The sequence below is a fragment of the Passer montanus genome, unplaced genomic scaffold (genome assembly GCF_014805655.1).
Source record: "Passer montanus isolate IOZ18808 unplaced genomic scaffold, ASM1480565v1 scaffold39, whole genome shotgun sequence".
NCBI lineage: Eukaryota > Metazoa > Chordata > Aves > Passeriformes > Passeridae > Passer > Passer montanus.
The window spans coordinates 6,766,760-7,055,117 of NW_024368707.1; the positions used below are offsets into that span (position 1 = coordinate 6,766,760).

Genomic DNA, 288,358 nt, shown 5'->3' on the forward strand with positions numbered 1-288,358 from the left:
GCAAATTCTGATTTCCTCAGATTACAGTTTCACAGCTAAATCAGGAGTATTACTCCTGATTACTGCTATCAGAGAAACTACCACTCTTGGAACAAGAAGTCACTGCTACTTTGAATTGAGTCCATTGCTGAAAGTAGAAAATATATCTAGATGCAAAGTACAGCCTCTTAAAAACCACAGCATAAACACAGAGATTTTTCCCCTTTTCTGATCCAAATACAGTAGTCACAGACTATTTTTAATTCATGTAAAATTATGATAATCATGAAAGCATAAACTCTATGGTTTGCTGAATTGGCTGCAATGAGCATCCCTAAAGTAGGGAAGTACTGAGATCAGCATAATGAGAAATATGACAGGGGACTCTGCAGATGACTTGTAGGCTGAACCAAAGATCATGCCAGACCAGATGTAGCTACATTTATTGCTGTGCTGTGCACCAGAAAATGTTAAAAATAAGGCACAGGGAGTGCAGATTTCCAAACATATTAGCAGTCTCCAGTGATGTGATCGTAGCAGTTTTAAGGCCATACTGCCTTGAAGACCAGAAAGTATTGGGTTCTTTTTATTGCTTTTACCAACCTAGATTGACATATATGACCCAAACCTGACATCTAGTGGAGGAAGAACGAGGGCAGGATTTTCCTTGCCTTCCCGGGGATGCACTGGGCTGTGGGCACACACTTTGCTCTTCTCTTCAGAAGTGACCTGAAGGCCGTCTGCCCCACGGCTCGTCCTGGGCAGGGAAGCAAACCAAGGAGCTTGTGGGCATTTCAGCTAATTGTACACACCTTGTCTAGTTCATGACACCTGTGTCCACAGCTTTGTCCATGCCTAAAGCCAGTTCCACAGTGCTCTTAGCAGATAATGAGCTCTGAAGGCTGAATTTAAAGAAGTTCCAAAAGACAGTAGTAGAGACAACCACGTCTGGTTGAATTTGAGCAGAGTCTTGTGAATGCATCTACCAGAAAGAAGAGGTGTTCACTACAGCTGCACAGATGGTTTCAGTGACCTACAATTTCTCTGTCAAAATGTCAGGTCTCTTGGACCAGACCAGCCAGTTCAATGCCAGCTCATGAGGCTGCAGCTCTGTTAACTTACAGCTTTTTCCCATCACAGTAGTGCATTCACTGCCCCATCTGGGCTGCTTGAGCTGGGAGGCCAACAATACTTTGGGAAAGTTTTAACAAGTTTCTGCATTGTCCTCTGCACCTGCCACTGTAATATATCATTTCTCAGTTAGCAAAAATCAAAACTTCAGGCTCTCATACTTGCATGGAAATGTTGAAGATATGAACCCTAAAGGCTAAAAGAAACTAAAAGCCAAATAAATCTCTCCAGTGTTTCTTTTTCATATCTTAGAAATTTAAATAAATATCATAAATTTGTTGGTACCTCTGTCCTGATGAGAGCACTTACAGGCCATTAATAATGTCAGAAGAGAAAGGGTATTTTAGTTGTTTATATACTGCAGGAAGCAAAAAAACATCTCCCATGTGTTAGTGAAGGGTCCAGGCTTTGTAGCTGGGAGTTGTAACTACACACACTGTCTATGAATCATTATTTTGGGAGGATGAAGCAGCAAGTTACCAACAGTTTAGAGAATCATTGAACCCCCTGAAATACTGTTGCTTGCCTAAGTGAATGCACAGTCATCAGTCACTGCCAAAGAGCTCAGCTACAGGGCTCTGTCCCAAGCAATCACAATGCTGATGAGGTGATGCATTTTTTTAGGAGGGATTTTTAATCTCCTGATAGCAAAACAAAGTTAGTGTTATACAAACAGTACAAAGTTTACCACAGGATTGAGCTTTAATCTCTGGTGGTTGCTTATTGACTGCAGAAGAAACAGAAGCTACTCAGTGAAAAGACCTCAAAATCCTGTTTGCAGGCAAACTTGAAGGAGAGGCTCTCACCCCCTGCAGCTTTCCCTGAAACCCAAAGTAAGTCTGAACCGAGGTCTGAATTGGAAGATGGGACTGGGCCTGGGTTATTTAAAATTCCTGTTTATTCTGCCATGAGAGGACTTGGTTTATCTTATTGTGCTTGATGATGTTGACCTTTCTAAAAGTTAGAAAAGCAGAAGTTGTGATAGATGGTTTAAAGAACGTCACAGTGTATTTATGAAGACTTGTGCTATCAGCACAGTTCTCAAAGTCAAAGAAAGCAGGCTTGTGATACTTGCACCCCCTGCTACCTGCTGCCTGTCAGAGCAGACAGAACAATACTGAAGAAATCAGTTGCATTTTTTCTTCCTCTTCCAATAGTTCCTGATCTTGGGCTCTTCACCAGCAGAGAATTGTGTGTCCCAATTTTCAAATGTAGACAGGGGTACTTCAGTCAGTGAGCAGCAGGGTGCCTTGACAGGCTGTGTCTGTGTACATAACCTGTGTGTTTACATGTGCCAAAAGTGACCAACATGGGACACATGGGGCTGATTTTGGTGAAGCTTGCAACCCTTGCTAATCTGGGGTGGGAGGTTAATCCTGAAAATTAGGATATTTACTTCTTCCTGTACATTTTTTAGAGAAGTCTGACTGAACCACAGCTGTTTTAAAATTTCATGTTTCCACATATCTTGCTAAATACTTATTTTAATCAGGACTGCAGAAGTAATTGCAACAAACAATTTAGAAAATTGACTTTGTCTGTGTTTTGTACATGTTTCTGCACACATGGGCATGGTTTGCTAAAACATTAATTTGCATAGCTTTCAGTTCTTGCTTCTTCAAAAGTATGTAAGTGCAGGCATTTTCTGGGCAGCATTTATGTTGGTTTGATTAGACATCTGGGTCACACAACTTCACTTCCATTCCCTGAAAGGCTGAGGTTAGTTCTCAGAAACATGTTTCATATTGTGGAATTTGTTTTTTGCCAGTGTTTTCTCATGGTTTGTTCAATTTCTGTATGTTCCTTTTATAGTATATATCAGTGCTCCAGCATGTAATGCAAACACCCAGAAGGCATTTGTTACAGAAGAGAAAGGAAGATCTGTAGAAAATGCTTTGTTTTTTCCACAGCACTGGCCTTGACAGTGACTTGTTCTCAGGGTCTGGACATAGTTTTACAGTGTGTTCATCCTGGAGCAGGTTACATGTGGACTCTGTATTTACTTGTTTCCAGATTTCATGATGTTGAATTCCATCCCTGTGCTCCATAACTAATTGTTCAGTCACGGTGCCGTCCTTAGGGGTAATCTAACAAATGATGTTCTGGGACAACCTTTGAGCAGAATTAGTGGAACAAATAATGCAGCTTGTTTTTAAGATGGAACTTATGGCAGAATTACACAATTGAAATAGCAGAGGACCTAAAATGTCCTCTTCAGGATGCTGTTTAAAACAGAAGGAAGAGAGGCACAGACATGCATCTCATGGCTGCATCTGCAAGTTTTCCTCCTACTGGGGTAGAGGATTTGTAGACCAAAGTGCAAGATAGACTGAGACAGTTCTCAGCAGCTCTTCTATAAAACAGATGGCTCCAAGTTTTGCATTCAGTGACATTAGAGCCCCTGGAAGAGAGAATGACAGTTCAGGGATCTAATTTCTGCTCCATGTCATTCTTTTCTTCAAGGTTCCCTACACCTCTTTCAGCAATGGCTATGGTGTGTCTTTCTGACTTTGAAGCTTATGCTAAGAAGTATTTACCCAAGATTGCTTGGGATTATTTTGCAGCTGGAGCAGATGATTGTACCACACGAGATGAAAACATCCTGGCATATAAAAGGTAATGTGAGAAGGAAATGAAGGGGGTCATACTGGGACTGTTTAAACTGGTTTTGTGCAAATATTTGGACTTGACAAGCAAAGGCACCCAAAACCTCGTCCTTTCCAGGGAGTCCCCAAGCTAAATGCAAAACCTGAGTGACACACACTGTGTGCTGTGATGCCAGACTGAATATGACATGGGTTGTATGAGGCTTTAGGGATGCTGAGGGTATGGGCAGGTGCTAGGGTAGGATAGGGCAGGGTATAGTGTGCTGTGGAGTGTGTGGCATTACAGGAAAGAGCATGAGCAGCTCCAATAGAATGAATTGCAACAAGGAACTCTTGGTGAGCAGCAGAAAGCCTATGTGCACATAGGGTGGGATTTGGGGAACATGCTGCAGAGCCTGAGGGCAGGCACACTGTACAGTGAGGACAGACACATGGATGGTGAAGTGGAAGGACCCAGCCTGGCTGCAAGTAAAAGGAACCTGGGGGAGGACAGTGGGAGAACAAGACATGGTGAGCTGAGGCAGGAGATCGAGAAATCATGTACTGTGGCCAGTAAAACAGGACTAATGCAAAGTGACTGAACTGCTGGCTGAATTGACTCTAAAAGCAAACAGAAAGGACAAAGAGCCTTTGCTATATTTTCTTTTATTATAATTTTATTATTTGTTGTTTTCTTCATTGGCTCAGATTCCTGCTTTGCCATTGGTGAATGAAGACCTGGTTTCCATGAAATTTCAGAAAACTCACTGAACATCTACTGTCCTGAAGGGGTTTTTTTGCCTTACAGAATTAATTTCCGGCCACGTATGCTGCGGGACGTATCCGTGATGGACATCAGGACTAAAATCCTGGGTTCTGAAATCAGCTTTCCTGTAGGAATCGCTCCTACAGGCTTCCACCAGCTAGCATGGCCTGATGGAGAGAAAAGCACAGCCAGAGGTATTCTTCTGCTCTGGTGCCATGTAGCACCAGAAGGGGGGTTGTAGGAAAGCCTCAAGAAGCTGTTAGGATGACTTGAAGTGCGACTGAGAAAAATTTTAAGGCTTGAGGGGAAAACTCCATTCCCACTTTCTGATACCCTGCATAGACGGTGCTCTTCTTCTCCAGCTACCAACATAAAAAATTAGCCCTATGGAGTCTGCTGCAAACTGAAGACAAGGGCAGTGGACACATTTCTGACTCATACCAAAAACCACAAAAGGTTTTCAGTCCTGGGGGCTCTAGATGGGTTGTAAAACTGGTGGAGGGGACTCAGACTGTGAATTGCTTGTTACTGGTTAAGAAATGTCTCCCTTGGACAAAAAGATCTCCCATTTTCACAAATCCCATGGAGAGTTTGGAGACCTGACCCCTAGAAATGTTTCGTCTTCTGTGCACACTGAGTAGATTTAACAGTACATCCCTGAGAGGACTTAGTCATAAAGATAAAATTCATGCTTTTTCTAAAAACGTAGCTGCAAAATGAAAGCACAGTTTGGTTAATTACCTCTCCCTTTTCTGCTTTCTTAACCAAGGACTAACAAGAGTGCATGGCAAATGTCATTGTTAATCCTGGGACATAGCTGCCCTGTGCTTTGTAGGATGCACAAGAAATCAGGACTTGGGGTGGTCTCTGCAAACAGTGCATGGTTTTGTATCTGATGTCTGACAAGACCCTTCAGATGCCTTTGTTTCTGACTCCTTCCCAATGCCTCCCAAGCGGCCAGAGCAATGGACACCTGCTACATTGCCAGCACCTACTCCACCTGCACGCTGGAGGAGATCTCCGCGGCTGCGCCCGGCGGCCTCCGCTGGTTCCAGCTCTACATCCACCGCAACAGGGCAGCTTCCCAGCAGCTGGTGCAGCGGGCGGAGGCCTTGGGCTTCCAGGGCCTCGTCCTCACCGCCGATCTGCCCTACACAGGCAAGAGACGCGACGATGTCCGCAATGGTTTCCGCCTTCCTCCCCACATGAAAGTGAAGAACTTGGAAGGAGCCTTTGAGGTTTGTAAAATGAGCCCGTCCTTTCATTCACTGCGCTGGCATGTACCACATGAGAGAAAAACCACTGGGTAACTGCTGCCCTGGCATTTGCTGTACTGGGGTGTATCTTCTCCCTTGCTGGTTCTGCAGCATCCTGGCTTGACCTCCTGCCAGACTGGGTTCTGTCTTCAAAATTCCCACCCAGCTGCCTTAGAGACACTGATTTCCACCCCCATTGTAATTATTCTCCTCCAGAGACATGTGACATTTCCGGAGCTGATGAACATGTCTATTGGCAAGTTTGACTAATCTGTTCTAAGGCAAGGAAAGACACCAAGGGACCTGTGTATTGTTGCAGCCTGATGAGATTTCCTTTTGCTATTTCATTTTGGCTGTAGGGAGATGACTGGTCTGAGTACGGACTGCCACCCAACAGCTTGGATCCTTCGGTGACCTGGAATGACATCTACTGGCTGCGGAGCCTGACACACCTGCCCATCATCATCAAAGGCATCTTGACAAGAGAAGATGCAGAGCTGGCAGTGAAACATGGAGTTCAGGGAATTATTGTGTCCAATCATGGTGGAAGGCAACTGGATGAAGGACCTGCCACTGTAAGTGAGAATGGATGAAAATGGATGTCCCACATTTTCCCCCTTTACGGTCTGCACGTTTGCAGTAACCTGGGTGTCTCTATGCCCAGGTTTGGGCGTACACTTCTGGTGGACTTGAGTTTGTCCAGTGGCTGTGGATGTGTGCAGATATACTTTAGCTTTAAACTGGTGAGACCCATGCCTTGGCATAGGGGCTACCCACTGAAGTCTTTCCTCAGCTTCTTGGGAAGGTTCTGTAAGTACCACAGAACCCAGTTAAGTGCAGATAAACTACTGCCCTAAGTCAGGGAGAGTTCCTCCTGTGCCTCCATTAGCTGGTGCAGCGCACTCAAACTCTGCGCACTGCAGCAAAAAGAAAACAAAGCTCTGGAACCAAAATTGTACAAATGAGAGCATAATGTATTCTCATTGTTCACATCTGTCAAAACATGCAAAACAATGCAGCTAGATTTAGTGAGAGGTCTGCTTGCGTATTTACAGGCTCAAGTCTAAATGGGAATTTATTGACTTACATGAGCCAGAAAAAGGATAACTTATCTGGGGAAAAATTCCCCTGCTTTTAAATTTGTACGAAGAAATCATGCATTGTTTGGACATGTGTGTATTTCACTGGCTTAATTTGGCTTCTGTCAGTTTTTCCAATTGGTCTTATTTTACAGTTCTGCATTGCGCAGTATCTTACGAACTTTCTTTTCTCAATTTTCTTTTGTTAAATAAAAATAGGTACCAGGGAATTCTCTTCTATTCTGCGTCAAGGCTGACAATAATGAATAAAAAGAAAAAAAAACAAACCTCAATGCTAAAGGCATAATAACAGAAATGGCATCCACATTAAACTGTTATTCTACCTTAAAAGTTGTTTTACATACACAGACAAGGCAGTAGATACCTACCTGGGCTCTGCGATTTTTCTGGTGCCAAGCCTGGCTCTTGCTAAGTTAGTCCTAGAAAATTTCAGCCAGAATGTTTTTAGTTTGAAATTCAGGGGGAAAAAAAATTAAAATAAGGCAAAAGGGTATAAGACACTGCAGAAAAGAGCCTTTTGGGTTTGCTCTGAAGGAGAGTTAATTATGTCCAGTGCATTGTCCTGCCTCTGGTTGTACTGCCTTTGGGGCCAGAGCCAGCATCTCTGCGTGGTGCTGCCCTGCAATAACATCCAAGGCTTACTCCATGCTGAGCTCTACAGAAAATACCTTAGAGAATCAGGAGACTTAACCTGGAGAAAGTGACTGACTGTACTACATAGCAAATTAAACCCTTCATAGATACTTTAGAGGGAGGCACTCAACAAGTGGTCACCAGGTTTAAGTTGAAATGTAAGCTTAGGTAGTTTGAGCAGTAGAAGTCTGACATCAGCCTTTTATGCAAACAGCTGTATTATTCATCATTGTCTCAAATAAAAGTAAAATATTGATGACAGTTATTTCCACTGAAAATTATATTTAAAATCTTTCATAAATCTGTTGAAAATGTTACTTTTTCACTAATCAAAAGTGATAGCAAGGAATATCAGTACAAGTAAAGCACTGGAAAATGGTATTAAGTATCTGGAAAGCAGAGCAGGGAGCTGCATGTCATTCTGCAGCTCCTGGTGCTGAGCTATTTGTGATGCACTGTCACCTTTCATTTCGAGAAGGTATCCTACTAAAGCACCGCATCCCTGCCTGTCTCTTTGGAATATATCCTCTTTCTTTTGGAATCAAAAGCTGCCCTCAAGGTGAGACTGGCTTCTTCTTTGCAGATTGATGCTCTGGTTGAGGTTGTGGAGGCAGTAGGAGGCAGAGTCGAAGTTTATGTAGATGGAGGAATACGAAAAGGAAGCGACGTGTTGAAAGCACTGGCTCTGGGAGCAAAATGCGTCTTCATTGGAAGACCAGCGTTATGGGGCCTGGCTTACAAGGTGAGTAAGGAGCTCTGAGGCCATATGCCTGCTTCTCACACTCTCCAGCAGTCCTGCAGCTGAAGTCACAGAGTTGTCACTGGTGGAGAATATATTTTTTCATTTTATTTTGCTGAATTTGAAGTGGAATCACCCCAAATCCACAGAATAAAACCCTGGCATTTCCTCTGATTTAAAAATACCACTGAATTTGACAATTTCCTGGGATTTTGAATAATGGGATTTTGAAGGTGATAGCATTGTTTTGTGGGACCTGATTTCTTGTTGTTGCAGTTTGGTGCTAAAACACTTTAGGACTCAGGACCATCAGTGCTTTTGATAACTGAAGCTGGGCTTATTTGCCAGAAAGTTTAGTCTGGCAATTTTATTTGCTTTCAGCAAATATTTGGGAACAATACATGGTTTTGGTAGAACAGTTTCACAGCAGTGCTATGAATTCTTCAGAAATACATATAGAACTTCATCCCACGAATGGCTGAAACATTTTGTACCAGGCTGAGCAAAACTGTGTCCTGGAGGTGCCTGGGCTTTCCACTGCTATTTCAGTTCCAGTTTTGCTGCTTCTCAACTCCAGGCATATTTCTATGATCCAGAGTCATGAATTAGGCCACTGATGCAGGAGGTAAACATAATATAATTAAAATTAAAATAGTATTATTATACCACTTGGGTTTTTTTGTTAATTTTTTGCTTTTTACACTCTGGATGGAGTCTTCCAAAACTTTTCTCTAGAAGAAAAGATACTTTTTTTTTGTATGGTCTAGACACATTTCCTGTCTCTTAAATGGCACTCTTGTCTGGTGGTGTGATTGCTGTAGATTCCAGTAGCAAGGCTTTGATCAAGAAATCACCTGAATCTCCTGAAAAAACCTGTAAGAGTTGGCAGTACTGTTTCTTTTGCCAGTAAATATCAACAAAGGGCCTAAGATGAAAGAGCTGCTCCTGTGAGTTGACTGCACTTTTTCCACAAGGGAGACAGAAAGGAGATGGGATTTTGGTGGGTTCAATTGTGCTTTGGTGTTATATTCCAAGAGTATTCCTAAAGATGTATCTCAGTGGCATTACCAAAGCATGCAATAGAGGAAGGGAATAAACAAGTGCTAACATTGTCTGCACCCAAAACATTCATTATTGCAAGACATTGAAAGAAAATGTAAGGGAAAAAAATTAATTTCTCCAGTATTTCATAGGAAGATCAAAATCTTCTGTACATTTCATTGGCTTTTGAGCTTCTTGGTGTCACTTACACAGAGAAAAACACATAGTCTATTATTTTTAAAGATTCAGTCTAATATTTGAGTAAACTACAGTTTCTGGAGTGGTAACATATATGAAACTCTCATTACTTTGTTAAAACCTGCCAGCTTTGTAAGGCTTGACATTTTAAATAGCAAGCCCATTGGTGGGGGGAAACTGAAAGCTAAAAAAAAGAACCAGCTACAAAATGTCAGAAGTGAAAAACAGCTTTGTTTTCTTTCCCTCTTCAGATGTATCCCAAAGGGAAAAGCATCTAAATTAATCTGTGATGAACTGAGCACATCCATCATATAATTTTAATCATCCATCTCCATGAGAGACTGGAATTGGCACAGACTTAAGGGACTATCCCAGCTCTCAGGGTGCAGGCATCCTGCAGCACTGCTCTGTGCCAGTGCTCCTTTTACCCTGACTGCTTTCTCTCTTGGTGCAGGGTGAAGAAGGTCTTCAGGATGTCTTGAGAATCCTTCAGGATGAATTTCGTTTGTCTATGGCCTTAGCTGGTAAGTATTTTGTTTGTAATGGGTGTCACAGATGTTCCTGCATGCAAGCCCTATGAAATCAGGAGTGTGATGGGTGACAAAAAGGGAATCCACAGGAGCTGTGATTGTTCTAGTTGCTATACTTGAGATTCTCTGCTTCCTGTGAAACCAGTTGGCATTCCAGGTGTCACAGCAATGAAGTTTGCATGGAGTGAGTAGGTTAGAGCAGCTTTGTGACCCAAGTAAAGAGATGCAAAACTGCTAAGCACAGACAGCACAAGTTTTTCAGTATTTAGTGTTTATCAAGGTTAAATGCAACTGATCTTTTTTTCTGCATGAAGAGCTCATTAAAAATGGATGCAGAATTTTTCTCTGTGTGCTAGAGAATACAGTCTGTAGGTGATTACACATGTTTAAAAAGCCTTCGTGTCTCCTCCCAACTTTTACTCTCACTGTGTTTCTCACTCGTGCACTCAGCTGTAGCTGCCCTCTTTGGCCCTCTCACCAAACAGCAAATTTGCAGAGCCTGGTGCAAGCTCCAGTTTTATTCTTTAACAAGAGGGTTTTGGCACTGGAGCAGGGTCCCCAAAGCACCAAGCCTGACGGAGTTCAAGAAGCATTTGGACAGTGCTCTCAGGCACATGGTGTGATTCTTGGGTGTCCTTTGCAGGGCCAGGAGCTGGACTGGATGATCCTTGTGGGTTCCTTCCAATGCAGGATATTCTATATATTATGACATGTAGAACTCAAGTGGATAGCAACACTGACTGGGAGACTGGAGCTGAAATCTCTCTGGCTATAGTGTGGTTTAATGGGTTACTTTTTCAACCAGTAAAGCTTCCTGGGGTTTTTTCCCCAGCAGACTTTCACAATTCTTTTCATGCAAAAGGGCACAGAATTCAGCAAGAGTAGCAGGTCAGGATCTTTTTGCTGAGGCTGTGAAATTCATTGAATGATACAATCTTTTAGGTTGGAAAATATATTTAAGACCATCAAGTCCAACAGTTAACATTGCCAATTCCACCATGAAACCATGTCCCTTAGTGCCATATCTACATGTCTTTTAAACACATTCAGAACTGGTGGCTCAACCACTTCCTTTGCAGCCTATTCCAGTGCTTGGTAACAATTTCTGTGAAGAATTTCTTCCTAATATCCAATCTAAACCTCACCTGAGCAGAGGATTCCAGGTGCAGCCTCACCAGTGCCCAGTCCAGGGGACAATCACTGGCCTGGTCCTGCTGCCCACACCATTGTTGACACAGGCCAGGGTGCCTGTACCACACCTGGGTATACACAGCTGGCTCATGTTCAGCCAGCTGTCAACCAGCACCCTTATTCCACCCATTTAATCTATCCAAATTAAATGGCAGTGCAAGTCTTCACCTCTGGCCATTTGGCACACAGCAACCCCTGTCTTTTCTCTGTGTTTTTCTGCTGACTTTACTGGATCAGATTGCACCCTGCTCAGCTTGTTATAAAAATAATTCTTTTCATGTTTCTAACTCTTCTTGTGGGGGGATTCGGGTGCTGAACCTCGAGGCTGATGATGCCACTGAGGAGTGGAGATATTGAAGTACCAACCTATTCTAACCTGGCTTGTGCAAGACTGGGATTTAGAGCAGGGGGGCTTCCAAGCTTCATCCACAGACCTTTGTCTCTCACCGTGTTTCATTTCTTGCAGGCTGTGCCAGCGTCTCAGAGATTGGCCAGCACCTGGTTCAGTTCTCCAGGCTGTGATCAGCCTCCTGCCATGCCCACCAAACAGAGGCAGGTGAAGCAGAGGTCCTAGCCAGACTGAAGATGAAAAAGGAGGTGCAATAAAGATCTGATAAGGCCTTCTGGAAACTTCTGAAGAGATTAGGAAAGGCTCTGTGTTAGCAAAGGCTGCTCTCTGCTTTTATTGAGACCAATGAATTCCATAACAGTTTGGGTAATTGTTACTTGTCTAAATGCATTTTCTTTAACTGGCTGTTCGACAGCATTACCTATGTTGGGTCTTCCTCCAAAGTTGCTTTACCCTGGACATCCAGACATGGAAAACCCTGTGTCTTGCTTTTTCCACTTGTCATGCCAAGTCTCACTGCAACCCAATCCACACACCTCTCCTGCTCTGGGACAGTAAGTGTTGTGGCTGCTATGTTCCACAGACTTGGCTTTTCCTGGATGTATTCATGAAAGATATAGAAGTAAGATGAATCAGCTACCAGGTGTCCCAGCTGCCCTTTGAAAGTGGGGGCAGTTCTTGCCCACTGCTTCTAAATGCAAAGCAGGAAAGGGGTGGAGCAGAGTGCCACTTGTGGGGAAAGAGCCAGCTCTTTTTTCCAGGGGTGCAACCCCCTGCCTCCTCCTGCTTTGGAGCCACAGATACCCTGATACCCATTTCCCTGGCATGTGCAAGGGGGAGCCGTGCTACCAAAAGGTGACCTTTTGCATAAAGCCTACTTGAAATCAGCCCAAAGGAGGCAGAAGAAAGGAGCTAACCCTGTTGGCTCGCTCTGTTTAGACTTTAGTTTCTCTCAGAGATAACAGTGTCTGCAGTGATCTTCCAGAGGCCTTCACATGGAGGCCTCCCTCTCTGTTCCAGTAACAATAAACCTTGTCAGCAGACTGACAGCCTGGCAGATAAGACTTGGGAATTACAGCACATCACACACGTTGATGGATTTCAAGGATGTACAAGAAGAGAATGAGACAACTGGGAGTGCTCAGTCCTGTGAAGGCTAAAGGCAGGGGGAGGGGGATCACATCACTGCCTTTTACCACTCGTTTGGAGAAGATCCAGGCCAACTTCTTGGATGTGTGCAGCAAAAGGGTGAAAGGCAATGGGCACAAGTTGCAATGAGGAAAATTCCAGGCAGAATCAGTGGGGGGAAAAACCACCATGAGAGTGATTTTTTCACAAACCCTGCAACACAGGCTTTGTGAAACCTCCATTGTTAGAGATATTCAGAGCTTGCCTGGGCAAGGTCCAGAACAACCTCTCTGGCATGCTGTGAGAAGAGGTTGGCACAGAGATCCCCAGAGGCTGCCTTTAATCTGAATTGTAGGAGGATATCACAGAATCATAAAATAGGAGCTGCACATGAGATCTGTACCCTGCCATACCACTGTGCTGCCATGACCAGCTACATGGAGCTGCAGGGGCAGCACGTATATCTCCATGAAAGGCTGCAATAAAGCACTTTCTGAGTGAAAAAAAAAAAAGATATTTGGTGAGTGAACTTAAAGTGAGAGGTCACAGGTTCAATCAGGGTAAGAGTCTATTTAACAAGCCCAGTTTTTCCAAGACATTTGGAGCTTTCTGTGATTTTGGTTAGGCCTAAGCCAATGCATACCAAAGTTTCACTCCCCATTGTCAGCACCCAGTTCTGCTTTATGTACTTGATGTCTGATACACATTCAAGCAAGGTTAAATCTTACAACAAAACTGTCCTCAAAGATTGTAAACACGTAGCTTAAGGACTAATCAAACCCTGCTGCTTCCCAGCATCCCTGGAGATGGAACAGAGAATCAGCCTACTTACAAGGGTAGTATATCTACAAAATGGATGCAAACATAAACATTTTTCTTTGGCATATGATGCAAATTTATCCAGCCTTTAAATATATGAGTCACTCATCAATTTCACCTGAGGAAAAAGAGTTCTTCCTAAAAGTAAAGGGAAAATAAACTAAATGTTTGTTTCTAGATAATTGCCCAAATCATGTGCTGTCTAATATGGCAAAGACTATTGCAAGAAGCCTTTTTGATCTCGGAGATAATGTCAGAAATGTTTACAATCACCTTCTCCATTCTGCTGGAAGAATTTTGGTATTACTGAAATAGGAGATATTTTCTTTGTCAGGTTTGAAGACACAGAAACACTGAAGCCTCTTAAGGTGGTTTTCTTCATATCATGATAAAAGTGTCTTACAACTCTCCTCCACTATAAGAAGTTGTGTTTATTCAGAGTCCGATACAGGACAGTTGCCCAAAGGTTAATTATTCAAATATTTTTCCCCTTGTGTCAATATATAACTAGAAGAGAGGGAAATGTTTCCAGGAGGGAACAGTGCCTCCCACACCGAGGGGCAGAAGTTTTCCTTGAGTAAATCTACATTTCAAAGTCCAGCCTCTCTCCCAGAGCTGCCAGCGTGCCAGCTTACAGACATACAGTGGTAGAGAAACACATTAATTTTTCACATGAGAAGAAACATGGAATTATGTGTATGTGTCTGTCTGTGTTTGGTCACAATTACTCTATATTTAGAAATAAAAAGGTCCAGCTAAATAATGAGTATGCTTTTGCTGCTTTTGCTTTTCCCTGCTTCAGTTCCCGTAGGTCTGGGCAACAGACCAGACTTCAGAAACCCCTTTCCTGAATTAAATTTTTTTTCTGGACAAATAGATCTGTTCTTTCTTTCTTACTTCTGGATACCCTGATTGATAGCAAAATCAGTTTACCTGATTCCATAATTAAACAGCATTGCCCTCTGTAAAAGTACATTTTATCCCATCAAGGGAACATCCATGCCCTGGAATGTTATTGCATATAACCACTCCAGTACCATGACACAGTTTTTTTCCTAATGCTGCTGGGAATTTTCCCTTCACTACTTCTCTTTCTGTCTTCTCATCTCCACTACACTTCCTCCCAATCCATTTTTCCCCTTGTGACAAGGCTAAGAAAATACATTCTCTAACACCTGCCAGTCATTGTCCCAAAGTATCTGTCACAGCAGGCACAAGTGAAATCAGAGGAGCAACTGTTCCTGGGCCAGGCTGGAATGGCACATGGTGCATTGCACATATACTAAGCTATCCACTTAGCCCATGTATAGCATTCCTCCAACACTCATCAAAATGTACAAGCTCTGGTTTTCTAAAATGATGCTCTTAGTAATGCAGTCCATTCTACAACAAAATACCAGATTGTGGTGGCTTCATTTTACAATGAAATCAAAGAGAAGGAAAACATCAGTATATTTTAAAAATGTCTATGCCTTGACACAGCTTGGTAAACTTTTCAAATGCTGCTCAATTGTGTTTAAATCTGCAAGTCCCCTACCTGTGCAATAACTCTGAATTTCATCAAGTTGCTCCTTGTGGTTGGAAGTCTGGTGGGCTTTGGCCTTGTTGCTCATTGGAGCTGTTCTGGGTGTGCAGCCCATTCCAGCGCCTGCCTCTGTGTCCTTTGGGGAGCACCAGAGCCAGTCTTGTCTGACAGGAGGAGCTGGCATGCCACTCAGCAGCCCCAGCAGCAATGTTAACATGAAACAAGAGGTGAAAACCTTGTCTCTAGCTGAGACTGCAGGAAGGACCAGTAGGTCTGAGCTGGAGTTGCTGATATCTGACCACTGACATTCACACACAGCAGTTCAGATGAAGGCAGTGATGTATAAAATTCCCTCAAACTAAGCCAAGCAGTTGTCTGAGTAGTACCTAAGAGGACAAAGCAGAGCAGCAGTAAATCTCCCTGCAGGCTCCCATGAAACACACATATTCTCATATAAGCACACATATTCTCATATAAGCATTACCCTTGCTAAGCTTGGTCATTCTGATAGAAAAGCTTGGTGCACAAGAGTGTTTTCTATGCTAAGAGGCTATGTGGTGTTGTCTGGTTTTATAATGCCTCTTTAAAGAATTTTATTTCCTTTGTGAAAGCAAAAAGGAAGCCCTGTTACAAAGACTGCCTCTTGGACCAGCAGGATTTGGTCAGTTATTTTCCTTGCAAAGTGCACAAAATTAATTTGCAGCAGCTTCTGATAAGAGTATACAATGTCAAGGTCCTGACTGTGAAAAGCCAAGGAAAGAAGCACTGATAACAAATTTTTAAAGCTTTGCTGGGGTGAGGAACAGATTTTCAAGGACACTGGGATTGAAACTGTTGCCAAAATTTTGTCATCTGTGTCAGCTAGAAACCTTTCTCCTCCAACAGAAGTGGTTTTGCTTTCCTCCTGTCACTTGCAAGCCCAGTTTGCTCTAAAAAAGTAACAGTGTGGGGATGCTTCTTCTACAGCTTTTCTCCAGAGCTCTCTTTAATGAGTGAACAAAACCCATGATAGAATAAAAAAGGAGTTTAGCAGTTAGTGGCACAAATGGAAACAAAGCATTTTTAGAGATCCATTCCAGCTATGCCCCAAATCAGGGACCCCTTTTCCAGTGATTTCAGCCTAATTAATTGTGTTGCTGGGCTTCTTTGTAACTTCCTTGTCGCTCAAGGCAGCTCCCTATTTATCATCCTGCTTCAGCAGGGATGTCAGCCTATCCCTGTGTTGAGAGAGAGAAAATACAGCTGCAGCCAGCGTGTTCTGACAGACCCAGGAGGTTCAGGCTATTGCCCTGCCCTGGTCTCACACTACAGAACAGTTTTGCTGGAAGTGGAGTGAAACCCCAGGGAGAAACACCTGGGCATTTCCCTGCATGTTGGAAATGTAAAGCAGTAATGACACACATCACTGCAGAGGCACAAACAGCCCTACTTTAAATAGGTACTCTTGCACAAGACATTTCCAGAGGTGAATCTTTCCCTCCTGCAACTTGAATTTAACTTGGATGGTACATTAAACAATTTCATCACTACAAATGCCTGTAGTATACTGAACAAATACAAAATCCCCAGGGTTAGTTTCTGATCTTGCACAGAGAGAGAGTGAGAAACTCACATTATAATGGGGGAGCCCAGTATCCAGAAAATATGCAGCAGCAGAATTCACTCCTCAAACGACTTTAAATAGCTTTTCCTCTATTTACATTTAATTTAAATGCTCCCTACCTTCAATACTGGCATAATATTGGCACTGTATTACAGAAGTGCAGCTGAGGAGAAATATGAACATGAGGGTTTATTGTTTGGGGATTTAAGGATGCAAGGCCACATCTAGGCTCAGACTTCACTGTGTCCAGAGCCTTCCTCTTTGGTGGGAGTGGTGTGGAAGCATCACATTCTTTTGCAGCAAAGGAGGCACTCAAGAGGGAGGGGAGCAAAATGACCGAGGTGGTGCCCTGCAGGATATAAATACAGGCAAATCTCCCCCACTCTTCTGAGAGCTAGGGAGGTGGAACCGAGACTCACGGCAGACTTTTGTGGGGTTGGTTTGGCATTGAAGTCGATTTTGAGCATTTTCAGATTTGTTAATTGAATTGGTTTGTAATGATTTGTTAGAATGTTTTCTATGCATGGAAATAATACGTAGACTAGTTCTGAATAGGAATAGCTAGCAAAAGTAAGGCATGCTTAAAAAATAGTTTGATGTAGGGATTAAAGTTTGTTTTTCAGTAGTCTCTCCTTCTGGTAACACCCTTTGATTTGCAGTGTTTCCAGAGGTTGATGTCATATGTTCCTTCCCTCAGGCAGGAGGAGAACCAAGCTCAAGAGACAGCAAGTTCAGCACCAAGGAGCAGCCCAGAGCAATGTCCCTGGCTGGGGTAAGCTGCCTGGTGACAGGGGCAGGAGGCTTTCTTGGCCAGAGGATTGTGTGCTTGCTGCTGGAAGAAGAGGAGGCGCTGGCTGAGATCCGGCTGCTGGACAAAGCCTTCAGCGCTGAGGCGCTCGGGAGGTTTGACAGTAAGTGACATTTCCTGAGGATTTTGTGCTGCACTGGGGGTGCTGCAGTCCCACATGGGTAGCTGGGAAGCCTTCACTCTTATCCAAACCAGCTTTGCAGATAGAGGTTTTATCTCAAGGAATCCTTGCTTTATCCTTCCCTCTCCCTCCAGCACAGAAATCAGATGTAAAATGGGAAAACAAGAGGGTTTTTTGTCAGGCCCTGAGGCTTCTATATACTGTTCATGCAGTAAAAAGGCTGTCTTCAACCTGACTTCTCTTCTAACAAAACCCACAGAACAAAATTATTGCAAAAATCTCACACTTCTTCTTGGGGAAAAGGAAAATTCAAGCATTGCTATACTAGGTGGGAGGGCAGAGATATCCAGAGCATGCTGTGCTGGGTTCTGGTGTGCCAGACAGTGAAGGCAGTGAAAAAGTTGCGGGTGCAAATTCCAATGGTTTTCTTAACGGTGATTAATTTGATTAATAGTGATCTTCTGGCTGAGAGCTGTGGTGAGTTTTTTTTAAAACTGCTTCTGTTAATAACATTATTGCAGTTTCCTGTTTAAGCAAATGCTGAACAGAAGAGCAAAGTGCAAGGCAGGCTTCTTGAATGGATTGGAGGCAGCACAAGTGAGTGATGTGCCCAGTGTCAGAAACAGTCTGTGTCAGGGAAAGCAGGTCAGTATTTTATTTTGAATGTCCTAATTATTGAGATTCTAAGCATCTAGGGCATCTGGGGGCCTAAAAGTCATCTAGAGGGCCTACATTCAGTCAGGTTCATAAGTCTTTACATTATATTTACTTAACAATAACTTTCTCCATCACATCTTCACTGCAAGATTCCTCTTCCTCTGTGCAGGAAATTATATGGGAATCCTTAAGGAATATCTCTGCATGATTTGCTGAAGAGCCTCAATCACTCTATAGAGCATTAAAGTGTCATGAAGGAATAGCAACAATGCACAATAAACCTGGTACCAATTGCACAATTTACACAACTCAAACTTCTTCTCCATTAAATCTGACTCAGCACTTCACTGAGGATTTCTAAATGCCCCTGAGTCTTGCAGCAGCCCTTCCTGCTCTGGTTTCCAGAGAGTTTCCACAGATACAAACCCAAAACCTGCAGCTACAGTAGAGGCTGAAGCAGCAGGAGTGTGTGTGGCTTAGCACTGATGCAGCAGTACAGAGGCATCTACACTGCTCTGGGCCAGAAGAGCTTTGTGGGGATAATGGAGCATCCTGGGGAGTGAAAACCATTGTTTGTGTGGGCACAATCTTGGCTGGGCTGCAGCAAACGTTTTGATGTTTTGGTTTTTTGTTAATTGGCAAGCTCTACACCCTGTTCCCTTATCCTCCCTTCTTCTTCCATGGAGCACTGCCCACACACCCCCTCTCCTATTATTTAACATTCCTTCTGCCTATCTGAGCAGCACAGGAGGTAGGGAAAAATCAGATACCAAAGCCTTTTCTTCCTCATAAACAGGTAGTAGGCTGACATTCCAGATGTGCTTAAATGGATTTGAACCCTGCACTTTGACTGGCAGCTCCTCTGTCTGCATCAACCCTTGCGGCTACATCTCTTCTAGTGTCCTGCTAGTCCCTGTGCTCAGAACTACCTGAAATATTTCCCTGCTGTTCCCTTTTAAGCCCTTCTCTGTCTCAGTGACTCCTATTCCAAGTGTGGGGCTGCTACAAAACCTGTGGGTGGGGCTGGAGTCTTCTGACCTGCATTATTTTTACTACAGGGGCTTTTACTTGCTAGCAGAAGTTATCTGGATTTCGGGAACAGCCAGGAGCAGAGCTGAGTGGGTTTTTTCCTCACTAATCTCTTGAGCACCTTGCACTTGCAATACCTTTGCAGAGTCAGGGCTGTGGCTATGAGACAGAGCAGTGTGTGCAAGTCACAGGTCTCTGTGCCAGAAGGCACTCAGGGACACTCCTCTTTTGTTCAAACAACTTTCCTGCTGAGAGTTTGACCATCACACTCAGTGCGTGCAGGACAGTGGCATTTGTGGTGTCCCACAGCCCCAGGGAGTCTGGGATGATCCAGTCAGTGTCGAGGGCTGTGAGTTGGAGCCCGCCCGGTCCCATTGTGTGGTTGAGAATGGATGTCACATTGAACATGGTGCTTTGGTGCCTGGGTTTCTTACCTCCCATCTCCCACACAGATTTATCTTTCTGCCCTTCCTGTGCTTCCACTTACACAATTCTTTTTGTTGTTGTTCTTGTTGTTCACTATTGCATTGGTACTTCTGGAGAAATCAAAACTCCTATGTTGTTCTCAAGTTTAGGGCAAATAGTCTGGCTGTACTGCTGAGTCAAAAACTGCTCACAACAGGACACTGAATTTTATTGAGAAATCATTGCATTTTCAAGCAAAAACTAACCCACAGCAAGCAGGGAGATTACTTACAACTCAGAGGACACAGAAACCACTGGTGAAGAAGAACAAGCTTTCCCAGTGAGTAGGTACTTTGTCACAATCACTTTATGCAAAAATGGAGAAGTGACTTGAATTTATTCCGTTCCTCCCCCTCTGACCTACCCACGTGTTCTTTTGCTGCCTGGGCAATGTTTGTCTAGATGGAAATCAAGAGCAGCTCTCTCTGCTGGCCATCTCAGATGTGTTCTTTTGCTGCCTGGGCAATGGTTTGTCTAGATGGAAATCAAGAGCAGCTCTCTCTGCTGGCCATCTCAGACTGAAACCACTGTCTGTCAGTCATTTCTTAACTCTTTTCTTCCAAGCTCACCTGTAGTTTTGTCTTGACCCAGAGCAAAACAAGATCAATCTGCTGATTCCTGACATGCAGCTGATGCTGCTAAAGCGAGCAAGGCCCAGATTGTACTTGCCATGGCAACTTCTGCTGGCTAAAATGGAACAGAGGAGCAGATTTCCTGACTCATATCACACACACACAAACTGCAAGCCCAAACAAGGCACAAAGCACCTAGACAAGAGATTCCCATTATCAGCTTTAAAAGGGAGAGGTTTCGTCTGTACTTTTCCTGAAAGCTTTGTTTTGCGTGTATAAAACTTGCATTTTCCTAACCCCTTCTTGGGCACTGTGATAACTTTGAAGAGGTCACATGTCATAATTTATGTTGTGAAAACTATTTATATCTGTTCTTGGGATTATTACAACCCCATAAAACCTTGTTCATGGAGAACATCAACCTAAGGGCAGTACAGGCACTAATATTTATTAGAGCAAATCTAACTACCAGGTGCTTAAAAAAAGCCAAGTCCTAGTCTGACACTTTTGCATGCATGCAAGTAGAGGTCAGAGTGAAGATTCAGGAGTTGGAATCCTAGGAAATTAATGTAGCCTGTAAAATAAATGAGCAGAAGACAGCATGTGGCAATGACTGTGCTGGGAGAGCAGCAATTCTAGATTTAGTAACAGCTCAGCAAATGTTTTACAAACCTTAAATCTCAGACCAACTGTCTGTGGTGGGGGAAAAAAGACCCTTAAGCCTGTTGCATCAGAATAATTGTTAAATTGATACAGGATTACATTCTTAGCGTGCTATAGAGAAAATGAGATAAAACCATTTTAAGATATATTCCCACTCAGTTCCAGATCCAGCAGCTGTCTTTCTCAGTGTTTCCTGTTAAAGCCATGGGATGAAATAGTGCCTGCTTTGGAGCTGGTGACAAAGCACTAGGATACACAAGTCACGGACGAAGCTAAAAGCTGTACAAATTAATCAGGTCCTTCTCTTATCTAAAAGGGGCATTTGATTACACTGGAAGAAGGCAGAGGCTGTGCCTGTGCTGCAGAGTCCCTGCCCAGCAGCTGTGCCTGGGGAGCCATCTAGTGCAGCCACAGCAGAGGCTCCCAGAGGACTTGCTGCAATGGCAAGCTCCTCACAGGGCATGCTGAGAAAGTCCCCTCCTGTGCCGTGGCACTGCTCACCAGGCCAGCTGAGCTCCCTGCACAGCAGCATTGCCTTGGACTGCACATTTTTCCAAATGATCATTTGGTGCTGGCTCATGTTTGTGTAGTGCTGGGCTGCAGAAAGAATCCTTCTGCCTAGCACAGGATGGCTCTGAGACCTAGAGCTCCTCTGGGGTCACACACTGCAGTTGCTATGGAGGGACAGGGCTTGAAAAGCAGGATTTAATCCAGCCAGGCTGAGGTAGCTCAGGAGAACACTCCTGAGAGTTCAGGTATGAAACAGAAAGTCTTGCAGAGTTTGGAGGTTATGGGTTCTGGCCGAGGTACATGCTTAATTACCACAGATACTGAAACTTCTGAGTGAAGTGATGTGCCCTCCTTCTGAGTCCTTCACAGAAAATAGGTTCTGATCTGCAAAATGGCATTATGTGCAACCCAAAGTTCAGACTGTTTTCCCTCTGGGTACATAAGGTACAGTAGAATGTTGCCATTTCATTCTGTTGCTGCTGTCTTACTTTCTTGAAGATAAGAGTGTAAATTTAAGCACAAAAATGACTTTTTAGTCCTAGCTGTTTCTGAGTCTTGCACTGTACTCTCTAACAAAACACCCACAGCACAGACACTGAAATGGAGCCAGAGCTGGAGCTGGAAGAGGCACTGTAAGTCCTGGCCAAGGTACAAGAAAAAGACGTCAGAATTCTATGTAGTTTATTAGAAGAGCTGCAATACAGGCAAGGTAAAGGGGCAGAAAGTAGGTATGAACACATCCCTGTGCTCACATGCCCTGGGTGGAGAGAGATCATAAATCAGCTTGAAAACAGGAACATGCAGTGCCCGTTCAGAGCTCTTGGGTTAACTCATCTATAGCCAGCAGCCACCAGAACATGCACAGCTAAAGCTACTCTTCTGTGAACTTCAACACAGCCACAACTCAAGGAAGCTTGCTAGCAGTGGAAAAGACCTCTAAAAAATAAAATATAAAGAAACATGTTGAATATTGGCTCCAGATCTATGGCAGGTAATGCAAAATAAACCTCTGTAGCACTGTAGTTAGCATTTGACAAGAGAGTCCTGGGTAAATGCCTTTTGTTTCACAGCCTTAAAATATCCCTGCTGTTCCTGGACAGTCAGCTCCTGCCAGGCGGGGTCAGCTCTTCACCAGCCTTCCAGTGGTCTTCTTAGGGTGCCTGTAAGGTCTTTTGCTCTGTTTTCTGCTGCCCCTGCAGAGTTCAAGGGGAAGACTGAGGTGAAAATCCTGGAAGGGGACATCCGAGATGTGACATTCCTGCACCGAGCCTGCCAGGGGGTCTCCCTCGTTATCCACACGGCTTCCCTCATTGACACCCTGGGCCTCATCGAGAAGAAGCTGCTCTGGGAAGTCAATGTAACAGGTGAGCAGGGCAAGCACCTTCCTCAAAGCCACATCTGTGTCCTGGTCACTCTCTGCTCCGGGAAGGGAGCACCTGAGCCGTGTTTGTTTTGAGCCAGGTTAAGTGGGATGTTCTTCGCCTTGCACAGACATACCTAGGGGTGCAAATCCCGTGTCTGGGCAGCCCCAAGAAGTTCGGGGCCTCTCCACACCCAGTCTTCCACTTCAGGGCAGTGCAGGATCACTCATTCTTGTCAACACTTATATATGCCCATGCTGAGGTCTGCACAGCTCTGCCTTCAGTGGTGATAGTCATAAACCCATTCTCATTGGAACTTTCTGAAAGCAATTCCCCTCTGAAATCCCAATGCTCACCTCAGAAATTGGTTCTTATTCTCCCACCCCATGTGGCATCCCTGTCTGTGTACATTGTTCAAAGTTTACAAATAGTGCAGACTTTGGCTGCAGTGACAGAAATGTTGCATTGATAACATCCCAGAGCCTGTGGCTCTCTCCTTGCTGTTGTTTTTTTTCTTTTCTTTCTCCTTTTCCTTCCTTTGCCTTTAAGTCTGTGTGTGCAAGAAGGCAGCTGAGAGGAACAAGTGCTCTTCCACCTTGAGTTTATAATTTAAAATTCCCCAACAAACTCAGAGCTTTGGGAGGGAGGGGTTTCAGTGACTCAGTGATGGGATTTCCCCCTCTACTAACTCCCATTCTTCAGAAAAGATCAGGTGAAGGGAGAAGGTTTAGACTTAGGAATGGCCCATGCAGCATCACCTATTGAGAGGAACAAGTGGTCTTCCACCTTGACTTTATAATTTAAAATTCCCCAACAATCTCAGAGATTTGGGAGGGAGCAGTTTCAGTGACTCAGTGATGGATTTTCCCCTCTACTAACTCCCATTCTTCAGGAAAGATCAGGTGAAGGGAGAAGGTTTAGACTTAGGAATGGCCCATGCAGCGTCACCTACCAGGAAGTTTAAATGTATTTCCTAAAAGAACAACTTCACCCCCTGTCTGTGATGTCAAAACCCCCAGTGCCATTCGGAGAACTGGCACTGCCTAACCTGCATGCACACTGGCCTCCCTGGCTGTGTTGCTTCAACAGCTTGGGGGAGATTTGGGGAAGGTGTTCTTATTTACATGAACAGTTTTCCCAGTTCTTTGTTCCTCTCTGCCAGACACAGGGCTTCTTCACAGAAAAATAAGGAACATACCTGTACAGGCATCACTTTCACAAATCTTGGCTGCTCACCAGTGTTCAGAGGAAGAGAGAATTCTTGGCAGTCGAGTTGTTTCTTACATGAACCTTAAAAACAGTGGGATGGCATTTTAGTTGTTTCAGTGTGGCTCATTCCCTGTACCATTAGCTTCCAGACCCTTTCATTTCTGCTCAATCAAAGCCACAGATTGTCAGTGATCAAAGCATAGAGCTCACTGGGCAGCCTCTTAGGCCCCTGTCAGGAGGGAAGAGTAGAAAGGTTTCCTGGAAACCTGTGCATTGGGTAATATGAAAATATACCTGGTTGGTAGCTCAGATAGAGGATTCCTAAAGCTCTGTCTTTACGACTGGACTCCCACTACAGTCTGTTTCTTTACAGAAGAATGTGCTTCTTAAATTCATTTTAACGTGGGGAAAAATAAAAAACAACAACTAAAAAAAAAAAAAGCAACCAAAGCCGCCCCCCCCCCCAAAAAAAAAAACCAAACAAACCAAAAACAAACAAAAAAATCAAGCTACTATTAAAATGTCCCAGAAGGCTCTTTAGCTCTGACTCCCCAGTACTCACTCCCCTGCCAACAGTGTCTGCCTATGGGTGAAAGAAGCCCACTGGGCCACTGGGGAGGATTAGCTGATAAGATTTGGTAGAATGAAATACCATCTACAGTCCTGCTCCCAGAGCTAAGTAGCCACAAGGTCAGTGAGTGAATACTGCTGTCCTCTCTTCCCTGTTGTCTTCCATTTCCATTCTGATGCTCTTCTGGTTTTCTGACCAGCCAGGGCACTGCTATGTACTTCATGGACTTGCAGGATGAAAGTTTTGTTTCTCCTAGAAAATACAATTTGTGAAATATAAATTTAAATGTAAATGTTTCTATAATATAAATGTTTCAAGAATCAGGTGTGGATGTTCACAAACCAGGACAGAAGTGAGAAAGTTAAACTTGCCTTGCTGCTGGGCTTTCCTCCATCGCCATACAATATCTCAGAGCAAAAAAGATCTTGTTTAGGAAGGAAGGAAAGCAAATTTTTAAAAGGAAGGGAATTGAGAAAATAATTAATTACGATCTAAACAAAATATCTTCTGTGAATCAGATCCTCAGCCAGAAGGGCAAGCAAACCATGGGCACCCTCTCACTGAACAAAGCATGTAATACAGTAATCATTTACTTTATTACATGCTATATGAAAGATACTCAGGTTCCCATTACTGTAGGAATCCTTCAACTTTTACATACAATTCTGATTTGCAAATAAACCACATTTTATTTGGGTGAAATTAATCTTGAACAGATACCAACTGTCAAGATAATTTTATTATTGCCTTTTTCTAGAACTTGCTATCTCATTTGCTTTCATCAAGACCTTCTGTATTTGACTACTTTCCCTCATTTTCCAAACAGTATGGACAGCAGGAATAAAGCTATTATTTTAAAAATAATGTAATAAACACATTTTTCCCCAGATGACCCTGGCTTTTATGTCATCTAAACATGGTGACTTGCATGAACTCATTTTTCACATTAATTTATTCTTGTCTGTGTAACTTTTTTTCAGTGCGCTTCCTTAATGTTTCTGAAAGCCTCATCCAGATTTGTTTTTAATTTGTTTCAATTTCTTTCTTTTTCTTTTTCAAGCTTGAAAAGACGAATTTTGGTGCCCCAACAATATTCAGTTCAACAATTCTTCCTATTTTTCACTCATGAACAAGTCCATATTTTGCTGCCAATATTCCTGGCTCTTCTGAACCTCTTTAATTCATTATATTAGTTTTAGTCCCACTAGCCTGGCCTGCATTGTGCTGCCTTCAGTTGTTGCTGTAACAGACTGAGCAGACTTGGAAGATCTTTTATGTGCCTCACTGCTGGTATTTGATTTTATCTCCTGGATTTTAGACTACACCCTTCTGATGTCATATCAGTAATTTTAATTTAATGTTCCTTTGCCAAAGATGTTTCCAAATGTCTTTGAGCTGTGTCTTGTCTTCCGAGTCACCCGCCTTTTTACATTTAATTTCTGTCATTACAACATGCACAACAAATAAGGCAATTTCTGCCTCAAAACTGGGTAGAAAAAGATTATTCTAATTGCAAGTATAACAACACAACTTATTAAAGTATTTATTTCCCCCTTCAGTGTGCTTTCCTTGTTTAACCTTCTTGGCTATTTAAAAGACTTTGAACAGCTGACCTCTGCTGCCCCCGATGAAAGCATTAAAGGATTTTAAATGTAAGAAATCCTGTACTACTGCAAGAAAAAGCCAGAATATGGCAGAAAAGAAGGCATACATACACAAGCCTCTCTTTTCTCATCTTACATTATGATCTGACTGCATGATAAAGTGCCTTGCTTCTCCATGTTTCTCTTCAAGCCCTTCTCTTTAGTCAGTCAAGTACTGGATAGATTTGCACTAGGGGTAAGTGCACTGGTTTTGGAGCAGACCTTCAGGTCCCACAATAATTCTGTCCCTTCTTAGCAGACCACCCAAGAGCATCCTCAACCCTGAAAAACATGGGTTTCACCACAGAGCATGGGTGATATCTCAGGGGAGGGGCAGCTTCTGAAGTTTCTCTGCCTTAAGCCTACTCAAGCTGGCACAAGTCCCTGAATCTGTGGTCAGTCTCCATGCTGAGTTAAGGAAGGGCAAAAATTTGATTACTGGCATAAAAAAACTCCCACAACATGCAATTAGGACCAAAATTCACCCTTGTTTAACTCTGAAAGGTGCTCTGATACTACTTAAATACAGACTCAGAGCAGGTTCAGTGTCATTGAATATACTGCCCTGTTCAGCTCAGGATTCTTCCAGCTGCAGGGAGGGAGATCTGGCTAAGCTCAGGCCAGAGATGCTGTTTCTGATCTGAAACCCCCACTTTTTCCTGGTTAGGAGGCCCTAGACCACCTTTCCTGTTTGTTTTCTGAAGGTACTCAGCTGCTGCTGGAGGCGTGTGTCCGCTGTAATGTCCAGCACTTCATTTACACCAGCACCATAGAAGTGACAGGCCCCAACTGCAAAGGGGACCCCATTTTCAACGGTGACGAAGATACAGCTTATGAGAGCACATCCAAATTTCCTTATGCCCAAACCAAGAGACTGGCAGAGGATTCTGTGCTGAAAGCAGATGGCCAGGTGCTGAAGGATGGTGGCACGCTGATGACCTGCGCCCTGAGATCCATGTACATTTTTGGGGAGGGCTGCCCATTCCTCCAAGGCCATCTGGATAAGTGCCTGCTGAACAAGAACATCTACCTGCGCTTCTCCAGGAAGGAGGCTCTGGTGAACCCCGTGTACGTGGGGAACATCGCCTGGGCACACGTGCAGGCCGCCAAGGCCCTGCGAGCCCCGCAGAAGGCCCAGCACGTCAGAGGCAGGTTCTACTACATCTCAGATGACACTCCCCACATGAGCTACGCTGATCTGAATTACGAGCTGACCAAGGAGCTGGGGTTTGGCATCGAGCCCCGGCTCCCCATGCCCCTGACGGTGCTCTACTACTTCTCGCTGCTGCTGGAGGTGGTCAGCTTCCTGCTGCGGCCCTTCGTCCGATACGTGCCCTCCACCAATCGCCACCTGGTCACGCTGCTCAACACCCCCTTCACCTTCTCCTACAGAAAAGCACAGCAGGATTTTGGCTACGTGCCCCGCTACACGTGGGAAGAGGCCAAGCAGGGCACCGGGGAGTGGATTGCCTCTGTGATCCCCCAGAGAAGGCTGTACTTGCAAAGCAGCACCGCCTAAGCCTGAGGAGGAGCTGAAACCCAGCTAAGCAAGGAGGGCCTTGAGCCAGGGGAGGGCTGGGAGAGCAGCAGCAAACTACAAAGCATTTAAATTAATACTTTGTGTAAGAACACACTGAAACCCCTCACCCCCAACCTCAGAATAAATAAAAGTGAAACGTTCATTTGTTTGTTGAGTACAGGCTGATGAGGGTAACTGTACTGCGTAGTCCCACTTGTACATCTCTGCAGCACAAAGATTTATTTCAGAAAGACTCCACACAATCCATGGTGTGAACACTTCAGCCCTTCTTTCACTCCATGCCACCTTCAAGGCTTTTGTAAAACACAACTTGTCCTAGAAGTAAGTAAGATACTTTACAAATGTGCACCACTCAGCTACACCCTGTTCACTCAGAGTTTGCCAAGCTCACCAAACAGGCAGCCTGTAAAACACAACTTGTCCTAGAAGTGTGATAATACTTTACAAATGTGCGCCACTCAGCTACACCCTGTTCACTCAGAGTTTGCCAAGCTCACCAAACAGGCAGCAGGCAGAAGCCACCTGTTGGCAAAAGCTGTAACAAATCTTGTTCACTTTTTCAAGGGTGTTGTGCATTTCATGGTCACCTGTCAAACTCTGAGCACCGTAAGCATTGTGAAATCAAAAGTACAATATGAGTGCAATGCAGTTTTAGTTAGGACAGTGTGTGGAGGGAGAAAAGGGACAGATTTGGTCAGGTGAATACTTCTTTATACACCTCATTTTGCAATAAATTTCATGGGTGTCCAGCAGAACAACTTCAAGAAAAGGGAAGGGAGAAAAGTATTCAGGAAGGCCTTGATCACAGAGGGATTCCCACTGCAGAGTCAATGTATTTGTGAACACTGAGGAAAAATAAAGAGTGCTGAAAAAAATCCTGCTCTTACCACGTTTCGGCTGGGAACAAAGGCTAACTTTAGCTGATAGGTACACATATGCTGCCCCTGTGCTTCTCTGATGGCCACATGAGCTCCTGCACAGTGTGTAACTTGACTTGTGAGCAAAAATACAGACCTTTTCTGAGCAAACAAATGTGATCCAGTGTTTGTTTCTCAAACATGCATCTCACTTGCTGAAAATAACTCTGAAAGATGGGAATTTCTGTGTTGTTTTGGAGGTGTGAACAGAAACATTTTACCTGACTCAATACCAGTGTAAATAAATCACATTTCCAGGGATGCTGAATGCTTGAAGTCTGTGCTGAGTTTAATTATTCAGCATCCTAGACATTAGATAGTCCCAGTGCAAACATTACTAAGTGCTTTAGTAACATCTTGGTTAACAGTGTAAGATCTGAAGCAGTAGAATAGTAGACACCAGAACTGTCTGTCATATTCTGGGGACACAGATCCCCACAAAGCTTGGGTTTCCATCTGCCTGTGAGGAGATTACTTAATCCCTCCCTCCCTTCAGATGTGTGGTGATTCACCTTTTCTGCCACAGTGGCAATGATTATCAAACATCCTGAAGGAACACAGGGCTACTCCCAGGAGAGGTTTGGGGAGAGAAGGAAAGGTCACAACCACTTTGGGTGCAGCTGCTTTAGTCCCTGGCAGGGCACCTGCTGGTCCATTTCAGGCTCACCTCTCCCTGCAGCTGGGACACTGCACTTCGGTCTCTGGGCTTTCTTCTTCTCCACGCCCTGCCATGGACACTGTTCTTCTTCCCTCCCCTGCAGACACACTCTTGTTTTATTTATTCTGCTCTCTGCACACCCTTAGGAAAGCAAAAACATGTTTAACTCAGTAACACCCACAGTCTTTCTGGGCTAATGATGTTTCATCCTAATGCTCAGTGGGTGCCAAGCAAGGGGTGCAGCCGTGACTGCTCTGTCACTGAGGTAAGAGTAGGAAGGGCAATCCAGGCACAGGGAATTTGAGCAGGAAGGGAAGAGGGAGAACAACAGCAGCAAAGCCACTGTTTAATAGGGGGGAGACACTTCACACATCAGAGGGATGGGGTATTAAAACACATACCAGAAAACTGGGACATCTTTCCACATTTAACAGAGGTCCTAAAATATCCACAGATGCTGCCAGAGAGAAAAAACGACAATTTTTCTTCTACAGTTCAGTGACTTCTCTCCCAAGTGCAAGCTCCCATTGCCAGAGCTTTCTTTGCCATTTTTGCCTTCACAGGAAGACAGTGGGATCTTTTCATCTTCCCAAAAGCCTTGCTCCCAACAGTCAGATTTCTACGTGGCAAATTCTTCCTTTGTTGGACTTCCTCCCTGTGTCTTGCTACCACATCCCTTCCTTCAATCCCCATGGCAAGCCATTCCTGCTTACAGGAAGCTTATTCCCCACTTCTGTCCCTCCCTGAGCACTACTAGGTTGGCATCTGTGTTGTCTTTTGCTTCAGGTGACTGCCCAAAATAGTGGAGTGCCTGGAATAAAACATCCTGGAAGCCCAAGGGAGCCACCTGAGACATTTCTCCTGCTGCTCAGAGGCACTGGAGCTGTTTTGTGCTGTTACCCAGTAACAAACAGAAGCCAATAAGGATATGCCAAGGATACCAAGAGGGAGAACAGGCAAACTTGCTGCAGAGGGTTGATTTTCTGCAAGTTTGCACTCCAGTCTACTCTGCAGCAGCTTGTTTCTATACTCGTACTCTTGGCAGGTTAGCAAAATGGCTACAAAATGTACTTGATCAGGATGAGCCTTTATTGTTTTTACATCAGCTGACCAGGACCATTCTTCTGATTTAATTAGTTTGTCTGGCAATCAATAAAGCAAACTATTGGTTATCAATGAAGCTCCACTGTCAACAGAATCACACTCAGTAAGAAGAACTTTACTTCTGTATAAACAGTGGAAAAGAAAAAAAAACCCCAAAACATTAAGGCTGCTTTGATGGAAAGGTGTTTATTTACTCTTTAGACATGCAGAAAAGTAAGAAATAGCAAATATATATCAGTGATACTTACATGCTACAGGCAAATTAATTACTTCTGGTTCCAGCAGGTTTAAAACCCTACATTTATAAAGAACACCATTTGCTGTTAAATATTTTGTCACTGGAGAGGTGCAGAGTTTTGCTTGCTAAAAGGGAGCAGGACCTATAATAACACACATTTTGGACAGATTTAGAAATAAGGAAGATGCTCCAGAGGAACAGAAGCAAAAGTGGCTATCATGTCAATACCAGAAATCCATGCCTGGAATTGGTACCATTAATATAGGATGCAGTCAATGGAGGACAGTTGGATAGTTAATGCCAATGAGCATGTTTTTGTGAAAAATCCATTCTATCAGACAAGCATGACACTGGTATTCTGAGTGCATTGCAGACTTCAAATAATTATTTTTTTTTAACATTATGAAGTTAAATGAATTCATACAGACTAAATTATAAAACTCACAAAATTAATATTAACTTTCTCAAGTATGATCTTTAAAATTGCTTTTTTTCTTTTTTAAAGCTTTGGCTCAGTTCACAGGCTTTGTGCAGAATAACAATGTGAAAAGTTATGTACAGCCCCTGTTATGTAGGAAACCAAAAGTACCAATTGTTTCTTGACCTGAAAAACCTGTCCCGTATACCTGTAGATATAATAGATTATAGTGCCTGTAAAGCTAATTTGGGAAGTGGGAGCACAGTCGGGTACATTCCCAAAGAACAATTTCACCACTCCTTGCCATGACCCCTGCAGTCCCATGAAATACTCTTCCCTCTCCTGAAAGCTCTCCATCTCAGTTCAAAATCCCCTGGATAACTGGAATTCATGTGTGGCTGTGCAATGGAATTTTTACTCCGACAAGTGATTGCTATTTCTAGACACTCATTCACAAAGCTAAACTTGTCTCATGTCTTAAATAAGATGTGTCTCTCCAGTGCTGGCAGCAAGCACTGAATATTAAGCAGTTAAGGATTAATCTGCAAAAGGGAAAAGAACATTAATCAAAAATAAAGATTTATTAAATCTCCAGCTTGATCCTATAACAGGTGCCACTCAAAATGCTTAACATGCATTGTGGAAGACCATCAAGACAGAGAAAGATTGGGATTTTTTTGCTGCCTAAAATGTGGAAAGACAATCTAGAAACTTAAAAGGAAACAAAATACATGTGGGCAAAAATTGCTTTGAAGGTACATATGCTTGGTAATCATCTCATCTTTTCTTTTTTCTTTTTTTTTTTAAAGGAAATAAATTACAGGGATGAAGCATCTTCAGCTTCTCTATTTTCTTTTTCAAACATTCTTGCACCTCAACATTTTCAATGTGGTGGTTTCATCAGAAGCTAGATATATATTTTTCTGATAATCCCACATGCAATTTTAGTTATACATTTAGGTTTAATTTATCAAGACCAAAAGCACACTGGATTTTTTACACACACTTGGGCATTCTACATGCTTTATTTGCAAGTGCTGATGACATAAAGAACACTGCACACTCACCACTAAGTCCAAGAAATTCACTTTCAGGGGGAGCTTCTTTTGGTCCATCTTGGAATTGATGTCTCTTGTCCACAGGGCTCTTGGAATAAACTCTGGCACAGAGGAATTGCTGCAGCAATGGTCTCTGGCCAGCCAAGAGCAATAATCAAGGGATGAGAACTGTCTGATCCCCATCATGGCACGGGAGGTTTTGCCTGTACCAAGTGGCTGAGGAGGCTGTTCTGCAGCGTTTAACTTCTCCTGCTCCTCCAGGAACTTCCCCTCAGCCTCCTCACATGTACTGCTTATGTATTTACAGAGAGGAACTAGTTACTTTTACAATGGCCTCATTTACTTTGAACTCTCTGTTCCTGCCATTGCTGTGAGAGAGGGAAAGGGAGCAGGACAGCTCCACAGCAGGAGCTGGATCATCTCCCGCAGGAAGCTCTGGGATGAGGGGCGGGCTGAGCGGGCCCTCCGCAGGCTGCAGGGACACATCTGGGAGAGGTGCCGGGATAAGGACCAGATCCGCATGCAGGGAAAGCTGTGTTGGGCAGGGGATGTCCCGAGCGGCCGCTGGGTGGGGCGAGTGCGGTGTAATCCTGGGACCTTTCCTGCGGGTCCCCTCCCCGCAGCTCCCGGGCCAGGACACAGCGGGATCGGAGCCTAGGATCAGGACCTGCTCCTCGGTGGCATCCTTTTCCTGGAGAGGGAGGAGTGCACGATCGGTAGCTTTGCCTCACACAGCTTGGGTCTGCTGGCTCTGTCGGTGTGTGCCTCTTGCTGCCACAAGATGGTATCTTCAGCGATGGTTTCCCCTCACCTGCTCTGCCAAGCCCAGCTTAATATTCCGACTGCGGAGTCTCTGTCTTCACAAAGTCTGCACTTTTATCACAAAAAACACAGTGCAAGGTTGCTGGTGTGGGCTGCCTGCTGCTGGGTACGGGGGATCCAGACAAACAGAGACAAATGATCAACCCTGATACATCACAGAAGTAAGTATTCATCCCACCTCCTCTCCTGCTAACATTCTCGGGTGGTTTGCAACCCAGGACAGCTCCTCTTACAAGTCAAAATTCCTCAGTGTCGCTTTAAGGGAATGATTTGATACGTGTATTTCAAGAAAAGGTCTCAGGTTCATCTTCTGAACACTGCTCCAGTGGGAGTGATGCCACACTTAGCTGTGACAACACAAGAGCTACAGCACAGCTGAGATAGTGTCTGGGAGAAGCTTCCAAAACTGGAGTGTCATTGTCTAGCTTTTTATTCCTGTCAGAACAAATTGGTTAATATACTGGAAATCTGCTGGGTCTGACTGTACAAGCACATAAGTAGCACAGGAATAAAAAAATCCCTCGAGTTTCTCCCTTGCTTCCTTCCTCCAGCACTCCTGCAGCAAGTGATGGAAGAACCACAGGTGATAGAGTCAAGGTCAAGTGTATGAATCCCACTCATTATTCACTTTCGTGTGGAAAAATGATTCTGTCCCTATGAAGATCAGTGCAAGAATCTTAAAGTAACTGTGGGGCTCATGTTAATATCACAGGGGCATTTTACTTGCATGTCCTGATTTGAGTGTTATGTTTTGTACCTGGTTACTGTGAGCCATCCCACTAAAATCAGGATGCTGCCAACTGTTTGAATCACAGCAGTCAACGGGATCAATTGTGTGGTATATCTATGGAATGGAGATCCATGTCTGCTTCACATTTAAGTTGTAAAAATTTTTAAAATTGTATTTTCTGAAAAGCAAGTCACCCTCAAGTATCTGTGGCAATGCTCTGGGCCAGGATGCTGCCAACTTTGAATCACAGCAGTCAACAGGATCAATTGTGTGGTATGTCTACGGAATGAAGATCCATGCCTGCTTCACATCTAAGTTGTAAAAATTTTTAAAATTGTATTTTCTGAAAAGCAAGTCACCCTCAAGTATCTGTGGCAATGCTCTGGGTGAACTTAATGTAGCAGTGCCCACTCTTGATCATTTCATGATGGTGGAACTTCTGCCAGATTGTAAGATAAGCCAAGTTTTATTTTTCCTTTATTTTTAAGGGTGGTTCTCACCATTCTGAAGAAAAAAAAAAAAAAAAAAGGCCAGGGCTTGGAAATCTTAAACTATGAGTGACATAAAAGCTTGAGATTTTAAAAAAAACCCCACAACTGCAGACCTGGAAAAAGATCCTCAAACTCATTATTTAGAAGCGATGCCATAATTCTTGCAGCCTGACTCATCAGTTTTTGAAAAACAGGCTTGTCAAGCAGCTGAAGTACAGCCTTTTCCCAACAGGAACCACTTAAAATCTCATGGTGCCCACACAGGTTACAGACCCTCCACATCAGGTGATTTTTTCTCTTCAGGAAGAAGGCTCCTTACAGTCACAGTTCATGTCCCACATCACAAATGCATTTTCATCCTTTGTATTGATTTTCTGATCTGTTCAGGGCAGACTGCTGTGCCCCCTGTGCCTGGCTAGCTCTGTTCAGCCTCACTGACTCCCCAGACCAGGAACTTTGCACATCCTGGCAAGTTAAACACACAGGGGTGGGCAAAGGCTGTTCAGCATCTGGAAGACACTGTGTTTGACATTTGAACCTTAATGCTCAAATGTCACCATTCTGGAAGTCATAGTCTGATACTATTATTTGAAACAAACCATGACTTCCAAATTCTGAGCTGACCAGCACCAGAGCACACCCAGCCACATCCTTGCCCTTTCCCAACAGCTCAAACTGGCAAGGAGTTTCTACTGCAGGGGTAAAAAAACATTTTTTTGCAGAACATCTTCCTGATGCAGCTAACCAGTGTCTGACACTGAACATAACCTGCTCAGAGGGAACATCTCCAGGGCTACACACTGTGTTCTGTGAAGCCTGGATGTGCTTGACCATAGACTTCTATTAAGAAATAGCATCAGCAGGATCTGGAGGAAATTTGAGGCAGTATATTGAAAGGTTTTCTTAGGGAACACACTTGAAAAATTAGAATTTGTGTATTATTTAAGCTAATAAAAAGTGTAACGATGTTATCTGGATTTTGCAGTGAATTTTTCACTGTTGTCACTGAACTCATCAAAGCCTGCTTCACAGCAAAGCGATTAATTCCAGAAGTTGATGGCTGGTGTGTATTCAAAGATCTGGAGGATTTTTTTCCCATGGAAAATTTCCGCAGGAAATTGCAAAATATCAGTTGCAAAATATCTAATGAGAACCTGAAAACCTAACCTTGCTGTGATACAAGTAGAAGTACAGTGTGGGAGTTTGGCATAAGATTTAGCAGACCGTAGTGCTGATGTGACATAAATGGTTGTTCAAGTTACACCGGTTTTAAGATTTGAGTACACTGACAGCAAGAATCTGTAGATTCTTTGAAATAATGTGCCTGGCTAAAGTGTACAAAATGCATGACCACGTATCAGTGCAGAGCTAAGAGAACACTTGCAAAAATGCCAGAGAACTGTCAGGGAAATCCCTTGACGTGAACATTAATTAGTGTGGGAATAGCCCACAGGCATAAAGCACCTCAAGTAATAACGGGATGTGTACCCAAAGGACAAGATGAGCCATCTAGAACTGGGTGCAAAAAGAATTTAAATGCATGCAACAGAGAGTATCTTCAGAGATTCTCTCTTGAGGGTACTGATGATCTTCCCTTATTTTGCTGTGTAAGAATTACTGCACAAAGGACTCTATTTGCAGACTGTACCACTCCTTTGTTTTAATATAATATTCCTAGTTACTTGAGTTTTGTTCAGTAACAATCTTTAGATCAAAAGAGATGGTGTCTCTCTGTTGTTAACACTGTGCTCCAACACGCTGCAATCTGTTTCCGATTTCTCCACAGAAAATCCAGCGGCGAAAGGTCATTGGATAACCGTGTTAGAAAACTTAATAGGAAGTCTTTTGGTGAATTTCTATTCATCATTACTCAAACAGCATAGCAAATGTGAATGAGTAACTCCCATCCATGAAGTTACGAAAGGCTTTTTACTTCTTGATGAAAGGCTTTTTTACACTAGCCCTACCCTAGAAACAGATAACAGAGCAAATAGCTTTTGTAAATTCAACCCTGGACTTGGAGATCCCAAAGGAGCTTGGAATGCAGGACAGCAAAGGACCTCCTACATCCTTGATTCAGGTACATGAAACTGCAGGCAAACACACATCATCGTCCTTTTATTCAGCAGATAAACACGTTTTCTACTCCGAGGACCTCATTGTCAGAAATGATTCAGGCACTGCAGGTATCAGTTTGTGTGGGGCTTTTGTGCAAGGTTTGTCCTCCAGGAAAAACAGCTTTTTTCTCTCCCAGGCTGACCAACCACTTGATGTGTTGTGGACAGCAGATATCCCCTCTGTCAACCTTCCACTTTGCCAGGCTGAATTCCTCTCACCTATCCTCTCAACTCTCCATTCTCTGGTGAACCTCAATACTCCTGTCTCCACTGAGACAAGTCCTCCTGAGTATAGGTGACCAGAACCACAGACCACATCTCAGAGGTGTTCACCCATCTCTGCACAGCACTGATATGCTTTTTGTGTCATTGGGAACACCTCTCAGTGCATGGATGCCTTGCCAGCACCATGAGGCTCCTTGGCAGAGCTTGCTCTGCTCCCTGACAGCCGCTATTGATTCAATAAGTGACTGGACTAATTCCAGAGAACAGCCCCCACCACGGATGTCAAGGCCTATTAAATACCAAGATAACCACCTATGGCTCAGGAAGCTGCAGATCACTTCAGGGTACGTTTGTGAAGTATCAAAATTCACTTTCCTGCTCTTCTGTTGGAATTTGCTCTTGATCAGAAATGAGTCAAGATATGAGGTCAGACAGACCTTACTTTTAATTTTCACTTGCTTTTTTCACCCTGCCCTGGTGATCTGTGTATTATGGCTGACTGTATGTTCCATTATTTCTGTTACTGATTTCAGATTGAGAACATCCCAGATTATAGTGAAAGGTTTTGCTCCTCGTCCCAGGAGGAACAACTTTGCACTTAGACTTTTAAAATTTCTTTTTTCTTCTGCTGTTCCAGGCCTCAGCATTATCTGATCCTTCATTCTCTGTATTGACAATTCTTTCTAGATTCTTTTACAAACAAATTCTTCTTACCGTTACAGACAGATGTCACACCCGTCACCCGTGACTACTTGGAAACCACCTAAGAAAGCAGTGACACTGTCGGTACACATGAACACACAGTGCTTTTCCCTTCCTCCCCAAATTCTTCCCTGATTTTTTACCTGCAAATAAGTTTGGCTATATGAGTGACTTCTCTTTCTCAAATAATTTCTTGTGGGAGTTGGCTCAGCCTGAAATATTGTCAAAAAGACTCTTGCTCTTCATATTAAAAAAAAACCACCACACTATCACCAGCCTTCACACATCCCACACGTGAACCAGCACAGATAGAGTAATGCTTCCTTTCCAAAGCCCACAGAAAGCCTATGACTTTGCACTGAGAGAAGCCAGCTCCCAGAGCTACAAGACAAAGGCTAAAAATAACCCATTAAAGGATTAATTTCAGGATTTTTAAATACAGCTAATTAATATGCATAGGAAAGGCACATGGTCTCCAGGAAGGAGCAGACACAATCACAGAGTCTGCAAGGGAAGGAGGGGGGTGGGTGACATGCAGGCAGAGCGCCAGCGGAGAGATAAAAGAGGATATTCCCTATATATATATCCCTTGGGCAGAGAACATGCACAGGAACGTCTGTTTCAGAGGAGGTGGAAGCAGAGGCGTGAAGCACTTCACTGTTGAAGAGGCACAGACAATGCAGTGCAACCACAAAGGACAGGACACACCTTGCTACAGCAAGCGAATTCCAGTGAGGTGGCTCAGGGCCCCAGGACACCACAGGGAGATCAAGGGATGCAAAAGCTGCTGCTTTGGAAGTGATGCTGCAGTTGGGAGCTGGGCGCAGCACGAACGCACCAGTGCAAGAAGCCACAGGGCAGCAGCTGGATGAAAAACTGGATCTCAAGGTGGATGGCATGGCAGTACAGCAGGGACCATGTGCTGCACTCAGTTATGGCACTTTGGAGGCAATTTCCTCCTATGATCGTTGCATCCTGAAAACAAGGTACCACGTATGAGCAACATGGGCGATGTCAGACAGAAAGGATTACCTACAGTTAATGTGAATCAGAAAGCAAATCTAGTTACTCGCAGGCTGTACTGGAAAGAACAGACCCATAGCAGCAGTTCCAGAGGATTCAAGGCACAGGGGGAAACAAGCTCAGTTGAAGCCATTTCCTCATACCAGTTTCCCTGTGAATAACACTTAAACAATTGGAAACTTTTTCCATTTCTCAGACAGCAGAGGAGTGGACAGACAGACTTTATTGCCCAACTCACTGGCTACTGAAGTCTCAAGAAAAGCTGAGAGTTTAACTGGTGGCTTAATTATTTAGTACCACTGCTTGTCTCCCTGACCTCATCTAAAAGGATCTTTGAACCTTTTAGCCACTTTCACACAATCTGAGAAATGGGGAGAAATCGAACTTTTCTGAGGTTGGGTGGCTTTCACAATGGCAGCCAGGAACAGCCTCAAAGTGCTGTGCATGAAGCTGCATTTTGAGAGCCATCTGAGCACTACAGGGACCTGTTAGAACCAAGTACAGGGTACAGGGGTTTAATTTTGTAACAGGGGGACTTGATACATGTTAAAGTTGACAAAGTCCCTAGTAGAATTGCAGGGGAAAGAAAAGTTGCAGCACCACCAAGCCTCTGGAAAAGGGTCAGCTTCACACTTCAGTACTACAGGATGGTGCTTCTGGAGGCAAAGGAAAAAAACTACACTCTTTTCACTTAAAGACATTCTTTATTCAATCTTTTTTTATATACAATATTATTTTTTAATCTGTAAAAAGTACATATGCAGGATTCCAGGTCAGAGGCAGAAGGTTTCCACATCAGAAGATAGACTTTTGCCCTTTTATTATTTTGGAGGAAAAAATAATCTGTCAGTTTTAGACAAAGCAAGAATAAAGGCAGAATGCAAATCCAACTTCCACCAAGCGATTAGGATTAAAGGCAACAATTCACTGTAACAGGTCAGGCTGTCTCCTCTGACTTTGGTGGTTCCCAACTTTCCTGGGCAATTACAGAGCAGTTTGTCAGAAGGTGCTGACAGCTGAAGCAGCTCGTGCTTATCATCTCCGCTACAGCTGTACGCACACAACTCGCAAAAGAGCCTGGGCTTCCTCTTTGTATGGCAACTCAAACTCTTGAGTCAGAAGACTGTTTCCTCAAAATTCAAGGAGTGAAAGAGGGTTGTCTTACTCAGGGTGAACAGATCTCCCAACTACAGTATGGATCAAGAGCTTGCTTTCATTTTTCTCTGGTATCAAGAAGCCTGTTTCTTATTTGTCCCCTTATAAACATGGGCTAGGCTTAGTAGTGTAAATACCAACAGGGCTTTGCTTAGGGGGTGCACCTCTAACCTTAAAGGATGGCATTACAGGGAGTGAGGAATTATTGTCACCTTTCAGAACCCAGGCAATATTCAAATCTTGTAAAATACTGTGGGGGAATATGACAGTGTTTGGGAGCCAGAACACAGTGATCCACAAATTTGGAGCAGGGAGCTGAAGGAACAGCAAAGGTGTGACTGGCACATGGAACTACCTGCTCTTCCTTCTGCTCCTGGGCACTTGCTATTTTCTGCACTTTTCTTGAACATTCAGTTTGAAGGACTACATTGTGCAGCAAAATTAACACTCAGAATATCATTCCCGGGGTTTTTTATTTAGAGGACAATGCTAAGAAGTTGACTTCTTGACTGCAGGACATGCACAGCTCCAGGGTTGTTAATGGAAGCTGCAGAAATCTGGCCTCTTTGAAAAGTCAAGCTTTAATTGTTAGGAAAAAAATTACTGCTGGCAGATCCTGACCAACAGGCAAGTTTGAGGCTTGGATTAGGAAAAGAACTATACATCCTTGTTTTGACTGCATGCAAACAGGAAATAGACAATTTTGGGATTTCCAGGCTCTTGCCCAAATCCAGTGTGCGAAAAATGCACATGATTTTCTGGTTTTTATTTCATTCTGTAAGGGGAGAGGGTATTGTAGAAGTTGTAAAATGGGACAGCTACCTAGAGAAAATGAGGATTGTTTTGTTAGAGAGTACAGTGCAAGACTCAGAAACAGCTAGGACTAAAAAGTCATTTTTGTGCTTAAATTTACACTCTTATCTTCAAGAAAGTAAGACAGCAGCAACAGAATGAAATGGCAACGTTCTACTGTACCTTATGTACCCAGAGGGAAAACAGTCTGAACTTTGGGTTGCACACAATGCCATTTTGCAGATCAGAACCTACTTTTCTGTGAAGGACTCAGAAGGAGGGCACATCACTTCACTCAGAAGTTTCAGTATCTGTGGTGCTTGGTAATTAAGCATGTACCTTGGCCAAAACCCATAACCTCCAAACTCTGCTTGATCTAGGAAATCTTAGGATGAAATTTATGAAAGACACAGCAATTAGTCCTTAAAATGCATTGTTTTTGATAGACTCTGAACATCATTAGCTTCTGGAGGAAAAGGCCAGCTGGTATTTTAGAGTGATGGAGAATAAACTGTTATTGGGTAACTGGAAAACAAGAAACAAGTGTCCTTTATTTGGTACCTGCTGCTTATCTACACAAAGAAGAAACAGCAGTACTGTACATCTGCTTTGAGAAGAACACCATCCCACAACATGAAATGGTTTAGTCTTCAATTCAGGCATTCTTGTGACAGTAAGTTAACCCACTGGGATTCATGGAGAAGTTAAATTTGAAGGGTTCCTCTTTAATTCACAAGAGGGGGATGGAGGAGGAGAAGCAAGTTTGGTGTTTCTGGGACTCCTTGACATTTCTCTGAACAGACTGGCAGCCATCCTACACCTGCATTTATCAGGAGGAGTACAGGGATGGGTCTATGGGGCAGAAAGTACTTTTATTATTTTTAATTCTTTCTTTTTTTTTCTTAACAGAAGGGTCTGCTTTCCCTCTTCCATATGCTCAGAGACATGTAGGAGAACAAGGCAATTGAGTGCAGTTTTAAACTAATAACAGTTCTCAAAGGATCAGAAAAACAATTTGAAAACACAGCATATCTGAACTTGGGAAAATGAAAAATCACTAGTTCTTCAGTAAGTCACTGAATAATAATTAGAAAAATAAATTAATGTAGGGCCAGTAAGAAGAATCCATTTATTAAGCTACTTCTAATTTTAAATAAACAATTACTGCAATCAGTATTATTTACTATACCAATTACTTTATAAGCTCTCAAATTATTTTTAGGATGCTGCTGGAGATTACAGTAACAAAGTAACTGGTATTAAGGTACAAACACTGAGACTGAAACTTTTGCCAAGCCCCATGTTTTCTTCCTCTTAAACAAAGGTAACTGTCTGGAAAAAAGCATCTGACAGCTTTTTTACTTAGATCATATGATGATTTCTATGTCTAAGTTAGTGACACAGACAATTGAAGAGTAATTTGGGGGGGAAACTCTACAGCTCTACAGTCAGATGTATTATGATATGATAAGGAGTAAAGTTTTTTTCTAAAATACTTCATATAAAAACATTTTTGAGGAGGGAAAATAGCACTCCCTTTAAATCTGATGCTGTACTGCTGTAGCTCACTGAAGAGTTCTCCCACTTGCTTCAGTACAAAAACATCATCAAGATTTTTTAAAGACTCAACCTGTGCACTAATTAGGAGGGAAACCTGCACCTAAAGGCTGTTTGTCAGCAAAGGGGCCAGTCACTATGGCAAAAAGATTTGAGAGCTCTATAGGGGAATAAAAAGAATAATTTGAGCTGTAAGGTTTCTGAACAACAGTAAAAGAGATTGAAAAAGACAAAACTGAAAAGACAAAAAATCTGGAAAGATTAAATTTTTTTATTTTTTTAGCAAATAAATGAAGACTGAAAAAGACTCCATTTAAGTTATACTATCCAGCCCAGCCATGAAGTACTTGAAAATACCCCATGCATTTAGCAGTACCATAAATGAATCAAAGCAGACACTCTTCAGTTTCTTTTTCCAGTCACATATGAGAGATGTTAGGCTGCTTCCAAAGATCATATTGGATTTGTACTGGAGCACCCAGAAGAAAAGCAAGTTTTTTAAAGTAAATCAAAGTCAGTTTTAGGTTTCTGTCAGACACACATATACCTGCAGAGAAGGCTCTGTGAACAGAATCCAAAGAATGAAATGTAACAGATTGTGTACAAAAATACAGAGCAGCAAATTCTCACTGCTTAGCTCAAGGGGAGCTTCTTTTAGTTCCATATACTGCATCCTCCTATTTAAATAATGAAACAGTTATGCTCATGTTGTCATCTCTGTTTATTTAGCTAAAAGAAGAGAATGGTTTTTTTCATGTGACATAATTTTTGAGGAAGGGAAACTTAGGCTCCTTCCTACTCCTGTGATATGCTCCAGATTCTGACTGAGCTTGCCAAATGAACTAAGTCCACTCTGCTGACAGTGAACTACAAACCAAATGCTTAGCAATTGTTTTTTGTTTTTGGATATAAGCATTATTTTGAAAAGGGAAAATGAGGAGGCAATACTTTTTGCACTTTAGAGTTTAGGTCTAACAGATTACAGGCTTTGAGAATGGCTGCCAGTCTGGACAGATGCTCCTTAGAAAATTCAGACAGGTACAGAAAGAAATTCAAATCCTGATGCTGCTGGTGCAGTGGTGTTGCTTTGTTCATGCCATCATAAAAAATTTAAAAAAAAAAAAGAAAAAAAGAAAGGAAAAGAAAACCTAGGTATTTGGAACACACCCAATCTGAAGAGGTGACTGTGTGTTGTTCCTTGCAAGAGCAAGCAGCAAGTTCCTTTCCCTGGAAGGAAAAGCCTCTTCTTTCTCATGCTGCTGCATTAATATTATCTGTAGATTCCATGTCTTGCCAGGGTTCAAAGCGTGTGAAGTCTCCGTCCTGCAAAAATCACACTCACGTGTTTTGGTCATGTATAAAACAGAACTTTTAACTTATTTATATGTTGAAGAGCTTCGTTTCCCATGCCAATACTTGCTTGACTCGGGGGTCTAGGTTTACCAAGTGTCTGTCTGTCTGTCTCCCCTCCTGCTAAAGTCTCAAGTGGTCCATGTAAACAAAACAGAGCTGAAAACAGTCTCTCTTCCTCCTCATAGAGCTGTTTTTATCGATATGCAGGATTTCCTGACAGTGTGGTGTTGGCTAAATGTAAAACAGGCAGAGGATGAGCTTCTGTGTTAAAAACCCAGTTGTCTAATGGTAGAAGATCATCATTGGAGAAAAGCAGATACAAATACCTGGACAACAAGACAGAGATGAAAAACATGGGTATTAAAGCAGAGCACAGGCAGGCAGGAGCAACAGACCATCTTCAGGCCTCACAGTTCAGCAACTACAGCTATAAACAAATTACTGGCTTTCAATCTTTGTACAGCACACACACAATCTTCCCTATTGTGATGATCTGAAGTAATTTTTATTATGATCAAGCCCTTCAATGAAATGTTTTATAAAGACAACATTTTAATATTTCCAAGAAACTTTTGTTTTTTGAGTCTCCCTTCAAAGACCTGCAGTGCAAAATAAATATCAAGACACCAAACACAAGTATTTGGCAGAGAGGAGAGCAGAGAAGTTGTCAAAAAGCTTTTCTTAATGGAGTAAATCCACTTGGAAATGACTAATCCTCTTTAATCCAAACCAAAGATTTCATGGCAGCACAAGAGAAGCTACTAAACCATGACAGGTATCTGATTTGTCATCACCATTCTGGAAGCTGGTTCAGCTTCTGGTGAGAGGAAATGGGACAATAGATTGTTCAGAGGGTTTTCACAGATGTTGTACATTATAATAAAATGCAGAGGATATGAAGCATGTAACAAAATAAGGATTACTGGACATATGTAGAAAAAAAGTATTTGTTGTTCCTTTTTTCTTAATGCACACTTTTGAATGTGGCTGTGCTATAACTCTGTAGGACATACTGGTAGTAGGGATCTGTCAAAGTTTCCTAACACAACAGCTAAAACTCAAACATTTCCCTTGTTACAGAAAACCTGGCTGTGTGAGTGCAAGCACAACAGCGTGGGTGTACAGGATCTTTCAGCTCCTGCTTGCTTTCCTGCCATGCAGAAAAAGACAGCTCTTGCTGCACTTGACAAGGAAAGGGTGTCATTCCCATTAGTGGATTCTGCCACATCCAGAATGTGCACACTTGTTCTGCTGCTCTCTCTCCATCAGACACTGGGAGTGTCTGCTGCTTTCAGCCCTGTGTCACTGCCTGATCAATTCTTCTGCTGCCTTTATTTGCCAGCTCTATCCACAATTGAGTCAGCAGAGCCCTACTTCTTCTTTCCTTCCTCATCTATTTACTGTTTCCAGATAAAAATTTCTTGCAGAGATGATTCAGTTTTGTCACACATATCTTGTCTCCTTCTTCACACTCTTCATTTGTCTCTAAAGCATCAGGCCTTTCCTTTCCTCAATACTTCTGCCTCGCTCTCTCCTGCTGCAGCACTCCAAGCTCTTTCTCACCACAGCAGCAATATTTCATCTCACTCAAACTCACCTTCCTCATTTGATTCACACTTTTCTTTTGAATAACTTAAGCAACCTATTTCTCCATCTTGGTCCTTCCCACTCAACAGGTACCTTCAAGCCAGGTACTGCTCAAAACTCTCAAATTTGCTGTGTATCTCCAATGAATTGAAATATCCAGGCAACAATAAAGCATATTTGGGACAGTTACTAAATTTGTATTTGCGAGGAATGAATATGCAGAAGTAATCATCAACAGCAGAAAAGACTACAGCAGGCATTGCTTAAGACATATTTTATGCCCCTCTTCTGAGGAACATCTTCGTTTTCCTCATGACATCATACCCAACCCCTCTGTCTTTATTTTCATTTGGGCTATCTCATTGTCAAACCAGTTTCTGGTTTGGGCTATGCCCATTGCATGAATGTCACAAACATCTAATATCCAGCTCTTCAATAAACCTTCATCTTGTTCCACAAGCAGGAAATGCTCCAAAAACCAAAAGTCAGTAAAAATTGCTGAGTTCTTTCCTAGAACTGCCACCATCTCCAATGCCTGCACTATAATATATTCAGTTTCTGAATGATGCATCAGTGAATTTTCAGATCTCTTTGTGATTATTTAAGATGCAGACAGGACTCTGGTGATACATCAAAAGTCAGCCTTGCCACCACACAAGTCCCTTAGGAGCAGATTTCATTCTCTTATTTGGCTTTTATAGGCAGATCAATCATATACCATCAGCTCCCAGAGAGATACTGTTTCTCTGACCTGACCTGTTTGAAACTGCTGCCTCTCTCTTCGGGACCACTGCTTTTAGTCTCCAGAAAATGAACTTGAAGGAGTAAATGAAATAAAATTAAAGAAGACAACAGAGGAGGCAGCAGTGACTGCCCTTCTTTTTATAATGGTAACACAAGGCAACAAAGTATTGTGATTACCTAGAGGAATTTGGTTAAGAGCCACACTATCCCCTTAGACACTATGAACTTGGAGTCCCTTTTTCCCAGTAAAACATACTGTGATGCCTGAATTAGACACAAAACCTGCCATTTTCAGGAGCTGCTTTCTGTTCCATTTGGTGCTCATAATACTCAAAATCAGTCTTTGTCTCCATTAGCCACCTGTGGAGCATTTTCTAGAATTCAGATGTGAGTTTTTACAGAAAGATGAAGAAGTGAAAAGGACTTACTTCAAAGTTTCGGCAAGGAAAAAGCTCTGCTGTACATCATCATATGTAGGAGATGAGGAATACACATCCTTGACACCAGAAAAGCCACCACTAACTCGGCAATACTTGTCAATTGCCTGCGAAAAGGAAAGGAAAAGACACAAAGAATTTAACTGTAGAACAAAATCTTGACATTTTAAAGCATCAAGCTTGGTCAACAAAGAAGGTGGTTCTTTTTGTGCGGCACTTTTCTGCTGTGAATCTCTTTGTTGAAGGATGCTACGGACATTAACAGTTTATGCTGAAAAAAGAAAAGTAGACTGGACACATACACGGAAGTAGCATCCTTTTAGGGTTATTAATGACACCACATTTGGTGAACTGCTACATGCTAAGAAAGTTCTTCTGGGGAAGAACACTTTCTCTCCTGGGTATTTACTGTTGGCTGATACTGATGACATGACAAGGACTCCATAGACTTTTTTTCTGAGCTCATGCAGTTCCTCATCAGTGACATTGGGCAGAATATCCATCCATCAAATCAATGGAATAAGTGCTGTGATGTGCACAGGAAGGTAACAAACATTCCTGGAAGAGTCTTTAGAGGTATAGGAATTCTTTGACTGGTAGCTAGTCATGGAGACTTAGTGAAAGTAGAAATAAAATACTGTTCTCATCTTTATGGACTGTTGATTCCATCCTGTAAACTCTTCTAGCTGCTGCTTACTCCCCTCATCTCCTTCTCCTACCTATGCTATTCTCAGTTTCCTGTTTCTACAGCTGAAACTCAAGTCAGCTTGCATGCTGGACTGCAGCAGAGCTCTTTACCTTTAAAGCATGGAGTTTAAATCCATGCACATTCCATGAAGGAAGGGGCCAATGGATTCTCCCCCTCCAGCTCCAAACAGTACAGTGAAAAGCACAATGGAAAAGGAGGAGACTGGAAAGAAAGCGTTAGCAGCTCAGAGCACCTCTCGCCTACACTTTCATTATTCCACTCGCATGCACGACCTTACAGCACACAAGGATATCAGCCATTAAAACTGGCTCTGAAGAAACGACTCTGAAATGATTCACAGGTTATTTGTGCTTCCCTGCTGCTTTGACTGTGCTTCCTCAGCAGATACCAACTCTTTTAATAGATTCATGCAGGGACAGAAAAGAAGCAGGGATGAAGGAAAATGTTTGTCTCGGGATGTCTGTCATTACCAACGACTGAACACAGCCACCTGTAGCTCAGTAATCTATGATTCAGCCCAACAGCCTTGTGTGGAGCTCTTCTCCACATGGTGCTTTAGGCCCACATTTCTGTTAATTCTGATTTTTGCTAGTTATACTCAGCAGAAGCTGGGGCAGTCAAGGCAGGGGAGCAAATAAGATTTGAATGATGCCCTTTTTATGCAGAGAAAACAGATTCAATCAAAACTAACTCTTCAAGGACCTCAGTATCACCTTTGCATACCAGAAATACTGGGAGACAAAGAGGAATTTTCCACTGGACAAATGGACAAAGAATGTCATCAGATGCTGTCACTGAAATCAGGAGGAAAAGCAAGAAGTTGAGCAGGATACCCAGGACAGTAAGTCACAGCACAGCAGGTACTACAGATGACCTCCTCCTACACTCTTACTCTGTGGAAATCTGACTGTTCATGAACCAGAGAATAATCCAGACTGTACTAAGTTCTTCCAAATTTCCAGAAAGGAAGGTTTTTAGAAAAGCAAGTGAAGAGATTGGCAAAAGTATTGGAATGGCTGTGGCTCTAGAGTCTGAATTTATGCCAAGAAAGGTACAGTCTTTCTTGGCAAAATCTAATACTTGCTGTAATTCCTTATCTCAAGCACAACTTTCTCAAAGTTTAGATGGAAATGCTCCACTTTTCGTTGGGACTTGAGTCTAAAAGGATAAAGTGCCTGGATGTAAAGTACCAGATTTTCTCTACAGTGAAGAGAAAGGTGTATGTGGCACATCTAACCCAACAGCACCAAATGCATGACAATCTCTGTGTCTGCACCCTCTTGCACAACAAAAGTGATGCTAGCTGCCATGGCAGCCAAACAACATCAACAACACAAACAACCCCAACACCACTCTCTCCACAGAAAATGAAACCACACCAATCAACCAAACCAACAAAAAGGAAGAAAAAAAGAGAATTGCTTAGCTTCTGAAGAAATAATGCATACACTGTTTACAGAACAATTTGCATATTCCTCCCCAGAACTCCTAGAGCCACCAGGCAGGTGTTATATGAACAAACAAGAGCCAAAGCACTTCTGCTTTACAGGCAGAAAATGAAGTGCCTGCTCTTGGCACTACTCCCTTTTGTAATAATACAGAACATGACCTTGTGTCTGCTCTGAAGCATGGCTAGATGGAGGAGGAAGCCCCAGTGTTTACAACTCCTGCCAGAATTCCCAGCATACAGTCTGATCAGGACAGCGTTTCCCTGGTCAACCATTGAGCAACCCGGATTGCTGTGTGCCACAGGCTGTACAGGAGAAACCTGCTAGTGACTGTGGCAAAATGAAAGCAAAGAATACATGGTACCACTGTTAGGACACCATCTCCTTCCTTGAGAAGAATTAAATCCCCAAGCCAGTGTAAGAGACAAAACTTATTTTGGAAATTGTAACTAATGGATAGCACTGAGATCCTGCTCTGTGCTGCAGAGGTCTCATACTTTGGTAACTAAGTGCAACACTGGTGAAGTCAGCAGGCCTACAAGCATGGAGGAAGAAAATGTATGATCTATATCAACTTTTTTTTCCTCACGATTACCAAGTAACCTTGTATCTTCAGAAATTTCTCCTTGGGAAGACAAACTCGTGTTCAGAACAGGCAAAGGATTTACCCTAGGTGATCAGAGTTCTACATAATGCAGGTAGTAATGAACTGATATGATCTATATCAACTTTTTTTTCCTTACGATTACCTCGTATCTTCAGAAATTTCTCCTTGGGAAGACAAACTCGTGTTCAGAACAGGCAAAGGATTTACCCTAGGTGATCAGAGTTCTACATAATGCAGGTAGTAATGAACTGTACAGGAAAAAAGCCTCTGAAAGATTGCTTTACAGTTGTTCATCCAAATAGGAAATTTTAGAACATGAACAAATAATTTGTCCTTGATTCAAAGCTGTAGAGAACTTCAGGACACTGGCTGAAAAGCTTGGTGCCACAGACAAGCTGCTTAAATGCCACTTGAAACTCTCAGTGTTCTGTCTTCACACAGACCTCAGAGCACTTGGTGTAGTGGCATCTGATTTGCCACCCAGATACGCTTTCACTCCAGAGATGAAGACCAGTCTCCCCGATAAAACAATGCTTAATTTATTGCACCACAGAATCCCGGGAAGCTCCAAGATGACTGGAAGGGTGTTAAGGTAATATTGCTACTATTATGAGGCACTGGCAGACTGAATAATTTTAGGATGGATGGAACTAACCTGATGTTAGTTCCAGTCAATTACAGAGATGCATAGATATATATATATATATATGTAAAAATTAGAGGATAACTGACACCAATCAGCATGGTTTTATAGAAAACTATCTTGGTCACAAGCTTGATTTCATTCTTTGAGAGCTACAAACTTGACAAATAAAGGTAACTGCAGAGCTGTTATAAACTTAAAAGCTTCTAAGGCAATTGACGTGGTATTTAAGATGTTACGGGAAGACAAGGCAACGCTATACTGTATCAATATAATTCAATTTAAAATTGACTGACAGTGCTCTAAGAAAGAACTGGCAATGCAAAATCATCACAAAATAGAGCTGCTTCTCACAGAGATCCACAAGGAGCAGTCTGAAATTTTATCAATCACTGCAACACCACTGCTGACTAAAATGACATACGTAAATAACAGCAGACAGTGTAATTTGCTGGTAACTGGGTGCCAAACAAAATGAGTTTCATAAAACCAGGCACATAATTCTAAATCTAGTCATCAAGACTGTGTAACTGCAGAAGTTACACAGTCTGGAAGGTAGAGACAACCTCTGGAATGCAGAGACACTTCAAAGATTTCCATGGCCATGTAAGACAGTCCAATCTGATTCCTGCTAGGACATTGCTTATCATAATCTATGAAAATTCTTTGGAAAGAAAACATGGGGGAAAGGACATTTTAAAATGGCATAGGAAGTCATAGGAAAACCCAGTTGACTGAGAGCTGAAACTAGGCAAATTCAAATGGGAAATAAAGCATGGGGTTTTTTTTAATAGGAAGAATAAATAAATAATGGAACAAACTACAAGAAGTAGTGGATTTTCTAGTTTCCTTTATTCAAGTACAGAATAGAACAGGAGAATATTCAACAGTATACTCCTGCCAAACACATGTGTCTCGACTCAAAAGTGACACAAAGTGAAATTTCAGTGCCTGTAACATACAGGGAGGTCAACATGAATCTAAATTCTTTGGAAATAAAATTTGATGTGCCTCTAGATTGGACTCCAGCTCCCTCAGTTTCTCTGAGGGTGTTTTTTGTGGCATATGCGACTTTTCTTGACTGTGCCAACAACATGCCCATAAAAACTGTGCCAGTTTCTTCACCAGCTGTCGTACTCACAGCTTCTAACCCACGAAACTGTGAAACCATATTTCTTTTACCTCCAACTTATGTCTGGCTCTTTTCTGTCTACTCTTCTCTAAGCAGAATCACAGAATGGCTTGGGTTGGAAAGGAGCTCAAAGATCATCTAGTTCCAACCTCACTGCCATGGGTAGGGATGCCACTCACTGGAACAGGATGCTCAGGGCTCCATCCAACCTGACCTTAAAACACTTACATTCACAGCTTCTCTGGACAACCTGTTCCAGTGCCTCACCATGCTCTCAGTAAAGAATTTCTTTTTAACATCTAATATAAATCTGTCCTCTTGCAGTTTAAAACCATGCCTTTTGTCCTGCCACTATCTGCCCACATAAAAACACCATCTCACTTCTTTTAATAAGCCATTTTTAGGTACTAGAAGGCTGCAAAGAGGTCTCCCTGGAGCCTTCCCTTTCCCAGGCTGAACACCCCCAGCTCTCTCAGCCTGTCTTGGTAGGAGAGGTGCTCCCACCTCTGGATCATATTTGTGTCCCTTCTTGGAATCTGCTCTAAAAGGTGCACATCATTCTTGTGCTGAGGACCCCAGATCTGGGTGCAGCTGAGGTCTCAGGAGGGCAGAGAGCTATAGGTCTTTCCACCCCATCTTTCTACCCCATCAATCCTCAATTTGCCTGAAGTTAGCCCGAGCTTCAGGTCTTGACTATTTATTTTCACTGTTAATAGAAGCTCTGATGAACTCAGCAGCCTCTGTGGTGCAGTCCTACTTAGTGAGATACATAAGTCCACAACTCTTAATTGAACCCTCCATTCACACAGCTCAGATTAGTAATTGGCTTTACATGCCTATTGTGAAATGGTGGCTCTTACTGCTTTTAAATAATTAGCCTGAAAAGGATTTCAGTAATTTTCTGTATTTACCCTGAGTATCCTGCATGCATATTTCTGTAATACTTCAGCCAGCCCCCAGCACACCATCATCCAATTTGACTGGCCCAATACAATTGAGATGAATGCTGTCTCTAGTGCTAAGTACAGTATTAGGGAGAATTAGCCTTTTTTTCATCAGGAAAGAGATAGAGACCCTGTCACAGGGATTTATGATCACTGAAGGAATGTAAGATTGAACTTCCTGGTTTTTCCCCCAGAGACACTCGATTTGGAGAGATGCAACAAAACAGGCCTTGGACAAAGCATAGAATTTGCACTAAATTGCATAAGATTTGTCAAAAAATACAGACAATAAATCCAAGTATGCTTCAGAGGTTGGAAGGCAAAAGGAAGGCAAACTCAGACAGTGTTGTACAACAGCAGTAAGCCAACTGCTCTGCGTGTCACACCAGATTCTTCTCTATTTATAAATGATGGAATGAATAAACACAGCCAGAGCTGTGTGTGATAGGGAAGAAGAAAAAGTAGTGAGTAGGTGTGAGGAATAAACACAAGAACTTATTATCTATATGCAATGAACAGAAAATCCTGGGGAACAAAAAGCTCCAAGCTTCTGTGTCAGTATGATGGTGGGGTAAGAAAATTCCAAACTGTGGGAAGGAGGAGCTTGCAAAACTATTTGTGAAGAAGTCAAAAACATTTTATGGCTATGTTCAATAAAGAAATCTTCTATCAAGGAAAAAACAAGCAGAAGAAGGCAGTCTGTGAGGACAGAGGCAATTAAGCACAGGGGCTGCTTGATTTACAACTTCAATGGAGGTTGACAGAAGGATGAAATAAAATCCTACCCCGCACACAGAGAAAATTGGAGGCAGAGGAGGAGGAAGGGAGGGTTTGTTTTGAAAGCATTAATGGGAACCAAGATAATGAAAGCAAATGGAGAAAACTGAACAAAATGCAATTAAAACACATGCTTTGCAGTGTGCTTAAGACACTGATCCTGGCCTGAAAATCTTTACACTTGTAAATTTTTTAACCTGTTATGAAGGACCCCACCTCAGCTTGGATCATCCAGCCATAGCTTCTGAAAGGAGCTTGTTAGATCAGCAAGAATTTGTAGTATCTACACAGGCAAAGAGCAGGCTATTAACTTTGTCATGTTAGAAATATGCATAGTTTAGGCAGCAGGGATGATGAGACTCAATGTTTGATGTTTTGGAGACAGCAGCAATGCATTCTGGAATACAAATGCTAAAAATGTGGAACCTGTCTCCAGAATAACATAATGCTGTTTGGAACAAAACAGACTAAAAGGTAAAACCACACTAAGACACAACTGTAAAATACCTGGCCTCTTCTAGATGTTGCAGCTGTGCTGAGGGATGGACAGTAATGCGCTTGGGTAAATATTGTGAATACAGGCATCTCAACAGATCTCTTCCCACCTTTTCTTGATGTCTTGCTTCTGGAGCAAAACTGGTTTTCAGCCACAGAATAAACTTATCCAGTCTCCTGGTTTGTCTCTTCCTTTGCTTTTCCCTCATCTCCTCTGGATGTAGTCAAAATATTTCATTACTGTCTTGTTATCTTTAATGTTTATTCTCATCTCTGAAACTGGCTTTGAGCTGTTTCCAAAGACTGCTGGAGCAATAGCAGGGAAGTAGAAAAACTCTTGGGCACTACTGACAACAGCAGGAGTCATGACTAGGGGGTTCTGTTTCCCTACCTAAACTCATGGGCTGTGTAATGCTGAATGCACCTCTCACCTGACTCAGCAAATGCAAAACAGCAACAACTGTGTGCACCCTCATATGCACCCTGGTTTACAGGAAACTGTGAAAATCAATTGCATCTGACTCAGCAAATGCAAAATAGCAATAAATGTGTGCACCCTCATATGCACCCTGGTTTACAGGAAACTGTGAAAATCAATTACCACTCCAAGTGTTTCATTACCATGAGACTGAAGTGGCTTCAAAGGGGAAATAGACAAAATTAAATTACTGACAGATGATGAATACAGTTACCTGTGCTGCCTCCCAGCCCCACTGCCTGTACTTGGGATCGTGGGTGAATCTCCACATGTACCAGTAGGTCTCAATCACCTCTGGCCTTAGGATGTAATACTTCTCATTCTGCCGTACTGCCACCGCCTCCACGCCACCATCAAATTTGAATGCTTCTGGGCCCAGCTTTAGTGCTGCAGAGGAAACAAACAACCAAAAAAAAAAAGTAAAGGTAAGAAAAAAATGTGCTCTATACCAATCTTTGCAAGAAGGATGGGTAGGAGACTGCTTTATCCCAAGCTTGTGAAAAAAACTCCAGAACCTTTAAGCAGTCTCATAAATATTTCCTACTTTTGAGGCCTATAATTTTTCTTGTGAATAATTTATCTAATTCCTTTGAGAAAACTACCTATTTTGAAAGGACTACAGTAATCCTCTTGAAAACTAATGGAACATTATGAATATAAACACACTAATACATTCAATTATAGGATAAAATTGAAGTGACCGACATCAGTTCCTTGCAAGAAAAAGAAATAAGAAAAAAAGGGTCAACACAGGTTTTGATGTCCTTTGATCCCACCCAGCACAGCAGGAAAAGATCTTGGAACTAAACCAAGTAGTATCACACCAAACAACCTGTATCTTTATCCTAACTGTTGGTTTAAGGATGTGCTTTCAGGCCACTGTAACTGATGTGCTGTGATCTTCAAGGGTTTACAACTGGGCAATGAAGTCTTAAATACACCTGAAAATAAATCTCTGCACTAAGAGATTCACTGTTTAAGCCCATAAAAAAACCTGTTAAGGACCTGTGCCAGCACCTGGAAGACTACTCATATAAGAACAACACACCTGTAAAAAAACTGTCTATAATAAGAAGTTACACATATTTAGACAGCTGCACATTGGTGCTGAAATTTAACCTTAATAATGTACTCTTATGCACCTCACCATTTGTTTTGGCAGAGAATTTTTAAGGCGCTGAATTCTGAAGCTGCTCTCGAGCTTTAAAAATTATCAAAGCAATTAATCATGTAATTCCTATGGGCTAGAGGTTCAAATTAACCAAGGTTTCATGGGTCTGAAAGGGGAATCTTAGAATACAATAATGAAAAATACGAGCAACTCTCAGTGTATGCGCCAGCAGAAAATCTCCAAAAGAAGTTCCTTAACCTTTTTGTTTCAAGGGACCATGCCTCTGGATGCCAAAAGTAAAAGCATCACACTGCTTCAGCCACATGAACGGTAAGGGAAACTCCATGAAGAAATGTTTACTTCTTTCAAAATGGCCACTTTATAGGTTTCACTTAAAAAAATATATAAATCTCACTATAAAATGGAGATCAGATACAGGGTTCTATCTATGCAAAATTCTGAATATAAGAATGGTCATACTGAACCAGGTGGAATTCTGTCTGCTCCAGTATGACATCAACAATAGCCAAGATCAGACATTGATGGGGAAGTGGAAGCATCTGTCAAGTATATGAGATATCTTTTTCCATCTTTTCTACCAGCCTCTACTGTTTTTGAGCTCAAGACTTCTCCAAACTAGACATACTTTTTTAGGTGGTCAGTAATTCTTAATAGCTTTATTTCCCAAGCACTCATCTGGTGCTTCCTTAAATCTGTGTAGTCCTTGAACATCCAAAACAACTTCTGCTGAGGAGTTCCACATCTCTAATACCTATTTGATGCAGAACCACTCTCCAATCCCTATGTGATACTGCAAATCTGCTGAATCCTATCTAAAAGGTCCCTTTTTCACCCTGGATAATACTATCCAATTCAGTTGTGCCTTGAATGGAAACTGTTCCATGCTCTAGTTAATCCTCTTGCCCTTCTCTGCAACTCTTCCAGTTCTACTATAAAATGAGAGAGGACCAGCAAATACAGCGGAAAAAAGCACAGGTGAGATTAGTACAGTGACATAATGACATTTTCTATTTTTCTCTTTCTCATTTTGTTTTTCCTGAGTGCTACTGAGGTGACATTTTCATAATCTCAAAAGCAATTTCCTGAATTGCAATGGTCAGTTAGCACTCATCATTTAATATGGGAGGTTAGAAATAATTTTTTCATAGATGCCTCACTTTACAATTAACTACACTGGATTTAATTTAGCAATTTATTATGCAGTTACTCAACCTCATAAGGTCCTTGTGTAGTGCCTTTTTTTTTTTGCTATTATCAGCACACTTACCTTTACTGTTCCTGCCCTTTTCTGATCATTTATATATGTATATGTTTTATTTATAAATAATACATATTAAAACATGAAATGTAAATATACACTTACAATGTATATAAATACAGTACACATTTTACACACCTATACACATATGTGGAAATATATATCAAATATATCAGAATACTGCTGGTTAACTAGCATTTATCCATTGTGAGAGTGGACTATTTACCTCTATCCTGTTTTCAGTATTACGCCCATTTTCTTCCTCCATACAGGTACTTGCTGCTTAGATTGTAACTATTTTATGTCCCTAATGAGCCTTAGTCAAAGACTTGTTAAAAAGACTTTTGGAAATCAGGGAAACATGACACCTGTGTTAGTCTTAGCCACCAAAGAAGCTGGATTTCAGGCAGTTCTGGTGATCCACCACCTATAGAAACTGTGATGTCTTCTCTTGCTTTGTAGCCTGCTCATGCAGTAAATCTTTAATTATTTACTCACACCTACTCCTAATGCTATTGAGCACTACAAGAAATTAAACTAGCCAAGGATGGGTGACCTCTGCATATTGTGATGATTTCACCAAATTCTTATCTGAAACCAAGGATGTAAAATTGACAGCTGACTAAAAAAAAAGAAGCTATTATGGGCACAGTATCTTTCAGGGGCCATTCTTTTAAGTCAAGAACCATCTAAGGCCATTTTACAATGCTATAGTGGTCACAGAATAATCCAAATATTTTCATATTAATAGCGCTTGATAGACTATAGTCTAGGCAGGGAGAATAGATGAGAAATAATTTCATACCAGTGCCAAGCTGAATAACCACCATTTCAAAAAATTTTAACTGACATAAAGTTGACTTCAATGAGAGCTGTATTTAGCACTGTCAAGAAAAGAGCAAATCTTTTTACTTTTAGATAAATATATTTCTAATTTCATAAGTATTTTTGAAAATATTGTTGTCTGGTTTGTATGTGTCTTTAAGACTATGATCAATCTAGCAATAAATTTCCTGAAAGTAAGAAAGGATTCATAATTATAATAATACTTGCCAGGCTCTAATTCATAGAAAACTGGAGGAAGAGAACAACCAAGACACTTCTGTTTGAGACTCTGAACTATTCCATCAACACACATTGCTTTCATACGTCTCATAAAAACATGTTATTATTCTCATTTCCTCAGCCTTGCCTGTTTAGCTGCTTTACTGAAAGTCTTGGGGCAGAGACAGCATCTACTCATACCCTTGCATATGTCTCAGCTGAAATCTTAGTCATCTGGCTTATTCTGCACTAGAATTGTCACACATAAAAAACAGCTAAAGCTGTAGCGCGATTCTGAGGACAGCTCTTGTCAAGAAACTTTAAAGAAGTGCAAAAAATTTCATCCTAAAATAAGCTCTCTGTAGTCAGTCAATACTTTACACACTATCAGCTAATGGCTAGGAAAATTCTTATGCATAAGGAAGGGTAGAGTGTACTAAAAATACTGTGTGCTGTAGATCAGCACACAGTGCCATCTATACAGATAATTTTGCTTATTTATCTAACCTCTACAACACCTATGAAAGCTGATTGTTCAGATTGATTTGTTAGTTATTTTCTATTCTTTCTATTTCAATGGATTTCTTTTTTGTTGCCATCTACAGATTTCGCATTGCCAATTATTTTATGCCTGTGCCATGTTTCTCAGTGGTGCATATTAACCATGAAAAACAAAGAACTAATCCCCAGAAACTGGAACACCTCAAGATGTGCAGTACTCACATAAGCTTAAACACCAAGAAACCTTGTGCCATGAGCACAGGAAGCTGTATTTTTGTAGCCTTACCAGTGCCCACTGACAGCATTATGATTTCTTCTGCTGGTAAATGGGCACACAGATCAGAACATGCCTCCTATCTTTGTTTTTCTCAATCCTCTCTCCAAACTGAGAGCACACAGGACTACAGGAAAATCCTGAAATCTCCTATCACAGGATGGGAGATTTAGAATGGCTGCAGCATTAATCTATTGATAGTTTATGGTACAAAAAATAGTGGAGTTGGTAGGAAGCAGAGGCATGTGTAGGCTACACATCATAAGACTATTCTGGTTACAGTTAAGTTTTCTCATTGACCATCAACAAGTCTTTTCAAATCCTTGGTGTTTCTAAAGGGTGCCACATGCATTCACAATTTCCTGAGGAGGGGAAGAGCCTTGGAGGGGCTCTCATGCTGCCATGTCCAATTTGTGGAAACACAAATCCCTTGCTCAGAGGCAGACCAGAACCATGACTACACCCCTTGCCCTCACCTTCTGAAAACCACCAGCTTCCTTCAGCTGCTGAATTAGAAAGATATCCTTTGAGGAGTGCTACAGACTGATCCTCAGCTCAAGCAGAATCTACAAGGATTTTCACAGAGCCATGGGAAGCTGCTCACAACATACCCAGTCACTTCTCCAGCTTTTAGTCTGGAGTCTAAGGTCTTCTCTCAGGTATTCCTGGGGAACATTGATAGGTGACTCAGATTATCAGTGAGACTACATCCCTGCATAAACTTCTCGATGATGCCAGTTGCCACTGGGACATAATCCCCATGAAAATACATCAGGAATAGTTTCAAGGAATTTCCAGCTTCTCTGTACCAGTCAGCACTAAAATAACCAGCTTTCTGAAATATCTGGTTGTTTTTCCCAACAAACCTGCAATATGTGCAACAGGTTGATGATAGTTGTCAATATAGTGCCCTAATTTTCCAGAAATGCTTTTATTCTGTGAAATTCTGTGTCAATTTTGCTGAGACTTAAGCTGAGCTATGGAAATTTAGCTTGCTTCATAAAGTCGTATTTTCATACTGAAGTATTCCATCACCAGGTACATACTGTAGTTTATTAACAAGCAGCTGTGGGCTGACACAGCAAGGGCAGCTCTGCTAGTTTATCTAAAGACAAAGCTGCCTAACCCCTGCCTGCAGTCTCTGCATCCTTCTCCCTCCTCTGGGCATGCCAAATGGGGCAAGTTCTCCCATGTTCACAGGAGAAAGAAATCAGGCAATCCCCTTTGCCTGCTGAACCATAAACCTATTAGCTGTACCAGGATGACTGTCTGCCCTCTTAAAGATGCTTCTTCTGCCATCAGCCAGTTCTGCCATTGAAGTGTACAATTATGCTCAAATCCTGCTGTTAGAACATAACAAAGAAGTTGATATTTTGCATGTATAAGTTCTTAATTTCCTTTGAAAAAATCGGGCCAGAAAATTAAAACCAAAACATCCAAACACAAACAATCCACATTCCTGGGACTGCATGACTGAACAAAAGAAAACAAGGTCATTGCAAATTTATAGCTGTCTGTACAGCTTTCAGTCTTTCTTGCTCATGTGTTCTTATACAGTCATTAAATATGCAATCAAAACTTTTATCTCCCCCATCTTTTGACTTATTCAGGGTACAGAATAAACATCTGAAGGAATAAAATTAGGTCTGCTCAAACAACTGTAAATTTAACATTGCTTATTTCTAAATGTCAAATTAAACATTTAAATGTAATTTTTCAGAGTGCAACAATAGCTGCTATATCCTACTTTTTTTTCTTAAGCATACTCATATTTTTTCTTTTCCTTTTTTTAAAACTGTTGCTACCCAAATAAAATTATCACTTCTGTGACTGAATTATTTAGAAAGACAGGCAACTATACAATGATATAATGTAATCCTGTGGATAAATACACGAATTCTCATCTTAAAACTGCTTAAGTTATAGTTACCATTATTTCTACTGGGAAGGCATTACAGAAACTCACTCCTCTGATAGCTATGCAAAACCATTTCCAATCTCCAACCTACATTTATCCACAGTGAGCTTAAAAATGTTGCTCTTGTTACTGTGTTCTTTTGTATCTTAAAATAACTATTTCTCTTCAGTGTTTACCCCTTGAGATGGCAATAAATTTGTTCCTTTCTTTGGAATTATTTTTCTAGCCTGAGCAGGCCAATCTCTCATATTTTCCCCACTGTAAGATAAAAGCTCTGTCACTCTATTCATTCTGTTGGTCTTTCTTGCATTTGTTCTGCTTGAAATTCAGATTTATACAGAGTATTCAGGGTGACAAATTACACGTCTTCTAAGGCAGTCTTAATATTATCTAATCTCTCCTGAAAATTCTTCATCTGATACAGACCAGGACATTTTTCAACTCCCACTTCAGACGAAGAGCTCCTGACTTTTTCTGGCAAACTTCTTCTGATAGTCCAGTTCTCAAGATGTCTCTGATTATTATTCTGAGACTCTTCCATTTTAATTATGTTTTACAACTATAGGGCCACCGTAAGCATACTCAGTAAACTTCAAGCATCAAGGTCACTATAAAATAATCCTGGTCCAAAAGACTTGAGAAACTTCCAGCCCAACAATGAAGTCTGATGCTGCCTCCTCACTAGTCAGGCCTTTGGCCTTCTCACAGTCTGCACAGTACTCCTCATCCTCTCTTGTTTAATTGTACTTAGAATGCACTATTACTAAAACCAGTAAAAAGTCTATTTACAATTTTCCCCTCTACTTAACTGTAACAACAGTATATATGAAAGTAAAAACTTCCCTATATATCTGTGAGGACAAGAGTTCACACAAATTCCTTCCTCACCATACCCATATAAATCATCCTAGCTGACTGATCCAAAACTGAGGACAAACATGCATGAAGGAACCATAAAACCTGGGTTTATATTTACTCACCATGATGTACAGCAGAAGTAAATACACAGATGTTAAAAATTCATACTGGTATAAAACCAGTGCATGTTAGACAAGGTCCATTACAAATCTAACAATAATTACAACAGTTGCTGTACTCCAGCTATTGAAATAATTAGATTAACAATAGGTCTTACTTGTCCTGTCATATGACTCATGACATGTATGTGCAATTTCAGCTCCAAGCTGCAAATAATGTCCAGCTTTATCATCTCTGGAACCATCTGCTCCAAGGGCAAACATTCCACCTGCAAAACAGGTCAAATGGCCCATCTTTCTTTCAAGATGCCCGTTCTTCCACTCCCCAATGAAGGTCAGTCCTCCATTGGACTTTCTGATGAGATGTTTTTCTATGGCCTAGAAAGAGATTGAGAGAACTTTCAAATGCTGTTTCACATACAAGTTTTACTAATTAACATTCCTTTATCAAGCAAAGTCTGGCTTTCAAAACAAAAATAATTTTATTTTTTTCAAATTCACTTCTGAGCACTACAGGAACAGAGAGCTATAAGAATATAATTTCAAAGCACAACAAAAAAAATACCCTAACTGCTAAAAATGTGAATGACATCTAACATAGGAAAATCACAACATAGGCAACACTGTACTTTTACTTGAGAATTCAACACTTATTTTATGGCTCAAGCAGTATTTGTCTAACTGTTAACTCTGGGAAGTACCTATTTGTTGCTCTGTGCACTCTGTGAGTACACACCCATGTTGGAAACATTTGGTCAGCAACATATACAAACCTGTACCCTCAGTCAGTCTTTAATAGGAAGTGACAGGAATGCTCCAGTCACCTTCTAGCTTCTCCATAGCAGCTTTCTGATTGAACATTCTCAAATGATGGGTGTTAGAGCAGCTGTTCACAAAAAAATCCCTTTATTTTATATGTGAGGCAACTGCTGCTTTCTTTTTGCACCAATATATGTATTTGTACCAATATATGTTGTTGCTTGTGACTTAAAAAATGGTGTTCTTCTCTTAGAAGAGTAGCTGACAACTTCCCAAAGTTTGCAAACTAGATGGAACATTTGCTTAAGCCTCTTTCAGAGAGGATCACAATTCCCACCAACCTACTGCAGTATTTACTATGTCTAGCATTAAACAGTGAGAAAGTAATGAGAGAGAAGTGCTGGTCTGCACTCCTGTTGGGTTAATTCCTTCACTAATACACTGATAGATCTGAGGTTTGTGCTCATGGCAGGATCCAGAGAGAAGGCAGAAATAACTGACAGAGCAGAAACCAGTAAGTCTCTGACAGCTGCCAGGGTGGTTGTCTAACCATCATGCAAATTGGCATTGACGACTGCCTTCTGCTGCTGAGGAGCCTGATATGGTTCACTGTACAAGCCTCATTTGGTCTGAAAGTACTGGTACAGGAAGTATTGGATCTGCTAAAAACTGCCACTGGAAAGGATATCAAGATCTGGAGCATTAATTCTGTTGATTCCATTATTCTAGACTGTGACAAAACAGGATGTTTTTCGACCATATGGTACATAAAAGTTGAGCCCTCTTTGAAGGAAAGCCACTTTAACTGTGAAGAGCAGGAAGGCACTAAAGCCTATAGATTACTGGTCGTTGGGCACTGGAACAGGCTCCACAGGGCAGTGGCCACAGCACCAAGCCTGACAGAATTCAGGAAGTGTTTCAACACTCTCAGGCACATGGTGTGACTCTTGGGCTGTCCTCTGCAGGGCCAGGAGATGGACTCAATGATTCCTGAGTATCTTGCTATTCAAGATACTCTGTGATTCTATACAAAACCTGAATGTTCCCTGAAGTTCATGTGCTTTTCATGACTACAAAAAATAGCATTATCTGAGCTGTCTTGCAGCAGTACTTGCTATGTTGTGACAGTCAAGCACACAGCTGAATCCTTCTTTTAGCTGCCTAATGCTGCACAGTAAGAAAGAGTGAGGATCAAATTTATGAGCCTAAGAGATTAGGCTACTCAAGGCAGCAGATCAAAAGGCAGCAGATCAAAAAGAAGCTACCTATCCTCGCTGATGTGAGAAGGAAAAAAAGACACTTGAAACCAGACTAGCTGGAAGGCCCACATGATGATGTTGAAGGCAAAGTTAAGAGGCCCATCCTCAATTTTTATCACCACAAAAAATTCCCAACAGGTTTCACAATTTCAGCTTTTATCACAGCTGTGAATTTCCATACTAGGACATGGCAATGAAGTGTCCTTTATAGTGGAACACTGTACCCATGTTATATACAGAGGGGTTATGGATATACAACTTGTTTGTATTCATGTTAGGAAGTATGTGGGGACCTGGATAAGACTTCATAGGCTGTGGATCGGAACCCATGACATCTGAAGGACAGATGCTGCATTTTTCTTCCCCATGATAACTCCAAGGAATGAGATATCACTGTTTACTGCAAGACTTAGGAGTGAGGTTATGTTGTCCATCTTCCACTCACACTGCTGTAATAAGATAGGGGAGCGAAGCGTGGCTGGACAGAGACATTCTTTCAGACTGGTGGGCGCTGAGAACACTTCCAACTCTGTGCTGTGAGTGGGAGGAATGCATGCTACACCTTTCCCCTGCTGCTTGCACAAATGATGCAAAGAGCTTCTGCTCCACATTTTGAAAAACAAAGAATAAGAAATGTTAGCTATGGAGGAAGACCTATATTATAGGCAAGAACAAAAGAATGGTAAGGGAATGGCCTCTTAAAAAAAATTTAAATAAAAATTCGAATTGCAGTTATGCAAAGCAAATCTTACTTAATGACTCTTTGCCTATGTGTTTCAACATCAAGTAGGACCTGGGGGAGACAAAAACCCTGAAACAGATATGTTCCACAGCACATAAATCAGTACAGTTCATGCAGACTCAAATGTACAGGATGGGTCTAGCTGAGAAAAAGCAGAAGGAACCCTCTGATACTTGGACTAGGACATAGCATGAATGAAGCAGGAGCAGCTTGGCTTTTCCTCCCTCCTATCCACAGACTGTTTCCACCTGGTTCCAAATTTGCCTTGCCCTGTCTCCATTCAGAGAGGTGTGTCCATATAAAATGTTTGCAAGATGGTTTACAGTGAAGAGGATGAACAAGAGAGTTTATTTCCTCTAATTTTGAAGTGTTCACAGTTTAAGAATCAGAGTAAAATATTTCAAGAGTAACCAGAATGAAAGCTAAATATCAACTGCTAAACATCTTAAAACCTACAGGACCCCATAAACTGTATTTTAACCTATTAAAAATACACAAGTAATGTTATGAACTAGTAATATAGATTTTAAAAAACCCTGGAAAGCTAAGGAAGTTCAAAAAACTGGGAAACATACAATGCTTTATCAGTAGCTGAAAAAGTTAATAAAACAATTATATAAAATGAATTATGTGGTTTCAAAAATAAATGTTTGATTGCTATGTGTATGCTGATACTAGAAATATTAGAGATTTCAAGAATTTCTTGAGATTTTACAAAATATTAGTCCTAAACAAATTCAAGACAGCATATGTGAAGTGGATTAAAAGCTGGCTTGCTAGAACAGTTCAAAGTAAAGAAAAAAAATCTGTGGGGAAAAAAAATCCTTATCCCATGAAGATTCTGCATAGATACTTTATTCAACACCGGGCAGTTTTTCTAACCATGATCTCCAAGAAAAATGCTAGAAAAAATATTGAAGTTGACACAAAAATTGATGTAACTATAGATAACGATAAAGAAAAAGTCAGTTCTGTAAAATCACTGAGAGCAGGTGACAAAACTGGTTTTGCTTGAACAGTGTGTTGCAATAGAGATAAGTGTAAGGTCAAACACTGAGGAATCGGGAATGTAAATCACAGTGGGAGGAAAGCACTATATCGACAAGATTATAACCAGCTTCAGAATAAAGCAACTGGAAAGTGGATGATGGTATAAGGCAAAGGTTAAGAGTACAAGCAGAGCTTCTGGCTGGATGAAGAGGATAAAACCAAGAAGGAATCAGTTAGAAGAAGAATCACATTAGAAGAACCACTACATTGCTGTCTCCATACTGAAGATACTGGAAAATACATAGAAAAAAGCTTAAGTAATAATTCAAAATCTGTTTTATCTTGTGAGACCAAAAAAAAAAGCATTTTTCCTTCAGGAGAGAATTTCTACTGTACATTTGATAGCAACCAACTATATGGTGCAGATAACCCTTTAAAACAATGTAGAGAAGGGAAAAGTCAAAGCAGCTGGAAGTCAAATGTAATCAAATTCAGGTCAGGAATAAGACATATCACAGCTTCAAAGCAACTTTGTACTAGAGCTTTCACTATGTATCTCGTAAAATGTGAATTTTGAGAACTCCAAGAATAGGTGTTTTGCTTTAGAAGACTGACCACACTAAAACTAAGCTGTAAAAACTTATGTTGAAAGTAACAGGGCATGCACAGAGCCTGGAACACATCAGGCACCAGCCACACATCAGCACTGGGAGAAGGCTACACAGTCCCTGCTGCTGTTGGTACCACAGCTCACGTTACTCAAACCAGCTCAGTTATTCTTTAAGTGTCTAAACTGCAGCAGAGAAATGGTGGCACAGTGGGCACTACTATGAGAGGCTGCTGAGAGAAGGTGGGGAAACTGGGAAAGTAAGAGCTGGGCAGCAAAAAGCTCAGAGCCGCCACAGAAAGGCCCCTACCCCCCAAATCCCACTGAACCACCCTGCAGTACTGCCCTGCTTGGGCAGCCACTTCTTGGTCTGTGATAGGGAGTAAGACCATAGCACAAAAGAGCCATAGAAACAGGAATAGATATGAACTACATTTTACAAGGTAAATATGGAATATAATATGCAAATCCCCTAGAAAATAATGCAATAAAACAATTTGGGACGTAGGGTCCTAGAATGATGAATTCTCAACACTGGAAAAAAGTGACTTGGTTGTTCTGCACAAATCTCAAGGTTGCTAGATCTCCTTCTAATAAATTAGAGCTTGGGCTTTTACATTGTACCATTTGGGAGAAGCTGATTATTTTTAGCACAATAATCTGCATCACATGTATTCCACAATAATACTTTTTAAACTACTCAAAGTGAAAGCTAGTATTATTCATCACTTGATTTCTTAAAACTTACATAATCAAAACAAGTCCTGTGGTTGGTGGTGGTTTTTCTGCCTAGGTTGTTTTTTTTTAAATTTAATTTGATTTCCTTAAAATCATTAAAGATGGTTCCACTGTATTGGAAAACTCAATGAATTATAATCACCTCAATTGCATCGTCGTACATTTTCCTTGCCTCCGTGTCCATCTTGTCTGACATAAGCCAGGCTTTCAATAAATATTCATAAAAACTGTCTCCCAGCCCGCCCACGGATGTGTGATCTGTAGAAGGGAAAGAGGGAAGAAAACAACAACAAAAAAAAAAGGTTGAAGTTGTTATGTAATAGCACCTTAGATTTATTCAAAACATAAACTTATGTTTTTCAGGTCTACTGCTGTAGAATTATAAACATTTTTAGCCTGTTTAAAAAGCTGCACTGCACTCTTTCCCCTCCAAACTTACATCACAGGCATAAAACCTTCTGTACAGGTTCCCTATTCGCCATTCTGCACAGGCTATCCCTCACATCAAAAATGTACTTTAACCTCTGTTTTACTTCATTCCAAAGAACCTAATTGTTTTGCAGCTAGGGTTTGGGGGTTTTAGGTTTTGTTTTTTAAGGTATATGCGAAAAAAGCATGTGGAAAACCTCCTAAGACCTCTGTATTCAGGATGTAACCAGGTCACGTGGCTGCCTACAAATTGTCATCTATGAACTACACAGAATCCAATCTTTCCAGCAGATTTTTATTTCCTCCAGGGTAGTTACTCAACAGACTAATGAATCCCCATAACTAAATGTTCTTATTGAAATTCTTTTAGTCCAAAGGGAAGCAAGCTGCCTTTGCAGTGTAGAACACAAGCCCTGCTCCGCTCCGCTGTGCCTGAGCAGCTACGCAGAGCTGTGCCATGTGCCACAGGGTAAGACTGCTTCACTATTAGAATCCACCAGCACAAAAACTCAACCTCCTAACACACAGATTTCTTTTTTGTACCCTTTTTTTTAATTTTATTTTTTTTCCCTTGCAGAGGTTGCCTTTCACAAATAGTGCCACTGCTATTCTGTGCTGAGAGCCCACTTGAGAACTATCTACGTTTCTCTTTGGCAGAGCTACCATACTTCCCCACAAAAAGCCTACTGATGGTCTGGCAGCCTTGCAGCTTCTGCTCCAACCAGGGTAAGCACTCACTCAGTACACCCTTCATTCAAAAAGCAGCACTCTGTGAGATTTAATAAGTGACTCCAACCAGAATACACATAACCTTCTCTTTCCTAATGTTACAGCCCTCAAAACAGCAGCACCAGAACAGTCTTAGACTCCTGAAGCTGGGCGAGGGAAATGTTTAACACCAACATTGTCACAATGCCAGAAATTCACTGCCCTAAGCATGGCTGGTTGAGTCATGCAAATACCCTTTCACTGGGTGAAGGAAAGATATGACACTTCCTTTTACAAAATACCTCAAAAAGTGGTATTATTCACAGTTTTTCTGGGATAAAGGTGCCAAAGAGAGGTTGAGCTATCCTTCTGTTCTTTTTTCCTCCAAGCACCACCCTACCACAGCATGTCTGCTTGCCTCTGAAGATGTGAGTAGGAGGTTAGAGCTGGTAGATGCTGCTATTCTAACTCTTCTAGCTGCCTCTTAGCTCCTCTGCTACTTAAAAATGGATTTCTAAACAAAGGAAGGAGCAAGCAGAGAGCCTGTAGCTTTCCCATTTAGTTTCAAGTTGTGAATTTGAAGCAAATTACTTCATGCCCTTCTCTTATACCTCAGAATCTCCTTGACTGCCTTTTCACACCCAGTTACTCAGTGATTATGAGTTTTCATAAGCTTTCTCACCCTGAGCTGTAAGAGGACATTCAGGTCATGAGTCACTTTGTAACACAAACGCAAGGGCTAGAAATTACTCCTTCAATTTACAATGACATTCTTAAGTAGACACAAGAAACAAGGGTCTGTGGTTTTCAGGGAAAGAAATAAAAAAACCACAAACTATCCCAAGACTTCAAAGCTACAACTCATGCCAGCACTGCTCAGGGACTGACTTCACAAGAGACAGTTTAAAACTGCTTCTGTTAAGCTGCTGCCTTGTCCCCAGCTGAGCTCTGTCATTTGAGTGAGGGATGATCCTCAGCCAGATTTCCTTGATAGATGCACTCAGGTTGTTGAACCCTCAGCAGCATTCTTGTAGTAGTCCAGCTAGGATTGGGACAGGAAAGAGCAGGAAGATGAGCGAAAAAGGTTCATTTCCTAAACAGAGAAATCCACATTCCAGGTGTCTGTCAAAAGTCAATTATCAGCAACATGTCCCATTTCATGACTACTTCTCCAGGCAGTCATTTGAGAACTGTCCTTCTCTTCTGTCAGCAGCTCTTCTCCTTCACTTTGCTTGTCATCTTAGCCAAGAGTATAGGGAACACAGGCACCAGAAGCACTGAGAGACACAGAACTTAAAGCCATCCCCTCGACAGCCTTTTTTGCACCTTCTTCATGCAGAGAACAGGGCTGCTGAAGCCTCTCGGATTCAGATCCTCCTCCCTTTCAGAAGTAGACAAGCACATGGTAAGAAACTAAGGCCTTTCAAGGGCCTTCTAATTCCCAGCAGCAGCATTTTCCTTGCTCCTTTTATGCATACCTCACTCCAGCTCTGACCAGCCCAGAGTTTTCAAGGCTCCTCTCTCATTCAGCAGTGGGCTACTCCACTCCCCAGCTGATGCCTTTCACAGCTGGACCAGAGGGAAGACCTGTCAAAAAAGGCAAACGGATCCTGTTCCTTCTCTTCAGCAGCAGGAGAAGGACATATGAAATATTTCTGGTGGGAACACACTATGGTAGTTCAGGGGAGCTGGCCACATCAAGATGCAGCTGCCTTTATGTCCTGTCCCCTCCCCATCCATAAAAATAGCCAAAAAGGGATGGAAGTGAAAAGGAGGCTAATGCAGCAGCTGAACTGAGGTTTAAACACATTGAATTTTCCAGCTTCGGCAGCTGCATTAACTGCACCCCGGTAAGGTCTTCTTCAGCTTTTCTGCTAGTGTCTGCTAAAGCAGACTTTGCTGCATTTTATAAGAACTATAAGTAGAAAATTCTTAAAAACACAGTTTGTGACAGATTGTGGGTCTTTGACAATTTGCTCTCACCTAGAGCAGAAATGCTAAAGAAATATTTTCTAAGATTCCTTAGTAAATATATAACTGTGAAGACTGTAGAATTGGGTCATCACATATCATTCTCCCCTAAAAGCAAATATCCCTATCCAAACTTATCAGAAGGTCCATGGCAGTTATCACTTTTTCCTGCTCTTTGAGTTATAGCTCAGATGGATTCAAAGATTTAAGTCAGCTCAACTCAGAATGTTTTGCTCAGAAAAATGTTTTCCACATAAAATTTACTGACGTTTTCACACTGGCCCTAACCTTCCATGTCAATCGAGAGTACTAAAAAGGAATAACTTGTGATTTGAATAACTGAGCTTACAGTAGCATCTTGACACTGGGTACTCCTCAGTAAACAACTGAGAAGATAAGCATTAAGTACAAGCATTTTGAACATTTTAAAATGGATTCATTCTTTCACATATTTGATCTACAAGAATCATTTAATTAGCTCTTTGTCATGTAAAGGTTTTTATTTTGAAGAGCTGTTTTACAGTGAAATCCAGAGTAGAATTCATTCCAGATTAAGACAAATATAGCAAAAAGAACAGAAGTATGATAGCACAACAAATGTGGCTGAAGCCACCTGTTCTGTTCAATGTATATATTTTTAAAACATTCATTCCTTCAAATCAAGAAAAATTTGGGTAATTTCTTCATTCTGCATTTTTTCAAATGTAGGCCCAGATGACTGGGCAAACATAAAAGGATTCCAGTCAAGAATTGCTTTGGAATTCTTTTCAAAGTGAAAGACACAGTAACTGCAGTTGAAAAGAATACCTTCAACTTTTGCAGTTACAAGAACCCCTGTATTTTTTCTGGTTTGTCACACTTGAAAGCATATTGTGTGCAAACCTGTGCAGTCAGTCTGTTTGTAAGGATTCTTCTTCCCAAAAAGAGACAAATAAAACCTTAATAGAAAGACAATGCTATTTCAAGTTCATAGCAACATTTTTGCTCAGTTACTACAAAGGATATTCATCCTTTTTTCTTCTTAATAAACAACACTCAACTGTAAACAAAACCCCCTCAATGAACAACATACCAATCAATCTCAGAGCAATACTTTAATGAGTTTTTAATGTACTGATAAAATATCTGTACTTAGTAACATATTGTGTCTCAGCTAATACACTGAAAACGAGATCTGCCTCTTTCCCTCACACTGAGAGTGGGCCCTTTTAAAACCTCATACCATCATTATCTAATATTCCAAAGATAGTTTCATTCCAAATGATCTTATTGGTATCAGCGACCCATGAGCTCACTGCTGACACAGTCTCCCAGACAAGAAGCAGGACATCACTAAACCACAGCACAGGCAGGAGGTCAGACAGGGCACACACAGCCTTGCTGAAATGCCACTGGATCTCTGCCCCAGGGAGGAGGGAGGGTCTGCAGAGCTCTGGTGATTTGTTCTCTCTAAGTGAAACTGTTTCTTTACAAAGCTGGAGAGACAAATAAACAGTTTTTTACTGCAAACAGCTCCTCAAGGCATAGGCCACAAGATTCCCCCTCCTCAGTGACAGGTGAGGTGCTGAGATGGATCTGGCTGTTCTTTCTCTTCAGGACTAATTTTTGAGGATGGTTGTAGGTACCAGGAATATTATGCATTCCCACAGCTCATCCTCATTTGTCATCCCCAGACCTACCTAATATTTGTAAATAACTTCCTCCACAGCAAGCCAATTTCCACATGAACAGCAGTGGCTCCCAAGAATACAGTTATGGCCACAGACTGCAAGTTACCAACACATGCCACTTCCTTTTGTTTACAGGGAAAGTTTGGTTCAGTGAGCAATAGCATGTTTCCCACAACAACTGACAGCCCCCTAAAGATAACATTAATAATGAAGCCTGTTCTAATGAAAGTCTACCTGCTCTCTAGAGCAAACTTAAGATGTGTAAATTATTTTCAAGCAGATGGCTTTAAGTAGTTAACAGCAACTTAATTAGGCAAATTAAAAACAGTTCATGATTTGCTAAACCCTCTCTGCTTTGTGCCTTAATTGTTCAATTGTCATTTCTTGGCAAGGAGCAAGAATAAATAAAGAAGCCAGGCATTGTATTAAAGGCAGCACCTCGTGCCAGAACTGATGCTGCAGTCCCAGCACCTGAGGGTGAGGCTTCCTGCTAGCCAGGAGCAGAGAGGGGAGCGAGCCACTGGCCCTCCCTGACCCCAGGGCACATCCACCCTCAGCAGAAAGCTTCTGCATGGCTTCCTGCACACAGAATGAAAAAGATGAAATACAATACTGAGCAGAAGCATGTTTAGCATGCACAGGCTGCCCTGCTGGAAAGCAAGACAGTGAGATAACATTGGAGCGGCGCAGAAGCACAAACAGGTGGAGATGAGGATCAACTATGCCCACAGTATTTTTAATTCACAAATTGTAGCTACAACACTGATTCAATATTTTAAACTAGAGACACAGAGAGAAAAACCAAGCAAAAAAATACTAATTTGGCTATTTATAAACTGAAATCTCAGAACTGTAATAGTCACTTTTGACTTTAAAATAAAGCAAAATCTGAGCTATACTCAGTAGACTGGAAATGCCAAGATAAACAAGCCACTGCTTCATTTCAACCAAGAGCAGTAGCACAGAATTACTTTGTAACAAAAGAAGGAAGCAATAAAAAGGGAGGCTGATCTTCCTCAAGGATCACAAACTGGCAAAGTGCTATTGTAATACGTCAGAGAAGCAGTTCAAGAGTGGAAAAGTTAAGTGACCAGGAGGGGGTAGCAAAGTGATTAATAAGCTAATACTGACTTTCATTAAGAAACACACATACCCCATCATCATTAGTTGTTCTGGTCTGTTCCAACTGGCCTTAGACTGCAGGAGCCCTCTTTCTCTGTGCAGGAAACTTGCAAAGCATTGTTTTTCTGCTTGTCTTCAGGCTGGCTCTGATTAAATTTCAGTTCAATCTTTACTTCATGTAGTTGGACTTACTGCTCCTCAGCTGCTCTAAATAGGTGCAAGCTCCCCTTTTAATCCTTTAATCCAGAAAGCTGAGGCCCTGGAAATTGCAGCTGCTGCAATTCACAGCAGAAATTCAACCTAAGGATGTCATAAGCCATAGTGGTTGGCTTAAAAGTGCAAACACTTGTAAATTAACTGCAGCAAAGGCAGCCTTGGTAAAAGGAGGTGGAGGTGCAACTTTTAGTCAAATATAAACTATGTACCACTAAGGAACACATTACTAGCATGAGAATTTTTCTGAAAACATGCAGGATCTCATATAACAGAACCACATTTGAAGAATGTAAGTTAATCATTTATCAGCGGGGAGGTAGCTGAACAGACACTGCTTCCCATTCTGCTGTCTGGTGCCACAACAGAATCCAGCAACATGAAACACCTGGCTCAGCTCCTCCCGACCTGCTCTGGAGCAGCACACACAGCTCTGGAGAATGGAGCAGCTGAACTCTAAATACTCCAGCAGGAGAAACTAGATGTGAATATTGTAACAAGGCTTGGAAAAATATGGATGGTTCTTGAGTTCCTTAACTGTACTCTTTGAAAAAAACAAACTTTAATCTGAGTAGAATCACGTTCCATTTCTAGTTTCATTTAGAGATGACTAAAGCATTTTTGTCAAAGTTGTTTAAAGAAACCCCAAGAGAACAGCTTGAGGCAGACAGAATATTCCAGTTGGAAGAACTAAAGACTGGCAGCTACAAGAAACTGAAACCACAATCACTTAATGGAAAGTATTAAGCAATCTTAATTATAAGTACTACCAGTTTCTCATATAATAAAATTAAGCAAAATTACTTCCTAGATCTGTAGGGACTATCAAACTAAAGATTAAAAACAGTTAAACTTGCACAATTCAAGTGTGTCCAAAGACAATAGAAATACTTTGAAACAGACCAGCAAGTATAACAAGCCAACTAATACACATATTTAGGTAACTAATGTTCTTAGAATCAAAACACTTCTTCAGACTGAAAGTAATTTATGATTTTGTAATGTCAAAGGAGTATCCTAATTTGGTATCTTACAATAGACTGCTGACTTTCACTCTCAGGAATTCGCAGCTGGAACAAATGTTTTCTTTTTTTTTTTTTTTAATTCAAACTTTCCTGAAACATCAAAACATTCCAGCTGTTATTTATAATTCTGGAAAGATTTAGGTCATCTCTCAGAAGACATGTTCAAGAATTAAACACCAATCAACTAAATACATCAAGTCCACATGCTAAAATTAGAAACACATTAAATCCTTGTGTCGGTGTGTTTACTGAGAAGCCTTTTATCACCTGAAGTTGTCTTTTCAAGGTTATTACACTCACCCTCAGAGCCACCCAATGAAACACGCCTGCCTCTCAGCCAAGTTTGGAGTCACTGTACATCCCAACTGTGTGGGCAGCTTTAATGAAGCCCCTGGGATTTGCAGGTATGCACCCAAAACCCAAAGAGTCCCTTTTGAATAAGATTTCATATATAGGGGGATTGACAAGTTCTTAAGGTCCTTACACCCTTTAGTTTATTCACCTCAATCTTCCTTGAAGATCTCAATTCTCCTCTTGAAGATTATAAACAAGAACATGGGAGAGGGTAACCTTTATTAGATTAAATCTAGTCCAACACTCATCTGCACCAAATCAGCTAGCAAAACCACTGTCAAAAACTTCACCCTTCAAGTTGCAGCAAGACATGACAGTTTATATACATATCTATCTATCTATCTATCTATCTATCTATCTATCTATCTATCTATCTCCCAGCTCCCAATATGGAAGCTGACAGTCAAAAGTTATTTCCCTGTTTTTGATGTACTTTTGGATAATACCACATGCAATATAAATCCAGGCTACTCTGACTGTTTCTTTCTCCTAAACTTCAGTCCATGTAGCTCTTATTTTTCTTCTCATGACAGCTCTTGAAATGGCACACGCAGCCTCCCCACGTTTTGATCACTCTGTAAGTGCTGGGAAATTGTGTTGATTTTAAGACTTTTTCAGACCATGCTCTGTGACAGAGACTGAGCTACCACACCATATGTGGACTGCATTCATCACCACGCCTCTCTTACTTGACTATATATGTCATATGGGATCATTTCTGCAAGATCACACAGATCTTCAAGTCGAGATGGTATTTTAGCTTGCTGCTACAAGGACAGTCCGACTCCCAGTGGAACTTCAGGATTAAAAGAAGCCATTAGTAAGATACATTCTATATTCACTGAACAGAATTATAGATCCTCTCTTCTTGATGTCACCACACTGGAAATGTTTTTCATGTGACCATCAGCAGGCACATCTCCACATAAAACTCAGAATATGAAGTCTCACATACTGAAGACAAAATAAAAAGGAACAGATGTCAGATGTGACAACAGATGTCATCTGAATTTACCAATCATCTAGAGAGCATCGATAGAAACACTTAAGTGCACAGCCTTCAACACATTACAGAGAAGGAATAAAATAAAATCAAGAAAGTTTAATAAGGCTGTAACAAGTTTGTTAGTGGATTTTGATAGGCTTCCCTTTCATAACAAACTACTAAGTCAAGAATGATTCAAAAATGCAGCTTTAAGCATAAAATTATCAAAGAAATAATGAGATTCCACAGGAAATCAAACTCTAAAAACTCACAGTGGTGTCAAAGCATAACTTTCTACTCCCCAATGATTTCAAGTTAATGTCTTCAAAGCCATCAGTGTGAGCTCTCAAAAATATCAGGAGGTACCCTAAACATGCCAGACTTCATTAATATAGAAGAATTTACTGAATTCACAGTAAATGACAAAGATGAGGAAAACAAATGGAGAAGCAGCTGTGGGACAAATCATAAATTCTAGATATTGACGCGCTCCCCACTGAGATCATGCTCTAGGAGTATAGTTTGGTGGTACAACAAAATGAAATATTCATCTCTTTGCCTAGCAATGTATGCAAGCATTCTCATAAACCAAAGTTATACCATATCCAAACCCTCTCTTTAGAAATTATTTATAGACACTCCTTTTCAAATGCATAATTCATATACATGTTTAACCTTCCAATAACACTAGAATCTTTAACACACTAAACAAAGGTTTTATTTGTTCACCTTTTTCAGCATCTTGCTCAGCAGACCAGCAAAGTGTCTTAACCTTGTAGTCTTAGAAAAGCATATTTCCTGTAATGCACAGTTCTGTTGTATTTCATGAAAATAAAATTTTAACAGATTATCTTGCTCTTGGCTTCTAATGAATAAACCAATTTGAATGCAGCTTTTTCTTGGAACACAGCTAATTACATTTGTACAAGGTTGTAAAGCAAAAGTGCAAGGGGAATTCCCCAGCAGAGATTACACAGATTATCTTCTATTCAAAACACATGCATGTTCCTAAGGACAGAACAACACAAAATAAATTGGAGAGTAAAATTAAGGACACCTGCCAAGATAGCAAAAGAAATTAAACTGCAAAAAAACACCCCCAACTCCTCATATGCAACAGCATGCCTGCTACTGAAAGTCTAGAAATAATGCAGTAATTTTATTTGCTCATAATGTAATAAACTGAAAGCAGATTTCAAATAGAAAAACCTCTGTAAATAAATACTTACCCCAATGTTCAAACTAACTATCACATAAATCACATATCTCCAGTTCTATAAATGATGTTCCAAACAGGAATTTAAGAAGAAATTTACTTGCTAAATCAAATAAATGTGCAAAAATGCAGGCAGGTTGGGAACTACTCTACAGGTACTTTTAGAGTATGTGATTATTTTACTTCTGTACCATTTCTACTTAAGAGACAGAAAATCTGTTCCTTATGCTGAAGGGGAAAAATAATCATCTGCAAGTTAAAGTATTAGAAATTATTATTCACAAGTCCAAATAGAAAGCAGTTATCTGATGAGTTTCAGAAAATACTTTGGAATATACAAGGCTGACTTGACCCAATTTGTTTTGCTTCCTTTTAGGTTATGGATGTTTTGCCAGAACATGACATTACGTTTCACAGTTTTATTTTTCCTTTTTCATGGTATTGCTAGTTTCTTTAAAGAAGGTACAGGTATTAATAAACGTAATTTAAAATACTTCTTGTGCTAAGCCAGGCAGGTAGTAAATAGGTAAGGTTATGAGAGAGAATGTTTAATATCTTCACAGTTAAAGAAGATTATGAACAGGTTAAGCTGGCAAAGACAGATTTTCCATAACTAGCATCTTTGCACTATCTCTAACCACACTATCAGCCTGTTAATTTATGCTACAATTATATTTTTATCTGAAATATTTATCTGCAGTATTTCTTTAATCTTTTCAAGGACTATTTCATTCTTAAATATTATTCACTTCACCTTCCCATCTGTGAGGGTTTTCATCTCCCAGAGGCAGGTGTAAAGACTGAAAGGGTTTCTTGCTTAATTTTAAAAATGAAAGGCCCAATAACTGATAAATAAATCAGGATCTGGATTTATATCTCTGCAGCACCCTTGAAAGCTTGCATTTTAGAGAGCCACTCTCCCTATGGATCAGATAGAGCTCACACTGTCAGGGCAATACCCTTCAGCTGACATGCTGATTTTTCTCAGTATTCGCATTCTCACAAGGGAACAGGCAGGGTGTGACAGCACCTTCTTCATCAAAAAGGGTCTGCAGATCACAGGGGCTGGGAGAGCTGGGTGGCAGAGCTCAAGAGGGTGATACTGGGTCCCAGCACCCTAGGTTTATGTGCCAGCAACTGCAAACACCTGTGTTTGTTTGGTTTTCCTAGTGAATTTAATCCTGAGTGTATGTGCAGTTCACTAGCAAACTCCCAGCTGGACAGCAGGAGAGCCACATCTGAAAAGACCCCAGCTCTGTGCTGATGGCTGCACAGCTCCAGGGTGCAAGCACAGGCATTGGACTGAGAGCCTCTGATACCTGAAGGGTCCATGAGCAGGAGGATCCTTGGGAAGGGTGCAAGCCCATGCATCTATGTGACAGTGAACACGAGGAGGAGGAGGATCAAAAGCTGGCTACGTGTGGGTGTGTTGCAGGTGAGTTCTGGCAGGACTACACGGGGATGCTGCAAAGGCAGGGCTGTTGGCGGCTCTCTGTGTGAGCAGCTGCCTCAGTATCCTCTTAATGCACCTCTGGAATATGTCCTGACTGCAAATGGGAACTTCAGCAGTCAAACTCTCTGTGTGGGCAGCTGCCTCAGTGTCCTCTTAATCACCTCTGGAATATGTCCTGACTGCAAATGGGAACTTCAGCAGTCACATCCATCAGACTGGGATGGAGACACTTGGACCTGGCTGGCCTTCCAAGAGCTGGGACGGAGGAATCCCCAGGTCTTGGATTCTACTCAATACAGTGGTTTTCTTACCATCTTTAACCATGTTATATACATTAACATCAAATTTATTTTCACTGTTCCTTTGAATTCTGAAAAATAAATATAGACAGATGGTGGTGTGTATTTGATACCATATCATATCACAAATGAAAATAGATAGGATGCATTGCTCATGGTTTGTCTATTACCTGCAAGAGTTTAAATGAAGCCTTTTGCTTAATTACTTTGCTCAGCCCAAGGGCATTAGCCTCAAACCAGCTGTACAGACAGGCATAAAAAACCTGGAATATTCACACAGTATTTCTACTGTACTTAATGACAGTAATTTAATGGTTTGTTTCCAATGTTCGAAAATTGCACCATTTTAAAAGAAGGGTAAATCTAACACAAATAAATTAAATCTACATATGTCTCCTCCAAGTAGCATTTTAAAATTAAAAGTGCTCGGTTTAATTTAAGCAGTTATTGTTGAAAATTAAAGGCCACCTGAAGAAAATACAATATGCACATCCATAAAGATATTTGCTTAAGTTTATTTCAAGGCCAGTCTACAGCACAACCAGCTGGGAGACAGAGGATGTAAACTTCTCCCATTCAGCCACCCAGGTTGTGCCTCTACCTCCTCTGTAGTAAGAGGTGCAGGAAGCTGCAAGAAAGTGAGAACATCACCAGAGGGGGCTAAGGTAGTGTAACAGGCTAAATACCTGTGTGAATCTTCTTATTGTCTTTAAAGGATAGCTATCACTTTGACATGGAAGACACCATTTAAATTTAGTGCATTTAATACTCTTATCACTTGTGGTCAATATCACACTGTCAATGAGTCCTTATAAAGATGATGACAAGTCCCACACTGGGCTTTTAAGCTGGACTACTTGCAAGTCTGAGTAAGGGGCTTGTTTTCTGGAAGGAGACATGAATAAAGCAGCAGAGAATAGACTGCAGCCTGAATGTTCATCACATCAGCATTTGCTGGTGACAAATTCCATGTATGCTGCTACATTCCTAATAGCAATGCTCAGCTCATGCACTGTAAATTCACATGCTAGCTTACTTCACAGCAACTTGTTAATGTGCCCACATATCACTAAGGTGAAATAAACATATAAGATTAACACAGCATGACATTTCTGCTTATTTTCTTGCATATGGAAGCCATATTTGGCCTAAACCCCAACTTTAGTTAAACTGACAACTCTCTTAGTAACCAATCCAGGTAACTCCATAGGTAGAGCAGATGCAGAAAATGAGATTTGAAGTTAAGAGTAATTAGAGTTCACCTTCAATAACATTATTACTTGCAAGAGATGTTGGAACCAGAAGAAATTAAGTGGTTTATTTTCAGTGTTGGAAAGCAAAAAGGAAGGATGACCAATTTACAGGAATGTGCAAACGTGATGTGCATGCCCTGACTTTGCAATAATAATGCAGATTTGGCATTTCTTTTGTTATTGCCCTTCTAGCTGGTATTCTCATCTAACATGTTTACAAATGCAAACTAATTTTTTTTTACATATTTTAATTTTTTCAGAAATCACTTTTCTTCAGTACCAATCAATTTCTATAATTTTGAAATCCCAGCTTTTTAATCAACTTTCTGTTACATCTGCTTAGGAGGCTTCTCTAGAAAGCGCTGTTACTGCTTTTGAAAATAATCTAAATTCAAAGTTCTGATGCTCACATCAATCCAACTGCTCAGCACATGTAAACGAAAAAGCTAACAAAGTCAACTGAAGGTTAATGTGAGAGGCTAGAAAATCCTTCCTGACAGCTATTTTCCTTTCAGTCTTGCAGAAACTGAAACCCCAAAGCAGAAGTATTGTAAATAACTCGTTCCTACTGGACCATCACCTTAACCCTTAAGTAAAAATGGAATCTGTCAACATTTCTGTAGGCATTATAGCTCTACCTTCTAGCAAATGGCCCAGTGAGCTGACAAATACTGAACTGAACCCATTCAAAAGATGTCAACCCCCATGCTGCAATAATTCCTGCACATTATAAGCTTAACCCCAAATATTTAGCTATCATTTTCCTCCTCCTGGGTATAATGAACCCCCTTGCTGCTATACAGCATTAAGTGGCCAGTTGTATTACAGAGCATTTGCATTGGAAAGGATGGGGATTTAGCAATGACCAGCAAGCCATTCACCCAGCAGTTTTTAGGATTGGGGTTTACAGCATTCAAGTGGAAAGAAATTGCGGGATGAAGCAATAGTCCCTGCTTAGTCCTGCCTGCTGTGGCTTCAGACCCTGGCTGCTGCTTCATTGAGGCAGGCAGTAAAAGAAAGAAGTAATCTGTCACCCTTCTTCAAGGGCTACATCAAGTGCATTAAATGCAAATGAAAATTTATATTAAGTAAGTTGTAATCACTTCAAAGACATGCCTATAGATTAATGCCACACTGACATAATGATTTGACTCATCTCTATAACTTGTTAAGAACCTGGAAGCAATGGTCACATCCCTCTTGATGAAATGATTATTACTAATTGAGTGGTAAGTTACTTCACTAGTTATAACTGATCAGGCATTTTTAAGAGAAACATTGACTGGTTTGAATGAAAGCACATATCTCTGTAAGCTCCAGCAGACAGACAAGTGGAAAAGATGGTCTGCACATCTCAGGGCAGTGTCCCCAGCACATCATTCCCAGCAGTGAAACTGCAGAACATGCTATTTATACTGAGATCAAAAGGCCTGCACTCAGATAAATCAAACCCCAGCAGAAATGACTCACTGGACCCTGCACACTCACATCAGAAGGATGTCAACAAGGTTACAGCGTATCACATACACCACTCCCCTTCTCCTAACCCAAGAAGAGCACAGACCACCTTTTGAGCATACATTTAAACAAGACAAACCAGACAAGACACAGCAACATGGCCTAAGATCTATGGAGGCTAAAACAGAAGAACCCCGTAACAACTGCTGATCCCATAAAGGCCTGAAAAACCTTTACAAAAGCCAGCTCATCACCATTCACGAACCCTGGATATGCATAGAGGACTGGGGGACCAATGTACCTTTGATTCAAAACCACACAATTAGGGTGTGCCTAGGCTCCCAGTGTAAACAGCTCTGAGAAGGTATCCAAATACTCTAACAAGCATTAAGGTAGAATCTACAAAGAACTTTCCTCAAGGTTTTGTTTGCAAGTAGAGATGGATCCAGTTTACAGCCCTATGGGGCCACACCAAAGCCACAGAAAATGATGCTTCCCTTTTCTCCCACCATCTTGCAAGAGGAATTTCCTTTAAATATTCAAGTTTACCTATCAGCTTGTTGGAACAAAATTAAACAAAACAGCAATACTTCTAGAAGGGTACAATTTTTCTTCTATTCAAATAGTGTACATTTTTTCTTTAAAAAATAAATTAAAAGACAAAGAAAAATATAACTGTTGAGAAAACTTGACCTAAATTAATTATTCCACTATATATTTTGTCTAATACTAAGAATCAACCGGTATTAATAGCATTAATTGGTCTGACTGCTAAGTTCCCATCACCACTGATGTTATTACTACTTTGAATAAAGGTACTCCACACTAGAATGAATGGTACAGAAATAGAAAATAAACCCATCACTAGAAAGATGCTATATTGCAGTTGTATCCCATAGTTCTTCAGCAGTGTATTTAGGTATGTATTTATGCTGATTTATTTTATCTATTTCACACCCCTCGTGACTTAGTTGGAATATTGCACAGATTAACAAAAAAACTAACTAGAACTGAACCAGAAAAGTCTGAGCAGAGAAGCAGAGAAAAAATGGTTGAAATGAAGAAAGAAAAAAAAAGGAAAGCAACACTAGAAAGGTCAGATTGAAGTTACTTGTATCTAGGCAAATAAAGTCTTCTGAAATAATTCTCAGAAACTATCTGCAGAAAGTACTTTGTAGAAGATAAGATGCATCAAACTAAAGGTCACAGCAAAGATGAAAAGGGCAGCTTTCCTAGAAGCTGGAAAAAAAAAGTTATGCTTTGATACTCTTTCCATTGTCTCAGTCTTTCCAGTACAAAGGTATATAACAAGCCAAATACAATGCCCTTTGAAATTACCTCTGAGGGGAACATAAAAGCCTTGCCTGCCTGTAATACCAACCATGGGACTCTGTAACACTGTAGGGGGCTTAGACACGAGTTCTCTAGTGAATTGGGCTGTTGTGTGTGAAGGCATCATCCTTACTCAACTCACTCATGCATAGCACAACACAACCTCTGCAAGGGAGAAAGAAATTCCTGCCTAAGCCCCAGCTACTCCATCTCATCTGTCCAGTGTTTCAGATCACGTGCTCCTTTACTGTAACTTCTTAAATTTTTGCAAGTAGATGCACCAAAGAGTGATCTAGCAGGGATACAGCCGAGACATTTTCTCTTCACTCCATCCAGGTTTGTGAAAGGAAATGCAGAATTATGGATTCTTGCTATCTGGTTCCCACAGTATCAGTATGAGGTTTACAAACGCTGTTTGTCCTAGTTTCAACTGGGACAGCGTTAATTTTTCAAAGTACCTGGGAGGGGGTAACCCTAATGTTGTTCAGTACCATGTCAGGTCATTGCCAGAGGCAGGGAAAACAACTCCTCTCAGGAAAAGGGCATCCTTTTCTGGTCAGGGAGAAGAAACTGGCTGGAAAGAACAGGTCTTCTATGCAAACCATTTCTTTGTCTTATAGCTTTTGTTATTGATATTGTCACAGTTACTGTTCATTTTCTTATCTCACTGTTGTTTCTGGTAAATTGTTCTTATCTCAACCAGTGATCTTCCAACAGGAGGCAGGCAGAGGGCAAGTGAGCAGTGGGTGTGGTTTTAGCAGAACTACTAAATTGGAGACTACCACCCTAAGCTATGACACTGTTGCACTGGGAAAATCCTAGAAATATTACCAGGACATCTGAACATGCATTTGGAACCTTATTTGCTCAAAAAAAAACCAAACCCAAAAACCAAAAAACCCAAACCCCAACCACCAAATTGCAGAAAATAAATTTATGACTCATGATCAGCATAGAAAAATTAAAGGCTCTAAGAATTTATATTTCTTTTTATGCTCAGAATGTAAGTCTCAGTTTGTAATACTAAACTTGAGTCCCACATGTATTATCTTGCAAAATCCATTTAATAGTATGTTTGGCTCCACCAAACTTCTGCAAAGTTAAACTTTTCATTGTATGTTTATTTTTAGTGATGAGGAGTACTTTCTTTATTCCCAAGAGATATTAATTCTGTGCATTGTTATGACAAGAAAGATGAAGAGGGACTTTCTACAAGGGCATGTAGTGACAGGACAAGGGGAGATGGACTCAAAGTGAAAAGGGAGTAGGTTTAAATGAGATATTAGAAAGAAATTCTTTACTGTGGAGGTCAGTAGCCCAGAGAAGCTGAGTATGCCCAAACTCTGGAAGTGTTCAAGACCACGTTAGAGGCTTTGAGCAAGCTGATCCAGTGGAAGGTGTCCCTGCCCACAGCAGGGGGATTGGACCTCGATGATCTTTACTGCCCTTTCCAACCCAAGCCATTCCATGATTCTATGAAACAGCTTCCAAAGAATCCTGGTGATACGTCACATTAGACTACTTTTGATAAAACCAGCACAAGCAGATGGTTAGAAATAAAAAAAATTTAAAAAATCAATACAAAAAATTGTTTCAAAGCAAAAATACAAAATTGTCTTTTGAATAAATAATGCCAGTGTATTTGTATTTGCATATTTTCCTATTTCTGAATATGTTGTCAAACTTAAATTTATCAGAAGAATTTGTCCCATCAATCCATTTGCCCATCTCAGATGGTGTCATGATTCACTCAAAGATATAAGATGCTTTGGAGAGAATTTTGGCTTTAAAGATGGGATTAGACAAGTATTTCACAATGACTGCAATGACAGCTGTATTCATCTCCCTCACATACCAGATTCAAAGTCAGAAGCAGATTCTCAGTTTGCAAGCCAGAACATGTTCTGCTGGATATTTACAGCCAATCACTGAAATCCCCAAAACCTATCAATGATGTCAAACAGGACAGAAATAGATCATGTTGTGTGTTTTTCCTAAATAAACCTGCATTTATAAAGGAAAAAGAAATAAAACCTTAAAGAAAAAAAATTTTCTTTTATCATGGCCACTACCAAAGCACAAAACCACTCAACTTTTTTTGAAAGAACCACTTCAAGTAAGGAATCATGTTTGTGGCTCTCTCTTGATGTTTTATCTCTCCTCTTGTCAGCAACAATACCTGCTTTTTCTTTTCATTCCAAAGCGGTTTTTTTTACATCTATAAGGAGGTTCATCATGCCATTTCACATGCCACTAAGGAGATTAATTATATTTGTAGATGTCAGTGCCTAACACAATTTAACCACCACAAACATGCATTAATGCACGTCACCTTACAATAATCCACTTACCAGATGGTTTGCAGAACAAAACCAGGAACAGAATCAAAATGAGGAAATACTTTCAGCCTTATTCTTTATTACTGAAGATTTTATTGACTGATAAACACAAGGATAGGCATCAGATTAAATAGGAAGCTGTTTTCAGAAAGTACCCTAAAAAGTGAGCTCTGTGACTTCAGACAGAGACAGGCAAGGATTCATTTCAGGAGATCTCAATTTCAAGCAATCCTTCTGTGTTTTATGTTCTCAATCAATGCTGTTTGTGCCCTACAAGAATAAACTTTCTGATCTCCAACTCAACAACAAAGTAAGAAGTAGACTTCTAATTAGGAATTTATAATAAAATAAGAATACTTACGCTGACCCCACCGGCCTGTTCTTGGATTCAAATAATTTGGATAAAGTCCATTAGGACGATCCATTTTTTGAAGTAACTTCCGAATGTGCATGACCTAAATTAAATCAAGAATCAGGTTCACCGCTAACAACGTTCGTCTGCCCTCTGCACAAAGTTAAATTTAATCTTTTTTATTTTCTTTCATTTTTAGCAGCAAATTTTATTAATCTGAACCACAAGCTTTCCTGAGGGCTTTCTTCAGATTTGTAAGTTTTTGGTTTTAAAGGACTGCTCACATAAACATGCTTAAAAAATCATAATTTTTTAATGTATTCTGAAACAAATAAGAAAACCTGTTTTATCATATATTTCTACTTGAAAAATACATCTATTTGGTAACAGAAATACAAGCATGAAAATATTTACCTGCTACCAGGAATGGAAGTAGAATTCAATATAGAAAGTACTTCCTCTTCAATGGAATTTATGATAAGATGTGTGATAAAAATATTGATTTTTGAGACTCACCTTATTGTAATATACAGGATCCCCTGTCAAATAGCTGAGGTGGACAAATTCCATGTGCAGAGTACCAAACTCAGCAAGGATGCTGCTGCCAGCAGAAGCCCAGCCCCAGTTTCGACCAACACCACTGAATTCCAACAAATATGCACAAAGAAGGGAAGAAAACAACAGAAAATTCAGAATTACTGTGCACAGCACAACTACCACAGCCAATTAATCAAACAACAACAATATTTTAACCCACACTTAAGATTAAAGGAGTTGTGATTTGCTTGATCAGTTGGTTCACTGGTTGGATCTTTTTGGAATAAAGATACCATAACATTATCAACAAAAAGTCCTATGCTTAAATAATATAATACCATGAAGTCACATAGATATAATGACTTAACAACTGTGGCTCAATCACAGTTGTTCCTTATTCACCGCATGTTCTTAAGAACAAGAATCAAGGTAAGACAAGTTTTGAAGGTGTCAGCATTTGCTGCCTTGTCCTGCTGATCTGCTGTGTTCCCTTCACTTGTGTGGGATGTGCTTCCCTATCTTGTGTCTACACAGGAATACAGGATGTTTACTGTTGGCACAATTTATGTGTTCTTCAGGCTCACCTAAACAGTCAGCAGAAAGCGTCACATATCTCCTACCTTTTGCACTGGAAGTGATACCATTTTGCTAATCCTAACTCCTAAATTACCTCTGTCTTAATCTAATCTGGAAGTTTTTTTAGCACCTTTCAGGACTGGATCTTCTAATTTACGTAGTTAACTACATATTTATGAAGACTACTTCTACCTCCTCTCATAAAAGATTTCACTTATGAGTAAGTGTACACACAATCTAGATATACATCCCAATTCAGCTACTGTTTAAGGACATAGTGAAAATGTAAAGAATGCTTTGCATCAAAAATGCTCTTTCATAATCTGAGGGAAATCCTAGCACTGAGCAAGCAATATAACTTAAACTAGGCAAGGCAGTTGTCTTCCATGAGACAATGCAGACCATCTAAGTTCAGTTTGATCTGAACAGTCATCTAAAGGAGCCTCTCCATCTGCACAGACCACAGCTGACTTCAGCATGTCAGACTTTATACCCAAGCTAAAATGTAAAATGAAATAGTAACTTCAGAGTCCCATCATCTTCTCAAATGCTGGGAATCTTCTGAAGGTAACATACAGCTCACACAGTACAGAAAACCCAGTAAGTTCAACCATGTCCTGCAAACAAGTTTGATTTTTAACGGATTTTGTAATGACTAAAGAAAAAATTATTAAGCTCTAGAATAACACACAGAATAATACACTCAGTGTGGTCCTATGGCAAATTGAATACTTATTGCAGAACCATAAAAAAAAAAAAAAAACAGGATCAAAATTTATTGCAGTTAATGAGTCAGAATGTGCTGAACTGTACCAAAATTATTCTAAGATGCCAGGAATGACAATTTGTCTGCATTTTCTACAGTTCCACTACTAAGAAAAACTGATGTATGCCATTATTCATTTTAAGTTGGAGGAAGGGGGAGGAAGACATTTCACAAAAGAAAACTCATTACCTTTTCAGATTCACCATTGCCCATGGTATACCCGTAGGTGTGTTGAAGGCTGGAAGAAGTTTTCCTGCCAGTTGCACTGCTTTGATCTTGAAAACCTAAGATAGTAGGATCAATTGCAAGTAGTTACAAAGTCTGATTTATCTCCAAGAACTGTAAAGACTGACATTTCCGTGCCCCACCTACCTCTTTGTATTAAAAAAGCTTTACGTTGTAAAAAACATATTAACTTATAATTTTTTGCCACTTGTTCACTTTTTAACTTTCAGTTAGATTTGAACATGAAAAGCAAACTTGTCATTTTGATTTCTTTCCTTCCAAGCTCTCCAGCAACAGTTCTTAGATTCCTATTACAGAAGAATATCAGGTCTCCTCCCACCTCCCTCCACTGGTATTAGGAAATTCAAGTGCTTTTTAAAACAGTCTTTAAATGATACCTTGTATTTTTCAGTTAAAAACCAAGACACAACTCTCCTACCCAAGTATTTTAGCTTTTACAAACTTCCAGCCTCTTTTTAATGAGATTATTGCAGACACAGTTCCTATTGTTTTATGAACATTGTCTAAGCAAAACCAGATATGCAGCTTCCTCTAGTCTTTCCTTCATCGATAATGCATGTGAAAAATAATTACAGGGCTGATCTTCCCTCTCTAGTCTGATCCCGCCGCAGAAATTACTGACAGGACAAAATCTCAGACATTTCTAGTGTTATTTCTACTTACTTTTACAACATAAATCTGTAATAGCCTTACTCAGAGCCCAACATTTATTAGACAGACAAGCAATTGGGAGAAAGTTCCTTCTAAGCCTACCTGGAAGCATGTTTTCCAAAGGCAGATTTGGTATAACCGCATGATACGAATCTGCTTTTACCAGTTAGTTACTAGCATACATTTTAATTAATGCCCTCTCAGTATTCACTACATTTCTGGACAAGTATCTCCTTAATGTGAAGATAACATTATTTACCAGTTTGATGCACCATACAAACCGGTTAGAAAAACAGCTACCACATCCCAGAATAACTTATGCAACACAGATGTAGTACTGAAACATAATCTCTTTGGTGACCAGCAACAGGACATGAAGAAATCTAATGAAGATGCATAAAGGCAATTGCAGATAGGGAAAATGTTCTTCACTAAGAGACTGTTCACAGCACCAAGCCTGTCAGAGCTCAAGGAACATGTGGATGATGCTCTTAGTCCCATGGTTCAGTTTTAGTTAGTCCTGAGAGAAGCAGGGAATTGGATTCCCCAGTCCTTAAAGTTCCTTCTAACTTGAGATATTCTATAATTCTATTGTCAACTACCTGACCAGTAATCTGTAATCAAAATGAATAAAATCTTTAAGAAGGACTGCAGCAGTTGATTTGTAAGGTCTATGGGAAGAAACTGAAGAGATGCTCACTACAGAAGCAAGCTGAAAAATAAGCAATCAAGAATATCCTTATTTTTCATATGAAGGTGGGAAAAAAATCAATATCTTAATGTTTGAGGAAATGACTAGTGAGACATGAAATAAACCAGAAGAAAATATTAAAGATGACATCTAATTGTATTTGATGCAGTGGAGTATGGCGAGATAGAGGTGAATCTGAAAGCAATGAGCCAGGATAAAGAAATTTAGAGAGGTTCTCCATATGAACTGTGAGATGGGATATGTCTAAACTGAAAAAGGATATACCCAAGAATATGATTTGGTAGAACTGTAAAGCAACAGAGGCAATACAGCTTGAATGATTTTTAGCAAAGAAACTGACAAGAGACAGTCTTTGAGAAAACACACAGAAATTTAGCAGTAAAATTCATATAGCACTTTGACCTTGAATAAAGGACCGATTCAGAATAGGAAAGCATAGTATAAGGAAGAGTTATAGCACAGGTGGAATCTATGGTAATTGGGGAAAAAAGAAACCCTTAAGAGAACTAAAACCTCAGTCTTGGCCCAGTTGCATAAGAACTACCTCATTTGAATCTATAAATAAGTGTCAAAAATTCACGTTGAACTTTCAGAATTTTAAGTAGCAGGTGGGTCAAGACCAGACAGAACTATCTACTGGGAGTCATCTGGGGGGACTCCCTCTACAGTGCAGGCAAGTTTCAATACCTAATCAAGAACAGAATGATGACTTCCAGTGAAATGGTAAATAGTCTGGAAAGACATTTGTAACATGAATTTGTTTATCTTCAGCTTTCATATCTTGCACTCTCTGAAAGTGCTATGCACTATCATATTGTTCATTAATAAAAGATACTGAAACATTAGAGTAAGAATATTCAATTGAAGAACATCCTTGGAAACATCCTTGCTCAAGAATATTCTTAATGGCTATTTACATTGCTATCCAGCTTTTAATCCATTTGAAATGTATGTATCTGAGGAAGGAGTTTTTAGCTAGAGTGTATGAAGTAAAGGTTGAGCTGATCTAAATGCACATGAATCTGGACAAGACAGTTCAAGCAATGCAATCACAGAGACATTTCAGCATCAGAGCACTAGCAGGAACTGCTAATTCAGACAAGCATGCTGTTAGCACTACCTGCCCAAACTGGCTGTGATTAAAGGCACTTTCCTGTCACCTCCATCGGGCTGAGGACTCTTGAGCACCACTGATCTAGCATCAGAAGGGTACAACACTCCCTCTCTATATAGTTCTCATCCAAAACCAAATGTACAGAAACAAAAAACTGGTTGAAGGCCTTTACTTTCTTTTCTGTCATCTCAGTCTGATCTCGCTGCTACTTCTGCATAAACAAAAACCACTGAGTGCTTGGCACAATGTTTACCTGTGGAGTCAGGCTGGAGCAAGAACTGGGAGACAGCTGCATAGGATTTTATCAGAGCCAAGTGACCACAAGAGCATTTTTGGAAAGCGGGAGGGAAAAGAAATGTAGCAAACAGTGGTGAGTGAGGTGGCATTTATGGGAAGCTGCAGATGTGTCCAGAGAATTCTGCTGCGCTCATTAAAGTGCCTTCTTTAGCAAGTTTCAAACTTACCATAAGAAACACAGTAAAAGCCTCAGTCTCTAGCTTATAAATAATGTGCTGGTATCAGACAACACAGTTACTTATCATGTAATATTTTTACTTTAATTTTTTTTTAAACTTAGCTGAACTCATAGATTCTATTTCAGCCCTGGCAGCACCCTGTTGACAGGCAATGCATTTCAAAAAATACATAGGCAAGAACAGAAAAGAACAAAAAAATGAATGGCTGCCTTAAAAATAGAGCTCATTAGGAAACAGCAGAAGAATTGGGGTTATTTAGTCTAGACATAAGATGTTCAAGAGAGGACAAAATAATGACTTTTCAGTATATAAAAGACTAACACAAGTAAAAGGAAATAATATTTTTTCCATGGACATGGAGAACAGAAAATAACACCAAAATGGACCAAGGAAAAGTTAGTTATTAGGAAAAACTTGGTGATATGAATAGCTGCTAATGCAGCATGACTGCGATTGCTGCAAAGTCATCACTACAGCTTTTAAAAATGCTCTGTACAACACATACAAAGATAATTTAACTTTGCCGAGGAACAGAAGAATAACTGAGAATTACTCAGCTGCCTTACCACTCTTCCAGCCATGTTGCTGCATTTTGTTTGCACAGCAAGGTTTTGGTAGTAGGGGGCCACAAGGGTGGCTTCTATGGGAAGCTGCCAGAAGCTTCCCCATGTCTGGCTGAGCCAATGCCAGCTGGCTCCAAGAGAGACTGACCATGGGTCAAGGCTGTGCCCATCAGTGATGGTGGCAGAGCCTCTGAAATAACATAGTTAAGAATGGGGTAAAAAAAACAACCACAGAGTAGCAGAAAAAAAACAACCACAACTGCAGCCAGAGGAGTGAGAATATGTCATGGAATCAACCCTGCAGACACCAAGGTCAGTGCAGGAGGTGCTCCAGGCATCAGAGAAGAGATTCCCCAGCAGCCCATGGAGAAGCAGGGGAGCAGAGATCCACCTGCAGCCCATGGAGAAGCAATAACATAGTTAAGAATGGGGTAAAAAAAACAACCACAACTGCAGCCAGAGGAGTGAGAATATGTCATGGAATCAACCCTGCAGACACCAAGGTCAGTGCAGGAGGGAAAGGAGGTGCTCCAGGCATCAGAGAAGAGATTCCCCAGCAGCCCATGGAGGTTGACGGGGGAGCAGAGATCCACCTGCAGCCCATGGAGAAGCCCCAAATCAGAGCAGGTGGATCCCTAAAGGAAGCTGTGACCCTGTAAGGAGCCTACCCTGGAGCAGCGTCCTGGCAGACCTGTGGCCCTGTGGAGAGAGGAGCCCATGCTGGAGCAGGTTTCCTGATGGGACTGACAACCCCGTGGGGGACATTCACTGGAGCAGTCTGTGAAAAACTGTGGCTTGTAGCAAGAACTCATGTTGGAGAAGTTCATGGAGGGCCGTCTCCTGTGGGAGGGACCCCATGCTGGAGCAGGGGAGAATGTGACAAGTCCTCCTCCTGAAGAGGAAGGAGGGGCAGAGATAACATCTGATGCAACCCCTTTCCCTAACCCTCTGTGAGGAGGTAGAGAAAATCATTAGTGAAATTGAGCCTGTGAAGAGAGGGTGGGGGGAAGGTGTTTTAAGATTTATTTTTTATTTCTCATTATCAATTAATGACCCCTAGTCGAGTCTTTTGCCCATGTTTTGCCCATGAAAGTACTTGGCAAGTGATCTCCCCCTGTCCTTACCCTGACCCATGAGTCATTGCATTTTTTTTTTGCTCTCCCAATCCAGCTGAGGAGGGGAGTGGCAGAGCGGTTTAGGTAGGCACCTCACATCCAGCCAGGGCCAACCCACCACAGTTCCCAAGAATGAGATGGTTTGTGCACATTCTGTGTGAAAGAATGTTAAAATGTTTTGCCTCTCAGGTAGGGTATCGACTCTGTAGACACACACAGCACCTTTCATGGATAATGGAGACCATCTATCCTCAAGTTTCTTTGTTAGCACAAAGCAACAAGTATAGAACTGATCAGAATCTTCTTAAAGACAGCAGCAGCAAGACATCCTGCTTTGAAGATGCAAAAATACTGTTCTAGGTAAATGGGTATTAGTCCCAAGGTAGCTGTTCTGTCCACTCCCAAAATACAGACATTCTTCAGAAAAGTTTTAGAAGCCACTGTAGACTTGGGAAAAGTGTCTCCATTTTACATGGCAAAAGCTAACAGATTAAAGCCATCAATTTACATGGCCTTTACTAGCCTAACATGTCTTTCTGCAAATACTGTAAACCAATGGAAGAATTTTTCCCCCTTTCAAAAACAAATCAAGCTGTTTACAGCTAGAAGGAAAGAAAGTGAAAATTGGCAGAAAAAGCAAAATCTAAACCCCAAATCGGATAAGTGGATCCCTCATTAAGATGAAAACAGCAATCAGTATTTACAAACTAGTATGTACAGCAGACCAGCTGTGAGGGCCTGAATAATTTTCATCCATTAAATTGATGCTTAACATATCAAACCTGCCACCCACCCCACAATATGAAAGCTTGCTCCTGAGCCGATTAATCCAAGCAAGGCCATTAAAACATGCAGCAGAAAAGGGCCTTAAAGATTTCAACGATTCTTCAAAAGCCTTATTGATGTATCCAGTGACTGCCTAGATGCATGGCTGCAGCTCTCAGAAGACTGTATTATGCTAATACTGCTGCTAGGTGTTCCCTTCCAGCACCGTGAATGGCAAACAGCACCAAATGGCCTCTGTTCCTAACTCTGAGAGCAATGATACATGTTTTCTACAAATAAGGAATCTCTTTCATGTATGTGCATACAGCAGCCTTTGAATCATTCTTATTAAAAAGTAATAAATGCCAGACTTATCTCTAATCGGATGGTTATTAACTAGTGAGAATCTATGGCCATGCAATGTGGCTGGATCTGTAGGCTTGAAGCCCTGGATCATTGAAAAAAACATCAGACAAAGCAGACATACTGCACAAGTTCACAGAAATTCAGTACTTGGTTCACCATCAGCACTACTATATTGATATCAAATCCTGAATACATTTCCTTTGAACACTAAGGGTGAAGATGATGGGGGAGACCTATCAATCTACTAAATGTAGATTGAAAAACCAGAGCCCTTGACAGCAATACCAGACTCAGACCCTTGAGGAAACTAGGTGGTATTCCTTGGCCCAATCAAGAACAGTAATCTTTCTACCTTCAGAGTTCAGTCTGCAGCACTCAGATCCTCACTACCTTTCGGTGGTTAAACATTCATTCAAAGGTCAACTTCTTAGAGAGGACTGTCTGCATAAGTAAAGGCTCATGGTGAAAATCAAGCAGCATTGTCACCAAAAAAAACAAATTAAGAAAACTAGAAGTAGCTTAATAAGCATTAAGGGTTTGATGACTGTCTATAAATAAGTCTTACTGCACAGGAAAAGGATGTCTGCATGCCAGATAAATAGCTCTAAGATCCTAGATGAATAATTCTTACCTTCCAACACACTTTGCCTCTGTAAAGTTTGGGGGCTCCCAGGTTTTACACTGTTCCTAGGGCATTCTCCCCTGCTAGTGGGGACCATCTTGCTACCGAGAAATGGAGAAACAGCTCCCTCTTTACACATCTGCTTCTAGTAATTTTCACTTTGTAATTACAAAGTCATCTTGTGAGATGAGGGAGATGCAGTAAGATTCTGATAACATTTCAGCAATCATAGTATGAAATGAGAGTGGGAGAACATTTGAGGTATATTTCATAGATGTTTGTTAGTGATGATTGAAGAGGTACGCCACATCTAGAATTGGTCCCGGAGAATGTAAATCATGTTCATGTGAAATTTACCAAGGCAGTTACAAACTATACTACTACAGAGGTGAAATTATGTAGAAATACATAAATTCAACAGCACCTCATCAGCACTGTAGGTTTCTTGAGCTGTAGCAGATGTTCAAGGAGGGAAAATTTGCAGATACTGTAAAGACAATGCCATAGCTGAGGTACTATTGCAGTCCTTGGTGAGCTGCAATGATTACCATAGTACTTGATGAAGAGCACTTAGCCTTTCCAAAATACTGAAACTCTTTAAACAAGAGAAGACTTTTTCTGCAAAGGGAATGCTCTATGAATATATATTATTTTGTGACAGAAAAAAATCAATATGGAAATGAAAAATCTAAACCCATCCTAGCAGTCTCAGATCAGTTAAAAAAACAAGAATCAACTTCAATCTGGACTACAGTGACAACTTAAAATGGCTATGATGACAATTTGTTCCACTTTCTTTACTTCCTCCCTTCAGATATTTCCACACAATGATGGGGTCTCTCCTGAGCCTTTTTTTCTCCAGGCTGAACACTCCCAGCTCTTTCAGCATTCCCACAAATGAGAGATAATCCAGTCCTTTTATTATCTTTGTCAGTCCTTTGCTGGACTCTCTCCAGTATATTCATGTCTCTTTTCCCTTGCCCTCACTGAACTGAATGATGTTCCTGTCAAGCTTATTTCTCCATCCTACTGAGGTTCTTGTGTGAATCAGTTGCTCTTCCTGGTTTGGTGTCATCAGCAAATATTCTGAGCGTGCCACCTGCATCATCACCCAGATCATTCCTGAAAACACTGAACAGGATTGGACTTGGGGTACGCCACCAGTTACTGCCCTCAAACTATATTTTGAGGACAGTAACTGATTGCTGATTATCACTCTCTGAACTTCTCTACTCAGTGAGGTGGATTGAAAACTGTCTGCTCATCCAGCCCATACTTCACCAGCTTCTTTATGAGGATCTTATGAAATACAGTCAGTTCATCGTAGGTCATCAGGATCTCTTGAGCATGAGGTCCCCAATCTAATTGTTGTTCATGGGCAGGGGAATAGTTTTCTAAATTAGTTGCTCCATCATTTTTCCAGGGATAGAGGTGGGATAGAGGTAGGACTCGCCAGGCTGTAGTTCCCTGGACCTTCCTGCTTGCCCTTTTTGAAAGTAAGAGTGATCTAGGGCCGATACCATCACACTCACCTTGAGCATTAGCTTTGGTGCCCAACAATACCCACTTAAACCTTTGGTAGCAAAGCTGCTACACCTCTGCAAGGCATTCAGCTGTTACATGCAGGCAGTTTACACAGGCAAAGGGAAAAAAAAACTCTGCTTAGTTCTAACAGTCTCCAAAATTTTAAATCACTGCCAAATTCACCCTCATGACAGTCCAGGACTGGTTACATCTGCTGCCACAAAGTACTCCTGTGCTAGGAGAATTCTGGTCTCTCAAGAGCAACAGGATAAAGCAGATAGTACTTAAGCTATAAATATTACATAACTTGATGATTTGCTCATTTCACAAGGCAATAAATGCTTCATGGAATGCTCCTTCTTTGTGGAAAAAAGAAACTCCCTTAGTTTTCAAAATATGTTGACTAGGTTGACATTTTCTTTAACCAGTAAAATTACAAACACGACTTTTACAAAAACATTTATTTAAGAAAGTCACAATGGATTCCTCCCTGAAAGATACACTTTTGATGACAATTTTAAAGAACAATAGGAAAGGCAAGGAAGGCTGTCCAGTTTCAGATGACGCATGAAATTAGGTGATGTAACACCTCACCTAAACTTCATGGCTACATAAGCTTGGCTCTCCTTAGTTTCTCTGCTTCAAGATCCAGAGATTCAGCTTGTAAAAATTTTCTAATGCAGTATATCACAATTATCACAACTTCCAATGTAAAAGGTGCAACTGTGCTCTACACTCTACTTCTGAAAACAAAAGCTCAGTAAAGCCCACAGGACTGGACAGGTCCATTCATACATCCAAGCTGCTTCTTTCCTAGAGGCTCTACACTGTTTTGAGATGAAAATACAGGTCCTGATTTTCTACAATAATGAATATAGCAACAAAGTCTATCAAAAGAGATGGGAAGAAACTATTTGATCATAACAATCTAGGAGAACTATCCTAGTGGTGGTTCCTAAGTTAAGAGTTGTACTGAAAAGCATTAAAATGCCTATCTGATCATATTGTTCAGCTACAGTGTACAAATAAGCTGAAAAATAAATGCACAAAAATACTCCAACTCCATCAGTTAATTGCAGATAAGCAGATATTGTCTGGTTGACTACAACTTCCTCTATTTACATTTTACAAATTAGCAATTATATATTCAAATGGTGCTTCTTAGATAAAAGATAAATACTCTGGTGTTTCTCTACCATCAGCAGGGAAAGATTTCCAAACGGAATTCTTAAGTGATACTATCTTTATCTTCTTCAAAAGTTTTCCAAAGCTGGTTTCCTGGACAAGAGACATGAGGAATCCAGTTACTGTTGACTGAGGCATCTGAGGATGTAATGAAATATTCATTGGTTTCACACTACTGATATTTTTGAAAAATCCATATGAGAAAGTCTGTGCATATATTAGCTTATTAGAAATATTCAACATTTTTGCTTTAGAAGATCTGAACATAAAAATCTGGCATGTACTGGACAACCAGCTAATCATATTTGAACTACCTGGCACTGGCTAATAATACTTCAATTAAACTGCATAATTTCCATTTACTTCAATAGCTGTATTAGCTTCCTTGGCACAGATTTCATGCATTTCTGAGTAGAAATGTTACATGTTCTCAATTTTTAAAGGGCCTTCAAATCCAAGGCACTTTATACCAGTCAGTCAACATCACACAAAATTCAGAATAAATGTGATGAAAATCTGGCATATAAATGCTTCCTCAATCTGATAATTTGAGAAGATACAGCACACTGCTTCACATCCCATCTAACTGAGCCAAAAACCATGGCAGTCTTGAGTTAATTTTCTCTTCTCCTATTATTATTAGAGTAGTAGGCAATTTTTGTGCTTCATCTTTCCTGCTTTTCATACCTCTGGCTTCTTCACTCTAAGTTTACCTGCACAAGCAGTATTAACCTGCCAGTTTAGTTACCTTTGTTAAAAAATGGTCCCTAAACTAAAAGCAACCATCTTGAATTTGCACAACACACCAACTACAATCACTCATGCCTAAGCATAATCTCCTTTTTCTGTGGGAGTTACTACAGTAGTAGATGGAACCAGATGTGACAGCATAGACAATGCCTGGCTTCTGGCTTAAATGTTCCCCCACTAGCAGCTGGCACAGAGAAAGATTGATTTAAACTGTGGAGAAAGGGAAAGGAGAAAGAGAAAGGAGAAAAATGAATCGGAATGGCCATCAGGAAACTGAAGAAAAGAGACAAGGGACAGAAGATCAGCACGGAGCTTTGCCAGTGGGGAAGCAGAAGTGGTAAAGGACAGGACTTCTAGTCCCCTACCTCCTACAAGGTGAAGTGTCAGGGAGAAGTTGGTAAAAGAAGGAAGCATAAATAGGCAGTGAAGGGGAGAAACGAAGGCATCAGGAGGAAGGACAGGGAACGAATGGAGATCTAAAGAAGGTAAGACATAAAACGAATGGACTGCCAAGAGTACAGCTGTAAGGAAAAGGATTATGAGAAACATCTTGGGGTATATGACAGGGGAAAAACAGCTTCTCATCTCCAAAACATATTCCTAGGAACTAGAATTGACTCTAATATATCAGTCTTTCAACCTGCCTTTGTAGCCAAACACATCCAGGCAAAGCAAATGGTATCAATGAATCCTGGAGTGTTGGTTTTTTTTGTTGTTGTTTTTTTTCTATTAATCAATGATCTTTGGTATTTTGGTACTACCAGCTGTTGTCAGTTGAGTTAGACTGCATTATGTGCCCAAAATTCAGAACCCAACTGATGATCCAGTCACTCTGTGATGTTTAAGAAGAAAAATCTGTGTTAGAAACCTTAAGAAATGGTTTTGAAGTCAAATAATTAAGATGTTTGTATTAAGCTAACAAGTTTTATTAGAATCATTTTTGTGCAATAGAAGTTATCTACTTCCTGAGGTTATTAATCTCTCTTGACATTGACAGGTTTTCTTTTTGGTAACACCTTTTCCTAGCACCTTCTCTATTCATAACAAGTATCTCCTTAATTTCTCATATATTTTTCTATGCCATGAAACATATTTCCCCATATATTTATCTTTTTTGTCTTTCAGCTCTATGCTTAGCTCGTCTCAATTTCTACTTTCTTTCTCAGTTATTCCTCTGTCTCCCATTTCTCTTGAATGTGCTGCCAAGCTTTCCCTTTTAAATTTATCTTGATTTCCCCTTTAATCTTTGTCAGAAATGACTCAGTCCCTTTTAGACTGTATTTGCCTTTACAAAAAGTTAAACAGAGATTAAATTACATATTGTTCTACACTATGTGCAGTCATTATACACACAGCCTCCCTTCTCCCACTGGCATAACGTGACAGATTACAATGCAAAAATCACAGTCTAGGGGAAAAAAAAAAAGGTAAAAATCACACAGCTTTTACATCTTCAAAAACATATCCCTGACACAATGACAGATGCAAAGCACATTACCTGATTAAAGTAAATAGTGTTTGTTGTTGTTTTTTGGTTTTTTTTTTCTTTTTTATGAACTGGCTTGTTTTCTCCAATCAACAGATATGTAGCTTGTCTACAATTTATATATACATATATGGACTAAGTTGTGCAGAAAATTAGTTGGCAAGCAAAACCTATGAGCAATGAATTAGTAAGTACTGAATCTTTATAGTAGCATAAATTCTGCAAGGCAATTGAAAAACCAGACATTTGTTTTGACAAAATGGTGAGATAAATATCCAGACTCCTGCAGCATAATTTATAGTTCTCAGGACCAGAACTATAAGATAAAAATGTTGCTCTTTCATGCCACACAAATGAAAATAAAAAAGGTTCAAGAGCAACAATCTGATCATCTGCATAAAGTAAGAAGTAAGTGTTGAGACACCTTTATACAGATACATCAATAAGCAGTACTGAAGTGAAAGATTCCCTTCAGAGAGATATCTGGACTGTGTCCTGTGTCACATCCTGACTATTCATGTGTCCAGGAGGCACGACTACCAGTCCTCTTACTTTTCACGACTTTCTACGGCCTCTACAAATCCTTCTAAGAACATCATTACCAAGAAGCTTGCAGCATACCAACATCAGTCTTATAAGTCTTATTAATGATTTCAACAGAAATAAATTCCTCCTCATAGCTGAAGTTCCTATTTATAAACCCAAATGCTCATAGGTCTTTTGCCACAGGATTTCATACCAGAGGTTGAGGCTGAGCAGCTTGCCTTTTTTGAGTTTCACATATTCTTCCAAAAGCCACAACTACGCAAAACACAATCCCTTATTCTGCCTGCCCCATCTTGGTCTGTTCAACATGAGTTGTTCATTTTTCTTGTAACTGCCAGTCTGCACCTACACCTCTGGCAACAGTAAAATGGATTTAATTTACACAGGCCTAGATGAACATTCAATTAAGTTTCTCAGTTTTCTACTTATTTGCCATCTCAACAGGAGCAAACCTACAGTCAGATATAAATTCTTAAGACTTTTATTGTCAAATCATTACTGTACTGATTATGTCTTATTTTCCATTATATACATTTCTGGGGTGGGCAGAAGAAGTGAAACCAGACTATCTGGCTCACAATTACCTAGGTCACCTTAAAAGACCTTTTCTTAAAATGCACATAGTTGCATTATTTTGATAAAGGCGCCTATCTTCAAGCTTGTGTTTTGAATTGGAAAAAAAAAAATCACAGAATCACAGAATATGCTGAGTTGGAAGGCTAGAGAACTTCTTGGACATTTCTTTAAAAATTTGTTTCTTGATTTTCCAATTCATAAATGGCAACAGAATGTTACTGCAGAGAGCATCCTCTTGATTCCTAAAACTTAATCATCTTTATCATGCGGTAGGTGCACACATCATCAGAGACAACATATTTTTTTGTTAATATTTTTCCTAGATTCTAGTGGGTTTGCTTAGCAGTTATTGTAGCATTCCTGGCATTTATTTTTCTCTCACCATGTCTGATCTCAGCTAGCATGCAAATTCCTTTTCAAGACAAAAACATAAGAGTTAGTACTGAATGAGAACAAGTTCCAAAAGGCAAAGCCAGCCAAAGATGCTGGATTTTAAAGTAGTATCATGTCCCAAGTTTTTTTTAGTTCTGTTTCAAAGTGAAAAAAATCCTGCTGGAAGAACTGTGTTTCCAGTTGACAAAAGACAATGCCATACTTCCTTTCTGGATCAGATAAAGTGTGAAAACACTCATGAGGAAAGAACAGGAAAACTCCATGGTAGAAACTAATGTGTTACTATGTCAAGAGTAATGCCAATAAATGAATGTCTGGAAAAACAACGGGAAGGATACTGTGCTTGCTGTCACTGGTGCCCATCAGCATGAATCTGTTTCTTAAACTACTGAAGAGGGACAGACAAACTACCAGACCTGGTCAAGAGAAGATACATGACACCTGAAGAATAGCTACCAATTACCTATTCCTTCTTAGTTTTTACAGCCCTCCACAGGAACATGGCCAAAGAACGAGTTTTAAGAGTAGCTATCACTGCACAGCTATTTTCTAGTGCTAAATCAAATTGTCCTTTATTTCCACCAGTTTAAAGTACATTACACTAACAGAAAAAACCTACTTCCAATCACAGTGGAAAAAACAAATTCACAATGAAGTCAGCATTCCCTGCTTCAGGTGTCTACTTCCAATCACAGTGGAAGAAACAAATTCACAATGAAGTCAGTATTCCCTGCTTCAGGTGTCGTGCAGCACCAAACTGGGCTAAGTGTCCTTTGCCAGTCAAGAAAATGTTTACTACAAGCCTTCCCTGCTTCAGGTGTCATGCAGCACCAAGATGCAGCAATAAACTGGGCTAAGTGTCCTTTGCCAGTCAAGAAAATGTTTACTACAAGCCTGGTAAGCAGAAACTTCACAAGCATTGCAATCTGCACTGCAGTGAGCAGTGGCAACGCCCAATATGAGACAACGCTTTAAAAGTCAAAGAAAAATAGAGGCTTTTTTCAGGCTGTGTCCTGTTAAGAGACCAGTGAGCTGTCAGAACTACTTATGAATAAGCAGCTCATCTCCTGGCAACAAGCTCAAATCTCATCTTCATTGAACAGGACATACACAACGCTGTTAACTCTTCTGAGATTTTCACCCTTTGAAAACTTAATTTATATAAGCTTTAAAGCTTTAATTTAGGTAATTTCATCAGTACAGCTAAGAATCCTGTGAAACCAGCACACACAGTATCGTCTTACTTATTGAGGACCTCTATTTTATATATTTAGGTTGGTTGTTGGGGATATCCATTGACACATATAACATAATTTGACTAACGAGTTTTCCTGAACAGAGGAGATGCTGCTGTCAGATTCCTGGAAAGGATTAGTTTGATTATCTGTTAATAAAGTACCAGGTACTTAACATCCCTCGTGCTCTACTTTAAATGAGATTTGAGGCTGGATTTATCCACACAAATTATATCACTATTTTGCCCAGAAAGATATGTCATTTTGATGGTGTTTAAAAAGATGAAAAAGACAGTCATGTAAATGAACTGCTTTATGTCTAAAGCTGGCAAAAGTAAACAGAGTACTTTTTAATCTTCTTTTTTTTATATTGCAAATACTGTAAATAACTTTCTTCAACAAAAATAAAACAAGCTACCCTTTTTATTATATTAATAAATCAGCAGCAGACAAGAACACTTTGTCATAATGGTGTAAGCGTCCTCCTGCTGCTATCACACAAGAGACATTTAGAATAATATTCACTTTGTTTTCCTTACTTGACGCTGTTCCTCAAGCACAGCCGTGTACATTGTGCAACAAGCGACTCTCTATCCATCTCTGAGCTTTTGTCATTCCATGCAGTACTGCTAGCAGGAATATTTTATTTCCAACTGCCACTCACACCACAAGTTTTAATGATTTGTGAAGCTTTGCTTCATGAAAAAAAGCAAGCAGTCAATGGGTCATTTGTGCACTCTCTCCTCAGACAAATGCTGTTTGCACCATAGAACGCTTACTTACTCTAAAGGCAAGATGGGGTCACTCCTGCATACCCTACAAATCTCTTATGGACTGCTAACAAAGGAGCTCTTGGCAGAGAATGGAAGTATCACTTACTTAGCCAAATTCTCAGTCACTTTTCCTACAAACCAGAACATATGCAAGACCTGGAAACAACCTTCAAATTCTGCTGCAAACAGCTGCAGATGAACTTTTGTGGGGAGCAAATCCAAAACCATGGGCTCAATGTTTTATTTTGTTACATACTTTCTATCAGATACTAGTCAGAAGAGTTAAATCCAAGTTTTAAGAGATCACTGTGGCATTCCTTTTCCTGGTTCTTCTTCCTTCAGAAAATGTGCTGAATTGTCAGAAGCTTTAAGGACTCTAATCTGAGAGGGCCACAGGCACTCAGAGTGATAATTGCTGAGAAAAGGTAATGTCATACTCCTGATCACTGAAGCACTCCAAATCCAGTAACTATCTCCAGTATTTTTATCCTCAAGTGTATCCACTTTGCAATTAGTAATGCCTGAAATGAATGTGACAACACACACTCACAACACTGTAAACCTTCATGAACATTAATGGGACATATGTCCAACATGATTTCACAGAAAAGATCAAGAACACAAAGTTCACCCTGGGTGCTCATAAAGACAGATGTCACACTCACACACCTGCCAACTCTCCTGCATTGCACCTATGGGTCATGAGTAACAGAGCACTACCTCCCAAGCACCCTGGAATGTAGTGACCATCTCAGACTGGAACAGAGAAGTGCTCGTAGCATGCTACTATAGTCAGCACACACACTGCTTTGGGAGAAATCCCAGCTCAAAACAACCAGCTTGGCAGATGCATTCTAGAGCCTGTAATACAATTTTTTTTAAAAATCACAGAGTAAGCACATCAAAACAAGCAATGACTTCTTAAGGATCAGAAAATAAAATAGGCTTACTCATTGAAATGACCATTAAAGAATTTTGTTTGTCTGTATAGATGTGGGCTCTATTTACATGTACTATTTCTTTAATATTCAGAAAGACAGGGGAAACCCACACATTTAAAGGATCCATCTTAATTTAGATGAAATCTAGGTACCTGAAAGAAAGTCTGCAGTGAAACAAAATAGATCCATGTAACATCATGTTCCTCTGACTCAGTCTCAGTTAACCACATCTCCTCAGCCTCCTAATGATGACATGTATTTTGCATCCTGTCTTCTCCTACTTGGAGACACAGCTCCAGCAAGTGCCTGCATATGTTTGCTCCAGGTACTCTCTTTCAGCGTTAGAGGATTTTATTTCCTGCTCTCCATATAAACAGTATCTCACTTAACACATATCCTAAGACATATTATGACAAACCAGAAAATAATGCATGCTGGGAACACAGAGGGGAAATACCAAAATCCATAACCCAGGCTGAAATTGCTATTTGAGGGAGTTTACCAACTCCCACAGGTGACACCAAGCCCCAGAAGGGATCCATGGTCATAAGGGCTTGCCACCACAGCTAGCCACCAGATAGCCATGCAGTGTCACAGACTGGGCTGTAGCCATGGGGAAGGGCAAGGCTTGATATGTAGAAGGTAGAAGGCTCCCTCCCCTCCTGAGGAGATGCTGATAACTCTGTAATTATCACTGGATGGGGACCTTTTCTTTTTGGCTAGGGCTTGCTGTGTAAGAAGTAAGTATGCCAATCCACTCTGGAAATACAAAGTTTTCTAAAGCACGAAGTGGTTCCACAGCATGGAGAAGAAATAGTACTCAAGGATTATTAACCTTTAGGGAAGATGTCACAGTATCCAGAGACAGCAGACATGCCTGTGACTGGGATCCCTGTGAAGAGATTATTATTCTTGGAGATTTGCTCAAAAAATTGGACTTTATCTATCTATTTTTCAAGAAGCTGGACAGACATTTGGCAGGCAGTCACATTCATTCTAGCAGTGGGTGTCATCGGTGCTGGAGGCTATTGGGCAGGAGCCATAGAGGAGCAATGACAGCAATTCGTCAAATACAACTGTAAAATAATTGCATTTTGAACACAGAGCAATAATCTCTGGTACAAGATTGTTCTTTGTCTTATTTAGGCTTTATTGCTCCAATAATCATTCCCTGTGTTTAATTACAGGATGATTCTGTGTGTATGCAACACTTGGGCTCTGCAGATGTCTGTCCCTCTCTCCTTGAACAGATTCCCATTTGGAGAGCAGAAAGTTCATTTACAGTGTGGGCACAAAGACTTGGAAGTGAAAATACTGCTCATAGCAGGGTTCAGTATCTTCACTGCTGTCTTTTGGATGGGTTTCAGAAATGAGGAACAATGGATCCTGCAAGATGCTCTAGCAATCTCCACCTGCCTTTATGAGCTCAAAGAAGTTCACACACCCAATAGGAAGGCTTGAAGCTGGTTTCTTCTGGCACTATCATCTGTGAAGTCTTCCTCATACTGACTGCTCCTTCACTAGCCAGGTCTGGGGACAGCTTAGCAGAGATTACATCTCTTGGACCACTTGATACAGCACACAACAAGAAAATCCAACTTCTGTTGAAAATTCCAGTGTGATATCCTACATCAGGTTGCAACAGACCTTTTACTGTTTTAGTCCTTGAGGACACTGGAACTCCTGGTCTCCTGGTAGCCTACTCCCACAAATTCTACATTCAGACACAATCATCATGGATCTATTTTGTAAATTCTCCTGCAGCTCATCGCTGTGGTCTGCTGGCAAGTTTTGTTCTCTCAGCATTAACACAGAGAGATCAGCCAACTCATTTCTGCCTTGTGCCATTCATTCTTACTGCTTGCCTGCTTGTTGCTCTTTTGCACCAGGAGTTGAAAGCTTTGTGGACAGGCAGTGATTTTACAAAACAGTGCTCCTCTCCTCCCTCAGTATCAGCTACCCTGATGCCCAAAAAGACCCAGATCCACAGATGTGACGACTGAAAGTGGAAGAACATATAATCAATCATATAACAAATAAAGACCAATTAGATAATTTGTGTTGAAAAAAAGAATTTATCAATAAAAAAAGAAACATCCATATTGAAGAGAAAAACCTCATGTTTCTCAGAGAAAAAACAAGCACCAAACATGACTGATCTTGAATAAAATCTTGAACCACAGAACTAGACAGACACCAAAGGAGATAAAAGAATTCCAGAGGCACATCCTCAGAAACCAGTCATGCACTATGGGTTCATTTCCAGATAACATCCCTGGAAAATTACTTTAGAAGACTGTATGAACAGATAGATCCAATCTAATAAGAGTCCAAATTGCAACAGCATCCTTTTTTTTTTTACCTCTGTGAAATATAAGTAGCTTTATCTTGCTCTACTCTCCTTGTATACACGATACTCTTTCATTAAGCATTTCTATCCTGATGCTCTTACATACAACAGAGTGATATCAAGATATTTTATTTCATTAGTGCTGGATACTAAGTTAAAGAAAATCATGAAGAATACAAAACAATCTTATACAGTAAGTCTAGGGAATTAACTTGGAAGAAACAAAGAAGCCCACTGTTCTGCAGAAAATGCAAAACAGTACTTTGCCAGGCATCAATGAAAACTATAAAAAACCACATGGATTCATAACTAAAGACAAAAATTACATTTGTGCCAGTATGACACACAAAAGAAAGAAAATACCTTGAAGCAGCCACATGAAAAAAAAAGGAAGTTGTTTTTTTATTTTGTTTTGGGATTTTATTGATGGGTTTTGTTTGTTTTTAAATCATGTAAGGCTGGTTTTCAACCTAAGCTGCCATACTCTATGTTTACTCCAAACTAGGCATATGGAACATTTATTTTCTACTTATTTCTGTTACATTATCAGTGTATCATAGTGTTGCCCCTCACCCCCATCTCACAAGCATAACGAAGACTGTACGTAGTTCTTACAGAAATTAAAGGATTGTTTCAGGGATTACTGAGAAACAGTCTGGTTCAATTTAGATAAGAAGTCATTATATATTTTACCATCAATATGTTATTTTGGACTATTAACTCTATTTGACAGATGCTAAAGAGGAAACACAGTGGTGCCTCTGAACTCAGAAGGTGGGAAACTTGCAGTTCACACACTTTTAAGTACAATCCTGTTTGATCAAAATGTAAAATACAAACGTGTTATCCATTCTATCACAACCTGGGGTAGAAAATAAGAGCGCCTAGTTTTCACAGTATGTCTCCCAGTCACTCACAATTCTACTAAGCAACTCATAAACCCTATACCTCAAAAATATTTAATTAGCGTCACCTTACTGAATATAGACACAATGAATTTTGCATTTCTTATTTAGGTATTTAGGTACTTAGAGATAATACCCATTAGCATACAAATTAATAAAGAATAACAATGAGTGAACACTGCACTGGTTGCTTACCGGAACTGGGAAGAAATCTCTGGCATACAGCAAAATACAAGAGAATCTGCCTGGAGAGGCTGAACTCTATTGTCAAGATCTTTTCCAACCTAGATGATTCTATTATTTTATGACACAGCACTCCCAGGAGAGACCATGTTTTTTTCCTTCATTTTTTATTGAGCCTCTCTCTATTGCACAGAATCAGTCAGGTTGGAAGGGACCACAGGGGATCATCTGGTCCAACCTCCTCTCTCTTTCATTTGTATCATTTCAAAAGAAATACACTAAACCCCCCACTTACACTGAGCACCCTAATACCATTTGCAGCTCTGCAATAAAATTCTTCCAATAAAAGAAGAATGGACTTGCTGCAGCAGGTCCAGAGGATGGTCACAAAAACGATCGAAGAGCTGAAGCACATCTCCTTTGAAGGCAGGCTAAGAGAGTTGAGGTTGTTCAGCCTGGAGAAGAGAAGGCTCCAGAGGGACCTTCCAGCACCTGAAGGGGGCCAGGCTTCAAAGAAAGATGAAGAGGACTTTCTACTATGGCCTCCAATGACAGGAGAAGGGACAACTTCTCCTTCTTCAGTTTTAAAACTGAAAGAGGGTAGTTTTAAAGTGGATATCACAAAACTGTTTAGGCTGGAATAGACCCTTAAAGATCATGTAGTTCCAACCCCTGCCATGGGCAGGGACACCTTCCACCAGATCAGGCTGCTCAAAGCCCTCTTAGGGCCCTATTAAGAAGGCGTTTGTTACAATGAGTGTAACGAGGTTGTACTGCCCAGGGAAGCTGTGGACACATTCCCTGGCAGTGTTCAAGGCCAGGTCAGAGAAGGCTCTGAGTAATGTGCCTGTTGAAAGCTGTCCCTGCCTATGGCAGGAAGGTTGTATTAGATGATCTGAGAAGGTCCTTTCCAACCCAAACCATTCTATGATTCTATATACCATGGTTTTAGCATATATTCATTATACATTTCAATAATGTATCCTGAAGAAAAGTCACTGCCTCAAAGAATCTCAAAATTGATGACAGATTGAGACCTCATTTCTCTGTGGGAACTGAGACAAGGAACACTCTTTTATCTGGTAACATACACCTAGCCAGACACCAGATGGCCTGTCCACAATCAGCCAGGAAAAACATACTGTGCAGGGTATTTAAACAAGGGCCTCCCAGACTGCAGACCTACAGCCTCTGCCACCAGAGAGGTATCAGTGCTGCTTCTACTTCAGAAGACTGAAACAGAATGCATGGGCAAACTTTCCACTGTGTCAAGGTTTGCAATTGTACCTTGATTATCCTCCATTCAAAAGACATGCTGAGATAGAAAAATGGAGAAAGATGGTGATCTTTCACACATCAAGAGAACTGCATGTCAGACAGGGAAACAATTTTGCCTCTCTACTTTAGCAGACAGGTACAGGGAGGCAGGACAACCATGACATTTGCATCCTTCTCAAAATTCCCACACGTGAAAGGCTGAGCTGTTAAAAAGTTTACACATCATGTTTCACAAAGAAAGGTCTGTGACTCAGCACTGGACAGGACAAGCCCTACAGCATTTTCAGCCAAGCTGTCAGCTGCTAAAAACAGCAACTTTATTTTTGGTTGTATGGGAGATATATTTCATTATTCACCCATTCATTGCAGTGACTAAGAGGGAACCCTTACTTAGATTAAAGGACAGCATACTCAGTCTTAGCAAAAAGGCTTAAAACTTTACCATTACCTATAATCAGCATTATTAAAACCATGATCTCAGTTGATGCTCCTCTAAGTAACAGCAGTAATATGACAGTTTACATTCAGCATGGAAGCCACAGAGTCATGCCACCAGATATGCTAAATAAGCTTTAAATCTAACATGTTTTCAATAAAAGCATTAAAAAGGACTATTTAACTGAAATTAATAATCTGCTGTACTTGAAAACGATGGTCAATAGCTATCACTATGAATCTATCAGATAAAATCCTATCAAACACAGTTACCCTCTCCCTGCAAAAGGCATTGTAGATACACCATGAGAAATTTAAAATTGACCAGATGTGGCCATTTGCAAATGATTAAAGTTCCACAGCTGATGTTGAGTCTTGGACACTGTTTTATGGTTGTCCATACAGCACCTTTATCAACACTAATTGATAGGAGTCAAAATGAAGTAAGAGCAGCTTTTGTAACTATCACCAAACAGCAGTAACTTCTGTTGCACACCTAAGCAGAATTTATATTTATTTAAAGGAGAAAAACAGGATTAATTCAAAGCAGCAGTTCTTTGTACTGGACCTTACTTTAAATACATCAAACAAGACACGCAAAAGTATGGAAAATCAGTATGAAAACCTTCTAAAAACCAATCTAGCAACAGTCTTGCAGAAGCAGAGGCTTGGAGATAGGAAGATGATGACTGGAATATCAACAAGGTGTGGTAAGTGAGTATGATCAAGCAAATGATGGCTTGATGAACAAAGAAAGGACACCTACCAGGAGACAGAGACTGCCTTCAAGATGTAAGCCCACATGCACATTCACAACCCGATCAGATAAAACACCCAAAAGGCTGGAAGCAGGCTTGTCTGCCTTAGCAATGCTAGAAAGCGCTCCTCACATGTCTGAATGCAGTGAATAAAGAAATCAAGCATTCCCCAATCCTGAGCTAAGGAATATGTTCCCTTTTTGGGGAAGAGAGAGGACCAGATTGGAAATCACAGCTCAAGCAACCTGTTTCCAGCTCCAAGGAGCTCCCAGACACAGGTGTTTCTCCTGGGCTCAACTGCTGAAGAGACTCAAAATCCCTTACTTGTCATATCCACAACGACAAATTGCACAGAAACCCCATCCAACTTGGCAAATGAAGCAGTCTCTCAGATACCCAAAGCAATCCTAGCTGCCACACTGTTTTGAAAGAAATGCAGTCTGAGCACTTTTTTTAGCAGTCCTTTAGGAAAATAAAGATGATACATATGGACATTTGACGGGAATCCTGTATCACAAGTCATGAAGCATTTGAAGTCTGTTGGAGAGAATGATGCCATAAAAATCTTAAAAACAAAAGACTCAGCCCAGCCAACATTTAGGAAAGAAAGGGCAGATGCTTTCTAAGAAGGAAAGAAATTAAAGCTATCTAAACAAATGAACTTGTTCTGACTCTACCAAGAGGTTAGAAGCAAATTTAAGAAGGAATACTCTGCTTTACAAATGCAGGCGAAGCATATGTTTTGGCAGTGCTTGGCTGCACCCATCTGCATACTGGGGCAAAAAAGTTCTTTTTAAGGGGCTTGTGCACAAGTGCAGTATCAATATCTACAAATAATTCGGCTGTGAACATGTGATTCTTGCTTTTTCTCTGAGGTTTTTCATATTCACAGTAGATACCTCCAAGGAGTATGGTCCAGTTTGAAAAAGGTGAAGGAGGAGCACTGGATGAAAAATAAACCACCCATTTCTTTCAAATTTTACACAGGATTTTTGCTTTGCCACTGAGCTCTTCCTAAGAGAAGACCCTCACAAAAGAGACAATTCAGAGATCCCAGGATGATGGCAAAGACTTAGAGACAACAAATTATGAGTTTTCTCTTGGTTACTTTTAGGGGTACAGTCTTAAAATCCCTGAGAACTTGTTGATACATATGTGGTGCTTCCCTAAACAAAGGAAGAAGATACTTAAGAACACCTGAAACCCATGAAATATGTATGTCTGGTAGTAGGTTATAGAAGGGTCATGAAAAATAAAGGACAAAACCAAAGAATCAAAGACACAGGCAATAGGTTAAAGACATCCAGCTCCTAAGATATGAGAAGAGCTGGGAGTCAAGCTGTAGTCTTGTTAAAGTGAGGTAAGAGGTCACAGCACTGTGACTGCTGGACTAAGGAAGTCCATTGTTGCAAGTCTTTGGGGACATGCATCCTGTCAATCTAAGCATGTCTCTACATCTTTTTTAACAGAAGTTTCAGAACCTGTATAAAATTGGCTTGCTATTTCTCAATTTGTCACCAAGAAAATGGTAAGAAGATTGAGTAGCACTTTGATAAAGCAAATGTACAGCCTTGCAGGACAAGTGACAAAGCTATTATTTCTACCTTCATGGAGTTACAGAATACCAAAACAAGTTATTGTTGGCATGAAAAGGTTGACATTTCACTTGACATTTCAAGCTGATGCTTATTTGAGTGGATATCTTCTGAAAACATCTTGATAAAAGAAGCATTTCAAAACTGTAACCAAGTGTCCTAAATGCCAAGAGACCTACTTAGAAACAAACTTTAAGGATTCCATACTCAAAGAATTTGGTTATTTTGGACAACTGACTGCTGTGAAATTAGTTTGCAAGCTGTTGAGAAATCAAGTCTCCATATGCCACATTTGCTAGAATATACTGAATTTCAGAAACCTTTGGATCTCCTTACCTCTTGTCCTGAAAGGTAGTATGCTGCTAGAAGACCGCCAATGAAGCGAATATTGACCTCAAAAACAGACACTTCAGAATTCTAGAACAGAAAGAAAGCATTAATAAATAATTAACCAACTCCTTAATGAAGGAAGAAAAAAATTGTCAAGGCAGAAGAAAGTACATATCCTAAGGCAATCCACATGCAAGGGTCTGTACTGTTGCAGTCTCTAGATCCAAACTGAAATTCTCGTGCTCATCTTTGTGACACCAAATGACAATTCTAGTTACAGCTTCAACCTATTTTATTAAAATCAAATTAGTTTTTCTCCTGCCCTCTAACCATTTTATCACCACAAAGTGTAATTCCAGTAATTTCGGACTGGTTGGCAAGAAGGCAAGGAGTGCACATTTCTATAATTCAGCATCTTCTCTCTTATGCTTCAGCATAGCACCAAACCTTCTAGGTTTAAAAGATAAAACAAAATAATAATTTGAGAATTCCCATAATGCACTTTTAAACCTAAATTACTAAACTCAAATTCAGAGCTCTATTTTAACATAATCTTTGTCTCGGAATAGCCTTTATGTTAGGACGTGTAATACTGCGGGACCACTGAGAAATTCAAGAGAATAAACTATTTTATTGCCTTCTTCCACATTATTATTCTTAGGTTAAATTCAACAGTATCTTTTGACTCATTTAACCCAGAAAAAATTAAGGGAACCAGATAGTTTTAACAACTGACTCCCTCTGTGCCCCATTCAGCTGATTTTCCACATACACTCCATCTGTCTCTCCCATAAACTTCTCTTCAACCTATTAGACACAGAAATGTAGTTTTATTAAGAGATTTTGAGATAGGCAAGACTCTTAGCCAGAAAAGTCACTACAATGTGCACTGAACAAGCTGACTCACCAATCTGCACACAGCTGAAATGACATTTACAGGTAAGTCTTTCCTTTCGTGCTATTTCTATGGCACCTGCAGTGCTTGGATCAAAACCAAATTCATTTTGCACACATTACATATTTCAGAAAGAATATGTGAATAAAAATTTCTTTAAACAGAACTGATTAAAACTTGGAAGTTTGAAATATTCCCAAATGTTTTTAGCAAAAGGCTTTCCCTTTTCACAAAGAGGTGATACAAGAAAAATAACACCAATGCAGCATGATTCCACTTAATACCTATTAAAGTCATGAATCACACATCCAGTGGGACAGTGTAAAGTGAAACCAATGATTTCCATTTCCCAGTAGAAGAATCCAAGAGGATCAAATGTATGTATTTATTTATAAACTCCAAACCATATAAGGAAATTACTCAAGTTTGGTGCATACACAAGACAACTCATTAACCTTCAGAAATGGTTTTTGATATGTAGGAAGATGTAACTGAACCCCAGAGGGTCATGTAAATTTCTTCCATCCAAATCCTAGATTAATATTGTAAATTTATATTGAAATTGCCTTAGATCAGACAAAAGTTATGGAAGCAATTTAGTTCACCCTCATAATGGTATCATTATCTCTACACTGTCTCTGATATATTTAGGATCTTCAGTTTTAGACTGAATAATTATCTAGCACTAACTGAAAAAGCAGAGTAAAATTTCTTTGATGTTTGCCAGACAGTCAAGGTATAAATCAAAAGGAAAAAGCCCAAACAAATAATTTTTGAAAAGTAGGTTAAAATATAGAAACAACAGTAAGCATTTGCTGAATCTGGAGTATACAACTATATTTCATTATGTTTTCATTTACTGAATGAAAAGTTATTTTTGGAACCATAGGGCAAATCCAAGGACTGAAATACAAATTCCATCACAGAGTCTGTGACAGTCCCAAAATTAGTGCTAAGAACACTAATCAATAAGACTAAAATAGAGCCATTTCTTCCATTTAATGCTTCTCAAGAATGTCAGATACTGTATGACCAACTGGGAAATTCTTGTGATAGATTAAGAGCCTGTAGGAAAACACAAGAATTCAAGTGGCATATTTTGTGTTAAAACTCTTAAGAAATGGAAGAAGAGGTTGTATTCTCAAGTAATTTATACACTGTAGTTTTGGGGAAAATTGTCTTTCATAGCTCAGTTATTTGCAATGACTATCAGCCAATAAAACCTCATCTTTCTGTCTTCATTTCTGAGGCCTGGTTCTTTCTCACAAAACACTTCCCCTTACTTCCACTATCCAGTTATAATTTGTAGTTTAAAAGTACAATATATACGTGCATCTCTTCTTACAATCATAACTGTGAAAAGATCAGGGCTTTTTTTTTTATTCTAAAACAAAGTTAGATACACAGAGAATGTCACATCTTTGACAAGTTTACATCTGACACTTTGAACCATAATTTTTATTAAGTTTCACCTGAAGGACCTCTTCTGGCTCCTCCCAAGATGAACACCTTGAAAAGGACTAGAGAAATATTTAGGGCAGGCTCTACTCACCACACTGAAATCAAGATTTTTGTCAATCCATTCCTGTCCTTCTCTGAATTCATCGTGAAGGCCCATGATATAAAGAGTATCCAATGCATCTACTATGGTAGCACCCATTTGTGAGTTTCCTACATGCAAAAAAGAAGGGTTTCTATTACAAGTGACTATTGCACTATTTTTAAACATCACAAATATATGAGAAAATAACCCAAGCAGTAGCAAAGCAAAGTTACTATAAAGGTGTCAGCACAAAGAATTATCAAAATGAGCAAGGAATTATCAGGTAGATAAGCGAATTCCCACTTCTCTTTTAAAGCATCAATCCTCTGGCACAGTTTGGCTTCTGGGGAAAAAAGAATACTTAAGACAGAAAAAAGAGCCCTTCTCATCTGCTTTCCTAACTTGAACTTGAGCAACTATACTTTGACACAAAAAAAGCAACCCAAAAAACCCACAAAAAACCTAAGGACAGAAAGACATTCAGCTTCAAAAAGCTACTAGGAATTCTAGGACAGAAGCATTAGGGAGAAAAAAATCCAAAAAAAACCATAGGCAAGATAAAGCAATCAGCACTTGCAGTAACGCCTTGCATTTCCCAACATTTACTTCTGAAATATTCCAAGTTTGGCAATTATGGACGCTAGCTAATGATTGAAAAGCACGGCCTGATGAGCAGGGAAGCGCTGGCCCGGCGTGACTGCCAGAGCCGCAGTCCCAAGATGTTCTCCTCGGGCGTCTGCAGGGACGCGGCTGCGAGCGCTAATGGATTTCTCAACTGTCACCACTTCAAGCGGAGCATTGAAAGCCAAATAAAAATCAATGGTGCTTTAAGCTAAAATGCCATTCACTTGAAACAGCAGCAATTTAGAGCTGATTGATGAGTGACTCATCGGTCTGTGCAAGGGATGAGGAGATGGCGAGCCATGGCCCATGATAGCCCTGATCTCCCTAGGCCATCCCAACCCAAGCTGCTGCCCCCAGCAGGCACAGATCTTGGTTTCTAGAGGAAACCAAAATCATAATGAGTTATCTGGTTTCATGAAGTGTTTGTTTAAAACTTCCTGTGCACCAACAAAGTAGGCAAATTTCACTGTTCATAAGGAAACCAAAATCATAATGAGTTATCTGTTTTCATGGAGTGTTTAAAACTTCCTGTGCACCAACAAAGTAGGCAAATTTCACTGTTCATACCTGTAATCTATACACCAGTGCGCTCTCGTATATAAATTCTGGTAAACTCTGATTAGCAATTTAAGGACACTAGTGACAAGTCCATTTTAGGGTTCTTTTAATGTGCTCTCCACCCATAATGGGAATCTCTACAGCACAGTGTTCCTGCTTGGTAGTTTTTATTAATCCATTCCAGACTTTCACATGGTTAGAGCTATATTTTTTCCCCTCAAATATAACAGTAACTGAATGAAGCCATCATCCCCACTGTGTTTCTTTCACACATCTAAATGACTGAGAAAGCTTAATTCCATTTTCAGGGACTTCTTTCCCCAAATAATAAAAATTAAACACAACAATATGCATGTCAAAGTAACCACCAACTAATTTTTAAAGAATAGCCATGCATCGCTTTTAATTAATTTCAATTAGATTTGGAAAGCCTGAAGTTGGCAGTGTTTGTTAAGAAAATTCAAGTACAGATTGGGACACGCTACCTTTTTGCAAGACTAATCAAAAAACAAATCCTTTGACAAATTGTCCACCAGCCATACCTCTAACTCTCAGGAAATGTATTCACTGGGGTGCTCAAGTACTGTAAGATTTAACGCCTTCAGCCAAATGACAAATTCCACAGCTTATGCTAAAGTGGAGGTTGCTTTGAGCAGAGCCACAGCACTGCACTTAACCTAGCACCTTCTCAAAAGCATAATGTGACAGTTATCTAATTTATCACTTCAAAAATATGCAAATAAAACCACACACAAGGACTACCTTCAGTACCAGCTGACAAAGTATTTTTTTTACATAAAGTTAGAATTTGTTATACAGCTTTCATGACACGCTCAAAGTAATTTCTGTTCCTTTATTTAAGTCACATTGATAAAATTTTCAGATACACACAGTGTTTGAACTAATAGGGATACAAAAGTCCAGGGAAATCCTGGAAGTTCCTCTTGCAATAGTTTCAAAAGGTAAAAACTTTCCAACTTAAACACAGTGATAATCAGATCAGTAAGCTCTTGTATTCTTCAACTTGCAAGGGATGCAGAAAACATTTTGCATGGAAATGGCCTGGTATGCCATTGTCCGCCACCCTACCTCCCCACTCCTACTCCAAAGAACTTCAGACACCACAATACCATCTTCCACAGTTTTTGAGATCTCAGAACCACACTCCAGTGTCAATAATATGGGAGAGCAGTATGTTCTGGGCAAGAATATCTACTTGCCAGACATCAACAAAGTATCTTCAAAACCACAAATTTAAACAACCTTTTTCACGGAATTCTCTTTTGCGCAGAGCCACAAAAGAAGGCCATGGATATTTAAAAACACATAACTTTTGCCATCTAACAAATCCAATTGATTAATTCAGAGAGAACAGAAGAGAGCTTTCATCAGAGCTGATCAAAACTGTTCAAAGTTTCCCCAGTGCATCCCATAATGATTGAACAATACGACCTTGCCAAATACAGACAAAAAATTTGCTTTCACTATCACTGTGTTGAAAGGGAGCCCTCAACCCCACATACAGAGATCTTACCTAAACCAGCAGTCCCCAAAAGGGATTGCCTACAAGCCCTTTCACACCAGATCCTTTGGCACTGTTTGCAGACACCGAAGCAAATGCAGCCAAATAAAACCAGCTTGTTCAGCACTTTTAGTCCCTAAGAGTCAATTAAAGGCATGGGCTCACACTCTGAGATTTTTGTCTGGGCCATACCCTAATACTTTGTTCAAGCCCTCCTTCCAGCTGCCTTTAGCACTCCTTTCTTTCACCTTTTATGTTTATCTTTTCTAGAACCATGAATGTCCAACAAAACATTACTGAGAAAAGCCCCTTCTGCTCTCATATGCCTCTTCCCTAAGCAGTGATGGACACCTGTTTTTGAGGCACAAATCAGTGTGGTTATAGTTTCTAGACTCCATCAGAGAGTCCAACTATTTTGTATCCCAATCTCCTAAGGATAGCATATACATCCCAACCTATAATATTAGGGGTTTTTTTCATATAAGCAGACTATTTCCAAACCAAATTTGAGTAATTTTTCTTTTTTCTACACGAGTACTTCTTCCCTGAGGAAGACTCAGGGGAGCAATCTTTGCATTTTCAAATCCTTTTGGCTGAACACGTTTCCAAAAGGTCAAGAGATGACAAGTCAAAATTTTGCAACAGATTGTCTGCCCAGTCTTCTTCCTTTAGTGTCAATCAGACAGCAGGAAGCAAACTAATTCCCTCCTCATGGGCATTGAGGTGGAAAAGTCCAAAATGCAGAACTTACACTCAGAAGTCTCGAGCCTACAAGAATACAGGGCAGAACTGAAAATAATGCAACACTGAGGACAATCCACATGTAACACCTTGGCTGCTCCACTACAAAACAGGTACAACTTAAAACCATTTGTGGGCTACGTGATGATTGGTCAGAGAGTAAAATTAGCTCTCAGCTTCTTTCTTCAAGGACTATGTAGAAAGGATGTCATTCTTAATTTGTTCTTAAGTAAGAGCTTCCACGGAATTCTTCAGAATCTACAGCTTGACCAAAACAAGCAGTGACACTGTAATAGCTGTCTTCATCTTAAAAAATACTGCACTTCCAGCAAGGCATCGACTGAAAACTGAAGAAGGAAGAAACACCAAGTGTTCCAATCACTAGCCTGCACTAGGGTCACATGTGCTGCTATAGGTAAAGCAGAAATGGATAGGCAGTGGTGTTTCCCCCTGCTGATGCTGACAGAAACTATTAAAGTCACAAAGTTAAATAATTTCCCATTCATAATACAGAATGCTCTTTTTTTTCCTTTCACAGCCATGCCAAGAGCCATAAATTTTGGATCAAAAGGACAAGGGGATAACCTTCCAGGAATTAAACTGCAGAAGGTATCATTTGAAGCGCCATAAAGTAACCCTAAATGGTGAGATAACAGTTTATAGTATACACTTCTTGCTACCACCTCAAGCAGTCTATTATTGCTCCACATATAGAGGGAGCAGATGTCTCATTGTGGTGAAAAAAACCTACAAAACAATTAAACTATAATAGAAAATAACACTTCTGCTTGCTGAAGGCACTCCTCCCAGGGTCTGCCTCTGTTCAATACAAAGGCTCAGCTAGTCATGTTGCATAAGATAATAACCAATTCCAAAAAGGCTCCGTTTTAAAAATGTCAGATTAGGAAGTTTCCTCTCCATATAATTATAGTTCTAGTTGATTGAGCTCCAAATTTAATGAAGTTTGCCTAATGAATGCAATGCCCATTCTTCTAAATAAAACAGAACATCCATCATGAGCTAATGGAAAGAATTTAGCAGTGAAATAGTTGAACTATTAAGAAAATCATGCACACTCTCATTAAGCAAAAGTATTATTCCAGAGGACTGCAAAATGGTAATTCAAATTTGTAGTTAGATATAGACTTCAGTTTCTTGAGATAAGTAAATTCCTTCTAAAACTACAGTTTGAAATTTCTAGCAAATCATATGACTAAGTGTAAATATCAAGGCCTCTAAAAGAAAAATGGTCTTCTTATCTAAAATTCTTTCAGTATGCCAAAGCACTAGATGAAGAACTGACTTATTAGTACAATTTGAAAGTCTCACAAGAGACTATCAAAGTACAAGGGAGACAGATCGTTGTCAAGTGTTCCACAACAAAATGAATATGAAGAAAATAAATAGCCCATTTTCATTATACCACAAGAAAAGGTGTAGAGATTTAGAATGTCTGATATCAGCTCAGGGTTGCTTTGTGTATTTATTATGTGGAAGCAGAAGAAAGTATAAGCAGTGAGGTACTAGAGAAAATATATTAATACATCAACTATGCATAGATCAATTATGAACAGAAAAGACTAAAGATATGAGACATAGACAAGTTAAATAAGGAACAAGATGACAAAACTCTGCCCCAACAAACTGAAGTCAGGCACTAAGCTGAAAGGCAATCATCAAATAGGTGCTTCACAGAAACTCTTGATTATTTAACATCTCACCCATACCTCCTCATTACTTCAACATGTATACACCACACATAAATCTCATTATCTCTCTTGAAAAACACTTCCATAGGGCTTTCATTGGCCCAGGTGGAGGGTTGAGGAGGGATACTAAGTCTGCATGGGGGAAGAGTTAATTTTCTTCACAGCAGCTTGTATGGTGCTGTGGGGTTTGGATGTGTGACTAAAACAGTGTTGGAAAGACACCAGAATTTTTGCTATTGCTGAGCAGTGCTTGCACAGCATCAAGGCTTTCTCTTTCCTGCCCCTCTGCACCCCACAGTAATAAGCCAGGGAAGGCGTAAGGGTAAGAAGGAAATTCTCTCTCCAACCTTTCTCCCTCTGCCTGTGCTCCCACACCTCTGTACCACAAGTGTGTGAGTGTCTTACAACACACTTGGCATTTACCCAGAGACTTGCTAGAGGAGTAACAAACCTGAAGGAAATCCAGCCTACTCAAATGGATCTCTCATTACCAAAATGTACTCTGCTGCTACGAAGACAAGGAAACCAGCCTAAGTAGAAAACTACTGAGGCCGCTCTGCTTCCAAAGAAGTCATATAAATAGAAAGAAGTCACATCAATAGGCCTAATAGATGCATGTAACCATTCCTACTCTTCTACCTCAAGCAGTGACTGAGAAGGAAGCATTTTATTTTTCCTCAGAAAAGAAAGCAGATGACATGTCCAAAAGCAGGATGCTCATCAGTCCTTTTACAATCAAGGTAGGGTTGTCATATTTCCTAAACCAGTGACAAAATCACACAGGAATAAATAACAGGAATCAAGACTCTTCTCCTTGGCAAGGATAGCTTGCAGACATCATCAGCAGCTACATTTTGAAGAAAGCTAAGAGAATTGGCAAGACTGAGGAAGAACAAGAAGTTAGATACAGTAAAAGCATTTGGGCAATTACTGAAGACAAGTGTCTCTACACCACACAAAGAGCAAGTATCTCTGTGTTAAGACATCCCTGCAATCAAAATAAATTACTTTATACTCTAGAAACTTATCTTCCTAGGCAATAAAAAGCTGGAATCCATAGTTAGTTATGTGCAAAGACCAGAGATCTAGATGCAAGAAAATAGCTTTCACTCTCAAAACAGCTTCCCATGGCCAATAGGATGATCATGCTGATTGACAGAACCATAAGATACAAACAGAGATAGTGCCAGCAATACTATTGGTCTCAGCCTGTTTCATATCCGATTCTTTTTTTTGCAGGGCCCTGGACAGACATCATTTAGTGGAACCTACTTAATAGTGCCAGCAATACTATTGGTTTCAGCCTGTTTCATATCAGATTCTTTTTTTTTTGCAGGGCCCTGGACAGACATCATTTAGTGGAACCTACTTTTATGGTGCAGAATATGCTTGATTACTGGTGTAGCTACTTGGGGGTGGAGGTAGGATCAGCTTGCAAAAGGAATGTAAGAGGACCAAAGCCTCAGGGGATAATTCACTGTAATTTCTAAGAAAAATTTCCACTAAAGCAGGTGATTTCAAATTCAGACTGGTCCAGCACTACTGACAGAGCAACCCAACCATTGGGCTGTACACAAGCATATAGCAGATCCTCCTTTTCCACCATAGTGATTCCAGAAACAAAAGAGGAGATGTAAAGCCTCCCCAAGGAGAAATATAACATACCTCTCCCACACTCTGAAGGTAAAAGTTTAGTTATTTTTCACATAGGCGGTAATTTTAATTCCCAGCAACTGAGCGAACATGCTTCCTTGATGAACTCAGCCTGACATTGAATACAGAGTTATTACAATCCTAAGGAAAATAAATATTCTTGTTATTGTTATTCCTGTCTGCCCAGATTCATAACAGCCGAAAAATACATACTGGGCAAGACTGCACTATATATTAGAAAATATACCAATTTCTATTCCAAAAGATTTAAATAATTCTAGTTTTCAGATTGTAGCAACAGGATTTCTTGATGTGACAGACAATTAGAGACATGGTATGAAAATATGTAACATGAAAATTAAAAGCAAACAATTATCAACAATTTTCTGTATCTCTAATGAGAGTCTGGCAATAAAGCTGCCACTACTGAAGCATACCACTTGCAAAATATCTTAATGACTCACGAGGAACAAGATAACGTTTAAGAAAATTAATTAAACTTTTGAACAAGAGAGTTTAATTTCACTGAGAAAACAAGTGCTTCAAAATTAGTCAATGAAACTATACATTTCATACAAAACTGCAGTGTATGATTTCAGCTCAGTCATAAAATGCAGTGAATAAGCCTGTAAGTATCCATGAAGAAACCAATTGCCTTTAACATTTTAGACTAATTAAAAAAGCAGAACAAAAAAATAAGCATGTTGATTGCTTAGTTCTGTTAAATTGCTGATAATAGACAAGATGAAAAGGAGGTCTTAATGTTTTGTACCAGACAATAGAGTACTTTAGCATATAAATAACATTAAATGATCTACTTTAATGCTTTCCTTAATTTCCTAACTGAGGAAGTCATGGGAGTAAAACACTGAATTGTATGCTAGACTTTGAACCTATTAAAAACTGGACCTGCTGGTATTTGTTAATAATCAACAAACTGCTGCCTGAATACCTATGCTCTTAAGACCCGAATTTTAAAACTTTGTCTAAGAATCTATACTGCAATAAACCTTCCTCTTGATCTGCTCTTCACTTGATTGCTTTACTTTGCTCCCGAAATCTTATACGGCCCTTCAAATTAATTCAAAATTCATGCAAGCAAGAGCTGAATACAGTCCCCATAGTACAAAGCCTGAATATCCTCAGACCATTTAAATTTTCTACATTTCTATCCAATTTCTTCCATATTTTTTGCTCTCTTATTTTTAAGCACAAAGACCAAACTCTATTACTGTACACAGGAGGAGGACTGTGTGCAGACCATAATAAAGATTAATGCTGGAACTATGATCTGAGTTAGTGGAAGGTTAAGACCTGGTAATAACTGAAAAGCCAACGATGTCAGGAGAGAAAGGATAGAATGAATTTCAGAGTAGGAAAGTAAAGAGGGAGAGAAGATGGCATTGAGTACAAAGGAGGCCATGGAAGCATGTCAGAAAGAAAGCAAGAATAACGTGTGAAAAGAGAATGGTGACGGCAAATCTGCTGCACACACAAAGCAGTCAATCAAAACTAATCAAAATTATAGATCTGAAGTAAGCCCATTTTAAGAAAACAGGAAGTGGAAGACTGAAGGGTGGTTTCTGTGAATGATGGTCTGGAAGTATTAAGAGCCTAAACACCGGCAGCAATCAGTTAAACACCGCAGCAAGCAAAGCAAGATTAATATTTGATAGTAAATAAGGGAACAAGATGTTATCTGGACTTGAGTATAGTTGTGTGACCTGATGTATGAAGCAAGCTAAGTACAGGTCTACCAAGACAAGATACAATCTCTCACAGATAATTGTAAGCTAAATTACTTTGTCAGCTAGGCAGTAGGAAAAGGCACATTAAAAAAAAAAACAAACACCTAAGAGCCATCATGGCACATAAGCTTTTCTATCTTTATATTTGGGCCACTTCCGCACACTTTGGTCCAAAACCACATTCTAAATTTTCTATGGGACAGCATAAGAGGAGAAGATTTTCAGTGGGGTAGCCACAGAACTTCACCAAAAGGCTGCAGCACTTGAGTGAATAGTATCAGTGCATCAGGCACAAGCACAGTGCCCCACTCACGTGGTTGAACTGTTCCTGAATTCCAGCTGCCTGGTACATCTGCTGGCTTCAGATGACAGCAAAGCCCACCCACACCTGACTCCCTCACCACACACATGCCCATGGAGTTGTCCTCAGTAGATTCAGTTTTGGAGCTCAGAATGCTAATTCTTACTCAGCTGTCATGCCTGTTCATACTTTAACACTGTCCAAAACAAGACTGCATAGCCTTATCTTCATTTCCTTATTATACCCTCTGCTCTCAATTCCAAAGGACAGGAAAAGTTTAAATTCATGAGTAGCATTCCCACAACTTAAATAATTCACAAATCAAAATAAACGTTAAGTCCAAAGATTTCCAACAGGAAACTTTTTTTTTTTCCTCAGAGCAAACTATCTGGTTTATACGAGACGAACAGGAGAGAATGCTGTTGGGAAGAATCAAAATTCTCAGTCTGAGCCTCATCCCTGAACTCTAGTATGACTTAATTTCTTCATTGCCATTTCATGCACATGTTTACCTCACTATCCTACAAGGCAGGTTACAGAAATGAGGTGTGTTTATCTAATTTCACTTTGCATTTGTGCAACCTTTTGTTCCATTTTGTGTGATTTTCTGGTTAAAGCAGAATTTTCAATCTTCTGAATAGGATTTAACATAATTGCTTCAGACACTTAAAAAAGTCACTGAGTACAACTGCCCTAATTGTGTTGTACACAAACTAATACAAACTGTGTGACAAGAATTCAGTATGAATATTCTGTTATTAAAAAGAACAAGACAACAGCTGCTCGTGGTGAATTTTCCTGATATGCATAGGCACACTTGTGACAGTTTGATGAAATATCAGTGACATTCAAAAAATATTCTTGCTAAGCAGTTGTTTTTATCTACAGCACCAGTATTGTAAAACGCTTAAGAGGGAACACACAGACAGATTGTATCCTGTCTGCACAAATTTGCAAGTTTCAGAGAACAACTATATTCTGAATAAGCATGATACACATGGCAGTGAGGCAAAACAGTGTTAAAAAATCACTATTTGCCCAATTGGCAGCATCAATCAGAAGACAGCTTTAAATGAGATAAAGGAGAAGGAGAAGTCAAAAATTTTGTAGATGGAAGTCTTGTCTTAGCATCAATGTTAAAGTCTTTTTAAGAACTGAACTTGCATATCGACAGAGAACATACACAAAAGGGATGTGAGACCTCCCCTTAACAAAAACTCTGAGAAAACTGACCTGCCACACAGTAAAAGAAAATTATTCTTGTGCAGATGAATAATAGTTTAAAAGATAGGAAATGAGAAGTGTAAACAGCCATCAGTGTGAGGTAAAATCACCAGTGGGATCCTACTGAAATGATTGCTTGGACAAAAGCTTAAATATTAAATAACTGAAAATATTTATCACATTAGATTTATAAAATAAATCATTGGATATAGTGGATGAGGATTTCCAAAAGGAATGCTAGTGCAGAAATGCTACCCTACTCTGTAGACTCAACAAGCAACCTAAAAGACAGAGAATACAATTATTAGGAAAGGAACAGCAAACAAAACAGAAAATGGAAAAAAAGTCTTAGTCTTCTCCTCTCAAAAACAAAAAAGACCCTAAAACCACCACCTTGAAAATATACAAAGAAAAAAGATAACAACATATCAGGTATGAAAAACTGTAAGTAAAAGAAATTAGCTTACAGGACAAGACCCTCCATGCAGAACAGGGGCACTGCTATGGGCATATGCAGTTCTACAAACTCATGAACGGCAAGAAAGAGATGAATAATGGAATTTTTTTTTTCCAACATCAAAACCAGTAATCCAGGACAGCAAGCAGACTTGAAAACGAAAAAGTTTTCTACCCAATATCAAATCAAACTATGGAATTACCCATAATGGATTATGTTGCTCTTAAGGTTGCTCAGACTCCAAAGCAGTTTGAACAAAATCAAGGAAAAATAAACTAGAAGCAATTAAATAAAGGTTGCTGCCTCTGACTGCAGGAGCACTACACAAATTTCTGTAAGGCTGTGGAGTACTCTGAGACAAGCTCACTATGAGCTTCTCCTGCTCTTACATGTCTTCCCTAGGTACCTGCTGTGAGCAACTTTTGAAGACTGAGTAACGATCGTGTTTGATCTGTCATCTGACCTGAAGGAACTTTTCATGTGATATTAGAACACTGTTCTAGTTTCAAATAAAGCCAGCAGCTCAAGACTTATGCCCTTTCTCAAAATTTTATCTTTCCAAAATTCGTCTTACTGGTCGAAAAAATACACATTCAATACACATATAATATTTAACATTATCTTGCTGTAATCACTCATTATGGAGTTTTCAGAGGACAGAGATGCATAGGCCTGTCTTAAGGCCATTTCCATTTATTTTAAAATTGACTTGAACCTGAAATACAGAGATTAGGCTGAAATTTGCATTGTGAAATTACCTCTCTTCCCTAGTTAGCAAGAATGGATTTTCTTTCCCCTTCCATTTGCCACAGAAGAAGGCAATAATGAGTAAATTACTTGTGCACGTACAGTTAAAAGATAAGAACTACTGCTCACTGAGGAGGCTTTTGTTTATCAAGATAACATATAGTCAAGAACATTTTTGTTTACATATCTACCTCATATTCCCTTTTTGTGCTCTACATGGATTCAGAGGCTGAACACATGCAAAAAAAAAGGATGTTAAGCAGAAGCTGTGTTTTCCATCTGATTTATGCTCTACATGGATTCAGAGAACACATGCAAAAAAAAAGGATGTTAAGCAGAAGCTGTGTTTTCCATCTGTCTTTTTATTAGGATTTTACAGCAAGAAGACACAAGAAGTTTTCCACCATATTTTCAAAAGGTCATTCCACAGCCTTTAAAGTGTATCATCTATTTTCTTTCCAGCAAAACTGTTTGTCTCCATACCGTTTATGAACAGGTATTTTGCCAGCTAAAAACCAAACAAATGAACAAACCAGAAAATATAAAAGGCTTACTAAATCAGACACTCAATTAATGTGAACTTCAAAAGTAAATTACAACTAATCAGGTGACTGCAGATGATAGCGTCAGAGCAGCTCAGGCAGCTCAGTAACTGCTACAAGGACAGATAACAGAGATGTCTTATGAATTAATGAATATTTCCAGGGGTAAGTAATAATGAAAAATCTGTTACAGAGTTTTCGTGTAGTGCTTAGAAGAAATATTCCACCTCTCACTTCAGGAATCACGAAGCGGAGAAAGAAATCACATTGCTCTCCCAGGCTTTGTCAGAAGTATTGGAAAAGCAGGCTCCTGTGCCTGACTCAGCTCCTTTTTGCAACAGCCTCCCATCCTTGCAGTGCGACAGATGCATTTTCTTTGGGAGTTTTGCTGCTCCTGCTGCCCGGCACAGGGAGAAATGCACTGTCAGATCTCCATTGCTTAGCAACACGAGGAGCTGCCGCAGGAGCTCCCTACACTGCTGCAGCACTGGGCAGTCACCTCAGCAGCTTTCCCCGTGTCACCAGGGTGCATCAGTGGCACTGGCAGCAACAGGCTGAGGCTGGACGTGCTCAGTGATGTGGTACAAACCAAGCAGTCCACTGGTATATCAGGGAATATCCAGCACATGAACGGCCCCGGGTGAATCCTTGAGTTATTCCCTTGGACATATCTCGTCCACCAATGACACTTAAAATGCCAGACAAAAATTCCTCATAAAAGAGAGGACAGATTTATTTGGTCAAGTTTTAAGGAAGAGATAAGGCACTGCACTGCAGTTTTGGGGCTCTACCAGATACCATAAATGCAACCACAATGTGACTTTACTGACAATTGTCTCTTCCCCCTTAGAAGACAGGATCCCAAAGAGAGCTGGCAGGCAGCTCAGGTTAAATTGGCTGTTTGTGTGGCATGTGAGGTGATAGAACAGGAGAGGCATGAAAGCACTATCAATGCATGAGACAGCTCTAGTGTGACAAAATACCAAATAATGGCTTTATTATATCTTTGTGCATGAGAATAGGGATGTGTATATACAAGTGTCCACAACTTCTACACTTTTAAAACTTTTTATCATTATTAAATTCTTTTCACACCCTTCAAAACACATCTAGACATATAACTGTCTACGGATTATATGCATTTGGATTACCAGATCATATAAAGCAGTTCATCTCTAGACGGAATACACCCAAATGCAAGGTTTAGAAGTGCACTGCTAGTCATACGGGAAGTTTTCAATTTTGCAAGAGCTGTATCAGTACTTTGCCATGTACTTATTATATGACAAACTGCCCATCTTCACTTTACTTTTAGATAATTAAAATTAGCAAAACAAACCAAAAAACAACCCCAAAACAACAAAATAAAACACATCACCAATGTCAGAACTCTCATTTCTGAAAGCATCATGTTAGATGACAGTCTACAATTTCTAGTTTTGGTGAGGACAGTGCTCCAAATTGCCCAGGCATTATCTATTTTCTTTATATTGTTCCTTATAGTAGTTCAGGTTCTCAAATAAACATATTTTAGAAAAACAGAGATTGAAGACTGATGCAAACTAACTAGTACTAACTACTCAATTTAACTCACAATAAAGTATCCTTACAGCTTATGCTATGGTAATTAGTTCATATGATACTGGATACAAACACATACAGTTTAAAATTCTGAAGCATATCAGGACTGAATGATTTTGATTGTGTTTTCAGGAGATGTTCACCTGTGGGTCATCAAACAAGTGCAGAGACACATCATCTTAAAACAGCATGTTCCAGGTGGTTACTCACATCCTCAAAAGCAAATCCAGTCAGATTTCATTACAGGAAGAGAACCCAACAATACCATCAACTACTCTGGTTCATGCTAAAATCAGAAACCCTCCTGAAGCAAGCTCAGTGTTTGCTGTGCTTGCTCATTATCTTACATGCACCATTTTCCATCAGCCTCTTTACCCTTTGTGTTCTAATGAGAACTTGACTGAAATCCCACACAAACCCCCTCTGCAACAAGACCCTGCAGCTCCCATCAACTTTTTCACCAATTTAAGCAGTCCACCAAAAAAGGCCAACTTTTCCTTTTTAGCTTAGCTGCTACAACCTTCAGCAGTGCTGCAAATAAAAATTTAAACTGGAAAGAAAATTTACACCTCTCTGCTGTACTTTCTCCTTGACTTTTATATTTCATTTTACAGGGTAGGAATAAATGCCTGCCTTTTCAAAAGCAGTTATCACCCCGTTTCACCAAGAGAGAACCTATTAAGGTTTGTTTCATATATCATCTAAATGTAAATATCTTTAAAAGCATACCCACTCCCAGTCATACTTTCCCAAAGCAGTACCATGCTACTAATACAGTGACCCAGCTGTGGAAGAGGTGCTACTCAAGATACTGCCCGACTACAAGTTTGAAAGTTTTTTAGCAGACTCTCCTTTACAATTTACAGTCAGACATCTCAAAAAGACTGGCAATTGCGAGTTTCTTGCTGCAGGCCAACTAAAGCAATCTACTGTGTTTTGTCATAAAAGTCAAACTAATAATTGAGGAAGCCCATAAACATTCTTGCTGGCATGATTCAGTGAGGCATAGAGCATCTTGCTTTAAAGTTTATAAAGTCTATCCTTCCTTATATTTTTAATTACTCAAAACTAAGATTTATAAGAGCAGAGCAGGCCACCTCCTCTCTGACCCCAGACTGAAACCTAGTAGATGTTGCAATGTTAGAAACACTTGTGTTCTCCTTGGCATAGATACAGATATACACTGCTTTAGACAAAAGTGGAGTCCAACAGGGAAGACTAATGACTTATTTGTCTTCTAAATTGAATCGTGTTTAACCTCACTTGGGAGTTATCAGCAGACCTGATTTCCCAAAGATTCATGCAAAGGGCTGCCGTTCAACCAGCGATACCATCTCCTAGCAGGATCCCACAGACGTGCCAGGAATTGAAATGGAAGCACAGCAGATTGCAGTAATGGCTGAAAATAGTTTGGATCAAATCATCTTTGAGATGAATAATAAAAACAGATTTTACTGAGCATCTTTTTATTAAAAGTAGCATGAGGTTTCAAAAAAAATTAAGCAACCCTTCTATAAAGGCAAATACTGCTGGGAATCGTGTCAATAGGGGTAATAGAGATTGGTAAAGAGCTTGGAATAACAATACAGCCTAGACAGTCCTTGACAAAGACCAATTTCCACACACACATCCCCCCCATCAACCATCCACCAAATGAACAATTGCTGATTCTATTTTAGACTTGATATATGCTGAAGATTATGTGTTTCAGAGAAGTTTTTCATATGAAATAGCCTTGAATAGAGCAATCATGACATGATTTGGCTAAAAACTAAATGGCACAAAATAGCATCAGGATTTTAAAAGGACAAACATGTAGGGCATTGGCTGCTAGAGTCAGATGGAACAAGAGGAGCAGAAACTTTAGCATGGACAAGGACGGCAATTTCTTTCAGAAAGCAATGCCAAAATTTCAAAAATAAGCACTCCAAAGAATAATCATTCCAAGAAAAAAAAGCATAAATCCTCCAGACTCATTAGCAGACATGTTAGAAGTAAGCAGAGGAGGAATGGAAGAAAAAGACTACAGTGAAATTGTAATTCATAACTGCTTCAAAATATCATGTCAGTCACATTAAAAACAAACATCATAAAAATGTCTTTCTGCCACATGAAGGGAAAAAACTTACTTCATAGAGTCTGGGTTACAAACCAAGGTTAATCTACAATTACACATGACAAATTAAGAAACAGAATTGCAAGTAGCAAAGACCACATGACCATAAAGGTGAAATTAAAGATTTTTCCCTGTCAAATCCAATTTCAGCAGCTGTAAAAAATATAAACGAAAGCCATCAATTAATCATAACATAAAACTAAATTACAGTAAGGTTCAGAAGATATTTTCTTCGGGAAACTTAAGGCAGTGCCTACGTACAAGATAACAAAGTATCTAAGAGTACTACACAATGCTGTCCCCCCACCTAAGAAACGCCCTTCTGTCATGGAAGCAGCCTTTTGCTGCAGTGTTCCCTTCAGCCCACTCTCTCCCTGCCCTGTGCTAAGCACCACTGCTGAGGCACTGGCACTGGCTGCTCAGAGAAGCTGTGGATGCCCCATCCCTGGCAATGCTCAGCACCAGGCTGGATGGGGCTCTGTGCAGCCTGGGCTCATGGAAGGTCCCAGCCCATGGCAGGGGGGTTGGACTACATCACCTTTAAAGGTTCCCTCCAACTCAAACTGTTCCATGATTCTCATGGAACTAAACGCAAAGATCTAGACAATATAAGGGGGTTAAAAAAAAAAAACAAACAACAAACAAAGAACCAAACACACTTATACTCACTGCATCTCAAAATATAACAAAAAAATACCCACCACTGCATCAGGACTTTCATTTATATGTACACACAGACAAAGCATCAGTGCACATAGACACAGCTTAGCCTCTGCAAGCTAAGCACCACTGCTGAGGCACTGGCACTGGCTGCTCAGAGAAGCTGTGGATGCCCCATCCCTGGCAATGCTCAGCACCAGGCTGGATGGGGCTCTGTGCAGCCTGGGCTCATGGAAGGTCCCAGCCCATGGCAGGGGGGTTGGACTACATCACCTTTAAAGGTTCCCTCCAACTCAAACTGTTCCATGATTCTCATGGAACTAAACACAAAGATATGGACAATATAAGGTGGGTTAAAAAAAACAAAAACAAAAACAAAAAAACACCAACCAAACACACTTATACTCACTGCATCTCAAAATATAACAAAAAAATACCCACCACTGCATCAGGACTTTCATTTATATGTACACACAGACAAAGCATCAGTGCACATAGACACAGCTTAGCCTCTGCAACAATAAGAACATACTACTCCCAAAAAGATAGGTCAATAAAGTAATTTAATGAAATACCACTGAAATAATACATTTCTGTCGCTCACACTTTGAAAGATTCTTTATTAAAACAGAGTTTGCTAGAAAGTTTGGGTAGACTTTCAAAGAAGATACATGGACAGAAATATTAAAAAAAATATCACAAACAAACCAGAAAATATAGCCTACCAAATATGTTGGTGGAATGTCCTTTCCGGGCAATTGGTTTGAGCTCATTATGTCCCCATCCATATTGCCTATAATTGTCCCAGGCATGCTTCATCATCTAAGAAACAGGAAAAAAATAGGATTTGATTACATTATAAAACTACTCTCTATGAATACAATATTTTACTCCTTATTTGAGACTTCATCTTTCACAAGCATCCCAGCATACTGGCTAATTACTTTGTCACTGCTTCTATCTGTTTCAGAAATCAGATTTTACAGCATGAATACATTTGGAAAAAATTTCAAGTCTATTTGACTTGAGCTAAAGAGCCTAATGCTCTGCATTAGGTCGTTTTCTTGTTCTTTCTTTTCCTTTAATATATGCACATAGATTTAAGAATGTAAGGATAAGGAATGCATTTAAGTGTAAGGAACTGCTGTAAAACACTGGCGAATGTCTTAAGATGCTAACTAAAAGAAAAATATATCTACTGATACCTGAAGCATAAAAAGGATTTATTTACACTGGTACATCCAAGTAGGAATTTTGCAAACAATTTTGCAAAAGGTATAACAGCTTTCTCATTAGCAACACCTACTTAACAAAGATGTACTGTCATATAGCCTCTACCAAAAGAAATGCCAAAAGCTTTGCTTTTTAGAAAGCATAATGAACAAAGCAGTATCATTTTATTAATATTTACTACACAAAACATTTAGCTTTTTAATATATATTTCCACCAGCTAGTAAGAAAACTGCCTCTAAAATCCCAGAAGGTCTTGCTAACTAGTTGTGCACATCAGCCACTAAGCAATACTTTCATGAATTTGCTAAAACTCTTCTAACTCCTTACTTGTTGGAAATTCAGCAGCCACCAAATTGCAAAGCGAATGCAGTTTTAAATAAGTAAATATTATTAGTACCTAAATAGATAAAAGCAAATAAGAGGAAGAAATTAGACATCAAAAGACATTGACTGCTCCAGACACAAGAAAAGTAAGAAAAAAACTTTAGAATAACAGCCATGTATCTGTATCCATAACATTATACAAATTTCATTTTATATTTAAAATAGTGTTAATATAAACAAAAACCCCAAGAAAATGTATAGGACTTAAAATCATGATTTTCACAAGTTTGATAAATGCTTTCTAAGAGGATAAACTATGTGAACAATACTAACCCTTTTAGAAACTGAGGCAAGGCAATCTGTTTTCACTATGATTTACATGACTGTAATTTTCTTATTTTAATCAGAGTCACCATGCTCACAGAAAATGTGGGGGAACAAGCAGATGCTGGCTAAAAGACGAGGTGCAGCCAGCTGCCTTCCCAGCACTACCTCACATCTCTCCTCTTACTACATCTCAGATCCCTCCTCCCACCAAATTCAACATTTAGTGGAAGTCAGCATCCAAGAATCCCAAATCTTTCAAACTGCATCTAAACTGCCTTCTGAGACATGGAAAACAAAGTCTCTGTTCTCCCTACAACCATCAAGAGATTCCTATCCAAACTACAAAGCTGTAATTCCTTTAAATGTAAGCTCCCTCCAAATTTCCCATGGCTCAGTTAACTCTTGCCTAGACAATAAATTTGAACCCCACACACTGGCCCAAGAAGCTGGGGAGCACTTCTGTGTTAAACTGGCATCAGCCTAAGCACAGTTGCCCTTCTCAAGATGCCAGTCCCACTCCTGCCACTTGTCAGTCAAAGTCAGCTCACATGTTGCTTTTAGTATTTGCATTGATTTTGATACCTGATTAGGCCACAATACTCTAGAACTTCTTCTAGAAGTGAGGAAGAAGTTCATGAACTAGCAGTGTAAGAAAAAGAGGATGCAAATATATTAAAAGAGGAGAGAAAAGCCATTTCCCTAGCATTCACAAACTCCTTAGTGTCTTCACAGCACTTAGCAAACTGGCCAATTCATGGCTATTGAAAAAACAAGATGAGACAGGTAAAGGGATCCTCTCTTGACGGGTAAGAAAACTGCAGCGGGACAAATCCAATAAAAACCTGGTCACAGGCAGTAAGCACAGAAGTTCCTCTGAGAGCTCTCACTAATGTTATCCAGAATGAACCTACAACTTTCTATGTAAAATTGTTCATTAACTTAGTATCATAAAATCAAGACTCACAGCATCATTCAGATGGGAAGGAACCTCAGGATGCCTCTCCTGCTCAAAGCATGATCACTTATGGGATCTCTCTGGGCTACTTTAGGCTTTATCTAGTCAGGGTAGACTTAAGGACTGGGGACAGTCAAGGCTTCTGTGAAGGGTTCAGCTCTAACCTGCAGCCTGCCAGTCCTAAAAAACACTACTTGGGAAAACAGACTTAAAGGTTTAGAAAGAACTAGAGGATGAAACTAAAGACTGACCAGTGCATTCTCTGTGTTTATAAAAGAGAGATGACTGAACAACATGTGACCATGACATGGCAGATCCAACCAAATGGCTTGCAGATAAGGGAAACTGGGCTTCCGAGATCTTTGGATGTCGCAAATAAATATTTCATGAAGGAGAATCAAATAGCCATTGACATTCTACTTTTGTAAAAATCTGATGGTATAGCAAATACCAGAACAGATCAAAACTAGCTAAGTCCAGAAAAAGAACAACTTGTTTCCTCACAGCAGAATGTTAATTGTGGAATATTTCACTGTCCTAATTCGCTGTGCTTCTGGGGGGAAGGTGCATAATTTATTACAGAATATTTCATTCTGAAGAAACCCAAAAAAAAAGTATGCAAATTACAAAGGGCTAAAACAGAATACATGCAACACAAGAAATTTCTATATACATAATTTATCCTAAGAAAACTTTATTAAGATAGAAACTGCAAAGGAGTACATTTCAATGGATGCATGAATTAATGCAGAAGTAACTTAAGAATACAGTAGTGAGACCTGAAAGTCTCTTGAACACAAGAGACTAACACACAGTTGACTGCATCAACTAAAACAGAGACAAGAAATCATATTTTGAGGAGACTAAGCTACTTTGGTAACCACAAACACGTCTGTCCTGCCCCTCTGCCTACCCCAAACACTAAGAATATGGTGTTTTAAGTCCTTGAGAGTAATTTATTATACTAAGCAGCCAACTGATTTGTTCCAGATGAACCCTGACCATTACTCTGGCACTCAACTCACTGCTTTCCTCCCCCACAAAGCAAGCAGACTTCATGATATCATGTCAGCAGAGAGCTGCACATTTCATGCAAGTGAGAAGCCCCAGAGCTCCTGCATAGAGTATGAAGTTTTGTCAGGGTGATATGCCAAGAGATCTTGTAACAACATGGAGGTTTCTGTTACTGCCAGAACAGGTAGCATGTTGTACTATAGACAGAACATGTATACTATTGGGAGCAGCTGTGCACACAAAAGCTTTGGAGAGACACAAGAAGACAGATGCCTCTGACAGCTACAAAATTTAACAGAGGATGGCATTTTGGCTCAGAAAGTACAAACAACATGAACTCCTGATTGGAAAAAAACGAAATTATTTCTATAGGTACTCTAGGCAGTGTTTGCATAGTGCACATTGGAAATGCTGAAGAATAGCTGCAGGGATAGACAGGCTTTTCCTAAAGCAAAGCTCTGTCTTTAAGAGGACACGAAAGTCTCAGAACTGATTGGAACATTAGCACTACAGATAATAGCAAGAAGGTAAAACTATTTGCAAAACAAACATACCCAGCCCTTAAGGAACTACCTTTGGATCAGTAGAATGAAAATTACAAGCATGGATCAACGAGTGTGGAAAACACAAGACACACTTTTCCATAGCTGAAATTTCCATACCTGATAGCAGTTTGTGGCAGGAAAGGATTGGAGCTTGGGCACGTCATATATAGATCTTGCAATCTGGCCACCAGAGAACAAGCAGTTTTGGCAACAGACTTTTTACTTACACCATTAATGACAGATCATGCTTTTGAAAGCAAAATCATTCATAGAATATTGGTCTCTTGCATCCTATTCTTGAAAATGTTTATTATGAGATGCAATGGAAATAACAACTAGCAAGATGCTGCTGCAAATACAACTTGGAAATTCTATAAAAAAAAAAATCTGGACTCTGCTGCAAGACAGAAAAGCAAGAAGCAAGACATGCCAAATGAAACTGCTGTTGTAAGTAGTATTGGTCTCTTGCATCCTAATCTTGAAAATGTTTATTATGGGATGCAATGGAAATAACAACCAGCAAGATGCTGCTGCAAATACAACTTGGTAATTCTATAAAAACAAAATCTGGACTCTGCTGCAAGACAAACAGAAAAGCAAGAAGCAAGACATGCCAAATGAAACTGCTTTTGTAAGTACACCATTATCTAGTTGGTTTTGCTTTCTTTAGAACATGTTCATGGGATCTAATCCCCTACAGTCACTGGGAAAGCAGTCAGATTTTTATAATTTTTATAAAGACAAAGTGGCAATGATGTCTTTTGACAAACAATAAAAAAGGCTACAATTATTGAAAAGAGAGTTGTAAGGAAGTTCTACCACTACAGAAGCATGTCAAATACAGTCATTCAAGGTAAGGATTGGTTCAAAAACCCCTTTCCAGTCTTAAAAACAGGACAGGTAACTGGCAAACAAAGTAGAAGTCCTGAGAAACAAGCAAAAGAACCAATTTTCTGGCAAATTGCTGTATTTACTGGTTCTTGCCATTCCATGAGAAAAATGCATAACAGACAGCAAATAGGTTTTGCTTTCAAAGTGATGTATTCTGCTTAAGGATACAATTTTGAGAGATTTATATAAACTACCTTCAAACTCTGTTTTAAAATTAACCAAGAACTTACTAGACAAAATTACTGTCCAATTGGCAGATTAAAAATTAATAACCATTTTCCTACTGGTGGAAATTAATTTAAAATAATTCTATTTTCCTTGTATACTCAGATTTTTGATAAAACTTAGAAAACGCATACTTTTTTTTAATTTTTTCTGGGAGCTCTATCTCAAAAGAAATTATTTCAGGCATCAGTTCATGCCTCTGTCATGCATTTTTAAACACTGTCACTGAAAAAGTCTGTTTGGAATATGTTCCTAACACACACAGAACACTGGGTTTTCTTTTACTGTCAAATCTGGTAGCAAATCCATTAATAAAACAAAAACACTTATCAAATGGATGCAAAGTGGGAAACACTTTTTTCTGGCATTACATACTTGAAGCCTCAGATGCCTGATGAAATTACATAGGAAAATCCTTCAGAACGGTAGATGTACAGAGCGTAAATTTGGAGAGCTTGCAGCAGTGATCCTTGCTCAAAAATGTTCAAGAAAGTAAATATTTTTAATCCAAGATGATGCAGGTATTTTTTACCTTGGGCATCATCATGGTTTCAAGAGTATTCACAAGATTGTTTGTTGCTGTGTTGTTTAGAAAAGCAGAGCCTCTCAGATCATCTTTGTAAACAACCACAATTGCACGTCAGCCAGGAGAGAGAAGTTCCTTTCTTCCAGTCTTGTCCTTTTAGGCATCAGTCTAAGCTTAGCCATCATCTGCTTAGCCCTGCACCCCTGTCAGTTTTCTACCCTATCCTTTTTGAAGCTGAAACACTAGAACTACATGAAGCTTACAAGATACAGGGGCACCTGAGCTTCACGGCTGAGGTAAAGAACCTCATCTGTTTTCTTCTCCTTCTCTGAAATGCTGAATATCTGCTCACTGTCTGCTGTTAAGCACTACGGTGACATTTCCAAGGAACTATAAAAAACACAATTTCTCATTCTCAAGTGTACTAAGTCACCTCACAGCTTTTCATACTTAGCATGAAGTTGGAATCTCTCCATCTCCAGCCCCAATATGCATCATTTTACATTTAGCTGAGAAATAAAAAAAAAGAGATTATCACTCAGTCCCATAAGGTTTTTCTGCAATTCTTCACATTGGCAGCAAAGTTGTCATACCACTACTCACCCATTTTTAAACTCTAAATAATTCATTTGTATAATTTAGAGCATGGATCACCAGCACATGTCCTCTGTGGCTTCCAGCAATATTTATCTGTACTCTCCATTTCCTGCCTTCTAACCAGTTTTTCCAGGCAAACACAGAAACTATCCTCCACCCCATGGCTGCTTAGTTCAACACCTATTAGAGTAAACCTTGCCAAATATTGTTTTTAAACTATACATCCAACTATCTCTCCCTTGTTCACATGTTTGTTGACTCTTTTGGGGATCTTCTATGGCTTTGGAATAGAGCAAGACATCATACATATCCATATGCTCCATGATTCTATTCCCTGTTCTGGTTTCTGGCAATCTGCAGTTCATTCAGCAGGCACAGGGTTCTGCAGTGCTCTGGTTTTCCCTTGAATCCCTTTCAAAAACAGATGCCTTGTTAGCCACTATTCCTGTGGTAACAAAGCAGAAAATAAGAATAGATGCCAGCGATGCAAATCAGGAATCCAAACCTCAGAGCAAACTAATTAGAGTGAACTGTAGGGAGTTTCAGGTAGCTCAGTATCGTATGCAGATGGTCTCTGTCCTAATGGAATGCACTGTGACAGGTTACACATCAACTACCAGTAGCTCACTCTGTGTATCAATGAGATCATTACTATCAATACTTGAGAGCTAGCAACATCAGGAAAACTGCATGTTAAAAACACATTGGCATATATTCTATGGAGCTGCTCCAGCAAACAGAGGGGACTACAGGAGAAATTATGTAAAGATGACTAACAAGAACATAGCAGAATGCTCTGGCTTTCCAATCGAAATCTCCATAGCTGAAAACACACCTATTGTCACTTGTATAATAGATCATGTGTAATTTAAAACAGAGATCTCTTCAATCTAGTTGTAATTCATGATTTTTGCTACCAGCACCTCTGTTTCACAGGAATAAATGGCATAAAAAATACAATTTTTTAAAAAAAATAGTGGTAAGGTCAAGTAGATTTCATGGAGTCTTTTGATTTACCCAGTTCTGAAGATAAGAAATTTACCTGGAGTTTTTGCTCATTTTTGTTTGGTGATAATATCAGATAAGTTAAATACTTCTGTATTTCTTTGATTTTAATTTGCATTTATGAGTTTTAAATACTGCAAATGTGCTAATTCATTGTTGAAAGACAAGTTCTTCTCACAATGGTCTGGAAAAAGACATCTTTAATAATGAACGCCTTCCTGAATTTTTAACATGCTTCCAATACTGCATGACCACTGGAGAATTCTGTAATTTCCACAACTTGACTAAATTGATTCATTTTTAAAATACCCTCAAACAAAAACTTGCATTCTTCATGAGTAGCACATTTTAAGTAACGAATCAAATCAACATATCCAGGATGTGCAGCAGAAATATTGCAAATGAAGCCACACACTAGGAGTTTTATTTCCATTCTTCTATTCCAGTAAAATAAATACACCAAGCTGCAAAGTTTCTCACAGACATAAATGATTGACAAATGTAAAATGAGTCCTTTATAAAATCATTCCAACAAGCTGGGGCACAGCTTTGTTCAGGGCCACTCCTAACATGCCTGTACTGGCCAAAGTGCCAATTGAACAATATTCATTCCAATATATAAATGGAAAACTAGTTTACCAACAGGCTCACTCAAAAAGATTTTATCCTTAATTTACAGATTTCACTAATTCAATAAAATTAAGACAAGCTTTAAAAGAGTGTAGCGAAACTAACTGAAAGCCAACTTACCTGTTCTCAACTTGTCAAATTACCTTGGAAAACCCAGAACACAGAGAATGCAAATAGTGTGCAAACAAAACCAACTAATAAACAATGTGTGTGTGTGTATACACATGTATACATGCAAAGAGATTTCTATACACACACATATATAAAATGTGTGTGTATGGATTTTATACAAACATTCACACTGCAGGGAGTGTTACCTTAAACACTGAAAAAGTTGGGTGATAATAATTATGTAGGATAATTATTTCAGGAAGAAACTGAAGGAATGCAAGTCAGGAGAAGTTAGCTACAAAATACAATGCAAAACCCTTAACAGGCATAGATTATTACAAACTGATGTTGCAACCAACTAGAAGTCCAAGTAAATTTGACCAAGGAAACAAAGACTAACATGTCAGCAATAATGAAATTGTTCTAAACTGGTTTTAGATTTAAAAAAAAAAAGTCCCTCAGTCACAGAAGACAGCCTATTTGGCTAGATCAGAAACACTGCAATTAGAAACAATAAATGAGATTAGCTCTGAAAGTTGTATGAATAGGAACTATGAAAAGAGGACTGAGGCAGCATGAAAAGATCTCTGGATGATTAAGTAATTCTTTCTTCTACACAGCTCTTTTCTCAATAAGCACACAAATTAGAACTCAGGTAAAGGGACACTTACTATTTTTAGCCCAGTTTCTTAAAAGAATGAGGCTTATGCAATCTTGCTGTCTGTACATCTATCATTTGACACATACACTGACAGTAGCCTTTTAATCCATTTTCTAATTTCACACTTGATTTTAAAGAGCTGGAGGAACCAGATACTCTACTTTTTGTGTTGAGGAAAAGAAAAAATATCTGTGGCTAGATAAGGCAGACCGACACAAATTGGTACCCTGACTGAGACAAAAGCAGTTATAATTCAATCCTTTATGCATTCAGGGGGCAGCATTTAGCACACCAGTAGCTCTAAAGAAGGCACAGAACACACTGCAATTCATGCAGTCAAACAGGAAGGTAAGAGGATATTCACATCAACAAGTGCATGATCAGCAGAGGGTGGTATAATGGGATAAAGGTCAAAAATCCATAGGAAACTGTAAGTTTTGCTGCTTATAAAACAGCCTGTTACTTCCCAACAGTATTAGCAGCCTCTTGAGTATCATCCAGAGGCTATGATGAAAATACATTTTAATCACTTTTCTTCTTGGCACATATCTGTAAGTACTTCTGATATTGCCTCCACTAATATTAAATAAATTAATTTCCTACCTTCTCTTCAAATAGGCAACATATTACAACTCTAATTTTAAAAGAGGATAAATGGAAAGTTTTGCTGAGGGAAGTTCACTGGTAAAAGAACTCAAGTCAGAACATTCCCAGCTTCCCAGACAGACTTGTTCCTCACTTGTGCAAAGCATCCAAACTTAACTCTTTCTACAGGTGTCATATGTCACAAATGAATTTCAAGTTGTGCTAGATGACCTTTAAAGGTCCCTTCCAACCCAAACTATTCTATTATTCAATGACCTTTAACTCTGGCGCCTCTACTTCCTGGATGTCCATTTCACAATAACTTTTGTTTAAATGTCTTCTCCACCTTTTTTTTTTTTTTAACCAGAAAGCTATGACACACAGGAACAGAGCAGAATTTTGCTGCGTTGAGAACAGCTTATCAGAAATATACCACCTTGCCATCCATCTCATTAAAAATAAGAGCTTTTAAACTGCCCAAGCAAGAATGGTACAGCCAGCAGTTTCACTCACTTAATAACTCTACCTACCTCTGTGGACAGCACACCTTCTTTGAGCTCAATTTTTAAAAAGTGTATTTACAATCAGCACTGTGTAATTACACGACTGCATATCCCAACAAAGACAGAGCAAGAAGCAGAACAGAAGCTCCAGAGAACTCAGATTTCCCAATCTATCCGAAACCTACAGCATTATTATTTAGCTCTTAAGTTAACCACGTGCACTCATATAACATTCTAGAGAAGCTGTCTTCCAGCTGACAGGATTAGTCAACAAACATCATCCTACTTCAGAATAGCTGACGTTGGAAGGGACCTCTGGAGGGTATCTGGTCCCACCTCCCTGCTCATGTAGGGTAATTTTAAACAAGCTTTCCATTCCCAGTCATTTCCAAGAAGGGAGACTCCACTATCTCTGTAGGCAACCAGCTCCAGTGCTTGGCCACCCTCAGAATAAACAATGTTTTATGATGTTCAGATGCAGCTTCCTTCCTGTGTTTCAGTGTATGCCCACTACCTCTGTGCCTGCCACTGGGAATCACTGAAAAGAGCCTGGCTCTGTCTTCCTCGCATCTTCCCTCCAGGTATTTTGCAAGATTCCCTCTCTTGTCCAGCCCAGCTGCCTCATCCTTTGCTCAGATGAGAGACTCTCCAGTCCCTGAAGCATCTTTGTGGTCTCTCACTGGACCCTCTCCAATAATGCTCCTGTCTCTTTCATACTGGGGAGTCCAGAACTGAGCAAAGGACTCAGGTGTGGCCTCACCAGTGCTGAGCACAGAGGAAGGATCACTTGCACAGGATTAGGACCATCACTGGATGAAATACACTATTTTAACAAGTATTCTAGAAAGAGTACAATAATGGAAATTAAGTGCCAAAATTCCAAGTGCTCAAGTAATTTATAGTTAATTTAACTTGGAAACAAAGCCAATGACTTCTAAAAGACAGGATTTGTTCTTAATTTCTCTGCATTAACCACAATGAAAAGACACATCTTAAAGCCTTACTGTAAAATTATACAAGTTTTTAAAAATCTCTTTTCAATATTTTTCTTCTACACAGTACAAAAAGCCAAAATAGGAATCAAAAGACAGGATTTGTTCTCAATTTCTCTGCATTAACCACAATGAAAATACACATCTTAAAGCCTTGCTGTAAAATTATACAAGTTACACTTAAAATCTTTTTTAAAAAATCCCTTTTCAATATTTTTCTTCTACACAGTACAAAAAGCCAAAATAGGAATACAAAGCTAAAATGTAGAAGCAAGAATAATTTTCAATGTGTTTGTTCTTAAAGTACCAGTTAATTAAATATCACAGCATCTTTTAAAAGCCTGAACAGCAAGCTAATATGCCAGAGAAGTGGTATGTAGTGCATATAGCACTTTACCATAACATAAAGCACATATGGTAAGCAAGTGGAAAACCTTTACTTCTCAGTGTTGTCACTGTGCATCTAAAATAATCAGCCAACTCATAAATGCTCCTTATTAAAATAATTAATAGCTTCTTCGAAGAATATAGACAGACTATACAATTTTGTAAATTAAACTTGAGAATACAATGTAAGATTATATATAATTATCAGAACCAATGACACACACAAAAAAACCAGTACAATGAAGATTCTGCTCCCAGTTGTATTCCTTGACCTTAAGAAGTTTCCCTCTCTGTGCTCAGCAAACATTCCTATTATATGAAGTTTTCAAATGTTTTGCAAAGCTCTCTTAACAGCATTACAGAAATTCTTTTTTACTTTTATATGCACTTTTTTCTCAAATCAAAATATGCCTTTTTAAAACATTAAACTACTGCCAAATCACTTCTTATAAAGAGATGTTTAAAAACCAGCCTTCATCAAGTTGCTATTTGGAAAGAAAAACTGGTAATATATTTTCTGCAAAAATAATAGAAACTGGATCCCCATTTGAAAATTTTCCAGCCTTTCTCACAAATATAAAGACTCAAGTGTGTTATAAACAGCCCCCATCATTCCATCCAATTCTATACAGTTTTTCACCATTTGATAGGAGGTGAAATAGGCTGTATAACATCATCAATTTTGTGAATTTGAACAGTCTAAAGCTGTTCTTTGAGAGTGAAGTTCCTCAAATATTTATCAGGACAATTCGCAGTAAACAAAAGCAGGTCAAATGCTTTCTTGAGAACACCAAGAATTCTGAAGCCAGATATGCAGTCTCCAAAGAGTCAGTAGCTTACTTGGGCTATTTTTCAGGCAATCATAATGTCTTACATGTCAAAAATTATATACACATATTTTTATAGATATCAGTTGTGGACCTACATTAGAGATGATGTCTCCTGGAACTTGTTCATTTTTTCTGCTATGTCTTTCTCTACAAAGACTATTTGTATTAGTCTACACTGGTTGCATAAAACAGCAAGGGAGGATCTCAGTGATGAATGTATTTCAAAATGCACTTCACATCTCTGAAATCGCTGCCATGTCTTTTCTGAGACTTGGGATGCTGTCAAAAACAGGCTTCAGATAAAATATTATTCATTTGATACTATTAATATACGTTTTAATCTCAACTACATTGTTCCATCAATGGTTCCTCAGCATTACTGTTTATTCATTCTCCCTAGCAGACCTCCCACTGCCGTGTTCTATGCCTTCCACACATCTATAGCTGTAGAAGTGACAATCTCTTGCACGGCATGAAACAAAAATCAAGAATTCTGGAGATCACCTGGTAGCTACAGTACTAACATGGCTGAGTCAATGAAGGCAATTCATATAACAAAGAGTTTTCAGTCATGCTCCCATGATCCTGGGCTGTTACAAGCACAGTGTGTGTGAGGGAAAACTGCTCAAGACAAAGGCATTATTATCCTAACTGAAGGACCTAACCACTTAAAACATAGTTCCACAAACACCTATGGTCTGGTAATGAAAAGCTACACTTCAGAAACCATAATAGCAGTCATCAACAAGTTATGCAATAGAAAAACAGCTTGTCAGTGTGACTCACACGTAGGCTGATCATCAAAAAAAGGAGTAAGCCTTTTACAGCATGAGGTGTGTGGCAACTGCAGCTAAGGATCACCACCTGGTGATTCTTACTCACAAACTACCCTGAATTCCTTACACTTCACTCTACCTCCAGGTATAGCAATTTTACTACTTTTTCATGAGACCAAGAAAATTGCCATTGTGTACTAACCTAGAGTTTGTAATCTCTCAATCTACAATCTGACCGAACAATCTTAGAAATGCAAATACTAATTTTCAACCCCCCCTCCAATTCCAGACATAGTCTATAAGAACTTTAGTTGATTATTTCTTCCAGCTAGTTCTTCACTGTTAGCTGTGCTCAGTAATTTTGCATTACTTGGTAAACTCAGTTTATTCTATCCATTAAATCCATCTCAAAGGTACTTTTCTACAGTAATCTGTAGTGAAAATTAAGAAGTGTTGACAACCATGCCGTTCACTATTCACCCTATAAAAACATTTAGAAAAGCAAAATGCTCTATATATTCTCACTCAAAATGTTTGCAGACAAATTAGTGGAGCCTTTTAAAATCCACAATTCAATGTTGTCCTTCAGGAAGCAGCCCTAACCAAACAGGGTCAGGGAGGTCTAATATTCCAGACACAACTTCCTAGGCCAAAGAACTTCTGCAGTAATCACTAACAGGCACAACTTCCAGGGAAGGATTTGCCACTTCAGATATCTAGGTTGTGACAGGGCTCTATTTGAAACAACTACTACAAACAGTGATACAGCTCCACACTGCATCACTCATGTATAACAACCAGCTGCTCATTACTTTATAAGAGTGGATTCCATCTATCCGTCGTTAATGTTCAAAGTAAAATTCCAGCTTGGGTGATCTACCCACAGAATGGCACATAATTCACCTATAACTCCTTCCTATGACAAGGACAGGTATATGACAGATTTCTTTTTGGTTTTATAAGCTAACTAAACTCAGATTGCAATTTCAAAGTAGATTTATCTGATGTAAATACTAAGTGCTATTGTCCTGGACACTCTTTAGTAACAGAGTCAGTGCTTTTCTGCATGTGGCCTGAACCATTCCTTCTTTGCTAAACCCATTTTTTTCGCATAAAACTCATCAGAGTGCAGGAAAGAAAAAGAATAATGAGGCTGTAAAATGTTTCTGCCATACTAGTTAGAAGGTCAGGCTAAGAGAAATGTCTGGCAATAGTAATAGGAAATTAGCATTGCCAGGACAAAAAGGGGCAATGAATCTCACAGCCAACCAGTAGTGGAGAGGGTAAGACCACAAACAGTAATTCCTATAGCATAAGTTGCCACAGAACCAAAAGCCGAAACAAAGATCTTAGTTTGTCTCATTTACCTGTAAAATATTCAATCCATTTAAATTTACAAAATTTAAATTTTTAAAACCCATTTAAAATGTATTTTTAAAAGTATGTGATAATTTGGTAATTTTCAAATATTAGCAGCAGGTCCTCTTTTTCCTTATCTTTTCAATCTAATGTTTTAACATTCTAAAATTATCCTGTGACACAGTAAGATATCCCATTCTTTGAAAGAAAACTCACAAAGTCATGCCCTACTTTAAAGATGCTCTTATTACCCTTCCCTGTGTTAATGACAAACTCACTTTGAATCCATACCACTAAGCTGAAGAAATTCCTTGAAATAATTTTTAAGTTATTATCCAGTGAAATATTGATACTCCAACAGCAGGAAAAAAAACATGCAATAATGCTCATACTCATTACTACTTGTCTACTTTTAGTTTACTACATGATTTGTAGGTCTGTTTTTCTTTCTTAACATAAATCACGGCAACTAAAGGCATTTAGTATAAAATACCCACTGTCAGACACAAGAACAGGTAGGACCACATCATCATCATCTTTACCTCTTTAATTTTGTTCCTCTTCTCTCGGATATCCAGGTCTGCTGGTTCTCCGCTGTTTATCCCTATCAGGTTTGGTAAAGGAACAGGGGGCAGTGGCTTGCTGTCTTTCTTCTTCAATTCTTGCACTACTTTGTTCTTTTCTGTCTGAATCTCAGCTTGAATCTCATCCCGTGATTTCTTCAATTTCTCCTTAGCTTCTTCCAGAGCCTTTTCATGATCTGCTCGGATCTTATTTCTCAGACGTTCCTCTTCTTCTCTAGAGACACAAATGCCAGTCAGCATCTCATTACTAAAAACATATTGCTTACAAACAAACTGCAGCTTCAACAGAAGCCACATCCTAGCCTGGTTTTCTCTAAGCCATTCTAATGATTCAGACAAGTTTATTGATTTATGTTAGTACACAATCCTACACTATTTTTGCCAGGAGCCCCAAAAGAACACTACACACGTCCACCACACTATTGTAGAAAAATTTATCACAGGAATTTTTTAGATTGTCTTCGCACCTTTGCTTGTCCACTCAAGAATTTAGAGAGTCGTACTTCACCTACAGGATGTGTGCAGAGGCTCATCTAGCAATAATTCTTTTTTTTTTTTTTTAAGAAATCCGAAGGGCTCTTTTTCACTTTCTCCACAATAAATAAATTGTACACAACTTGACATGATCTGAAGTAACCACTACAAAAAAAAACCACAGCCATTTCATTTACTAACAACCCCCACCACAGCATGTTTTCCCTTCAATTCACAACTCATTGCTACAATCAGTACAGTCCTTGAAACCATCAGTCCTAAAAGCAGAATTAATTATAAAGCCATTCAGGAGCATAAGAGCTTTTAATAAAACATAATTTTGAAATTCACTTTCAACAAGACCAACATCATCTTGATTTTAAGCAGTATTTTACAGTGTGATCTTTAATGATCAGTTAAGCTTTAAGATTTGCACATAGAATACAGAGTACTGTTCTAAAGCTTGGCTTAAAGAGGTTATTCTAAAAACAGACAAAAATGGCCCATTCCAGTCCTAAAATATTTCAAGGCATAAGAAAGACACACATCAGACTCTCAATATAGCACCACCTTTTCAAGCTTCTTTAAAAAACAAGAGTTGCTCAATGACTAACATAAGCCAAAAAAGTTGTAGGCATTTAAAACAAGCATTAGGTAAAAAAAATGCAGTTACACAAAGAGTACTTTATTAGCTCTTACATTTTTCCAAAGTGCTATTAGGTTTGCATTTAAAATAAATTATAGCAGCATTATTACCTTCAATATATCAGTACTAGGAATACAAAGCAACATTTTAATAGATGCACTGATGGAAACGCTTTCAAACTGAAGTTCTTCAGCCACTTTTTTCAATATGATTCACACCACATCCATATTTCTTCCAAATAATAAAAAAATAAAGGACTGAGCTCCTCAGTTTGACTGTCAAATCCAACATTATTAATACTGTCTAATGGTATCAGTGCCTCTCTCCCTTAACTGAGAAGCAAAGAAAAAACTTGCAAAGCAGCAAAACACTATTCTAAAAAGAGAAAACAAGTAACATCATCTAGGATAACTTTTACTCTGACCCACTTTTATGAGAAAATAACTTCCTTGTATTCCTGCAAAAGCTACTCACACTCTATCGTGGCAGCAATATCATGCTCAAATAGCAATAACAAAAACAGAGCAAAATTTCTAGCACTTGGAAGATTTGAAGCTTTGGAAAGCTTTCCCAACACTAGCAGAGGGCTCTGCGTAAGATGCAACTAGAGAGAATGAGAATGAGCTTGCCAGAACAAGACATCATTCCCACAGTCATGTTCTCCCCAAGAGACAGCATGATGTAAAGGAGCCAAAGGGGTGCTTGACAGAGAATGAGAAATCTGAAATGTTACTAGTCAAAATACTTCAGTGTGGGAATAATGTATTTTGCAGGTACATTTCCCATATTCAAAATTCAGTATCTGTAGGCAAGTGACAGTCTTTACTTTCTGACTAAATTCACTAACATTTTGTGGATAGACATTGAAATTCTTTTTGCAAAGGATCAACCATCCTGGAAATAACTGCATTTTTATGAGGGAAAAGGTAACAGTGTAGCTCAGACCTTAATAAAAAGCTGGTCAGTGAATATTTGCATTACCCTAATTGCTCTATTGATAAATAGAAATATGTTTGGTAAAGTACATGGTTAACTTGGAAGTGCCTAAATACAATCCCCCATGTGAAAAAGAATTATCAAGTTTGAGTAGTTACAGTGAGGCTGATTCACTGAAATGAGTCACTGCCAATGTGGTTTGTGCACCTTCACAACTTTGCACCATCAATAAAAAGTGCCAAGAAGATTTTGCTTTTACCTTTTTTTCAGTTCCAGGTGCTGTATGCAACAACCATAATATAAGCTCCATCACTCTACAAACTTCATCTGTTTCTAGATTTAAACTGCATGAAACAGACATAAACTGGAAAATAAGTTTTGAACCCACATCTGTCTACACTGCAGGAACCACTGTATAAACATACAATAGCTGTTCATTTCCAGAGTACTATAATCCAATTAGAGTCATTAAGAAAGTTTGAATGGCACAGTCTACTTTCCTTCAGTCGCTCACAATAAACAGACTCAATAGAGATGAAAAATCCCAATACTAACTGTATGATCAGCTCAAAGCTTTTCTTCCAGGAAGTGACATTTTGAGATAAACAAACAGTAAGATGAAGAGAAAGGTCAACAGGTATTTGAGGGGGTTTACAGGAGATAGCACAAGAGCTTCTTCTGCAGACACATATTCTCTGTGCAATTACCAATGATGGACAGCATGAGCTACATGACACCTCATATTCTCCGTGCCAGCTGAAGACATTTTTAAATATATTCAAGTATAAGACCCTGACAGAAGAAAAATCACACCCCTAAATAACAATACCACATGTTTCTTCTGAGCTCTTAAGCAACAAGAATTAAGTGAAAATACAGAATAAAGTTAAGAGAATGAGAAGACTGATTATGTGTGAGCAGCTGACACCCCCTCAAGTCACCAAGCTCCCTGGCCAGCAGAGGAAAGAGTAAGCAACAACTTAATACATGCAGAGAGCACTATATTAAAATACTTGGATACCTCAGAAGGATCAATCTAAAAATATAAGATTGGAGAGAATCCCAGCATAAACACGTATACCAAAACCTGTCAAACTGTTTCCGTATCCCACCCCCGCTCCCAAGCAACATAAGTAAGCTCTTAAAATTTAAAGTATTTTGAGTAAATCTTCAAAACCTTATCTAAGGGAAAGCTACTTTCTTCTAGTCATCCCTAAAGCTTATTCAAGAGTCTCAAGAGATGTTCAAGTACCATGAAACTACAGCAATAGCTACTTTAAAACAAGCAATGTTATTAAAATAACCTGTGATTAGGCTGTTTTTGCCAAGAAGAACCATAAATAGATCTGATAATTAGAATCTGAAACTAGAAACAGGTGCAAGTTTTTTAAACAATCACTGCTATGAGCTATTGCAGCTGCCTATGCAGGAACACTGTATGCTCTCAAAGTGTCCACAAGCTGCCCAAATATCATTCAGAAAAACCACAAATTATAACGCTTGACACCCAAATCACCAACTGGAACTTAATGTGCTTTAATTATGCACACAGTAGCAAGTCTTCTGAACAGCTACCAAGCCTCACTTGTCAAGACAATGACTTTTAACAAAAGTCTTTTCTATCTGCTCTGACACAACAGGCTCTTTAGAAAGCAAACTACAAAAAAAAAAAAAGCTCTACAAATTCGTTCAAATTTCTTTGTGCGATTCAAGATTTAAAAAACAGAAATAAAAATTAGAACAGAGTCAAGAAAAGCAAGCAGGCCACTAGCAACTGTTCTTGCCACTAAAAAGTAGGCCATTGGCTTACTATACAGAAAGGACACACAGTTTATTATTATTTGGATTTTCAGCAGATGGATAGACAACTGTTAGAGGACATAAATATTTGTGTAAGCCTATCATTCAGAAATAACCTCCTGTGTGGAAACACTGAACTTTTACCCTTTGGTCACGCTTGATCTTCAACCAGAGGCTACTTTCAGAGACAGTCAAACAAAAAAACAGGCACTAATTAAAACAAAAAAAGTTTGAGAGTCAGCACCTAAAAAGCATTTCACACACTAACTGCAAGACTTTACTCCAGTCTTTCAGCACACACAGTTTTATAATATCCCCACGTATCACAACCCCACTACCTTCTCTCAGTATATGGTAAATATATATTCATGGCATACAAGAGGCATGGAGATACATCCTACTGCCCCTCACATGATTGGAGTCTGAAAGAGGAAGAACTGGAAGAACAGAGCAGTTGTGCTAGATTTTGTTCTTGCTGGATCACCCTTCCTGTATGGATGGCTGCATTTCTCTCTACTGTCAAGCATGTAAAGAAAAAGGGGCTTGATGTTTGGTTTTCATCATTATCATCCTGCAAAAGTGGCCACTTTCTCCCAATTTGCTGTGCTGCTCTGAGACGTCAGAAGTAGGCTCATGAAGGAGTATCAGAGTTGTACTGTGACTGTGACAGCTGAAGAGGGAAGATCCACCATTAATAGGGAGGCTTCTACTTAGGAAGACTTTTCTCGTTCAAGGCCAGTTAAGGTTATATTTATTAGACTGATTTTTTTTTTCTTCAGGTAATGGACTGAGTCAGAGATCACTGGTTCGAAAGGAATATTTTTGTTGGAAAAAAAATGAATCCTACAGGCATGGAGGTAACTTAGGTGTATCAAAAATACTGTCAAAGTATTGATTATAAAGATTTTCCAAACACACTAAGAATCTTATTCATGTTTTCAACCAAATGTTTTGTCCCCATTTCATCTATCTGACAGTGTTTACCCAAAGCACTGTTTCTAAATATATTTTCACCTTTGTTTATAACAACCTTGCAGACAGACATGGCCTAAAACTCTAGCACAAGTAGAGTAATTAGATGATAACTTAGTAGGAAAAAGTTTTTCTCATTTAAAAAAATTACTAAATCAAACTGTCCTTTGTCAGTGTTCTAAACTAGTTTAAGAACATTATGCTTTTAGTTATCTGCAAGCATCCTACCCTGCTCACTGTTTTACTTCAAACAGCAATATCTACATGTGCTCTATACACACACTATACAGTTACTTGTGCATCTATGTGGTGGTCTGGGAATGAAATGCTGAAATGCAGAATATTCCTCAATTAAACCCTTCTTCCCCAAGGGAGTTAATAACAGTTCATTATGACATCAAAAGAGAACATATCTAATACCTTTCGAAAAACTATTGTTGAACAACTTTTCCATATACAGAAAACCTGTGGAAAGAAATCTGGGAATCCTGGTCAATGTTAAGTTGAATCTGAGTCAGCAGTGCCCTGGCAGCCAGAAGGGCCAACATTGCATCAGGCACAGGAGGGCAAGGGAGGAGATTGTCCCGCTGTGCTCTGCACTGGGGCAGCCTCACCTCCAGTGCTGAGGACAGTTTTGGGTGCTACAAGAAAGACACTGAGTTATTAGAGAGTGTCCAAAGGAGAACCATCCTCTGATGGTCAATGGTCTGGAGAAGAAGCTGCATGAGGAGCAGCTGAGGTCACTTGGTCTGTTCAGCCTGGAGAGGGGGAGACTGAGGGGAGAGCTCATGGCAGGCTGCAACCTTCTCATGAGGGGAACAGGAGGGGCAGGCACTGATCTCCTCTGTGGTGACAGTGACAGGACCTGAGGAAATGGCCTGAAGCTGTATCAGGGGAGGTTTAGGCTGGATATTAGAAAAGGTTCTTCACCCAGAGGGTGGCTGGGCACTGGAACAGCTCATCAGAGAAGTGGTCATAGCACCAAGCCTGACAGAGCTCAGGAAGCATTCGGACAACACTCTCAGGCACACAGTGTCTCTTGGGGACCCAGAGGGTGGCTGAGCACTGGGGACAAGTTCCCAGGAAGTGATCACAGCACCAAGCCTGACAGAGTTCAGGAAGCATTCGGACAACACTCTCAGGCACACAGTGTCTCTTGGGATTGTCCCCTCAGTACCAGGAGTGGACTCAGTGATCCTTGTGGGTCCTTTCCAACTCAAGATAATCTATGATTCTGTGATTTATTGCCCAGAAAATTACCCCAAAACCCAGATTCCTTGAGTGGTTTCTTTTAAACAAAGATGACAGAATTTATTTCTAGCAAGTGGTTAGATTTACACAACATGAGACAGAATCCTTATTCAACTCCTATCCCTTTCTATCTAGTTTTAGATTTTTTTCCCCTTGCTGTGACACTTCCTCTTGACCTCCTTCATCTTTCTACTTCCTACCTTCCTTTACTATTATTTGCACCAACTTAGGCTTCACTAGCTTCCTTCCTTGGTCTTCACCACTCTGGATGCATGGCCACCACTCTGGATGCATGGCCACCACTCTGGATTCCAGCTCCTCCTCACTGTAATCATTCGACTCACTTGCACAATGCTAGAGAGAAGAGAGAATTCACTGACACAGGCACTCTCCTTGAATCCTAAATACTCCCACAAAGTCTACACAGATCTTCTGCATATAAAATTTCCTTCCACGCCTCTGCAAGAAATTATGCCCCTAATTGATCTTGTTTGCAGCCCAAATCTCAGACCAAGAATCTGGGCTTTCAGCCACCTTCATCACTGCCTTCAAGACTTCTCATCTCCATGATGGAAGCTCACAGATTCTGTTTCAGATCTGATCTTGTGTTTAAACTAAAACCTTAGCCCCTGACACTTCTTTGTAGATAGCTGGGTGTCACCTTCAAGGCAAATAAACTGTAACTTAACTTTTAATCTTCCTTCCATATCTTTTGTTTAGCAGTGGAAACTTTGCCATTGTCTGGATTGCCAGTGTCTGGGCATTCTTCCCATTTTCTAGAATCTGACTACACCTAATTTATCTGCTTAGTTGCCAAGTACTTTAAATTCAGTCTTTCTTAACACAAACCATTAGAAGCTCTCAGAACTTGATTGTGCTCCTTTCATCCAGCAATTCCACCAGGAAGACAAGCCACTTAACTACTGACATCCTTAGACTGCCTTTCTGTATTTTTTCCCCTACAACTGTAATTTATTATATGCATTTTTTTAGAAACACCTAAAAAAACCATGTCTATTTCCTCAAGGTCAGTATGTTAAATTCAGCAAATTTTCTATGCTAGTCATTAGAGGCCTTCTGCTTGTTACTCCTTTACTGTCTCTCTAATTGTTTTCCTTTGTTTTTTACGTATGGGCCTTGGAAACAGCTCTAGAATGAGGACAAGCAAAATCCTGGGGGAAGTATATTTAGAGAGAATTTCAGAAACAGAGATTGAATGGGCACACAGAACTTGCAGAAGGGAGTGCAGAGCTGAAGCACATCCCTTATGCATGAAATCCTCTACAAAATGAAAAGGCACTGAGTATTCCGTGGTATCTTGTATAGTGTTTTGGAATATAGCCAGGACCATCATGAATCTTCATATGCTAATAATTTATTAATTAAGAATGTTAACATAAAAGACAATTCATAGGCTTTCTTTACAACCATAATAAAAAGAATAAAACATACCTTCCAGTAAAGAACAAATGTGGAACATGTACAGCCTTTGAAGGAAGAAGGAAAAAAAAAAAAGATATGCAGGTAAGGGATCATCCTTTGGGAATTACTTTCTTCCTATGTTATGAATATTTACATGAACAGAATTGGTAAAACTTATTTTGAGAATCTGTCAAGTGGTGTGACCATTAGCAGAGGCATTTGTTCCTCACCTCTGCCTACAGCAGCCATGTAATCTGAAAAACAATTTTAAAAAGGACAAGGGTGCCAAGCTCAGGAAGCACAGCAATAGCTGGTACAGTCAGCTCAAGTTTTACTAGGGAAGGGAAGTAGCTGTTTTCTACAAACACTCCTACACTTGCACTGACATGAGCAGCCAGGCATTTGTCAACTCTAAGAAGGGTCACTAGAGGATGTGTAAACACTTAAAGCTTACATGAAACTTCTTTGTTTTGCAGTTACAGTATCAGCTGAAACAGATTTTCAGAACAATCAGATCAACTATTTCAGGAAGAAAAATAATACTTTTTAAGACTAACAGCAATGAATGCAACTTTCACTAGTGGTGAGCAAACAAAATTACACATTTTCGACTAGATATACGCAAACTCATTTAGTTTTTAGTGTCTTAAGGTCATTCGGGTACAAAACCACTTCATTAGAAAAAGCAAGAGTTGCACAAAGTTCAACAATGTAGAGTTTTCAATCACTACACCCTTATCAAACAAATCTGGTATGTATCTCTTCTGCTTCTCCAGTGCAAAAGAGAATACAAACACATGCTTCAATGCACTAACACTATCAAAAATAGGCATTATTTCATATTTTTCATGATTAAAAGAACTTAACATCTGCAACTAATTACTTCTGTGCAGAATATTAAGTGTCTGCAATCAAGGTCTTAAATCTGGTCCAAGCATTTACAATGCTAATATAGAGGGAAAAATATATATTTCAGGACTCAATCTTATGCCTATAAAAGGACTCTGAAAATTCTACTAAAAGTTCAGGAAATTTAGGATCTCTCTCTTCCTGTTTCCTCAAGAAAACTGAATGAGAAGAATGGTGGTACCTTGCCCTGTGTAAAACTGTTTTAAATAGCTTCCTGTATCCTAGCACCACACTGACTAAAGCATCAGCTCTTCCTTTCTAACTAGCACCCAAGTGAGACAGACTTTATTTTTTAAAAGTAATAAAGATGAAAGAACTTTACAAGAAATGGAAGCGAAAAATACATACAGACTATGGGAGTAAGAAACAGAAAAAGAAAGCAATACTGAACAAGAGAATTGGGCAGGATAAAAAGTTAAGAATTCTCCATTTGGAAATGTAAGCTTTATTTTGATGTGGGTTTCAATCCACCAAAAACCAGTAGGATTATTTTAATTCAGGATTAATTTCAGAAGGCCATTACAATTAACAGTGTCAAACCACAGTGTTTTCTACTACAAATCACTGTAAGTCACTGAAAATACTGCTGTTACACAAATTTAATCATGTATATAGCAATGTATTTACACTCTACTCGCTACAGTCAAGTCTAAGAGAGCATGGACCTTCCATGCTGTATCATTTATCCACACAAAGAACAGTTTGATGAAGGCAGAATAATACACAGCTGGTCCCATGACACTGAGGAAGTAACGAACTGAGTTCTCATGCAAGACCAATGCATCATCTCTGCTTCCTATTAAAGAAGGAATTTTTAAAAATAAGCACATTTACATATAGGACAAAGCAGTCCCACTGTTGATGATGGCACAGATCAGATACTGAAGCATATGCTCGATCAGAACTAAAAGGAACCAGAGTACTCCCCATACAGCATTAAGTTCTTTAATATTATTTCTAGTCTACTGCTATTGCCCAAAACTAAGTTTCCAACAGGAAAAAAAGCCCAAATATTTAAACCCATCAACACAAGACATAAAGGAAAATAAGAGTGGTACAGTCTATGAATTGGCATATATCACAAAAATTGCTGCAGTCTGAAGCATTACTGCATTTTCCGCATCACTCAAAGCTCTTCCGCAGAGGTCACCATGCTACAATCTTCACAAGCATTACTTATTTTTCTTTCTTCTATAAAAAACAGAGTATTTGTAAACTCAAGTTCTCACTGTAATAAACAAAGCTGCTTTGACAGAAGTTTTTCAGGGAAAAAGGTGCTAACTTAGCCACCCAACATTAAACAGAATCCTAAAATCAGCAAGACTTAGCCTAATTTTAGATCAAAAATAGATTCAAACGTCTAAACCCCAAGAATATCACTGGTTTCTGCTACACGTTAATTTTCACCCTTTCAAGTACATGCAGACACACAAGTTGCATGTGCAACCACTATTCTACACATTTTAATATTCTTGGGAGTGACAAGTTTTTGACTTTTCAGAAACATAATTCTTAAATATTTTTTACCTAAGGAAAATGAATCACGGGTTCTATTTTGTACACCACCATCAACTGCTTTAGTGTATGCTCTACAGAAGCTTGAATTACATGTTCAGCACTACAGTACTGACTTGCTACTCCTTCACCCTCTGTACCACGCACACTGCCTAACAGTTGTGCCAAGACAGGAAACTTGGTTCAAAACCTCAGATTTGTACAGGAATTTTTGGGAGGATATGGGGACAAACACAAGAACAAAGTGACAACAAAGGACCTGCAATCATACATGTGTGTATATACTCAGTCCTCCCTCCTTCTCTGATCTTCCTTGATCCCAGAATTATAAATCTCTCACTTTACACATGACACTACCAGAGGAAAAGAAAAAGTTCTGAAGGCATGCCAAAAAATTTTCAGGAGTAATGGAAAGGACCCAAATAATAGCCACCAGAAACTGCAATTCTGAGTAGGAACTTTCGTCAGCTGAAAAAAAAATATTTTTTTTTTGCTTCTGCACATACACATGTTAAAGCAAAGGATTTTTTAGCACATCTATTAATGTGTACATGCCCTTGTTCAGCCCAATAAGAGAATGATATTTGTCTGCCTCATAAGCTATGAAGAGTTTTCGAACATTTCACCTGACATACAGAAACAGCAATATACGAGAATCTTCAAACAAAAGAGAAACAGGATTTTGCCTGTTACCGTCATAGAATTATAGCTTGAAAACTTTCATTCAGCAGGTATCAAAAGCTTGCTGCAATCACTGTGTAAGATTATCACAGTGAAAGCTGCATTAATTCCTTGCAATGAGAAGCGCTTAATACAAACGCTTTAAATACTTAAGAGAACAAGACAGCCTCATTCTCCACATGTGGTAGGACAGATGCTTCTGTGACATTCTACACAGACATTATAAACTTGTTCTAAAATGAAGGAACAAGAGGGAACATAATTGAAAAGAATTTGTCCAAAAAAAAATACACTAAATGTGTGATTCCAGGAAGAAGAGTAGAAAGAAGAAAACTCCTGGTGTACTGATGTTTTGGAAAAAAGACCAAGCAAATCATAACACAGACCAAGAAAACTTTTCAAGCAATACCGTTAACAAGCCAACACCTCTATCAACCCCCTTTTTTGATTTCATTTTGTTAAGAACAGGGTTTGAAAACTTCATTTAGTTTCAAATAACAACCAGGAAAAGTTAGATACCAACTGTGAGCAGCTATATCTTACTGACTTCTAGAAGCATCAAGTAAGCAACCTTAAGAATAGAACCTAAGACAACAGAAAATAGGCTAACAAAAGATATTTGTCATATAGAATTGCAGTTGGGGGTAAGGGTGTGTTTTTTAAGTAAATGAAGAAGCAGCAATCACTGAAAATTATGACAATCATTTAAATATTCTTGTGTTTCAAAACAGAAATCCTGGGGCTTTTTGCTATTAAGAGAATCCACCATTTGAGCTAGTAGCAGGAGGCTGTCATCCTCCATCTATGTAAACAACAGAGGAAGGGAAAATACCTTGACAGGGTTTCACACATCAGCTCTCAGCAAAAAAATAAGAGGTTACAATTGCATGTTATATTTAAGCTGATTAATACCTAGCTACTGACAAGTGAAATGTCCCAACAGCAATACAGCAAGGATCTGTTGGAAATGAAGGACTATTGGATAAAAACATGGTGAGATAAATTATAACTGGAGAACTGAAACAACACCTAGAGCACGAAGACCAGTGTCACCATATTTTATGAAAATCCCTTTGCTAGGATTTTCTCCTGAGGAGCTGAAAAGCCTCAGAAGAGAAATGTAAAAAATAACTATCTGATGGCTGTGGAATGTGGTCTGGACATTGTTTACCAACAGGTGCATCTTCCATTGGTCCATGTGGATTGTTTTTACTCGATAACCAATGACAGCCACCTGTGTCAAGGCTGTTAGCAGTCACAAGATTTTATTATCATTCCATTTCTTTCCTTTCTAGCCTTCTGATGGATCCTTTCTCTCTATTTTTTTTACTATAGTTTTAGTATAGCATTTGCTTTTAATATAATATATATAATAAAATAATAAATCAGCCTTCTGAAACATGGAGTCAAGATTCTCATCTCTTCCCTCATCCTGGGACCCCTCAAACACAACCACACACCAGTGTGTGCACAAGCCTTGGCAGGTTAAGCTTTGGGAAGCTCTTCTCTGACAAACTCAGAGGGGACCATCTCCATCTGCACACCCAACTTCCAGCTGCAGAGATAACAACACTGCCTTCACTGCATACCTGAAATTGAGTAGCTAACCTGCGTGGTAAGAAGATATCCCTGGGTAAGTAAGAAGCTGCACACCATGAGCATGGGTCCCCCCTCTGCTGATCACCAGCCAGATAAAGCCCAGGACACAGCTTCCCTGGCATTGTCACAGCCAGTCACCTATGGCTACAAAACTAGCACTTCTGCAGAAACAAGAAGTGGCATGTAAGGATGCCTGGATGTTCATACCTGCTGCTGATTTAGTAGGTTAAAGACTGATTGTGTGTGACTGCAGGATTACTAGAATGATCAACTGTAACAGCTGAAATATTGGATTATGGATAAAGGATGTTATAACCCTATATTCCTTATATTGGTCACCATCTCTCTGCACATCATTCTTTTCTCATGGTTTTAGTGGCCCTGTAAAAGCAAGCTCCCTTACTCCTTATGCTGGTACTCAGGAGACTGGGCAACAAGCCATTCAGCCAGTGGTGAGCTGAGCCAGCTGAAAAATTATGGATCATTTCAGGCCAAATCAGGTCTCCTAACTGGCCGACTGCCCAAACACTGATGTTGAGGCTAGAATATAGTCAAGATTAAATGTCTGGGGACACAGCAGAACAGGAAATGAGCTTCAAAGTGTTTAGACCTGCATGTTCAGGGGTGTTAAACTAAAGTCCAAGGTACAAGTAGCGTGTTTTCTGCACACAAATTCACATGGCCATTAACCACTACTATCCATGGCCATTCCCTACTATCACTTCCATCACTCAGCCATATGGTTTCCTCTTCTCTACTCTACCCCACTGATACTGCTTCTTCCATCAGCAAGAGTCACTCCCTAGCATCTTAAATTTTATTTTTGCCTTCCTATCAAATTCCTCCAAATGTCTCCTCTCCCCGAAGCCTCTGATTAGTCTCTGGTATCTCACTCAGCCAATGCCTGCCTCTTCTTACACCTGAGACAACAATAATCTTTTTCTACTGGGGGAAAAAGGGAAGGAAACCAAAAAGCAGTATTTCAGTTATCCTACCCTCATCTGTTTTGCTCCAAGTTTGCAGTTTCCATCTCCAGCTTTCAAAGAAATAAACTGCTGCTGCTCATAACCACCAAGGTCCTCTGCAAGCCCTGGCTCAATCTCACCCCTCCCCTCCAGGTTCCCATTCTTAATCAGGTACTTCCTTCCCTTTTCCCACCCCCTATACTTGGAAAATGAGTTAACTGAAGGAATATTCTCTTCCTGATGTCTGTGTTCAAAAGGGGTATCACAGTAAAAAAGATACCTCCCTCCTTTTACACTCTTGAGTCTCCTTGGTAGCCTGATCTCCAGGAGTAAGCACCAAAACTCTCACCAACAGAAGAAAAATAGCTGGAGAAAGTTAGCAATTTAAAGCAATAGCCATGATATTAGTATGATCTTAGTCGGAAAGTTCTTAATTGCTCAAATATTTTAAAAAATAGCAAAAAAACACATAAATTGAGAATGGCTGTTACAAAGTAAAAGTAGCAAGTGGCATATAATGCAGACTCAGAGATGGCAAACTTTCAGGTAAGCAGATGGTACCAGGCTTCTCTGCATGGGAAACCCTCTGGCAGGTCCTACAGAGCTCTAAGGAAGTGACTACCCTCACACAGATGTTCTGTCAACTCAAGCTACCACATTTCCATAATGCTATTTTAATCACTCAGCCAAAGCTGCCTTGCACATCCCAGAAGCAACACTGCTTTAAATATCTGATTGGAAGTTCACACACATTGCTCAGATTTCTCTTCCTCCTGTAGCAAAAATTGTTACCATACGTCTGTATGGTAAATTGACACCTGTCTATCAATGTGTTTTAAATCAGAACAGCACTCAACATACATTGTGCCACAAGCCCTGCACTGATATGTTGTATGGCAGAGCTTGCAGAGAGAGGGGAGAAGGAATACCCTGGGATCTCCCATAAGAAAGGGAGACAAGCTCTTTGTTATGGGGAATCAACACTACTAGGGGTGTGCAGCTCTGTCCAAACACAGGCCTAGAACAATTTCTCCTGACTTGGTCCTCTTGCCACCAGGACACCACTATGCACAACACTCCTGGCTCACACAGCATCAGTGCTACTCAATTAGCCTTGCTGTGGCACAGCAGCAGCACTGGATTTGTCTCAAACACACAGAGCTTTGCAGTGCAAGGTTGGCAGGATCACTCCCTTCCTTCTACGTGGCAGCAGTTTAAAATGTAGCCCTGCTCTGCAGAAACTGGATGAATTACAGGGCAATAACAAAAAAAAAAAATAGTTTGAACTCAGCCTCTGAATATCAATAGTTTCCAGCAAGTATTATGTGACATGTCGTGAGAAAAGCTCTGACAGGACAGGAGCTGCAGGCAATGTTCTGCTGTTAAACACAGTTGTCCTTGTTTCAGGGTGGAAATACATACACACACATACACACATATAGTACATACACTGTGATTCAAAAGGTTTTCATACAAATGACACGGGCTGCAGTGTGGATATACTTAACAGTAATACTGCATTAATTAAAACAGAAATATAATTTCTTCTCCCATTCAGCACCACCAGGACTAGTCAGAATGAAAGAACTCCAAAGCTTTATACCTCACCACTTAGCCAATCAGCCAAAACAGTAACTAAAGATAGAGTTTTGCTCTGTGGAAACAGCGCAGATTAGACTGTACGTCATGATTTCCAGGTATTTTGTTGCTCTATCTCATTACTCCCAAAGTTCTTTAATCTTGTCAGTAAAGCAGAGGATAAGAGACAACTATATGACAAATTATTTAGCCTTCCAGGTGCTTTTAATAAGTTTCCACATTACAATAATCCCCACTGCTAATAAAATATGCAATTTTGATTCAGGAGACAGATAACTGGATGTTGGGTTTTTTGCCTTTTAAAAAGGCCAGAAAAGAAACACTAGGTTAATAACTCCCCATCCAAAAAAAAAACCTAACAATACATGGCTCAGACTACTCAGTACATCTCTGAATATGGAAAAGAAGGTATTTGCATCTCAGATGAGAACACAATCCTCACCACAGAATGACAGAAAGGTTGAGGGGGAAAGGGGTCTCTGGAGGTCATTTGATCCAACCCCACTGCTCAAGCAGGGTCACCTAGAGGTGGTTGCCCAGGATCACATCCAGAAAGCTTCCAAATATCTTCAAGAATAGAGATATCATTGCCACAAATTATGCAGGAGTTTGCTCATTTGCTGCATTCCATGATTAAACTGCACAAAATATGAATGATAAGGTTCACTCCACAAGAGATAATTTCCCAACTGAAATGTCTTCCCAACTGAGTAAACAACACTGTTGAAAGCCATCTCAGTTATCAAAATCCAGGATGCAGTCTAAGGAATCATTGACCCATAAACAAGGTAAGGATGGTAGGTAGCATCATGACAGTAAACACCATGGAATGCAAAAAAAAAGTACAAGAGAAGAAACTATGATGTGTAATCTACTCTTAACATGTTACAAATAATTTCATCAAAGATGACTTGGCATTCTTCGGGAATTGCTGAGCAAATCTTTGTTCACATATATCTGCAATCAAAATATTTTCAGGACACAAGAAGTGAAACAAAATACAGCAAATAAGCAATGTTCCAGCAGTATGTACATTTAGAACTGCCATGTGTGGTTTTCACAAGCCTATCATAATCTTAACAGATTAAGCTAATGCAATGAAACGCTGATTTAAAGCTATCAGTGCTATTTCCAGTATCAGTGAAATACTTTTAATACTAGCATGTTTTACAAGCAACATATACAGGCTTGAGATGGATGCAGCAGCAGATGAGCTGGACACAAACTACTCTTGACCAAAACAGAAAACATACAGAAGTACCACAGCCCAAAACACAAATCTAGAACAGTGGGGGAGCTGGGAGTATAAAATGTCTCAGCAATTGGATTTTTGAATTGTCTTCAACAATAACATCTCAAGTTTTCCAGAGAGATTTAGAAACAGTACATACATAATACACAGTGTTGATTTCCTCTGTTCATTTGCAGAAGAAAATAACATGCATCCAGCATGTAAATTCTAATTTTTTCCTCCTCTACCACCACCATGTACACATTCCTGAATTCCCAACAACAAAGTGCAGTTCATGGATAGTTGTAGTTACATGTTTGATTCCTTCAAGATTAAATTAAAATCTGTTTCATTACTTAAAATTATTATGGCAATGTTCTTACCTCATTCATGAAAAAGAGTTCATTTCACTAACAAATACATCCAGACTATAACAGCACATAATTAAGAAAGAGATGACTCAAGCAGGATAACACTGTGAATTTGACTAATGAAAGTTTTGGAAATGGAAAAAGACCCACAACCCCTTCCTTCACTTCACTGGCTGTAGGCAACAAAGTCATGTTTATTTTGAGTTCAGATCTAATAGTTTCAAATACACTGGTCCAGAGTAAACAAGCACACAGTCCCAAGATCACCAAACCAAGAATTGTACTCTTTTACCACCCAAAAATCCAGTGTGAGCTTGGGCTGAGCTCCTCCAAAAATAAACTGGTGCTTTATAAGAGGAGTCTCTCACCGCTGTAAGCCACAAAAGGTAAGAAAAAGAGTGTAACACTAACTTAATTCAAGAGAAAAATATTGATTAAAAGAGGCATAAAAGCTAAGAAAAAAGTGGAGCTGAAACATGTTGACTCAGCAAGATCAAGAATCAACCCAATCCAAGATCAAAGAAGTCCGGTATTTTCCTACCTTCTACCTTCCAGGCCAGCAGGGACTCCTTGAGCTGGTAAGCACATTAATCCACAGTAAATTGCCTAACTGGCTAGGCTCTCTGCATGAGCCAGTAAATAATTGCTGTGTATCTCCTGCTGGAAGAACCTTTGTGCACAGTAGAAGATGCCGAACACCCACCCATGGCAATTTTAAAGACGGACTCTATTTCTCAAGACTAATGGTCTGGCAAAAGGTCATGTCCTTGCAGCCAATGTCCTGCATGGAAGACAATATTAGCTGGAAGTTCTTTCCAACTCTCAAATAAAGACACTGCAAAATTAAGCACTCAGACTAGGAAATGGAAGTTTTTATTCCCTCCCCAATAAATATTATGTCACCATCAGTCACCATTTTGGATTCCAGAAAGAAGGTATGGGACAAAATAAATAACACAAAACATGGTATTTAAGATGGGTATAAAAGCCTAATGTAACTTCCTTTCCTGAGGCTTTCTTTTTTTTTTTATGGACACTTTTACTCATTCCTTCTTCTCAGAGGTTAAAGTTCAGTCATTATCAACAGGTTAAAAGAGGCAGTATCACCCATCCATCATCACAACACATTTCAGGACCACACCAAGCCTTTGAAGGAAAAAGGCTGGGGCAAAGACTGTGATGTGAAAAACAGCACAGCTGTCATGGTTTAGGGCAAATTTAGGGAGCAAACCTCCAAAGTGGTCCCTCTAGAAAGCGAATTCAAGTGGCCCCTCCCTCACCCCATTCAGGAGAAAAATATTTCCTTCTAGAAAAGTGGAAAAAAACCTGTTTATTTAACAAGCAAAGTACTCAAAACATGGAAAAATGAGTAATATTAAACAATGGAACTTCTCATTATTCTGAAGAGATGGCAAATGCAGAAAGTCCTTTTCATGGGATGTGGCTCAGCTCACTCAGTCTCTTATCCATCTCTCCAGTGCTGGAAAATGCCGAGTCCCAGGCCCCGGTAGGCTACAGCCATGAGCTCCCGGTGGTTTCTCTGGGTTTTCTGCTCCAAAGCAAGGCTCATCAGTTCCAACAAAGAGAAAAGCCACATTTTGGGGAACTCCTCTGCCCCAGCTCGCAAAAAAACTAACTAAAAGCAAAGGAGAGCCCTCTCCTGCTGTCCATGCTGCAGACAATACCATCCCTGAGAGAGCAGGCTGAAGCTCTTATCCCTTTGTTTTTGAATACAGCCACCTCAGACATTCCACTGCTTCTTCTCTCCCTCTTCACCTTCAGATCTATTTTAAAGGTGCAAAACTTATTTCTGGGCTAAACAATGAATGGGGATACAATTCAGCATCATAAAGTCACCCACTGGTATAAAGGAATAAAGAAAAATTTCTGGGTTACACTTCAATCCAACTCTTCCTATCCTTTCCTCCCTTCCCAGCTTTTCCATCTCTAGAGAGCAGAGAAGATGATGCTGCTTCTTTTAGAAGTTGTGGACTAGAGAGCCACTGCATAGCCCTTGCCACTTCACTGCCCTGTTTTATTTCAACTGTTGAGCACTGAACTGAAAGCAGTAGGGTCAAATTGCTAAAAATCAGTGAACAATTCTATAAAAAGAAAAGGTAAAGCAGAAACTGAAAATAAAATACAAAACCAAAAACCATCTGCCACAAATGTGTTTGAACAGTTTGATGTAAATATAAGAGTTTCTAAATCTCAAAAGGCATTCTATTTTAAGCATTACTGAATACACTTTAAAGCTAGAAAGAGCAAGGTTACGGCTGATGGAGTTTAAGGCAATTTTTTGAAGACAGCTTGGAAGAATTCTACTTACAGTCTGTACAGGCTCCAGGAATTTTTCTTCTTAAAAGAATTCAGATATAGAAAAATTAATTTGTTAAGCATCATATTTAAGAAGTACAAATTTTTTTTTGCTTCCATATATTTTCCAGTTACTAAAACACTAGGCAATATTAGACAGCCTGCTTTTTTCCTAAAAATTCCACCCTATGAATCCATGAAAGTTCAAAACAAATTTGTTAGAGAACCAAAGAACAGCATGTAATTACAACTGACTCAAAAGTTACACACACTGCTTTGGAGTTTGGGCTAGTTGCTAGTTGGTTAACTTGTTACCATACGAAAGGAAGTTCCATAGATGTTTCCAGGTGGTTTTTTTTTTCCTTTTAAACTCAAAAGGTTCTTTAAATTTTCCCAGGATCACCACCACCACCAAATTCTAGAGACTGAAAAATTTTAAACAAAATTAAATATCTTCATGGACTAAAGCACAATCTTGTGATGAGCACTGATCAGGTGGCTTGTGTCAGTACCTGAACCTCCCAGCCCAAGTAGGGGTGGCATTTTCCTTGTGCTGCCTCAAGTTTCTCCGGCGAGTGTTCCTGCAGGTTACATTCCCACTTGAAATGTCACATATTTCATTGAGCATAATGATTCAGGCATCTTGCCAAATTGACACGAATATGTCAAGACTCATTTTTCTTTGTAATAGGAGTAGATTGGATGATCTAGTCCCACTGTAGTGTGATGGCCAAATGCTATTCCGAGAAAATTATGTCTGAAGAGGGGAGACAGGGTGTCAAGCAAACGGCAATGCATAACTGCAACAGCAAATCCATCTGAATAAAATTAGTGCTCAAGTGATTTATGGAAATCAAAACAATCATATCAAACGACCACAGATGTATAAAACCTGGACCAAACTAAGGACCTGGGGTTCACATGGAGTGTTTGTAACACAACCACAAAAATTCCATTGTGTCACCAACACACACAAGAACAAAGTCACCATCAGGCACTTGGCTTAGTGAGTCAATGAACTGTTCCCATTGCCTACTCTGACCAGCAAGCAGCTGCCAAACCCTGCAATGCCAACATGGGGCTAAGTAAAAGCCAGTCAGAAAAAACTCTGGTGGAAGAGAACCTCAAATCTTTTTCACATTAAGGAATACCAAGAATAATGATGGAGCGATGGCAGGGTTTATTGTTTGGTTTTTGGTAGGGATTTGAGTGAATTTTGGTCTTATTTTCACAAAAGAGCTTCCTTTGGTTACCAACACAACTCTGAATTATTTCCGATCATCATGTTCTATCTCCTCAAGAGAATACTGAACCAAGTTCATACAGAAGTTATTCATAAAAACTCCCAGTACAGTATCAGTCAACTCCTTAGCCACTGGCTTTGAAGTTTGACATTCAAGAAATTAAATTATGGCAGTGACAACTGACTATCCACCTCACTGGGCAGTTTATAGATACCACACACACAGATACCTTGGTATCCTTCCATAGGTATCAGACCCTCAAACTGACAAAGTTCCCAGACATGATACAAAACTAGAAAAATTCTTAGTTATCAGTGTTACAGCTACCAAAGAGCAGTTAAGTTCCCTTCCAGCATCTGGGATTTGAAAAAGTAACTAATTTCACATAAAAACAGGTGTAATGGCGAAACTCTTTGAATTTTTCGCTGCATGGATCTAGAGCAATTTAACAAGTGTAACAATTAGCAGATCCAGCTTGACTGTTTTTAAGTAGCTAAATCAGAACAGTTCACAGTAACAATCAGTTAAAAATATGTGCAAGACAGTGATAAAACTGAAGTTAAAGTTTTATTTAATTGCTTGCATTATTTCCCATTTGTTCTGATTTTTTTCTGCTTATTGGAAAATGTCTGTATTACAAACTACTACTTCTACTCTCTGTAGAAGGCAGATTTATTCACAAATTAGAAATCTGAATTTCCATTATAGTCCTTATAACATCAGAACTCCACGACGAAAGAGCCTCTTCCACCTCTGCAATATTTTCTTCTCCAGAACACTGTGCATTGCAATTCAGAATTCACTACATGTGTTACTTAATCACTTGGAGAACACTTTCCACTCAAAGAGAAGCCAGTGACAACAGAACAGATGCCTTTAGGAAACTAAGGATGTGTGATTACAGTACTGGAAAAACACATGCTTGCATCATCTGCAATTATTAAGTTTAGAATTAAATAGTCATCAGTGTTTCCAAGATAAAACTGATTAAGAGATTTAAAAGGTCACTAGAAACACGGTTCTAAGTCAAGCTACTTCATGCTATCATTTTTTCAAGACAAAATACTTTCTTTCTGTGAGGGGAAAAAAAAAAAAAAAGCGGGGGAAGAAATATTGAAATATTGCATCTTAACCAGCAAATAACTTCCCTCTTCTCTAAGCATCTTTCCCACTACTGCCATCTCAAACAACCTAAGAGAGTGACAGGTCTTCTTTCAAGTTTTATTTTTAAAGTCACAGCAACATTTATTTCATAAAAGTAATCAAAACAAATAAGAAGTTTGTGGTCCAGAAAGTCCGCTATGGATTATGATTCTCTAAATATACTGCAGAAAGGATGCAAATATTTTGGAGCAAAAGCAGATCCTCTATCTTGTGTTGAAAGAACAGCAAATAGCCTTCCAAATGCAATACGTTGGTAAAGACAGCAACATATCCAGAAAAATCTGCTGAGGAAACAGCACATGGCTGTAAGCTATTCTTACTTGCCAACAAACCTAAACCAGGAATAGAACCCAGTATATTCACCAGAGGTTTGTTTATCCAGCAGGACAATCAAAGCAAGAAGATGTGATCTTCCCATTCCCACTAAGGGATTTAAGGGATATACTGCTCCCACAAACAGTATGTTTTTCTCACACTTTGTAAGTACATTCACGTTGATCCAATAAAAAGCAAATTGGATTCGTTTGATTTACCACTGATGGTCACCTGCTCTTAAGTGGCCTGATAGTACACTTTAGCCTTAAAACATGCCAGCAGGTCACAGAGAGATATGACAAGAAATTACTGAGAAAATACTTACACAGCTTGTCTGTGCAAGCTTCAGATGCCTTGCTGACCTACAAACAGTGCTAAAACTCAGCTGAGATGAATGTAATCATGCAAAGACTTCCAAATGGGTACTAGCATGCAGAAAAAGCTGGAGCAGCTCTTTATGAAGACAGGCTGAGAGAGTTGGGGTTGATTCAACATGGAGTGGGCTGAGATGAATGTAATCATGCAAAAGACTTCCAAATGGGTACTAGCATACAGAAAAAGCTGGAACAGCTTTTTATGAAGACAGGCTGAGAGAGCTGGGGTTGATTCAACATGGAGTGAGCTCCATGGAGACCTTCTACTAGCCTTCCAGTACCAAAAGGGGTCCTACAAAAAAGCTGGAGAAGGACTTTTTACAAGGGCGTGTAGTGATCGAATAAGGGAGAATGGCCTTAAACTGAAACAAGTTTAGATAAGATGTCAGGATGAAATTCTTTACTGTGAGGGGGATGAGGCACTGGAATGAGTTGTTCAGAAAACCTGCGGATACCCCATCCCTGGAAGTGTTCAGGACCAGGCTGTATGGGGCTTTGAGCAACCTGGTCTAGTGGAAGGTGTCTCTGCTTTTGGAAGGGGAGTTTATAATTGATGCTCTTTCGGATACCTTCCAACCCAAACTGTTCTAGGATTCTGTGAAAATTGACACTTCTGCATGCTGGTTAACAGACACAAAGTAATCTCACTGAGGAGCTCTTAGAGCTTTATATAGCAAGAAAATACTTTCGTCACATGCACTCCCTTAAAACTATAATTTTGCTCATGCCATACTGATCAGATTACATAATGTTAAGCCTAGTGAAAACCTCAAACTTGCTCTCTCAAATAGAGTCACAGAAAATAGCCTAACTGGCTACTGGAAGCTGCAATGGCACTGCTGCTACAAGGAGCTGGAGAAGCACTTCCAAAATCCTCTGGTGGGTTAAGAGTTAACTAACAAGTAACAGAGCACATCAAACATTAACAAAACTGATGCTGAATACAATATGCAAGGTAATCCAGTTCACAGGTGTGCATCATAAGAATATTTAAAAGAACAAAGACAGCAAGACAGAATGACAAATATGATTCAATGTTTGGGCAAATAAATCCTCTGAGAAACAAAACTAACACACCCCTGTATTTCAAACATGAATGGCCTTTAGCTTTCTGTCCCAATGTTTTCCACTACTTCAGTAAACAAACCCCGTTGCTACTGCTATGCCACAAAACCCAGGTTTTCCTTACCACAGCATTCCTTTCCAACCACCCTTCTCTAACAATCAGTGAAGAACAGAAGTCTCATGCTGTGGCTGGCTCAAAATTACACAGCAGCAGAAGTACCACAAGCTACTCTTGGGCTCTGTGATCCTTCCTTCAGCACTGCTCCCAATTAAGGCACTTCCCTCAGCACCAGGACACATAAGATAGAGAAATGTAATTCCAACAGGTCACCCTTTGCTGCTGATTGACTGGGGAAAAGGAGGGAATAGAGAACATCAGTGAGAGCTACAATGTGTCCACAGCATGTCCACATAAACTTTGCCGGCTTCCCAGACACGCCAAAAAGACTTTTCAAAAGCAGTCTCTAGATGACAAAAGAATATTACAGGTTACTTTTTAACTTATCCTCTCAGCTTTTTTTTTTTTCTTTTTAGATTTTAGAAATGCTAGTGTACCTGGTTAGGTACTCTAAAAAACAAGAGTGGAAGGAATGGAAGTTCCCATTATGGGAAGTTATCTCCTTACTGTTTATCATTTAGTATTTGTAGAGCTGAAAAATAATACAGAACCTCCACATCCTTGACTGAACAGATGAAGTTACATAATTTGCTCTATAGTGGGCACTAGATTAGACAATATAAAGACAAAAGGAATCAAAAGCCTACAGATTTTATGAGCAAATATATGACAAGAACTTAGTCACCAAAACTTTTCCCAATCTTCCCCCCCCATGAATACATGTATTCACTCTAAATAAAACAGTTACAGGCATACAGGACATTTGGAGCACTCGGATTTTTTATTGCAAGGTTTGAGGTGGCAGGAAAAAAGCACTTATTTTTTCCCTTTCTTGCCTCTTACTGGCTTATTGGCCTGTTGAGCACCCCTCTCCCCACAGTTTGCTTGCAACAGAACCCTTAATTCAGTAAAAAAGTGATAATCTAGTTACTGAATTAAGACAGATGACAGCACTCACTTGAGCCTGCTTCTGAAAATGAAGGGAAAAGAACAAATCCCACAAGCTATACCCAAACATGTGTCCCCAAGTTCCTACTCTGTTAGCCTGAATAACTGTGAGAAACAGCTGTCTACCCATGAGACCAGACTTTTCTCAACATCGAGAGCTGCAATAATTAAAAGTGAAGGATGGTGGAATAAAAGCACTGACCACGTTTAGAATTTTACAGGCTTCTTAGGGATGGACATAAGAAGAAAGGCATTACAAAATTTGTCCTCTTTGCCCATATTCAGCCTCAGCTGAATTGTTATGAAAACACATACACATACCACACATGTATGTAAAACTAATTACAAGTTTGGTAATATTTGTTGTAAGGAAGAAAAAACCCATAACTCAGAACTAGCCCAGTAGGATCAAGATGTTTGTATTTACAAAAGGAAACTGAAAGCATCAGAAGATGGGGGAACTCTTGTAGTGCAGTATGCCCACAACTAGCCACACTGCTTACTACTGCCTGCACTGCTACCATCATCAAGCAACCCACATTTATGCTAAAGTTCTTCTGAGATTTTAATCTACAAAACTCCAAATGAACCAAATTGCTACTGCCTTCCACCCACTAGCTGGCATAAATCCAGCCAGCAGGCTTTCTGCAGTTTTCCCACGCCTGATTGTTTCCCATCATGTACACAAAGTGTAGATCATGCAGAAAACCAACAAGTTCGTTTTTTGGGTTTTTTTACTGGAAAGGGTAAGAACTGGAGAATATCAGCACTCAACTCCTCTCTTTCATAATACAGGAAATACTTTGACTAACTGAAGTACAGCAAGAGAACATGAAGAAAGCAGCACTATACATATGATGTAGGCTGCTCAGCAGATTGGGGGGGGAGGAGGGAGGACATCTAAACAGATGGTCTAAAATTTGCATTTTGTATTTCAAAGTTGAAAGTATTTCTCAGCCTCCAACATAAAGCACTAATTTCAGCAAAACTTTAGAAATAATCCAAGAGGGCATCTCTCCCACTGTCCAGTGCAACTTCAGCGAAAATCCCAATTAAATTTAAGGCTATAATGTGGGCACTCCAGAAGACATCAAACTCCCATAGTTCTTCAAGTATCAGCATCATCTCTCAAGTCTCCTCTCAACACAGGCTCCAGAGAAAAACTACTAAAAACTAAAAACTCTAGCTAAGAAAAGTCTTCAAATAAAGAGGGTCAGTGCTCTTGCAGAAGCTTCAGCAGGTGAAGAGTGACACCAGGCAGTTACACCTCAACGTCACCCTAGATATACAAGAGGTTTCTCTGACTGAATGCACTTGGAATGCACTATCCTGCCCTCACAGGCTCCAGAGGTGTCACCATGAGGACTTGCATTTGCTGAATGTGGCACTCCAGAAAATCCTTGCTTCTAGATCAAGCATCTCAGCTTAAAATCAGTGCCACATTTTAGAGAGACTGTGGGGAGTCTGCTCTAAAGACAGGCTCAATCTCATCCACTGAAAAATTGAATGGAATAGGAGCTGGGGTGCAGACACTAGAGTGGCTCCTGATTTTTCAGGGGAAAAAAACAGATTTCCTGAATCACAATAACAAATACTCTTAATTACGTTAATGAACTGTGCCTCAAGTAAAGTTGGAAAGGAAGAGCAAAGAGTTTTATGCAGTTTTATACTCAGTGGCATGGCAGAAGATGACAGAATAAACTGATCCCACTGAGTAATAGAAGCTAAATTATCTCCTCTGCCCACTTTTACTATAGCTAACTAAGTAATATAGATGAAAGATAAAGGGATTCAAAAGAAGCATATTAAGCTTTTCATGTTTCTTTTTTAAAAAACTGCAGAAATTAGAAGAAGAAATTAAGACCAATAGAATAATTTTTGTTACTTCAACCTCCTCAGAGTAGAGACAGCCACTGCTACTACCAAAGAGAAAACCACATACTGAGCAACAGGAGAAAGAGCACTTTTAGGCTATTGCCAAACAGCTGCTGACCCACAACTCATCACATCAGACTACAGAGCTTCCATCTTTGCATAACACAGCGGCCTGTATTCCTCAGCATTCCAGAAACAGAGTCAAAAGCTTGATTTAAACTGATCCATACCCACTGCCACACAGAGGCCAAGGCCATTGAGGTGGGCACTTGTATTAGCAGCAGCTGCTGTCAACCTGATGAGGTTGGTAAGGTTTTTTTTTAAGGCAGACAGAAATTTTGACTTGAAGTGATACACAGGAATTCAGCAGCTGAAGATACATCTTCACAAGTTCTGAAGGATTGAACTGTTTGCCCAACAGCAGTCCAACTGCTGCTACAAAGTAGCTGTGAGCTCATAAAATTACATTATTAGCTGCCTCTAAGATTAATATACTTTCACCACAGAAACGGCCTTAGCTTTTGTCAAGTAATACAGAGAGCAGCTGCTTTGACAGATCATTAAAGAATCAAGTCTTCTCAATTTACATATTGCTGATAATCTTATTTTTAAAAAATCTGAGAAATCAAGGAGATTACAGGGCATTTGCATTCTCATTCATTTGCATCAGATGCAAAGAAGCTATAGGAATGTTTTGGTTCACTTCCAGAGCTATCTTTTAGATCTGGTACTGAATAAAGCAACATCACAGATACTTGAAAAGTAACTGGGTAGTAAGAAACACCTTAAGTATCTTTGTGTGGCAAGGGAAAAATTTCAGTTATCTAAAATCATGTAACAAATTTTGAGTGCTACACAAGTTTGTTTGGCAAGATGCGTCTTCAAAACCATGCAGCTCTCGCTCCAGAATCTCTGCAATATTCTATTTGAAATGGAAAGAAATTCATTTTCAGGAAATGAAATTGATTTTTTAAAACTGTGATATGTGTATGCACATATCTTCCTAGAGTCCTGGACTAATCCTTTCCACTCTCCCTCCTCTCAAAGGCAAAAATTTGTGGTACACCTTCCCAACATTACTCACTCATTCCCCATGCACTACCCTGCAGGAAGAGCTTACAGATGAAATGAATAGCTGAAAGTGAGAATTACCTTGCAGTACAGCCCATCCATTTCCCAAACACAAACTGCAGTTTTACTCCAGATTTTAACCATCTTCTTAGAAGAAATGTGTTTTTCTCTGGAGATAGGCAAGAACATTGTAATTCTTGAATAAATATTTAAGACCATCAGGAAGGCAGTAGGGCTTCCCCCCTCCCCCCCAATTTTTCTGCCTGGAAAAGACAGGAGTAGTAAAGAAAACAATTTAATGGAAGATGTAAAGCTAATGTCAGCAAGGGGTAACCACTGTAACAATAAAAATAAAAGCACTCAAGAATGTCAAGGGTGCCCAGGGGAAGAGGTGGGAAAGCAACACAAGGAATACAGAGAAAGTCCAGTGGGAGCCATTGTTTGCACACCCAACACTAAAGCATGGTTTTTACAGTGATTTTCTACCTACATTTTTCTCGAAGAAAAATGCTGCACTTTTCTAGAAGATAGAAATACAAATACTTTCCAGTAGCCTACAAAACTACAGACTTGAGTAAGGCAAAATGGGCATTAAAATATTATAGCCTATATACTAAGGGAGCAGTATAATAAGATGTGTGTTTTACCATTTGACAGACATCAATACCAGCATTCACAGAAGAAACACTTTCCTTTTTAGTGACTTAATCAAAACATCTGTCACTTCATAATCAAGTGCATACGTCATATGAATGACCTTTGATCCAATTAGTTCTGAAGCCCCTCAATTTCTGGAAACAGTTTATCAATCCATCCTCACCCTTCACATTTTAGACTGCATCCTTCTTCATATTAGGATTAGGTTAATTTCTCTTGACCTTTTGTACCCCAACTCCTCTGCCTCACTCAAAAAACAACACTTACAAAGTAGCTGATGCTTGACTTTCCCCCTTGCTAGTAAGCAGAACAAATTTTTACATCCCAAACTGCAACAAGAAGTAATCCATAGCTCACCACTGAAGATCCTACACTTTCTCAAAATACCATCTGTCAATGTCCCTGCAATCCAGGAGCAAGAACTCCACAATGAAAATGGCAGCATGTGTTTTCCATTATGGTAAACAACCACATCAGCCCCAAGCTGATGGCAAATAGCCCGTTGATAAAACTGTGGTGATCAGACAAAGCTGCTTCAAAAGTAAAGCACATAACCTTGCTTCACAATGCATATTGTGACATTCACACAAGGGTCTTACAAGCAGGTTAAGCAGGCAGGCTTTTTAAGTAGATAAGATATGCATGGTTTGCAAAGCTAAAACAACAGGAATAATAACTATTCTTGCTCAAATAACTCAAAAAATGAACATGACAGGGAAATTCTGGATGGAGGGCAGGTGGGAGGCACACACAGCCACAGCAATACAGGAACCATAGGACAGCTGATGTCAGGATAACCACTTTGTTTAAGAACAGATCTCAGACAACCAAAATGCATTTAGCTCTGACAGTTGTAAGCTACTGGTTATCTACACACAACACACAAAGAAGTAGTACTTCATTCCTAAAGCTGTGGCCTCAGAAACTAAAAGAGGGAACCCGGAAAGGATTCATATGAACTATCACTATTAACAGACTCCTTTTTTCTACAGCCCATCTACTGGGCAACACAAGGTACAACAGCCACAGCTGGAGTTTTGAACATTTCTGAACTCTTCTTTTTGTTTCATCTGTCCTATATTTTAGAAACTGATTTTGACTGCATGTGCCACAGGGACTGAGGAAGCTAAAAAATAAGATCACACACACACAAAAAAAATAAAATAAACCCACACAGTGAAAGGCAAGAACATCAAAGGCATATGAGAGACTGTCTAAACCTATGTTTAATGCAGTGTTTAACCACACCAGCAATTAACATCATAGACAAAATAAGTCCTTGTTAAATATTAAGTACCCATGCCCTCTCAGAGAGGGAGAAAGGACTCATGTTAAGTGCCCCAAGACATCCAACAGTGAAGACGCCTTAAGGAAAAATACCATAGTATTCACATATTCTTTTTATTAATCTGTTAAGAGTTATAAAGAAGTAAATTAAACCCTCTCCATTTAATCTCATACAAATAACCTTTAAATAATTCTTATTCCAGTAAGATATATTTTCAGCTGTTTCCAAAGGAACACTATCAGCATAAATAACCTTTCTTTAAAATTCCCTGTATTACTAATTTGAGTATAGAAAAGCAGGTATTTTATCACCCACCATCATATTTTAATACATCTTTGACAGTGAAGAGATATCTGTCAGCCTCATTAAGATGCAGACAGCAGGGTAGGATTTAGGCAACTGAACTGTTAGAAGCAAATATACTGTATAATCATCATTTAAGGTTTTTTACCTCTGTTTTGAATGCTTAATTTCACATGATTCAGTCCTGAACATTTAGAGGCTTGCACCACACAAAGCTTTAGGTGGCCCCCCAAAAGCTGTTGATACAGCATATCTACCCTTGATACTTTTATTTTATCTGTGATTTCTTTACACTGGCAAATACAATTAAGGAAACTCAGCCACCGGCACCTTCAACCTTCTGGATTAACATTAGAGCAAGTGATTTTAAGGGCCAGAAAAAGGCAATTGTGCCATCTGCACTAGTTCTGTGTCCTGCACGTCAGAGGCTGACAGCCTCTGGATCACAGCATGAAGTCTTTTTCAGATCAAAGTTCTTGTGCACTATTCAGCAACAAGCAGCTGTTTTGAATAAGCACATAATAGCTGTGGAATGGATGCAGCAGTTTTTCAGTCACTTATACTGCCTCCACAAATGCCATAACTTAACCCCCTTCCTTCCATGGCTGATGAATGGAATTGACTAGGGTGAGAAAATAAATCAGCCACTGGAGAACACCTCGTATTTGCCCTCCCAGCTCTGGCTCGCCCGAAGGCTAAATTCACACCGGGGAAGGCAACACGGAGCCACAGCTACATATGGCAGCTGGGGGACACAAGGCTAGCGCTCAGAAGTTGATACACGTTGGGGAGACACGAGGATGTCGGCGAGAGGAGGGACAGCAGCGCGGGAAGGACCTATTTTAGAGGGATCTCCCGGTCACCGGTCCCGCTCCCTTCCCGGCGAGCGAGGCACCCACCTGTGCCGGTGCTCGTCGTGCCCTTGCCCGTGGATAAGGAAGCCGCCGAGGTTCTTGCCCCCTTTGCTGGTGTCCACGTGGGGAATGAGCACATCCTCCAAGCCCAGGTCAAAGCGCTTGTGCTTCGAGGAGTCGGGGAGGAAGAAGAACGCCCCGAAGCACAGGGTGATGAAGGCACTAAGAATAAGGAGCAGGATAAATTTTTCGGAGAGTCTCAAGGTAGCCCTGTGGTGCGGGAAGGCGGAGGCGCCCAGGTTCAGCGGGGGCAGCCTCCGCCCGGAGAGCGGCAGCAGGGCGGGAGTGGTCATCCTTCCGCTAGCGACCCCCCGGCGGGGCACGGCTCATCCCCTCAGCCCCCGCGGAGGGCGGCCCCGGCCCGGCTCGGGGGCTGCGGGCGGCTGCACCATCACCATCCTCCCCGCGGGCGCCGGAGGAAGGGAGCACGGGGGGGAGGCCGGGCCGCCCCGACGGCCCCCGCCCCCACGGGGGCTCGGGCCGGGGCGCGGTCGCCCCGCTACCTGCGCGCCCCCTTCGCTCCTTCCTTCCCTCCCTCCCTCGCCGCGGGGCCAGCCGGGCCCGAGCGAGCGACTCCGGTCAGCGGCGCTCCCCGAGCTCCGCGGCCGCGGGGCTGCGGGACGAGCGGCAGCGGGGAGCCGGGGGCCCGCGCGGCCCCCGCGGGGAGCGGGGCCGGGACCGGGATAAGGATAAGGAGCCCGTGTGTCCCGGGGAGAAACGCCACACGGACAGGCGGCTTCGGGAGAGGGGCCATGGGTGGCCACAAAGATGCTGAGGCGGCTGGAGCATCTCTCTTACGAGGGAGCTGCGGGAGCGGGGCCTGTTTTGTCTAGAGGAGGCCGAGAGGGGATCCCGTTAATGCACATAAATATCTCAGCGGTGGGTGCATCCTAGAGGATGGTGCCAGATTCTTTCCTCTGGTGCCCGGCCACAGGGCAAGGAGCAGTGGCGATTTGAAGCACAAGAAGTTTCACCGAAATAGGAGGAAGGACTTAATTCCACTGAGCACTGGAACAGGGTGTTCATGGAGATCCATGGAGTTCCCCTCTCTGGAGACACTGAAAGCCCACCTGGAGGCATTCCTGCTCCATTATTTGCACACTGTTCCAGGTGACCCTGCCTTGGCAGGGGGTTTGGACTAAGGCATCTCTAGGAAGTCATCCTGGGCGCCCCATAAGACAGGGCCCCATGACAGGGTTTCATGCAAAAGCAAAAGGAAAGACCTGGCCAAGAGAGCTGCAGGAACCAGATTCAGTGGAGGGCACAGAACAAAAGTCGGTTCAGAAATTTGGGAAACAAGTTGCACCTGCAGCTTTTTTCAGAGTAAGGTGTTTTCCACGTTACAAAGGTTTAACAACACTGGAGACTCAGGTATTCCCAGATTACGGAGACCAGTGTCTGCTTAGTGAACGTGGCAGCCAAATCTGAATCACAGCCAAGGAAGTGTAAAGGCAGGGGAGAGAACAGGTCAGCTCAGCCTGCTGAAGTGAAGCTAACTGGGCTGGAGAGAAGTCCTCCAGAAGTCCTTCCCAGGTGCAGGCGGCAACCCCAGCTTTGGGTGGGAGTGACAGGATGAGAACTGAACTGAAGCAGCAGGCAGCAGCTCCCTGCAGGAAACCTTCCCGCTGAGACAAGCTCCAGAAGGAAGAGGAATCCCATCTAGAGGTGTAAATACACAAAGAAAGTGAGAGAGAAAGCATCGAGACACGTGTCCTGCAGGTAGACTAAGCAGACACACAGCCAAGAGTGGTTTCCAGTACCACAAATGCTGCCAATGCCCCTGAGTGGGGTGCCTTGATCCCTGTCACAGCAGCTGGAATCTGAGCAATGCAGGTTGGATAACAGCAATCCCAGGCATTTAGGTTTGTTATCTGGCTTATACTTTGTTTTAGGTGTTTTGAATTTGTGGAATTATGCTGGCCTGTGGAAAAAGAACTCCAACTGGATGTGCTGAAAGTTAGTCCTCAGCTTCTCGTCTGAGTGTGGTTTACTATGAAAATTAAGCCCTCAAGAAAGGTTACTTTGGGAGGTTTCCAGGGAAGGAAAGCAGCTGAGCTGACAAAAAATACTCTGACAGTCAATATAGTGGCACAGGTGTGGGTGCTTCAAAGAAATCCAGATTAAGGAACACTTAGGGCCAATCAAATTAGTTGAAGTTAACTGCTCAAGGTAAAGGAGTTTAACTTCCCTGCTCTGAGAAGTTAAAGATTAACTTCTCTGCTCTGACCACTCCTTATATCCTCACAACCAAGCTTTGAATCCCACCTTGCTTTATCTTACTGTGTACCATGTCGGAGCTGTTGGCCTTTCCCATCTGTCCACCCAGCTAAACTCTTCCATCAACTTATTTTGCTTCCTCTTGTCTGTTTTCTACAAAGAGGACCCGTGACAATGCCATGCAGCAGACAGTTGAGCTGCTCAGTAATCTTGCACTAGTGAAAAGTAGTGAGAAACTGCCATGAGGTGATACAACCCAAAAAGGCAGTGTGGGACAGAGATACCAAAGAGAGGACATACAAAAAGAGCTGTACTATCAATGATACTACAATGCACTCCAGTCAGTACAGAAACTAAACCCAACATTTATTGTTGTTAGAACAGGATCAACATGCTTCAACTGGTCTGCTGGCCATTGCAACTGTCTTCTAGTTTTGATCTGTTGCAGTAAATTATCTTCAAATATGTTCATGCCTTCACTTGTTAAATTGCTTTTACACACAGTCTGGAAAACAAAGATCAGTCCATGAAGGCTTTTTGTTCTTCAGTCTTCTTGCCCTTTGCTTCACTCTTCTCTGCCAACTGCTAGTTTTTCCTTTGCTTTAAAAGACAGAGCAGAAGCTTCCAGTTTCTTTAGAAAATGTTTCTTTGTGTTTAGCTTATTGGAAGAAAGTGACATTTCTGTGGGTTTTTTAGTTTATGATGACCTTTCCAAATTCTAAAGCATCCATGTCTAAACCGTGATGAAGTTTTGTATTTCTACAATTTTGTGCTTGTTTTTACTTCCTTACTTTTTACCAGAGCCTAATAGTAATTTTTCATCCTTTGGTTCTGTCATACTGGGTAATATGCATATCCCTGTAAGTTTGCCAGTTATTTTCCACGCTGCAGTAGTGTTACTCTGTAGCTGAACAACATTAAATCTAAAACTATATTGAATTAGTTGGGTTTTGTGAGCCTGTGCTACACCATATAGATTTTGCATCTATTAGTGTTTTATCACAAACACCCAGAACACTCTTGGAAGTGTCCTGAGCTGAAACATAAAGGTTTTCACAAGAACCAGGAATTTCCTGTACTCACTGCCTTGACTTTGATCAATTGCTAATGTAACTGGGAACTTGAGGTCCAAAAGTGCTTGATCATCAGTACTAAAGTCACTGTATTTCCACAAGCCAACATTTCTGGAAAGCTATTAGGGCAGTTCACAGTTTTTTCAAAGGTACACAAAGTAAGTCTTGTAGAAGTACAGATCCATATCAATGTACTATTTCTTTCTTCTTGAAACTGCAGTGATCCTTTCTAGGATCAGAATATGGGCACACAGTCTGGATTCATTATTTGTGAAGCCTCTTCTTCAGTTTTCTCTCCAAAACTGTCCAGCCTTTACAGGTTTCATGTAAAATCCAATGTAGCTTGAAATAGCATTCATGTTCTCTTGGACTCAATGGTGACTGTGGTCCCAAGAGCACATTCTTTATGAAATCTAGTCTCTAGACTCACTAGTGGCTCCTGTGACTGTCTTTATGTTTTTCCACCTCTCCCTCCAATCACAGCCCATCTGAAAAAGACTTTGCCCTCAGCCAGGCTTTGCCACAAACCTTTGGTCTTTGGTCCATTGCCCTGCTCTCTATATCCTCCTCCCTGTGTTGCTGGATGGATGCAAACATACACTTTACTATTGTTTCTATCAAAGTAATAATCACATATTGACCTTTGCAATTCAGATCCCATTTTGTTCCAAGCAACCCTTACCCTATAACTTTACAAGGAGACTAGCCTTTTTCATCCTTAATGTGGCTATAACAGGATGACTATTACTGTCCTAATCTCATTCTCCTCCTTCCATTTTCAATCAAAATGAGAAGACACTCTTCTCCTAATTCAGACCTATACCACGTGCAAAGTCTTCTGCTATGAATTCTCTCTGTCCTCACATCCAAATTCTGTCTCACACCTTGCTGAGTTTTTTCTGTGTAACATATCAAAGATATGAACTTCACCTCAGCCAAACTATTCCATGTAGGTATTATCACGCTTCCTTGTCTCTGGTTCTGAAAAAGGCAATATTGCACTTTTCATGTCCATTCAGAGTGCTTCTGGATAGGCATTTTCTTTGTGAGTGACTGTCCTTGCTGTGTCATTTCAAGCTTTGCATCTTCCCAATATTTCCTGACATGCCTTCCCCCTCTCCTAGCATTTCTGATTCATCACTAAGACACCAGCTCCTCCTACACCCAGTTGGCCCATAATATCAGCCTCCAGCACCTATTTATTAATGTTTCAAGTACTTCCATGCTTTCTTCTCTGCTTCCCTAAGGCATGAAAGGACTTGCACATCAAAAAGAAATTTGGGAACCATGAAAGTGTATTAGACTACTCCAGAAAATTTGCAGCTATGAAAACTGAACTTACTCATGGTAACTTCTCTACAGAGACACAAAATGGGCATAAATATCAGATTGTAAAGGAAAATGTGATATCTATGAGTGTGTATTGGAATCAGCAACAGTAGTGCCGTTCTTTGGCTTAAAAGTGAAAATAAGTTTTCCAGGGATGGTCAGAAAAAAGAGCCAAGAGCTACACAGCTTCAAGGCCTTAAAACCAAATTCTTGCCTGTGATGTGCACTGGGAAGACCATCCCTGAATTATTGGAGCTTGTTAAATGCATGAAAGAGACTGTGCAACAAGTTAAATATATCAACTGCCTAGTGGTCTGGGTTTGCATATGGTGGGTCTTGATCACTGAGGTTGTCCCTGGAAATAAAAACCAGACTGATCATTCAGATGGACACAAATCTCACACATTTGATGGTCGACGTCCTAGCACAATCTGCTTTAAAAGTAAAACAGGATTTATGCCCCATTTGTGCAATCCTAAATATAGAATTGCTAAGACATCTTTACGATAATAGAGAAGAGAAATTACTAAGTAAATAAATTATAGCTTCCCGTTGCCAGAAGTTTATTACAGAAATGAGTCAAGATAAAGATTTTCAACATTATAAAAAACAAGTCAGAGTCCACGTTGAAACATAATTAGAAAAACCTGTCACCCATTGCCACAGGCATACTGAGATGGACAACATTTAACAGTGGCAGATCAATCAATGTTTGAAAGGGTCATGTTTTTCTTACAATTCCATCCCTAGTCTGGTGAGCACTACAGGAGAGCGTGAAAATCAAGTTCATATTTCACAGTGAAGCATTCTTCCATTCTGGAGAGGGCAGATTAAAATTTGGCTGGAAAAGAGAGAGATTCGCTCCCTTGCAGCTGTGTTTTGGAATATCTGCATGTCCCCTGTTCCTCTATGCAGATCTTCGTGCCTGTCTCAATGAGCCTCCCTGCAGGCATATGGACCCAACTACACTGATTACTTTGCAGAACTGGGGGTTAGAAATTACAAAGCCACATGCTTTATAATTGCAGAGTCACTAACTTATCCCAGTCTCGTTCAACGATCTTCTCCTCCCCAGCAGGGCCCATCTGTCACCATTTCACTAACTCCATGTTTTAATGAGATCCAATTTCACTCTTTGCTTTCAAGTGTTTTTATTCTATATCTGTACACTGAAAGAAAAAAAATGTTTTCTATTAAAAGAAAGTCAGTCATAAATATGTGGAAAACTGAAGGGGACCCCTGCATATATCGCCATTTAACATTTTATCATTGTACTATTGATAGTTTTGCATTACCTTCCTTCAATGCCAAAAGAGCAATTAAAAGATGTTTCACTTCAGAAAGAGAAAAAACCTGAAGGAAAGATGGGCATTCAAGAATAAACTGCCTTGGAACTACAACAAACTGATAAGCAAGTCCTTTGGCAAGTCTAATTTTGGAAAAAATGTTCTCATTCAGCTTATGCTACTGAATGAGCCTTGAACCATGAACAGTCAGTGAAGAATTCTGCTGTTACAGGAGAGTATACCACTTGATGTAAAAAGAACACTGTCAGCTCTCACATTGTTACCTCCCTTCATTAGCCCAACCACAGATCTGGAGGGAAGAAAGGTTCTACACAAATTGCAGCTCTTCCAAGCTTTACCTATAATACCATTATACCTGGGATCTCCTAGGCTGACTCAAGCCTGACAGTGGAGCTGAAGGCATCAAGACAAATTGACCAGATGCTGTCAGTTCACAGGGTACACTGTGAAGTTCATGTAGCAATGCTCCTTTGTTCCAAATGAATCAAAAAAGTCAGATCAGGAGCACCATCATCAGCTAGACTGGGCAAATACATTACTTTGTTGCATAGATGCAGTGTTCACCCAACAAATGTCTGTCAGACTGTTGTCTGTCCTGCATTTATCCAGCCTGCAGAGTGATTTGCAGCTGGGAAAGCCACTGTGCTGTGTCCCAAGCATTGTCCCAAGCACTGTCCCAAGCACATCCTTGCTACCCTGTAAAGCCATCAGGGTGTCTGTCAGGACTGGTAACAGTAAGACAGGGATTTTTCCATCTGCCTCTGTGCAGGTTGAAAGTCAAGCCAATGGAAATGGAAGATTTACTCATCCAAACACATGGCTTCCTCTTCATTTGTTAGTCAGCCCATTACACTATTCAGTAATCCTGCCCTCATTTATCTAACACTTTCTCCCTCTCTCCCATTATTCCCTCCAAGTCATCTAAAGCCACCCAGCCCTCAGGAGGCCGCTGCTTTTCCTACCCACCATCTTTTACCTGAGCTTGTGCCTGGGTATGTAATTACACATATCCAAACATCAGACTACCACTGCAGGGCTTCCCTGCAGAAGCTGCAATGGAAATGTATCCAGCAAAGGCCCTACATTGCGTCTCTGAAGTGCCACTAATTAAGAAGTTCTAACACCCTCTCCCCCTTCCACTGCATGAGGCTGTCTAGCCACAAATCCCACAGGATCCCTGCCTGTATTCCAGCTATGCCATGTGAGCCTGAGTGGCCTCCCACTGCTGGTCTGGGATTTTCCAGACGTATGCAGCTGTGGGTGAGTAGTAAGCCTGACCTTTTTGATCATGCTGCATTTATTAAGGTATGAATCAAAGTCATATATATACAAGGAACCCAGAATTTGTTTAAAATGCTGTTCAGGCTCCACTGGCTGAGTAGCAGACAGAAAGTAATTGAGTCCAGTGCATCCTCATGGCATGAGCTCTGCTTGACAGCAACTGTGTGAGATGTGTGTTTGAAACCACCCCGACTTCCAGATACACAGCCCCCCCAGCTGGAAAAACTATGCAGGAGATTTGCAGCTACTTGGACCTACTAGATACACTTAGAAATTCTCCTGTTCCATGGAATTTGAAATTCTGGATACTGAAACAAGTCTTCTCTGGTGAAATCTAAGCATGGGACAATCGGTGAAGAAAAAGGGTGATTCTTTGCCTGCTTCTACTGGTTGTGATGACCAGTGTTGCCACTGTTGATAAAAATGCCCAGAGACAGGAGACTGAGAACTTCTGCTCTACTATATCTGTGATTATACACCTTCACCATCATTATACATTCTCTTCTTTCCTCTTCCAGAAACACCCACATGTGAGCACACACTCTGAAAATGAAGAACAGGGAGCTGTCTCAAGAATGAAGCCAACTTCATCCCTTCTCTCAAGCATGAATAAAAATCTGCTGATCTTACCTGAATGTCTTCAGAGCTTTACGTTTAGTCCTTTCATGCCTCAGAGAGCCTATCCAGCCTCCCTATAAATGCTGCCATGGAAGTTTATGTTCCATCCAATAGTTAAATAACTGCTGACAGGTTATTGTGTTGTATCATTGCTAGATATTCACATACTTCAGGGAGAGTGGCCAAATCAAAAGTTAGAATAAAAGATTGCAGCATGAATGGTATGCTTACTGTTTGTGGTTTGGTACCTAAAAATTGTATATAATTGGACTTCAATGTATTACAGTCCTTAAAATGGAAATCACAAGTCCCAGTAAATATAGAAAAAAGATCAAGGTAGTGGAAGATGTTGCCAGATCCTGCACTTGAGTCATAACAACCCCATGCAACACTACAGTCTTGGGAAAGAGTGGCTGGAAAGCTGCCTGGCAGAGAGGGATCTGGAGGTTCTGGTTGACTGAACATGAGCCAGCTGTGCCCAGGTGGCCAGGAAGGCCAGTGGCACGTGGCCTGGATCAGCAATGGTGTGGCAGCAGGAGCAGGGCAGGGATTGTCCCCCTCTACTCGGCACTGGTGAGGCCACACCTCGAGTGCTGTGTCCAGTTCTGGGGCCCTCTCTGCAAGAAGGACATTGAGGTGCTTGAGCACATCCAGAGAAGGGCAGCAGAGCTGATGAGAAACAGCTGAGGGAGCTGAGAGTGTTTAGCCTGGAGAAAAGGAGGGTCGGGGTGTAAATAACTGTAATATAACTGTAAATAACACCCTGAAAGGAGGCTGCAGCCAGGTGGAATTTGGTCTCATCTCCCAAGTAACAAGCCGCAGGACAAGAGAAAATGGCCTCAAATTGCTGGGGAAGTTTAGAGTAGATATTAGGTAAGATTTCTTTCATGGAAAGGGGATCAGGCATTGGAAGGGACTGCCCAGGGAAGAGGCTGAGTCACTACCCCTGGAGGTGTTTAAAAGACATGTAGGTGTGGCACTTAGGGACATAGTTTAATGCTGGACTTGACAGTGCCAGGTTTACAGTTGGACTCGATGATCTTAAGGGTCTTTCCCAGCCTAAATGACTTTATAACTCTAAAATGTTAGATGAAAATCACTAACCTTGGTACAGAAAAATCACAATAAAAGTAGAGTTTCAGCCTATCTGGGGTGGCACTGTGTAAAAAACATAGCAGCTTTATAAAATTAATGAGCTGCTGATGAAATCTTGAAAAATATCAGATTCAACTAGCATTTTCTGTTGTACATGAAAAATATTTAGACTAGTAAAAGAGATGACAATTAAAGGAAGGGCACTGATTTGAGGACTATTGGTTGCCTTTTGTATAGGGAGATAAAAGAGAAGAATTATTTGAAATGCCAGTGCAAAGGTAGGAAGAACACTGTGTCCATAGGAAGAAATGTCCATTTTCTCAGAGAGAATGCAGAATAAAAAGAGGAAGTAGGATTTCCCCACCACCACCACCCTGAAGTGTTTTGTTGTGGGTGTAGGGGTTTTTGGTTTTTTGGTTGTTGGTTTTTTGGGTTTTTTTTTTTTTTTGGTTGGTTTGTTGGCTTAATCAGAACTATTCATTAATGATAAGAAACTTGTGATTCATTGAAAAAGAAATCTGGGTGACAACTGAATCAAAATCCCAAAGGTCTTTAAAAGGAACAGATTACATGATACTAAACAACCAATGTAAAACTATTTCAGTAAAGACTAGAGAAAACAAAAAAGCAAAATAAATAAACATGCCAAACAATGTCAGCAAAACAGCAGCTGACATTGTTTGAGCAAATATAACAGAAAATGTTAAAATACTAGCAGTTGTAGTGACAAGCCCAACTAGTTCACAAAGATGTACATAAAAGGCAGGAAAAAAATATTTGGGTTAAAAATGGAATAACTGGGAGTAAGGTCCTGGTAAGCAGGATGAAGGGGAAATGCGCAATTTCTGAGAATACATAGTAAAACCAGGCAGAGAAGTTTCATATTCTAACATATAGAGCAGACAGAACACTGTCAAGGAAAGTGAAAGCAGAAATAGAAATAACTGAAACAAAATTATTATATACATGGAACAAGCCTTGAAATGTCAAAGAGTAAAATGCCACACTGGGGGAGAAATTCCAGAACTGAATATCTGAGCAGCGTCAATTCAGAGAAAAGGCAGAGCGGTGAGATAAGGGCATGGGGGTACACCCAGGCAACCAGTGAGCTTCCATCAGAAGCTCAGGGGGAGAACATGTGTTTTGCCTTAACAAGGTGTATGTAACTACAGAAAATCAGCTTCCTTAACAAACCTGACCCAGATCTCAGCAAGCCGGTTGCATCATACCGAGTTGTATTCGCAGGAAAGAGATGTCTCCCAGAGACAAAGGAATATTTATAGAAGGCCTTGGAGATCACTGTAACTTGCAGATTTTTTGCAATACTAAAGGCTTGTTCTTCTCATGTCTTTGGTAGACAGTGCCTCACAAAACTCTTTCATAGCGTGCTCTGCAGCTGTGACATTTCTGCACAGACACGAGGACCTGACTAGATATTGCCAGGCCTGTTTCTGCCTCCTGTTTTCTCCTGCTCTGCCTACTTTTGCTTCGAGGAGCAATTCTGGCAGAAATCCTGTGGCTAAACTGACATGTTCCCCAACCCATCATTCTCCCATCATCATGTCTATCAGCTTCTCAATTTATCAGCTGCATTTTTATGAATTTATGACATACCATACCCACATTTTCTGCCTCCTTTGTGCCATATTTGACTCATCCTCACTTGCACCTACATCTCGGTGTGCAAGAATGTTCCAGAAATTCATTCTTCAGTGATTAAAATCTTGTAGCATCTGTTTTAAATTTGCTAGGACTAATTTGTCACCATTTATTTCTGCTCAAATGCTACTGTTAAAGAACCAGCATTCAGGTTTTATGATTTGTTTTTATGAAGAGCTTGAAATTTAGTTTTGGCTGAATTTTTCTCATGGCAGAGATTCAGAGATCGTTCATGGATATCCCACAATAAATAATGCAAATATCTGTAACATTTAGTGTACATCTGTGCCTGGAACACTTCTGTTTATGCTATTTCATGTCTATTTACCTACTTACCAACAGGTAGAAGAAATGTACTGTTTACATTAGATAGAAGGCTTTTAAGTATGGCTTATTGCACTAAACTTCATGTGCAGCTAATGACAGCACATAAATCTTGAATGTTCTCTGTCAGCAGCTACACTTTATATCCCTCACAGACATTATTTAACAATTGAAATGTACTAGGAAACTAATTTGATGCACTTCAAAAATAATTTTAAGGTACACAAGTACAAAATAGTCGTGGCATGGACCCTGGGAAGCAAGGGAGTGAAAAGTTTGGGCAAAGAACCCAAACCTTGTACCTTCCACACCTCTCCCAAAGGCATGTGCATTGTGAAAATTACCTTCTGAATCAGCAGCTCAGCATTTGCCTGGGGACCCCCCCCTTACCTGGGAGACCAGCACACTCCACCCACATGGCACAGCACCAAACAGCCTCACAGCCAGGCACAGACAATTCTTTAGTCCCACTCCCCTTTTTGTCAGCTTTCCTTAGAAATGTGCTGTCACTGCTGCACTCTGCCCTCCCTGGCACGAGCGATGATTAATGGCAGTTCTTAAAAACTACAAATTCCTTTTTTGTCAGCATGGCCAACAACTGGAGTTTCACATGCTAGCAGCTCCATCAGTCTTCAAGCAGGAAACAAATCATGACACATTCCCCACAGGTCAGAATAAATGTTCTTCTGTGGTACTTCTTTATCATTACTGAAAGAGAAATGCACCTAAGGAGAAAGCACCCAAGATTCATTCTGAAAAATCCTTCCAAAATTCCCTTTAGTCTGCCTCTGCTCAGTGCTCATGGACACAGCCTGTGGGAAGCAAAGAAATATGTGCCTACGTTGAGCCACTTTTTAGGGACAAAAAAAAGGAACTAGTTGAAAAATTGAGGCTAAACAAAAGATACATAATCTAAAATGTAGTTTTATTGAATGCTCATTTTGGTCAGGATGCATATGGCTTTCAATTCAACTCTCTTGTTTACAATTGCCCATAATTACCTTCTGACAAGAATTTCCCATGCCCAGTTTATCCAGTTTCTGAATTTTCTTCTGTTAAGTTTAAGCAAAACAAATTTCAGCCATTCTCATCAGGAAAGCAGGGGGAACTCCTGTTGTGTTACAATCTTATCTCCAAACCGTTTCCAATTTGAACCATGAATTGAAAAAGAAAAGTCCTGACTAAATTAGGTGAGGAGACTTTGAAAATATCTTTCTGGGGCATTCCTGCCACAGTCAGGGAGGAATCAAGTTGGCTTTCCTGCCCAAGAAGAGCCAGCCCATGGCTATCAGACCCTCTGACCTGATTTGCACCATTCAGCTATTTGATCATGGACTATCAACCAGAGTCTTCCACTCTTTAGCTGAGAAAGTGGGCATCTGGGGAAGAAGCTGTGGTCCATTTACCCATGGTTTTGTGCTAGAGTTATCACCGTGAGAGTCCTCGGTCTCCTCACAGTTGCTCCCACGGCACAGGGATGTCCCCAGAGCACGGCCCTGCTGAGCACAGCCCAAGCCACCAGCGTGTGCCCAGAAGTGGTGTCAGAGGAGCCCACAGCCCACGGCTCTGCTCGCTTCCGAGGAGCACAGAACAACTGCTCAGCCACGGCTTCTGCTTTGCAAATAGCTACTGGGAGCCCTGGTTTAGCCGCTATTAACCCAGGTTATGTGGGCTCCCTTCTCGCTGCGCTATGCAAAGTTTTGATCAGTGTAATGAGCTACTGAATCCACTGCCTTATAAACATCTGTATATTGTGGATCAGCGGGGTGGGTTTTATCAGGGTGTCTTGCTGTCTTCCCAGCGCAACTGTTTGATCTGACTCATTTCCCTAAAAACATGCTAACTGACATTAATTATAATCTTACCCCTCAGGTCTTTCTCAGCTAATCCCTCAAACACTTTTCCCTCATTTTACCATGACTGAATCAGGCTAACTAAGTTATAATTAGCAGAATCATTCTCATTCTCTGAATATTGACACAATATTATCACTAAGACATGATTTTCTGGGTTTTTTCATCATTCCCATATCTGTTAGAACTATCAAAGGTGCAGCAGTCAAGTTCGCCAATATTTTTATAACTCATGGAGGCAAATAAGCTGAGCCTGCAGATTTATTGATGTTAGCATCTGTTACTTAACAAGCCAATAATTAGTGGGTCAGAAAGCAGTTCATTTGATATATGTGTATCACACTGATTTCACCCAAATATAGTAAGAAAATTCATATTTTATCTTTTCTGTGCTATTCAAAGCAAGTTTACCAGCTTTATCTAGCTATGACCAAACATTTCTGGGGCTTGAGGGTGGGGTTTATTGGTTTTGGGGTTTTTTTTATATATTTAGTCTCTTAACTTTATAGCTCCTTTTGACTTTCCAGTCAGAGACCTTTTTCTTTGGCAGCTTTGTCTTCCCATATCAATTTCCCAAGATTTGTCACTCCTCATTTGACATTCTTCCAGCCAGTATCCAATTTTTTAAATTTGTTAAAAATTGCTTCATTATTTCTAATCATGGCTTTCCCTCAACAACTGAAAACAGTGTCAATGTTCTTTTCTTTGACAGTGACTTTTGGACAGCTAATAAATGCTCCTCAAGAGCCATCATCTTCCATGTACATTGTTCTGCTCAGATATATTACCCAAACAGATTCTCCTTATGACTTTCCTGAGATTTCATAAATTAAAGATTTGAAGCTGTGTTTGAGGCTCTCATGTGATTGGCCATGCTAAATATAATCAGGCCTTGAACACTGGTCTCTTGGTAACCATCAGCTTCCAATTCAGCAACTTTCATCTTTATTACTTGTAGTGAAGTCCAAAATATTTATCCTATGATGGTAAGGCTTTTAAGTTATGTAAGTGACGTTTTACCAACTTTTTGGAAAAAGTGGTTAGGTCACCATCCCTTTGAATGCAGAAGACAGGATTAGATCTCTTTTAAAAAGACATTCTTTGATCTAGTTCTGAAAAAACTTTATCTAGCCTCTACATGGGGAGGTCAGCCTAGGTGAACAGGGAGGTCCTTTCTGTTCAGAGAGTCTGAAATTCTTTGGAAAAAAATTAATCTCTATTGGTGTTTAATTGGTAACTGCAAACCTTTCAGTTTTTAATTTCCCCATAACAGTGCAGATATGAATTCTGCCCATTACAGAAACTTGGTTAGGTGTAACTCATCAATGTAATTCCAGGTTTTCTAACCCTTCAAAGGGGTCAGCCCTTTTCATATTTCTCTTATTCTCTCCTCCCACCCTGCTGCCTCATTGTATTTTCCAGTGTTAGTTCACACACTGGTCTTCAGGCATTCAGGAATCTTCACTTCTGATTCATCTCTTCCTGCAGCTGCTCAGCAATACAATGAGAGGCAAAAGACACAGGTTAGAACATTAAAGACTTCAATTATAGATCACCTTTTTTTGGTCTGATTTGAGTTTCTTTTTTTACCTTGAGAGTGGTCAGGTCTGGAAGAGGTTGCCCAGAGGGGTTAAAGGATCTCCTTCCCAAGAGGTGTTCAAAACTCAACTAGAAATGGTCCAGAACAACCTGGATCTAATTATACTTTGAGCAGGGAGGTTCCCCAGATGGCCCCCAGAGGTCCCTTCCAACCTAAATAATTCATGGCTCTATGAGCTATAGACCTAAAACAAGGTAATTGTATTTTCACTGTACAGTCCTACCTCTGAAACACTTTTTTCCTCTCTATCTATCTTAATCACATCATAACCAGAGGTGTTAACATTCACATCATTAACATCTCAGCAGGTCAATGTAATTGATAATGTCAGTGAAATTAAAATGTCGTTTTATTAAGGCTGTACCATTTCTTCATGTCTTTTCCTCACCAGACTGGAACCCAGCCTTTATGCCTCATAAAAACAAAATCCTTGATAATATTTCAAGGGTTAGCATGCCAGCATAGTGAGGTACTCCAATGCTGCTCCAGACTTTCTATAGGATATAAGTAGTATGCAGCAGAAATAATGCATTGAAGGAGGTGTTTGGATGGTACTACACAAAATCAGACACATCTGCCTCAGTTAAAGAGGTTTTGACGATGCCATTCTTGCACAATACTGGTTTTGGAACATTGCTTCCTTCAGGCCTACATGAATGAATGCACTGGGCAAGGCAGGTGGAGCGTTATAATATATTCAGGAATTTCTGAGTTTTGAAAAGCCTGCCTTTGCAATAAAAATGTAAATTTGGAATGTATAAAAAACATTTTTGTCAATTATGTAATAATTTTTTGGCATATTCTGCTGGACTAAATATTTACAGCATTGCTGATAAACTCCACAGCTTTTCACTTGTGTTTGACAGATCTGTGATGAGGTACCAGAAGCACATTAAATCACCTTGAAGAATATTTCAAGATCCATTGGCTGTTATACATAACTCAAATTCAAGGTGAAGTACTTAGAATTCTAGAAGTTACAGTAGTTAAAAAAGTAGAGGCTTAATGATGGCAGATGACAAAATACAGTGGGAACTGCAGTGTAGACCAAATAGATTTTTGGGAGACCATAGTTGCACAATCAGTCCATTAAACCTTCTGAAGTTATATTTAATTAGAAATAGCTAGGAGTTTTTTTTATATTTATTCATATCTTGTTAATATAGTACTCACTGACACACAGGTAGGCATCCAGCATAAGAGTCCTAAAACCTAAAGTAAGCAAGCATCTTACACAGAAGTGTGTAATGTGCTGGGAAGAGCACAGATACATCAAGAGATATGGATAAATATTTACCAGCTGAATAACTAAAGCTTTTATAACCTTACTACATTTCTAAAAGGGAAAAACCCTATGCCTGAGAGCCTTTTACAAGGGTGATTACCCATTAATAAACTAAGAAGCCTAAACCCAGTATTACCCATTAAGCTAAATAAAATAAAGCAAGATAGATCTCAAATTAAATTACAACTGCAATAAAGTGAATTAATATACTTTTAAGATACAGTATGAAGTCAACAACTGCACTTTATATGAGCACAAGTGGGATTCAGATTGTAAAATTACCTGTCTGAGACGTAAGAACGCATTATAATGGCAGTATAACAAACATAACCTCCTTCCAGCCTCTTTGAGGCAGATGCTAGGCTTACCAGAATTGCTGTTTATTAAGCAACTTATGCAATTTTCCATTATTTAACCTAATTGCCCTTGTTTTGTTCAAAACGGCTTAAACCCCTCTTTTTCCCATTTTGGCAAGCTAATACACAACAAACACAATTTCCAACCCTTGGAATGCAATATGAGAAAAGACAGCAATTTCTACATATTTGGATGCGTACAAGTTGTCATGCAGACACACTTAACCACAGTTTCTAAAGGTTACAATTATTACTTACATGTAGGGAAACCATCTATAGACAAGTTTGCAGAGCCTTGAGCTGACATCTGCTTTGGACTAACCCCAGGACAGCAGTAATCTGCATCTTGTTGGTCCAAGAGGAAATTTCCTGTGCTGCTTACTCTTATGGATGGGATCCTCCTTTCTCTTCAGCTGCTCAGATGTAGTGAGGGCTGTCACATCGTCCATCTCTGAAATATGCTGTTTCCTCTCCTTTTTTCTGTCCTCTTTAACTTCTGGACATTATCTTCAATTTAGCCCCATGTCAAACGGTGTAAATTGAACTTTTCTGCTAGCAGTTTGCATGTTGTCAACCTCTTTTAAAGCCATGGTAGAAGGGTCTCAAAATAGGAAGGTTTCAGGATAAGGAGATTAGTGCACAGCTCTTTTATCAAATCCCACATAGGATAAGAGGTGAATTGATGATGCTGTCAGTTTCTCTCACTTCCTCTGGTTGTTTCATTTAATTGATGATCTAATTCACCAATATTTTCTCTGACTTCACTGATACTTCCATTGCACCTGCCAATATTTTGAACTCTCTCAATGATTTTTCAATCATTTTTGGTCCTATGAGCAGTAAAGGGTCAGGAGAATTAAGTAATTTTATTCACCCTAGCCAAAGAAAGGTCACCCCTGGCAAAATCATTTTTTGCAGGTACACTAATAAGAAATTTAGTTAAGCAAGTAAAACCAATGTTAGCAGAGCATTAGATAGGAAAGTATGGAAAGACAGCTTTAAATACATAAACTTTGTCCAAAGGAGTTTATTATTTTACTGCTGTCTCCAAGCAATGGCTTCAAAGAAACTAGTCATTCTCAGTATTTATTTTTTAAAAATGCCCAAAAGTGATTGAGAGATTATAAGTTGTCAACTTATGTGATTATTTTCATTTTTCAGCAATGTTTAATTTATGTTACAGTATATATAAAAAATCCTCAAAAACATTTAAAAGTAAAATCTTATATTTCTCCTTTGATAATATTTCCACACAGTGGATTTACACTGCAGAAGAGGTTGCAGTAATTTTCTTCCATTTTCAGCCAGTTTTTATTTTTATTTTTATTAGGAGGACTGCCAGATTGTCTTATGCTTGGAGAGGACTCGAATTGAAAAGGATATTCTCTCTGCTGTGGTCTCAAATGTCATCATTCTTCCAGCTGGCACAATATATAGGAAAAGTGAATAAGTATATAGGATGCATGGGACAAGAGCACTTCAGTACATCAGCATATATACAGGGTTAAGTATTTGTAAATGCATTCCCTGTATTTAAATTTCATGGATTTTGTTCCCTTGCATGTTAGCATCACTTCCACATCAAAGAATCACATTTGGTTTAAACAAGTTGCGAAACCAGATGCCATGAGAATGAAATCCTCTCCAAATGCACTGGATACTTTAATCTCCATCTCTCAAAATGCAGGCATTATATATCAAATAAACTTTGCTCCCAGTTTAACTGGAACATCCTGTAAGATCCAGTCCATTAAATAAACTTAAAGACTGAAGGTTAAGTGTAGTTTCCCTGCCTCATAATAGCAACTCCTTCTTTCTCTGAATCAAATCTAAGTAGGGTGTGCTTGAGACTTCTCATTCCTGGACAACTGTTAGGACTTGCCAAAATGGGTCCTGGGACCAGCAGAATTTTAAATTTCAGTCTTTTCTGAAGGGTAGAGTGTTTTCCCAGGCAGGTTTTCCCATGGCTCCTAGGAACTGTAGTAAGTACTTTCTTCCTAAAGATTTGCTTTAATCTCCAGAAGTTTTTTCCATGCTGTGGGTGGAATGTCATTTTCAGTAGACATGGGTACTCACCAGTGATCAAAGACATAAGAAAAAGCAGTGCAGAAGCTGCCCCTGGCCATGAAAAGAGAGAAGAAGTCTGTCCAGTTAGGACAAATCCACTGAAATCTCTCAGTACTTAGGATGGTTCCTGGGCTGGATTTAAGGCATCCAAACACAGACTGACAAAGATAAAAGCCCCTTTTCAGCAGTTATTTAGCCTAAATTCTTAAGGCCTCTAGAATTTCAGGTTTTCAGGTGACCAAACCTGAGATGCTTAGAGACAATTTACTAATTCAGGCCCTACAAAGAGCCAGTCCCAGCCTTTCTTCTGGTTGTCTTGTTTGATGGACTTGATGTAGTTGGTTGTCTCAGAACATATTTATTGAATGAGTCTCTGCACAAAATTGGGTTGCAGGTGCTTATTCCTTTGGAAATATGGTTAGAGAAATGACATCTCTCTCTCTGCTGATTGGACTGGGACTGTTTTTACACTTGCTTAGTGGTTAGAGTTCTCATTCAGAGGTAAGGAGGGTACAGGCCAATTCTCAGCCCTGCCTGTCAGATGCTGGTATGCTTCCAACTCTCACATTATGGAATAGCACTGTAGACAGCTATTCCCTGGTAGATGGCAATCCTCAACCTCTCCTGAACCTGTGCATTAGAAAGAGGGAATATTGCTTTAGCTGCATGATGCAAGCAGTCTCAAAGAAGAGGTCATTCCTGGTCTTCTGTCCGCAGCCCCAATCACTGCCTGTGCATTTGGCATAATAATACTTAACACAAAACTCTTAGTACAGTCCTGGGAGCAGCAACATGAATCCAGAGCTCCCACATCCCACTTGAATCACTAGTAAATGGAGGTCATTACGCTCCTTCTTTTCTGACCAAGAGATTTTGTAACTCTTCTGTGCAAAGTGGAGCTGGTTCAGAAGGGATTTGGTCCTAATACGGGACTGCCTTGAGCCTGGTACACAAAGCAGTGAAAAAGTAAGTCAGAATCTTTTGATGAACCTGAAAAGGGATTTGCTTGTGTCCTTATGATATAGTGGTGCACCCTTCTTTTTAGAGGATGAAGGAACCTATTAGCAGAACAAGCTTTTAGACTGGGAATCCTGAGGGAAATCAGGTACCTATTAGCATAGAATGAGAAAGCCCTATCCTAGAAAGTGGTCAGATTGAAGACATGTTTTTGCAGGCTTCTCCCATAGACTCATGTAGGTGACTCCTTCCTCAGTGTGCTAATTGCCAAAATTTCCATTTGGAAGCATTGCATTCTCCCCATTAACTTTGTTTAGCATTTCTTCATTTCTGGATGTGGGCATTCAAAGCCTTAATTATAATAGTAGTATTGATGTGGCCAGGATAGTTTAAATGAAGCGAGATTTGTAGGCAGATCATGTTTCCTATTAGAAAGGAAGAAAAAGGAAAAAGAAAGCAGGCTATCAGGCATTTTTATAGATTAAAAAATTTGAAGCTCCTCCTGGTTTTTTCTGCCAATATTTGGATTAATAAAAGATATTTCTCTGTCTACAAAACTTGCCTCATCAATTCAGGGTAAAAAATGCATCACCACCTTCCCTAGAATTTAAGATTTGCCCAGTACAACCCATTTTGGTAATATTCCATGCCTTTCATTTTTCAGAGTGAGCTGTGGAGTGGGAGCAGAAACAAGACAGCTTAGTTTCTTAATCTTTTTTGTCTTTGTACCCTCAAGCCACTTAGCAGAGGTTTTGGCCTGGGTGGTACCCAGAGACTCTAGGGGAACTTTGCCAAAACAATTTCCTAATCCTATCTCAACAGTAAAGATACCTCCTAACACTAACTTGGGTGCTTCCCTGTTGTTTGCTGTAACACACCTTTGTATGGAAGTAATTTTGCCTTTTAACCACTCAGGCATCATTTCTACATCAGCATTTAATACTCTGGGATGGCAAAATGAAGGATATTTTGCCATCCCTTATGCCTTTAACAGAAAACTCAGATCCTACGTATGGCTAAAGGGTTCTGTCACTGTGAAATGGGTGGTTCTCTTTGTCACTGATGCTATCACCGCAGTTTTGGGCTCCTCATGATTTCTCACCTGCCTTCCTGGTGGCTACACCAGCCTTAGGAACTGGATCACACAGTTCCTCTAGAAGCTTTCTGAGCTTCCCAAGGAAGGCAGTATTTTACTTTCAGGACACACCATTTCCTAGGGCACTAAGACCCCTTCCTTCAGGATGTCCTTTACCTCTTTTCCAGTACTACCCAATACCAGCTTTCTAAAAAAAAACCTCTCCACATCCTCACATGGTTCAGTACACCATCTTCTTGCCTTTGATCATTTTATCCCATGCTTTTCCCCCTCTGATAAGCACCTACAAAACATCTGCCTGCCATAAGTAAAATCTTTCTAACATTAACTGGTAAGTAGTATCTGTGTGTACAAAAAAATAAGACTTCAGGCATCCTCACTGTGGCCTGTATCAGCCTGGGGTGTCTGTTGAGCATGTCTGGGCTGCTCACAGCATTCATACCTGTGCTGTGTGCATGAGCTTGTGTCCCCATATGCTTCAATCCCTCTTTTGCACCTATAATCCTACCATAATGTAAGTGTATTGCAATATCACAAGCAGCTCCAGATTGCCAAACCTTTTTAACATACAGCCCTGATGCACAATTGTAAATTTCAGTGAGGCTCTGCACACACCATAGCATTTTGTCCTTGCTGCTACAAATCTCCAAGGGAAACCTTTTCAGAGCTGGAATCTAGGCTACAAGGAAATATCTTTCCAAATACCTGTCAGGTTTTAGGGTTGTGCTGTATTAGTCATACACACGTTTTGTGTGACCGAGTTTCAACAAAGAATATGTTTCCTCTTTCAATATGTGCCAACTTTGAGATCTATTTTCAATCCTTACTTTATCTTTGTTATTTCTTCCATTTAGACTTCAAGGTCTTTCTTTGAGCAACAGACAAAGAAGTGGATGAAATTTTGATGAAAACTCACTCTTAAGCCTGGGCTTTCAAGTTCAGTCTGTCTTTCTAAATAATTGCTTACCTTTTATTTATGACCTACCATGAAGTATGTTTTTCCCCTAAGACTATTAAAGTGTTCTCACTGTCCTCTTCTTAAAAACCTTCTTATCAGCCGTTAACTTCTAATTGTATTCTGCAAAATCCCTGCCTCTCTATGATCTTCTCATGTAGTTTTTGTGTATTTCAATTAAAGTCTGATCTAGTTTCTCTTTCCTTGCCTACACACTGTCTTTGTCTTGCTTCAAACTTTTTAGATTCTCTTCTGGTTTAGACACACTAGTTTCCTATTTCAGATGTCACCCAAGAAGTTTTTAAGATAGCATCACAAGCAATACATTACCAACACAGCTATCCCCATTAAATACCCCTGATTATCAATAAAAGTATAGGTAAAGCTAACCTATAAATGCACAGCAAAACTTTCCCCATGAACTAGGAGCCACATCCCATCTCATTAAAAGTTACCCAGGCCCATACAAAGAGCACTACCTTCTAATCCAAGTGCAACCAGCCTGGTTGGTGGGGGATTTGACTGAGATGAAACCTGAACTCAATAAATTAGTATGACATTCAGAATAAATGGTGAGACTCTGTAGGCAGAAAGACAAAGAATATTTAACATTTCCAATTTGATTTCTTCCAGTGCAATGTTTAGGTCTCATCCATCATTACTTTTGGTGACATCTTAGAGTGGGAGGAGGATACTCCATCATCTCTGAAAATCGTATGCACTTCTGCTGTTTTTCTTGTTAACTGCAAAACTAAGTTGCATGCAAGGAAAAAATCTGAAGCCTGTAAATGCGCCTAGGTTTTAGATTTTTTCTGAACATGTTTGGGAAACACTTAAATTAGGTCCAATTAGTCTTCAATCAATCTAGTTGAAGAAATTATTCTTTTGGCTGCACTCACAGGAAACTGTTAAAAGTAAATTATAGTTCTCTGATTGCTACAGACTGGAGAAAAAACTTCCCCTTCTTCACTCCTAACAGCCTACTTCTCTATTTTTAATCAGAGCTGTTGAGTAGTTTGTCCTGGGCAAAGAAAAACGTGCATACAGAAACTGATTTGGAATTCATTTCTAATAATAGGCAATATATGCAGATGCTTAATAGGCAAAGGATACAGGATGGATTTTTTTTTTCTCTCCCCAGGCAGCCCCTTTTTGAATGCCACATATAAAATTTGATTCAGACAAAAGAGACTCAGGTGTGAATATTGTTTGATCTGCAGCTGGCAAGAACAACTGCACTCATTAAGCTGGGCTTTTATGAGGCTCACTGCATGCTCATAAGCCAACTTGAAACAAATCTAAATGGATGATAAAATTACAAGTTTTTCTAAGCTGGCAGAATCAAAATGAGGTTACAGGAGAAATCAAATTCCATGTAAATAAATTGGCAGTACAAGAAAATCAAGTTATCAATTTACCAAAGAATTATACATATAAATAGTCAAACACATAATCACAAAGTCTTTACTCGGTCATGTAGAAAAGTCATTGAGAATATGGCAAGAAGGGCAGCTGTGGCATAGATATGGCTTTAAATTTCTTCAATTTCCTATAAATATTATAGGAATCGGTACTGATATCATTGTTCTTACATAACAATCCATTCAGATGCGGTTTTACTGTGTCATCAGTTCTTAAATTAACTTGGTGACTTTCAGCAGTGGAGTACGGGGGAAAGACAGGCTGCTTTTTTAAATCTCATTGTAGTAACTTCAGTCTTTGCCAAAAAAACTGTATTTTAGATTCAAAGACCCATTTAAGCAAAGAAAAGTGAATGGTATTTGCCAGCCATAAGAACTTCTTCAAAAAGGGTTATTTCCTTCAGGCAAAATCGGAGCAAAGGTTTTCGTGAAGGCTGGGGCTACACAGCAGCTCAGGGACACTGTGAATAACACTGACACTTGTGAGAGAATTAAATGTGCCTTGAAAGGGGAATTTCAACTTAAAAAGAGGAAGCTTCTTTTGCACAGAGAGTACTTGCTATAAGTAGCACAAACGTATTTCTGATAGGAAAGGGTGGATTTTCTGTGATCTGGTCTTTTTGCACACAGTGGAAGACAGGAACCGAGGACAGAGGAAAGGATGAACATTTCTGTTATCAAGCACAGTCCATACCGGAGTATTTTGCTGCCTCTGAGATAGGAGTACTGGAGAAAGAAATAAGACATTCCCCAGTATTGAAATAATCCTTTTGATCGAGTGCTTTAGCCTTTCTTCTTTATCTGATAATGATTTGGACAGTTACAGACACAAGCATTTGTAATGCTTCTGTAAACAAGTAGGAGCACACCTTCATAAAAACATAATTGCTACTAGTGAAGTGACTCCACAGCTGCTCTCTGTCTCATTTGAGCCACAGCTGCTGTCATAGCAGCTTCACACACATCCCTTACTTCCTGGAGCAAGCTGACCAGGCTAGAGCAGAATGAGCCAGAGTCCATCCTATGGAGGCATCAGCACAATCATTTCCTGAATTCCTGGAGCAGGATGTTTATAATCAGGACCTGGGTGAAAGGACCAAAGTGGATCTGCAGGGTGTTGTCCAATCACACACATTATAAGGAGGCTGGTCCTAATTTACACCAGTGAATATCAGAATCAGGTCCTTTCTCTACAGCTCTGTTCTGATTGAAGGGAGAAACCAAAACCGAAAGGCAGAATCTTTTCCTTTACCTTTGTAAAGTTAATGTGCCATAAGTGCTGTGAGAAAATCAGTATGTGTCCCCAGAGTGATTTCTGCACTAGAACAGAGGCTTGGCTCATTTAACTGAGCTACTGAATATCACATATTCATTTAATAATTGAGATTAATTTATTGCAAGAAAAGTAGCACTTGATCAGCGATCCTTCTATTTGAAAAGCAGTATGAGGTTTGTGTCACATGCTCAGCTGATTTTGAAAGACTCCTACTGAAAATAAAGAATGTAACACCTGAGGACTGAGCATAGAATATATTGCGTGGCAGCTAATCCTTGTTAGCTGTGTTTGTATAGTTAGGAATCACATACAGATACATCTTTCTGTATACAGCACACACCTTGCCACCAGGGGTGCCCTGCAAACTGCTATTTGAAGTTATGCCTGTACTGCATTGTGTAGCCATGATGCCTTTTCCAGGCAAAGTGTCCTGTGCAGAAACAGGAGGCTTGGAAGAGGGACAGCCTGGGAATGGGCATTTGCATTCCTTCTTCTGACTCTTGAAGAGTGTCCAGCAACTGACTGGCCTGTGAATCAGCTGTCACCTCTAAATAGTGGCCTGTGTGGGAACAGGGGTGTGCTCTCTTTCTGTTTCACTGCAAACTCAAACAGGCTGCTGTGATTTGGCGAGATGTGAACCCAGCAATTGCTGCTTCCCAGCAGACAAGTTTGCTTTATTAGCCTCGATGCAAGTGCAAGAGCTGGGAAAGGAGCACAGACATCACCTATTTTACCTGTGATGCAGAAGTGGTTCAACCAACTTGCCAACTCTACCCAAGAGTGGCTTAAAGTGTGGAAAAATATGTACACCTGACCTTTCCTTTAGGTGGAACTCAAACACCACAGCTAATCCAAACAAATGTCTAATTCTGGTTTGATGACGTTCTTCCCCTCCGAATTTCCCCCACAGTTTCACTTGCAGGGAGAACACGTTTGTGTCCTGTAATTTGTGCAGTGGGACTCTGGGTCATTAGGCAGCCGCTGTGCCCTCTTTCACAGATACCCGCCCCAAGTCGTGGATGAAGGATTCTGCTTGCAGAGAAACTGGAATGCTCCATGATCCCTGGACCAAAGGTATTATTTAAATAATTGGTGGTTTTTGTTGTTGTTAAAAGAGGAGTTTCTAGATGTTAGAGCATAGTAATCCCACAATCATAGTGAAAGTCATGGTTCTCCTGAAGATCTTAGGTACAGTAAAGGATATTGCTGAATGGGAAAGGATACAAAATGCATTCAGAAATCAAACATTAGGAAGAGAGAATGTTGGATTTTCTTCATGTAATGAAAAAATAATTAAACAACAACCCCATAATTTTTAAATGTCATTTGGAATGAAAGATAGTTCTAAAAGAATGAGCAATAGAAAATGTTTTGCAATTGATTAAAATAGTGATGCTTTTCTGACTGGGAAAGCACATAGGAAACACAAGTTGCCTGAGTAATGTATGTTTTTAAAATATGCCCCGTGTTGGATAGTTATATGGTCATATGGCTTAGTATTAGGGTGGAGGGCATCCTAGAATCCTCTGAACTCACCAAGTTAAGGAAATTTTCTTAAGGCATGATTTCCTGTCCTAAGACTTGTACAGATCAACCTCTATTTACAACACGGGGGAAGGCTGGTAAATGCATTTTTAGGATAATTTAATTTACAAACCCTTGGGATAGCTTCCAAGTCAGCAGTGGAAAGTCTTTGTCACCGATGTCCTGCCTCCAGCACTGCTCATGGAGCTGCTCAGTGTTGCATAGGGTGGAAATTTTAGAAAAATTCCCCATGCTAGAAAAATAAAAAGAGTAATTTACTAGTTCAGTGTTTAGTTTTGTTTTGAGTTCAGCATGGGGCAGGAGAGTCTTCCCACGGAATATGTATACCTGTTGTAAGGAAACAAGCTAACTATCTGCGGGAATATGCAAGAAAGGAACATTTTGGAAGGAACTTAAAGGTAATGAAGGAACTTAGCAGTCAAAGAGCACAGATGTGACAGATGTAATGACTACATCCAAAACTGAAAACAGCAAAAAGGAGAGCAAATGAAAAACCAGGCAAGCGAAGCGTACCTGATACAAAGCTCTTGTTTACTCCAGGACCTTCATGCTTCACTGTGCCTATTGGGATTATACATGCTGGTTTCACATGCTGGATTGGGAGGAATAGGAGACAGAAAGCCAAGTTACACAGGCCAATTGTCCTCAAAAGTAAAGGGAATGAAGGGTCCTGTTTTTCCCAAACATTGGTGTTAGAGTTTTTGCAATCCAGAGGGACCTTGACATGCTTGAGAGGTGGATCAATGCAAACATCATGGAGTTAAATGAAGCAAAGTGCAAGGGCCTACACCTGTGTTGTGGCAATCCCAAGGACACCAACAGGTTGGTGAAGTGAAGTGATTGAGAGCAGCCCTGTGGAAAAGGACTGAGGCATGATAGTTGATAAAAAACTCAACATGAGCAGGAAGTGTGCACTCATAGCCCAGAAAGCCAACCATTCCCTGGGCTGTATCTAAAGCAGCATGGCCAGCAGACTGAGGGAGGTGATTCTCCCCCGCTCCTCTCTCCTGAAACCCCACCTGGAGTGCTGTGTACATTTCTGGTGCCCCTGACACAGGAAGGACATGGAACTGTTGGAGCAAGTCCAGAGGAAGGGCATAAGGTTGGTAAGAGGACTGGAGCCCCTCCCATAGCAATCTTCCAGTATCTGAAGGGGGTTGCAGGGAAGGGAGAGGGGTTCTTCATCAGGAACTGTAGAGATAGGAAAGGGAGGAATGGGTGCAAATTGCAAGAGGGGAAATTTAGGCTGGATATTAGGAAGAAATTCTTTACTGTGAGGATGGTGAGGCACTGGAAGTGGTTGCCCAGAGAAGTTGTGGATGTCTCAACCCCTGACAGTGCTCAAAGCCAGGTTGGATGGCCTTTGAACAGCCTGGTCCAGTGGGAGATGTCCCTGCCCATGGCAGGGGACATTGGGACTAGGTGATCTCTCAGGTTTCTTCCAACTCTTAACATTCTATGATTTTATTATTCAGGACAGGAATACCCCTGTACTGAGCCAAGAGGGAACTGCCTCATGAGTTTTCTCAGACTGGTTTGGATCAAACCAAAGCCCTCATGAATCAGGCCTGTAAAGTGCATGTGCTCATATGGTTTCTTCTCCTTTCAGTGATTGCACTGCAGAGGTAGTAAATAAAAGGTTGAGTGTGACTCCTGACTGCATACTGACATAATTTCAATTAATATGCTTCTCCATTTTCATCTCTGACATCCACTTGTGATTTGTAACTGTGAGTCATGGAGACCTCTCCAGGAATGGCTGAAAAAGCTCCAAAAGGGAAGACACACCATGTATCCTAGTTTTATTTAGCAAGGGAAAATATTTACCTCCCCATGGACTGACCTCACATTATTCAGGATGTCAGAGATAATTTTAAAGCCCTGGGTCTTCAAACCAGTCCCATCTCATCAGTTATCACTGGCATCATGAAAAAGTGCCACTTCCACAGATGGATGCACTCAGCCTGTGAACAGCAAAACTGCACATCCACACACAGACCCACAATGTCTATATTTCCTCTCTTGCCTGGCCACCTTTGACTGCTGGTCAGTTCTGGGACTGAAGACTTTCAATGGCCTGCAGATATGAGAGTGAATTGAGCATAGAATTTGTATTGAATATGCCAAAGGAATGGTGTAAGTAGCCCACAGTGATACTGTGTAATTCCCCTTCCTTCCTTCAGTCTTCTGGACACTGGTTCCAATGATTTGCATTTGTTGGTTAAAGGCATTTTATAAAAAAGGGGAAGTAATGCTCCTTGCAGCACTCAAGTTGTAGCGGCCCAATTAATGATTCAGCAGTTCTCTATAAAACAGCTCCCATGAGAGAAGCATCAATTCCCCTCTGCAGGGAAGGTGGGTGTACACCCCTCTGCAGACCCACATGATCCTTCTTCGTGCCAGCACCCTAGCAACATGCCTTCTCCTGGAAGATGGCAGCCAGGAAAACATGCAGGAATTTTGAGGACTTCTGTCCTCACAGCTCCAAATTCAAACCATAAAGAAAGGCATGCAGTGCTATTTGGTATTTTTTGCCTGGGTTTTTTCTCTCTCACTCTCATTTTCAGTTCTGGTTTTGCTCTTTGTTTCTGTGAGACAGTCATTGCAAAACATGCAGAACACTCTCTCCACTTATGTCAGTAGTTGCTGAATTGCTTTAATTTCTTCTCTTACACACTTGCAATGAATCAAAAAATATAAAGCTATCCTTTATTCGTCACTTGACTGAAAGCCAAAATTCTTATTTATAGGCTGGAAATATGACTGCTGCAAAGTAGTTTCTGTTGTTTTCAGTGGCTTGGCACAGGCATTTTTACTTAGGCAGCCAGTTGTCTGGTTCAGTTCAGTGGGGCACAGCCTGGGAGGGAAAATCCCTTGATAAAAGTTTACCATGCAGTTGGGTGGCTGGAGCAGAAAAAGAATGACCTCTGTCTATTACAATGGATTCTGCATGAGCCCTCCCTCCCCTCCTGCCTCTTCTGATATAACAGGTGGATCAAAAGAAAGTTATCCATATCCTCCAAGCCATGTGGACTTCTTTCTACCCTTTCCTAAGAAAAGGTAGGATGAAGTTGGAAAAAATACCATTGTCAGTCCTGTACATTACAGTCCACTCACAAAACATGTCAGTGGACTGAGTGGAATTCTGTATTAAACAGAAGAAGACACCAAAGACCTGGAGTAAAAGTAAAGACCCAAGTGTACTAGCCTAAAATAAAACATGACAAAAAATGGGAAACCATCCATCAGGAAAGTGTACTACCAGTGAGGACAGCAGACAGAGATCTCACTGGTTGAGATGAGAACTGGAAAGTTTTACATCTGCTCCTGCAAAAGAGGTTTCTTTGGAGCTGTTTGAAGGAGGACAGTGAAGGACTTTGGCAAGGGTGATATGGAGGCTTCTCCCAAATATATGGAAAAGGCACACAAAAATTACAAAGGTGATGCTAAAATGCAAAATAGCAAACACAGACCAGATGCAGGTGCTGCACTCAGGCTGCAGGGGAATGACATTTGGCTGTTTACCAGGACTGTGGGCCCTTACATCACATGAACCCAAGCAGCCAGAGAGGTGTTTTGCTTAGGAAAGAAGACACAGGGGGGTTTTCTTGAAAAACTGATTTTTTCTTTACCGTGGACTGTGTGCTCTTTAGCATCAGCTCTCTATTATATATCACAGGATTTCTCTATGTTATCCTTTGCTGTTGTTAAGGATAGGTTCCTGTTCCTGTCACAAAACTGAAGATCACACACTTCATCACTTCTGGTAGCTGACATCACTGAGACGTCTCCCCCACCTCTTCCTTCTTCATCACACTCTCCTCCCTCTCTACTTTCAATTCCCCATCTTCTTCCCCACACTGCCAGGCCAAGCATGCTCCCCATTCCTCTTTCCTCCGCTCCAGACGTTTTGGGTACTTGTCCTGCCCTTTAGACCTCAGAAACTCTGTGTTCCTCCCATGGCATACACAGTCTGCAATAACCTTGCACAACATCACCTCTGTAAACCAGAGATCTGCCATGGCATGCTAGTTGTGGTTGCTAAAGGCTGGGAAACACATAGAATTCCTTGCACCAGTCTATGGAAAAAGGTGAGATTAACTTTCTAAATACTCTCTCTTGCTAAAACTTCTTGTTTTACCACTTCTTTGGGAGTACTGGAGTGTTTTCAACCTCTAACATGTTTCTTTCTTTCCTTCTTCTTACAGTGTCATGGAGGTCTGCATATTCTTCCTTTGTGCTATGATATTTCTCCCAGGTAAAAGGCATATTTTTAATTTTTAAAACTATTTTGATTGTTTGTGTCCTGCTATGTGATACTTTCTCATTCACTAAGAAGCTCATTCCTTACTTAGTAGTATTAATCACTTCCATTGCACAATCAAGGTCATATAGCCCATGTGACATGTATTTAAATTGTGTGCAGGGACTATAAATATATATAGTAAGTACTTTCTCTCTTCAACTTTATATCTTTACATTACACTTATTTTATGTAGCTCTTAAATTCTCAATTTAAATCTGCCTTTAAAATGTGTGTGTATCACCTCTGTGCATTATAGAGAAGAGCAGTACTAAACTGAAAACTGTCAGTTTGTTATGGGACAACTGGAGTTTGAGGCAGCCACAGAGATCATTTTGCAGTCTGGTGCTCTGGAAGAACAGTCAAAACTTTGCATCAGGAGAGAGACTGTAAATCTTCTCCTCCTTTTGAACACAGCAGAGATGTTTGTATCTTCTGGGACAGAGGGCTGCATTTCTTATTCCAAGTAAACACAGCCCCCCCAGACCACTACTCATAATAATGGACACATGCACATGGGAAAGCAGGAGAAAAATCATCCCTTGTGTAGTGCACTTCATCCTTTCTTTGCATGAAGGCATAATTGTGTTTATTGACCATTTCTGTTAACAAGATCAGCAACAGAACAGTTAAACCTGACATTTACTCTGTCATTAAATTCTAAATTAATTACAGAGCAGTTAAATCTGACATTTAATTTGTCATTAAACTTTAGATTAATTCTTCATTGAGACTGAAAGTGTTCACCTGCTTCTGACCTTCTGGTCATGCATTCCCTAGACACTCACATTTACCACCCAGTGTGTACTTTACAGTTTCTTCAAAAACTTAACTCATTGTTATTTTCTTAGGAGAATTAACTCAACTTTTTAATCAGAAATTGTGCAACTATCTTCTTTGTGGAAGAATCTCATTATACTCAGGATGCTGCAAGCAAGGACTGTTTGAATTATTTGCATGAAGATAAGTCTTCTAAAATATAGATGCTCATGATCTCTGTGTGGTAGGCCTTCTTTGGAAATTAAAAAATAGGAAGAAAAATAAGAAATAGTTTTATGACCTGAACTCCTCATGACTGAATGAGTCAGTTTGAACAACTACGTGTCCTGTCATACCTAGTGGGAGAATTTGTGTCTAAATGCTGGTGTTTTTATTTCCATGGTTGTTAAGTGTTGGCTATCTGAGTGCAACTTGATATGCTTTTGTAGCTGGTGGAAATCCTGATTTTTCTGTCTCTCTGTCTAAGGTATTGCTGCCAGTGTGCATCCAGTGAAGGCATTTCTCCATCACACTGTACACCTATCCTGCTATTTTCCAAACTCTCAGAAAATTGATGTGAAGAATGTAATAATCTTTTGGCAAAAAGACATTCATAAAGTGGTGCACGAAGTATATTATGGCCAAGAAAAGCATGAGAACCTTAGTCCTGAATATATAAATCGCACCAAGGTGGACATGGGCAAATTGACCTTGCAGTTGTTAAATGCAGGAGTTGAGGACGAGGGACACTATCAATGTATTATCATGCAAAAAAAACCTGAACAATCAACAGAGGTCATACACCAATCTGAGTACTCACTGCACATCATTGGTAAGTAATCTCTTCCAATTGCCATCTGGTCTGTGGGATTCTCTGTGGTTTTTTTTCAGCCCAGAAATATGGGTCCTGTCTCCAAGCTCCTGAAATTGTGCCTGTTCTGGAGCAGAATTTCTAAAGATAGATAAGAGACTTGCTTCCTGCAAGTTTTATAGCTTTTAGGACTCTGGAAAATATACTTATTTATTTGCATCTGACAAACTACCTTTTATTAAAAGTAGCAGTAGTCATCCAACCTTACCAACAGTGGTGGCAAATTAGAATTGAAACAGAGCAAGATCTCTGCAAACACACAGCTATTTTATGGTCATATAAATCACAGGGAAATAAAGAAAAAACAGCCCACATGGAAGAGTAGAAATTCATATGTTCAGCTAAAGGAAGGCAGAAAATACCTCTGAAGAAAATTATATACATACATTGGTGAGATTCCACCTGATTTTTTTTGCATCAGAGAATTTTTTGTAATCAGAGGAAAAGGCAGTAAATCTTTTAACAGGGAAATGGAAGTGAGGCACCAATGTTTTCTTTACATTTTCTAATATTTTTTTAATTCCTAATATATAATCCTAATGTTTCTCTAGTTTAAACTATTCTGTTAGTGACCTTTATCTGTATGCCTGTGTTCTGTCTTTCACTGTGGTAGTGCTAGTCATTAATAAAACAGCTTCTAACTTGCACTGGTGTTTTCAGCATAGTGCTTGAAAAGAGAACAGGCTAAGTGTAACAGCAGCCAAAACCAGGGTAGCAGGACAATTGACCCTATTTAGCTTTGTGCTACTAGCAAGTGTTCTCTTGATCCACAGACAGAAAATGTAGATTGTTAATTTTGATTCTCCCAGGATCTACTGAAGAAGCATTTTCAGTGACATTTCAGAACTCAGAAAATCACAATGTGCACTCAGTATCAAGGCCCTTGGTTTAAGATGTGTACCATCAAGTGCTCAATCAATTCAAACAGTTGGACCAGTTATCAACTTACCCAAAATCTGAGCAGCATATTACAGATATGCACTCTTAGGACTAAAACTCTCCTACATGTTTTAAGGTTTACCTTAGGAAGGCAGTTTTAACAATGTGCTGTTTTCTTCCTTCCAAATTATTCTCTGTTCCATAAACTCCCAAAGGAAGGAGCCATATAAAACCATACTTAAAAAAAAGTCAAGCCCTTTAAAATAATTAGATGAAAAATACAAATATTGAAATGTACCTGTGCTAACATGCTGATTTTTAATTAGAATCTCATATCACACATGGAGGGATTTTTCTAGTTTGGCGTGTCACATTTAAAATGGGCATAAGAAAAAACTGATGGCTGTACAAGAATGACAGGGCAGTCACACAAAGCTGTCTAGATCACTCACTAACAAAGCGTTCAGAAATACTGCAGTACCTTTGAATACAATTTAAATGTATTATTTTTATGTATCGCATTAGTACAATATGTAGATAGCATGAAACTATGTCAGAGGAGATTTAAGTTGGATAGCAGGAAAAGGTTCTTCACCCTGGGGCCGGGTGGTCAGGCACTGACAAGTTCCCCAGGGAAGTGGTCACAGCACCAAGCCTGAGAGAGTTCAAGAAGAGTTTGGACAAAGTTCTCAGGCACATGGTTGTGACTCTTGGGCATCCTTTGTGGGGCCAGGGGTTGGACTTGATGATCTTTGTGGGTCACTTCTAACTCAAGAGATTCTAGGATTCTATATATATGTTAGATGTATTTCATACAGCCACAATGACTTATATAACAAACAAATCCTTCTCCAGAAAAAAAAAGGAAGGTTTCACAGTAGAAAAGCTGGACTCTTAAAAATGTAAGGTAGGGACCATGACGACAAGCAGCTTAACTGGAAAATCTGCTATTGTGGCATGTCTGCAGTGCTTCCTCTGGATAGATCAATAAGGGAAGTAGGTGAGACTAGAGAAGCTGTTTCAAAATATGCCCTACTCAAAGCATTGAGGCTGAAATGATGTCACAAGAGAGACTTACAGCTGCTCATTTTAAAGGGGATGTTGAAAAACTGAAAAGTGTGGGAAAAGCTCTAGTAGAGTTATCTGAAGGCTGGAAAAAATACTGTTAACTAGAAACATTAAAACAACAACCTTACAACCTTATAACACAGAATCATCAGAAGAGTTTTGTTTCCAGAATGTGAGAACCTGAAATACATGTAAAATACTGCATATTTAAAAAAAAAAAAGTAAAGGCTAGTTAATTAATTCAGTGACAATCAGTGTCTGGAAGGAAGTAAGGCAGATGGTCACTTAAGAAAATAGAACAAAAGCAAGGCGATTAAGCCATTGAGAGAAATATTAAGGGCTTGATGGACTGATGTCTCTTGAGATATTTAATCTAATCCCAAAGTTTTTTGGAAGACACTATCTTTAAATACAAAAGACTTCCCGAAATGTGCTTTTAACAACCATAAACCCTATATATGTAGCCCACACCCTGAATGCAGCCAGCATCACTTTTCAGTAAATTGAGGTTCCAGAAGCTATAAAAGAGAAGAGCAATGTATATTCCACTATTTCCACTTGCTTACTGTCAATAAGATTGAAGCCCTTAAATCATTTGGATGTTGTGGTAAGTTTCATAGCCATGGATTACATTCTCGCTATCCCTATAAAATACAAAGGAAGGAATAAATTCTCCAGACCTTGTCTGACAGCAGTCAGCTAAGCAAGTCAGACCTTGAGCTTTTCTGAGGGACAACTTAACTAAATTTTAAGGTATAGAAAAGGGGGAGATTTTAAATTTTGAATTCATATCCATCGACTCTCTTGGGGGGATTTAAGTGACTAAGCTAAATCCTACACATTGTGTACTGGGATAGAGAAAATAAAAGCAACATCATGTTTCTTCATTCATCCATATTAAGAATTCTCCAGGGCAAGAATTAGATCCTTGTTCCAACACATTGAGTGTGTGTGCAGAAGAGTGAGACCCTCTCAAGACTCACATTTTTCTAAGAACCCTTTTCCCTTCTCCAGTATTTCTGCATATTGTCTTTAGTCCTATTGGCCCTAAAAAAATTAAGCATTTACAATGAAATCTTGAGTTTACTTCTTGTGATTTGTTTCTGACTTTTTGGGAGGTTCTTCGGGTTTGTTTTTTTAACTTGCTATGTGCCAACTTAGTGGTCAGTATTATATCAACACTCTGTCCTTCTCATTTTCCATTATAGTCTATTATTTTCACTATGAACCTCTGACCAAACAAATCCTGGCTGAGAATATCTGGATTAATTAAGAGTGGGTATTGGTTAAAAGCTTCTATTTATCATTCATATTTTATGTTTAAATAGTTCTACCCATTTCTGTTTCACTATTTCTCGCACGGAAAACTTGGCTTTTTAAAGTAACAGGTGGGTTTTTCACTTATTGTGATGAATACTCAATAACACAAAATAAAAAACCCTTATGCTATAGTTAATTGCACCAGAAAAGTTAAACTAAGGGAACCCTGCCACAAAGTGATGATAAATTATATGTTGCAAAATGTGTACTTGCAATATTGACAGACACCGGGGATATTTCTACTTAAACGGCACTGCACTTTGAATTTACCCCATCTGGATTATCTCAGATTATTTCTTTTTTTACATTTCCCAGTTAGATATTTGTGGGTTTCCCCTTACCCACTCAGGACACCAAAGGTAGGGAGCATTGTGGTCCCTTCCCATCTTCTGCTTCTTTATAAGCAGGCCAGATTTCATTATTCTGTGGTATTAATGTGTCTTAAAAAGGTGGGAGAAACATCCCATTGTCTGGCTGATGAGACTTGCATGCTTGAAACATCCTGAGAACAAGAAGCAGCAAGTCTACATACACACCAAAAAAATGTCATACAAATCCTTTCTTGGAATGCCCATTGTCGTCCTGAAGAAAGACTTGTTTCTGCCTGAAAATCTTAAATAACTGGCAGAGACTGTCACAAACGTGGTGTGGCTGGCTCATGATGGTCTGTTTTTGGTCTATTTCAGCCAACTATAGTAAACCTGAGATAGTAGAACTGCACTCCGGGGAACTAAAGCCCAACGGATACTTGAACCTCACCTGCTCTTCCAGTGGAGGTTATCCAGAGCCCGAGGAGATGACTTGGCTGATTTCACATGAGAACATAACACACAGCAGTACGGCTCACATGGATGTCTCACAGGATGCTGTGACAAAGCTGTACAACGTTACCGGCAAGCTGAATATCCCAGTTCCTACAGGGAGCCCCACTAATATCAGCTGCTTGCTTCACCTTAGGGAGCAGCTGGGAAGCCTTGTCTCAGTCCCACTGGGCATAGGTGAGTCTCCATTTGGTCATTCCAATTTCTGCATGGGTAGGAGCAGGCAGTACCACACACAGCTGATCAAAGACAGCAGCATGGTCAAGGCAGGGAATAACTCTAAGTAGGAGTAGAAGTTGGTTAAAAGTGTTGTAGGCTCTCTATCCTGTTCACCGCTAAACTTCCTCCCTTTTCCACATGGGAAATCTTGTTACAGCAATGAGAGGGCACAGAGAAGGAATTGCTACACAACCCAGAACACAGCCCTATTGACTTCCTCCCTGGAAGATGCTGCAGTAGCAACAAAGCAACCAGTCTCTGGAGGTGACAGCTGTTGGGAGAGGTTGTCACTTCACAGAATCAGAGGACTGGAGAGGTTGGAAGGGGCATCTGGAGATGATCTAGTTCAACCACTCTGCTCAAAGTAGGGTCAATAGGTAGCACAGCACATTATCCAGTTGAATTTCAAGCAGCTCCCAGGATAAAAACTTCACAACCTCTCTCAGCAAATTTCCAGAGTTTGACTACCCTGATAGTAAAAAAGGGATCTTTTGCTGGTTTCAAGTGCTTGAGCTGCTATTCTTAATCATTCCTTAGAAAGAGGCAGAAGGCTAAACACAAGAGTTCCATGGACCATATTTGGCTCACAAACTGCCAGATAAAGCTGAGTTTAACTGTAAAGACCATGAAACTTGGACTAATATTAGAAGCATTCCTGGTGGTTTTCATAACATTTGGCAGAATTAAGTGCACATTCCAAAATGACTATTTGGGGATTTTTCTTCTCTGAAATTGTGTCTTTTTTCAGACACCTCTTGCAAGAAGAAGCTGGGGACCTGAGTTCCATTATGACTTTACTGCCAGATTATCTCAGGGTTCCACATGGCTGATCCTTTCTTTAAACTAAAGCAGTATTTTATTTATCTTCTGGACCAGGAAAACTTATTTTCACTTTTTTTTTTTTTAATAAGCTATGGCACAAGAACATCAAATAAAGACAATTCCCATTTTGGTTATAGGTTCATTTGGCTTGCACATGTTTCTTTTAGACAATGCTGAAGATGGAGAGCTGTGCTTCAATTAACAGAAACAAGGAGCCAAGAGGGAATGGTAGCATTGTAGGAAAGACTACCAGGGTAGTATAAACATGCATCTTTATTACTGCAGATGTAAAAGAAATTTGCCACTTGTTCTGAAAAAGTTCCACGGTGCAGTCTCCTTAATATAAATTTAGCTAAAGGGTTAAGTTATCAACACCAGATATGGCAAACTGCCCCTGTTGTCTTTGCATTCTAGGACTTCTAAATACTATTAAAATACAATCCAGAAGCCTTCTAATGTTTGTTCAGCTCTGCACATTGCTTATTAGTCTTGAAATAGTTATATTAGCTATATTGCTGAATCTTCCTCTTTCCTCTTCAATTCTTCTCTCCTCTCTGGCTTTATGAAAATAGATACCAACAGTGATGGTGGGTAAGAAACCAGGAACTCCACACAAACATATGTTTTGTTTGGCAATAACTGAAGCTCTATCAGCTGCTAACCCTGCCAACCAAAACCTCAAAAACACAAAAACCAGAAATAGAGGGAAAGTCCTTTGAATTCCCTGCTACTTTCACATCCCTTACAGCATTTCATTAGGCTTTGACCATCATTTCCAACAGACACTAAGGAGTAACATGTTCCAGGTTCTTCCAACTTGCACGGTAACACGGAGTAACAATTGGCATAGTAGCTGTCTCATAGGCTGTTGTACCAATTAAGTTGCTGATCTTTCACACGTTACCCAAACCTCAGAAAGAGTCCTTTGCTTTACTGCTGTTGAAGTGACCAGTTAGAACAGGTAGTTTCACTAGTTATTGGAAAGGGAAATAAAATAATAGGGATAGTGGTTTATTGACACTACTAAAGCAAAAAGGATGCCAAGGGCCTCAACCTAAACTTCTTTTTCACGTAACTTTGGGATAGAGTATTTAAAGTAATTGTCACCAAATTAATCTTTGCTGTGTGTATCTTCTCTGTTTTCTTATTCAGAGATACAAGAGAAAGAAATGGAGCAAGCAAAGATAAATTTCTTTGGCCCACTTATAGCTGTGGTTGTACTGATCATATCTGCACTTCTTCTGGGTTTTGTGATATTAAAGAAGAAGAGAAATATCTTGTCTACCAATCAGAGTAAGTTACTACCTGCCATTCAGCTCTACTGTCCCTCAATTCACAGCCTTTACCCATTGTAATCATCCCTTTACCTACTTTCAAGATGCTAACAGAAAGTTAAGTTTCATGTTGGACTTAAGCTAAACTTCCTAGGACAATTTAGTTTCTGTAGTAACTCAGTCCATCCTGCAGTAAGTCAAAGCATCTTTCTCCTGTCTCATCCTGGAATCCAATTCTCCCTCTTTTTTGTGCTCTGTGAGACTGCCATGGTACCAGCTTACCACCTTTCCCAGTAGTTTCATCCTTCTTTTTTTTTTTCTGGGTTTGGGGTAGATTTGGCTCTTGAAGTCATTGAACTATATAAATCTTTCTCGCCTATCAACACTTATAAGAAAGGTCGAGTTGGGGCATGGATGAGATGAACTTACAAGAAGTTCACAGGAGGATTTCCATCATCACAGAGTTGAACATTGCTCCACCACAAGCTGCCCACACACTGGGCCAAAAGAATCATCTTGTACTGGGAACAGAACTTGATCTTGGCATTTCATTTCTCTATTTTGTTCTGAGACTAATTCTCAGCAGTGCAGGGTTTATTCAGTACTGAATCATGTTGACATCAGAATCTATTTTCCTTGTAGCAAGAGGGAAATGCATTCCTCAGTCAGTCCTATTTCCCTATACAGCCAAGGGTCCTGAGCCCCACCTTGTTCTTTTCTCAAATTCTAAGATAACTGGACATTTACTATCAACTCCTTTACAGCTCCTATTTTTCACATTTCTGTAAATCGCGTATTGATCTATTCTAGGTGTCAGTCTAGCAGTCTAGAAGCTATCCAGCTTGAACCTGAGGCCGTCAGCCAGACTGCTGACTGGGAACCACCTCTGCACCCAGCAAAGCATGAGGTCCTGTGTTTTTAGAGGTCCTGCCAGAACAAGAATCCTTCCCAGAAGCCCTACAGAACAGCATGCAACACTTTTGTGTGACGGCTGAAACCTACTGCCCAGTGTTCTCTGCTTTTATTGTTGCTCCAGAATGGTAGTAAATGGTAGTAAATGGTAGTAAACATGATGCTCTGCCTGTCTGCATGGCTACCTTTTTGTTGTATCTTTTATTTTGCACTGTGACAATGTAAAATCCTGAGAGTCAATGGAGAAAGCAGAGCTACATGGGTCACAGAATGTCTCAGAAATAGGAAGAGTTAAGCCACAATTTGTGAATCATAACCACCACTGCAAACACCATTAGAGGTAAGCTATCCATAAATCACAGAATCATAGAACCATAGAATAGTAGGATGACTTGGGTTGGAAGGGACCTTGAAGTCTAGTTTCAAGCCTCCTGTCTAACCGTAAGCCATAAAGGCTTTTGGCAGAGCCACTGTGGCTTTGTACCAGTAACTGCCTTGTAAAGCTTCACATCAGGAAGAGGAATTTTGGAACACATCCCTGCTTTCTGAGAAAAGTAATGGAATTCCTATCAAGAATTTGAATCCAGAAATAATCTAAAGGAAATATTTGCTTTAAACATAATTGGTGATTAACTTTTTTTTTTTTTATCATCCAAACCTAATATACCCAGACAGTTAGTACTTCCACATTTTGTTCCTCTGTATTCTGACTGAGAGTTGTAAGAGTTGCTCAGGTGGATGCAGGGATAGAAAATGATAGCATGAGCATAAGTGTGTATATCTAACCATACAAAATTAGGCTGAGCAGATAACAAAAAAATATTACATAAGTCATGTTCCTTTTTGGTTGACTATGTTCTTAATTTTACTTTAGACCTTGATGACAGACCAATTCATACACTGTGGTATGTTCAGCCACAGGAAGGAGTTTTATCCTTCAGAAAAGATCCTTTGTTTTGCTCAAAATGTGTCAGTTCTCCAATCTTGAATGATCTCTGCACTTTATATTCTTCAACAGCACTGACATCTTTCCAGAGGAAGAATGCAGCAGAACTGAGACAAAATTCTTCTGAGATCTTGATTGTGTCTGTAGGTCTGACACTTTAAGAAAGAGCAGGGACATTAGCATCATATTCGTAAGACAAATTTCAGCTCAGAGTTGCAGTCTGGGGCCATAAATTCTCTGCAGTTGTTGGGTAGAAATATTCTTTTCTGTTAAATGATGAGAGTTGCTAGATTCCACCTCAATTTTTACTCCATTTTCAAGTATGTGAGAGAAATGCACATCCTTTTGAGTTATCTAAACTATTTGGGAGCCAGTTTATTAAGCTATTACACTAACATTCCAAATATTTTCCTTCAGATTAATATCATTCAAATGTTAGAAGGTAAAGGTTTTAATTTTCTGTAAAAGTTTATACTTTTTAGCAAACTTATTTAATGATGGATTAAAACATATGTCTTTTTCAGTGTTGCTGTTTTTATTCTCCTATGATTAAAGCATCATGTTAGGGAATACCAACATTTGGTTTTCTCAGGGAGGGAACATTTCCAGAATTACTTCTTGGAAGCAAATTAATAAAAAAGGTATTGCTGCAATGACTGAGAATGGCACAACTGGAGGTTTCATGTGTTCATCTGTACATATGTACATATGATATGTGCATCTGCAGCTGTAACTAGTGGGAAAGGCAACATGGTGGGTTAGGTGTATCCTTTGAAAACTCCCTGCCATCCATAATTTGTTCCTAATTGGTGAAGTTGTTTGTTTTCTCCCTTGCCATCCCTCTACTTTAGGCTGCCAACCTCTTTTTATTAACTGCTCAATTTCTCTACCTCCTCTATTCTTTCCCTAAATCAAATCTAATTCTTTCCTGCAGGTAAAGATTTAAGGGGGAAAAAGCAAATGGGCTTCAGGGAAAATCTTAATTTGTCTCTGTGTGTTGAAACATTAATCCTCTGCACTAGCAGGTGTAATGAGCACAGTAGCAAGGCACTGGAAAAGCATAGCTGATGTGCTGGCATTTTTGTCCTCCATACAAATGCATTCAGATTTCCAGGCTATTGCCTCACACACTTCATTTCTTTCTTTGGCAGCTGTCAGTCAGTTAGTGACTCCCTCAATATGGCAAGCACAGGAAAGAGTGTACATGCTGTGGTACTATGAACTACAGCATGGGACAGCTTCACTCAAAAACACCATTCCTTTATTTTTAGACAGAACATTATGAATTTCAGAAAACATGGAAATGTTAACAAAGAAATGGCAAAGATGGTTCAATTTCACATCCAATGCCCTAATGCAAAATTCTGTTATCAGACTCAGAGTTGTGATAGATTGCTTCAAATTCACTGATTACCAGCACTAAATCACCAAATAATTGAGGTTGGAATGGATCTAGGGAATATATCCAGCTCAACCCTCCTGCTCAAGCAGGGTCACCTGGAGCAAGTTGCCCAGGTCTGTGTCCAGACAGTTTGTCATTATCTCCAAGGAGGAAGACTCCACAGCATATCTGGGCAATCTGGTGCAGGGCTCAGTCACCCTTCAGATTAAAAAGGATTTCCTTCTGAAAGGTGTTCAGAGAGAACCTCCTGTGTTTCAGTTTGTGCCTATTGCCTTTGGGTCTATCACTGGTCACCACTGAAATGAGTCTAGCTCAGTCTCTTTTGCACCCTCCCTTCAGGGATTTATACACACTCATGAGATCTCTCTGAGGCTTCTTTTCTCTAGGCTGAGCAGCCCCTGTGCACAGATGAGAGATACTCCAGTCCTTTAATCATCCTTGTAGTGCTTCACTAGACTTTCTCCAGTATGTCCACGTCTCTCACATACTGGGAAGTCCCGAACTGGACACAGGACTCCAGATGGTGCCTCACCGGTGCTCTTTAGAGGGGCAGGACCACGTGCCTGAGCCTGCTGGCAGCTCTTTCCCTGATGCAGCCCAGACACTGTTGGCCGCCTTTGCCACGAGGGCGCACTGCTGCCTCATCTTCAACTTGTCCACTAGGCCATCCCTGTCCTTTTCTGCTCAGCTGCTTTCCGGATGGATTGCCCCAGCCTGTACCTGTGCATTTTGGGGACTATTCCTCCCAAGGAGCAGGACTTTAGATTTCCTTAGATTTTTTCCGGAGGTTCCTCTCTGCTCATTTCCCCAGCCTCTTGAGACCTCTCTGGATGGCCACACAACTGTTTGGGGTCCACTCCTCCAAGTCTTTTATCATCTTTAAACTTGGTGAGTGTACACTTGCACCCAGCATACAGGGTATTAGCACAGAGAAAAGTCAGTTAGTTTTACTGAACTACTGCAACAAACAATATTTTCCTGTGCTTAATAAGTGATGGAACAGTGGAGTGTTGCATTTCCATAATATTCTACAGTTACTCCTGAGGAGATTGATATTACAAAAGCACCCCATGGCAAGTATGCCTTAGGGTACTTTTTCCTCTTTCAGGTGAATTATTTGCTACTGGAGGTTACACTCAACCACAAAAAAACCCCCAGTAATTCCATTAAAGAAATCTTTGTTTTGGTTTCAAATTATCTTTCTTCCTCCTTTCCAAACTCAGAAGGCAAAAAGCAAAATTATATATATATATATAATGCTTTTCTACACTGGAATGCCAGGCTGTCATAATTCAGAACTGATCTCTCCTTGGTTTTCCTGTGCACTAGGAGGACCATAATGCTGGGACAGGGAAGGATTTAAGGAAGACATGTTTTCTGATTTCAGGATGGACTGCCAGAAGGTTTTCAAGAGAAAAACTACAATTAGACAGGAAAACTGTGAAAGATGGGAAATGGATGAGGACTGAGAAAGTAAAAGGAGATGAGTGATACACAAGGCTGGCTTGCAACAGCAAGTGCAAATGTATCAAGTGCAGAGCTGCTTCATGACTCCAGGAAAGCTGGGCAAGGCTTGCCACTAGCAAAGGAAGATTCTGCAAAGAGGTCTAGAAATTCAGTATATTCTTACAGACCTTAATGCGTCATACTCCTCACATACTTGTGAAACTTATGGCAGATATGCAAGATCAAATTATCCTCCACTTGGTGTATTCTTGAGAACAGCATATATTTTGTGCATTGCTTTTGTTAATCTCTTAAAACAAAAAAAAAAAATACAAAACCAAAACCAATCTCAGGAAAATAATAAAAATTATGGCCAGCCACATGCTTCTAATAAGCAATGCTTATTATTTCAGAAGGGCACAAACCTAGGAAAAATGGAAAGATGATGTCATTCCTCCTCACATACTTGTGAAACTTAGGGCAGATATGCAAGATCAAATTATCCTCCACTTGGTGTATTCTTGAGAACAGCATATCTTTTGTGCATTGCTTTTGTTAATCTCTTAAAACAAAAAAAAAAATACAAAACCAAAACCAATCTCAGGAAAATAATAAAAATTATGGCCAGCCACATGCTTCTAATAAGCAATGCTTATTATTTCAGAAGGGCACAAACCTAGGAAAAATGGAAAGATGAGTTGAGAGTGGCTCAGATTGTATTGAGACCAGCACATCTTTTGTGCATTGCTTTTGTTAATCTCTTAAAACAAAACAAAAATACAAAAACAAAACCAACCCCATGAAAATAATAAAATATTATGGCCAGCCACATTCTTCTAATAAGCAATGCTTGTTATTTCAGAAGGGCACAAACCTAGGAAAAATGGAAAGATGAGTTGAGAGTGGCTCAGATTGCAGTTACATACCTATGTACAGAGCTGGTGCACCATGTGTATTGCCTGCCCTCTTCTGAAACATTCATTTGATTTAATTTTTACAGGTTTTAAAATGGGACTATGAAACAGAAGCAATGGAGAGATCTTACTTCTTTACCTTGCACTGTTAAATGCACTACCATAACCAGAAACATAAGTAATATTTTTTAAAAAGTTAAAATATTAGAATTGGAGAAGAAGTGAAAAAATATGATTAAGTCTCTAGAAAGGGCGTTTACAACGTGGAGTTTATGGAGTTCAACCTATGCAGATGATGAAGAAAATGGAGAAAGTACCTGATGAATCTGTCCAGTACAAAAACACTTTAAATGACAATTAAATGAGGAAGGTGAGGAAGATCCTTCCTACTAAGTGACTCTTACTGGGAGCCCAGAACTGGACACAGTACTACATGTGGGGCCTCACCAGTGCTGAGTGGGGGAAGAACCCCCCTCCTAACCCAGTCCGGGATACCATTAGCTTTCTTTGTCACTCATGTTCAACTTGGTGTCCACCAAGACTATTTCTGCAAAGCTGCTTTCCAGTTTATCATCTGCCAGCATGTGCTGCTGCATGGAAAGGAGACAAAGGAGTTGAAAGAGTCAGAATAATCAGGTTTCTTGAACATATATGAAGGATCCAGCATATAATAGATTTGTACTGTGGAATGGAAAGAGACTCATTTAACAAAATATGAGGGGTGAAACAAATTATGACACCTAGCAAGAGATTCTGTGTGGAAAGAAAAGCCAAGACAAAGCCAATGAAAGAAAAAAAGATGCTCAGTATCCTATTCCTTTATCACTAGATAGTTTCTTGAAAGAATTATGAGTAACCACAGCTTCTATTTCTCAAGTTGCCTATGGCAACAGAGCATATTGTAAGCAAGGAGGAAGCCTTTCCTAGTAGATCAGACTACTAGGAAAGAGGATCTTAAAACTGCAAGATCTTCTTTCTTTAGAGACTTTTCTTTCTGTACTTAAGATACTGTGCAAGATCTGCTGTCCAATTACTGTTTGGAGAGTGACACAACTGAGGCTGGATTGGATTGGATTGGATTGGATTGGATTGGATTGGATTGGATTGGATTGGATTGGATTGGATTGGCTGAAACTGGCAGAATTATGCTGAGGGATAACAACAGGTCACATGGCCAGTCATCTTTGTCCAGCTGTATTGGAAAAGATGATTTAGAATAATGAACCACTCAGTAACAACTTATTCCTTCGTCTCCTTTAATTCAATCAGAGTTAAAGCTTAAATTTAAAAGGCAAAGCTATTGCTTAAGAACTTTGAAATCATGGGACAGCAGGCTAGAAGTGCTCAGGAGTGGAAACTATTTTACAGACCTAAGCCTTTCTAGAAACTCAATTCGTCTTTTAAGAAGGTGGTTTTTGGTTTTTTTAAATTGGGTCAGTGGTTAAGTCCCTTATATTATGTATGCACCCAGAGCAGAAAGCGTATAAAAACAACTCAGTACAGGAACATAGAAGGTTTTATCAATGAAAATAAAAAAAAAAAGGCTTGATCAGCGTAACACACTGAGACATCAAACACCAGCTTCCCCTAAAGACATGCAAAGCAGCCATTTGATCCCAGAACACAGAGTTAGAAACCATGGCACCTACTTATCTTCTTGTAAACAGTTTTACCACTCCTAAGCTTCCTCTCACTGGCAAAGAGTGAGTGGAAGTCTGGATTCAGGGGTATCACATATCTGACACCCATCAACAGAGGAATTTCAGGGTTCTGACTGCATCTGCCCACTCTAAAGCCCAGCACAAACACCTGCAGTGGCTGTACACTGCAGAGGGAAAATATAGTTATGTCTTATGATGACAGCCCCCAGTCAAGCCACTGGGCTTGGGTCTTTATTTTGTCTTTCTCTTCCTTTTTCCTTCCAGCAGCCTCCACACCAGCCCCCCCGAGTAGGCCTGGCGGCCGACCCCCACCCACCCCCAGACTCCCTGAGGCAGGGAGCACGGCTTGAACTGACATTATGGGACCCTTTGGGTTCCACATCAATTTCACTTGAATTCCACGATTCAAGTCGATTTTATTCCTTAAAAGCCGAGGCTGTGGCGCCGGCACCGCGGGCTGGGGAACGAGGTCCCCCTGCCGGCCTCGGAGGCCGCTCCCTCAGCCCGGCGGCCCTGGGGCCTTACGGGGGCTGTGAGAAGCTGAGAGAGGGCTGTGAGGCTGTGAGGGGGCTGTGAGAGGCTGTGAGGGGGCTATGAGGGGCTGTGAGGGGCTGTGAGGGGGCTGTGCAGGGCTGTGCAGTGTTGTGCAGGGGGTGCCGTCAGGGCATGCTGAGGGAGAGCTGTGGGGTCCCAACGCCAAGGGCTGGAAGTGACCTGTAAGAGGCTGTGAGGGGGCTGTGAGGGGGCTGTGAGAGGCTGTGAGGGGCTCTGAGAGGCTGTGAGGGGCTGTGAGGGGATGTGAGGGGGCTATGAGGGGCTGTGAGGCGCTGTGAGGGGCTGTGAGGGGATGTGCAGGGCTGTGTGGTGTTGTGCAGGGGCTGCCGTCAGGGCATGCTGAGGGAGAGCTGTGGGGTCCCAGCGCCAAGGGCTGGAAGCGACACCAGGGGGGCTGCAGTCCCCCTCATACTCCCAACGTGGTCAGTGATGAGGCCGGACTGGGCTGCCCAGGGCCGTGTCCTGACAGATCCTGTAAACAGAAACACGGAATCACAGAATCAATAAGGTTGGAAAACCCCTCCCAGATCACCGAGTCTGGCCTTTGACCACCACTGCGTCAACCAGACCAGAGCACTATGTGCCACATCCAGTCTTTCCTTAAACACCTCCAGTGACAGTGACTCCACCACATCTCTGGGCAGGCCATTCCGATGTTTAAATCACCCTTTTTGGGAAGAAATTCCTCCTGATGTCCACCCTAAACCAGTCCTGGTACAGCCTGAGACTACATCCTCTCCTGCCTCTAGTTGCCTGGGAGAAGAGGCCAACACCACACCTGGCTACAACCTCCTTTCAAGCAGATAGCAGTAAGGTCTCCCCTGAGACCCCTTTTTTGCAGGCTAAACACCCTCTGCTCCCTTAGCCACTCCTCACAGGACTTATGTGCCTGATCCTTCCACAGTTTTTTGCCCTTCTCTGCACTCAAGGATGGAAATGGCACACCCTTCCAGGGGTACTTGTTTTCTCTGCTGCTTGAGTGTCATAGAGAAAAATGTTTACCTTGCACCAAGCCTGAGCTGCTCTTCTTTCAGTTTCTGGCTGCCATCTCTGATCCTCTCACCATGCACCACTGCGAACAGCCTGACTCTATCTTCTCAATAACCTCCTTGTGCTTGTTGGAAAGATGCAATTTGGTATTTCATCTCCAGAGCAAACAGAGGGAGCTCCCTTGGCCTCTCCTCACAGTGCAAGTGCTCCAGTCCCACCACCATCAAACTTGCACTAATTTATCTACGTCTTTCTTGCATTGTGGAACCCAGGAGTGGACAGGCTATTCTCGAGGTGTCTAAGAAGTGCTAAGCAAAAAGCGGTAGCATCGGTCCCCTCACACGATCTTCTGGCAATGCTGTTGTCAATACAGCCCTAGCAAACATCAGCCTTGTTTGCTGCCACTCTTTTGTCATGAGCTACAGGGACAGAAGTCATCTCACCAACATCTTCCCCTTTCCACCTTTTCTCCAGGGCAGCTACAGCACTTTGGAACATGAGGTATCAAGAGCCTCTGCTGGTGTTTAAAACTATCATGTTGCATGATAGTTTTCTTGTCCCTTCTCCCTCTCCACTCAGGCCTGCCTCATGATCAATCCCACAAGTCTAGCCCACTCTCAACAAATTCTTTGCAATTTGCTCCATTCTCATTCTGGGAAATTTTCATGTGAAGCGAGAAGAAAATACAGGGGAAAGGAGAATTATGCATGTGAACAGAATTCTGAGGCAGTTAAGGCAAAGACGATTTGGGACAAGAAGACAGGTTTAGGAAAGAGGGGAAATTAATTATAAGATGTGTTTGAAAGTCTAAAGCTATTCAGACAACTGAATGCAACAGGAAGAATTGAATTCATGCAGACAAATGAGAATATGGATGATAGCCCTTTGGAGACAGGGACAGAGACTTTCTAAGGGGAGAGGTTCCTATTTAATAAAATTTGCAAACCTTGCAGGTGAAAATTGCAGCTAATAGAAAGCAGTTTTCCTCTCAGAGAAATCACTAAGAATTCAAAGTATACTCTTAAAAGGGAAAATATATTTTAAAAAGTATTTGTAAAACTTTGAAAAAATCTAGCCAAAGCATTTAATTTCAATAGTGACAGTACAGTACAATCCAAACAAAATTGGGAACAGAATGAGAACATATAAAATACAAAAAAAGAACTTTGAAAATTTTAATTATTTGCCCCCACCCCCCAATTTCCAAAGACAATCTTTGCAAATTGTTTTGAGCATTTCCAAGAGAAATTTAAAATCTGGTGAAAGTTTCTGTTCTAATATCAGAGGTTTCCGTGCACTGAATTTTCTTTATGAGCTGATTTTAACTGACCTAAAGAGAAGCACTCAGAGACTGATCTACCAGTGGGTAAAGAGGCCTGATAATTTTGGTTATCAAACACAGGTCATTAGACATGTATCAGTATATGGTGAATTTTAAGCTCCATAGTGCTGTACAGCTCTACTGTGTATAGCCTTCTCCATCAGCTGTTTCCTAAATGTCTTGTTGGTGTGAATAATTACAATTTCAGGAACAAGTAACAATATGGAAGAAAAGTAATATCAGTAAAAGAAGGAATGTCAGGCAATAAAAGACAAAAAATCCCCATCAGACAGAACTGTGAGAAGCCAAGAGGTGTAGTACCAACCTTTCAGTTTACATTAACACTCAGTACTTCTGAGACATGGAAATCCATTCTTTTACATGCCCCTGACAATTCCCAAGCATTTAAGTGAGTTGAATATGAACTCTAAGGGGAAGGCTCCAGGATCACAGTTATTACACACCTACAGAGACTGCCCCATGCAATGTGGAGTGCTGCTGACAAAAGTATTAAGCTGGGTAGGGATGTCACAATGACATTTTGTAAAGCATTCTTTGTCACATTTCTTGGTGAGTTTAACACCTTAAGGTGTAAGATAGTGTTATCATGTCCTCACATGATAACACAGTGTTACAATGCACAAGCAAAGGAGATGAAGGAAGAAGTCCCGTGGTTGTGGATTTTTTAGCAGTCAATTTTTTGCTTGCCCTGGGCATTTTAGGAGGTAAGCTGTGGAGCACATGGGACAAAAGACTTGCATATGTTGCCATAATTATTTATTGCCTTTATATAAAAATGTTACTTATCTGTTACTGATCTTCTCTGAGACACTTTGTGTACATTCCTGCCCTGGTTGTACAAGGAATATTAACGGAAGTTTTTGCCTTAATAAGATTTGAAAAACACTTTAAACCCCTACTCCTTTTTCATCTCTTTTTCCCTCTCACATGTGCAGGAAAGAGGAAAAAAAGGAAAGAAAAAAAAGGAGTATCCCACTCATCTAGTCATGGCAGCAGCTCTGCATGTTCCAAGAATACACAATATTCTGGGAGAAAGTCACCCTTATCACTTGGGTTGTTGCTATTGATACCTTGATTTTAGTTGGAGCATCTTTCTCCTAATTTTCTCTATAAATATCTGAATAATTTGAAGTAAAATAACAATCTCTGTGCTGATCTTACCAGCTCTTAGGTCCGCGCACTTTGCAGATGGACAAAACATTACCTGAAAGGCAAATTGCACAAGAAGATCAAAAATATATGCAGGAAAATCATGCAGAGAATTATTACTCTCGATTCAAGTGAACTCCTTAAAAAGCCTCTAGTGAGTCTGTTAACAAATACAATATATTGGACAGCAGGCAACTGTTGGATCTTTGCCTTTTTCTATTCCATGTGCTGCAAATACAATCAAAATGTTCATGTGAAAAGATGAGGAAGACAGCAGATCACCACAGGCTTCTGTGCATTGGTTAGGTAAACCTAGATTTTGGTTCATCAGGACTTCAAAGTAGTTCAGTGAGAAAAATAATCAGAAAAAAATATTACTTTGTGTACAATTGCAATACTGCTTTTCATCATTCAGTGGAAGGATGCACTGCTTTTATTTCAAGCAAGTAGTCCAATATAGCTGGTAGAAATGCAGTTTCAGGAAGAAGTGAGCTAGATTTTACACAGAGAACACAGATTGTTCTGGCCTGTGTGCCCAGTGGTCTTCTCCTAGTGGTTAAAAATTGTTATGAAGAAGAATAAGTTTACTCCATTCCTCCTCCTGGGAGCAGGGGGCAGCTGATGTGATTAAGCAGGTGAGTGATAGAGCCACTCTTGACTAATCTGAAGAAGATCTGTGAGAAGAGGTAAAATTGTGGAACTTTGAACTAGAAAATACAACGAGCCCTGGAAACAATCTTGCATGAACCATGCTGTCTGGGAATTAGATGAAACATCACAGGCTTATCTTTCCATTAAGTACACACAGATCTGTAAAAGTAGCTGAACTTACCTGTGTCTATTTGCATATTTGGAAATGTGGGTGTTCTGTGCTTTTTTGCACGTGAAAGACTAAAGATGTTCAAAGCTTCATTCTGTTCAGCAATTTCTACAGCAGAGTGCTAGGTACAATTGACTTCATCAAGAGAGAGGTGGTTGCCCTGTTAGTCATCCAGCCTGATGCAAAATTAAACAAGGGTGAATTTTTTTAAAACTAAGTAAACTTCTCAATTCATTAACAAAGGAGGAATCTGCCACTTTGAGTAATAAGAAAAAGAATTGCAGGCTCATCCTCTACAATGTCCCTGATGAGAGTGAAAACCAGGTCATTGGTTGTCCTGGAGTGACTTTATGATGCTTGTAACCCCACTTGTCTGTTTAGGCCAGAAATAAGTTTTGCACCTTTAAAACTAGTTCTGAGAACAAAAGAGGGGAGAGAAGAAGTGCAGAGTTTGTTATCAAGAACTGCACTTGCTCCCCCACATCCTTCTCCGACACTGTGTTTTCTGCAGTACAGGCAGACAACAAGAGAGAGTTCTCCTTTACTTTTAGTTAGTTTTTAGCTAGCTGAGGCAGAGAAGTTCCCTGGACTGTGGTGGGTTTTTTTTATTTTGTGGGGTTTTTTGGGGTTTTTCTTGTTGGTTTTTTTTTTCTTTTTCTTTTTCTTAGAACTGTTTAAACCTGCTCTAGACTGAAAACCCAGAAGAGCACCAGAAGCTCACACCTGTGGCCCACTGGGACAGGCCTGGGCCACAGCATTTCCCACTGCTGGATGGACTGATAAGAAACTGAGTAAGCCAAACTACAGCCCATGAAGGAGACTTTCTGAGTTTGTCATCTCTTCAGAGTGGTGAGAGGCTTCATTGTTTAATATTGTTCATGTTTTTGTGCTAGCGAATGCATTGCCTGTTAAATAAACAGTTTTTTTCCACTTTTCTCCAATGAAATCTTTTCCTAAACCAATTGAGAGAGAAGCCACTTAAATTTGCTTTCTAGAAGAACTTTGGAGCTTTTCTCCCAATTTTGCCCTTAACCAGGACACTGGTGTTGTGGACCTTTGCTACAATAGAAGCTCACACCTGTGGCCCACTGGGACAGGCCTGGGCCACAGCATTTCCCACTGCTGGATGGACTGATAAGAAACGGAGTAAGCCAAACTACAGCCCATGAAGGAGACTTTCTGAGTTTGTCATCTCTTCAGAGTGGTGAGAGGCTTTATTGTTTAATGTTGTTCATGTTTTTGTGCTAGTGAATGCATTGCCTGTTAAATAAACAGGTTTTTTCCACTTTTCTCCAATGAAATCTTTTCCCAAACCAATTGAGAGAGAAGCCACTTAAATTTGCTTTCTAGAAGAACTCCTTTGGAGCTTTTCTCCCAAATTTACCCTAAACCAGGACACTGGTGTTGTGGACCTTGGAGCTTTTCTCCCAATTTTGCCCTTAACCAGGACACTGGTGTTGTGGACCTTTGCTACCATAGTACATTCCAACAATGAGCTGCATTGGAGTCCCAGACACAAGGAAATGCACCTGGGAGATTGTTAACTTCAGCAACAGAGCCACGTAATAATACATTGCAAGAATGAGCTGCAATGGAGTCCAAGGAAATGCACCTGGGAGATTGTTAACTTCAGCAACAGAGCCACGTCAAGGCTCTAGTTCTCTGCGTGTCACACTTATTCTGTGTAGGACCAACTCACTACTGAAATATCTGAGAAGAAGCACAGGAATTTCTTAACATTTCCTATGGAGAAATTATTCCAATGAAATTAGAAGGATGGCTGACTAGTTGAAAATTCCAAGAAACTTATTTCCTGCATTTGAAAGTAGATAGGAAAAAATCAAATCGTTGTTTCCATTAGCTACAATCTGATTTATAATCTGGCATAAATGAAACATTTCAGCAATAAGGAAAGCCTGGAGCTGAAACAATGGATCTAAGTGGTTCCAAAGAAAATCTGAGAAAACACTAAATTTGAAACACTGAAACTGAGAAAAAGCTAACTGAGAAAAAGCTAACTGAGAGAAGGCATCTGTGAAGGTCCTGGTATCTTTGTAGCACTGAGGTTTATGTCAGGCAGATACAGAAATTGGCATTTGAGTTATCTAGGCATTTAGGTGCTTTATTTGTCAGCATCACAGTATTTCCCAAGAGAAGTAGACAAGTACTGTCGACACTGCAAGAGAACTAAAGCACAGGCTTAAGCAATTTGACCAAAGTCATTCAGGAAAGTTGTGGAAAAGCAAGGTACAGAATCTGATCTCCTGAGAATCATTCCACTCTCTAATCCACAAGACCGTTCTTCCTTGTTGAGCCAACTGCTCCACAACTGATCTCAGTCAGTGCAGACCACTTTTCCAAAAGGAAATCAATATTCTGGGCTTTGCTTGAACTGGGTTGATAAAGGATGCACTTATATTTGAATGGCAATTGGATAACAAACATATTTAGAACCTGGGCAGACTTTGATCTGCAAGGGGAAAAGAGCACAATGGAGGAAACAAGTAAAGTGAGAGGCTTGCAAGTAGCAGTTTGACAAATATGGACTAAAGGAAACATTGGTTTATTGATTTGATTACTCCATATTCTTGTCAGAATATCCTTTTGCACTATATAAAGCAAATATCCCTCCTTGCCATTCATCCAAGTGAATACACTTATTCTCTTATTAACAACTTCATTTCTTAAACCAGCCATTGGCATTTCCATAGCTCCTGAATCCCAAAATATTGTACATGTGCAATCAGTACACAGCAGTGTTAATAGATTTTTCCATAATTTTTTATAGTAGCTCACTTCCCAGACACCCAAGGAAGTACATCACATCTACAATACAGGGCAGAGACAGATAGTGGGAAGTGCCAGGAAGCTGGCAGCAGGCAGTAGGGATCAGCTTCCAAACCTGATCAGGAATTTTTGAGCTTTACCATGCTGGGAACCATATAGCAATAGACACATTTCCTTGCAAATGATTTCATGTCTCATTTGCAGACCACAGAGAACAAACTTTCTTGTGTGCTTATCCATGTGACTAATTGACGCCTCCAGTAATTCCAGCCTCTGTTAAAAAAAAAAAAAAAAAAGCCCTCATGTTGTCATCTCCTCATCTTACTTGGTCAGGCCTTGTACTCAGAATATCTGCATCAGCACCTTTTTTCTGTGCTGGTCTTGCTGACCTGTACCTTTTGAGAGCTATTGATAAAAAGCTGGTTACTACCAGGTGATGATATGCTTGCTACTAACAAGCAGCGTGGGCTCCCAGGCCCCCATGTGAGGAGTTTTGCAGTGCTATTGAACACAGTGCCTCTTAAAACTGGTTATGTTTTTTTCTGAACTAACACTGTTTATTAGAAAAAGACAGTTCTTTTAAAACAGCCCTGCTGGTGAGAAAGTGCAGCTTTTTAATAATTGACTCAGTGAAATCTGGGGAAGAAATTATGCAGTTATGCTATCTGAGTTTAATATTTTCAAAATTAGGCATTCTTCTTCAACTGGAATACCTTTTTTGTTGGTTTCCAACATTTATGTTTTAAAATATTTAAAATATTCAGAATTTCAGATGGAAAAAGTGGTTTTCAAAATCAGTGTAACAATATTTCAAATCTCCTCTATTATTTTTCCCCCACAGAATTTCTATTCTCTATTTTTTGTAAGTTTAGGGTCTTTGTGACACTTCAGGAAAAAGAGATACTTCAAAATCAGACCCTCACAGAATCCAAAACTGCTTCAGACGTCTCTTTAAACTGCCTACCTAGATACTGCAAATCAGGCACTCTTCTAAAGTGGTCCTTACTAGGGCCTTTGCCAATAACTTTGCCTATTTTCTGAACATCTGCTTGAGTTTAGTGTGGTTCATTTAAACTCACAGACACTTGGCAGCATGAATACATTCCATCATGTCCTTTCCCGTAGATCACTTTGGTACTCTAGGTGTTATTCAGACTTTCTAGATCAAAGAAACAACCACTTCATATTTCAATTCCAGAATCTACAGTACTGTGAGAACAATCTGGTCTCTCTGTTCAGTACTGTGCTATTTCTAGTTTCATTCCTCTTTGATGAGGGCAAGTGAAGAGATACGTAAGCACTTAAAAGCATAAATCAAATCTGAACCTGGAGCACTGATGTTTAGTAGAAACATGGACAAAACATGGACAAAACACGCCTACCATTACTGTTGTCAAGCTCTGTATCCAGAAAATAATTTCTTTGATACTGATGGCATCAGTATCCCAATGTGCAGTGTCCCAGGTGGAAAGTTGATACTTAGGGCTCAGGGACAAAATCAGAGCCTGCAGGAAGGCTAAGATTTCAGCAACAGTGCTGCTGCTTTGTCTATAGGTGTGTGTTTCAGTATGCGTGCTCTTACGAAGGTGGGCAGGTAGAGGTAGAAGTATCTTCTCATCTATTAGAACCAAAGCTGTGTTGAGAACCAAAGAGTGTTGAGTATCTTATCTTTAAAATGGGAATAATAATAATAATCATATTTCATTACCTGCATAAGCATCAGTCTTCCCTTAGGTAAATCACAGTACAAAGTAATTCAGCTGTAGGAAGCATTAGCCTGGTCTTAAACAAACTGCTAAAAGTTATTTGGCCCTTTTAAAAATTAAATCTTTGATGTTGTAAAAGAAAGGTCCACAGAGAAAGGCACAGTCTCTGCTTTTACCAGCCCTTACTTTCCAATTGTGTGACTTGACTTTGCACCTCAACTCTCTGTACATTAGTGTCCCTGATTGTTAGATAGGAAAGTTGATACTTAGGGCTCAGGGACAAAATCAGAACCTGCAGGAAGGCTAAGATTTCAGCAACAGTGCTGCTGCTTTGTCTAAAGGTGTGTGTTTTGGTATGTGTGCTCTTACTTAGGTGGGCAGAGTAGAGGTAGACATACCTTCTCATCTATTAGAACACAAAGCTGAGTGTTGAGTATCTCATCTTTAAAATGGGAATAATAATAATAATAGTTCATTACCTGCATAAGCATCAGTCTTCCCTTAGGTAAATCACAGTACAAAGTAATCTTTTGATAGTCTTTTGGCTGTAGGAAGCATTAGTTTATGACCATAAACACACTGCTAAAAGTTATTTGGCCCTTTTAAAAATTAAATCTTTGATGTTGTAAAAGAAAGGTCCACAGAGAAAGGCACAGTCTCTGCTTTTACCAGCCCTTACTTTCCAATTGTGTGACTTGACTTTGCACCTCAACTCTCTGTACATTAGTGTCCCTGATTGTTAGATAAGGTAATGGTCCCCAGAGTTACAAAAACGCTTTAGCATCCCTAGACAAAAGGAAAGGTACTGTGGAAGCACAAAGAACTGTTTACATGAGTTAAAAAATAACTTTTAACCTTTGATCTTGAGGATCTATTTCATGTGTGCACCATATGCTCAGAGGCCTGACAGCTTCAGCTTCACCTTTTTCTGTGGATGCACTCTTTGACTTCACAGCCCTTATGCTTTTAGCTTGATGGCATTCAAGATGTTTCTTACCAATCATATTCTGCCAGCAACACACATTCTTTGCTCTTCAGGATCTGGGAAATTTGCTTCATTTCTCTCTTTTCCACACTGCTCTTTGGAGAAGTTAACCTCTGAAGAAACCCAAGCAAACAAACAGAAATCCCACAAGCATAAGGGATTTGCAGCATGTTGAAAATCCATAGGGGTGGAAAAACAACTCCGTAGTTGTCAGCTGAACCTGATCCAAACAATCTGATCAAAGATGATAACTTGACTTTGTTTTGTGCAAAAAAATCTTTGTTTATATATCGGGTGCACCACAAGGGGAAACCATTAGCAACATTGAAGTAGCTGGCCTGGAATGAAAAATGTGGTGGCTAGAAGAGAGGAGCAGCAGCCTGCAGAAGAAATTCAATTTTTGCAGGGCTTCTGGTGACAAAAGAAATATTATGGAATGTGTAAGGTTTATTTCAGGGCAGATATTTTTTAACTGATTTCTTGCCTCTAATAATTTCTTGCCTTTGATTTAGAGAATGTTGTGTGTCTGTGAAAGGGACAGGAATAGAAACAGGCATGGCCATGAACACCTTACTTATACGATTATTATGCTGAAAGAGTTACTTAAGAAACAAACTGCTTGCCCAAGCCAAAGGGTCACAAAGAGAATGTTAATATGGGGAAGGTAGAAAACATGACAGCAGTCTTGCAGTGAAAACTATGAGCTAAGCCACTTGAAAGCACGGGAGCAGGAGAGGAAAACACAGATTCTTTCCCTGCTCTCCTAATATCTGCCTTTCCTGTGCAGCAGTCAACTAGCAATCACATCACTCAGGACTGTCTCACTGGTGACTTGATCTCACAGCATAATGTGCCCAGGCCTCCTCTCCACCCCTCCTTCCCTGGTTCCAGGCTGCCTGTGCCGGTGAGAGCAGCCATCCCCAGTTGTACTAAACGTCCAGTTAAGAAGGCAGCATACTGCCCCTCTAGACCAGTGACAAATGATGAGGGAGGGAGTCAATGAACTGTCTAAATGTAGTTCAACTGTCTCCCAGGTTCTAAAATCCATCAGTTCTAGTCCTCCCTGAAAGCCAAAAGAGTCCTGAGGGAGGCATTGAAATGGCAAATTTACCTTTTGCTTTTTCCAACCCAGCCATGATTTTTCAGACCTCTACCATAACATACCTCAGCTGCCTCATTCCCAAACTGAACAGCATATTTAATATCTGCCTGTCCATAAGCTAGTCCAGTTCACTGACAATCCTTATTCTTTTGTACCTCTTCTGGTTCCAATAGATCCTGTTTTCAGTGGGAAAGACCAGAGTTGAGGACTGCATTCAGGATGTAGACATGACAGTCTTTTAATCTTCACATGACATCTCCTAGCCTACCACAATCAACAAGAAACTGAAAGGTTTCTGTTGAAACTGAAGCTGAGATGCAAGCAGTTGTAATCACTGTAAGTCCTTTTGGACTGCATAAGTACTTCTAAAAACAATGAGTAAAATAAATAAAACCAACTATCATTAAAATAAAAAGAAGAAAAAAGCCAATGCAAATTAAAAATTTTTGCCATCACCCAAAACAAAACAGCAGTAGAAAAATAAGTTTGGAAAATGTCACTAAAACCAAGCTACAGTCCTAATTGTTGTCTCCTGTCTTACAAGATGATGGATGATGGGTTTAATTCAAACTCCAAGCAAAATAATTGGATTCTGGGAAAAGTTAAAAAATTAATAACTGCAATATTTTCTGAGGGCTGAAAGTGCTACTAGAAAAGCAAACAACTCAAAGCAAGCGTAAAGACTAAAAGAGGAAGAAAACAGTGAAAGCAGTAAGTGTGACAACTACTGATAGAGGACTATGCAATAATCAACATAAAGAATAAGGTAGAATACTAATATTTTGACTCTGGAACACTTAGAATAGTTTTGGGAAACCTCAAGGAATAGAGGGATGCTTTCAGGCCACTTTCTACAGCTGTTTTTCCTGGTTCTGGCAGATTCCCTTTCCCTACTATCCAGCCTCTTTAGTCATGGTGATACCAATGTTTGTGGGTCTCTATAGGAGATAAGACCAGATTCAACACATACATATTTTTAATTTTGACCCTTTGATCAGATCTATTCCCCAGCTTCCTGTCCACCTCCACAGTCAACCACACCAAATAAAGCGGGGTAAATGGGTGTTTGGGTACCTGAGGGAGGCAAACAGGAATCCCTTGACCTTGTGGCCTGCTTAGGAGGATTTTCTTGGAGCCATAGCTTCAGATTCAACCAGCTGATAAATATTCATATAGATACTTAGATATCCATCTAAGTATCTTGTTAGGCTCTTTCTTTTTGATAAAATCCAGAACTATTGGGGTCAGGTCCTTTTGTTTTATTTCAACAGTAACTTAGTTATTGAATCAGCCACCAGGCAGAGGTGTGGGTGTGCCTGTGGAATCAGTCAGGTAAACTGGCCAGTCACTGACAGATAATGAGGTAAACAAGATTGTACCAAGATTTGTTATAGACAATTAGACCAAGTCATAGCTGGTAAGGTGGAAACGTTTGCAAATACCCAGCACTAAAAGCCTGTAGAATAAATCAATGCCCAGCAGGACAGAGACTGTTTGTTTGTGGATTTCCTCATTCTTGTAACTATCTGCAACTTATCTCTGCAATACTGGATGAGGATATTAATTCAAGCGAGTTGAATGCTATGCACAAAGGAAAGGCAATACATAAACAAGTGTGGTTTTGGAGCAAAGAGCTCTCTGAGAAGCAAAATACTTCCTTAGTTGAAGCATCTTTTCATGGGTACGATTACGACTGATGTAGAAAAAGAATGTAGTAAGACATATAGCAAAACATGATTACCTCTTTTTCCCTGGCTCTTCAAACACAAATATCAATATTGACCAAAACATGAGTATTTAAAAGCCAGCCAGAAATTTCTCATTATCTATAAAAACTTGAAGACTCACTCTACCCAAGAAGCACATTCTAAAGCATGATAAGTGTGGGAAAGGGTATGACAAAAAGTATGTACAACACAATAGAAACATTTTCAATTACTTTTTGTGCTTTTAAAAAGAAACACAATTTACTTGCTAATCTACATTTTAGGTATCATATCATCCCATTAGCAACTGTGACACAGATGACAAAAGGAGATTAATTATTTCCTTTCTTTAATGAGTAGATTTATTCAGTAATGGCTGAACAGTATGTGTGACCATTTCACAAGAAAGCAGAGGTGGTTAATGAGAGCTTCATTAACACTGATGATCAAACAATACTGTAATGAAAGCATAAATTCAGGCTGGATATTATAAAGACAGGAGTATTGTGAACACATAATTTGACTTCCTCTGTAATAGAGACTGTTTGATTTGGTATCAATGTCCTAACTACGAAAAATCCCCAGTTTTTAATAGAAAATATTTTCCATGAGTAATTGTTGATAATTGTTCTGACAACTATTTGTCAGCAACATTACCAAATTTACTTGAATTCAAGTCTGAATTTGCATAAATTCAGATTCCAATAAGTGTCTTTTGCTGGACTAGGAATCTGGGTATAAATGCAGGCAAATGCGTGTCTCTCCATATCTGAGGAGTTGAGAACCTACCCATCTCTTTCTGCCTAGCTTGGAACACCAAACAGGAAAGGTTATTCACTTTTTTCCTTTTAGCACCAGAAAACTGACTTTGACTTTGAAACTGAACTCTATTTACCACTTTGCCCACCACCATGTTGGTATTGAATGGCTGTGATAAATTCACAGCTCCATCTTCCTTTTCATAAACTAAACAAATCTGCCTCTTCCAAATTTTCACTGAGGCCTTTTTCCCCCCAAATCTTTCATCATTCTTGTGTCCTTTTTCTTGCTCATCTCCCTTTTTAAGGCCATCTGTCTTAAAGGAAGAACACTTGCACTTGATACAACATTCCATCTGTTGCCACAGTAGTGCAAATCAGAGGCAGAAGATTCCCAGTTTACAAATTAGCACTTTTCTGGGAAGCATTGTTCGGGTGAGCCTAATGTTCATCTACATGTCCATTGAGATGTCCAAGTGCTTTCGTTGCAGTTGAGGCCTAAGCCTCAGTGAATGCATGCACAAATGTCAATATGTGTGAATTTCTTATTATCTCATTTCTCACTCAACAAAAGTGGTTAGATTGTTGTTAATCTAGTAGAAGTGCAGAGGGAAGACTGATGGCATTTTGTGTAAATCTAAAAAGATATGGAGAATTACATTCATCCTGGTTTTAAGATTTTTTTTATTCAAATTTTAAGGTCCCAGATGAAGTATTTTGTTTAGGAGCAAATACTGCCACATGCTGACTCTTTACTACATAGAGAATCTTCAGAGGGCTGTTCAGATCTTTTGATGGGGCCTTATACTTTCAGTCACCGCCTGTTATGTGTTATACAGTAAGTATTCTAAAGGATCTGCTTTACATCACTGCTCACTCCACCAGTTCTTCACGTCTATTGTTATTAGATAACAATAGGAGATAGTAACTAATTTGTAGAAAGGCAGATCCCTGTGATTTATGTAGAAGAGTGCATTAGCATTCAGTCTTTACTAGATTAAAAACTTTGAATTGCAAAGATTGTAGAGAAAAATAGCAATTAACTTTCATCATCAAGAATAATTACCCATGACAGCAGCTGAACTTAAGATTCATCTCAGTTAATGTTTGTCAAGGCAGATAATACCTGAACTGACCAAAATCAAATACAAAGCCCACACCCAGCCAATCTGTCAAAATCTGCTCACATTTGCAACGACATGAAACAGAACTGACTGTTTGAATAAATCACCTTTTAAGGCTGCAGTTAGTGTGTGAGCTAATTAAGATTCTTCTGTTCTTAGAAGTCTATTTATTATTCAAAGTGCAAATTCTCTGAGAATGCTACAATTTTGGGGCAGATAGAATGTGCAATTCAAAAATGGAAAAGATAGAAATTATAAGAGAAAGGAGCTGGGAAAGGAACTCAGAAAAGCAAGCACATGTACATATGGCTAGAAATCTGGCTGAAATGCAGCACTTCTGTGACTCATTCTCTCGAGAGAAGAGCAGTAGAATAGGAAGGATGGCAGCTAAGGATCTGTGGGAGACATGAGAGAAGATCAAGAGGCTTCTCAAGAGTAGATGAGCACTTATGGCTCAGTTTTCACCTTGAAAAATTTCAGTATGTACATATAGGTGCTCCAAAAGCCCTTCTAAATATAGAAAGGGAAAACACTTCTGAAACGTCGAAAGGTCTTCTGATTTAAATGTATTTCTGCTTTCTGTGTTTGTTTTTAATCCTATAGTATAACTTTTGCTTGGATTGTCTGTGCTGAAGAGATGTTTGGAAGCCTTCTCTGAGGTCAGATTTGATGGTTTTCCATCCCAACATTTCACTAACTGCAGACTAATACAAAGGGAATAACATTTACAGACCTGTAGACTTAATAATCACTATTGCCTCAGGCTGATGTGCTGCTTTTGTGCTTCAGCCTAAGGTAAAAAGGACAGGGCAACGTGTGCAAGTTTTTTCTGCAGCTGACCTCAACCAAATGATGGAAATACAGAGAAGAAATATGGATGTGAAAATAAAGGCAGACAGTGGCTCACATCTGGAAAGTTTTCTTTGCAATCATAAAATGTGGACATGAAACTGTTATTTTCTCCGTGGCTAGCTCCTGAAGCACAAGATGACTGTCTTGAGGGAAAACAGCCACATCACTTAGCAGCCCCAAGTAGGCCTAGTGTGACCTGTAGATCAAACCAACGTAGGGACTGGGTAACAAACAAAGGAACTGCAATAGTTATAAATAATATCTTTAGCAGAAAATTCCTTGCCAAAGAATTATAACAGAATAGGGTTTCAAGAAGAGTGTGCTTGGCTGTGTTTAATAGAGGGCCAATGTTCTCTGTGTGCTTCTGCTTTGATATTCAGCAAATACCTTGGAGATTTTGTTTTGGTTTTTCATACTCCCCAGGACAGGATATTCCAGGGTAGGGTTGCTCAACAAATAACTGCTCAAATGATATTGCTTGGGCTGCTTGCATCTGCCAGAGTAACCCTGCCCAACTGCGCAGATCCTTTTAAAAATCTAAGGAGGGAGAAGAAACATTTAAGGATAACCAAATAAGAAGTGCCTGTGTCTGAAAAAGGAATACAAGAATAAAGAAGATGAAGAGGGGAAAGGAGTGAAAGATAATGAGAATGGGCATCACTAGCTACTTCCAGATCTGTACACAAGGAGTACAGACCCTCGCCAAGAAAGTAGAACATTTCAAAATTAGTTTGGAGGTGGTTCTGGAAAATGTACATGCAGAACAATTCGGCAGTGGCAGCAGGGGGGATGGACTGGATGTGAACTTATTGGGTCTCTTCCATCTCCAGTTTCTATGAAAACAGTCACCATTCTTTAGCAATATGATAAATATTTAAAAAAATCATAGATACAAACTAAATAAAACATATTAAATAACAAGTGCAGCCAATTTAATCATGACTTTTCAACTTTTTAAACCAAGACAGCAGGGAGGAAGAAGGAACAGGCTCGAGATTTTTAGTCTTCTTTGTTTAAGGCTAATTCACATAGGACACACCTTCATGAGACTTGTTCAATAACATTTGTGGAGCTGGGCTAGAGTTGTTGTTGGATTGTTCTCAGTCCACAGGGCTGCTGGTTTTATCCAATGCACACTGGGTGCTGTCTCTCTCTAGCAGCTTTTAATTCAGATTTTGCCTTGTTTATGCTTCACTCCTAGCTGGACCAGTAGATTTCATTTTGAATGGTGCAATACTAGTCTAATCCTTAAGCATTTCATAACCAAAATCTGATTCCTTTCTTCATTCCTGCACTGACTAAAACAATATAAACTACCCTTCAAGAGCAAATCTCCTCCTCTGTAAGGAATCCATGTTGCAGATACACAAACTTCATGTTCCTCAGCAGGGGGAGAAAAATTTTTGGCTTAAAAAACATAGAACTCATTATTTGAGCACGTGGTGTATCCACAAAGTCTAGCTGCAGCAAGGGGACTTGTGTTCCATGGGACAGCCACTAGACAGTGATATAGCCACATCTACACAACCAAAATACACCCCTCTAACAGCTCCAGTCTCTCTCCAGCATTTCCTTTACAGCCTAGCAGCTCAAGTTTTCTCTGAATCCCTATAAAAACTCATCTTGCACGTTTCTTCCAAGTACTCACCATTCAGTCTCAGCAGAGAGGAAGGCTTTAATAATGCCTTTTCTCCAGTACAAACTGAAGCTGAAGAACATTCTAAGTAGAGGGAGACAGGGATATGCCTTGCCTGCGGAGCTCAGTTTGTACAATGGAAAGAAGACCTCAGCTTTCTGGGCTGTCAGTCTTCAAACTATCAGTCTAGCTTCTTTTATTTGCAATAAAAGTAGTTTAAGAAGTTGAGGCAGACATTGTCATTGTCCTGGTTGCATGCTTCCCTAAATTTATGTTCCAGAACAAGACAATGGAGAGCCTGGTTTAGGCCTTATTGTATAATTCTCTTCAGCATGCCAGGCCTTGGGAAAAAGACTGAGCCATGAGTAACTTGGCTCAGATTTGGGCTTCAGCTTCCCAGCAACTGGCTCAAGACACATTCACATCCATTGTATGAGGTATATCTCTGACAAACACCAGCTGCTTCACTTCTGCCTCAGGAAGCTTTGTCAGAAGGAACATTAAAATTTCCAGTTATCCCATTTAACTTTGCACCTTGGCATCTAGCTTTTATGTCTCCTCCCTGACTCTTTCTTCTTCCCCAGCCACAAGCATACCCTGGATAAGGGACACAGGTAAACTGGAAGAGGCTAACTTACAAGAAGAGGAAGCCTGTTCTAGTACCAGTTAATAACCCTGGCAAGGACTAGGTGAATCAAGCAACTTTCCAAGCCCTTTTGCAGTGCTGGCTGAATTGAGAGACTTAACCTGAGAGCTGCAAGACTTCTGTTTTGGAGGTGGCCAACATTTTTGTCCAGATAATGGGAAAAATTGCCCATCTGAAGAGTTTCTGCAGGAAAATGCCTCTGTGGGATTAGTTTGTCCTTCACAGCTAGAGACAATCAATGAACAAAATGCCTTTATACAATGAGGAGCCTTCAGTACTTTGTCTTACAAGCTGTCACCTGCCCTACTCACATCAACCCAGGACTTCACCACTCCCCTCACCTTTGTGAGACTCCATCACCTCATGACATCTGCACATTTCCTACTCTGGCTATTCACTAGGAAATTAACTTGGAGTAGAGAAAACCATTCACACAGCTGCTGAAAGATGTCTGTGCAATGCCATCCAACAGAGCCATTATTCCTGAACAGGAATCATCAAGAGAATCATCAAGAGAATCATCAGCCAGCATAACTTGCTCAACAGTGCCCTAAAAGACAGTCCACGAGATCCTATCTGTCTTAGTTCAGTTCGATATATACATCAACCCTTGGTAGGCCCAGCTGATTACAGATGCCACTCCAATGAATGATCTCTTCCAAGAGTCCTTTCCAGAAGCTGCCATCCTCTCTCCCAGTCTGCTTTGGACTGAGTTGCTAGTACATCTGGGCATCTGATGAGATGCAGCTGAGAACCATAACAGCCTTTCAATCAAACAAAACTCTTACAAGAGGAAAGTAGCTGTTCCTCAGCACCTTCTGTCTTTCTGAGCTCTCTCCCTGTTCTGTGAGGCTCCTTTGGTAGCTCCCTGAAGAATCTGCCCACTGACACCCCAGGTGTCTTTCCATCACAAGGGACCTGCTCCAGCTTGGGCAGATTGGCCTGAAAGTGCAGCCTTTGATCCTTTGAGACCAAACCCTGAAGGCCACAGTGCAGTAGAGGTGACCACACTATCATGAAAGCCAGAGAAGTCTCTTGCCACCTCAACTTTTCTCTCCTTTATCCTTATGTCTGATATTCCATCTCAGCCCTTTACAGCTTTTCCTTCTTTCATGGCTTGTGGTATTTTCAGGTAATATTCAAAGTAGGCTTGACTTGTAGTTTCAAAGGAACTAAGGTTCAGTAGTTCTGTGTATTCTTTTACTTTTGCTCTCACATGTGCCTTTTAAGTAGAAGTGATTCTCAGTATTTGTTGGTTTCCTCCCTTCACAGTCATTGTATCACTGAGCTGCTGATGCTGTTCAGTACTGCAATAGAGAAGGAAATAAATATATAAATATTTGGATTTTACTTGTTATTGTTATGCAGTATTTTATGTGTTTGTTGTATATGGCAAAGGCAGAGAGAAGCTGAGATGTAAGGACTCCAAAATCAGGTCACTAGTGAAACTGGCTTGGGTCCAGAGTCCCTACTGAAAATGTAATCATCTAAAAAGGATAATTGAGTCAAACCTGCAATTACTGTCATTAGCACAGGACTCAGAATGTTTAGGCTATTTCCTTGCTAAGTGAGAGATGTGGGTTCAAATCTGCTTAGAAATGGAAAGAACTGAGCCTTCTACAGCTCTGCCACCTTGCCTTGTGCTGCTGAGTTCTAGAAGCCAAAAAGATGTCCAGCAAGATCAGACTGTCTCAGTGGGCTTGTCCTGCTGCCTCTTCCTTGTCTGATTTTTATTGCTGGAAACAGCTTTTGTTCTGTTGCTATTGTCATGGTGGAAGAAGCCGTCACAATGTGATGAAGTCACAGATAATAGGGAGCTACTATTAATATTGAGAGAAATTAAAAAATGAAACTTAAAACTTTTTGTTACATTGTTTTCTATTTTATACAACCATGCGTGAAGCACTGGGCCACAAAAACCCCTGTGGCATAAATAGCACAGCTGGCTATGTGGGAGTAGTGCAGCAATGGATGTAGCAGTAGCTGGTTTACAGATTTTGTGGAAGAAGTTTGGAGTTTGCCATTTTAAAGGTTTTCTTTCATCTTTTCTGTCTCTGCCCCACAACTACATGATTGCTTAAATTAACCACCTTCCTGTTCTCCTCAAGTTTCTTCACAAGAGAACAGCCTTAAAAAAAAAAAGTTCAGTTTCATTGCCATGCTACAGCATGGCCCTGAAGACCCTGTGACCAAATACTTGGTGTACAAAGAAATCTGTACTGTTTCTTGAAACAAGATTTTATTTTCATTCAGGATTTGAAGCATTAACTCTTTTGACTGCTGCAGGGAAGTGTTAAGTTTTCTTGCGGTTGTAAATCAAAGTTTAATACAACATTAGAAGGGAATTCTCTGAATCTGTAGACATCGTATCTGGAACCATCTCCTATTAAGCATGATTAAGAATTAAGAAAGCTATTCTTTCCTCTTTGGAATCAATAATTTTTCATTATTTTTTTTTAATCTGAAAAGTATATGCTGGCATTTTATTATGGTTGTGCAATTATACTGTATTAACTATCAAAAGGATGATGATCTATTTCTTAAAAAGTTAGTATACTGCAGTAGAAATAGGAAAGGAAAATTAATTATTTAGCAAAATTAGTTGTATCGTAATATATGAAATGCTATTTGAACACATAAGTGACTTCAGGTCTGTCAGTAATTCTGCAATAATACATAGACTATACATTTACTAAAGGTAGGTCTCATGTATCTTCTTCATAAATAAAGGTGTCTATTACCTCTTCAAGGTAAAACCACAACACACTTTTAATACATTCTATTTCAGCAGTATATGGGAACTCTAACATTTTTGCTGTTATTATTTGGCAAAGGAAAACTGTATGCTCAGGACAGATTGAAACCTCTGAGATTGGACTGACTGTAGATTGGCACCAGAGTCTGTGTATAGGGCTGCATGCTACTTTTCCTTAAAAAAAAAAAAGCATTTTATGAGGTTAAGAGTTTTCAAATACAAACTGTATAATGATCCCAAAAGACTGTTGCTCTCAAACGGTGTTGAAAGATTTTTGGACTTGGGAAGCAGTATAATAATGTAAATGCTACCATACAATAATAAAAACATTTTGTTCTCTGCATTTCAGTTCTTAAGATCCAAATCAACTGGTAGGTATAGCAGATCTGTAGCTGTAAAAATCTGCAAAACCACACCAAAATTTAACTGTACAGAGCAAGATGAGGATTTTCATCAAGAAACACAGGTCCCTGGTGTCCACTCTATGAGCTTCAGGTACCAGGGAATAGCATAAACCGGGAGGTCAGACTTTTTCGTTGAGAGCTGGAAGAAGACCCCAGTCTTGAAAAGAAAACTGAGCAAGCAATCATTTATTTTTTTTCCTTCCCCCACAGTAGCGTCCTGCTGCAGGGTCAAGTACCCGTGTGCCAACCTGTCGGGTGCCGCTGCACGGGGAACCGCGGGGTCAGCGCCCCGAAGCCCGGCAGCAGGGAGGCTCATGGAGAGGTATCCGAGTTCCCCGCGCCTCCGGGGCGGTACGCGCGGTGCCTGCCCGGGGCCGCCGCTACCTGCGGGGCAGCGCGGGGCGGCGCGGAGCGAGGAGCGCCCGGGCGGGTCCCCGCTGTCGCCGCCGCCGCCCGCCCCGCCTTGCGCGGCCCGTGGGAGCAGGTCCGGGTGCCGGAGGCGGCGGGGAGGGCTGGGACGGGGCCCTGGCCAGGGGTTTCTCTCTCCCCCACCCCCTCCTCCCCTCGCCGCCGGTTGCCGTGAGGCTGCAAGTGCCGCCGCGGCAGCTGGGGGGCCGGCGGGGGATGCTGCTGCCGCCGCCCTGCCCAGCGCCGGAGTGAGGGCAGGAGCTGGTGGCGGCAGGAGCAGCCCCGGCGGCGGGACGAGGTGAGCGGGGCGCGGGCCCGCGGGGCTGGTGGGTGCGCTGGATGGGAGCGGGACCGGGGCGGGCAGCGCTCCCGCCGGGAGGCACACGGGGGAGCGACGGACGGGGCGCAGCCCGCGGCATCTGCCGGGCGGGGAGCGCTGCGCAGCGCCGGGTCTGGCTGTGGGGTGCAGAAACCTGGAGAAGCGGAGCCCCCGGCCAGGCGGGGTGCGGAGCGAGCCGAGGGCGACAGGGAGCTGGGGGCACTTCAGGCTGAGCCTGTCCCGCCATGCCAGGTGCAGACGTAATTGCACGAAGAGACCCCTCCGCCTCCCCTCCCCAAATCTTGGGCAGGGTGGTTTCTCATACATGTAGGATCAGGGGAAAGGAGAAATTTCCGTAGAGCTCTGAGGTGTTTTCTCTGGCTCAAGTTATCTAGGAATAATATTGAGAGGAAGGAGAACAGTAATTCATAACAAAACTTTAAAGAGCAACAAGTTGTTTTACTGAAATCACACGCGCTGGGAAAAAAAAATCACCTCTCCGATCCTGATAAAAAGTGGCTAATAGCAGTATCTTGAAAACCGATTTATATCACAATTATGAGTTTCTGGAGCCTTAGCATTATTCAAAACAAATTTCACCATATATATGAAGAGAGTTTTTGAGAAGCCCTGAATCTGCCCTTAAGATTTTCATTTTTACTTGTGTAGATATAGGATATGATAGAATTATTTTCACATTTGTTTGAAGTGTTTCCCTTTTTACTGGTTTTTGTTGGTTTTTTTCCTACTTGAAACAGGTGGTCTATTTTGCACTGCCCTTCTGCTCCCCATCAGGCTCTGCCCCTCAAAACCACTTCTGTGTGTCTTTCTGTCTTCTGTGCAGTCATGGTGCAAACTAGATTAACCTTGTTGGACACTTTGGGCTGGATTCAGAGGAGCAGATGAGGGGGCTGGTAGCCCTACATCTCCCAGCCATGGCCATTGCAGTTCTCCTGTTTGGTCATGTATCATGGAGGAGAGTGACTTTGCAGGCTTTTCCTGATTTCCCCTTTTGAGTAGCGTCTCTATCACAGTTGGAACTTTTTTGCCTCCTACTCAAGTTTCACCACCCGGTGTAAACGCAGAGAGGATGTGCTGGGAGGGACAAGGTCAGGGGAGTATCAGTGAGGCGTTGCTAAGGCTATTTCCCAGGCACTGTAGTGCCCCTGAAAGTGCTTATGCTAATTGTGGAAATTAGAGTCCTTAACTCCTGTACTTGATTTACTCTGAAGCTGGGCAGTTGTGCACTTTTTTCACTTACTGTTCTATGCTTCTCCCCTCACCATGCTGCAGGACTAAGCTCACTTTGCAAGAGAAATAGAAATTTTAGCCCCAAGAACATAATCTCTTTCTGTGCTCTGTACATTCACTGGGGTCTAGCCATCGATCCCTCTGTTGTGAAGACTGAATTCGTACATCTTTTCTAGCTGTGAGAGTGGAAAAATTAGTTGGATGATTATTAGGAATGTGTTTAACTGAGCAGTGGTAATGGCTGTTCAGATGAAATACTATTCCAAAATCTAGTTTGCATTTAATTGATGTAATTGAAATTGTTGTAATGTAATTATTTTTAAAGAGGATTTATTATGGCAGGTTAGTGACTAGAAATCATACAAAGCATCCCAAAGTAATTTCTTTTGTTCTAGGACATGACAAGACTGATGTTTGGAGACATCTGTAAAATTATTAGGGTGATCCTAACTCTGTGCCCAAGTGTATGTCAAATCTCATTACAGTATTTGATACCAGACTGTCCTACCCTTAACTTCTCAGAAAGGTCAGGGATGGAGTAGGTGCCAGCAGGCAAAATTTCAACATCATTCTCAAAATGTCAATCGACCAGTATTGACAGAAAATGTTGAACACCTACCTCCTATGTTAAACTTTATGGCTTAGTGGAAGAATTCAAATCCCAGGTCTGTCAGCCTGACACTCTTTCTACCATTCTCAAACCTCAATATTTTTTTGGTATTTGATAGGATTATTAGGATTATCCTCTGAATTATGAGCAAAAATGTTGAGTGAGACAGGGGGACCTTTTCAGTTCATTCTCATTCCATCTGCATGTTTGTCGCAAGCTGTTGCATCTATTGTCGGTTGCAAACAACCTCTTCTGCATAAATTGACAGCCTTTCTCAGTCACTTATTAACTGCAGGAGTGCAGAATTCTTTGCCTGCACTAATTTGTGCCAACGATTTTGAGAACATTAGTGACACCAAGTAGACTGAGGGAGGACATTGACAGAGAGGTGCTAGCTTTAGTAGCAAAGTCTTCTTTGCTCATGCTTCAAGGCTAATTCCATGTAAGCACTTTTTGTTGTTGTTGTTCAGCTGAGAAAGTTAGGTGAGATGAACTGCCCAGCTCACAAAACATGAGAGATTATAATCTCTTCATGCATCCATTAAATGATGGTGAAGGAAACACAATCTAGTGAGTCAGTTTTAATGACCATTCCAGAACCTGTTCTGGGCTTGGACACTGACCTCAGACAAAACATTTTCTTTCAGTTTTCCGGTTTGAAAAAAGTGAGGATAAGAACTGTACCTAACAGATCTTGCTAGAAATACCTTGGTTAGAAACAGAGGTTCTAAAGCACACTGGAATTTCCATGCAAAAAACTTTACAGTGTGTTATGGTAAGGTTGACATATGAGAACAGGCAAAGCAGAGGGGTTCAAAAGTATCTGATCCTTTTCCCTCCATTTTCAGGACAATTCAGCTGACTGTTGTGGTGCTTAGGGTTGGTTGACCACTTCTCTGATCTGCAGCCTTCATGTGGTCCTTGCAACTAGAACCCTTGTGTCTGAAACCAGCTTTACTGATCTAAATCCTATTTGGAGTTTGAGGGAAAGTTTTATGCTACTGAACTTTTAATTTTTATTTATTAATAGTTAATTTGGAGCACTTGGGGCTGGCGTGTTAACCTGCCTCTGCCTCCATTGCCTGGAACAGAGACTACTTGGTGTTGAATACTTTGGTGGATGAGATACAGAACACCTGGTGAGTGTCTAATGTGGGTAAAGCAGTTAGTAAGTGCCTGGGTCATGATTTTTGATTCTTGAAAAAGACTGGGGGGGAAGGAAGTGTTAAACCCAGCTGTGACATTGAAGATATGAATATGCAATATCCTCTTAAGCAAAAAGTGAGGGCCATTGTGCTGTGTTCTCAGTTTGGAGACAAATTTGAACCGGTGCTCCTCTGGAGTTGTCAGAATGCAAGTACTTGTGGTTAATGGTGGCACTGCATGTGTTACAGTGACCATTCCAACACGGTGCACAGGGAGTAGGAATCTGCAGTGACACATGCAAAGAGAAGAAAAGGAAGACAGAGAAAAGAAAGAAGGATGGGGAAGGGAAAAAAGACAGGAGGCAAGGGTGGCAATGATCCTAGCAAAGGGAACATTTTCCAGTAAGCAGTTCTGAATGTGATGTAAAAAATAACAACTGAAAGTTTTATTTTAATACACAGAGCCCAAATTCTTCCTTTGATCTCTGTACAAGCTTCCTTTTGGCATCTGTGGGAGATCAGTGGAGAGTGAGGAGTCTTGAATTTATGATGCAGCCTGTAGCCAGTCATGAAATGGAATTCAGTCCTCTCAAAAAGTGATTACATAGCTGTGAGTCAGCCAGAAGGTACACTCAGGTTCTGAAATAAATTATAAAAGTCAGTCAACACAAAGACATCTCACAACAAAAATAGTAGTAAGTTCTGTGAACACTCTGATTGTTGCAGCTAAACTGTTGGCATCTGTTTAAAGAAGTTATCTTGATGTCCATGCTAGTATCTACAGGAATTCCTTGATGGACTTTTTTTCAGTAATAGTTTGCACAAATACATTATTTTTGATACTCGTGACAATATTCAGCATCTAAAACCAGATATTTCATCTTAATAAGTTAGAAACACATTAAGTGACCTCTAATGAGTAACAATAAATTCACTACAACACTTTCATAAATTATGGAATCAGTTTAGTAATTTTTCCTAATTAAACTTTCTACTTGAAAATAGCAATTGGGAGCTTTAAAAGATAGATAACAGATGCACCAACCTGTCAGAGCAAACCAAATATGCAGGAAATCATTAAACTTAAGACAGTTGATTTCAGGATTTTTTTCAGATAATTAACATGAATAATCAACATATATAGGTCTGCTAATCTACAGAAAGATCATTTTTACTTGAAAGAATTTGACCTTCGATGCTTCTCTTTGTCTATTGGGCTGCTGATATCTTGGATATCTGATATCTTGAATTAAAACTTAAGATTCAAGAGATTAAAATCTCTTGAATTGAGAAACTAGGGATTTGGGGAGTTCTTTACATACATACTGTGAGAAGCAGAACATTGAGGAGCAACCCAAAGTAAAATCTAATATTGAAGTGTCGCTATAGATCATTCCTGCTGCAAGCAGCTCTGCCAACTTTCTGCCTTCAGTCAGCAAGTCCTTCTAGCATCACTACACTGTTCAGAGTCTGATGAGTTTTGCAAGCAATGGGGTTCCTGACCTGATACTTGTCTTCATTTAGGAGAACGTGTTATAAACCAGAAGAGTGGTCTACAGTATGCTCTGCAAACAGAAAGAGCTGGTCCCTGCCACAGAGTGCTGAAGTTGTCTTAGGCAGACTAGGTTAAAGAGATGAAAGACTCTTCATCTTTCAATTTCATGTCATCTCCTCAAGACAGAGCTTAACAGATGTTGTCCGTCCCTCCAAGAAATACTGTCTAACCTGTATTTTCTGCTTTCTGTCCTCTGTGCTTTCTTGTTACCTTGTAGCCCTAATCTTCCTGAAGAGGAGGACATTCCTTCCCCATTCCTGTTTTTCACCCATGGCCTGGCAGCATTAATTAAGCTTTTACTTGTGAAGTTTGTTTAAGAACTGCCTGTGTAAAGGAACATGACTAAAGACAAGCTGTTGAATGAATGTAATACTGGGGGGGATTTCCTCTAGCTTCATTATTCCTGGCTCTTCTAGTACCAACTAGACCTGGAAGCATAAGGGTTGGGAGCAGACTGATTGTTCCAGTGAATGCAACAGATAAATGTCTCTCATATTCGTTGTTAGTGTCAAAGTGTCCACCAAATTCAGGAGCCCCATGGGACCGTCCACCATTGCTGTGCTCACATGAGCCATTGCACAAGACTCCACAGTGACAAGGGAAAAGGGAGATTGAGGTCTGGTGGCAATGGAGTTCATCACTGAATTTACAGTTTAGGGACCTGGATGTCACAGGTTTTTTTGCACCCTTTCATCTTCTCAGAAAGATTGGTAGATTTAAAATATTCAGTGAGTACCATTTCAGGTGCACAGAGTAGATCTTTTGCAGGTCCTGTGTCATCTCTGCCAGATGCTGCAGTTATCTCTGATATTCTGCAAAGCATAGTACAGGCAAGTATAAATGTCTGGACTAGTGTCTCAATAATAGGTGCTTGTGGCAGGGATTTTTTCCTTATTCTCCTCTTCTTCCACCTTTTATCTCACTGCTGTCTTTGCCACACACAACACACATTTCTGCTTAGTTCTTTGATGCTGCTTGAAACCCTGTTGTGGGAAGCCATGATGGAATGGGTCCACAAGTACCACACTCAGTCTGCTATGGTAGTTGCTTCCAAGATGAACAATTTAGCTCTATATGTTTTTAAATATTTTGAATGTATCATAGTTAGTACTCACCAGGACCTTTTGACTAACCCTGGGCAAGGCAGCTGTCCAAGCCCTGCAACAGAGATTCAGTTTTCAGATCTCCCTGAGAATATGTTTTACATTTAGCTTTTGAGGAGAAATTTAACTGAGCTATACCCAGTCAACACCAAGTAGTATGCTCACACCAGATGCCATTCTTTCTCTATGAGTGTTCTGTAAGTATTTTGAATTGTGGAGGTAGTTCCTTTCAGAAACTTTGTGTTGGAAAAACAGCAATCTGCTCAAAGGACAACTGATCTATGCCCTATATAAATCCCACAGATATTTTATGCCTTCTGCATAGCCATATATTTTGTAAGACTGTCATATTCTTGCACAAATTATAAAATGTCATACCCTGCTGATGAATTTCCTCCATTTAGTGGCCTTCAGTATGGGAAAAACACATAGATTTATAAACCAAGCTGTAATGCTAAATCTTCTGTTGCCTGTGTTTATCATTTCAGGGAACTTGCTTATAGTCTTTATCTCACCTTAGGGAGGCAACTGTGATTGTCCTGGTTTGTGTATTGGAGACTGAAGGGGCTGTATCCTGTTAGTGAATGACAAGCTGAGTATAAAAGTCTGGTTTCTAACCAACAGAAATAGGTTCCACTTTTTGTGCCACAATGCCTTTTCAGCGCATTACTCCATACAATATCCTTCTCTAAAGCATTGTAATGAGGCTACAGACATAAATATCATCAGTGATGTGTGAATATATGCATGCATGTATAAAAATGAATTCTTCATAACATTTAGACTTCTGTCTTTAACAAACAAATTGATAGCATATTGTGCTTCTTTTACTTCCCAGGATGGTCCTGGGTTTTAGTATTTTCAGCAGCTAGCTTGGGTACAATTACTGCTGCTTTCATTTCTTAGGAAACAGTGTTTACATAGTTAATGGTCTCTGATGTGTCATGTCCATTTTCATACCAAAGCCTTTGAAAGCATCAATCAATCAGAAAGCTGCACTTAATCTTAAATAGGCCTTTACCCTCCCTCCTCCACAGTTAGATCACATATTTTGAATACTCTGCCTGGGAGCTTTCAGCTGAGAGATTTGAGCAGTGTCTCTCCTTTAAGTGGTGCAGGATGTAGTGTCAGTGTACTGGCTTGCAGAGATGAGATCCCAATCCTCCAGGCTTAAGTAACAGCTCAATGACACTTCTGGGGTGGAAAATTCTTTGTACCTAAAGAGGGCGATGAGTATCTCAAGAACTTTCGAGGACTTGAGCTTTAGCTCCTCAATATCAGTAACTGCAACCTCTTCCTCTTCTGGAGCTTCTGCAACACTTGCTCTGTTTGTTTTACTCTACTCAAGCACTGAAGTTTTGGTTCACAGCCATGAAAGGCAGAGGTGTTTAGTTTGAATTGAAAACTGAAGTTCAAATGAAACCATGTGGTATCCAATCATCAAAGTCACAGATACATTCTTGCTGAGATTGTGCTCTGACCATGGGTACATCAGGAACTCTGTGGCTGGAATTTGACACAGGCGTGATCAGTCACCATAAGTTGGAAATAGCCAGAATGAAGTAGATTAAGTACTTGGCAGTTGTTTTGTTTCAATTATTTTCATTCCTTCCATAGAGTCTATTTCACTTTTCAGCTGGTAAACTGAGGCATTTTATAAAAGACAAGAAAAATTGGAAATTAAATTCCTTAATGGAAAGGAACTCAGTACAATCAGAAATATCCATACATTCTGGTTGTTGTCATAGGTGAACAATATGGAGAGAAGTGCAGTGCTTCTCTGTGCTGTTGGACTGCCTGTGTGCAGTGAGAGAGCTGAAGGTATGAATGTAGGAGCCTGGATGCAGCCATTTCCCCCTACTTGTCAAACTGGAATTGCTCTAGCTGAAGAAGGACATGTCTGATGTTTTATCATCAGCACCACAGCTGGCAGCACAGTGCACTGAGAGATGCTTCAGGGTTAGCACTGAAACCAACAGTAGTGAGAGGGTCTGGAGCACATGGGAAGACCTGACAGGAGGCAGCAGTGGGGTGGGAATTGAGGCAGACAGAGAGCTGGCACTGTATGCTGTCTTACAGACCTGCCTAAGGGAAATGTGGGAAGAACATCATCCCTGTTGGAGTTAACAGGGTCAAAAAGGTGAAACAAGGGACTGTGAGGGTGAGTGCTCCCCGTTTGTTGTTGGTATGAGGATGAGAGTTTTCCCTATACAATGCCTATTTTCTTTCTTCCCTAATAACTTATTTCTTGCTTTGTACATCAAAATGTATTTGTAAAAATAGACTTACCGCCTCCTACTGACACTGAAGCATTGCACTTTATTTTCCTTGATTATAGGTAGAGACTATTGCTAGTTATAGCTGCAGATGATTATATTTCTAAGAACCTTTAGGTTGGTGACAGTGCCTGGCAGATGACACTGAAAATACCAATGACATCCTGTGAGAAGAGACCATTGACAAAGACTATTACAGAGGAACAGTTTATTTTAATGCCTCTATATAAATAACAGTGTAAATTACTTACTCTGAAATGACTTATTTTTCCTAAAAGTTTTAGAGGTTTACACAAATGTTTTTCCTATGAGCAATGCCATGACATATTTGCAGTTTTTAAAGTGAAAATCTTATTCTGGGAGGGGATTTGTAACAGTCGCATTTTCTTACTCAATACGCCTTTCGTGATGTTTATCAGGGCAATAGCTGCAGTTACTAAAGTCTTAAACAAATCTTGGTGCCGTAATTTCTATTAATATTGCAAAACTGGCAGAGCTGACACAAGAATTTGTATCCTCTCCCTTTGTGTACCTTGCCCAAAGAATTAATGATGTGTAACTGAGAATTGTTGTGCTAACAACCTGGGGGATGCAGAAGACTGTAGGTGACACCCAGGGTACAGTTTGTCCTCACAATTTCCTGTTGCTGTTAGCAATTTGCAAACTGGCAGGTAGGTTTGGTGGGATGTCTATTAAAAACAATAACATCTTGTAAATTATAAGGAGTACACTTGCATGCAACACATGTGGACTATTAAGATTTTGTTATTATAGGCACTTTGAAACAACCCTATATTATATGGCCTTGTTGGAAAGGTCTCTTGTAGTAAATCAAAACACATTGAAATAGCTGTCTCAGAAATACAAAAGGTTGATGTGATATAGTTTTAAACATACAATTCCAGATAGTAAAAATGTTGACAACAGCTTGGCATCCAGATATTGTGTTTCATCCAAAGATCTGAAAGAACTTTTAAAAATGTCTAATTGCAGTGTAATGAGTTCCCATTTTGTATCAAGAATTATTAAAGTAGAAAAAATGTATAAGTATAATTTTCAGGTTCAGATTTCTATTGTTAGATGCTGACTTTCATATTCATGTCCTTGATCTAAATATAGGTTTAGATGGCAACTTGCATTCAATTTTGAAAAATTATCTGATTTCCAGGCCCAGATATTGAAAGCGGGAATTTTTGATAACCATATGAAACATGTAAAAGCCTAAATATTTTCTTCCTCACTGGGATTCATCCTTTTTTCTTCTTGTTTTTTTTTTTTTGATTATTTTTCTCTGGCTTTAGACTGTAATTGCCAGTTAATGTATCTCTGTGATGCTCACACTAATATTACACCACCTTCTTCAGAAGCAAAGCAATAAAAATTATTCAGGTATCTAATAACCTTACAACTAGGAAGGAAAGAGAGTTCATTATTCTTAGTTAAACATGTAATGCAGCAGTGCTATTGTGTACCTAACAATGCTCATGTCCTTCCTAGGCTGAGTATTTTAGATGAGCAAGAGCTCACATCCTGTTGGGCAAATGGTTTATGAGACCTACATCTCTTAGTTCAGAGAACACAATTTCACCAAAAGAGCTGGCGCTAGGGTTGGATAACTCATGGCTCTTATCTTTTTCTTTTAGCGCTGTGGGCTGGTAGAAATTGAACACAGTGATGTGTAGGATCATAGAATGGCTTGGGTTTGAGGAAGGCATAAAAATCATTCCATTCCAACCTCTCTGCCATGGACAGGGACACCTTCCATCAGGTTTCTCAGAGTCCCATCCAGCCTGGCATCAAATGCTTCCAGTGATGGGGCATCCACAGCTTCTCTGGGAAGCCTGTTCCAGTGTCTCACCACTCTCACAGGAAAGAATTTTCCCCTAATATCAAATCTAAATCTCTTTCAGTTTAAGACCATCACCTCTTGTATGGTCACTACATCCCCTTGTAAAAAGTCCTCTCCAGCTGTGTTGTACCCCTTTTTTTACTGGAAGGCTGCCCTATGGTGTCCCTCAGATTTCTCTTTTCCAAGCTTCTTATGTCAGAGGCCCCAGAGCTGGATGCAGCACTCCAGGTAGGGTCTCATGAAAGTGGAGTAGAAAGAGAGAATCACCCTGACTGGGGGCCAGCCAGGATGTGGTTGGTTTTCTGGGCTGGAAGTGAACATTGTTGGGTCATGTCAGTCTTTCCATCCACCAAGCCCCCAAGGCTTCCTTGAGCTGCTCTCAGTTGCCTTGCCTGTACTCTCTGCCTGTCCTGACTGCATACTTAGCCCAGTTTAAAGTGCTCTAAGTTAATATTATGCCATTGTTTCATCTAAAAAGTTCACGGAGGAGAGTTTTTCAGTTGAGCTGTTTCTAAAATCCAGAGACCTATTGCCTCAGCACCAGCCAGCTCACTTAATGTTTCCTGTGCCTCGGGAAAACACCTGTGACAATTAAAGTTCACCTTCTGCCCATGGTCCTCAGTTCGCAAATACCCTGCTGGAACCACAAGCAAGTGGGTGATAGATGGGCAGAGCAGTCCCGTAGCTACACTGTGGCATGCAGGGCTGGGGCTGGCCTCTCTCTGTGTTACTTGATTTGGGCAATTGCAAGGATGACATAAAGCTATTTTTGTTTCACCTTTGCTGGACTTATGCCAAGAACAGCTTGGAGAACCTTGGCATGACTTGTACAGCAACAATTACTTCTGTGTGATTGTTTGCTGCAGCACAAAGTCTCTTCTCAGTCAACTGTTTAAATTATGGGTGGTCACAGATGCTTAGATTCATTGCCTTCTGCTATCTTTAGTTTTTATTAATAAAGCAATAAAATCCTTATCTGCATGGATTGTGCAAATTGTAAAGAGGAAAAAAAATAAACTTCTCTCTCAAGTTTATTTCGTTTATAAAGCCCTCTCCAGGCCTGACATCTGTTTAACATGGTGTATGTTTACAGTACAACTTAAATGGCTAAGAGTAATAATTATGTTTAAAAATATACAGATGTCCTCATTCTGAACAAAATTCATGACTATATCAGATTGTAAACCTTATCCCAATTCTTACTCACTATATCTCCGTCTTTCCTAAAGGCCTGAAAGAAGAGGATCTTGTTGTTCCTCTGCAGATTGATAACTGAGCTGTCCTTTTTACACTATCTTCTTGGACCATTTCTTCAGAAATGTTCCAAGACTCTACATCAATACATATAAAACTACAGTAACAGCTGCTTGACATGATATTATTCTAGGAATACTCTATGACTTTGTAAACACCAATTGTGTGATAAAGAGAATCTCAATTGAAAGATCAAAAGGTTATTCTCGTTCATTCTATATTGAGATGAAAGATGAAAAAAAAAGAATGAATAGAGCAGTACAGACTTGAGCTCATGTTGTGAGGCTTAGCTAGTTATTTCTTCAGCTCCGTCCTAAGTCATGTGTTTCCATAACAGAAATTATTTCAATTAATTTATATAAAACAGCAAAATAATCACTCAGGTTCAATTGTGATTTGAGGAAAAACTCCTGCTCCCTGGCTACAGTGTGATTAAATCATGCATAAATAATCAGGTAATTACAAAAGAAATGTTGGTAAAATTGAAAGCAGGTTTTGAAATTTTAATTAGCTTTACACAGATTTTAGTATTTGTTTAGAAATTTGTATTGGGAATCAATTTAGTTTGCAGTTCTTCAAGTAATATTAGCTATTCTATGGTCCTAAATTGTTATTTGTTTGGAAATCAGAAAGCATGTGCATGGCTGTTGGGTCCTTTTAAGATCACACAATATCAAGAGAGTGGAAACTCGTCAAATGTTGTTTGCCTTTTGCACTCAAAAATTAGAGCAGAGTTTGAACATTTATTCAAAGCTATGTCCTTGTTTAATCCAGTTCCTGGCTTTGGGGGCTGTGCATTTTCCCTACATTTCCTGTTGTCACACCTTCCCCACATGGCAAGTTTGATTTGATCCTCTTGCTGTGTGGTCTGACCATTGGCAAAGTGTGTTTGGAGGTTCATGCTCTGCAGGTGAGATATGTGTTCTTCAGCCCAGGTTAAAACACTGGTTTTTGAGAGCTGAGCCAGGCATCTGAGCAGACTGCCAGCACGTTCACAAAAAAAACAGCAGATGCTTGTGATTCTCTGTGAATAGGGAAGAGGAGACTGAGGACATTGTGGATTATACTGCTCCAAAGGAGAAGTGAGGGTAGGATTTGACAGAGAAACTGAAATTATTTTAATCAAATCATGGAAGCATATAAAAGTTATATAGGGAATTTCTTACTTTCAGGTAATTTCTTCATTTCCTGTTATCAGTCATTGTAGCAATGTGTTTTGCTGGAGCTCTATTGGAAATAGATCTGTATTTATAGGTCTGTATATGTGTAAATCTATATGCAACCCACTGGCTTAGGGAAAGCTGATCTAACTGCAATGATTGATCCATTTCAACATGTGTCAAATGCATTAACAGTAAATGGTGCTGAAACAGAAACCTGTCACAAGACCTGAACCCCTTAAGGTGGTGGACCTGTGTAACCATACTAGTTTGGAATCTCTGTCCTTGCAAATGAGACATTGGAGGTTTTTCCATAAAAATGATGTTGTTTTAAAGCTGCAAGTTTTGCTGGGCTGCTGTGTTGCAAACTTTATTCAACATGGCTAGATCCCTGAAGATGCAGCAAAGTTGATAGGACCAGCTAGGCTGATAGAATGTAGGCTGACAAACACACAAAGACACACTGATGGGTTCATGTGTTTCTAAATACATAAATACATGAAATATCTGAATATAAACATGTGTTTATACATTCAGAAATATTAATCACCCAAATACAGAAATATGAGCAATGGTGGTGTTTGATTCATAGTTCTCAATAGAAAGTATGATGACAAACACCCATGGTAAGGACAATTGGCTGAAAAATTGCTCACCTTTGAAAAAGGAAAAGGAAGAGTTCAACTTGGGTTCCTGGATCTCAGTGCAGCAGTCCTCATTTTTTGTCTCTTGAGTACAGTTTAAGCATTGGCTCTTCCTGATGGTCTTACCATGTGCACAGTAATATGGTTGGGAAACTTACCCAGCTGAGTCATTCAGTCAGGACAGACTGAAGACAGAAAATCAGTGTAGGTTTTTAAAAACACCCTTGACATATATGTCAATAAATATGTAAGAAAATTTGAACACCAGTGAAAATAAACTGGCCCAAGAATACAGCAGGCTTGCAAAATTGGGTTTTTAAAAAGTGGTAATATAAGACTACATGATGTAAATCTTAGCAGTCAGAATATTCATTGCTAATGATGACACTTACTGATAGAAACATGAAGTCCTTTTGCCTCAGTGCTTAAAAAACTTAAAATTGTTGGAGATGAAGGTGGGACCTGAGGTGGGAGTTTAACTATCCCAGCTCGTTGTGACTTGTTCTGAAATAAGCAGTGATGATTTCTGCTGGAGAGAGAACCTGGACAAGTTATACATAGGTGAGAGTACATTCGTTTTTTTCTGTGTCTTTACATACATTTTGGTGTACACTGTAATACTGAGAAGCTACTAATAAAAGTAATAAATTCTTGTAGTTGTCACCTCTTAATAATCTCTCTCTAAAATAAACAATAGAATTTTTCTTTCTGTCTGTCCAGAAAGCTCTTTGCTGTTTTCCTCTAAACTATGAAGACAAGATCCCTTGACACTGATGTTCCAGACAGAGCTATTAGATCTGAGCCTCCAGACAGAGAAATTGAATTTACAGGCTTGATGTTGTAAAGCTTCAAAGAGCCAAAGGGGTGGAGAGAGACTGGCATGAAATAGTACACTTTTCTCAGTTTCACTTTTGGGAAATTAAATAAACATTTAGAAATAAAATCATGAAAGCATTTTTTTAAAATTAGATGTGTAAGCATTAGCTGTTCATTACATTCTCCCACTTGCAAACAAATTGTAGCAAAGTATCATTTGTCTTCCAAGAGTGAGGCAAGGATTAATTTAATGTTTGTTAGAAAGTCTTAGATCCATGGAGAGAAGCTATAAGAGGTGTCCACAGATCATTATCATAATTTTATATATAATATTGTGTTCTTTCATTTTGCTGAGGAACAATTATTCAGTCTCAATATCCTCCATCCTCCACAAAAGTGGTCACAGGTAATTGTTATCCGTTTATTGGCTAGGGAAACAGAGATTTTTTTTTTTTTTTTGCTGCATTCAACATTGCACAAGAAGTAAATGACTGAGCAAGAAATGAAGATGGCAAGAAATTAGGCATATACAGTGAACACTTGAAATCTTGCTGATGTAGTTGTTCACCAAAGTGCCTCCTATAACAGTTTTTTAGCAATGTTTCTGTAACTAATGGGCTTAGCTCAGAAAGAGGTTACAAATGCTAATGGTAGTTCTGTGCTCTCCTTAATTCCTTGCAGAAGGACCCAGAGGGGGATGTTTTGTTTGAAATTGTTGCTTTTAGCTTTGTAGATAGCAAAAGAGGGGAATATGCTGTCTTCTGAAATTTTAGGAACAGTCTGCTTTGATCCTTTGTAATTTGGAAAGGTGATATCATGGAGTCTCTAGCAAGACTCTTTAACAATATTGTCTGACATAATCAAGGTAAACAAAACAAAAGGGTTGAATGATTCGATTAAAATTCCTGTTCCCAGTCACTTTGTAAGGTTTGTTGCCTTGACTGTTGTAATGGTGCTTTTTTACTGTCAGTCTGCTGTTTTAGTAGAGTTTTCTTGTTTACAGAAATCCCACTGCATTCCTGTGGTACACCTTAGGTCTGTCTTTTTAATAGTGGGAAGGGAAATCCATGGATAAGTTAATTTTAAGAGTATTCCCTTTCACTTTGTAGCATATTGCTCTTTAGCAGTGGGAAGGGAAATCCATGGATTTCCCATTTAATTTTAAGAGTATTCCCTTTCACTTTGTAGCATATTGCTCTTTAGATGGCTACAGATCTGGTAAGTTTGGTCTTAACACGGGTACATGTTGAGTATTGAATCTGTACAGTTAAAAGCAAGAGAAAATCAGATATCACTTCACTGAGGGTTTGAGAATGCATTTCCAGGTTCAGTGTTTGCTCTTCCTTTTGTAAGTGTGGACAGCTCTTCAAAAAGAGAGATATCAATGAAATAACCTCTTGCTCATCTCTATTCTCCTTTTGAGGCCTTGTCTTTGCTCTCCTCAGTGTGTAAGTCAAAACAAGGCATCATACCATTGCTAACACTGCAGGTTTAGCCTGCTATCTGAACATCAAGCCAGGCTTGTTCTGCTTCACTACAGTAGCACCCACAGGAAAAGGGCTCTAGATCTGGAACTTATCAGGGTTTTTTGTTTATGCTTGAGACAAGTACACATGTGACCTAGACTTCAACTTTCACTGTGCTGACACTATAGGAAACACTTTCCTTGTCAGTAAGCTGATCTGTCAACACCAGAAGTAGTTCTGACTAGTGGCCACTTTTTAGCTGATTTTCTGGTCACTTTGGTTAGATGGGCTCTAGGAAGATTGCCTTAAACAGCTGAAACATCTAAGTGGAGGATTCCTCAACAACCAAAGTTTAGATGATCTGCAGCAGAATTCAGTATCACATTGTTCTCATTTTATGACAGTGCACACCTACAGCACGGTCTATATACACTGTCTCTGCTTGTGCCCTGAGGTTTGTGTTGTGTCCTGGGGAGCTCTCAATACAAATGTTGTGAGACACAGAAAATCACATATACCCTTCCCTTACCAAAACACTATGCATGCCTTCTGCCCCTCATTGGCTCAGGAGACTCAAGCCTCTGAGTCATGCAGTGATTGCAACCCCTGAAGAGATATGTCCCTTTTTTATTTTAAGATCTTGTAAGTCTATTAAATCTCTGGGTTTAAGTTTGTTATTTGCATCTCCCTGTACAAGTCTAGGAAGATAAGAAGAGAAAACAGTGAGTTAGTTGCACTTGGGATTCTCGCCAGTCTTTGTGGGATGGAAAATTCCTTCCTAATTCCATATCTGACTTTAAATTTGACCCTCAGCGTGTGAGCAAGTTAGACCAACATACGCACTTAAGAAAAAATAGATCCTTTGTGTCCTAGCAGGACACTGGTGCAACTTTTTCAGGGTCTCAGTCTAGCTGCTGCCAATCAGTGAAGCTTTGTCTTCCTTCAGGCATCCTAGAGTGTGTGGGTAAATTGGGCATCAGAAAAAAGAGCAGTCCTCTCCCTCCTGCAGGCTGTCCACAGAAGCCTTGAAACATGAGATTGAGTTATGGAGTTATTTCAATGCAGAGCCATGAGGAAGATGAGTATGTTGAGCACAGCACAGAAAATCAATGGTCCCCAGGGGAGAGTTTAGGTTTGTACATGCTAACATTAGTGATCAATCATACATTTAAACTGTCTTCTTCACTGCTAGCTTTTGTGTTTGTATCAGCTTTTAACAAACATAGCTTCATTTTACAATCTAGAGGACTGATTAAAAAATATGGAATAGGTGCACAATGAGATTGACCTCTGGGTGATGTCTTTAGAAAACACTCCTCTCATTGATACCATCCCTTAAACAAAACCTTTAAGATCTATTAATAAACAAGTTTTCAATCTATTAATTGCAACTTTTATACTGGTCAATACATGCCTTGGACATGTCCATGTTTTAGTCTATATAGTTGTCTTTATCTAGTTCATAATTTCATAAAAAGAACAGTGGGGGTTTTTTAAAGTATGGTTTGAATTAATAACATTTTATCCTCATTGATTTTTAGAAAGACTGCTGCTTAATTAATTTCATTATTGTACCCAGACAGATATTGGGGTATGGTGCCTATAATTTCTTGGGCCTTCCTTCTTTAGCAGTTATTTAATAACTGCATACACTTGCAGTTCTCCGACCCTTTGAAATTTTCCCATTTTTCCATGAGTTGTTCAGTATCAACACTAGTGATTCGGAGAACTCCTTATTTAGTTTATGTTAGACTCCAGGCCTGTTGATTTGAAAACATTTAATTTTAGCAGATCTCGTCTCACATCTCCTTTTATTACCTACGGTGAATTTTGTTGGGCTGACGTAATATGGGATGATACTTTCTACAGCTTCATTCCAAGGACAAAACAATGTGCGAAGGACAAAATGTTTATTCGATATTTCCGCCTTTTTTGGATTGTCATTTACAGTTTTATCACCCGCATCAAGCAATGGGCTCATGGCCAGTCTGAGGCACATTTTATATTTATAAAAATATCATTTTTGCCTCTTTATCTCTGTTAACTATTTAGTACTTCCTTGATCTTATAAACCTCCTTTATAAATTCTCTGCATGTTTAGAATCCTAGCATTTATTGATGGTTTTTCCTTTCCCCTTTCTTCAATGCTGCAAATAAGTGTTTTTTTGTATTTTTATTGCCAACTTTTTTTTCAGATGGCTTCTGGTTTAGTGTAAATATTTTTGTGCCTGGAAATGCATTTTTGGTCCGTGACTGGATAAGCTTAACACTTTAATTTACATTTCCCATTTGATTTTACACTACCAGTCAGTGGGAATGATTATTGTTAAAGTTTGTCCTCTTTAAAGCTCCAAGCCTGGTTGAAACCAGCCCCCTCTTACTGGCTGATGCCACATTCTGCTTGAATATCGTAATTGTAACCACATCACCAGTATTGGTACCCAGGCAATTACCAGATGAAGGAAAGCACTAAAAATTTCTAGTCCATCAAAAACAATTCTGTGGCTGAGCTGATTGAGCTCCCACAGGGAAATTTTTATGCTACCACTAGAGCCCCAGGAAACTTAAAAAGCATCTTGTTGCTGGCCACTTGATGGGTACAGCAATTCTCCCTCAACACATATTTTTCAAGTTAGCAAGGAAATTGTAATAAGAAGCAGCCAGGAAACATGAATAAAAGGTTATTAGGAACAATTCCAATGAGTTTCCCAAAGGAAGCATGAGAGGTTGCCTGAAAATCCTTGATTTCTTTTTCTTCCCACTGGCTGCTTGTTCTTGCTCCATGCTGTTTGCTGTCCCTGCTGTTGTGTTGATGGAAATGTTTATAGGGCTGTGATGTAAATAAGAGCATCAAGACTAAATCAGATTTTTAAAATGTTACCAGTGAGGATGTGTTCTGATTTACAGCAGGATCCTCTAAAACTTTTATCAGCCAAATATCTATTTTTGGAAGTTTTAATACGAGACATGAATAAAACAGAGGATATTTTGTACCAGTCCCCAAGGCAGAGAACTAAAATAGATGTAGGTTGTCCTTTACATGGTGGCAAGTATAGAGAGCTCCTGTGACTCCAACACTGTACGAGCAATTTTGGATCCAGCTTAAGGAGACTGTACTCTGAGATGATATAGGACTCCCCCTCAGAGAGGAAAAGGAGGAAACAAAGTCAGGTATATAGCTGGGATCTTGTTGGGAGCTCTTAAAAAAAGAGACCGTCCAAAGGGAAGTCTGTCCTTTCCACTATGAAGTGAATTTTTTGGTTTGTCACTTTAGGTGAAGGGGAATCTGATTCATCACCTGGTCTTGCACTCTTGTTGCTGAAGAACAGATCCCTAAAGGAAGAGGATCTTCACCTTTTTAAACTTACAAAAGGGTCTATATTTCTTTCTCTTTTTCTAAGACTTTCTGAGGCAAGGGGTAGCATTTCAGTCTTTGAGTGGTTTATGGGATGCCAGGAAAAAAAAACCTGGAATAATTCAACAGAGGATAGGAGGTTTTCTTTGGGTAGGTAGCAAGATTCCTCCCAGGAGAGGAGAAAGTATGGCTGAGAAACAGTGAATGGACATTTGGCTAGTGTTATTAGCTGCTTCTTTTGCTGTTCCTGAAATAGTCAGTCTTGTCACCTGCCTTTCCTCTCACCTTTTCTCCCACTCACCTTTCCCCACCCAATTAGATAATGGGAGCACCCATTCTCCCAGCCCTTACTAAAGGCTAAATGGGGATGGAGTGAAGCCCTATGGGTAGGGGGCTGACTGCTGTAGAAAACTACTGGAAGTGGAAATGCTTATCCAAATCTGGCCCTCTTCATTTGACACATTAATCCTGATACCCACAGAACTAGTCAGCATAATGCCCCATTATAAAAAAACTACACACATAAATATCTAGTCAAGGTACATACCCACAGAACTAGCCAGCAATGCCCCATTATAAAAAAACTACACACATAAATATCTAGTCAAGGTAGAAAATATATGTTTGGTGAATATGCCTTTCCTTTGCCTTCTCTTCTCTTCTCTTCTCTTCTCTTCTCTTCTCTTCTCTTCTCTTCTCTTCTCTTCTCTTCTTTTTCCACCTGCTGAAACAAGCACAACAGAGTTGTTTCTTTATCATGTTCCTGCTCCTGCATTTTTCCAACCCAATTAGGCCATTACCAGGGCTAAATGAGGCATAGAGCCTCCAAAAGTCACACCGTCGTCCCGGAGATGAAGCGCATGGAGCTACAGAGCCGGCAGGCAGGCAAGGCAGCTGGGGCTCACCAGAGTGTGACCCCAGGTGTTTTTCTGCTCCAGAAAGATCACCTTCAAAAAGGAGTGAGGGGGAAGTCAATAAAAGAATATTATTTTTTAAAGTGCCGTGTTAACAAGAAGTGGCCACATTCTGGTCAGATAACACAGTTGTGTTTCTCAGGGATGCACAGAGGAAGTGGGTGGCCACAGTGTCTTCTGATTTCTGGACCATGTGGCAGAATGGGCCATGAAGACCATGAAAGCTTTAATGTATCTTCCAGTAGTTCTGGTCTTAGTTTTTTACTTGCTGGTCTAGAACTCCCTCCCTGCCCTTAGATGTGTAGTGGGCAATCCAACTCTCCTGACAGACAGCTGGTATTCCAGCATCCAGGCTCCCTATCCAGCTGAGAGCCTTCAATCATTCATATCATGCCAGTCTGTGCAATAAAGCAGGGTGCTCTTCAATTCTTTCCGTGGCACAAACCCTGTATTTGATTCTATCCCCAAGCTGCTGGGAACTCTGTGTTGGATATGGAAATGATGCAGAGGAGGAGGTTGTCTCTCCTGCCCTGGAGCTCTGGTATTCCTCACCAATCATGCCCAAATTATGAACTGGAAAAAATTATGTTGTAATATCTAACACAATGGGAACACTCCCTGTTTAGCAAAGCAGAGGACACAAAGCCTAGCAATTCAGTTCATTAAAGCCTGGGATCCCCTGCTTTATTTCAGAGAGGAGCTGTGCCAGAAAATAGGCTAATTTTCCATAATATGCTGTTTCAAGAACATAAGGTGTTGTGTGCTGAAAGAAAAATAACACATGCACTCTTATGAATTTTCTTTTTGTACAATGAAGATAATGGATTAAGTCCTTTCTGTGAATACAGATTATTTTGGAAGCTAAATAGCTTTGTTTGTCCCTACTTTCACTTGAGTTCTGCTGTCTTTACTCTCACTGAGCAATACCTTAGATAACAGCTAAATCATATGAAAATTCCTGAAGAATGCAGTAGTAGTAATACAAAATTCACCAACTAGATAAATCTTGAAGTGAGAAAGATACAATTCCTAGCCTTTTTCTGGTTTAAAAGCATGATAGTGGACCTGTTGAGATAGATGTAGTCAAAAGAAGCCCACACTTGAGCATCATTAGACGTGTTCCTTTGGATTTAGTTTTTGAGGTACTAATGTTAAAAAAGCGCATGCTCTTCACCTGGGCAGTCTCCCCAGCAAGTGCCATGCTCCTGGTCTTCCTCAGTGCCAAATCCAGATGAGTTGATTAATTGCATCATCACATAACTTGAACTGCCAGAATTTGCAGGAGAAAGCTAAGGTGAGGGTTCAATATCTATTTTGATGACTCCTGATGACCTCCAATAGTGATGCAATAAAAAATCTCAGTGACATTGTGATATCTTTGGTGATTGTATCAGCTGAGGAGTGACAGGGAAATTTCAGTAGGGGAATATCTTATTCATGGGAGTGTTTGACTTTGGTTTTTTGGGGGGGTTTTTTGGGGAGTTTTTTGTGTGTGTTTTTTTGGTTTTTTGTTTGTTTGGTTGGTTGATTTTGTTTTGTTTTTCTTTTGTACAATTAAGGCTGATTTTCCTAAAACTTTGTCCTATTTGCTTAGGACATTAATCAACTGCTAGATAGTGTAGCTAGACATGTGCTTTATTAGACACTAGCCCTTCAACATTTTTGAAGCAGGCAACAGTGGATACTGCTGGAGGCTGGTTCTTGTACTGAATGGACTGTGATTGAACCCAGATGGCAATTCAGCATCCACTTATATTATAGGGCAGATAACATGCCCTACAGATTGTAGGGCTCAAGATGAATTCTGTAAAAAATTGAGAAAAGTGTGTTTACACTTGTCCACTCCATATTTTACAAATCATTGTGGAAAGTTTGCTTCCTACAAACTTGTAAATAATGTGATGTATCCCTGGAGAGGGCAGGGGGTGCAATAGGGGGGAGCAACACTGGCTGTTTGCATTGGTGTTGGTACTTGCCAGTGCTGGCTGCGTGTCATGGATCTGTGGTGTCATCTCACTGATGTCTGCAGCCACAGAGTGCAGCCCCACAGGCCCAGGCAGCATTTCTTGGGTGAATAAAGTAAATAATCATAACTGATAAACAAGTTCTTGCATATCACATCCATCTTCCAGCATGTTGCACAGGCAGATGAGGGTCACTGTTCCTGTTCCAGGGGTCAGTGTATAGTGTACAGTATTGTATTCCTTCCTGTGCCCCATTCCATGGGACATGCTAGCACAAGCCAGGTCTGCAAAGAAAACTCAGCAAAACTTGCTTCTCTCTCTCACTGTAGGACTAGAGTGGGACATGTGCCTGTCTGTGCCCATAACTCACCTCCCCTCACTCTTGCAGTTCCACTCTTGAATTTCTTCTGTGCCTTTCACTGTTCTATTTTAATGTTTTATAGGTTTAGCAGAGCTTCTGTCCTTGCTAGTGTTCAATATTTCTGATAACGTTCCCAAGACTCCCTTTATATTGAATTTGTTTTATTTTCCTGGGGACCCTATTCACTCCTGCCTTCTTTAGCAGGAAGAGGTTACAGGCAAAAGAAATATAAAAATAGACTAGAATGTTTTGGTATTAGAATGAAAGGAGGAGAGAGAAGAAAGCTGGAGAAGGAACAATAATTATTCCATTCAGAAAATCATAATGAAGAGAAAATAAGCAATGGGGAAAAAAAAGAAAAAGAAAAAGAAAAAGAAAAAGAAAAAGAAAAAGAAAAAGAAAAAGAAAAAGAAAAAGAGAAAAATAAGAAAAAGGCAGCCAGTGACAGAACAAGAAATATAAACTAAGGGATTAGGAATAAAAAGGCCACAAAAATCCATCAGAATTTATTTATAAATCATGCTGGACTCAGTATAAAAAGAAATTATCCAACACAAAGGAAGTGTTTATTTGTTTTTAATAATAGTATAAATGAGCAAGAAGAAATCAGCCAGAGGCTACTTTAGCCTCTGATTCAGAAAACCACTATAGTACATGCTAAGATTTTAAAATCTACTAAATTTCATTAAATACAAGCCTCACTAAAGTTGAGCACATACTTAAGTGTTTTTTCTGAATCGGATTTATGTTGAAACTGGCTCAGAATTACAGTTGTCCTCATTGTTTGGTTCACTGAGGATTCTGCAGGGAAAAAATGTGAATAAAGCATTTTACTTCAAGCACAGAAGTTTTTAAAAACAAAATCAAATAAAATTAAAAGAAATTACTAAGCAAAATATGTTTTCCCCTTGTAAGCAATTTGACAAAGCTGAATTTGAAAAAGTGTTCAGCTCTCAGATCTGTATTTTATTTTTTTGCTAGAGAAAAGCCCAAATCAGCCTTGATTCAGCTGCTACTCAGTTTGACATCTGTTGACATAGATGACGCATAGTTGCAATACATTTCTAAAATTATTTCTGGACGCAATTACAAGTTGGGAAGCGAAGTCTCAAAGTAATTGACATATGACTGCCAAGCCAGGCAGGATAAAGAAACAGGTATCATGTCAAGGGTCCTTCCCCATAACAGCTGTGGGAGAACACCACTTCCAACAAATCCACACCAAATTGTGATCAGAAACATGTTATCCCAGTTTATTTAAAAGCTGCACTTAACAGACTGACTTTTCTAGGGTCTTGCACCTAATCCTGATTGATAATGAGGAGGAAATAAGAATTTTGCTGATACAAATCAGATTCTTCTCATGTTTATTTACATGAGCTGAGCTTATTTGCTCTTGTTGTTTTGTAGAGGAACAATCAAAAATTGGTTGATTAACTGAGAGAAATACAGAAAGATAATTATGCATTGCCTTATTTGAGAATTCTTATTCTGTTATTTCATCTTCCTTGACCTTTCGGTTTGCTAACCAGCAGATCTAATGCTGGCCAATCAAAACGTGTGACATTTCTTTTGAATAATACTCAACTAAATTGTGTCATTTTAATTCTAACTACTCACAAATGACTGACTGCTTTGGCACCTCCCTCACCCCTCCTCTGTTCTTTTCTGCCTCATAATGTAGAACACCAAAAAAAAAAAAAAAAAGGCAGTTCAAGATATGCTATCTTGGTGACCAGTCCTTCTATCCTATTATTTTCTAAAGAGAAGAAAGAGACACAAAAATTAGAGGGAAATGTAAGCAATAGAGCATCCAGGAGTTAACAGCAATAGTTCCTCCTTATTATTTCCAGACAGACTACAGCAATGCAGTGTCATAAACTGTGTTCTTGACTGGCATTTTTTTATATTAAAGAACTGCTCTGAAGACTTTTTCATTTTCTTGTAGAAAAGGTCATCTTTAAAAAATTTGCTTTATGCAAAGAGCATAACACAATCATGTTGTTTCTATGGGCATGCTGAGCAAGGAAAAAGGACTTTGCTAGGGGGAATCAGTCCTTATGTCAGCCCCAGAGATGTTTCTTGTAAGAGAGGAAGAGGACAGATTAGAAGCTGGGAAAGATGAAGAAACTTTCCAGTTGCCTATCCAGGGTCATTTCACAGTGGTGGCCTTCACTTCTGTGGGCTGTGAGCACAGTACCTATTAACACTTCTGTTTGTCCTAAGGGCAGACACACAGAGAAGATAAATCCTGCAAATCAGGAACTAAGAGCAATTCAGTTGGGTGACACTTGCTGGCAAAGCTTCTGCACTGGATGTCCAGGAAAGACTGGCTTGAGATGCAGGAATGTAAGGTGTCCTGAAAGGCACACAGGGTGAGTGCATGGCTGTTTCACCTGCAAGCAAATCTGAACAACTCAAATTTCACAAACCACATCCCAGTGCCATATGCACCATGCCACAAGGATGGAGATTGTCTTCATTCTTCAGAGTATCCCCCAGGCATTCTTTATCTATTCAGGAGGGTCTAGTTACACCCCAAAAATGTAGGATGGGGTAAAGTATCTGACTGAAATGCACAGTCATTAGCATGGTTAGCATAGTTGAGACTTTCTTTAGGAGCAAGGAAAGTCAGATAAATAAATTTAATAAAAAATGTTACCTTAGCAAAGTATTTCACTTCCTGTTCTATTGCAGCTCTTATGGGACTCCCTTGATGTCCTCCATATATAAAAACAAAAATCATTCAAACTAGCAAGAAGCCTTTAGATTGGTATTATATCAAAGGCATCTTTTCATCCACTTTAAACAATTGATAAAATAAAGGGTTTTTAACAGGCAAGGCTGGAAACAACCAAGTTAGCAAACCATGGCAGAGCAACCGAGGGTCAGAATCTGGAAAGTATAGGGGCAAAACAGAACACCTTCAGGATGTAGGCAAGAGGGATTCACTGGTACCTGAATTCTCTAAATCTGAGATTGCTCAAGGGTCCAATGCAGCTCCCAGCATAAATTAAAGTAATCAATAACCAGTGGGTTTGTGGCAATTTCCCAAAAGACTGCAGATGGGCTGCTGTGGCTCTGGAACTCCTTAGGACTTGGAAATCCCTCAAAGCCCACTTGGAAATCCCTCCAAGCACGGATTCTCTTTGGTGCTGTAGCTCTTAAGCATGTCTTAGCAATTCTAATGAATTTGTCACGAGTTTCTTGTCCAAGATGCCTTGATAAACTCATGCATTCCAGTGCTCCCTTGGATGAGTACACACATGCATTTTTCACACTCGTACTGAAGAAGGCACAGGAGTGGAAAGATGAGGAGTTGTAGAATTGTCTTATTCCCTTCCAGTATTTGTTTCAGAGGTTTGTGACATGGCTTGTAGAAATGAGCCTTAGCTCTTATTGCAGGAAACAATTAAGGCCTTCAGAGGAGCAAAAGCAGTCATGCCTGTGAGGTCTCTGGAGCTGCTTCTCAGCCTGACTTACAGCCACACCTGTGAAGAAATGACTCCAAAGACATAAGTCACCCTCCACACGGATTCCCACCAAACACTGAGCACTCAAAAACCACTTACAGCTCTGTGTTTGCTAATGGTGTTCACTGAGTGCATCCAATGAGTCTCTAAGGTATTTTCTATTGCCACTTCTGGTTTTTTCCTTCCCTCCATCAGCAAACAGAATTATTTCCACAAAGGTGTATCACATCCCGAGTGACACTGATCAGGGATATTGAACATGCTACTGATGCAAGATACTTAAGAAATGCTCAGTGAATCCAAAGCCAGGTACAGTCCTGATGGAAAGGTGTTTGCTACAAAGCTGTGCAGTCGCAGCTACATGGTTTGGCATGGGATTGTGTGCACTTTTTTTTGTGGGCCTGTGCTGAAATGGGAGGGAAATCAGAGACCTTGTAATGCCACGTTAAATCCATACACGGAAAATGCTGCCTGTGGGCAGGTTTGGGTTTTTACCTGGTTATGCAACTGTCAGGAGCTGATGCTCTTTTGACTGTTGTTGCTACAACCAGCTTTGTTTGAGACTCTGTGAAAAAAAGTATTCTGCTTATCCCTGGTTCCATTTTCCATGCCTGCAGTTCCCAAGAGTCTGGGACATCAGCCTCTAGCATTTTAGGCTTCCTTGATCTCAAGTTTCTGTGTTGAGCAGAATATCAACAGTGATATCCCAGGCATATTTCTGTCACTCTAATATTTTGTAGGGATAAACATATCAGGGTGGGACTCTACATTTTCATAGTAGGTTCTGTATTATATGGACACCAGTATATGACCTTAGGAGTAAAGGAAAGCTAAAGATCTGGCTGCTACATAAAAATGATGCTATAGATACAAAAACTCTAGAAACCTAAATGGTAATTCTCAGACAAACTTGACGATGTTGGGCATATCAGACATAGCAGGATTGAATGTTACAATTGCCTGGTTTACTGTGCTGTTTTCAATATTTAGCTTATCCTGGACAATTGAGAATGTTACTGTAGAACAAGGGGTCATATTTTTCATGACTAGCCTAGGTTATTAGACCTACATTTCCTCCTGCAGTTTCTTCATCCCAGGGCTAAGTATATGCCTTTCTTCATTTGAACTGGCCAAGTCTTGTTGTGTATGAGCTTCAGCAGCTTCTTCGGAACTGTGGCTGATTTGTGTGCTGTAGTTTTGGCCTCTTCTTAGCTTTCATAATGCCAGGTGAGACTGGAATTTATAATTTTTTAACATACATTTGCTGTAGTGTAATAGTATGTTACCGTCTTGACTTCTGCCAGAAAAATATGATTTATAACAGATAACATGCCCTTAAGCTAATAGCAGGGCACGGAAATGCTGTCCTGGTGACCCTGATGGTCTTGATGATTTTTAAAATCTTTTTATTCATTAAAGCTCTTGAATTCAATTTTGTATTTAGTTCAAAACCAAGTGTGGGGGTAGTGTTTTCGAACAGAATCATTGTTCTAGATCTGAAATTTTCTCTAAACTCATCTGAAATCTCCAAATTTTTCCAAGGCTGACATTCCATCTCTCAATCATGCTATTTGTCCAGATAAAAATCTCCTTATCTTAGGCTGTGTATTGTGTAAGAATTGTCTTTTTCTGCATAGGCAAATAGTTCTTTGTAGGAAATTTCAGTTAATGAAGCCCTGTTCTTCTAAGTAGTTCTTCTAAGCCTTCTGATGTTTACATTCTTTTAATGAAGTTTCTCACGCACTTTTATGAAAATAATTATTGTTTTGCATTCTTCTCTGGAGGAGGAGAAATTTGATGGACTGTTGTCTTGTCCAGTGTCATTGGAGAGGTGGCACATTCATCCTCCAATGTCACTTTTGTTAGTCTATAAATATTGGAGTCAGGAAATAAACTTCCCTTCTTTTTCTTCTTCTTACCTTGGAGTCCAGTTTCTGCATAGTTTTATTTCGTGTTCTATTACGACAAGTTAACCTTTGCCTTGTTTAAAGATGGAGCAATTTTAATTCCACAAAATGCAAGCACAGCTCCTCCATTTGAGCACCCCAACTCTCTGGTTCTGATTGCATCTTTGATGCATTTGTCCCTCACTTTGACCAAAGAGGTGCAGGAAGGTTGAGCTGATGCTTGCTCAGGTGAGAAATGTGAACAATTTACTTTTCCTCAAATTGTCATGGTACCTCACCACTAAAAGTCTGGTCTGGTCTTAGAAGTATGACAACTTATATTCTGTGTCCATTGTCCACTGAAGTGTCATTCTTTAGCTTCCTTGGCGCATCCAGGCCTCTCAGAAGCAGAACAAACTTGCTGTGTGTGAGGCCAGGGTCTTCTTGGGTCTGGGACAGCCCTTTTTGCATGGCTGTAAGCAGAGTTTTCTCCAGCTCTCTCCTGAAAGCCCAGGAGATTTAGTTGACTTGTCCATGCTGGTTCCTTTTTGTTATCCAGGATGATCATGTGAAATTTAGCAGGTTCTATGTTTGAACTGAATGTGAAGGAAAAGCTTTTGGAAAATGATAATTTCTTGTGAGGTTTCATGGCCTTGTGAATATAAACATGCCGAACTTTGCTTTGTGTTTAGCTGATAAGTTACCATAAGTTAACAATATCATGCTGTTCCAAGAAAAGACAAATGCCATGCTGGGATGTACAAACAGGGTTGCAAGATACACAAAATAATTCTACTACTTTGCTCAGTGCTTGTAAGGGCCAAACAAGGACACTGTGTCCATTTCTGGGTACTGATCTGCACCAAATGTGGAGACATGCTGGAAAGAGGCCAGAGGAATGAAATAAGAATATTCTGAGCTCAGGAAAGCATCTTCATGGGGGGGAAAAAAAAAAAAAAAAAAGCTACTTTAATTTTCTTGGTCTAAGAAAAAGAGTAAAAGGGGAGGTGAATCAAATCCCAAATATGGTGATTATTTGCAGGGAGTCACTGGTAGATGTGGTAGATGGGAGAAGAAGACAGGCTTAAGTTGTAAGAAAAAACACTGAAATTAGATGTGAGAAAACATTTTCTTTGGTAAGTGCAGAGAAGCATTGAAGTAGGCTGCTCTGAGTGTCTGACTGGTTTTCTTCCTGACAAGGTTTTAGAGAAAATATGCCAGGAACTGCACCACTATTGCTGAGCCTTTCTTGGGCTAAGGGGCAGCTTCACGGTCCCTTGAGATCCTTTCCACACCAGCTCTTGGACGTACCTGAGTGACTGCTGTTGGGAGCTGTGGTTAGTTACTGTATGATTAATAATTTCTTCATCAGTAATGCTTGCCATGAGTGTGCCATTCCGCTTCCTTTCACCCAAAAACCCGAAGATTTATTGAACATTTCTGGGTTTTCTGCCTGATTTAGTCTGACAACTAAAACTTCCATTCAGCTGGCAAAATGGTACTGATTGCTGCAAGCTTTCCAAGTACCCACAGCTGTACCTGGCTACCATCCCTCCCCACCTCAGCTACTGTTCCTGCCACGGCAATAGTTCCCTGGTAGCTCATCCTGTCCCTGGAACCAGTTCAAATTCCTCCACGGAAGCTTAGAAGCTCTCTTCCAAGACAGTTCAGAATCAAAATGTCTGATAGTTAATGACACAGAGTGAAAAAGCTATTGAAGATTATTTTTAAAAGGGAAGAAGGATTAAAAATCAGGCCATGTTAAAAAAAAAGAAAAGAGAGAGAGAAAATTACTGCTTAGTTTTTATATTTTCTTGCAAAAGTAATCTTATGGAATTTTTTTGGCTGAATATATGTACAGGGAAAAGGTGTTCTGCATTGAAGAGCTCATAATCACATACTAAATAATGTTCTATGTGTAAAAACATTTGCAAAAGAAAAAGATATCAGTGGAGTCCGTCTTAATTCAGTTGCTTGTTAATTTTATCTCTTTTTTTTGTTTATTAGCTGAAACTGCAGGACCACAGTAATTTGTTCTATTAGTAGTATAATTTCTACTTGTGGTATGCTTCATTTTATGTCTGGAAACATACATCAGTGAGTAATTCAATCATTAACTGTGTAATTCCTTCTTTAATAAGGAAGAGGCTCATAATCTTAATCTAATAAGAGAAAAGAGAACTGAAGGAAAATTTGCCACAACAGAAGTTGATACTAGAGGATGTTATCTGGGGCACTGGCAACAAGATCACAACCACTCATCAGGAAATCAGTTTCTTCAAATATTTTAATCTTCACGTGTGCAGTGCACTTGAAAGCAGCTGTGAGTCCTCTGTCTCCCATTAAATGAATTTGGTTTTTCAGCTATAGCTGAAATTTAGGTATGGAGAGTTGTAAATTTGGAAACTGAGATTTATGAGGAGTTGAGCATAGACTTAGTTCTGCTTTTCTGTGCCAGTGCATCTTTGGACATTTGTCCTTCAGTTTTCTGCCTCAGGGGCGTGCTTTATGTATACACAGCCCATCTTGCTCCCAGACATCACCTCTGAAGTTACTTCAGTTCTGTGTCCTGTCCCTGAGAACTGCTAGTTCCAAATTACTCAGAGGGATACTAACTAATGCCTTATACCATAAATGAATCATTTTGTTTTCATTGTCTATTCCATTGTAATGCCCTTGAATGACAACTGGGACTACTAACTGCTGTAAATGCTGATTTAAAATTTGCTGTATTTTACCAGTTTGGATGCTTTGACTTTGTCTACTGTGAGAAAAGAGAAAAAGTAACGTGAATTTATTTTTTCTACATTTCATACTTCAGACATGTACTGTCTTGTGGCGAAGAGTTCCTAAATATTCAGTAGCATCAGCCCCTACACAGCAACCCAGCAAACAAAATTATATTGTCTGTCTGCTGCTGATGGAAACAATTTCCTTTTTCATAAGCCAATAATCCCAAAGGCAAAAGAAAGCCTTATTAAAGTAAAACCAGAAAAACTGAGTAGTAAATCAGCAGGCTGTGGTCTTCCCTCAGCAGATGGGGAAGTCACTGCCCTCATCCCACCTTGGTTGAGTCCCACGCATGGTTCCTTGCCCAGACTCTGGGGATGACATCCCTGCAGCTATCGGAGCATGCAGTCCCCCAGGTCCCTGCCATCCCAGAGGCAGCTGGGGGAGGGGATGAGCTGAGCTCAAGAGCATTAGTCAGACCATCCCGTGTCTTTGCAGTGTCTCTTCAGACATTACTTGCCCTGTTTCAAATGCCTCACCTCATAAGTGCTGGTCCTGTCTCTGCTGATCTTCACCTCAGGACACCGTATCAGCACTTCACCAGTGTTTGTATCTTTCCTGAAACCCCTGGTGATGGGAGGAAGATTGCATTTCTCTACCTGAAATATAGGAAAGTGTTTTATTCTTTATTCTGTTGGGCACTTAAAAAGCCAAACCACCATCCATCTGCCAGAAAAGATCAAAACCCAAACACTTCATGACACACACTCGTTGCAATTCTCTGTCCCCTCCTAATCCTGGTTCTGGTTAAAATTCTATCATCCAGCTGTCAAAAGGCCAATACCTAGACATATCTTGATATCGAGCCAAGGATTTGATTGCCCTTGCCAATAAAAATGCACTTGTTCAAGCCAGGGCCAAAGAACAGTTTAGAGTGGACCCGCCACAGAGAATTGCAGTGTCTGCCCAGCTAAGGGCAGTGACCACAGAGGCATGAGAGCAACAGGAGCTTTGTCTCTCCTCTCTCATTGACTGCTGCATCCAAACCTTCGTTGTAATAAAAATGTATGAAATCGTTCCACATGCTTGGTGGTCATACAGCATGCATGATCATCCAGACTGGCTGCCAGAAGAAGCCTCACAATCACAATTTTCCCCTGCAGTAGCTCTTTATCTGACCTAGGTGAAGATCAAATCCATATAGCTGCATTTAGTGATAATAAGTCAGCCTCATAAAAAGGTTCTCAGCACTTAAAAACTCTTGATGACTTGCTTCAGAAATTAATTGTCCTCAGGATTAACAATGTATGCCTAGCTTCTACTCTAAATTTCACTAACTTCAGATTCTTACTACTACTTTTAGACCTGTTTCAAATAGGCTGAAGAGCTGTTCATTGTGAATTTTCTGTGCTATCTCCCCTCCTGTAGACATAGCCATTTTCATATGCCATAATTAAGTTAGTTCTTTGTTTGGGAGGCCTGCAGACATGCTGCAGGGAAAATGTATTGAGCATGGAGAAGCTGCAGTATTTTTCATCCCCAGGAAACAGCTTCAAAGGCTGCTATAGCTAAGCTTTTAATGGCATGATTGCCGAACCTTTCAAGCCTTCATGACTCATTGTAGAGAAGTATCTTGGTTTCGAAAGCTTCCCTGGAGTTCATTCTCCCTTTTAATGCAAAAGAACTCTTTCTGGTGACCTTATTTTATTTTTATCAAGGATAAGTTCAAAGATAGAGGCTAAAGAATGATCAGTGGATAGGAGATGATAGACCAAAGCCAAAAGATTATTATGGTTATTTGCTTAAGAAAAAGGCCCAATTCTTGCTGCATTTGATGCTTCCTTGTTCAACACTTGCCCACCCAGGTCTCACAGTGTGCTCTGTTCATGGACACCAATCAGGTCACAGGTTTTACAGCATCTGCTATGACCAGAGTCACACAGAACCATAGGAAGATTAGGCAACCCACCTTAGGTATGTGGCAGAGAATCAGGCATCTGTGTCACCAGGGTGCCTGGATGACTTTGCCAAGGTTGTGATATGTCCCAGTGTGTTGTTGAGTGGGGACAGCTTCAGGGGCATATTGAGGGCTTGGCTTGACAAAGCAGAACCATCATGGCAATGAGGGGTCCTGGTGCATAGCTGGAATCACTTTTCAAATCTTTCTCTTACAGTTCTGAGAGATGGGCTCTCCATAATACTTCAGTTATGAAGGAAGAAGGGAAGCTGAATTGGTTTTTTGCAATGGAGAAGACAGAGGGAGAAGCACCAGCACTGTGGCTCCCACCTTGTTGCTTATCTCCCTGCCAACATGTGTCCCAAATCCTCTCTGTGCTGTATTAAGGAAAGCAAAAGCTTTGACATCTGCTTTCTTACATCGTCTTTTCCAATTTTGCACCCCATAACCCCCTGGTGAAAAGAGGAACAATGACTTCATATAGCTGCTGCTTGATTCTTTTGCTGTTTACCTGGAGCACTGCTGCCTATGGGCCAAACCAACGGGCACAGAAGAAGGGAGACATTATTCTTGGAGGATTGTTCCCCATTCATTTTGGAGTGGCTGCTAAAGACCAGGATCTAAAATCAAGGCCAGAATCAGTGGAGTGTATAAGGTAAGCTGGTAAAAGGGAAAATAAAATGTTTTGGTGGGAAAGTCTTCACATTTCTTGACTTTAAGTTGTGTAAATATGGTCTGTAATCTGATGCTTGCAATTAGAAAGTATGATGTAAATAATGGAAAGAACAAGTGTATATGTTAAACAGTAACATAAATACTATTTGGACACTAAAAGAGGGCAATCTTTGTACTACCTGAAGCTGCCAAAACATTAATATACTGATCTATCTGGCCATTCACAGGGAACATTTGAATAGCATCTGAAAATTAGCTTCCCTAGCAGAACAGAAAATTACCAATAGTGCCCTTTAGTTCATTTGATTAAAGTAATGCATGGCCAAATAGTTTAGAAATCAATTTTTTATCCAGTTCTGCCTGTCATCTTTTAAGACTTTACAAACTGTTAAGTTGCCTGAACAAGCGAATTGGTGAAAGTGATATAGGTCAGAGCTTTTGAAAAATCCCTGTGAATGACACATAGAAGTCTCTTTATGACTTTGTAAAAGTCCCAAACTTGAGCCCAGGCCTTCCTCACCCAGAGCTCTTCTCTTTTGTGTAAACAACACATCTATGTTTTGTCTCCAGTGTTTGGGAGTTAACCTTGGATTGAGAAATGCAGATGAAAACAATTTCTCTTATTATTGAAGTGTCGGCATTTTTGTGACGAATTTTTAACATTACAAGCCTGCACATAATACACAGAACAAGTGGAAAGTGTGACAGAAACTGATTGCAACTGGAACATGATATAAACAAAATATAAGAAATTCATGTGGATTTCTGTCATGATAATGCATGAGAAAACACTTCATTGTTATGGGACTTCTTCTGTTACCATGTGTGAAGAACTGTGTACCTGGAATTATTTGGACCACTCGTCCTAGGCTGGGGATCTGGCACAGTTTTGTTGCAGCTGGCAATGAGGGATGGCGGAGAGCATTCCTGTTACACTCACAGATTTCAGGTGTGGTTTCCCACTGAAAACCTGAACAAGGCTTGTCCATCTAGGCTATGAGATCATCCCCAGACCCTGTCATAGGGAGCACACACAGGTGTCAATAAGCAGAGATTATTTTGGCTTCTTCTGTGCGTGCACAGGAAAGTCGTGAACTAAGCGTAGGGGCAATGTCTACTTCATGGAGCAAGAATCTCTGACAGCTTTTCAGCATTGTTTTTCTCTCTCAAATGCATTATTTTAAAAGTGGAATGCTGGAAAGCAATGGATGTTTTCAGCTCTATTTTCTTCTTCTCCTGCTCCAGCTGGCAGGCAGGACAATGCAGATATTTGCAAACTAAACAGCTTTCATTTCTGTCGGCTCTGGGTCAGCCTCAGTGGCTGTCTTGACATGGTCACATTATTGGAAGAGATGGCTGGAAAATGTTCTGCCACAAGTACTACAAGTGTGTGGTTGCCAAAAGGCATGTTAATGAGGTAGCACTGCCAACAGCAGGCAAATCCTGAAAAGCCAGACTAGCTCTTCTAAGGACACAATGGGAGATCCTTCTGGGTGGCGTTCAATCTGCTAAAAGGTATCCTCCAGCTGAAATTTGCCTGGATAAAATCCCTGTTCTTCTTACCCTTGTAAGTAGGTGATGAAGGCAGAAGATGTAGGTACAAAAGAGAAAAAAAGATGTCTGCAGGGGCAGGCATTTGTGGCACATATCCTTCAGGGAGTTGGGTAAATTGAGAGTTGATAGTATAATGCAGTTGGAGAAAGAATGAAGGTCAGAGATCTAGCTACAGAGGTAGTAGAAAATACTAAAGAACAAGGGGATGATTGGACCAGAAATAACTGGAAGTTGCTTCATTGCACACATATTTACCAGAAAATGTCCATTTGCAGGAAATGTTTAATTCAAAAGAGGTTGGATTGAGAAGACTTTTTGAGATTGGTCATCAGGTTTTAATGACAGAGGGAATAAATACATGGGAATGTTTGTGCGTATTCCTTGTTATTGTTACACGTAAAATTGAGAGCAGATATTTTTTTCTGAAAGGATTTTCTATTTTAAGCAGTATTGAAGTCAGAAAACTCCTCTGCTCGAGTTGTACAGAAATCTCTCAACATAACCATGGTAGTCATTTTTTGGTTTGGACCCTGTGATCAGGCATTAGCCTGTGGCAGGGTTGTGCATGCTGACTCTAGGAGTTCAACATGTTCTTCAAGTTTTTTGCTAAAATTTTACATTATCACATGTGAGTTTCCTAGGTTCCAGGCAACTGACTGGTCTGGAATTATCAAACTTATATTTCTGGGGGCAGAAAAAAAAATAGGTTCTAGTTTCTTTACAAAGTAATTCTCCCCAATCTTGTAGTGTCAAAAACTTCTGTAGGGTGGCAAATCCACAGATTAGCAAATTAAATAGAAATCCACAGGGAAACACAAATGTGACTGTACATGGTCAAACCAAAGGTGCTAAATCTGTAGCACCTTTACCTGCCCATACCCTTACCCGCCCCTGTTGCCCTTCTCTGAGCCTTCTCCAGCACTGGTGTATCTTTTCAAAGCTGAGGCTAATGAGTTTTATACCTACCCCCTTTTCAGATGGCTGCCTACAGTTTTTAATCTCTTTATTATGTAGAAAAATGTGTCTCATATCACATAAGAAAATTAGACCCAGGCCAGTCTGGAATAATGAGCATCCTCTCTCTCTCCTCATGCTCTCCTGCAGCAGCAAGTCAGCAGACCACATGAAAAGCTCCATGACAAGAGCTAAGGGTCCCACTGAAACCCTGTGGGTGGTCTATTTTAGAGTTCAGAAGCAAACAATTTAAGATAATGTGGTTTTTCTCTATTTTGAGGACTGTTCAAGCTGATCAGTGCTGCTCAGGGCCATACCTATGCTCCCAGACTGGGCTTCCCAATGGATAGGACAGCTGGGGCTTCTCAAAAAGGAGAGGACAGTTTTCTCTCCACTTTCTCAGTTTTTATGTTCTTCATGCTTTTATGGTTCAGCACCTTTCTCTCCAGCTCAGCAAACATACTGGCCTGAACCTACTGGGCATATCTGGCACATGATTATTTAGAAACTATGTACATAACTCAGCAATGAGAGGAAAAAGGAACAGTAACAATCGGTTCCCCAATCTTTTTGTGCTGTTGCTACTGAAAATGCATCCTTGTGCTCTAAACACTGAATTGTAGAGTCCAAAGTGAAAAGGGACCCATGACTGTGCCACATTAAATGTCAGATAGGAATACACGAAGAGCAGTTTTGTTTCCTGTTTGTTGTTTCAGCAAACAAGGATCCTGCGTTTGATATAAATATACCTCCTGTTTTTGTATGCTTCAGGTGCTGCAGCAACTTTCCTTATAACGTTTGCTGATGCATATCTGATGTGTGCAGGGGATGCAGAGACTGAGCACAGCACAAGCAAGCCCTGATCCCCATTCCATTCCCTGTCAGCACCCCCACAGGCCTCTTCATAACCTGATTTTTCTGCCCCTTCTTGATTTCAGGGAGATTAGCAGCTTTCTTGTATTCTGATCCTCAGTCTAGCCAAGGTCCCACACTGTGACACAAAGCTTTCAAGCTGTGAAACTGTGGTGAGACATTATCCCCATGTCATAGTGCAAGACTTCACAGAGCACAGCTCCAGGACTCTTTAGCCCACTGAGCTTCTCTGTCCATCTGAGAGAACAGAATTTTAATTCTAGCCCTTACATATGTGTTTGCTAATCCCATTGCAGACCTGAATGTACAACAAGATATTTTGAATTTCTCTTCCCTAAGTTGTAATTATATCATTTTCTCTCTCTTCCATTCACCTTCTGAATTGTAATTTTTTAATTTTTTTTTTCGTTGTTCTGCATAATTCCCCTCACCCACAGTCCTTGATTATAAGAGTGGTAAGCGACTCATTATACCTATGACTGCAGGAATCCAACAAATGACTGAAGGTCTCCCCCTTGCATAGCTTAGAAGTAACAGTGGTAGTAGCAGCAATAACATGCAATTAATGTACTGGAAATCTAGAGAGGACAGAGAAATTAGTATGTGCATGCAACCACTAGAGAAAGAGGAGTGCTGGCATGATTGAAAGGTATATGCAGGCTTTGCCACCATTTCTGAGTATAAGCACCTGTCAGATATGAGGGGTATGTGAAAGCTTTATTCAGAGGTTTCACATCACTTTTTCCTTTTTTTGCTTCATATTCCATTGCTTAGTACCTTGCAAGTGTGATAAATGAAGGTCATGAATACACATGAGGCTGTGAATTATTTCTTTATGGAGACTAGCAAGGATCAGAACCAATTTCTCTGCTGGATCCAGACAGTAAGAGCTGTTCAAACCAAACCACACAAACAAACAGGGGATGGAGCTATGGGGAGCTTAAACCATGCAGACAGCTTGTGCCCCTTCATTTGCATAACCTTGCTTTGAAATGTTGGCTGGGACATTTAAGCCATCCTGAGCACCGTTTGACAGACATGCTTAGTTTTTAGCAAACTGGTCTGCTGCACCGCTGTCCTCTGCAGAAGTGACAGTTGCAGTGAGGTATTGTTTCCAATTTCCCTCTCCCAGTTTGTGCTCCTCCTTGGGAATGGAAAGATCAGTGGGTTGAATACTCTGCGAGGTGGGAGAACAAGTATCAGAAGGGAAATTTAAGGAAGGAGTGTAAAGAAAAATCCCCCTCTACACCTGTGGGCTCTGAATTATTTACATTAAACTCTCATTTAGAGCTTAATGGCCACTTTTCATAGCACCACATATCACAAAATGCAAGACTATATGAACACACCTGTAAAGTAATATGGCAGAAAATGAGCTTTTGAGTTTGCTTCTTTTCCATTAAGAAAATACCAGTGGCTATTTAAATATTCTGAAAATCTAATGAAAGCTTGCTTCTGATAATAAATACTGTACAATTTCTTCCTGGAAATTACCAGTCAAATTGCTGCATGGTTGCCAGAGCATTCCAGTGACTGATCACATTAATCACAGCAGCAGCAGCAGCACGGCACAGGAGTGAGCTGCATCAGTGGGACCCACTGCCAGGTTCAAAGGCAGCTCTTAGCAATCCCTCATGTACACACCAAGCCAAGAGGAACCTATCTGCAGCCCCTTGCTGGGATCTTACAGCACAGCGGGAGAGAAACTGTCCACAAAATATCCATTGACAGAAATTGGAAGGATCTTGCTTTATTTAGAGTGGTTGGCAGCACTGCCTTTGTCTGGCCATATCTGTGTCACAGAACCACACAATGCTGTGTCAGATGACCAAATGACAGCTTGTCTGAAGATCTATCAGGCTGCAGAGAAGACAGAATGAGGAGTGCTGTCTTCATCCCATCTGATCCTCTCCTCCTGAGCTGCTGATGCTGCTGTCAGCAGAGGTGCAAGTGAAGAGAACAGCAGGTCTCTTGCCTAAGTTAAAGATAAATTATTGAAAGTATTTCAAAGATTTTGGATTCTGGCTCCCAGAAAACATCCTCTACTCTCCTTTCCCTCCAAAATAAAATCATTCCAAATGCAAGTACCTGAACTAGAGGTCTTATACTGCAAATATACACTAATCAGGAGCATATGTCAAAAAGGAAAACAAAAGCAACTGTGTATCATGGGCTTGGCCTGCATTTACTGAACTAAATGCCAAATATTTCTTTGAAGTGAAGGGTAAGATGATCCAGTTCACTGTTTTTGAAGATACCATCTGAAGATACCACCTTGTGGCATTTTAAAATAATAAAGCCAAATTCCTTCCAAGCAGGCAAACTAATTTTCTGTCATATTTCGCCTGTATAATTTAAAGTCAGCAGGCTTAATTTGCTTTTACATATACTCAAATGTGTGAAGCTTTTCCCAGTAGTACAGTGCTATCTTTGAACTTCCCAGGTTCTCAGTAGCCTTCCCTTTAAATACAGAAAATGTGATTAGATTTTTCTCTTTTATATGAGGAGCCTGAATATGGCTCCTTGATTCAAATCCTATTCATATTAAAAATATCTGTAAACATGTGCAGCTTTTTAAAAAGTGTTACAAAACTCTTCCTTGTTTCCATTTATCCCAGTGTGCATTACTGACCATGTGAAGCAACATGGTGTGCCCAACACATCTTTTCCTGTACACAGCACTCACTGACTCGATCCCTCTGAGCCTTGCCCTTTTATTTCAGAGCTCTCTCGTTGCATCTCATTCCTTAATGGTTTGGAACTACAGCAAAAATTATTCTAAATGACCAAATTATTTCTATCAGTAACCCACATGCCCGTGCATTAGTTCTAAAGACTAATCTTAATAAAGATAACTGTCCCTTTGGTAATAAGTTATAACTAAGGACTCAAACTTTTTGACCTGAAGAGATCTGTAACTGAAATTATGCTGTTTGGGCTTTGAGGTATAACCTCAAAGCTGAACCTCATGTGGAATTTGGCCAAAGATGTCTGGAGAGGTGAAGTCAAGTTGAATAAATAAAGTTTTTAAGACTTAAAGATAAACCTTAGATGTGATATCATTAGAAATTCTGACCCCAGATGAATCAGATAAAACTCCTGAAATGGAAGTAATGTGGCTTTGTTCATTCAGCTTTGAAAATCAGGCATAGCTAACATCAACTTTGGAAGCAATTAATTTAATCCATCCATTAAAAATGTTTAGGTCATCTATCTCAGAGATTGAAAGGTTGTGATTTCATGAAGATTATCTTTAGAAATCTTCACCTTAATAATGGAAACATTTCTCTAAGCATTTCAAAACGTAACTGATGTGAAACCTACAATTTACCATTTCATATAGAATCGGTTCTTGGCCAGGCTATTTCCCCAGGCTTTTCTAGTTCTGGGGCCCATCACTTTTCCCAGTGTATCTCAAGCATAACAGCACTGACACTTTCCTGTTTTCACCTGCAACTCAGCATAAAACTGCAAACTAGCTGGTATCCTGACTCACAGTGCATTCCAAGGAAGGACAGGATTCAGCTGATGGAAGATTCTGCCATTCCAGCTGCATCGCCCTCAAACACGACAGCCTCACAGGCACAGAGCTCATTGCCAGGGCAACTTTATAGGGAAAACACAGTAAAACTTCAGAATAGTACGTTTCAAAGGTACTTTCTTGCTGCTGCTTTCCACGAACTTTCTCTCCTTTGTGGATAAACAATCATTGTCTTCAGCTGCTTCCACTGCCAGGCTACTGATGCCACAAACAGGGACTCCCAGCTCCGGCAGGACAGTTGCCACCAATCTGCAGCTCCATGCACAGGTGCAAGATAGAAAATTCAGCTTTTCCATCTTATAGAAAAGCAGATGATTCAAAAACCAGTTTCAGTTTCACATAGCAGCCCTGAGGGCATCTTCTGAGTTCTTGTCTAAAGCAAATTTTGTGAGAGAACCATAATAATGAGAAAAGTTACTCCTTGAGTGAAGGCACTGAAGTATCTAATTAAAAAGTTATCCGTTTGCACTAGGACTTATATTTATAGCATGTCTCTGATCTCTGGTATGAACAGTCTGACTGCACTCTCCCCTCACAAACTGAGGGGTGTCATGTGAGGCTGAATTTCCCTGAGCAGAGCTCCCGGCACCTCTGCATCCAGCAGCATGCCAGTGCTGTGGCTCAGCCTGCTCTGCCTGCCCATAGCCAGGAGGAGCTGACACACTCCGGGAGTATCCCAAGCCTAAGTCCCAGGCAGCATCAGCACAGGCTTAGCAGACAGTGCCATCTGCATTCAGAAACATGTCAGAGGAGCCTGGAAGCAAACCTGGTAGGTGTAGCTTTCAGTCAGAGGATCACAACATCCATTTCCTCAGGGATCATGAGATCAGGTTTAGGGTCCTGAGCACAAGGGACAGGCCAGAGTCATCACTCCAGACATGCTGTCTTTTAACTTTCCCAGGTTTTAGAGGACTTAGAAAAGTTTACCTCTGCAGTGAGTGCCCAAACTGAAAAGTTGAGAGCCAGAACTAAACCTTGTAGCAAAACCACCCCTCTTCTATAGTAGAGACAAAAGCAAAACTTTCCAAATTTACTAGGGTGCAAGAAATTGCGTAAGTTGCTTTTGCCTTTTGTATCTGGAATTTTTCACTCTGTCTTTGCCTCATTCCTAGTCTCCTCTGCTCTGTTTTCCTCCTTCTCACTCTATTTTGTTTTTATTTTTGCTCCCCCAGGTATAATTTCCGAGGCTTCCGCTGGCTCCAGGCTATGATCTTTGCCATAGAAGAAATAAACAGTAGCCCAACTCTCCTGCCCAACATGACCCTGGGATATAGGATATTTGACACTTGCAATACAGTCTCAAAAGCCCTGGAGGCCACACTGAGTTTTGTGGCCCAAAACAAGATAGACTCCTTGAACCTGGATGAATTCTGTAACTGCTCAGAACATATCCCTTCCACCATTGCAGTCGTGGGAGCAACTGGCTCTGGCATCTCCACTGCTGTGGCCAATCTGCTGGGACTCTTTTACATACCTCAGGTACGCTTCCACCTCAATTTTTAGGTTACAGAAATGGCTCTGCAGAGACTAAGCAAAGGTTGCTTAACCTTTGCCATTTCCAATAGAATTTATAGGAGAGAAACAATAAATGGGGGGTTGGAGGGGGGTGGGTGTCATTGTTATGATAGAAATGTGTCTTGCTAGCACTTTGCAGTCCCCAAATGTCAAGGTTACTGAGCAGCCATAACAACATCTGGCCAACAGCAGCCTAGCCTACGAGGACTGGAGTCCTCTAGAGTGTGAATACAGCAGTAACTGTGAGCATTCTGACTCTGCTGGAGCCAGTGCCAGCATCCATGGCCCCATCTTTTTAAGAGGTTTGTTGATCTGCCAAGACCTTAAGTGAAGGACAAGGCTCGCTTAATTTTGTTGCTCTTGATTTTACTTTTTCTACACTGAAGTCAGCTTTGGAAAAAGTGCTTGGCCTTATCCATTTAAGTGTTACCTTGTATAGCCTAACACTTCCAATCCCTCTTCCAAAATTAATAGAGGTGCCAGAGCTCACAAGAGCCCTTATAACAAGATTGTGTCAGAATGTGCTCTCAGTCTGTCCTGAGAAATGTATCTTTGCTTCAGCCAGGGCTCCTATTCCCATCCTCACCACGAATTAAGAAGAAAGGATTCTTGATTGCCCTGTGCACAGTAATATATCTTCTCTGTTGAGTCTTATCAGTCTGACTCCTTTCAGGAGTCTGAAAAGCTGGACATTTGGTCTCTGAGCAGGGCAAGAATGGTTTAAGCTGTGCTATCTGGGTACTGCCCAGAGTGGCTCTGGGAGCTGGCACGTAATAAACACCCTGATGACATCTTATGGGGCATTGTTGATTTACACATCACATTACCAGGTGAACAGGGGCAGCCAAGAAGGGTTGGTGAGTTCAACTGAACGTAAGAGATGTTTGCAGTTCTCAGACTTTCTCTTTAAACAGAGAATGGTATTTGTCCTATGAGGCAGCAGCCTTATCTAGAGGCTGCAGAAAAGGGTAGATGTCAGGAGGTTCAGTTCTGGAACGAAGTCTCAGCCAGGTGGTTGAAGCATGACAACTGAAAGCAGGCTTTTAGACTGGCAGATGTTGGGTAGAATTGTCACAGCCATTTATAGCAAGGCCATTAGCATTATTAGGCCCTGCATTTCAGTAGGAGTTGGAGGTGTATTTTACAATTAATGTACGGCTCATTACTCATTCTGCTGACGTAGACACTGAAAATGTTACAACTTCTGTTTCTCAATACCTCAGGTCAGGGTCCCCCTGCAGCACATGAGGCAGTGGGATGCATTGCCTCTACTCGTGGAAAAAGGCTGATAGGTGAGAGTAGCACTGGGCAAGAGCCTGTCCAGGGGACAGTACAGCTCTGTGAAAGGAGGGCTTACTCCTGTGGCCCTTGAAACTGCCTTCTTTCTTCTTGGAGAAGTATTAAATGACAGAGTTTAGCGAGAAGACAAGGTTTTCTGTAAATTTCCACTTTATACAAAATGAACTGTTTATAGAAGACTTTTTCAAATGAGAGTTTACTCCTGTGGCCCTTGAAACTGCACTGTGAGACCTTCTTTTCTTTCTTCTTGCAGAAGTATTAAATGACAGAGTTTAGTGAGAAGACAAGGTTTTCTGTAAATTTCCACTTTATACAAAATGAACTGTTTATAGAAGACTTTTTCAAATGAGAGTCAGTCCTAAAGAATTCAGATACCAATCTCAAAATGTGTTTTAGAAGTTCTCCAGATCTTTAAACTGTTATTATCTGGGGTTTAATGTTTTCTTCCTACTTGAAGATAATTCAAATTATATCTTAAGAGCATGTGGCACTTGTTCTGATTAGGAAAATAAAATATTTCATTATAGTTTCAGAAAAGGAAATAAAATCCAGCTTTAACCATAAAACATGGTGGCTTATGAAGCATGGACTGGCTTCTTTGCTGATTCTGGCCAGCAATCAGGAAACACTGCTAAAGTAGCATTACCATAACACACTGCTGATATACAGTACATTTTTCTCATGTCAGCTGACACGGATTGTATATAAAAGGCAAAAGGAGCCTGTTTAAGAATGGGGATGGATGTCAAAGGCAAGGACAGAAAGACAGAGTAGCTTTGGAATGGCAATACCATCCTGCTGTCTCATGTCTGGTTCAGGATAGAGAAAACCTGTGTTTTGTCTTAATTCAGTGCATTTCCCTCATTTATCTAGATGGCACATTCTTTTTATTTCTGGATTTGACAGAAATCTTTGCCATTCCTCCAATCTAGAGTCCATTTCTCTCTCCCTCAGACCCTTGACCTTGCAGGTGGGCAGAAGCTGGCTTCAGCCTCTCAGGTCCAAGCAACTGCTCCTGTATGAGTGCCTCTGTATGACAGGCACAGCTAGAAGAACCCTCAGGGTGGATCACCTGCAAACACAGGCTGAGAAAATGTGGTTCCCAGGCTGACAGTGATGCTAGGTAAATGGAGGCAGTTTATTTCAGGAGTTTCACTTTATGGTGTGTTTTGCTTGTGTGCTGTGCTCTGACAGGTCAGCTATGCCTCATCCAGTCGTCTCCTGAGCAACAAGAACCAGTTCAAGTCCTTCCTGCGCACAATCCCCAACGATGAGCATCAGGCCACAGCCATGGCAGACATCATCGAGTACTTTCGCTGGAACTGGGTGGGAACAATCGCAGCTGATGATGACTATGGCCGGCCAGGGATTGAAAAATTTCGGGAAGAGGCGGAGGAGAGAGATATCTGCATTGATTTTAGCGAGCTCATCTCCCAGTACTCAGACGAAGAGGAGATCCAGCAGGTGGTAGAGGTCATCCAGAACTCCACAGCAAGAGTGATTGTTGTTTTTTCCAGTGGCCCAGATCTGGAGCCTCTCATCAAAGAGATTGTCAGGAGAAACATCACCGGCAAGATCTGGCTGGCAAGCGAGGCCTGGGCCAGCTCTTCCCTGATAGCCATGCCGGAGTTCTTCCGTGTCATCGGCAGCACCATCGGGTTTGCACTGAAGGCAGGACAGATCCCAGGCTTCCGTGAGTTCCTGCAGAAGGTGCATCCCAAGAAGTCCACCAACAACGGCTTTGCCAAGGAGTTTTGGGAGGAGACATTTAACTGCTATCTCCCTGATGGATCCAAAAATTCTCCTGCTTCAACTTCCTTCCACAAGGGCCACGAAGAGGGGCTGGGAGCTGGAAATGGAACGTCTGCCTTCCGACCTCCGTGCACAGGGGATGAGAACATCACCAGCGTGGAGACACCGTACATGGACTACACGCACTTGCGGATATCCTATAACGTGTACTTGGCAGTGTATTCCATCGCCCATGCCTTGCAGGATATTTATACCTGTACCCCTGGGAAGGGACTCTTCACCAATGGGTCCTGTGCAGACATAAAGAAGGTGGAGGCATGGCAGGTAAGCCCTTCGTTCGTGTGCCTGTGCAATATACCTGCAGAAGGAAAGACAAGCTGTCCCAAATGCCCTTTAGGGTGCCTTTCCTAATCCTGGGTCTCAAACACAGCATAATGCTCCTGGGATGCAGTGTCTGACTGTGTCTGAGGTAGGTGCATGCTCCCACCCACAGGGAATGTGAGGTAAGTTGGGCTAGGCCTGCAGTGAAAGGGGCTTACACCAGGTTAAATTTTCTTGCATTTGCTGCGGGCCAAAAGTGCACACACAGACAATTACCACAGCCTGGCTGACGCAAGGTAACTTGATCATATATTGAGCCTTACATAAACAAGAGGGCCTGGGAAGAACACATAAACAAGGAAAACAGTTTTTAGAGTTCATTTTCTTTGGCAAGCTTTAAATCTTTTGCAATCCCACAGCAATTTTCCATACAGGCTGTATTTTTTCCTCACAGTTTTAAGCTTATATAGGATCAATCCAAAGAAGATTGAGTAATGAAGGAAAATAATGTGTGGCTCTTGGGCAGAAAATAGATAGCTGCTTTGATTTGGCAGTGTATTTGTGAACTGATGAAATTATATTAATGACTTAGTCCCATTTACCCATTCATTCAATGCATTCTGCCCACTGGCACATGGATCACATTTTGCCTTCTGATCCTTTATGAATACTCTCTACCTTACTATGTGTTTGATCATGCTATCCAATGAGGTATTCACTTTGTGCTGTTAACATCTACTGCATTCTTAACACAATTAGCATGGACTGATGATGATATGCCAAACAGGTAGCAAATTCTGTCTACCTCATTCTGGTTGTCACAAAACACTTGAGCCCAAACATGCCTGAAATCAGAACACAGGTGAATAAAAGGATCACCTCCCTGTTTGCACGGGTGTTTTCCTCTCTTTGGGATAGTCTAACCAAAACAAAGGCTGCCCTGGCCACAAACTGCAGATGTCAGGTTACATTCACATATGGGAACTGTAGTTTGGTTCCTGTCTAGTCTCAGTTAACTCAAAAACATGGGTCACATCAAAGTAAAAGGCTTTGTCTTGGCATTTATGGGAAACTTGCACTGCTCTAGGTGCCGGAAAAGATTTATCAAAACCACTTTACTCGGAGCCGATGAGTGCGAGGTTTGACCCTGATTTAGAGGAATCCTGCAATTGCTGGTTGTCTCTAAAGTTTCTGTCTTTCAAAGCTATTCTGCTTTTCAGGAAAATACTGGCAGAAATGGGCAAGTCGCAGACAGATTTAACTTTCACTGTTGTCAGTAAAAATGATCCAGAATAAATGTAGTTTAATTCATTCCTTTATGCCTTGTCAGCTTGGAAAGTAAAGCTGGATATTCATGCCATTGTTAAGTAAAATAATGTGTTTGTTGAAGATTCCATGCTTGAGAAGAATGACCTCTCATTTCTGTGTTGCTTGTCTGGTGCTGAAGGATATACACATCAAAATGTACAACATCCTGCTGATCTAGGCATTTGGGTACACATACCTGCCTGAGAGGAGGGAATCAGCAAGGAGTATGTAGAGAATAACCTCAGTGGGCAGGAGCAGGGAGTGCTAGAAGGGAACAGGCTATACTTATAACCACCACCATCATATGACGGCTTTCAAGACTACTTGTGCATTTTTTTTTTCACTTTGTTTCAAAATCAAACACATGAATAGCAGGTAAATGCCAAATTTGTGTGCACACCTACTTCATAGCAGGCATTGCCATTCATTACCTTCAGGAAGATTTCCTCAGCCCTGGGAGTAATGAGTTCACCTCACAAACATGCAGCCTCCAGCATTTCCAGAGTGATTTTCTGAGAACCACACAGAAAAAAAAATCTTTCTAGTAAAGTCAGTCTCATTTGCAGTGGTACTTCTGCCAGTGTTCACTGCCTGCTCCCTTTCTCACAGTCAGGTCAGGCTTTTCTTGACGGGAAGTGACCCGAGAGAGCAAGGACAGTGCTAGGAGGCCCCCGTAGCTGTGACTGGAGGGCAGCTGCTCATGGTGTGTGCAATTACTGGCCAGGTGCTGTGTGCTACAGATAAGGTGAACCTGCTGAACTTGTGGCTCCATTAGCCTGAGCTCCTGTCCAGAGCAGCCCTTGCCAGCAGGGTCGGTGGCTGGGGAGCAAAAATGGTACATCCCACGATTTATTTATGTACCATTTAATTTTGTTGCCTTTCAACGGCATTATCCTTTTATCACATATGAGGTTTTTATTGTTGGTTGCTGATTGAAAATTTTATGTACTTATAACACAAATCTTCTGGGGGGTGTGTTCTGTATCATTTGTGGAGGCTGTTTGTGTGGGTCCATATATAAACCCAGGATTTTTACCTCAGCAGTCAGTTTATTTGAAATGGACAGCCTAGCACAAATCACTGTGAGTTGGTTAAAATTGAGTGAAGTTCTCCTATTAAGAATTTACCATCTGTAGTTTAAGAAGGCTCTAGGTGTGATTCAGCTTTGGAGCGCAGGATTTTTGTCTCCTAAGGTGAAATATCAAATACTACCAACTTTCACGCTTACTTATTTGTAGCTACTTGTTTAAGAAACCATTTGCTCATTTTCTCCACCTGGGTCAGTGATCTGCGACAGACCCTGACCATAAACCCTGGCCAGTCTTGCTTCCTTTTGTTTTGCCAGTGCCTCTGAAGCTGGCTATGGGCATTCCCAGTGGAAGCTGGGAATGCCAAAGCTGTCTGGCTGCCCAGCGTGTGCAGGGATGCAGGCACAGGCAGAGCTGGTGAGCAGGCAGAGCAACTTCCAGGCTGTGCCCAGAGGAACCTGTGCCACTCATTCCACATGCAGAGCTGGCCAGGGAATCAGAATCCTGTGTCTGAAAATGGGGCAGCTGGCACTTCAGAACCCTGCAGAAAATTGTAGATTTTATTAGGATGCCTGTGCTGCCCTTATTCTGAGCGATCTGAGCTGTTTTAAGAATCTGCACTGCTGCAAGGCAGAAGATAATCGAGGTGCACACCTTTGCAAGATGCCTGCTGCAAAGGGCAGACAGTATTGTCTGCGTGTGCCATTGTTGTGTCCTGCACAATATTGAACAAGATCAGATCAATTACTTCTTTTTGCACTGTTTTGTTCAGGTAACAAAAAGGTGCAGGGCAATCCCAAACGAAATGTATAAATTCTGTCACTTCAGGGCAAAGCAAAATTTTATAAAAAGCACTAAGAATTAAAGTGCATGGGTGCAAATAGTAGAACAGAAAAAGAAATCCTCATAAAGGTTTCCAATACCTCTGGCTGTCAGAAGGCCACTCTCTTCTCCTAAGGGCTTGTAACTTTTTAGGAGACCATAACAAGTAGAGCTGATTCTGTGTGTTGCTCTGGCTTGTGGACTTGCCTACCAAACACAGCCTCTCCCATAAGCTACAGAATGGAAGTGGGAAGTTATGGCAAGGGGTGGGATGCAGGCTGAGAACTGCTATACTGATGCTGCCTCTTTGTCAAAATTCCCTGATTTTTGGTCTCCATAACTGCTTTAACAATCTGGTTTTGAAGCTCTTTTTTCTTAATATCTTCCCTGATAAGATTTCTCAAGTCCCTCAAGTTCCTTCATTTTGTTAGTCAAATAGCTCATGAGGCTATTTCTGTGGTCACTTCTAGAAAAAGTCCATTTGTTCTTTTTTCAGTTCCCCTCTGAACATTTCCAGGAGCCTCTCTAGGGTCCCTCTCTCACTACAAATACCCCATGGTCATGCAAAAAAAAAAAATAGAGAGAAACTAATAAGGAATGTGCCCTTCAGAGCAAATATTTCCTGCTGCACATTATTTCTGTGTGAGAAGATGAAAGACCTGCCTTTTCTTCAGACTGAGGTCACTCAGTTTCTGCCCATTCATTTGGATTCTTGATGAGCAGCTGCTGGACCTCTCTTTGTCTTGCAGTAAAAGCATTGTGATTAAATGGGGAAGACAGGCTCCCATTTAGGTGCCTGAGATCTGAGAAGGCAAAGGTGTGCAGCCACAGGGTCATTGAGCAGAGCATCTTTGGGTTGACTCCCAGACAATTTGCAGGTTGCTGTTACACTGGAGGCTTTGAACTTTGGCATGAGTGAAAAGCAAGAACTCTTTTAGGCACCAAGGCAAAGGACAGTGCAAGGGCTGAAAAATGTGTTGTGCTGATGATTCACAGGTTAGAGACATGCTTGTGTGTATTATTCTATGCCTGGAAATCTGACTGACCTCAGACT

General features: G+C 40.3%; 5 protein-coding genes across 8 annotated transcripts in view; 4 read left to right on the forward strand and 1 right to left on the reverse strand.

Moving 5' to 3' along the window:
* Positions 1-1,853: 1,853 nt before the first annotated feature.
* On the forward strand, positions 1,854-13,170 carry HAO2 (hydroxyacid oxidase 2). 2 transcript variants are annotated; one of them, XM_039718183.1, is made up of 8 exons: positions 1,854-1,943; positions 3,574-3,726; positions 4,504-4,655; positions 5,416-5,699; positions 6,077-6,292; positions 8,034-8,192; positions 9,883-9,952; positions 11,616-13,170. In XM_039718183.1, the coding sequence occupies exons 2-8, from the start codon at positions 3,596-3,598 to the stop codon at positions 11,669-11,671; spliced, it is 1,068 nt and encodes a 355-aa protein (XP_039574117.1). In that variant the 5' UTR covers positions 1,854-1,943; positions 3,574-3,595; the 3' UTR covers positions 11,672-13,170. The 2 variants fall into 2 exon arrangements, with proteins under 2 accessions (XP_039574117.1, XP_039574118.1); XM_039718184.1 differs by having other exon boundaries at positions 5,620-5,699.
* A 3,776-nt stretch (positions 13,171-16,946) lies between these two features.
* On the forward strand, positions 16,947-27,864 carry LOC120506495 (3 beta-hydroxysteroid dehydrogenase/Delta 5-->4-isomerase-like). The gene is made up of 4 exons (XM_039718143.1): positions 16,947-17,008; positions 17,271-17,484; positions 22,598-22,762; positions 26,887-27,864. Exons 2-4 carry the CDS (start codon positions 17,331-17,333, stop codon positions 27,699-27,701), a joined length of 1,134 nt encoding a protein of 377 aa, XP_039574077.1. The 5' UTR covers positions 16,947-17,008; positions 17,271-17,330; the 3' UTR covers positions 27,702-27,864.
* An 11,045-nt stretch (positions 27,865-38,909) lies between these two features.
* On the reverse strand, positions 38,910-173,211 carry MAN1A2 (mannosidase alpha class 1A member 2). The gene is made up of 13 exons (XM_039717890.1): positions 172,904-173,211; positions 142,854-143,109; positions 128,560-128,656; positions 111,661-111,779; positions 109,220-109,300; positions 85,530-85,624; positions 83,978-84,101; positions 83,471-83,564; positions 65,425-65,540; positions 60,346-60,565; positions 53,298-53,470; positions 45,842-45,957; positions 38,910-43,408 (listed from the first exon to the last, which is right to left on the reverse strand). Exons 1-13 carry the CDS (start codon positions 173,209-173,211, stop codon positions 43,276-43,278), a joined length of 1,932 nt encoding a protein of 643 aa, XP_039573824.1. The 3' UTR covers positions 38,910-43,275.
* A 24,415-nt stretch (positions 173,212-197,626) lies between these two features.
* On the forward strand, positions 197,627-213,009 carry CD86 (CD86 molecule). 2 transcript variants are annotated; one of them, XM_039717948.1, is made up of 6 exons: positions 197,627-197,761; positions 202,441-202,490; positions 203,782-204,126; positions 208,119-208,430; positions 210,447-210,587; positions 211,379-213,009. In XM_039717948.1, the coding sequence occupies exons 2-6, from the start codon at positions 202,445-202,447 to the stop codon at positions 211,396-211,398; spliced, it is 864 nt and encodes a 287-aa protein (XP_039573882.1). In that variant the 5' UTR covers positions 197,627-197,761; positions 202,441-202,444; the 3' UTR covers positions 211,399-213,009. The 2 variants fall into 2 exon arrangements, with proteins under 2 accessions (XP_039573882.1, XP_039573883.1); XM_039717949.1 differs by lacking the exon at positions 197,627-197,761 and adding an exon at positions 202,125-202,323.
* Positions 213,010-239,671: 26,662 nt separating this feature from the next.
* Positions 239,672-288,358, forward strand: part of CASR (calcium sensing receptor) — a 74,388-nt gene continuing 25,701 nt past the window's right edge. Inside the window, exons 1-5 of one of the 2 annotated variants that reach the window (XM_039718186.1) lie at positions 239,672-239,872; positions 242,785-242,893; positions 271,880-272,317; positions 280,432-280,738; positions 283,268-284,149. In XM_039718186.1, coding sequence (XP_039574120.1) covers positions 272,133-272,317; positions 280,432-280,738; positions 283,268-284,149 — 1,374 coding nt within the window. In that variant the 5' untranslated portion in view covers positions 239,672-239,872; positions 242,785-242,893; positions 271,880-272,132. The remainder of the gene's footprint in view (positions 239,873-242,784; positions 242,894-271,879; positions 272,318-280,431; positions 280,739-283,267; positions 284,150-288,358) is intronic. The other variant, XM_039718185.1, reaches the window with a different exon arrangement.

Bases quoted from the DNA above. Each gene is read 5' to 3' on its own strand.
- HAO2 (XM_039718183.1), top strand. From the start codon at position 3,596: ATGGCTATGGTGTGTCTTTCTGACTTTGAAGCTTATGCTAAGAAGTAT. The intron at 4,656-5,415 runs GTATTCTTCTGC...ATGCCTCCCAAG, and splicing joins AGAGAAAAGCACAGCCAGAG to CGGCCAGAGCAATGGACACC. The intron at 9,953-11,615 runs GTAAGTATTTTG...CATTTCTTGCAG, and splicing joins TTTGTCTATGGCCTTAGCTG to GCTGTGCCAGCGTCTCAGAG.
- LOC120506495 (XM_039718143.1), top strand. From the start codon at position 17,331: ATGTCCCTGGCTGGGGTAAGCTGCCTGGTGACAGGGGCAGGAGGCTTT. The intron at 17,485-22,597 runs GTAAGTGACATT...CTGCCCCTGCAG, and splicing joins GGCGCTCGGGAGGTTTGACA to AGTTCAAGGGGAAGACTGAG. The intron at 22,763-26,886 runs GTGAGCAGGGCA...TGTTTTCTGAAG, and splicing joins CTGGGAAGTCAATGTAACAG to GTACTCAGCTGCTGCTGGAG.
- MAN1A2 (XM_039717890.1), bottom strand. From the start codon at position 173,211: ATGACCACTCCCGCCCTGCTGCCGCTCTCCGGGCGGAGGCTGCCCCCG. The intron at 53,471-60,345 runs GTAAGACCTATT...TTTCCTCTGCAG, and splicing joins TGAGTCATATGACAGGACAA to CACTAAAGCTGGGCCCAGAA. The intron at 43,409-45,841 runs GTAAGTCCTTTT...CTTGTTGTCCAG, and splicing joins TTCCTTGCCGAAACTTTGAA to GTATTTGTATCTGCTTTTCT.
- CD86 (XM_039717948.1), top strand. From the start codon at position 202,445: ATGGAGGTCTGCATATTCTTCCTTTGTGCTATGATATTTCTCCCAG. The intron at 204,127-208,118 runs GTAAGTAATCTC...GGTCTATTTCAG, and splicing joins GTACTCACTGCACATCATTG to CCAACTATAGTAAACCTGAG. The intron at 210,588-211,378 runs GTAAGTTACTAC...GATCTATTCTAG, and splicing joins TATCTTGTCTACCAATCAGA to GTGTCAGTCTAGCAGTCTAG.